The following is a 288,358-nucleotide window of genomic DNA, read 5'->3' on the forward strand; positions in this document are numbered from 1 at the left end:
CATGTCTGACATCCCCCAGTTCTGTTCAGACCCAATGAACTGGGTCACATTCTAAATGGTGACTTGTATTGATAGTCCATACTGGACCTAACTGTGGTTAACCAGACTGGAGGGGTTCTGATCACATATTCCCTCATCTCCACAACTTTACCTGATGTTCTCTCTGCCTCTCTCTCTACCTCTCTGTCTTCAGCGGCGGTCTGCTGTCCAGAGCCTCCAGCGGCGGTCTGCAGTCCAGAGCCTCCAGCGGCGGTCTGCAGTCCAGAGCCTCCAGCGGTGGTCTGCAGTCCAGAGCCTCCAGCGGCGGTCTGCAGTCCAGAGCCTCCAGAGGCGGTCTGCAGTCCAGAGCCTCCAGCGGCGGTCTGCAGTCCAGAGCCTCCAGCCGCGGTCTGCAGTCCAGAGCCTCCGGCGTTGATCCACGGTCCGGTTCCTCCTCCGTCGATCTATGGTACGATTCCGACGACGACAATCTATGGTTCAATTAGACAAAAGCGGAGGGATCAGCGGGTGGAGCGGGGGCTATGCCCCGAACCGGAGCCGCCACCATGGGTAGATGCCCACCCGGACCCTCCCCTATAGGTTCAGGAGTCCTCACCTTTGGGGGGTACTGTCACGCCCTGACCTGAGACAGACGTTTTATTTCCTCTCTTTTGGTTTTGGTTAGGTCAGGGTGTGGGGTGGGCATTCAATGTCATGTATTTCTTTATGTTTGGCTGAGTATGGTTCCTAATCAGAGGCAGCTGTCTATTGTTGTCTCTGATTGGGAATCATACATAGGCAGCCTTTTCCCCACCTGTATTGGTGGGTAATTATTATTTCTGTGTGTGTTTTGTGTGCGCCTCAGTTGCGTCACTTTAATTTCTGTTTATCTGTTTATTATTTTGTTTGGGTTCCCTACAATAAAGGATGTGGAATTACCGGCACGCTGCGCCTTGGTTGATTTACGACAGGGAGTTTGAGGACAGTGATCGTGACAAGATGTTATGCAGCAAATGATTTAAAATAAAGTGAACAATGTATCGTTCTACACAACCCCCAATACCGGGGTTAATGCAGAGCTCTACACAACCCCCAATACCGGGGTTAATGCAGAGTCTGTGCTAAAAATGGAGCAAATCATGAGTCATGTAAGACATACGGGCGAGAATCTGCAATGGACACAACTGGTATCCAGTCTTGTGGACGATTCTGAAGAACTAGAAACATCCTTGTCTAAGATTTTTGTTTATTTTTTTGAAACACCATTTAATTGTAACATGTATCATATTTGTTGTTTAAATACTTATATAATGGATGTGTGTGTCTTAAAAATTCAGCGATACAAGCCTGTAAATGTAAACCAAGTATACAAGGTGTTGCATGCATGGGTCATTGAGAAAACGGGTGCTAATATCCTGCTACGTATCCTGAAGTGGATGGATGCGTAATACTTAATGTTTGCAAAAATAAAAGGCAAAATGAAAATGAAATGTTCTCGTTATTTAAAAGGGGCTCATTAATGTTAATGTACATCAGAGAGGCAAGAAGGATGGCGGAGCAGATGTTGAAAAACATTTATTATACCCCCTCTAACCCTGGGTCTTATGGGGGGATGGAGAGGTTCCAGAGAGCTATAGCCGAAGAAACAGGTAGCAGGTTAGGCGCTGCTCAAGTGAATGAATGGCTAGCAGAGCAGGATGATTACACTGCATAAACCTGTGCGAAAACAATTTCCATGAAATAGAGTTTTTTCTACTCATCCCTTGTCCCAGTTTCAGGCAGATCTATGTGACATGCAGGCCCTTGCAGATAAAAATGATGGAAATCGCTACATGCTAACGGTTATAGATATTTTCTCTAAAATAGCATTTATAAGGGTCTTAAAAAATAAGAGTGGGGCTGAGGTGACCCGGGCCTTTGACTCTATCTTGAAGGAAGGAGGAGCAGCCAAGAAAGTGCAGACAAACGGCAGTAAATAATTTTTTAATAGTACTTTTCAGAAACTCATGAAGATGCACAATACCGTACATTTTGCTACAGGTTCAGATTTGAATGCTTCAGTTGGTAAACGCTTTACCAGAACTTTGAAGGAGAGGATGTGGAAATACTTTACGGCTCACAACAGCCATAGATTTACATTTACGTCATTTAGCAGAAGCTCTTATCCAGAGCGACTTACAAATTGGTGCATTCACCTTATGATATCCAGTGGAACAACCACTTTACAATAGTACATCTGTATCTTATTTTTTTTGGGGGGGGGATAGGGGGGTTAGAAGGATTACTGTATCCTATCCCAGGTATTCCTTAAAGAGGTGGGGTTTCAGGTGTCTCCGGAAGGTGGTGCTTGACTCCGCTGTCCTGGCGTCGTCAGGGAGCTTGTTCCACCATTGGGGTGCCAGAGCAGCGAACAGCTTTGACTGGGCTGAGCGGGAACTGTGCTTCCGCAGAGGTAGGGAGGCGAGCAGGCCAGAGGTGGATGAACGCAGTGCACTTCTTTGGGTGTAGGGACTGATCAGAGCCTGAAGGTACGGAGGTGCCGTTCCCCTCACAGCTCCGTAGGCAAGCACCATGGTCTTGTAGCAGATGTGAGCTTCAACTGGAAGCCAGTGGAGTATGCGGAGGAGCGGGGTGACGTGAAAGAATTTGGGAAGGTTGAACACCAGACGGGCTGCGGCATTCTGGATGAGTTGTAGGGGTTTAATGGCACAGGCAGGGAGCCCAGCCAACTGCGAGTTGCAGTAATCCAGACGGGAGATGACAAGTGCCTGGATTAGGACCTGCGCCGCTTCCTTGGTAAGGCAGGGTCGTACTCTGCGAATGTTGTAGAGCATGAACCTACAGGATCGGCTCACCACCTTGATGTTAGCGGAGATCGACAGGGTGTTGTCCAGGGTCACGCCAAGGCTCTTAGCACTCTGGGAGGAGGACACAATGGAGTTGTCAACCGTGATGGCGAGATCATGGAACGGGCAGTCCTTCCCTGGGAGAAAGAGCAGCTCCGTCTTGCCGAGGTTCAGCTTGAGGTTGTGATCCGTCATCCACACTGATATGTCTGCCAGACATGCAGATGCGATTCGCCACCTGGTTATCAGAAGGGGGAAAGGAGAAGATTAATTGTTTGTTGTCTGCGTAGCAATGATAGGAGAGACCATGTGAGGATATGACAGAGCCAAGTGACTTGGTGTATAGCGAGAATAGGAGAGGGCCTAGAACTGAGCCCTGGGGGACACCAGTGGTGACACCACGTGGTGCGGGGACGGATTCTCACCACGCCACCTGGTAGGAGCGACCTGTCATGTAGGACGCAATCCAAGAGTGAGCCGCGCCGGAGATACCCAACTCGGAGAGGGTGGAGAGGAGGATCTGATGGTTCACAGTATCAAAGGCAGCAGATAGGTCTAGAAGGATGAGAGCAGAGGAGAGAGAGTTACCTTTAGCAGTGCGGAGAGCCTCCGTGACACAGAGAAGAGAAGTCTCAGTTGAATGACCAGTCTTGAAACCTGACTGATTTGGATCAGGAAGGTCATTCTGAGAGAGATAGCAAGAGAGCTGGCCAAGGACGGCATGCTCAAGAGTTTTGGAGAGAGAAGAAAGAAGGGATACTGGTCTGTAGTTGGTGACATCGGAGGGATCGAGTGTAGGTTTTTTGAGAAGGGGTGATACTCTCGCTCTCTTGAAGACGGAAGGGACGTAGCCAGCGGTCAAGGATGAGTTGATGAGCGAGGTGAGAAGGTCTCCGGAAATGGTCTGGAGAAGAGAGGAGATAGGGTCAAGCGGGCAGGTTATTGGGCGGCCGGCCGTCACAACTCACAAGATTTAATCTGGAGAGAGAGGGGAGAAAAAGGTCAAAGCATAGGGTAGGGCAATGTGAGCAGAACCAGTGGTGTCGTTTGACTTAACAAACGAGGATCGGATGTCGTCAACCTTCTTTTCAAAATGGTTGACGAAGTCATCCGCAGAGAGGGAGGAGGGGGTGAGGGGGAGGAGGATTCAGGAGGGAGGAGAATGTGGTAAAGAGCTTCCTTGGGTTAGAGGCAGATGCTTGGAATTTAGAGTGGTAGAAAGTGGCTTTAGCAGCAGAAACAGAGGAAGAAAATGTAGAGAGGAGGGAGTGAATAGATGCCAGGTCCGCAGGGAGGCTAGTTTTCCTCCATTTCCGCTCGGCTGCCCAGAGCCCTGTTCTGTGAGCTCGCAATGAGTTGTCAAGCCACGGAGCAGGAGGGGAGGACCGAGCCGGCCGGGAGGATAGGGGACATAAAGAGTCAAAGGATGCAGAAAGGGAGGAGAGGAGGTTTGAGGAAGCAGAATCAGGAGATTGGTTGGAGAAGGATTGAGCAGAGGGAAGAGATGATAGGATGGAAGAGGAGAGAGTAGCAGGAGAGAGAGAGCGAAGGTTGCGACGGCGCAATACAATCTGAGTAGGGGCAGAGTGAGTAGTGTTGGAGGAGAGCGAGAGGGAAAAGGATACAAGGTAGTGGTCGGAGACTTGGAGGGGAGTTGCAGTGAGATTAGTAGAAGAACAGCATCTAGTAAAGATGAGGTCAAGCGTATTGCCTGTCTTGTGAGAAGGGGTGGACGGTGAGAGGGTGAGGTCAAAAGAGGAGAGGAGTGGAAATAAGGATGCAGAGAGAAATGAGTCAAAGGTAGACGCAGGGAGGTTAAAGTCACCCAGAACTGTGAGGGGTGAGCCATCCTCAGGAAAGGAACTTATCAAAGCATCAAGCTCATTGATGAACTCTCCAAGGGAACCTGGAGGGCGATAAATGATAAGGATGTTATTAAGCTTGAATGGGCTAGTGACTGTGACAGCATGGAATTCAAAGGAGGAGATAGACAGATGGGTCAGGGGAGAAAAAGAGAATGTCCACATGGGAGAGATGAGGATTCCAGTGCCACCACCCTGCTGACCAGAACTGTGGATACAGTTCAAGATTCAGTAAAGGGTTATAACTACAGCTACCATAAGAGTATACGGATGAAGCCCTCCGAGGTCTCTTCTGAAAACTATTTTCAAGTCTTTAAAAATCTGCATGGTTTGTTCCCCCTTCACCGTAAGAAAAAAATGTATTTGATATTCATAGTGGGGGACTTGGTATATCCAAGTTGAGGGGTGTTTGCCAAAAAATATGAGCAAGGTGTCATGACTGTCCTGATCAGGTCAGGGTACAGGAGACCACCACCCTACAGATTATCTCCCAAACCCCCAACAGAGGAGGAGAGATCTAGGGGTCTGAAGATGTGGGGGTTTTATGACACATCACGCCATAATAAACCTTAGGCCACAGAGAAATTCCTTTGTCCTAACAATGGAGAACTGGCCTCAGAACATTAAACATGCAATAAAGGGACTTTGGAACAATGGTTTCCGTCAGCCACAATGGTGGTCATGACGAGAGAAACAATATTAAAATGTATGTAACTGTTGTATTGTTTTTAAAGGTTAAGAGATGACGTTATTATGAAAACATTGTACCTTTAAGAGTTTTCCCAGTATATGCCTGATGTTTATACATTGTACGCTGTGTGGAAAATATCCAAATCAAACAGAATGTTTTGGTAAAGATGAAATGTGAAGTTAGTGTCTAAAATCGGATTTTTAGCCAAATCTAAGCCTTGCCCCCTTTACTTGGTCCGCCCAGAGAATTGCCCTAAAGGCGGTTACACCCACTTCTGACCCGAGGGTATAAGACAGGAGAGTGAAGAATTAACATTGGAGACTATTGACCCCAAGCTGCAGCTAAGGTCTAACAAAGTCGACGAACCCCAAAACGAAACACAAGGTTGAAGACAAAGAAATATTTTTCTACACGAGCTACGGACGAGTAGCTGTGTCTAAGCGGGTGAATTCAATCCGAACCACCTAGCCTCCACTCTCCATTGAATCGGGGTATCGACCCCGTTCGGGCCGAAGCTGTGAGCTCTGAGCTACAGAGCTGTCTGTCCTCAGAAGACCCCTTTCAGATCAAGGGCGAGGGATCAGACCATTTAGCCAAGAAGGACACTGACATCGTGAGGACAACCAGAGAGTTGCGCCGGAGAAGTGCGTCATTTAGAAGCCTAAACGACCCACGCGGAGCTTCCCACCTGAGACCTCCAAAACGTAATTACATCATTATATTCTGACCCATAAGAGCGGCAGTTCGGGGCAAGGCTAGTTAAATAAGCATGGCTGACAAATGAACCCAAATGTATATTTCTCTCGTGTACTTCCTTTATTTCTCTCTCTTTAAAATCCCCATTTTGGGTAACAAGCGCCATAGTGTGTTGGCCCGTTAAACTAAGTCCTAATCAATAGCTAGACTGTGTTTTGTGTATGTGTATTTTTATCATCATTTTAGCTTGCTAGTAAATAAATAATCAACGAAGATTGGTGTGGTAAATTCAGTGGTAAAGCCCGGGTCCGTGCAGATTCCCGGATTATACGACGTTCAGATTATGAGACTGTAGAGGAAATTGATTAATTTAGCGACTGTTGTAATCGATATTCTGATATCCTTTGAGTTAATTTGGGAAATAGAAACTCAATCAAAACAATGTTCCCATGGTGCCCCAGGTTAATGAGTTAATAATTGCTTGATTCATTGCTTAATTCATTTAATCACGTAATTATAAACCGTTAATCATTCGATGAGCAACAGTCGTCACATTAACTAATACAGCGTCACGACAAAGGTTACAGCGATGAGTTGTTCACAGTTACCGAATGTCTACAACGTATACCTCCTGTCTACAAGTTAAAAGATTATGATGGGGAGCTTATAGAGGGTTCCTTTTATGAGAAGGAACTCCAGAAGGTATAGCTAGGTAAAGACAAAGTCTTTCACGTCGAGGAGATTCTGGATCAAAAGAGAGAAAACGGTAAAAAATGGGTGTTGGTCCGTTGGAAAAACTGGCCCCAAAAGTTCAACAGTTGGGTATTAGAGCACGATGTGGTGGATGCGGCGGGGTTAACTTAAAACCTGTTAGGGCTAGGGGGCAGTATTGACACGGCCGGATAAAAAACGTACCAGATTTAATCTGGTTACTACTCATGCCCAGTAACTAGAATATGCATATAATTATTGGCTTTGGATAGAAAACAACCCTAAAGTTTCTAAAATTGTTTGAATGGTGTCTGTGAGTATAACAGAACTCATATGGCAGGCAAAAACCTGAGAAGATTTTGTACAGGAAGTGGCCTGTCTGACAAGTTGTTGTTCATCTTGGCTCTTTTTATTGAAGACTGAGGATCTTTGCTGTAACGTGACACTTCCTACGGCTCCCATAGGCTCTCAGAGCCCGGGAAAAAGCTGAATGATATCGAGGCAGCCTCTGGCTGAAACACATTATCGCGTTTGGCAAGTGGCCGATCAGAGGACGCGTGCACGAGTCGACCCCGTGCTTTATTTTCTTTCCTCTTTTTACCTAAACGCAGATTCACGGTCGGAATATTATCGCTTTTTTACGAGAAAAATGGCATAAAAATGTATTTTAAACAGCGGTTGACATGCTTCGAAGTACGGTAATGGAATATTTAGAATTTTTTTGTCACGAAATGCGCCATGCTCGTCACCCTTATCCTCTTATGGCTAGGGGGCAGTATTTTCACGGCTGGATAAAAAACGTACCCGATTTAATCTGATTATTAGTCCTGCCCAGAAACTAGAATATGCATATAATTATTAGCTTTGGAGAGAAAACACTCCAAAGTTTCTGAAACTGTTTGAATGGTGTCTGTGAGTATAACAGAACTCCTATGGCAGGCAAAAACCTGAGATGCTTCTGTTCAGGAAGTACCCTGTCTGAACATTTCTTGCCCTTCTTTATTATCTCTATCTTTTACAAAGGATTTCTGCTCTTACGTGACACTTCGCACGTCAACAATGGAGTCTCAGAGCCTGGGAAAAACAGGAATGACGTAATTCAAAGCCCTGGCTGAAGCACACGAGAGCAAAAGCTGAGTGGTCACTCAATGGACTAAGCCTTATGCTCGCGACCCGCCCCGCCCCCGGCTTTCGGTTTTTCCCTCAGTATACAGACAGGCAGATTCCCGGTCGGAATATTATCGCTTCTCTACGAGATAAATTGCATAAAAATTGGTTTTAAACAGCGGTTGACATGCTTCGAAGTACGGTAATGGAATATTTAGAAATTTTTTGTCATATTTTGCGTCATGCTCGTGGCCGAGATTTAGCGTTGGGATAGTGTCTAGAACGCACGAACAAAACGTCTTGATGGAACATAACGATGGATTATTTGGGACCAAACCTACATTTGTTATTGAAGTAGAAGTCCTGGCAGTGTATTCTGACGAAGAACAAGCAAGGTAAGAACATTTTTCTTATAGGAAATGTGATTTTGGTGAAGGCTAAACTTGCAGGGTGTCTAAATAGCTAGCCCTGTAATGCCGGGCTATGTACTTAGATTATTGCAAAATGTGCTTCATCCGAAAAGCTATTTTAAAATCGGACATATCGAGTGCATAGAGGAGTTCTGTATCTATAATTCTTAAAATAATTGTTATGCTTTTTGTGAACGTTTATCGTGAGTAATTTAGTAAAATCACCGGAAGTGTTCGGTGGGAATGCTAGTTCTGAACGTCACATGCTAATGTAAAAAGCTGGTTTTTGATATAAATATGAACTTGATTGAACAGACATGCATGTATTGTATAACATAATGTCCTAGGTGTGTCATCTGATGAAGATCATAAAAGGTTAGTGCTGCATTTAGCTATGGTTTGGGTTTATGTGACATGATATGCTAGCTTGAAAAATGGGTGTCTGATTATTTCTGGCTGGGTACTCTGCTGACATAATCTAATGTTTTGCTTTCGCTGTAAAGCCTTTTTGAAATCGGACAGTGTGGTTAGATAAAGGAGAGTCTTGTCTTTAAATAGCTGTAAAATAGTCATATGTTTGAAAAGTGTAAGTTTTCGGATTTAGAGGAGTTTGAATTTCGCGCCCCGCCCATCATTGGATATTGGAGCAGACGTTCCGCTAGCGGAACGTGTAGATGTAAGAGGTTTTAATTAATTACCCTTTCGGATAGTGTCTTGAACGCACGAACAAAACGCCGCTATTTGGATATAACAATGGATTATTTGGGACCAAACCAACATTTGTTATTGAAGTAGTAGTCCTGGGAGTGCATTCTGACGAAGAACAGCAAAGGTAATAACATTTTTCTTATAGTAAATCTGACTTTGGTGAGTGCTAAACTTGCTGGGTGTCTAAATAGCTAGCCCTGTAATGCCGGGCTATCTACTGAGAATATTGCAAAATGTGCTTTGACCGAAAAGCTATTTTTAAATCGGACATATCGAGTGCATAGAGGAGTTCTGTATCTATAATTCATAAAATAATTGTTATGTTTTTTGTGAACGTTTATCGTGAGTAATTTAGTAAATTCACCGGCAGTGTTCGGTGGGAATGCTAGTCACATGCTAGTCACATGCTAATGTAAAAAGCTGGTTTTTGATATGAATATGAACTTGATTGAAAAAAACATGCATGTATTGTATAACATAATGTCCTAGGGTTGTCATCTGATGAAGATCATCAAAGGTTAGTGCTGCATTTAGCTGTGGTTTGGGTTTATGTGACATTATATGCTAGCTTGAAAAATGGGTGTCTGATTATTTCTGGCTGGGTACTCTGCTGACATAATCTAATGTTTTGCTTTTGTTGTAAGGCCTTTTTGCAATCGGACAGTGTGGTTAGATTAACGAGAGTCTTGTCTTTAAAATGGTGTAAAATAGTCATATAATTGAAAAATTGAAGTTTTTGCATTTTTGAGGTATTTGAATATCGCGCCACGGGATTACACTGGCTGTTGAGTAGGTGGGACGCAAGCGTCCCACCTAGCCCATAGAGGTTAATTTTAGCTGTATTTCTGTTTTTTTGTGACGCTTCTTCTTGCTTAGAAAATGGCTGTGTGGCTTTTGTTGTTTAGGTGGTGTCCTAACATAACTTAATGTTTTGCTTTCGCCGTAAAGCCTTTTTGAAATCGGACAATGTGGTTGGATTAACCTGTTATGGCTAGGGGGCAGTATTTTCACGGCCGGATAAAAAACGTACCCGATTTAATCTGATTATTACTCCTGCCCAGAAACTAGAATATGCATATAATTATTTGATTTGGATAGAAAACACTCCAAGGTTTCTAAAACTGTTTGAATGGTGTCTGTGAGTATAACAGAACTCATATGGCAGGCAAAAACCTGAGAAGATTCCTTACAGGAAGTGCCCTCTCTGTCAAGATCTTGTTCTTCTTGTCTCTGTTTATTGAAGACTAAGGATCTTTGCTGTAACGTGTAATCTTTGTTCGTGCGTTCTAGACACTATCAGAATGCTAAATCACGGTTGCGCGCATGGCGCATTTCGTGACAAAAAAATTCTAAATATTCCATTACCGTACTTCGAAGCATGTCAACCGCTGTTTAAAATCAATTTTTATGCTATTTATCTCGTAGAAAAGCGATAATATTCCGACCGGGAATCTCCGTGTCTGTAAAACAAGGGAAAACCAGATGGACGGGGGCGGAAAGTGCACGAGCGTGACTCTTTTGTCTGCTGACTGACCACAATTAGGTCCAGTATGGACTATCAATACAAGTCACCATTTAGAATGTGATTCAGTTCAATGGGTCTGAACAGAACTGGGGGATGTCAGACATGAAGATGCCTAAACACAACTGGAATATTCACCCACACCACTAGCTCACCTCCACACAATCCATTTACAAGTTAAAGACACACCTTGGAATAAATAACAAAGGACAACTATTACTAGATGAAGTTTAGTGTTGTATTTTTTATTTCCCATCACCACAAATCATATTTAATCACTGAACAGTAGCAGACCTAACTTCATCTGTTCCTGACTCTGGATAGTGGATTAAAAAGACCATCAATCTCCACTGATATTAAAGTACTATTCTGAACATTACTGATATACTGAGTGGCAAGTCAAGATATCTGCTGGTTTTATTGTTTGGTCAATAGCACCACCTGCTGGACAGGTTTAATGTTGCTGGACTGAGCAGTATGGGAGGATGAAAGATGACACATTTTGGGCCGGTTTCCTGGACATCTACATTGAACATGTATTTTAGTCCAGGACTAGGATTAATCTGTGTCAGGGAAACCAGACCATATACTTTAGTAGAAAGTAAGTGATTCCAGCATGTAGTGGGCTGACTAGTCCTGAATTGTCCTTTTGTTCCTGGACCATTTTCCATGCAGCTCCAGGTGACAGAGAACACATCAATTAGGGCCGAGCCTACAAGCTGATCAATGATACTGAGGAGAATTACATAGAGACAGAGAACCAACTGAGAAAACATATCAATGGTTCTGAATGACAACCAATATACATCAACACCATACATCATGATTCATGGAAATGTATAAGATTTAAACATTGCAATTCCAAAAATATGAATACATTTAATGTTTATTTTAATTCAGAACATCTGAAGATCAAATCATTTAAGTCATTGTACATAAAACAGAGTAGAATGAATCATCACATCTGGGGACCATCACCACCAGCATGAAAAGTATCTATGTGGACCCTACTACAGTTTAACCAGCTCAGCTATAGACTACACCAGCGTGACTAGTATCTATGTGGACCCTACTACAGTTTAACCAGCTCAGCTATAGACTACACCAGCGTGACTAGTATCTATGTGGACCCTACTACAGTTTAACCAGCTCAGCTATAGACTACACCAGCATGACTAGTATCTATGTGGACCTTACTACAGTTTAACCAGCTCAGCTATAGACTACACCAGCATGACTAGTATCTATGTGGACCCTACTACAGTTTAACCAGCTCAGCTATAGACTACACCAGCATGACTAGTATCTATGTGGACCCTACTACAGTTTAACCAGCTCAGCTATAGACTACACCAGCATGACTAGTATCTATGTGGACCCTACTACAGTTTAACCAGCTCAGCTATAGACTACACCAGCATGACTAGTATCTATGTGGACCCTACTACAGTTTAACCAGCTCAGCTATAGACTACACCAGCATGACTAGTATCTATGTGGACCCTACTACAGTCTAACCAGCTCAGCTATAGACTACACCAGCATGACTAGTATCTATGTGGACCCTACTACAGTTTAACCAGCTCAGCAGTACCAGTGAGTTCAAACCCAGGATAGAGGGGCTGAGTGAATGTGGTCTGGACTCTGTGGAGGAGGGTCATTGTGTCAGAGACACTGTAGAAGGACAGAGTACCTGCCTTGTGATCCAGGTACACTCCTACTCTGGAGGACTGAGGGTCTGATTCTTCAGTCACAACATTATTGTGTCTGAAACAATAACCATCTCTATAGTACAGTAAACTCCAGGACTTGTTATTGAATCCAAATCCACCATCTGTTCCTTTCTCTGTTCTGCTGATGTCTTTATATGAGAATGCTGTATAAACCAACTCCCCAGTCCACTCCACCTCCCAGTAACAGCGTCCAGACAGACCCTCTCTACACAGAACCTGGTAGATGTTGGTGAATCTATCTGGATGGTCAGGATATGGTTGGACTTGGTCTGTACAGGTCACCTTTCTGTTCCCTTTAGACAGAGAGAGGTGTGTGTGTGCTGTGTTTGGGTCCAGTGTGAGCTGACAGGAATCTGGGAGAAGAGCAGAGCAGAGACCAATGAGGGGAGTCAGAACAATAAGTTAAGTCAGATACTGTATCTACCATGTCTTTGATTAGAGCACAGCAGAGATCAAATCAGGGAAATATGAGGAGTCAGATAGATACCCAGTCTTTGATTAGATCTACTATTGCTATATGTTTCTAGAGGGATTGTTAGGAGTGTCAGTAAAAAGAGACTGTTAGTTACTTCACAATAAAGAGACTCACATTGTAACAACTGTTCTCTGGTCTTGGGCTCTGGAGGCAGTACAACATCCACTATATTCACTACAGACACACAAACACATTGACAGAGAGAGGGAATGTTATCATCATACCATATTCCACATGTATATGACTAGTAGGGAACTTTCAATGGTCTAAAGTTGATGTTCTTATTGTTTTCAACACACCTGTAGTGGATATCTTGGCCCATTCTCCTTTCAGGAAGTCTTCTAGTTTCTCTCTCAGTTCAGACACAGTCTTACTCACATCTCCAAAGTACTGAAGAGGACGGACAACGATGCTGGGTAAGTCTGAAGATACACTGATACTGGAGACACTGATACTGGAGAGAGACTGATAACTCTGGAAAGGGAGAGTGAGAGAGAGAGAGAGAGAGAGAGAGATAGAGAGAGAGAGAGAGAGGGAGGGACACAGAGCCAGAGGGAGGGACACAGAGCCAGAGACACAGAGCCAGAGACACAGAGCCAGAGACACAGAGCGAGAGACACAGATCGAGAGACACAGAGCGAGAGACACAGAGCGAGACACACAGAGCGAGAGGGAGGGACACAGAGCGAGAGGGAGGGACACAGAGCGAGAGGGAGGGACACAGAGCGAGAGAGAGAGGGAGAGACAGAGCGAGAGAGAGAGGGAGGGACACAGAGCGAGAGAGAGGGAGGGACACAGAGCGAGAGAGAGAGGGAGGGACACAGAGCGAGAGAGAGAGGGAGGGACACAGAGCGAGAGAGAGAGGGAGGGACACAGAGCGAGAGAGAGGGGGACACAGAGAGAGCGGGGGACAGAGAGAGAGCGGGGGACAGAGAGAGAGCGGGGGACAGAGAGAGGGACACAGAGAGAGAGAGGGACACAGAGAGAGAGAGGGACACAGAGAGAGAGAGGGACACAGAGAGAGAGAGAGGGACAGAGAGAGAGAGAGAGAGAAAGATGGACAGAGAGAGAAAAAGAGAGAGAGAGAGGGACACAGAGAAAGAGAGAGAGAGGAACACACAGAGAGAGAGGGGGACACAGAGAGAGCGGGGGACAGAGAGAGAGAGAGGGACAAACACAGAGAGAGGGACACAGAGAGAGAGAGAGAGAGAGATACACAGAGAGAGAGAGAGAGGGACAGAGAGAGGGACAGAGAGAGAGAGAGGGACACAGAGAGAGAGAGAGGGACACAGATGGAGAGGGACGGAAAGAGAGAGGGAGAGGGATTGACAGAGAGAGGGAGAGGGATGGACAGAGAGAGGGAGATGGGCAGACAGAGAGAGGGAGAGGGATGGACAGAGAGAGGTAGAGACAGAGATAGAGGGACAGAGAGAAAGACAGGACAACATAATGATTGAGATGAATAGTTTCACATGAAGTTAATTTCATATCACATGTAACAAGACAGTTTAGTTACCTGGAGGAAATTGATGTGATCCTCTGTGTGTGAGAGCTGCTCCAGCTCAGTGCTTCTCTTCCTCAGCTCAGCTATCTCCTGCTTCAGTTGCTCCAGGAGTCCTTCAGCTTGACTCAGTTGAGCCTTCTCTTGGGCTCTGATCAGCTCCTTCACCTCAGAGCTCCTTCTCTCAATGGAGCGGATCAGCTCAGTAAAGATCTGATCACTGTCCTCCACTGCTGCCTGTGCAGAGCGCTGTTGATAGAGACAGAGAGAGACAAAGACAAAGAGAGACAGAGACAGAGACAGAGAGAGAGTATGTACAGTAGACTCTGCACCTCATTGAGTCAGAACGCTGCCACCCTGCTCTCCAGGTCCACCAGGCCTTGTCCCCCCTCCTGGACAGGCAGGTACAGATCACCGCTTGGCCCTGCTCTACTCTCCTCCCTCATGGTACCCCCTCCAGTAGCCTGCCCCGTAGCAGAGCTAGACCCAGCCTCTGGCCCCTGAGTCCTAGTAGGCTGGACAATAGAACGAGTCAAAACAGCCAAAGAACGTTGTCTGAGCTGGAACACTAGCGAGGCCATAGCAAATGAATTGAAACGAACCTTCACAGAGCTTCATTCTGACTGGAATGATCCTTAGAATTCCATTTCCCCTAAATGGCACCAAAAAATGTCTACCTTTTTATTTTACCACTAAAACCTGTTCTTAGGACCAAACTGAAAAATAACAACTGGTGTAGAAAGTAAACATCCGCACCTCGATGGTGCTAAGTTTGTTTATGTCAGCATTACCAGGAAGTAGGAAAAAACGGGCAACTTCTGAATATTTCTGGTCTAGTGATCAATGACAGCAGAGGACACTGCCCAACCTTATGTCATTAGAAAGAGGAGATTCTCCTGATTAAAATGGTGTCACATGCATACATCTAAATTTACACATTGTGAGATATTTATTGAAAGAAAAATACATACCATAACTAAGCTGCTCAAACTTACATAATTGGAAATAATAGGTTATCCTGATTAAAATGGTGTAGAACTTCAAACCATTAAATAAATACATCTATTAGAGATAATTGGAGAAATAGACATGTCCCTCTTTCCTCAAAACAATGGCAGTCTGAAAGTTATAACAGCAGTCTTTTATTTAACCAGCTTACCATTTATCTACTACCATTTGACTTTGTGTTTAACATTTAGTGGTTTGTAATCTAGCGGTTAAGAACGTTGGGAAGTAACTGAAAGGTGGCTGGTTCGAATCCCCGAGCAGACTAGGTGAAAAATCTGTAAATCGCCTTTTTTAGGCAGATTTGGGCTCTTAACCCTAGTGGCTCTGGATAAGAGTGTCTACTAAATGACTCACATGTAAACGTAAACTAGACCTCTGTGAAAGGGCAGCAGGTAGTGTAGTGGTTATAGCGTTTGGCCGGGCAGCAGGAAGCCTAGTGGTTAGAGCATTTGGCCGGGCAGCAGGTAGTCTAGTGGATAGAGCGTTTGACCGGACAACAGGTAGTCTAGTGGTTAGAGCGTTTGACCGGGTAGCAGGTAGTCTAGTGGTTAGATCAATTTGCCAGTAACCGAAAGGTTGCTCGAATGAATCCCCGAGTTGACAAGGTACAAATCTGTCGTTCTGCCCCTGAACAAGGCAGTTAACCCACTGTTCCCTGGTAGGCTGTCATTGAAAATAACAATTTGTTCTTAACTGACTTGCCTGGTTAAATAAAGGTTACATTTAAAATATAAAAAGCGTGGCAGTAACTTATTAACTTTCATTTTTCACAGACAGACTCCTCTGAAGGCAGGCAGGCAGCACACTCCTGAAAACTGCTCAGCAAAGCAAAGGCTCTTTTGAGAGCTACCAGATTTATATTAAAAAAGCTCATTTTCAGTGTCTGTGTCCAGTGTCTGTGTTTATATATTAAGGGGTTTTTACTTTGGCAGATAATGTCACCCATCTAAATATATATATTTATATATAATTAACTAAATGTATGATGTTTTTGGTTTCATGTCAGTTACATTATGCTATAAATGGTTATTTTTTGGCTGTTAGTGATAAAATTAACTATAACACTTTACATTTTGCAATTCTGAGTAATTACTACTTTAGTAAGAATATCCACTGTATTCAGTACTGCTTATAATGCTAAATAATTCCAATAGATGGCAGCATAAGACAGTTCAGATTAGTTTAGGTCAAGTACAAGTATCCGACTCAACAAGCCCCTCCAAAAGCTTGTTCCGTCTGCGAGCAGCGAGCACTCTGCCTTCTCCCACAAGAGAGGGGCATGTTGAGGTACATTTACTAACCGTGAGGGCTGCATGATGTCATTTATTGTCGGGCTGGAAGATGCATCGTCTTTTCTATTCCGAGGCTGTTTCCTCCCAATTTGACATATTAACATGTCATAATGCATGTTTACTAGGGTTGAGGTCAGCACATCTGACTAGTGGTTATTTGACCAGGGTTCAATACCTGCTATAGTTAATATTGTTTTGATCACCCAAAAGCAACACAGGACTAACAAGAGATATATAGCTAACTGTAAAGTAATGAGTGACCATTTTAGAAAATCATGGGACATATAGTCTTTGGTTGCATGCTATTTTATGTCAATCATATTGCTGCTTGTAGCCTATAACTGATGCTTCATGGTCTTATGCTGCCATCTATTGGAAATATTTACCAATTAAAAGTTATTAATTCACGTAAAGATATTGGTGAGGCAGCTGAGAAATAAAGTGAATTTAATTCCAGAGATCAGTCTCAAACCTGCCCCACCTGTCCCACGCTAATTGCTGGACTTTCACATAGAGGTTACTATGTCACCCAGTTCAAACCACATTTAACATATAAAACAAATTTGTCTTATAATAAAATAACTAATAAAAAGCAAATGGTTAAATAGGTTTAATTTAAAAAATAACAAATGTTATTTAGTAGTAAAATGGTATTTACTAACATAATATTATTACTAAAATAGTTGTAGGCTACCCTACCCTAGAATTAGGGTCCAGGCTAAAATAGGTTATTCGTAGGGTTAGAGTTTCTGTTCAGCACTTTGTGACATCTGCTGATGTAAAAAGGGCTTCATAAATACATTTGATTGATTGTTAGGTTCAGGGTATTTAAAGGGAAAAACTGTATGGGTTTATAGCTTGAGTCCATCTCTTCTACTCATTAACAATGTAGGTCACTATAACGTGTAACAAGGTGAACAGTAAGCTTCATCACCAAGTAGCTGTAATATAGTTAATAATAAGTTATCTAAGATAAACCTACAAAGTTAACACGGGCTGGTCTCATTGATAACAATAGTGAAGCTGACATTGTGAAGCAGAACAATGGACTGGGAATAGAACATTCAGAAGGTGTGTTGGTGCCACAGTATTCAATATAACTAATAGGAGCTGGCAGGGTGAAACATGACCTAAAATAAGACCTGTTTTTTCAATACAACTAATAGGAGCTGGCAGGGTGAAACATGACCTAAAATAAGACCTGTTTTTTCAATACAACTAATAGGAGCTGGCAGGGTGAAACATGACCTAAAATAAGCCCCCCTTTTTCACGTTCACTTCAAAACTACAGCAAACAGCTGGGATATATGGTAATATTATATAACTGGGCTACTTGGCGGATGCAATGAACTAGTTTCATCATTAAATGTGGTTAAAAATGTAGTGTCCCTACACAACATTCTCCAGAACGCACCTGAAGAGACAGCATTTCTTCTCCACTCGGTTGAGGACATCACACCTCCCTAACAAACTACCCTACTCCCCCCTCAACTCTAAAGAAAAAAAGAATAGTAGCCCTCCTCAGGAACCACAAAACCCTCACACAACACCTTCTTCTTCTATGATATAATGGCGGTCCGCAAACCAACGTTAACCTGTTTGGGCTAGGGGGCAGTATTGAGAATTTTGGAAAAAATATGTGCCCATTTTTAACTGCCTCCTACACCAACTCAGAAGCTAGAATATGCATATTATTGTTCAGGTTTGGATAGAAAACACCCTAAAGTTTCTAAAACTGTTTGAATGGTGTCTGTGAGTATAACAGAACTCCTATGGCAGGCAAAAATCTGAGAAGGTTTCATGCAGGAAGTGGCCTTTAGGACAAGGAGTCGTTCTTCTTGCCTCTGTTTATTGAAGAGTAAGGATCTTAGCTGTAACGTGACAATTCCTAGGGCTCCAATAGGCTCACAGAGCCCGGGAAAAACAGGAACGATGACGAGGGACCCTCAGGCTGAAACAGATTATCGCCTTTTCCAAGTGTCCCATTAGGTGACAATGCAATGAGGCGCTTGCGCGATTCGCCCCCATGGAGAAATTTCATTCGGCTGTTTAGCTTATTGCAGATTCCCGGTCGGAATATTATCGCTTTTCTACGAGATAAATGGCATAAAAATTGATTTTAAACAGCGGTTGACATGCTTCGAAGTACGGTAATGGAGTATTTAGAAATTTTTTGTCACGCCATGCGCCATGCTCGTGACCGTGATTTAGTATTCTGATAGTGTCTAGAACGCATGAACAAAACGTCGCTGATGGAACATAACGATGGATTATTTGGGACCAAACCTACATTTGTTATTGAAGTAGAAGTCCTGGGAGTGCATTCTGACGAAGAACAGGAAAGGTAATAACATTTTTCTTATAGGAAATGTGATTTTGGTGAAGGCTAATCTTGCCGGGTGTCTAAATAGCTAGCCCGTGATGGCTGGGCTATGTACTTAGAATATTGCAAAATGTGCTTCATACGAAAAGCTATTTTAAAATCGGACATATCGAGTGCATAGAGGAGTAATGTATCTATAATTCTTAAAATAATTGTTATGCTTTTTGTGAACGTTTATCGTGAGTAATTTAGCAAACTGTTAGTAAATTCCCCGGAAGTTTGCGGGGGGTATGCTTTTTCTGAACGTCACATGCTAATGTAAAAAAAGCTGGTTTTTGATATAAATATGAACGTGATTGAACAGACATGCATGTATTGTATAACATAATGTCCTAGGTGTGTCATCTGATGAAGATCATAAAAGGTTATTGCTGCATTTAGCTGTGATTTGGTTTTTGTGACATCATATGCTAGCTTGAAAAATGGGTGTCTGATTATTTCTGGCTGGGCACTCTCCTGACATAATCTAATGTTTTGCTTTCGTTGTAAAGCCTTTTTGAAATCGGACAGTGTGGTTAGATTAACGAGAGTCTTGTCTTTAAATAGCTGTAAAATAGTCATATGTTTGAGAAATTGAAGTAATAGTATTTCAAACGTTTCAAAAATCGCGCCACTGGATTTAAGTGGCTGTTACGCAGGTGGGACGAATTCGTCCCACCTGCGCCAGAGAGGTTAAAGGTGTATGGCGCCACCTACTGTGCTGGAGAGTGTTCAATCACGGTTTACAACATTTCTAAATCCTCCTACCTAACTCAGTACTTCTGAGAAAATAAAAAAGAGCCCTACTAACTTCTATTAGACCCTCCCCCTTCCCCCAAATCCCTTCCACCCCCCCAACCCCATCCAACCTCAATGACCCTACACTTCAATCTTTCCCTCTCTTCAACATCCTTACAACAATATAACAACACATGCTCCACCGTTTCATTGACAATACCCTCCAGACACAAACCATTCACATGCTGCCAACCAGATGTAAGGACCAGTTCAATGTACAATGTCCTAAACACAATCGAGTAAACACCACCTCTTCCTTCCTAATCTGACCTTTGAATCTTGGTCCACCGACCTTTAGAGGACATATAAATGCCGTCCCTTGTGCTCAGAGTCCCATCTCTTCTGCCACACATCTATCAAAATGTCTCTGATCTTACATTTGTCCTCACCTCTACCCAGTGGAACATTAATATATATTATATCTTGTAGTACAGCTCTTTTTACTAACTGGTCTACATTTTCATTCCCTTCCACACCTGAATGTGCTGGGACCCAGCAGAATCTCACTACTACACCCATTCTCTCATTTCTCCATAATAACATTGATACCTACAACTGTCCAACCAAAACCACTGCCTTGTCTACTAGTATATTCCCAACAGTCATCTAGAACAGTAGCAGTGGGATGCTCAACCTCACAGCCTTGCAACCCAATAAGATAATGACAATGTATTACGCCGTACACCCAAAGGCATCTCACCTGCCTCCACTAGTAAGACACATACAGATGTTGATTTAAATGCACCAATACATATCCTTAAAGCTATATACTGGATTCTGTCCAGCTTAAGTCTTTGCTGCTGTTCCATAAACTATACACCCGTAATCAATTGTCGTCCTGATCAGAGCTCTATAAATATCCAACAACGATTGTCTGTCAGCACCCCTTTCACAACCAGAGACCCACACAACCAACTACCACAAAGGTGATGGAATGAGAGAGAGAGACATCGTTAAAACACTGTACATAGACATAATATAACCTTTCTACTTCTTTGGAGTTTAACGGTGGTTGGCATCCAATATGTTGCATTACCGCCCCCAACTGGACTATAATATAAATCTATTTTACTTTGTGATACAAAATGGGAAAAGGGGAAATTATGATAATACTAAATAGCACCATTCCAACTAACCCTACACTCATTAACAACCCACTACCCCAATCCACTACTTTGACCCTATCTGCTCCTGCACCATGCCAACTAACCCTACACTCATTAAAAACCCACTACCCCATTCCACTACTTTGACCCTATCTGCTCTTGCACCATGCCAACTAACCCTACACTCATTAAAAACCCACTACCCCATTCCACTACTTTGACCCTATCTGCTCCTGCACCAAGCCAACTAACCCTACACTCATTAAAAACCCACTACCCCATTCCACTACTTAGACCCTATCTGCTCCTGCACCAAGCCAACTAACCCTACACTCATTAAAAAAAAACTACCCCATTCCACTACTTTCACCCTATCTGCTCCTGCACCATGCCAACTAACCCTACACTCATTAACCTCTCTGGGCTAGGTGGGACGCCCACCTACTCAACAGCCAGTTGAATCCCATGGCACGTTATTCAAATACCTTAGAAATGCTATTACCTCAATTTCTCAAACATATGACTATTTTACAGCATTTTAAAGACAAGACTCTCGTTAATCTAACCACACTGTCCGATTTCAAAAAGGCTTTACAACGAAAGCAAAACATTAGATTATGTCAGCAGAGTTCCCAGCCAGAAATAATCAGACACCCATTTTTCAAGCTAGCATATAATGTCACATAAACCCAAACCACAGCTAAATGCAGCACTAACCTTTGATGATCTTCATCAGATGACAATCTTAGGACATTATGTTATACAATACATGCATGTCTGTTCAATCAAGTTCATATTTATATCAAAAACCAGCTTTTTACATTAGCAGGTGACTAGCATTCCCACCGAACACTTCCGGTGAATTTACTAAATTACTCACGATAAACGTTCACAAAAAACACAACAATTATTTTAAGAATTATAGATACAGAACTCCTCTATGCACTCGATATGTCCGATTTTAAAATAGCTTTTCGGTGAAAGCACATTTTGCAATATTCTAAGTAGATAGCCCGGCATCACAGGGCTAGCTATTTAGACACCCAGCAAGTTTAGCACTCACCAAAGTCAGATTTCCTATAAGAAAAATGTTATTACCTTTGCTGTCTTCGTCAGAATGCACTCTCAGGACTTCTACTTCAATAACAAATGTTGGTTTGGTCCCAAATAATCCATTGTTATATCCAAATAGCGGCGTTTTGTTCGTGCGTTCAAGACACTATCCGAAAGGGTTAATAAGGGTTACGAGCACGACGCATTTCGTGACAAAAAAATTATAAATATTCCATTACCGTACTTTGAAGCATGTCAACCGCTGTTTAAAATCAATTTTTATGCCTTTTTTCTCGTAAAAAAGCGATAATATTCCGACCGGGAAATCGTTTTTTATTAAAAAGAGAGTGAAAGTAAAAGCATGCTATCCCCTCATGCACGAGCCTCAGTCTTATGGTCCTCTGATAGAGCACTTGCCAAACACGCTAGTGTGTTTCAGCCTGGGCCTTGAATTACGTCATTCAGCTTTTTCCCGGTTTCTGAGAGCCTATGGGAGCCGTAGGAAGTGTCACGTCATGCCAGAGATCCCCTGTTTTTGTTAGAGATGATCAAGGAGGGCAAGAAATGGTCAGACAGGCCACTTCCTGTAAGGAATCTTCTCAGGTTTTGGCTTGCCAAATGAGTTCTGTTATACTCACAGACACCATTCAAACAGTTTTAGAAACTTTAGGGTGGTTTCTATCCAAAGCCAATAATAATATGCATATCTTACCTTCTGAGTGAGTAGGATATATGCATATTCTAGTTACTGGGCAGGAGTAGTAACCAGATTAAATCGGGTACGTTTTTTATCCGGCCGTGCAAATACTGCCCCCTAGCCCCAACAGGTTAAAAACCCACTACCCAATTCCACTACTTTGACCGTGTCTGCTCCTGCACCATGCCAACTAACCCTACACTCATTAAAAACCCACTACCCCATTCCACTACTTTGACCCTATCTGCTCCTGCACCATGCCAACGACCTGGGAGGACGGGACACCACCACTCAACACAACCTGGAACTCTTCTGAAGTCAAATCTCATATGACCAAATACTTCTCTGGTTCTGAGCTCTTCTCCACTCCTTCTACCTCACTTAACTCTCCCTCATTCATTTCCATTTCACCTCCAGAACTCAGTCTGGCGCACGGCTCTCTCTGTATGCTCTTGAATTATAACATATGAAATGTCTCTATTCTTTTGAAAATAAATGTTGTGTAATGTTTACTGTTCATTCATGATTGTTTATTATCTACTTCACTTGCTTTGGCATAGTATAGATATGTTTCCCATGCCAATAAAGATCTTTGAATTGAATTGAGAGAGAGAGAGCTCCATGTTAATGTATAGGGGACATGAGTCAGTCATGGTTACTCATGGTTATGTGATGAGGTAGCCCCGCCTGCGACTTCTAAATCAGTGTCGGCCCAATAGGGAATGTTCTCTTGATGTAATGGTCAAGATGTTGGTTTATCCCACGGTAGACCTGGGTTCATATCCTGTCAGTTACATTAAGCAGTCTATTCTCTGAAAGGGGTCCAGACAGCCTTTTCTCAACAGTGGGGTCAGTGGGATTGGATAGGGACCCCTCTCTCTGATTGGAGGAGACAGGTAAAATGGTGTGTCTCCTCTGGTCAACAATACTCACCTTGAAAGACTTCACAGCTTTTTGGAGATTCTTCAGCTCCTTCTCTCTCTCCTGGAATCTCTGATGGACCTTCTGCTGACTCATCCCCAGCTGCCTCTGTGGAGAATCACTCTTCAATGAGCTATCAAGCTTTATTTGTCCATTAGATCAATAGTATAGTAATGTGATATAGGGCCCATAGGGCCCATTGCAAAGTCCCTTTGCAATATTATATTATGTTGCTATGTGAATGATTATAGTTTTTATGGTAGGACTACATGTATCAAGGGGTTGAGACTGAACTTTGGACTCATAAAAGGGAATTCAGAATGATAATCGTGTTTGACTTTAGAAAATGCTGATACATTTGGAGAATCTGGGTTAACATATCTACATACTCAAGGTTTGTGTTCATATTTGTTCTGCTGAGGATCCATTTCATTTGAATGATCTTATATTCAAACAGCCTTAGTTCCTACTGTATCTTTAATTCTTTGTTTATCAGACAGTTACCAACAAGTTGTTCTGGTCTTACCTGTTTCTCAGTCCTCTCTGCTGCAGCTGACACTGTATCATGGCCTTTATGTTCATCCATTGTACACAGATAACAGATACACTGCTGATCCGTACGACAGTAAACCTCCAGCAGTTTGTCATGATGAGAGCAGATCTTCTCCTGTAGTTGTGCGGTGGCTTTGATCAGCTTGTGCTTTTTGAAAGCAGGAGAGTCATTGTGAGGTTGGAGGTGAGTCTCACAGTAAGAGGCCAGACACACCAGACAGGACATGAGGGCTTTCTGCTTTCTGGTCCCAGGAATCACATGCCACATCTCCAGGTCCAGCATAGCACAGAGCAGGAGGGGGAGCAGCCTGGAGTCCTGTCTTCTTCAGTTTCTCCACCACCTCAGCCAGTACAGTGCTCCTGTTCAGAACAGGTCTTGGGATAAAGGTCTGTCTGCACTGAGGACAGCTGTAGACACCTTTCAGATCATCCTGATCCCAGCTTTCTTTAATACAACCCATACAGTAACTGTGTCCACAGACAGTAGTCACCGGATCGTTCAAGTGGATCCAGACAGATGGAGCAACAGAACAGTTCCTGATTCTCTGCCATTTTGGTGCTCTCTCCTGTAGGTTAAGCAATGGCAGTGTGAAAGATGACTTTCTGTTTCATGTAACTCTACACCAGAGGACAGGGAGTGGCTTCCTACTGGACTGTGTTTTCTGTTTGTAGAGGGGGTGTGATTTCTTTGATAAGGAGGTATGACTTTCTTTGATAAGGAAGTATGTTGATAAATACTTAGTTGAGGGAAAATGTACTTGATACGATTGTAATATATTGTTTTGTCATCTAGCTTACTTATGATGACTGCACTAATTGAAAGTCTCTCTGGATAAGAGTGTTTGCTAAATGATTAAAATGTAAATGTAAAATTAATAATATGCAAAGCATGTTGAGTATTATTCTAATGAGCTCTGTCCCGAAACAAGGCCAATAATAATACCCAGTGTGCTTTGCAGTTCATTTGGTATGTTAATTTTCACATATACATTTACATTTTAGTCATTTAGCTTATCCAGAGTGACTTGCTCAACTAGAATGTTGTTGCTGTTCAGGCTGGCTACTTCCAAATGTATTTTGTATATAATATTAAATACATTACATGTAATTATATACATTACAAAAAGCAAATATTTAGTAGTTTATTTTGATACATTGATCTTTATGGTATTTTGTATCTGTATTTTGTATTTGTATGTAATAATTTCTGTCCATCCCTGGTAGTAGAATAATCTGTCTGTAGGGTGTTTTCAGGACCAGGACACTGGAGGTAAAGGACACACAGTGTTAAACAGGAAAATGTCATGGAGTTTTATTAAAAATAAATGTTTCAAAAAAATCACTTTCAAAAGGATTTCAAAATAGTAAATAAAATACCTAGCTCCCATCAGAGCATAATCGCTGGGCGATCTCTTAAAAACTGCACGCAGAGACATAAAAATGTGTTGTAGAAATTCTAACCAGAAAGGGGAGAGACTGAAGAATCTTTCAACAACAGCTGCATTAAGATGTGGAGACATGAGGTCAACCATCACTCAGGGTGCATGGTAGAGAGACCAATGATTCAGGAACAACAGCTGTATTAATATGTGGAGACATGAGGTCAACCATCACTCAAGGTGCATGGTAGGGACCAATGATTCAGGAACTGTTAAAGGAATTTTATATCCTAATGATAATAATTAGCAATCAATAAGCCTTGACTAATCCCCAGGGTTTGTAAGACACTGGGTTAATAATAATTAGGCAAGGACTGAGCTTTCTGCAAAAGGTTCATACGGTTTTATTCAGAGAACGTTCTGAGGTCCCAATAACAAAGACATTTATTTTATAGTTCACTCCTTAATTACGCACATACATCCACACACAAGGAGTAGATATATGAATCCCTCCCCGGATTTCAAACAGTTGTTAATCACTATCCAGCGCTCCTTTTCCCCGAGATTAGAGAAACCTTGAGGGTCCCTCCCGGTTTTCTCCAAAGTCTCTCCAAGTTGCTAGGTCAGGTAAAACAGATGTCTACTGTTCTCTTATCTCCCTGCTAATACACACACACACATTTTGTCCCGGTCTCTTCACACACGTCTACAGTTCCCTTAGGCCCACTAATCACACACACACTTCTCTCCCTTCCGGGTCTCTACCAGACCTTATGGGACTAACGTTCAGTACTTTAATTATTCATTACCCATGCTACATAATTATTTAATTAATTCATTACCCATGCTTTAATTATTCATTACCCATGCTACAAACTTTTTGGAACACAACGACCTCTCTCGTGAACGCGCACCAATGAAGTCATGTCCTTTCCTGAGTCAGCAACTTCCAACTTCCGCTGTTGGCTCTCTGTTCATCACAGAAGTCTCAAACAAATTTCTATATACTGTTGACATCTAGTGGAAGCCGTAGGAAGTGCTAAATAAATCCTAACTCACAGTGTGTTTGATAGGCAAAGCCTGTAAGAGATTCCACAGATTCAGAATTCCACTTCCTGATAGGATTTACCTAAGGTTTTCAGTTCTGTTATACTCACAGACATCATTCAAACAGTTTTAGAAACTTCAGAGTGTTTTCTATCCAAATCTACTAATAATATGCATATCTTACCTTCTGAGTGAGTAGGAGGCCGTTTAATTTGGGTACATTTTTCATCCGGCAGTGAAAATACTGCCCCCTACCCTAGAGAGGTTAAGTTCAAACTTCAATAATATTCCAACCGGACCATTGCAATGTCTTGAAAAATGTTTTGGAACACAGGTCCCTTCTAATGTGAATGCGCCCAACTCTCGTTAATCTAACCACACTGTCCGATTTCAAAAAGGCTTTACAACGAAAGCAAAACATTAGATTATGTCAGCAGAGTACACAGCCAGAAATAATCAGACACCCATTTTTCAAGCTAGCATATAATGTCACAAAAACCCAGAAGACAGCTAAATGCAGCACTAACCTTTGATGATCTTCATCAGATGACACGCCTAGGACATTATGTTATACAATACATGCATGTCTGTTCAATCAAGTTCATATTTATATCAAAAACCAGCTTTTTACATTAGCATGTGACGTTCAGAAAAAGCATACCCCCCGCAAACTTCCGGGGAATTTACTAACAATTTACTAAATTACTCACGATAAACGTTCACAAAAAGCATAACAATTATTTTAAGAATTATAGATACATTACTCCTCTAAGCACTCGATGTGTCCGATTTTAAAATAGCTTTTCGGATGAAGCACATTTTGCAATATTCTGAGTAGATAGCCCGGCATCACAGGGCTAGCTATTTAGACACCCACCAAGTTTAGCACTCACCAAAATCACATTTACTATAACAAAAATGGTCTTACCTTTCCTGTTCTTCGTCAGATTGCACTCCCAGGACTTCTACTTCAATAACAAATGTAGGTTTGGTCCCAAATAATCCATAGTTATGTTCCAACAGCGACGTTTTGTTCGTGCGTTCTAGACACTATCCCAATGGTAAATAACGGTCGCCCGCATGGCGCATAACGTGACAAAAGATTTCTAAATATTTCATTAACGTACTTCGAGGCATGTCACCCGCTGTTTAAAATCAATTTTTATGCCATTATTCTCGTAAAAAAGAGATAATATTCCGACCGGGAATCTGCAATTAGGTAAACAGCCGAAGGAAAATACTGCACGGGGTCGAATCGGGCACGCGCCTAATTCCATTGTCCTCTGATGGGCCACTTGGAAAAGGCGATAATGTGTTTCAGCCTGAGGCTGCCTCGTCATCGTTCAGGTTTTTCCCGGGCTCTGTGAGCCTATTGTAGCCGTAGGAAATGTCACGTTACAGCTAAGATCCTGACTCTTCAATAAACAGAAGCAAGAACAACAACACCTTGTCAGACAGGCCACTTCCTGCATGAAATCTTCTCAGATTTTTGCCTGCCATAGGAGTTGTTATACTCACAGACACCATTCAAACAGTTTTAGAAACTTTAGGGTGTTTTTTATCCAAAGCCAATAATTATATGCATATTCTAGTTACTGGGCAGGAGTAGTACCCAGATTAAATCGGGTACGTTTTTTATCCGGATGTGAAAATACTGCCCCCTAGCCCAAAGAAGTTAACGAGAGTCTTGTCTTTAAAATGGTGTAAAATAGTCATATGTTTGAGAAATTGAAGTAATAGCATTTCTAAGGTATTTGAATATCGCGCCTCGGGATTCCACTGGCTGTTGAGTAGGTGGGCAAGCGTCCCACCTAGCCCAGAGAGGTTAACCAGACCAACTTGAAGGAGCAATTATGGTTAAGTGTCTTGCTCAAGGGTACATTGACAGATGTTTCACCTAGTCAGATCAGGGATTCAAACCAGCATCCTTTCAGTTACTGTCCCTATGCTCTAAACCACTAGGATACCTGTCACCTTGACAGTGTGTCTCTATACCTCTCAGTCTCTAAACCACTAGGATACCTGTCACCTTGACAGTGTTTCTCTATACCTCTCAGTCTCTAAACCACTAGGATACCTGTCACCTTGACAGTGTGTCTCTATACCTCTCAGTCTCTAAACCACTAGGGTACCTGCCACCTTGACAGGGTTTCTCTATACCACTCAGTCTCTGAAGACACCCAGCCATGGTTAGGATTATTAGAGAAGTTTTTCCTGCTGAAAGACAGTTTCATTTAATCTGGTTTCAGAAATAATGTATAGGATATGTTCATAACCCCGTCCACCTATAAGATGTGGGGGGGGATCTGTATGACTAAGAAGAGATACAAAGAACTCTGATTGTAAAACGTCTTCTCTTTTTAGTCCTAGATATGTCTAGGGTTACTGCTGAATGTAGTACCTCTAACCCTGACCCTAGACCTAACAGTAATAAACACACTGTAATGTAAAGTGTTCCATCATTCTCAATGATCAGTCAATACATCCAGTATTCATTTCACCTACAGTACATTGTATCCATTTCAAGTCCCCCCTCCCCCCATTGTAGCTAATTATCTATAACACATTGTACAGTTTTACAACCATGTATAATAATATCTAGAAGACAGAGACATATCATTACATACAGTATATCATAGATGACATGTATAAATCCTTACTTTATATTTCCTGTACCACTTTCCATTCCAGTAGCCTTATTACTGGTGAGGGTTACTGCTGCTAGTACAGTGGAAGAATGAGGCATCACAGTACTTGTTACACCACTGTACTAACAGGAACAATTACCCACAAATAAACACACTGTAATGTAAAGTGTTCCATCATTCTCAATGATCAGTCAATACATCCAGTATTCATTTCAACTATAGTACATTCTATCAATATCAAGTTCCCTCCTCATTACAACCACGTATTAATTATTATAGACACTTATAATCAGTGTTACAACACATAACTGTTTTATAACGCATTATAAAGGTCATTAATATAATTATAATTTGTACTTCATAGAAACTGTTACCCTTCATATATTCTAACAAATCTATTTAATGTATTCCATATTAAGGGTCCTATCCTGGGAACTAAACTCTTTGTCTCCCTCTAGACATTGCATGCAGTTCTCTCTCTCCCTCCCTTGCTCTAACTTCTACCTCACTGGCTCCCTCCCTGCACCCCTCCTTCCCTCGTTCCCTCCCTCTCTCTAACCCCTCCTTCCCTCGTTCCCTATAACCCCTCCCTCCCTCTAACCCCTCCCTCCCTCTAACCCCACCCCTCTGGCAGAACCAGGAAGTCCCTCCCCCTCCCACAAAAATTTTCTGTGGAAATGAAACTGATCTGAGTCTCTGTCTCGTCTGTCTGTGTGAGAGTGAACAACCGTCCAAATGGCTGAGCAGGGAGTACTGCTGGACCAGGACCAGTTCTGTTGTTCTGTCTGTCTGGATCTACTGAAGGAGCCGGTCACTACTGCTTGTGGACATAATTACTGTAGAAGCTGTATTGAGGGCTGCTGGGATCAGGATGTTCTGAAAGGGGTCTATAGCTGTCCTCAGTGCAGAGAGACCTTCACTCCAAAGCCTAATCTGAGGAAAAATAACATGTTGGCTGAGGTGGTGGAGAAACTGAAGAAGACAGGACCCCAGGCTGCTCCCCCTCCTGCTCTGTGCTATGCTGGACCTGGAGATGTGGTGTGTGATGTCTGCACTGGGACCAGAAAGCAGAAAGCCCTCATGTCCTGTCTGGTGTGTCTGGCCTCTTACTGTGAGACTCACCTCCAATCGCACTATGAATCTCCTGCTTTGAAGAAGCACAAGCTGGTCAAAGCCATCGCACAACTACAGGAGAAGATCTGCTCTCATCATGACAAACTGCTGGAGGTTTACTGTCGTACCGATCAGCAGTGTATCTGTCTGCTGTGTGTGAAAGATGAACATAAAGGCCATGATACAGTGTCAGCTGCAGCAGAGAGGACTGAGAAACAGGTAAGACCAGAACAACTTGTTGGTGACTGTCTGATAAACAAAGAATTAAAGATACAGTAGGAACTAAGGCTGTTTGAATATGAGATCATTCAAATGAAATGGATCCACAGCAGAATAAACATGAACACAAACCTTTAGTATATAGATATGTTAACCCAGATTCTCCAAATGTATCACCATTTTCTAAAGTCAAACACTATTATAATTCTGAATGGCCTTTTATGAGTCCAAAGTTCAGTCTCAACCCCTTGATACATGTAGGCCTACCATAAAAACTATAATCATTCACATTGCAACATAATATCATATTGTAAAGGGACTTCCTCAGGATTGCAGACCTTCCTCACTATGGGTCCTATGTCACATTACTATACCATTGATCTACTGGACAAATATAGCTTGATAGCTCATTGAAGAGTGATTCTCCACAGAGGCAGCTGGGGATGAGTGAGCAGAAGGTCCAGCAGAGATTCCAGGAGAGAGAGAAGGAGCTGAAGGAGCTCCAACAGGCTGTGGAGTCTTTCAAGGTGAGTATTGTTGACCAGAGGAGACACACCATTTCACTTCTCTCCTCCGGTCAGAGAGAGAGAGAGATAGAGGGGCCCCTATCCAATCCCACTGACCCCACTGTTGGGAACAGGCTGTCTTGACCCCTTTCAGAGAATTGACTGCTTAATGTAACCGGCGGGATTTGAACCCAGGTCTACCGTGGGATAAACCAACATATTGACCATTAAATCAAGAGAACATTCCCTATTGGGCCGACACTGATTTAGAAGTCAAAGGCGTGTTTACCTCATCACATAACCATGAGTAACCATGACTGACTCATGTCCCCTATACATTAACATGGAGCTCTCTCTCTCTCTCTCTCAATTCGATTCAAAGGTCTTTATTGGCATGGGAAACATATCTTTACTATGCCAAAGCAAGTGAAGTAGATAATAAACAATCATGAATGAACAGTAAACATTACACAACATTTATTTTCAAAAGAATAGAGACATTTCAAATGTTATAATTCAAGTGCAAACAGAGAGAGCCGTGCGCCAGACTTAGTTCTGGAGGTGAAATGGAAATGAATGAGGGAGAGTTAAAACCTGTTAGGGCTAGGGGGCACTATTTTCACAACCGGGTGAAAATAACATACCCGATTTAATCTGGTTACTACTCTTGCCCAGAAACTAGAATATGCATATAATTAGTATCTTAGTAATATTTGTATATTTGGATAGAAAACCCTCTACATTTTCTAAAACTGTTTGAATGGTGTCTGTGAGTATAACAGAACTCATATGGCAGGCCAAAACCTGAGAAGATTCCATACAGGAAGTGTCCTGTCTGACAATTTCTGGTGCTTCTTTTGCCTCTCTATCAAAAATAAAGTATCTCTGCTGTAACGTGACAATTTCTAAGGCTTCCATAGGTTCTCTGAAGGCGCCAGAAAGTGAAATAGGATCTCTGCTGTCTCTAGGCCAGCAGCTCTGTTTGGTCAGCCTTGTGGCTCAGAGCCTGGAGATGCGTGGCCACGAGAGTGTTTTTCTTCACCTGTTTGAATGAATACAATATCGTCCGGTTGGAATATTATTGCTATTTTACGAGGAAAATTGCATAAAAATAGATTTTAAACAGAATTTGACATGCTTCTAAGTACGGTAAAGGAACATTTTGACATTTTTTGTCACGAAATGCGTCACCCTTCGGATATTTACCGGAACGCACGAACAAAAGGGAGCTATTTCAATATAACTATGGATTATTTGGGACAAAAACAACATTTGTTGTTGAAGTAGAAGTCCTGGGAGTGCATTCTGACGAAGAACAGCAAAGGTAATCCAATTTTTCTAATAGTAATTCTGAGTTTAGTGAGCCTCGACTTGGCGAGTGTCTGAATAGCTAGTCGTGATGGCCGAGCTATATACTCAGAATATTGCAAAATGTGCTTTTGCCGAAAAGCTATTTTAAAATCTGACACTGCGATTGCATAAAGGAGTTCTGTATCTATAATTCTTAAAATAATTTATGTATTTTGTAAACGTTTATCAAGTGTAATTTAGTAAATTCACCGGAAGTTTTCGGTGTGTATGCTAGTTCTGAACATCACATGCTAATGTAAAAAGCTGTTTTTTGATATAAATATGAACTTGATTGAACAAAACATGCATGTATTGTATAACATAATGTCCTAGGAGTGTCATCTGATGAAGATCATCAAAGTTTAGTGCTGCATTTAGCTGTGTTTTGTTTTTTTGTGACATATATGCTAGCTTGAAAAATGGCTGTGTGATTATTTTTGGCTGGGTACTCTCCTAATATAATCTCATGTTTTGCTTTCGCTGTAAAGCCTTTTTGAAATCGGACAATGTGGTTGGATTAACGAGAGTCTTATCTTTCAAATGGTGTAAAATAGTCATATGTTTGAGAAAATTGAATTGTGGTATTTTAGTGGTATTTTAGTTGGTTTTGTATTTCGTGCGGTGCGATGCCATTGGCAGTTGGCTAGGGGTTCCGCTAGCGGAACGTCTGTCCATAAGAGGTTATCAGGAGGATAGTTTATTGGACTCTACCTGTAGGGAGGGTCCCGGGTGGAGAGCCATACCCTCTGCCCGAGTTGATAGCGTGGAGCAGGGGTCCGGTGGTGATCCGCTTGTCTCCTATACCTGGGAGTGGTCTTCAAAAGAGAGGCCCGGGCTCTCTTCCAGGTACGGCGACAGCGGCAGAAGAACATCTGGGCAGAGGGAGTGCTGACTTCCTCCTCTTGCTCGGGGAAGAGCGGCGGCTGACATCCCAAGGAACACTTGAAGGGCGAGAAACCCGTGGCAGATAATGAACAATCATGAATGAACAGTAAACATTACACAACATTTATTTTCAAAAGAATAGAGACATTTCAAATGTTATAATTCAAGAGCAAACAGAGAGAGCCGTGCGCCAGACTGAGTTCTGGAGGTGAAATGTTAATGAATGAGGGAGAGTTAAGTGAGGTAGAAGGTGTGGAGAAGAGCTCAGAACCAGAGAAGTATTTGGTCATATGAGATTTGACTTCAGAAGAGTTCCAGGGTGTGTTGAGTGGTGGTGTCCCGTCCTCCCAGGTCGTTGGCATAGTGCAGGAGCAGATAGGGTCAAAGTAGTGGAATGGGGTAGTGGGTTTTTAATGAGTGTAGGGTTAGTTGGCATGGTGCAGGAGCAGATAGGGTCAAAGTAGTGGAGTGTAGGGTTAGTTGGAAGGATGTTGTTTTATTTGAAAAAATATGAGATGTTCCTTTTCCCATTTTGTATCACAAAGTAAAATAGATTTATATTATTGTCCAGTTGGGGGCGGTAATACAACATATTGAGGGGGGTGGTACACAGGGTTTGTTTAGGGCAGACAAGCGCGACCAGCCGGCAGCGGGGGTTAGGACTAGGCTGGACACTACATTTTTAACCACATTTACTGATATAACTAGTTCATTGCATATGAAAAAGGAGCCCAGTTATATAACATTACCATATGTCCCAGCTGTTTGCCGTAGTTAAACGCAAAAAGCGGTCATGTTTTAGGTCATGTTTCACCCTGCCAGCTCCTATTAGTTGTATTGAACAAACAGGTCTTATTTTAGGTCATGTTTCACCCTGCCAGCTCCTATTAGTTGTATTGAATAAACAGCTCTTATTTTACTTATCTGACTCAGTTGCTACCTCAGATTATGAGCCTATCAATTGTGGTGAATGAGGTATGTAGTACCCACAGAAGACCACAGGGAAGAGCAAGAGAGATATAAACCCATACCGTTTTTCTCTTTAAATTCCCTGAACCTAACAATCAATCAAATGTATTTATGAAGCCCTTTTTACATCAGCAGATGTCACAAAGTGCTGTACAGAAACTCTAACCCTACGAATAACCTATTTTAGCCTGAACCCTAATTCTAGGGTAGGGTAGCCTACAACTATTTTAGTAATAATATTATGTTAGTAAATACCATTTTACTACTAAATAGCATTTGTTATTTTTTAAATAAAACCTATTTAAGCATTTGCTTTTTATTAGTTATTTTATTATATTTATTATTGCAAGGCAGAACACTTGATAAACAGGACTCTTTTGTTTTATATGTTAAATGTGGTTTGAACTGGGTGACATAGTAACCTCAATGTGAAAGTCCAGCAATTGGCGTTGGATAGGTGGGGCAGGTTTGAGACTGATCTCTCTAATTAATAAGAAAAATACACTTTATTTCTCAGCTGCCTCACCAATGTCTTTACTTGAATTAATAACTTTTAATTGGTAAATATTTCCAATAGATGGCAGCATAAGACCACGAAGTATCAGTTATAGGCTACAAGCAGCCATATGATTGACATAAAATAGCATGCAACCAAAGACTATATGTCCCATAATTTTCTAAAATGGCCACTACCTACTGTCTCTCTGTCTCTGTCTCTCTCTCTCTGTCTCTCTCTCTGTCTCTCTCTCTGTCTCTGTCTCTGTCTCTCTCTCTGTCTCTGTCTCTGTCTCTGTCTCTCTCTCTATCTCTCTCTCTCTTAACAGCGCTCTGCACAGGCAGCAGTGGAGGACAGTGATCAGATATTTACTGAGCTGATCCGCTCCATTGAGAGAAGGAGCTCTGAGGTGAAGGAGCTGATCAGAGCCCAAGAGAAGGCTCAAGTGAGTCAAGCTGAAGGACTCCTGGAGCAACTGAAGCAGGAGATAGCTGAGCTGAGGAAGAGAAGCACTGAGCTGGAGCAGCTCTCACACACAGAGGATCACATCCATTTCCTCCAGGTAACTAAACTGCCTTGTTACATGTGATATGACAATGAACTGAATGTGAAACTCTCAATTATTCTGTTCTACTGTCTGTCTATCAGTATATCTGTATCTATATGTCTTTCTGTCTCTCTTCTCTTCTCTCTCCAGAGTTATCAATCTTATTTAAGTTATAAGTCTCTCTCCAGTATCAGTGTATCTTCAGACTTACCCAGCATCGTTGTCCGTCCTCTTCAGTACTTTGAAGATGTGAGTAAGACTGTGTCTGAACTGAGAGAGAAACTAGAAGACTTCCTTAAAGGAGAATGGACCAAGATCTCCACTACAGGTGTGTTGAAAACAATAAGAACATCAACTTTAGACCATTGAAAGTTCCCTACTAGTCATATACATGTGGAAAATGGTATGATGATAACATTCCCTCTCTCTGTCAATGTGTTTGTGTGTCTGTAGTAAATATAGTGGATGTTGTACTGCCTCCAGAGCCCAAGACCAGAGAACAGTTGTTACAATGTGAGTCTCTTTATTGTGAAGTAACTAACAGTCTCTTTTTACTGACACTCCTAACAATCCCTCTAGAAATATATAGCAATAGTAGATCTAATCAAAGACTGGGTATCTATCTGATTCCTCATATTTCTCTGATTTGATCTCTGCTGTGCTCTAATCAAAGACAGGGTAGATACAGTATCTGACTTAACTTATTCTTCTGACTCCCATCATTGGTCTCTGCTCTGCTCTTCTCCCAGATTCCTGTCAGCTCACACTGGACCCAAACACAGCACACACATACCTCTCTCTGACTGAAGGGAACAGAAAGGCGACCAATTCACGCCAAGTCCAACCATATCCTCACCATCCAGACAGATTCACCAACTACAGTCAGGTTCTGTGTAGAGAGGGTCTGTCTGGACGCTGTTACTGGGAGGTAGTGTGGAGTGGAGACAGGGTTTATACAGCAGTCTCATATAAAGACATCAGCACAACAGGTCATTTATTTGGACTCAATAACAATTCCTGGAGTTTACAATGCTGTAGAGGTGGTTATTGTTTCATACACAATAATGTTGAGACTAAAGTATCAGGCCCTCAGTCCTCCAGAGTAGGAGTGTACCTGGATCACAAGGCAGGTACTCTGTCCTTCTACAGTGTCTCTGACACAATGACCCTCCTCCACAGAGTCCAGAACACATTCACTCAGCCCCTCTATCCTGGGTTTTATGTCGATGGTGCTGCTGAGCTGGTTAAACTGTAGTAGGGTCCACATAGATACTAGTCATGCTGTTGTAGTCTATAGCTGAGCTGGTTAAATTGTAGAAGTGTCCACATAGATACTAGTCATGCTGGTGTAGTCTATAGCTGAGCTGGTTAAACTGTAGTAGGGTCCACATAGATACTAGTCATGCTGGTGTAGTCTATAGCTGAGCTGGTTAAACTGTAGTAGGGTCCACATAGATACTAGTCATGCTGGTGTAGTCTATAGCTGAGCTGGTTAAACTGTAGTAGGGTCCTCATAGATACTAGTCATGCTGGTGTAGTCTATAGCTGAGCTGGTTAAACTGTAGTAGGGTCCACATAGATACTAGTCATGCTGGTGGTGATGGTCCCCAGATGTGATGATTCATTCTGCTCTCTTTTATCTACAATGATTTAACTGATTTGATCTTCAGAAGATGTAATGAATTAAAATTCTATGTTTTCATATTTTTGTAATTGCAATGTTTTAATATTGTACATTTCCATGAATCATGATGTATGGTGTTGATGTATATTGGTTGTCATTCAGAACCATTGATATGTTTTCTCAATTGGTCAAATTTTCCTTAGTGGCATTGAACAGATAGTAACTAAACTATATGGACTGGTTTCCTGGACATGGAACAGATAGTAACTAAACTATATGGACTGGTTTCCTGGACATGGAACAGATAGTAACTAAACTATATGGACTGGTTTCCTGGACATGGAACAGATAGTAACTAAACTATATGGACTGGTTCCCTGGACATGGAACAGATTAATTGTGAAAAAGAATGTTCAATGTAGATGTCCAGGAAACCGTCCCTAAATGTGTCATCTTTAATCCTCCCATACTGCCCAGTGCAGCAACATTAAACCTGTCCAGCAGGTGGTGCTATTGACCAAACAATAAAACCAGCAGGTATCTTGACTTGCCACTCAGTATATCATTAATGTTCAGAATAGTACTTTAATATCATTGGAGATTGATGGTCTTTTTTATCCACTATCCAGAGTCAGGAACAGATGAAGTTAGGTCTGCTACTGTTCAGTGATTAAATATGATTTATGGTGATGGGAAATAAAAAATCCAACACTAAACTTCATCTAGTAATAGTTTTCCTTTGTTATTTATTCCAAGGTGTGTCTTTAACTTGTAAATGGATTGTGTGGAGGTGAGCTAGTGGTGTGGCTGATAGAATAGAATGAAAAGGGAGGAGGGGAGGGGAAATGGACAGATGAGGAAGAGAAAGATTTTCATCCAGGAGTTAGTGTCTCTGTTCCAAATAGCTCCCTATTCCCTGCGTAGTGCACTAGGCTTCTTTTGACCAGATCTAAAGTAGTGTTGTAGAGGTTACATTGTTTCTCCCTGTCATTACAACATGACAATATGGTAATGCCTTTAGTGGTTTCCTCCCCCTTTTGTTTTTATTGTTATTTTGTAATGTGTGTTGTCAGGTTGTTCCTCTGTGTTCCTAATTACTGTCATCACCACAGCAGCTAGATAACTGTGTTCTACATCCTGGGGTTTACCCAGGACCTCATCCAGTATTACTGTCATCACCACAGCAGCTAGATAACTGTGTTCTACATCCTGGGGTTTACCCAGGACCTCATCCAGTATTACTGTCATCACCACAGCAGCTAGATAACTGTGTTCTACATCCTGGGGTTTACGCAGGACCTCCTCCAGTATTACTGTCTTCACCACAGCAGCTAGATAACTGTGTTCTACATCCTGGGGTTTACGCAGGACCTCCTCCAGTATTACTGTCTTCACCACAGCAGCTAGATAACTGTGGTCTACATCCTGGGGTTTACCCAGGACCTCCTCCAGTATTACTGTCATCACCACAGCAGCTAGATAACTGTGTTCTACATCCTGGGGTTTACCCAGGACCTCCTCCAGCATTACTACCATCTCCACAGCAGCCATCTCCTTTACAGCATCAGTAACTCCTTTACAGCATCAGTATCTCCTTTACAGCACCAGTATCTATTTTACAGCATCAGTATCTCTTTTACAGCATCAGTATCTCCTTTACAACATCAGTAACTCCTTTACAACATCAGTAACTCCTTTAAAACATCAGTAACTCCTTTACAGCATCAGTAACTCCTTCACAGCATCAGTATCTCCTTTACAGCATCAGTATCTCCTTTACAGCATCAGTATCTCCTTTACAGCATCAGTAACTCCTTTACAGCATCAGTAACTCCTTTGCAGCATCAGTATCTCCTTTTACAGCATCAGTAACTCCTTTACAGCGTCAGTAACTCATTTCAGGAATGCAAACATCCTGTCAGTGAGGCACATTTTCAAGTCCTTGGACACCCAGGGCTTGTTGTTGGGAAATACTCAGACAGTTGTTTTAATGACAGTATCCTCACAGAACTGAATGTATGATGTGATGCTGTCTGTCAACTCGTGGGGATCCCTGTACCAGTCAAATCACACCACCCAGTCTGTGACGTCAAAGCAATCCTTGAGCTCCTCCCTACTCTCCTCTGTCCAGACCTGAATGGATTTCTCTACAGTTTTTTTGTGTTTCACCTGCATCTCGGTAGGAGATTGATAAGGTTATGGTCTGATTTCCCGATTGTTTGCCTTGTATGCGTCCTCTACGTTTCCATTACACAGATCCAGGAGGAGAGTTGAGTGAGTTGGACAGGTGACACTGTTGCAGAGTGGGGAGGGAGGGAGGGAGAGCCTATTAAAATCCACAAGCACAAAATCTAATCAAATCGAAGTTTATTTGTATTATTATTATATTATAATATAATATAATATTATTATAAAAATGTATTTATTTTGTTTTATTTGTCAAGTGCACCGAATACAATAGGTGTAGACCTTACAGTGAAATGCTTACTTACAGGCTCTAATCAATAGTGGGAAAAAAAGGTATGTGTGTGTGTGTGTGTGTGTGTGTGTGTGTGTGTAGGTAAGTAAAGATATAAAACAACAGTAAAAAGACATTTGAAAATAGAGTAGCAAGGCTATATACAGACACCGGTTAGTCAGGCTTATTGAGGTAGTATGTACATGTGGTTAACTTCTTGCCTCTAGGGGTTCTAGCGGAACCCCGTTCCGCCAGCGGAACCCCTAGCCAAAAGCCAATGGGATCGCACGGCGCGAAATACAAAAACTACTAAAATACCACAATTCAATTTTCTCAAACAAGCAACTATTTTACACCATTTTAAAGATAAGACTCTCGTTAATCTAACCACATTGTCTGATTTCAAAAAGACTTTACAGCGAAAGCAAAACATTAGATTATGTTAGGAGAGTACATAGACACAAATAATCACACAGCCATTTTCAAAGCAGGGAAATATGTCACAGAAACCGAATAAAAGCTAAATTATGCACTGTCATGACGTTGGCCTGTGGGTAAGGTTTATGACCCCCCCATAAATACCTTCTCCCTTCCCCTCTCTGACCCTACTGAAGGACTTGAATAGCCTGTGTTAAATATAGAGAGTCTGGGAACATCAAACAAATGGGGAAAAGGAACCATATTTTGGTAATAAAACCAGTTGGAAATATGCTTTGGAACGTAATGAGGATGGATTTCATTTCAGTTGTCATCTGAGACATTATGACTGATGACAGGACGACATAAACTGTACCTGGGAAAGTATCCACCCTCTACTTATCAGAGTCACATGGAATTGTTATGCAATTGAAATGTTTGATATTGAAATTGTTTGTTAGGAGATTAAATGTAATTTTAGCTTCCAAATGAGAGAATTGGGTTTTCATAAGGAAAGTGCCCTGCTTGATCAGTGGCCCAACCCTGTGAAGAAACAGGGGTTATAAATGATGAAACACCTCCTTCCCCCTCTCCACTATATAAGCCTTTGATGAAAAGATAACCGTGTGGTTCCAGTACGGGAGGTCTGCAGCCTCTACGTTAGAAGGACACACATGTCAAGGACAGAACTAAGCCAACCTCGGCGTGAGCTATGGTATGAACTGGTATGAACTTTGAGCTTATTCACTACAGAAGTGATACTTCCTAGCCGTTGAGTTAGCAGCTGCCGCTGTAGACGGGGGCTAGGAAAGGACGGACGACGGATCCAGTCTAACAGACAGACGAAGATACCACCACGTATCCAATTTACCACCAGAGACATTCTTCCGAGTTTACAGGAAGATCTGTTGGCCAACCCGGCCAGCATCTACGACCAATCTACCGAAGCGCAGCTCAGAGTAAATATTTATTGCATTTTCCTTTTCCAAATGGGCGGTAATTTAGAATGCATAAGATAATGTATTTACGATAGCATAGCTGCTGTTTCTTTGTTCCTAAATCTTCCCGCTCTTTCATTCAAGCCCAACCCCCTTTCCTTTGTGTAACCAGCCATCATGTATGACATCATTTGTATTCGGTGTATTTGTAATTCTGTGTGATTAGTTTAGGTATTTAGTAAATAAATAATTAAACCCAATTTTGTATTGCTGATTCAACTTTTTAGCCAGGGTTCGTGAAGATAACCAAGAATTTACAACTTTCATTATGAGACTGAAAATAAGACAAGGGTTAATATTGACTACTATCGATGTAAAATATTACTAAGTATTTTAAGAGTTTATTCGGAAGATAACGGCTCTATAAACGTTCTTCCGTGGTGCCCCGACTTTCTAGTTAATTACATTTACATGATTAGCTTAATCAGGTAATATTAATTACAGAGAAATCATTTTATAAGTTAGCATGTCATATCACTTAATCCGGCATAGCCAAAGACACGACATATGGCGCCCCCTGTGAGGACTCTAAAACTAAGACGCACGTTGGGTCAATTTGATAAACATATTGGAGCCCCCGTGCGAGGAATCTAAAATAGGATGAAGCTTTCATTTTGATTCAGCCTATATAAAATTGAAAAGCAGATTACATAATATACCGAGTTGATTATATACATTATGGGAATTGTAGACCGGAATTATTGGTGCGTGTGTGCTCTGGAGTATCGCCTCCGTGTTGTGCTCTGAGGTAGTCAGTGGCGAGCATAAGCTATCTCTGTATGAGGACTGATAAAGCTATCTGAGAAATAGCGCGTTTGGCCAAACGCTGGGCTATTTCTGCCTCTCGCGTTTCAGACGCGTGTTGGCTAGGTCATTATTAATTTCTCGAGCGAGGACAAAGAGCCAGCCGATTGAAATTTAGGAGATATTAGCTTGACCAGCGATAAGTATCTCTCTGTCTGTAGACCACGGTGCATTTCGTTGTTTGCCGCGAGTTCCGGTTAAAACATTGTCAAATATCGCCGAAAAGGGTTTGAACATAATACGTTATAAGTAAAACCTTTCCCTTGCCAAGGGAATCCTATGTTGAGCATTTTTCAGGCATCAAGTAGCATTAGCTTGCTCCAGATGCTAAGCTAACAATAGGGAAAACAGCCATTTTGTTTTGTGCCACATTGTAATTCATCCGACTTGCGGAACGAAAGTCCCGCCCTGGGTACTTCCATTCGATTTCAGTGTGTGCCAGCAGGGACCTCTGAAGAGTCACCAGTACTTTACTTCAAGTAGAATTAGTCAGGTGACACTCAAGTCGTTACTCGTGATATCCAGACGGATATCGATGTCTTATTCAATTGAACTAATAAGTGAAATTGCCAGATTTACATTCTCAAGTTTAAATAATATCCAAATTGATGAGTTTTCTAAATGAGACATTGTAATCTTTTTTCCACATTAACCTAGATGAATAAACCTCTCAGGTTAATTAAAGTTTAAATCCCAAATAGCCTATACAGGTTTGATTTATCATTAAAATTGATCAATCAGTAAAATTTGGTTTTTGCAAAACCCATTCAGTAATCCAGTACTGACAGAAGTCCCGCCCCAGCGGGAATCCCATGTGGCTTCGGCCCAAGGAAGAAGTGTACCATAGTGGGGAGTGTTCCCAACATTTAATCTACTGTTTACACTTATGATATCCAATCAATGGAGATTGTATGGATTATCGTCTCATTCAATTTAATAAGTGAAATTGTTGAACATACCTTAATGTTCTTCCAATCAAATGAGACACTTTTAAAACTTCTCATATTAACCTGGATGAAGCACCCTCAGGTTAATTCAAGTTTAATACCCAGATAGCCTACCCACGTAGGATTAATCATTGGCATTGATTAATTCATTCAATTTGCTTTTGCAAATTCATTCACATCCAACTTCCACATTACTGGTACAGTACTGATGGTTTGTCAACATCTATAAATAGATTAAACTTGTCTTTGCAGCTTCCAATGAATTCCAAACCCAAACATAAAACAAAAAAAAAAATAGGAACATTTTTCCTCTAAATTTTTCTAATAATGTGCAAGCTACCAAAGGAGGTGGCCACCACTCCTCCGCTAATTAGTGAACCTCAACCCATAAAAGGATCGATCTCTGACCTCAGCAGGGATACCAACCCTAATTATGACATTAGCGAAAACACAGCCGAAATTGCGAACGCTCTCCACAATCAACCATCAAACACAGGCTTTGTGACGGTTCTCTCCACTTTAGCACTTATGTATCGCCATCAAAGGTTGGCATCGATCCAATACCACAGTGCACAGCTGAAGCACGTGCAAGACATGGCTAACATGAGGGCAAAGGTGGAGAGAACTGAGCAACTATTGACAAAAGCAGGAAATGAAAACATTCTGCTAGTCGAGGAACTGCGTTTGAAATCGGAAGAATTAAAAGTAATTGCAAATACTTATGACGATGAACGAGCACAAACTCTCCAACAAAATCGTAATCTGCAGGAACAACTCGATTTAGCCAAAACTAAATGCGATGTAGTCCACGCCAAACTAGATAAATCTGTCGAGTTATCTACAAACAGGAACGCGCAATTTGATAACATGCAGGCAGTTTTGTTGAACGTTACTCAAGGTAACAATGTTCTACTCCAAATTCTGCAGACCAAAGACGATCAGTTGATGAACACAATGACAAAGTTGGATGACAAATCAGCAGAACTTATTGAAGTCGCTGACCAAATGAATGATGAGAGAACTCAGGTGATGAGGATGGAAATATTGATTTCTAAGCAAGCAGAGGAAATCTCATCACTGAATCTCTCGCTCTGTACTCGAGACCTCTATCTGCAAACCATGACAGATAAGTTTGAGACGGAAAGGAGCAGAGGTGACACTCACGTGTCAAAATCGGTACTCTAAGCGCTCAAGTGGACTCTGCAATGCAGCAGAAGACCACACTTAGGTACCATCTGGAGGAAGTCCAGAATGGTCACGCTCTACAGCATGACTACCCATCCAAGCAACCGGAGTCCGGTACTCAAAGGAGTGAAGACGATAGGTTTCAGACATTGCCTCCATCATGTGTCCCTCAGTCTTCTCCTCTTGGCCATTCGGCACTGAGTAATATGGAGTCTCTTGGCCAACAAAGCCAAAGCTTGGCTTCTCCTCTTGGCCTGTCAGCCCCAATTTCTCCACAGGATGAAGCCAACCCTCTCCGCCCGCTTGGCGCGGAATACCTTGACAAACTCGTCAAGAATTTCCCCACCTTTGACCCCGTTCCAGGTCAGCCAAACGATACTGAGACGTTCCTAGCTGACATAGAGGACGCGTTGGGTGGCTACCCGAACGCTACGTGTTCTGACAGGGTTTACCTGTTGAAGCGAACGTCGAATAGACACGTGACGAGGTTCATTCGCCTACAACAGCAACACGTGCTAAATGACTACGCTAAACTTGCCACAGCTTTGAAATTAGAATTCAGTGGTTCTGCGACTCGCAAACACGATAGCTCACTGGCTAACACGGTCAAACAAGCTCGAAACGAACACCCACAAGCTTTCTATCATAGGCTTCGTTCAGCTTACTTTGGCCTACTCACGGAAACAGGAATGGAAGAGCTGTTACCATTCAAACAAATGTTTCTGTCGAACATGTATCCCACTTTCATTACCTGCTTGGGCCCTGCAGCCCACGTTGGCTTGCCTATCTTACAACTCAGAGAGCTTGCAAGCACAGCTTTTGAGGCATCAAAAGTTCACAACGCTAAGAGCCCTGACCACTCGGTTTTGAAGTTTAACCAGGAGCACTCACTCCAGTTAGAGGGTGCATTATCAGGTATTGGAGCGTCGAGAGATGACGCACAACAACAGTTTCTACCACGAAACCATGATTCCAATAACCTTCGTGGTCGAAATAACTGTAAAGTACGTAGCCATCAACATGACTACCGCTACAATCGACCCGTTCGCTACGTTCCTGCACCCAACCCACAAAAAGTGTCAGAGCACAAGGGTAACAAAGGGTTGAAGGACGATCAAAACGTAGACCAATGTTCTCCCGAAGTCCCTTGGGAAAAAGACGTTTAGAAACCTCTTGGTGCAGAATCCGATCCAAGGAGATATTACGATGTCTCGACACATTCCATCAGCCAATCTGATTGACCATTCTTTTCATGATTTCGAGCCAGCTGTCTCTGTGAATGAGCAACTTCCCTCCTCCTTGCAGTCGTGCAATACGGTAGTTGAGATGAACTTCTCTTGCCCTTCGGACACTTCCGCAAGCACTGCGGCCGTCTCAGCAAGAAAAAAATTGATGCGCAGAGTACACTCTGCTTCCGATGATACACCTTCTGCTTTGTTGGGGACTGTCACCCCTTACAATGACACTAATGGCGTCAGTCCAGCAACTGACCCGATGACTCCCACTGGTGAAACACTTTGCGATATCACAGACCGATATCCTCGTCTCAGTTTGCAGGTACTGAAGAGGTTGCCACATGCGGACGCGGTGGTGACTGACAGACCTCGACAGCCACTGAGGGTGTTGAAGCACAAACACCAGGAGATTTGGTTGAAAGGTTACAGCCATTCTCATAATAACGCGGCCACTGACAAATCGTACATAGGGTCCGACCTTTTCGTTTGCGCCTCGGACACCAACACCACCCGCTGGTGGGGGGGTCCCGAGACACAAAGGGGGGGAATAGTAGCCCAGACCCATGATTAGCCTCATCGAGGCCGGTGGGGGGGGTCGAGACTACGGACAACACCATACGAGGCTGCCAGAGCATAAATCAAATCTAGTTGTAAACTCCCCTATGAGAACAGTGAGGAGCAGACAGGCCCCTAGACAGGGATTATCTTAGAACACATCTAAGATAGTACTGAGGTGTTCCACACTGGTTGTAAAGGAAGTCCAATGGACTTGTCCACCTCCAAAACAAATGGCAACAATAATCATTCCTTGCCATGTGTAGGTTCAACTACAATACAACTAGTAATATGCTCCAATCATGTGTTCCGGTAGATAATATTTCAGAATAAATCGGTAGGACAACTGGACCCCTTGAATACCAGTACCAATAACACAGTCAGTCCAGCAACACTCAGTAAGAGGATTAGTAACCTCACAAGTTAAATTGCTATTGATAATAGCGACATAGGAGTCACTCAGAGTGCAACACGGGGAAGGGAATCTCCATTGCACTCTTCCAATGGTTAACACATGCCACTAATAAATAGGACCCTCCATTCAGGAGAAAAGTTATTAGAAGTCATGAACCATGATCACACCACGTATGACTGGTCCAATACTTAAAGAGTACTTCCGTCGTGAGGTTAGCTCCTCCGTGGATAACATAGCTATGAAATAGACTTCATACCTACCGCCACTACAATAGTGGAAGACACTGTGACTTGTAGAAAACTACTACAGACTCCCTTGACACCAATTCTGACTGACCTCCAGGCATTGACCTGAAAATTACCTGACTACGTCAGACTCATTCTGAACAAGTTGTAATCTGCCAGGATACTTGGTTTTCTTCCCTTGACATGCGCGATTGTGTAAGCATAAACGCACATGCACAACGGAACATCAAATTAGGATTTATGCTAGGACCACTTAAACATGTCAAACGTTGTTCAGCATTAATCTTTTGGTCCATTTTTAACGTGAAACATCAGTAAACATCAGTAATATTTTCACACAACCTATCAAGTGTCTAGAATAAACGATAATGACAAAGGCACTCTTCTCAGATTCATGCGCAGGCGCAAAAAATGAAGTGATGACGTGTCAACTTGTAAGCTTTCTAATTCGGTCTGTATTCATGACAGATGCTTCCAACAACTTTCTAAAGATCGTTGACATCTAGTGGAAGCAGTAGGAGTTGCGAACTGAATCCTTTCTCACTGTGGTATCTTTAAAACAATGACACTAAATAGTACAGTCACAAAATTCTCATTTTTTTAAATCTATTTTTCACAGGTTTTTGCCTGCAATATGAGTTTTGTTATACTTACAGACACCATTCAAACTGTTTTAGAAAATTCAGAGTGTTTTCTATCCGAATGTGTTAATAATATGCATATCCTAGCTTCTGAGTTGGTGTAGGAGGCAGTTAAAAATGGGCACATATTTTTTTCAAAATTCTCAATACTGCCCCCGTGGCCCGTAGAGGTTAAGGGTCCAAGCAAAATACCAGCCTTAGTAAAGTTGAACATTTACTTCTAGGCCTTTGACTCTACAGCAATCACCAGTTTTCTAACCAGAAGTCCATAGGTCATCCCTGTAGACTGCCCAAAACTGGTGCCTTACAGCTGTAGACTTATCATATAGTTGTCAACTTAGGATAGTACCCTAAGCGCCACCCCGCAAATTAGGAAAGCCCTAAATATGACATTAGACAATGCCATGATAGGGTCATTTTGCCAAGACAATGGACGTAGATAGAATACAGTCCAATTAGATGATTAAGGTGGCATAACTATATTTTGTTTTGTTTATGCTTTCATTCATGTTGTTTCATTTTCTTCGGCACATAGAAAGTGATAAAGCCATAAACAACTCCCCCATACAACCATCAGTTAGTGCCACAACGCCGCTCATTTGGGAGGAAATGTAATGATATATTTCATGAGTGTGTGTGCGTGCGTTGTTAACATCTGCCTAAGTTACTGCCCAGATATTCCAGTCTGGACGACCAGACGACGGGTCCAGAACGGCGATCCCAATCCGGACATCCGCTGCCGAGCCATGGAACGGACTTCTTCATTTGCAGAGACCCTACCTGGGTCGACCACCAGAGGGGGGACTGCAATAGCAACCACCAACTGGACATCTGCTGCCCAGCCTTGGAGCGGACTTCTTCATTTGCAGACACCCTACCCGGGTCGACCGCCAGATGGGGACCACAACGATGATCCACAACCAGGACAACCCACGTTCATTTTTATGTTGGTTTACAACATGCAGGTTAATCGCAAGATTGAACCCAACATGGGGGGACTGTCATGACGTTGACCTGTGGGTAAGGTTTATGACCCCCCCCATAAATACCTTTCTCCCTTCCCCTCTCTTTCTGTCCTGAAGGACTGCTGTCCTGTTAAATATAGAGAGTCTGGGAACATCAAACAAATGGGGAAAGGAACCATATTTTGGTAATAAAACCAGTTGGAAATATGCTTTGGAACGTAATGAGTATGGATATCAGTTCGGTTGTCATCTGAGACATTATGACTGATGACAGGACGACATAAACTGTACCTGGGAAAGTATACACCCTCTAGTTATCAGAGTCACATGGAATTGTTATGCAATTGAAATGTTTGATATTGAAATTATTTGTTAGGAGATTAAATGTAATTTTAGCTTCCAAATGAGAGAATTGGGTTTTCATAAGGAAAGTGCCCTGCTTGATCAGTGGCCCACCCCTGTGAAGAGACAGGGGTTATAAACGATGAAACACATCCTTCCCCCTCTCCACTATATAAGCCTTTGACGAAAAGATAACCACATTGTTCCAGTACGTGAGGTCTGCTGCCTCTACGTTAGAAGGACACACATGTCAAGTACAGAACTAAGCCAACCTCGGTGTGAGCTTTGGTGGCGAATGGTGTGAACTTTGAGCTTATTCACTACAGAAGTGAAACTTCCTAGCCGTTGAGTTAGCAGCGGCCGCTGTAGACGGGGGCTAGGAAAGGACAGACGACGGATCCAGTCTAACAGACGGACGAAGATACCACCACGTATCCAATTTACCACCAGAGACATTCTTCCGAGGACAGGAAGATCTGTTGGCCAACCCGGCCAGCATCTACGACCAATCTACCGAAGCAAATATTTACCGGAGTAAATATTTATTGCATTTTCCTTTTCCAAATGGGCGGTAATTTAGAATGCATAAGATAATGTATTTACGATAGCATAGCTGCTGTTTCTTTGTTCCTAAATCTTCCCGCTCTTTCATTCAAGCCCAACCCCCTTCCCTTTGTGTAACCAGCCATCATGTATGACATCAATTGTATTCGGTGTATTTGTAATTCTGTGTGATTAGTTTAGGTATTTAGTAAATAAATAATTAAACCCAATTTTGTATTGCTGATTCAACTTGTTAGCCAGGGTTCGTGAAGATAGCCAAGAATTTACAACTTTCATTATGAGACTGAAAATAAGATAAGGGTTAATATTGACTGCTATCGATGTAAAATATGACTAAGTATTTTAAGAGGTTATTCGGAAGATAACGGCTCTATAAACGTTCTTCCGTGGTGCCCCAACTTTCTAGTTAATTACATTTACATGATTAGCTTAATCAGGTAATATTAATTACAGAGAAAGAATTTTATAGGTTAGCATGTCATATCACTTAATCCGGCATAGCTAAAGACACGACACAGGTCTAACACTTACTTATACTCAGGCAGACCTACCCTGGCAATTACTTTTCATTCTATAAAGGGTCACAAGCTCACTACACAGCAGCTCCATAAATTAAATAAAAAAATCTCCCAACTGTTTCAAATTTTCAAACACATTTTCTTTAAGTTCAACAAGGTCACGACACCACACATCAATCACCAGGCCATTACTCTATAATACACACATCAATCACCAGGCCATTACTCTATAATACACACATCAATCACCAGGCCATTACTCTATAATACACACATCAACCACCAGGCCATTACTCTATAATACACACATCAACCACCAGGCCATTACTCTATAATACACACATCAACCACCAGGCCATTACTCTATAACACACATCAATCACCAGGCCATTACTCTATACTACACACATCAACCACCAGGCCATTACTCTATAATACACACATCAATCACCAGGCCATTACTCTATATTACACACATCAATCACCAGGCCATTACTCTATAATACACACATCAATCACCAGGCCATTACTCTATAATACACACATCAATCACCAGGCCATTACTCTATATTACACACATCAACCACCAGGCCATTACTCTATAATACACACATCAATCACCAGGCCATTACTCTATAATACACACATCAATCACCAGGCCATTACTTTTTATTTCAAACATGTGCTTTACTTCAAAGAAACAGCTGCACTATAAAGTTACATTACACTAAATAGACACTACATAGACACTACATACACACTACAATACACACTACAATACACACTACAATACACACTACAATACACACTACAATACACACTACATACACACTACACTACACACTACAATACAATACACACTACAATACACACTACAATACAATACACACTACACTACACACTACAATACACATTACATACACACTACAATACACCCTACACTACACACTACAATACACATTACACTACACACTACAATACACACTAAATACACACTACACTACACACTACAATAAACACTACTCTACACACTACAATACACACTACACTACACACTACAATACACACTAAATACACACTACCCACTACAATACCCACTATAATACACACACTAAAGTCCCACAGGGCGGCGCACAATTTGCCCAGCGTCCGGGTTTGGCTGGGTAGGTCGTCATTGTAAATACGATTTTGTACTTAACTGACTTGCCGAGTTAAACAAAAGGTAAAACAATAGTGTGAGAACATCCAGACAGGATGTCCTTAAAAGGTCATAAACACAGAGCACAGGAAAAACTCATCAATCATTTTTTGACAGAAACCGTCTACTATATTCTCTCTGACAGCTAGGTGAGACAACAACATATTACAATTGTATCAAGTACATGTTCCCTCAACAAAGTATTTATCAACATTTTTACATATACATTTATATTTAGTAAATTTATCAAACCATAGTGCCTTCATACTGCTGATACCAATGTTGTCATTTAGCAGAGTCTTATCAAACCATAGTACTATCATACTGCTGATACCAATGTTATCATTTACCAGACAGTCTTATCAAACCATAGTACTATCAGACTGCTGATACCAATGCAGGATGAAACGGGGACACAACCTTACCAACCCCTATATAAAATGGAATAGAAAAATATGTATTATTTTACAACAACAATGTTTTCACAAATTACAGGTCTCAAAAGAATCTTGTTACAAAATACATAGGATTGCAGTTCAGGCCAGTGAAATACAAATGACTAAATACTCAAAAGTCATTGAAATATGTATTTCAAATACATATAACAGAAATACTACCCATCTCTATCTCCACATTATCTTCTGTAACGTGTTGAAGGGAATGCCTGCTGTTGGAAGTGTACTCCACCCTAAAGCCACTCTCCAACTAGGACCACATCCTAGTTAAGCAGTACACCTTGCTGCAGTCAGCTCTCTATGCACGTTTGGTGAGCCACCATGCAGCTGTGGGGTCTCCAACCCAGCCACTATCTCAAGACTATGGACCTCTTGAGGAACTCTTTTGATGTAGTTTAAATTGGTATGGTGGCCAAAGACATGTCATTTATAGTTTTAATTGGTATGGTGGCCAAAGATATTTCAGTTATAGTTTTAATTGGTATGGTGGCCAAAGACAATTCAGTTATAGTTTTAATTGGTATGGTGGCCAAAGACATTTCAGTTATAGTTTTGATTGATATGGTGGCCAAAGACATTTCAGTTATAGTTTTAATTGGTATGGTGGCCAAAGACATTTCAGTTATAGTTTTGATTGGTATGGTGGCCAAAGACAATTCAGTTATAGTTTTAATTGGTATGGTGTCCAAAGATATTTCAGTTATAGTTTTAATTGGTATGGTGGCCAAAGACATTTCAGTTATAGTTTTAATTGGTATGGTGGCCAAAGACATTTCAGTTATAGTTTTGATTGATATGGTGGCCAAAGACATTTCAGTTATAGTTTTAATTGGTATGGTGGCCAAAGACATTTCAGTTATAGTTTTAATTGGTATGGTGGCCAAAGATATTTCAGTTATAGTTTTAATTGGTATGGTGGCCAAAGACATTTCAGTTATAGTTTTGATTAATATGGTGGCCAAAGACATTTCAGTTATAGTTTTAATTGGTATGGTGGCCAAAGACAATTCAGTTATAGTTTTAATTGGTATGGTGGCCAAAGACATGTCATTTATAGTTTTAATTGGTATGGTGGCCAAAGATATTTCAGTTATAGTTTTAATTGGTATGGTGGCCAAAGACAATTCAGTTATAGTTTTGATTGATATGGTGGCCAAAGACATTTCAGTTATAGTTTTGATTGGTATGGTGGCCAAAGACATTTCAGTTATAGTTTTGATTGGTATGGTGGCCAAAGACATTTCAGTTATAGTTTTGATTGGTATGGTGGCCAAAGACATTTCAGTTATAGTTTTAATTGGTATGGTGGCCAAAGACATTTCAGTTATAGTTTTAATTGGTATGGTGGCCAAAGACATTTCAGTTATAGTTTTAATTGGTATGGTGGCCAAATACATTTCAGTTATAGTTTTAATTGGTATGGTGGCCAAAGACATTTCAGCTTTAATTTTGACTTAAAGAGAAACTTCAGAATTTTGGCAATGAAGCCCTTTATCTACTGACACAGAGTCAGACGAAGCCCTTTATCTACTGACCCAGAGTCAGATGAAGCCCTTTATCTACTGACTTAGTCAGATGAACTTGTGGAAAACATTTGTGGTGACAGAAATTAACTGAGGTACAAGGTAATTAAGTAATATTACATATAGTTAGTCTTCAAGGTACTAAACTGAGTGATTGTGTGAAGAAGATACAATGAAGAAAACATTGTGCCAGTAAATCTGAATTAGAACAGCGTGTCATACAAGTTCCTCTTCCTGGTCCTCTGTCTAAACCAAATGTTGTAGGCAGAGTGCAAAAAGAGCTTCTGGGTAGGGGCAGCGTCCTGTTGTTGAGATAGAAGTCACGATAACAGCTCAGCATTAGGGTTGACCACTGAGATGTGTCAGTTCTCAGAAACATGTTCCTAGAACTCAAACCACGCCCTGACCACACCGAGAGTTTCAACTAATAGCTGAGCAGCATGATTCAGCTTAACCCCTGAAATGAGCCTTTTGCAAACTGCTTGTGTAAGATGGTGACACTTGAATCTCATGTAAAAGAGTGTCTATATAAGAGAGCTGTTGTTCCTGAATCATTGGTCTCTCTACCATGCACCCTGAGTGATGGTTGACCTCATGTCTCCACATATTAATACAGCTGTTGTTGAAAGATTCTTCAGTCTCTCCCCTTTCTGGTTAGAATTTCTACAACACATTTTTATGCCTCTGCGTGCAGTTTTTAAGAGACCGCCTGTGATTATGCTCTGAGGAGAGCTAGGTATTTTATTTAGTATTTTGAAATCCTTTTGAAAGTGATTTGTAAACATTTCTTTAAAATAAAACTCCATGACATTTTCCTGTTTAAACCAGTCCTTTACCTCCATTGTCCTGGTCCTGAAAACACCCTAAAGACAAGAGTATTCTACTACCAGGGATGGACAGAAATTACTACATACAAATACAATATTCAGATACAAAATACCATAAACATCAATGTATCAAATTAAACTACTAAATACTTGCATTTTGTAATGTATATAATTACATGTAATATATTTAATTTTATATACAAAATATATTTGGAAGTGTCCGGCCCGTACAGCAACAAGATTCTCAGTAACGGTTAAAAAAACGTTTTTCTTTCTTGTTGACAGTGATACTGTATGTTGTTATCTACCTTAGTTGAGCAAGTCACTCTGGCGAAGCTAAATTACTAAAATATGAATGTATATGTGATAATTAACATACCAAATAAACTGCAAAGCACACTGGATATTATTATTGGTCTTGTTTCGGGACAGAGCTCATTAGAATAATACTCAACATGCTTTGCATATTATTAATTTTACATTTACATTTTAATCATTTAGAAGACACTCTTATCCAGAGAGACTTTCAATTAGTGCCGTCATCATAAGACAGCTAGGTGACAAAACAATATATTACTAACGTATCAAGTACATTTTCCCTCAACAAAGTATTTATCAACATACTTCCTTATCAAAGAAAGTCATACCTCCTTATCAAAGAAACCACACCCCCTCTACATACAGATTACACAGTCCAGTAGGAAACCACTCCCTGTCCTCTGGTGTAGAGTTACATGAAACACAAAGTCATCTTTCACACTGAACAGAAAGTCATCTTTCACACTGCCATTGCTTAACCTACGGGGAGAGCACCAAAATGGCAGAGAATCAGGAACTGTTCTGTTGCTCCATCTGTCTGGATCTACTGAAGGATCCGGTGACTACTGCCTGTGGACACAGTTACTGTATGGGTTGTATTAAAGAAAGCTGGGATCAGGATGTTCTGAAAGGTGTCTACAGCTGTCCTCAGTGCAGAGAGACCTTTACCCCAAGGCCTGTTCTGAAGAGAAACACCGTTCTGGCTGAAGTGGTGAAGAAACTGAAGAAGACAGGACTCCAGGCTGCTCCCCCTCCTGCTCAGTGCTTTGCTGGACCTGGAGATGTGGCGTGTGATTTCTGCACTGGGACCAGAAAGCAGAAAGCCCTCATGTCCTGTCTGGCATGTCTGGCCTCTTACTGTGAGACTCACCTCCAATCTCACTATGAATCTCCTGCTTTGAAGAAGCACAAGCTGGTCAAAGCCACCGCACAACTACAGGAGAAGATCTGCTCTCATCATGACAAACTGCTGGAGGTTTACTGTCGTACCGATCAGCAGTGTATCTGTTATCTGTGTACAATGGATGAACATAAAGGCCATCATACAGTGTCAGCTGCAGCAGAGAGGACTGAGAAACAGGTAAGACCAGAACAACTTGTTGGTAACTGTCTGATAAACAAAGAATTAAAGATACAGTAGGAACCAAGGCTGTTTGAATATGAGATCATTCAAATGAAATAGATCCACAAATATGAACACAAACCTTGAGTGTATAGATATGTTAACCCAGATTCTCCAAATGTATCACAATTTTTAAAGTCAAACACTATTATCATTCTGAATGGCCTTTTATGAGTCCAAATTCAGTCTCAACCCCTTGATACATGTAGGCCTACCATAAAAACTATAGTCATTCACATAGCAACATAATATAATATTGTAAAGGGACTTCCTCAGGATTGTAGACCTTCCTCTCTACGGGTCCTACGTCACATTACTATACTATTAATCTACTGGACAAATAAAGCTTGATAGCTCATTGAAGAGTGATTCTCCACAGAGGCAGCTGGGGATGAGTCAGCAGAAGGTCCAGCAGAGATTCCAGGAGAGAGAGAAGGAGCTGAAGGAGCTCCGACAGGCTGTGAAGTCTTTCAAGGTGAGTATTGTTGACCAGAGGAGACACACCATTTTACCTGTCTCCTCCAATGAGAGAGAGAGAGAGAGAGAGAGAGAGAGAGAGAGAGAGAGAGAGAGAACCTTCTCCAATCCCACTATGTCTGGACCCCTTTCAGAGAATTGACTGCTTAATGTAACTGATGTGATATGAACCCAGGTCTACCGTGGGACAAACCAACATATTGACCATTACACCAAGAGGATATTCCCTATTGGGCCGACACTGATTTAGGCGGGGCTACCTCATCACGTAAACATGACTGACTCATGTCCCCTATACATTAACATGGAGCTCTCTCTTTCTCTCTCTCTCCATTCAATTCAAAGGTCTTTATTGGCATGGGAAACATATGTTTACATTGCCAAAGCAAGTGAAATAGATAATAAACAACCAGAAATGAACAGTAAACATTACACTCACAAAAGTTTCAAAGGAAAAGAGACATTTAAAATGTTATAATTCAAGTGCATACAGAGAGAGCCGTGCGCCAGACTGAGTTCTGGAGGTGAAATGGAAATGAATGATGGAGAGTTAAGTGAGGTAGAAGGTGTGGAGAAGAGCTCAGAACCAGAGCCTGACATCAATAGACATGATAAAAAAGAATCTGGTGGATCCATACCTTTTGGCAGAACCATTTGTGGTTTCAGGGTGGGTGGGAAAGGAGTTGGGAGCAGTTGAATCAGTGAAGGTAAGTTGGCTTGTGATATTTGTTTGTGTTTCTTCTGACCAGAGAGAGTGGTCGCTCGGTGTCACGCAACTTGGGTCAAGATCTGTTCCTTGTTTTGCTCTCAGGAACAGGGCAGCATTGAAAGGAGTGGCAGGTACTAAGTTTATGGTCATGTTGCAGCAGTTTGTAGGAGGGAGATTCCAAGATGTGGGAAGTGTGCAGGAGGTCATGGGATAGAGGATTGTGCAGTTTCGGTGGATAAGGTTGGGTGTGTCAACTGTAGGGATGCCCATGTTGCTGGGGATCAGAGGGGTCTGGTGAGAGAGAGGCAGGTTGAGGTGGCTAGAGTCAGAGTAGTGGAGAAGTTGTTGTATGTAGAGGCAGTGAAGAAAGTAGAGGAGGATGGGTCAAGGGTGATGTATCCTGAGAGGATCCCTGTGCCAGTACAGAGGGATAGGCCAACGAGTGATATATGCTTCTGTAAGGTTGGCTTCTTAGAGTTCATAGCAATGGTTATCAACTGTACCTCAGAAATGGATGTAAATCACAGACAATAGATGTTGTGGTGGCAGCTGCAGAGAAGTATTTGGTCATATGAGATTTGACTTCAGAAGAGTTCCAGGGTGTGTTGAGTGGTGGTGTCCCGTCCTCCCAGGTCGTTGGCATGGTGCAGGAGCAGATAGGATCAAAGTAGTGGAATGGGGTAGTGGGTTTTAATGAGTGTAGGGTTAGTTGGCATGGTGCAGGAGCAGATAGGGTCAAAGTAGTGGAATGGGGTAGTGGGTTTTTAATGAGTGTAGGGTTAGTTGGCATGGTGCAGGAGCAGATAGGGTCAAAGTAGCGGAATGGGGTAGTGGGTTTTTAATGAGGGTTAGTTGGAATGGTGTTTTTTTATTAGAAAAATATGAGATGTTCCTTTTCCCATTTTGTATGACAAAGTAAAATAGATTTATATTATTGTCCAGTTGGGGGCGATAATTCAACATAATGGATGCCAACCGCCGTTAAACTCCAAAGAAGAAGAAACGTTATATTATGTCTATGTACAGTGTTGTAACGATGTCTCTCTCTCTCTCATTCCATCACTTTCGTGGTAGTTGGTTGTGTGGGTCTCTGGTTATGAATGGGGTGCTGACAGACAATCGTTGATGGATATTTATAGAGCTCTGATCAGGACGACAATTGATTACAGGTGTATAGTTTATGGAACAGCGGCAAAGACTTAAGCTGGACAGAATCCAGTATATAGCTTTAAGGATATGTATTGGTGCATTTAAATCAACATCTGTATGTGTCTTACTAGTGGAGGCAGGTGAGATGCCTTTGGGTTTACGGCGTAATAAATTGTCATTAGCTTATTGGGTTGAAAGGCTGTGAGGTTGAACATCCCACTGCTACTGATCTAGATGACTGTTGGGAATATACTAGTAGACAAGGCAGTGGTTTTGTTTGGAAAGTTGTAGGTATCAATGTTATTATGGAGAAATGAGAGAATGGGTGTAGTAGTGAGATTCTGCTGGGTCCCAGCACATTCAGGTGTGGAAGGGAATGAAATTGTAGACCAGTTATCTAAAACAGCTTTAAAACAAGATATAATATATATTAATGTTCCACTGGGTAGAGGTGAGGACAAATGTAAGATCAGAGCCATTTTGATAGATGTGTGGCAGAAGAGATGGGACTCTGATCACAAGGGACGGCATTTATATGTCCTCTAAAGATCGGTGGACCAAGATTCAAAGGTCAGATTAGGAAGGAAGAGGTGGTGTTTACTCGATTGTGTTTAGGACATTGTACATTGAACTGGTCCTTTCATCTGGTTGGCAGCATGTGAATGGTTTGTGTCTGGAGGGTATTGTCAATGAAACGGTGGAGCATGTGTTGTTATATTGTTGTAAGGATGTTGAAGAGAGGGAAAGATTGAAGTGTAGGGTCATTGAGGTTGGATGGGGTTGGGGGGGTTGGAAGGGATTTGGGGGATGGGGGAGGGTCTATTAGAAGTTAGTAGGGCTCTTTTTTATTTTCTCAGAAGTACTGAGTTAGGTAGGAGGATTTAGAAATGTGCTGCCATCTATTGGAATTATCAGTACTGAATAAAGTGTATATCCTTACTAAAGTAGTAATTACTCAGAATTGCAAAATATAAAGTTTTATAGTTCATCTTATAACTAACAGCTGGGTCTAGCTCTGCTCTGGGGCAGGCTACTGGAGGGGGGACCAGGAGGGAGGAGAGTAGAGCAGGACCAAGCGGTGTTCTGTACCTGACTGTCCAGGAGGGGGGACAAGGCCTGGTGGACATGGAGAGCAGGGTGGCAGTGTTCTGACTCAATGAGGTGCAGAGGCTACTGTACCTACTGTCTCTCTCTCTCTCTCTCTGTTTGTCTCTGTCTCTCTCCTGCTCTCTCTCTGTCTCTCGCTCTCTCTTAACAGCGCTCTGCACAGGCAGCAGTGGAGGACAGTGATCAGATCTTTAGTGAGCTGATCCGTTCCATTGAGAGAAGGAGCTCTGAGGTGAAGGAGCTGATCAGAGCCCAAGAGAAGGCTCAAGTGAGTCAAGCTGAAGGACTCCTGGAGCAACTGAAGCAGGAGATAGCTGAGCTGAGGAAGAGAAGCACTGAGCTGGAGCAGCTCTCACACACAGAGGATCACATCCATTTCCTCCATGTAACTAAACTGCCTTGTTACATGTGATATGAAATTAACTTACTGTGAAACTATTCATCTCAATCATTATGTTGTCCTCTCTCTCTCTCTCTCTCTCTCTCCTGTCTGTCTCTCTGTCCTTGTCTTTCCCTCTCTCTGTCCGTCCCTCTCTCTCTCTCTCTCTCTCTATGTCCGTCCCCCTCTCTCTCCCTCTGTCTCTCCCTCTCTCTCTCTCTCCAGAGTTATCAGTCTCTCTCCAGTATCAGTGTATCTTCAGACTTACCCAGCATCGTTGTCCGTCCTCTTCAGCACTTTGGAGATGTGAGTAAGACTGTGTCTGAACTGAGAGAGAAACTAGAAGACTTTCTTAAAGGAGAATGGACCAAGATCTCCACTACAGGTGTGTTGAAAACAATAAGAACATCAACTTTAGACCATTGAAAGTTCCCTCCTAGTCATATACATGTGGAATATGGTATGATGATAACATTCCCTCTCTCTGTCAATGTGTTTGTGTGTCTGTAGTGAATATAGTGGATGTTGTACTGTCTCCAAAGCCCAAGACCAGAGAACAGTTGTTACAATGTGAGTCTCTTTATTGTGAAGTAACTAACAGTCTCTTTTTACTGCCACTCCTAACAATCCCTCTAGAAATATATAGCAATAGTAGATCTAATCAAAGACTGGGTATCTATCTGACTCCTCATATTTCTCTGATTTGATCTCTGCTGTGCTCTAATCAAAGACAGGGTAGATACAGTATCTGACTTAACTTATTGTTCTGACTCCCCTCATTGGTCTCTGCTCTGCTCTTCTCCCAGACTCCTGTCAACTCACACTGGACCCAAACACAGCATGCACATACCTCTCTCTGTCTGAAGGGAACAGAAAGGTGACCTATACAGACCAAGTCCAACCATATCCTGACCATCCAGACAGATTCACCAACTACTGGCAGGTTCTGTGTAGAGAGGGTCTGTCTGGACGCTGTTACTGGGAGGTGGAGTGGAGTGGGGAGTGGGTTTATACAGCAGTCTCATATAAAGACATCAGCAGAACAGAGAGAGGTGGTGGATTTGGATACAATAACAAGTCTTGGAGTTTACTGTACTATAGAGGTGGTTATTGTTTCAGACACAATAACGTTGAGACTGAAGTATCAGGCTCTCAGTCCTCCAGAGTAGGAGTGTACCTGGATCACAAGGCAGGTACTCTGTCCTTCTACAGTGTCTCTGACACAATGACCCTCCTCCACAGAGTCCAGACCACATTCACTCAGCCCCTCTATCCTGGGTTTTGGCTTACTGGTACTGTTGAGCTTGTTAAACTGTAGAAGGGTCCACATAGATACTAGTCATGCTGGTGGTGATGGTCCCCAGATGTGATGATTCATTCTACTCTGTTTTATCTACAATGATTTAACTGATTTGATCTTCAGATGTTATGAATTAAAATTCAATGTATTCATATTTTTTTAAGTGCAATGTTTGATCTTGTACATTTCCATGAATCATGATGTATGGTGTTGATGTATATTGGTTGTCATTCAGAACCATTGATATGTTTTCTCAGTTGGTTCTCTGTCTCTATGTAATTCTCCTCAGTATCATTGATCAGCTTGTAGGCTCGGCCCTAATTGATGTGTTCTCTGTCACCTGGAGCTGCATGGAAAATGGTCCAGGAACAAAAGGACAATTCAGGACTAGTCAGCCCACTACAAGCTGGAATCACTTACTTTCTACTAAGGTATATGGTCTGGTTTCCCAGACACAGATTAATCCTAGTCCTGGACTAAAAAGTTTGTTCAATGTAGATGTCCAGGAAACCGGCCTTAAATGTGTCATCTTTCATCCTCCCATACTGCTCAGTCCAGCAACATTAAACCTGTCCAGCAGTTGGTGCTATTGACCAAACAATAAAACCAGCAGATATCTAGACTTGCCACTCAGTATATCAGTAATGTTCAGAATAGTACTTTAATATCATTGGAGATTGATGGTCTTTTTAATCCACTATCCAGAGTCAGGAACAGATGAAGTTAGGTCTGCTACTGTTCAGTGATTAAATATGATTTATGGTGATGGGAAATAAAAAATACAACACTAAACTTCATCTAGAAATAGTTTCTTTGTTATTTATTCCAAGGTGTGTCTTTAACTTGTAAATGGATTGTGTGGAGGTGAGCTAGTGGTGTGGCTGATAGAATAGAATGAAAAGGGAGGAGGGGAGGAAGAGGGGAGGAGTGAAGGGCTGTTCAAGAAACCAGATGAGGAAGAGAAAGATGTTCAGGGGAATTACTGTCTCTGTTCCAAATGGTTCCCTACTCCCTACGTAGTGCACTACGGTGCTTCTGACCAGGTCTAAAGTAGTGTTCTACATAGGGAATAGGGTGTAGATTTATTACAATATCATGCTTTAGTGTTTGGCACAAAATAATATTAGATCTCCACCCTCCCACTTCATGTCTGTCATCCCCCAGTTCTGTTAAGACTTCCTCTCATTGAACTGGGCCTCAATCTAAATTGTCACTTTGTATTGATAGTCCATACAGGGCTTTACTATGGTTCTACATACAGTATCTGTATTGATAGTCCATACTGGGCTTTACTATGGTTCTACATACAGTATCTGTATTGATAGTCCATACTGGGCTTTACTATGGTTCTACATACAGTATCTGTATTGATAGTCCATACTGGGCTTTACTATGGTTCTACATACAGTATCTGTATTGATAGTCCATACTGGACTTTACTATGGTTCTACATACAGTATCTGTATTGATTGTCCATACTGGACTTTACTATGGTTCTATATACAGTATCTGTATTGATAGTCCATACTGGACTTTACTATGGTTCTACATACAGTATCTGTATTGACAGTCCATACTGGGCTTTACTATGGTTCTACATACAGTATCTGTATTGATAGTCCATACTGGACTTTACTATGGTTTTACATACAGTATCTGTATTGATTGGTAAGTATGTTAATATCTCCAAAGTGGTCTGAAATCAAGATGACTGCAGGTCTCAATCCCAAACTAATGGGGTGAAATGGCTCCATCTAATAAGATGGTATTTAGAGGTATGGAGAAAACTAGTTGGACAAACTTTACTATTGGGGAGAACAAATTCTATTAACATACATACAGGGCATTCAGAAAGTATTCAGACCCCTTCCCTTTTTCCACATTTTGTTACGTTACAACCTTATTCTAAAATGGATTTAATAAATCATTTTCCTCATCAATCTACACACAGGGTTTTTGCTGTTGGGGCTAGGGGGCAGTATTGATAATTAAAAAAAAAAATGTACCCATTTGTAACTGCCTCCTACACCATCTCAGAAGCTAGGATATGCATATTATTAACAGATTTGGATAGAAAACACTCTGAATTTTCTAAAACTGTTTGAATGGTGTCTGTAAGTATAACAAAACTCATTTGGCAGGCAAAAACCTGAGAAAAATACAACCAGGAAATTAGAATTTTGTGGCTGTACTATTTTCGAGTCATTGCTAATAGATCACACAGTGACAAAGGATTCATTTCGCACTTCCTACGGCTTCCACTAGATGTCAACGATCTTTATAAAGTTGTTTGAAGCGTCTATGATGAACAGAGACCGGATGACAAGGAAGAGAAGTTGACGTCCCTGGGATGTCGTCACTTCATTATTGTGAAGGCTAAACTTGCCGGGTGTCTAAATAGCTAGCCCGTGATGGCTGGGCTATGATCTTAGAATATTGCAAAATGTGCTTCATCCGAAAAACTATTTTAAAATCGGACATATCGAGTGCATAGAGGAGTAATGTATCTATAAATTTTTAAATAATTGTTATGCTTTTTGTGAACGTTTATCGTGAGTAATTTAGCAAATTGTTAGTAAATTCCCCGGAAGTTTGCGGGGGTATGCTTTTTCTGAACGTCACATGCTAATGTAAAAAGCTGGTTTTTGATATAAATATGAACTTGATTGAACAGACATGCATGTATTGTATAACATAATTCCTAGCTGTGTCATCTGATGAAGATCATAAAAGGTTAGTGCTGCATTTAGCTGTGGTTTAGGTTTTTGTGACATTATATGCTAGCTTGAAAAATGGGTGTCTGATTATTTCTGGCTGGGCACTCTGCTGACATAATCTAATGTTTTGCTTTCGTTGTAAAGCCTTTTTGAAATTGGACAGTGTGGTTAGATTAACGAGAGTCTTGTCTTTAAATAGCTGTAAAATAGTCATATGTTTGAGAAATTGAAGTAATATCATTTCAAACGTTTTAAAAATCGCGCCACAGGATGACACTAGCTGTTACGTAGGTGGGACGAATTCGTCCCGCCTGTCCCATAGAGGATATCCTAGCCTATTGTTCTTAGCACAGCACCCCGTTTATTGCAAAGTGTGATTTCCCAGTAAAGTTATTTTGAAATCTGGCAATGCAGTAGCATTTACGAAATGTTAAACTATAATTCTTTGAATGACAATATTATAATTTACCAATGTTTTCGAATAGTAATTTTGTAAATTGTAACGTTGATTCACCGGAAGCATTTGAGGGGAAAAAAATTCAGAATTTCACCGCTACTGTAAAATGCTGTTTTTGGATATAAATGTGAACTTGATGGAACAAAAAAATGCATGTATTGTATAACATAATGTCCTAGGAGTGTCATCTGAGGAAGATTGTCAAAGGTTAGTGCATAATTGTAGCTGGTTATCTGCTTTTGGTGACGCCTGTCTTTGAATTGACAAAACATTACACACAGCTATTTTCAATGTACTCTCCTAACATAACCTAACTTTATGCTTTCGCCGTAAAGCCTCTTTGAAATCGGACAATGTGGTTGGATTTAGGAGATGTTTATCTTTCAAATGGTGAAAAATAGTTGATTGTTTGAGAAATTGAAATTATTAGATTCTTGCAGTTTTGAATTTCCCGCCATGGTCTCTTGACAATAAATCCCAATACCGGGATCAGATCCCCAACAGGTTTTAAAGTAACCACTGTGAAATACACAGAACATAATAAAAAGTATGAAACACATATAGTATATACGGTGAGTGAAGTGAGAAGATAAAACATAGGGATAAAACACAAGCTGTGTAGAGAAAAACAGCCTCAGGCTACCCAGCCGTGAAATAGGAACTAGTGCTGAGGATAGAGTACAATAGGACCAAAACAATCATTAACCATAAGATAGGATATGGTGAGTAAATAAATAAACATAAGAAGGATAGACATCACAAAGAATGAAATCAAAAGGAAAAGAAGATAGCAAGGAGGATTTAATAAATTATAGCTAAGCTGTAGACAATCGATAAAATGAATACAACACCAGTAGAGATATTAGGGACTAGACACCCCCTAAGTAAAGAGGAGATAATAAAATCTCTATGAAATGGGAAAAACACACAAGAAAATTAAACACCAAATGGTCTGCAGTGGGAACATTGGATGTCTCTGTGTGTGAGGAAATGGAAACTCTGATAAAGAACTGGAAACCCAAGGACAAGAAACAAAAAAGGAAAAATAAATGAGAAAGAGAAAATGAAATAGTGAAAATGTTTAACCCTCCCGTTGTCCTCCCATTCTGCCTACTCCCCGTGTCCCCGGCGGGTCACCCTGTCCCGTCTCGGCTAAAGGCCCAGAGGGCACAAGTGTGACAGTACGCATGCGAACAGCCTTTGCAGATGTATTTCTTACACCTGCAGCACGCCGTGTGTGTCTTGGCTTTCTTCTTGGGTGGGCAGAGCTGACACCTCTTCCTCTTACTCGCCACTAGCGGGGCGGCGGCCGGGCCAGTGGCATCCGGGCCAGCGGCGTGCTCCCGGGCTCGCGGAGGAGCCGCGCCGTCGTCCGCACTCTGCAGGACTTTGACAAGCGCGGACGCGGCTTCGGTGCGGGGGAGACGCTGCCTTCTTTCTATCAAGGGCTTGACAAGCGCCTTTCCCAGCTGCTCCAGGAACACCCTCCTCTTGTTCCGCTTCCGAGGCATCCAGTCGGGCTTGATCTCTCGCCATATGACAAAGGCGTTGTAGGAGGACACGTCGAGGATGTTGTGGAAGATGACAAAGGGCCAGCGGGCAGTCATCCGTCTGCAGCTGTAGGTGCCGACCACCTTGTCTAGGTTGTCCACGCCGCCCTTGTTGTAGTCTAGGATGAGAGCCGGCTTCCGGTCGTGGTGATCGCTAACGTCGGCCTCCGTGTGCAGCGTGCTCAGGAGTAGCACGTTCTTATTTCTCTTTGCCAGGTAGGACACCAGAGTGGCGGTGGGCGTGAAGGCGAACCTGGAGGACGAGACCTGTCTGCCCTTTGACTGGAACAGCGCGGGAGGGAGCTCGGGCTTGTTCTTTCGCACCGTGCCGACCATGGTGAGGTTCCTCTCGAGGAGCCGCTGTCCGAGTTCGAGCCAGCGATGAAGAAATTTTCGGAGGTGAAGTTGTGACCACCCGGCAGCCCCTGCGTGAGATCGAGGAATACGCGTGCGCCCTGGTTCTTCTCGGGGGCTCCGCCGGCCGCCTTACCGGTGTAGACTTGCATCTTCCAAGCGTAGCTGGACTTGACGTCGCAGGCCACCCACGACTTGATGCCGTATTTGGCCGGCTTGCTGGGGATGTACTGTTGGAAAGGACAGCGCCCTTTTGGGAGAGGGAGAGGAAGGAGATTAGCGGCGGCGTCATCGACGACGCTGCTACTGATGCTGATGCTGCTGACGCTACCCCTCTATACTACCGCTGGCTCATCATTGGGGCGCACAGCGTTTGTTACACGCTGCCGCTGCTGCTGCTACTGCTGCTGCTGATGCTGCTGCTGACGCCACCTCTCTAAACTACCGCTGGCTCATCATTGGGGGCGCACGGCGTTTATGTTACACGCTGATGCTGCTGATACTGCTGTTGCTGATACTGATGATGCTGATGATGCTGCTGCTGCTGACGCTACCTCTCTAACCTACCACTGGCTCATCATTGGGTGCGCACGGCGTTTATGTTACACGCTGACGCTACCTCTCTATAGTACACGTACGTACGTACAGATACACACAGACACACACAGACAGTAACTCTGAACGGGACCAGTTGATCGTCCACCGTCAAGTCGGACCCCGGGTTGTAGAGGGCCGGCAGCCGCTCCTCCCACAGGTCCCAGACCTCTCTTATGGCCGCCAGTCTGTCGGTGGCGAGTCTCGCGGGTCTCGACCGGCGGTCGTCGAATCGCAGCAGCCTCGAGTACTTGTGAAAGACCTTGAGCGGCATGGTGGCTCGGAACACGGTCCTGCCGCTCTCCGCGTCCCACAGGCTGGCCGCGGCCTCGCCCCGGGACCTGTAGACGCCCGCTAGGATTAGAAGCCCTAGGTAGGCGCGCAGGTCGGTGGAGTCCATGGGTCGCCAGCCGTCGCCGTATTTTCTCACCCCCTGCAGATTTGTCATGTCCACAATGATCCTTTCTATCGCCGGCGTGACAAACAGCCGGAAGGTGGACTCGATGTCGAGCGCGCGCGACGCGGCGTAGGCCATGGGGCCAGGCGTCACCGCGGGCCGGGGTGGCGGACGGCGCGGGGCAGGTCCGGGCCACAATAGGCCACGGAAGACCATTTGATTTTGCCGTTTTTTGACAGCAACGTCTCCCTTCGGGCTTGGCCGGCCGCCGCCGCCGTGTACTCTCGCTCTGGCTCTGGCTCTCTGTCTCACTCTCAGGCAGCGGCCGTGTCTCCCTCTCACTCTCCCTCTCGCTCTTCCTCCTCCTCCGAAGAGGAGCACGACCGCAAGGCCGAGTCGTCCGCGTCATGTTCGGGGTCGTATTCCTCGCCGTCGTTGTCTTCCGAAACGTCCTCCTCTTCGGAATCGCAGAAGTCTTCTTCGTCTTCTCCGTCGACACTGGAGGTTATCTGTTCCAGGACCTGAGCCGCACTGAAACCGGGACTGCGAGGCGGCGGCGGCCTCATGCTCGGCGGGGTCGTATTCCTCGCCGTCGCCCTCATCGTCGTCCTCATCGTCGTCCTCCTCATCCTCTTTTTCTTCTTCTTTTTCTTCTTCTTCTTCTTCTTCTTCCTGACAATATTAGTAGCCTCTCTACGGCCGGCCGACAGCGGCCACTGCCCTCTTGAACGGCCGCTGCCCTCTTGCACACTGACGCACCGCAGCTCCCAGGGGGTCGCTCTGACCCGGCCAACGGAAGGGGGGTTATAACATACACATTTCTAACGCTGCGCCCGGCCCAGGGGTTCGCTCTGACCCGGCCTGGACAATGGCAGGGGGGTTATAACATACACATTGCTAACGCTTCCCCCGGGGTCGCTCTGACCCGGCCTGGACAACTGCAGAGGGGGTTATAACATACACATTGCTAACACATTGCCGGGCCCGGGGTCTCTCTGACCCGGCTTAGACAACTGCAGAGAGGGGTTATAACATACACATTGCTGACACATGGCCGGCCCAGGGGGTCGCTCTGACCCGGCCGAGACAACGGGAGGGTTATTACATGTATTTGTTATACCACACTACCACCAGGTGTATACCACTGGAACGTCCTGCCCCAGAACTCACACGCGCCACATTCCGACCAAGGGCCCTGTTCGCGAACAGCCAGGTGGCCCCGTAATCAACTATCTATTTCTAAAAGTATTCTAAAACTATATAAATAACATATCTGTTGGTTAGGAACACTGTGTCTGGTGAGTGTGATAGTAGTATTCCTGACCGTCCTGTCACCCGGTGTGTTTGGAAATGTACCTTCCCCTCGCTCCCCCCTACTGTTGGTTTAATGTCCTGCTTTATCCAATGTAGGTAATAGTTGCTGCACCTCACCCCAATGTCTATTGGGTTGTGTCTCGTACACACTGTCCTCCTATTCCCTGCCTAACTATCTGTGTCTATAATATATGCACCTGACTTAGGCTACAATATGCTATTCTGTCTCAGTGTCACAGAGTGCATTTGGGAGTTTTGCTTGCTAGGACTGACTAATTCACCATGTCTGTCAGGGGTATGTGCTACATTTCTCCCTCCCAATGTAAACACTAAGTTATACCTGCAATAGGGTTGGGAAAGTGATGCATAGTGCTACCACTCGTCTCTGTAAGTGCTGGGAGGGCATATTCCTATGTGGGATATGAAACACTGTGAGGTATGCCTTGCAAAGTAATGAGTGAAAGATGTAGGGGAAGAGATGAATAGTCAATGTAACAACGTGTGTGCATATACACACTTCAGTGGACTGTGTAAATGGTGACCTTCTTGTGCAACAGGGCAGGGTTCTCTATCTATACGTGCCTTTGATTACATCTCAGTCGCTACTATGGCAGATGGGGACCCTGGAAACCATTATTTCTACACATCATATTCAACGGTCGACTCAGCCGAAAGCGCTGATACCATTTCAACTCAGGAGTCGTATCTACAGGACGGCTGTGTGTGTGTGTGTGTGTGTGTGTGTGTGTGTGTGTGTGTGTGTGTGTGTGTGTGTGTGTGTGTGTGTGTGTGTGTGTGTGTGTGTGTGTGTGTGTGTGTGTGTGTGTGTGTGCGTGCGTGCGTGCGTTTGTGCGTGCGTGCGTGCGCGTGTGTGTGCTTTATCAAATGGTTTAAGCTTATTCATTGCTTTCAATGTGTCTGTTACTGTTACCTGCTGGGGGTCTGGTGCTTTGCTGCACTATTTATTCCCTTCCAGAGACACTGATGCCTCACACACACACACACACACACACACCGCTTATCTCCTGTACAGAGATTAGATATTGTAAAGGCAGGGCCAGGCCAGGTGCCATGAGGCTGAGAGAGGGAGGCATTTAATCACACACTAATGCCTTGGCTCCAGAGACACTGATGCCTCACACACACACACACACACATATAGCAAACTAGGTTACTGATTAGAAGATGGCCTATGTGGGGAGAAGACAATTCGACTCACTCCGTGTCTCTAAGTAAAGGAAATATGGCAACTGGCCTCAGAAGTGGTGGGGTTCCGTCTCTAAAGAGCAGCTAATATCATCCCTAAATAGACCCGAAGTCACTGTAGGAGCTGTTGCCATCACGGCCTACTCTGGTGAGATGCAGGGAGGTGGGGGGCTTTCAACGGGCAGTTCCCCAAGGTCATCAAAGCACATTGAAGTTATACAGGACCTAGAAAAGATGGAAGACGAATACCCCATAGCCAGCTGCAGCGATCTGTTATATGGATGAAGAGGAATGTGGATACCTCTTCGAAATTGTAACAGCAAAAGGACAACCATACAAGGTCACGTTTGATAATTCGGGGTTTGTGCTTGATACAGATATACACTTTAACTCAATGACAAGTTTGCTGGACCATATGACAACGGTTGTAAAAGTGTCCTTTGTACCAAGACCCTTTCCTATAGCACAGGACCTGTGCATGAGCACGATGAATGTAACAAGAGGGCGAAGGAGGAGACCAGTGGAGACAAGTGGCGATCAACCCAGTCTCAAACGGTCCATACAGACTAGCCCCTATGACCAATCCTCCAGTTAGTCACTTCTATTATAGGTTGCTCAATCTATGTCAATACAATACAAACCTGTTATGTTTAATAACATGAATGTATTCATAAGCTATGCACCACACCTAGTTTAATTAAATATATCCCAACAATCCCCCTTTTCGCTGGGCGTGGAACTTCAAACCCACACATGAGGAAAGCCAAATACTTCACACGAGATAAAAAGATAGAAAAAACAAAGCAAGCGTTTTTCTTCTCCCCCTGTTCCTTTTCCGAGGTCGTGTCATCAACTCTGCCCTGCTCATTCAGAAAGTGTTTATGGCTGGGCCTGCTCATTCAGCCGTGTCTGTATTATCTAACACGAGTCCCTTCATGGCACAATATCTTGGTTATTCATCTGTGGCCTGTTACTCAACCGCTCGTGTGTATTCAACCTAGGGGTGCTAGCAACCCATTTACCACTTAGCATAATGTGGCTCTCTCGGGAGATGTTCACCCGAACCCAGTCAATGACAGACTGAGAGCATTTTGGTTCTGGGACTATGAACTGGACGGAGCTACCCTCATGTATACAATGGGAGCTCTGTTGTCTAACTGTGCCTGGCTCAAATTTACTCCCACCCACCCTCTCTCTCTCTCTTCCAGATCTGGAGTATTCTTCCAAGCAAGCCTGTCTACCCAACCAACTATCACAGGAAAGCAGTTAAATAGCAAGGTCTGTTCCTAGGATATGAACACACTTAGCCTGTCTCAGCACTGGGAGGAACAGCAAGTGTCTATTGGAAATGGCTGGAATGGAAGTGGCATATGGAAACTGGCCTCTATTGGATAGATCATGGCTTTCATTTGTAGAGTCACTGGGTGACAACTGGTGGGGTTCTGTGTCTGAGCAACAAATGACATCTTTCCTGAATAGACCCGATGTGAATGCTGGAGCTTTTGCCATATCGGAAAACTGTGGAGCGGTGCCCGGAGGAGTGTGTTCATGTATGATGAAGACAGATGATTATGTTATTATCTCATTCGCCATATATGTCATATATATATATTTTTTTTTTATTTCACCTTTATTTAACCAGGTAGGCAAGTTGAGAACAAGTTCTCATTTACAATTGCGACCTGGCCAAGATAAGCAAAGCAGTTCGACAACATACAAAAACACAGAGTTACACATGGAGTAAAACAACATACCATCAAAGATGCAGTAGAAAAAAATAAGACTATATACAATGTGAGCAAATGATGTGAGATAAGGGAGGTAAAGGCAAAAAAGGCCATGGTGGCAAAGTAAATAAAGTATAGCAAGTAAAACACTGGAATGGTAGTTTGTAGTTTGAAGAAAGTTCAAAGTTAAAATATAAATAATATGGTGCAAAGGAGCAAAATAAATAAAATAAATAAATACAGTAGGGGAAGAGGTAGTTGTTTGGGCTAAATTATAGATGGGCTATGTACAGGTATATGTCATAGGAGGCTGTTACAAAAGTACCGACTTCCTAAAATGGGAATACAGTCAACCTGCAAACATTATAGAGGACATGATTGCAAAATACCCAGGAGGGTACCTGATAGCTAGACCGAGATCCATACCTGGTGGTCAAAGTGAGTTCCCTTGCATACGTGTAGTGGAAGAGATGCATACCATGATACAGTCACTAAAAAGTGCATGGTGGGGACTGTATTTTGGGCAGTCAACAAATGGAAGGTCCTCAGGGTCATGTGAGCACACTGCCTTGTTAAACAACCTAAAAAGTATGCAAATAGAAAAAAGCAATCCTGCTGCAGCAATATGTTACATGGATGAACACTGCTCTGGATACCTCTTTGACATTGTAACAGGTAAAGGAAAGGGATACAAAGTGATTTTCGACAGGTCTAGGTTTCGATGTGGGGCCAATCTACACTTCTCCAATATACGAGAGTTGATGGACTACATGACAAGGGCTAAGAATGTACTTTTTGTGCCACGACCTTCCCCTTAAAGTGAGTGGAGACAATGACAAGGATGGACTATGATCGAAGGACACAAGAGGGTCCGATGTGCTCAGCACAAGGCTATAGATATGAATAGTGAACTCTTTTCATAACATACTCTATTGTAAGCTATTGTATAATTATTGTATAATGCCATTCCAGCTAGCATTTAGTTTGTCTTCACATGAATAAACCAAATGAATGATCAGTCAGGGAGATGTGTCTTGTGCCTTTATTCAATATATTTGTGAAACATTACTGTATAACATAGACCACCTGTACATATCACACAATTGCTGAAAACCTGTTATGGATAGGGGGCAGTATTTTCACGGCCGGATAAAAACGTACCCGATTTAATCTGATTATTACTCCTGCCCAGAAACTAGAATATGCATATAATTATTAGCTTTGGATAGAAAACACTCCAAAGTTTCTAAAACTGTTTGAATGGTGTCTGTGAGTATAACAGAACTCATTTGGCAGGCCAAAACCTGAGAAGATTCCAAACAGGAAGCGCCCTCTCTGACCTTTTGTTGGCCTTCTTGATCATCTCTATCCAAAACAGGGGATCTCTGCTGTAACGTGACACTTCCTACGGCTCCCAAGGGCTCTCAGAAGGCGGCAAAAAGCTGAATGGTGGCTTTGCAGGCCATGGCTGAAAAACATTAACGCATTTAGATAGTGGTCGATCAGAGAACAGAGACTGGAGGCGCGTGCACGAGGAGACCCCATGTTTTTATTCTTTTGTCTTTGAACAAAAGCAATGACTCCCGGTCGGAATATTATCGCTTTTTTACGAGAAAAATAGCAAAAAAATAGATTTTAAACAGCGGTTGACATGCTTCGAAGTACGGTAATGGAATATTTAGAATTTTTTTGTCACGAATCGCGTCGGCCGCGTAACCCTTCGTCACCCTTGGATAGTGTCTTGAACGCACGAACAAAACACCGCTATTTGGATATAACTATGGATTATTTTGAACCAAACCAACATTTGTTATTGAAGTAGAAGTCCTGGGAGTGCATTCTGATGAAGAACAGGAAAGGTAATCAAACTTTTCTAATAGTAAATCGGAGTTTGGTGAGGGTCAAACTTGGTGGGTGTCAAAATAGCTAGCCGTGATGGCTGGGCTATCTACTCAGAATATTGCAAAATGTGCTTTCACCGAAAAGCTATTTTAAAATCGGACACCTCGATTGCATAAAGGAGGTCTCTATCTATAATTCTTAAAATAATTGTTATGTTTTTTGTGAACGTTTATCGTGAGTAATTTAGTAAATTCACCGGAAGTGTTCGTTGGGAATGCTAGTTCTGAACGTCACATGCTAATGTAAAAAGCTGGTTTTTGATATAAATATGAACTTGATTGAACAAAACATGCATGTATTTGTTAAAGGAATTTATATCTTTGATGATAATAATCAATAATCAATTCGCCTTGACTAATGCCCAAGGTTTGTAAGACAATGGGTTAAAATAATTAGGCACCGACTTTCTGCAAAAGGTTTCTGTAGCTTTATTCATGAGAACGTTCTGCCGTCAGGATAACAAAACAGTCATTATATAGTTCTTGCTTACTTACGCACATGCATTTACACACAATCCGTTGGTGACCTGCAACCCCCATAAACTTCTCACACTGTTAATCACTATCCAGAGCTAAGCCTGTTCTTTTCCCTCAAGGTTAGGAACTCTTTGAAGCTTTTACTCTCTCTCTATACTAATTGCATACACACATTTCTTTTCCTCTCCAGTGGTTCAGGACTTTCCGGAACTAATCAGACTAATCGATCCCTACATTGATCATTACATTGATTATTCTTTAACCATGCTGTATGACTAATAATTCATCATGGTTTATTGATTCATTTACCTTTATTAGATAATTCTCTTATCAATTCCACCCTTAAATGATTCAATAATTCACCATGATATGATCAGATGCTATATGAGAACCCTACTAATCACATGCTATATATAAATACAACAATCATACGCTATATGGAAATACATAATTGTGAAATCACACGCTATATGGAATTTAATTATGATACAAGGATTAAACCAGACTAATACATAATTATTCCTCCTATTCCCATCAATGACAGTCCTAGGCCTCTTTCCAATTATGACAATTCGATTCAGGATTTTCTTCATAATTTTCATTAAAGGAACAGTCTATCAAAACATTGAAAATTCAATCAAAACGTTGAAAATTGTTTCATCAAACATTGGCTCCTCGTTATTGAAAGAGAAGGAGCCATCTTCCTGGCCTGGAGGCCCGCATTCGCCATCCCACTCATCGGAGCTCGGAATCGGTCCATATCTCAGCAACTGCTGCGTCATCGATCTCTCGAGAGTCCTGGTGATTAAACCTCTCACACATGGGACGAGACAACATCCACACAACACAAACACACTCATACAGGTGAAAACAGCCCATAACACAGTTCTTGCAACACATTTCCATTTCCCAAACATGGGATGTGTTCTCAGGAATGTACGTGTATCGCTGAACCTAATCATTCTACCTACACTGCCCTCTTCTGCCAATAACATATCGAGAGTCAGTCTATTTTACCAGGTCATGAGGGGGGTGGTGGATAATTGGTCAGAGAACCTCTTTACTGCATCCCTGTTTTCATTCATGAATCTCTGTTGATTATAAAAGATGTCATTAATCCAATCCACATTTCTATTTATTGTCAACCACCGAAAGAATGTAGTGTTAAAAACCCACTACCCATTCCACTACTTTGACCCTATCTGCTCCTGCACCATGCCAATGACCTGGGAGGACGGGACACCACGACTCAACACACCCTGGAACTCTTCTGAAGTCAAATCTCGTATGACCAAATACTTCTGAAAATCGCGCCACAGGATTCAACTGGCTGTTACGTAGGTGGGACGATTTGGTGCCACCTGCCCTAGAGAGGTTAACGAGAGTCTTGTCTTTAAAATGCTGTAAAATAGTCATATGTTTGAGAAATTAGCATTTCTAAGGTATTTGAATAACACGCCACAGGATTACACTGTTACGTAGGTGGGACAATTTGGTGCCACCTACCCTAGAGAGGTTAACACCTACTGACGACGCATTCAGTGGTTAACACCTACTGACGACACATTCAGTGGTTAACACCTACTGATGACACATTCAGTGGTTAACACCTACTGATGACACATTCAGTGGTTAACACCTACTGATGATGACACATTCAGTGGTTAACACCTACTGACGACACATTCAGTGGTTAACACCTACTGACGACGCATTCAGTGGTTAAAACCTCTTACATCTAGATGTTCCGCTAGCGGAACGTCTGCTCCAATATCCAATGATGGGCGGGGCGCGAAATACAAACTCCTCTAAAATCCGAAAACTTCCACTTTTCAAACATATGACTATTTTACAGCTATTTAACCTCTCTGGGGTATGTGGGACGATTTCGTCCCACCTACGTAACAGCTACTGAAATTCCAGTGGCGCGATTTTTGAATCGTTAGAAATACTATAACTTAAATTTCTCAAACATATGACTATTTTACAGCTATTTAAAGACAAGAATCTCGTTAATCTAACCCCACTGTCCGATTTCAAAAAGGCTTTACAACGAAAGCAAAACATTAGATTATGTCAGCAGAGTGCCCAGCCAGAAAAAATCTGACACCCATTTTTCAAGCTAGCATATCATGTCACATAAACCCAAACAACAGCTAAATGCAGCACTAACCTTTTATGATCTTCATCAGATGACACACCTAGGACATTGTGTTATACAATACATGCATGTCTGTTCAATCAAGTTCATATTTATATCAAAAACCAGCTTTTTACATTAGCATGTGACGTTCAGAAAAAGCATAACCACCGCAAACTTCCGGGGAATTTACTAACAGTTTGCTAAATTACTCACGATAAACGTTCACAAAAAGCATAACAATTATTTTAAGAATTATAGATACATTACCCCTCTATGCACTCGATATGTCCGATTTTAAAATAGCTTTTCGGATGAAGCACATTTTGCAATAATCTAAGTACATAGCCCGGCATTACAGGGCTAGCTATTTAGATACCCACCCAGGTCAGCCTCCACCAAAATCACATTTCCTATAAGAAAAATGTTCTTACCTTGCTTGTTCTTCATCAGAATACACTGCCAGGACTTCTACTTCAATAACAAATGTTGGTTTGGTCCCAAATAATCCATCGTTATATTCCAACAGCGACGTTTTGTTCGTGAGTTCTAGACACTATCAGAATGCTTCTTCACGGTCCCGCGCATGGCGCATTGGCGTGTCAAAAATGTCTAAATATTCCATTACCGTACTTCGAAGCATGTCAACCGCTGTTTAAAACCAATTTTTATGCCATTTATGTCGTAGACAAGTGATAATATTCCGACCGGGAGTATGCATGAGCCTAAACAGCCGAATAAAATTTCTCCTCGGGAGCGACTCGTGCACGCGCCTCATTCAAAGGTCCTCTGAGCATCCACTTACAAAAGGCGATAATCTGTTTCAGCCTGAGGCTCCCTCGTAAACCTTCAGGTTTTTCGCGGGCTCTGAGAGCCTATTGGAGCCCTGGGAATTGTCACGTTACAGCTAAGATCCTTACTTTTCAATAAAAAGATGCAAGACGCACGACTCCTTGTCAGACAGGGTACTTCCTGCTTGAAACCTTGTCAGGTTTTTGCCTGCCATAGGAGTTCTGTTATACTCACAGACACCATTCAAACAGTTTTAGGAAATTCAGAGTGTTTTCTATCCAAACCTGAACAATAATATGCATATTCTAGCTTCTGAGTTGGTGTAGGAGGCAGTTAAAAATGGGAACATATTTTTTCCAAAATTCTCAATACTGCCCCCTAGCCGACAGGTTAAAGACAAGACTCTCCTTTATCTAACCACACTGTCCGATTTCAAAAAGGCTTTACAGCGAAAGCAAAACATTAGATTATGTCAGCAGAGTACCCAGCCAGAAATAATTTACATTTACATTTTAGTCATTTAGCAGACGCTCTTATCCAGAGCGACTTACAGTGGTGAATGCATACATTTCATACAATTTTATACATTTTTTTTTTTTTTCTGTGCTGGCCCCCCGTGGGAATCGAACCCACAACCCTGGCGTTGCAAACACCATGCTCTACCAACTGAGCTACACACCCATTTTTCAAGCTAGCATATAATATCACAAAAAACAAAATCACAGCTAAATGCAGCACTAACCTTTGATGATCTTCATCAGATGACACTCCTAGGACATTATGTTTTACAATACATGCATGTTTTGTTCAATCAAGTTCATATTTATATCAAAAACCAGCTTTTTACCATAGCACATGACGTTCAGAACTAGCATACCCCCCGCAAACTTCCGGGGAATTTACTAACAATTTACTAAATTACTCACGATAAACGTTCACAAAAACATAACAATTATTTTAAGAATTATAGATACAGAATTCCTTTATGCAATCGCGGTGTCAGATTTTAAAATAGCTTTTCGGCAAAAGCACATTTTGCAATATTCTGAGTAGATAGCTCGCCATCACGGGCTAGCTAATTTGACACCCACCAAGTTTGGCGTTCACTAAACTCAGAATTACTATAAGAAAAATTGGATTACCTTTGCTGTTCTTTGTCAGTATGCACTCCCAGGACTTTTACTTCATCCACAAATGTTGTTTTGGTTCAAAATAATCCATAGTTATGTTCAAATATCCTCTGTTTTGTCCATGCGTTCAGGTCCCTATCCGAACGGTGACGCGCGGACGCATGTCGTGACAAAAAAAATCAAAATATTCCATTACCGTACTTCGAAGGATGTCAAACGCTGTTTAAAATCAATTTTTATGCAATTTTTCTCGTAAAATAGCGATAATATTCCGACCGGGAGACGTTGTTTTCGTTCAAAGACTGAAAGAAGAAAATGGACTCTTCACGTGCAAGCGCACACCCGTGTCGTTGTTCTCAGATTGACCACTATCCAAATGCGCTACTGTTTTTCAGCTAGGGACTGCAGAGTCATCATTCAACGTTCTGGCGCCTTCTGAGAGCCTATGGGAGCCTTAGAAAATGTCACGTTGCAGCAGAGATCCTCTGTTTTCGATAAAGGGGCTATAGAAGGCCAAGAAATGGTCAGAGAGGGCACTTCCTGAACAGAACCTTCTCAGGTTTTGGCCTGCCATATGAGTTCTGTTATACTCACAGACACCATTCAAACAGTTTTAGAAACTTTAGGGTGTTTTCTATCCAAATCAAACAATTATATGCATATTCTAGTTTCTGGGCAGGAGTAATAACCAGATTAAATCGGCTACGTTTTTTATCCAGACGTGAAAATACTGCCCCCTACCCAAGAGAGAGATTTAAGGTGTTCATATATGATAAAATACAATGTTTTAATCTTGTACATTTCATGATGTATGGTGTTGATGTATATTGGTTGTCATTCAGAACCATTGATATCTTTCTCAGTTGGTTCTCTGTCACTATGTAATTATCCTCAGTATCATTGATCAGCTTGTAGGCTCGGCCCAAATTGATGTGTTCTCTGTCACCTGGAGCTGCATGGAAATTGGTCTAGGAACAAAAGGACAATTGAGGACTAGTCAGCCCACGACAAGCTGGAATCACTTACTTTCTACTAAAGTATATGGTCTGGTTTCCCAGACACAGATTAATCCTAGTCCTGGACTAAAAAGCATGTTCAATGTAGATGTCCAGGAAACCGGCCCTAAATGTGTCATCATTCATCATCCCATACTGCTCAGTCCAGCAACATTAAACCTGTCCAGCAGGTGGTGCTACTTAACCAAACAATAAAACCAGCAGATATCTTGACTTGCCACTCAGTATATCAGTAATGTTCAGAATAGTACTTTAATAATTGAAGATTGATGGTCTTCTTAATCCACTATCCAGAGTCAGGAACAGATGAAGTTAGGTCTGCTACTGTTCAGTGATTAAATATGATTTATGGTGATGGGAAATAAAAAATACATCACTATACTTCATCTAGTAATAGTTTTCCTTTGTTATTTATTCCAAGGTGTGTCTTTAACTTGTAAATGGATTGTGTGGAGGTGAGCTAGTGGTGTGGCTGATAGAATAGAATGAAAAGGGAAGAGGGGAGGAAGAGGGGAGGAGTGAAGGGCTGTTCAAGAAACCAGATGAGGAAGAGAAAGATGTTCAGGGGAATTACTGTCTCTGTTCCAAATGGTTCCCATTTCCCTACGTTGTGAAACATTTGACCCAAAGATGAAGGCTGAGACTATTTAACTGTATAATAGAACAATCCTTAATACAAGCAGCTGCAGGGAGATCTACCTCTGATTTCACAGGGAAGAACTAGAAGAGTAAATGGTTCCATGTCTCTGATATAGTGGGAGGTGATGATACAATCATATTGTTACACAACAGTTGTTTATACAGCAACAGTTCCAGAACTCTATGGCCTTGTATCAGGGTGCAGACATAACAGGAGTCTATGAGAGGCAGAACATCACAGTCCAACACAGTACATGTCCCTTGAAGTTACAACAGCCCAACCCAAATTACAGTGGGGGAAAAAAGTATTTGATCCCCTGCTGATTTTGTACGTTTGCCCACTGATAAAGAAAGGATCAGTCTATAATGTTAATGGTAGGTTTATTTGAACAGTGAGAGACAGGATAACAACAAAAATATCCAGAAAAACATATGTCAAAAATGTTATAAATTGATTTGCATTTTAATGAGGGAAATAAGTATTTGACCCCCTCTCAATCAGACAGATTTCTGGCTCCCAGGTGTCTTTTATACAGGTAATGAGCTGAGATTAGGAGCACACTCTTAAAATGGTGTAAAATAGTAAAATAGTCAAATGTTTGAGAAATTGAAGTTATAGCATTTTTTAGGTATTTGTATTTGGCGCCACGCTTTACCATTGGATATTGGTGAGGCGTTCCGGCTGCGGAACGTCTGTCCTTTAACCACTGAATGTGTCATCATCAGTAGGTGTTAACCACTGAATGCGTCGTCAGTAGGTGTTAACCACTGAATGCGTCGTCAGTAGGTGTTAAAACCTGTTAGGGCTAGGGGGCAGTATTTACACGGCCGGATAAAAAACGTACCCGATTTAATCTGGTTACTACTCCTACCCAGTAACTAGAATATGTTAATGAGAGTCTTGTGTTTAAAATGGTGTAAAATAGTCATATGTTTGAGAAATTGAAGTAATAGCATTTTTAAGGTTTTTGAATATCTCGCCACTCGATTCCACTGATTTCGTCCCACATACCCGAGAGAGGTTAAAATTCAAATCAGTCAGAAAAAAATCGAAGTGAAGATATATATGTACAAATCAAAATGAAAGTATTGAATTTTAATTCAGAACATCTGAAGATCAAATCAGTTAAATCATTGTACATAAAACAAAGCAGAATGAATCATCACTTCTGGGGACCATCACCACCAGCATGACTAGTATCTATGTGGACCCTACTACAGTTTAACCAGCTCAGCTATAGACTACACCAGCATGACTAGTATCTATGTGGACCCTACTACAGTTTAACCAGCTCAGCAGTACCATCGACATAAAACCCAGGATAGAGGGGCTGAGTGAATGTGGTCTGGACTCTGTGGAGGAGGGTCATTGAGTCAGAGACACTGTAGAAGGACAGAGTACCTGCCTTGTGATCCAGGTACACTCCTACTCTGGAGGACTGAGGGTCTGATACTTTAGTCTCAACATTATTGTGTCTGAACCAATAACCACCACTATAGTACTGTAAACTCCAGGACTTGTTATTGTATCCAAATTCAGTATCTGACTCTGTTCTGCTAATGTCTTTATATGAGACTGCTGTTTCAACCCACTCCCCACTCCACTCCACCTCCCAGTAACAGCGTCCAGACAGACCCTCTCTACACAGAACCTGCCACTGGTTGGTGAATCTGTCTGGATGGTCAGGATATGGTTGGTCTTGGTCTGTACAGGTCACCTTTCTGTTCCCTTCAGACAGAGAGAGGCGTGTGTATGCTGTGTTTGGGTCCAGTGTGAGCTGACAGGAATCTGGGAGAAGAGCAGAGCAGAGACCAATGAGGGGAGTCAGAACAACAAGTTAAGTCAGATACTGTATCTACCCTGTCTTTAATTAGAGCACAGCAGAGATCAAATCAGAGAAATATGAGGAGTCAGATAGATACCCAGTCTTTGATTAGATCTACTATTGCTATATATTTCTAGAGGGATTGTTAGGAGTGTCAGTAAAAAGAGACTGTTAGTTACTTCACAAAAAAGAGACTCACATTGTAACAACTGTTCTCTGGTCTTGGGCTCTGGAGGCAGTACAACCTCCACTATATTCACTACAGACACACAAATACATTGACAGAGAGAGGGAATGTTATCATCATACCATATTCCACATGTATATGACTAGTAGGGAACTTTCAATGGTCTAAAGTTGATGTTCTTATTGTTTTCAACACACCTGTAGTGGATATCTTGGTCCATTCTCCTTTAAGGAAGTCTTCTAGTTTCTCTCTCAGTTCAGACACAGTCTTACTCACATCTCCAAAGTACTGAAGAGGACAGACAACGATGCTGGGTAAGTCTGAAGACACAATGATACTGGAGAGAGACGGAAAACTCTGGAGACAGAGAGAGAGACCGAGGGAGGGAGTGAGACACACAGAGAGGGAGAGAGAGAGGGACAGAGAGAGAGAGAGAGGGACGGATAGAGAGAGAGAGGGACAACGAGAGAGAGAGAGACGGACAGAGAGAGAGGGACGGACAAAGAGAGAGAGGGCGGACAGAGAGAGAGAGGGAGGACAGAGAGAGAGAGGGCGGACAGAGAGAGGGACGGACAGACAGAGGGAGAGGGACGGACAGACAGAGGGAGAGACAGGGACAGAGAGACAGACAGGACAGCATAATGATTGAAATGAATAGTTTCACATTAAGTTAATTTCATATCACATGTAACAATGCAGTTTAGTTACCTGGAGGAAATGGATGTGATCCTCTGTGTGTGAGAGCTGCTCCAGCTCAGTGCTTCTCTTCCTCAGCTCAGCTATCTCCTGCTTCAGTTGCTCCAGGAGTCCTTCAGCTTGACTCACTTGAGCCTTCTCTTGGGCTCTGATCAGCTCCTTCACCTGAGAGCTCCTTCTCTCAATGGAGCGAATCAGCTCAGTAAAGATCTGATCACTGTCCTCCACTGCTGCCTGTGCAGAGCGCTGTTGAGAGAGAGACAGAGAGAGAGAGACAGAGAGAGAGAGACAGAGGGAGAGAGACAGAGAGACAGAGAGAGACAGAGAGAGAGAGACAGTGAGAGACAGAGAGAGACAGACAGAGAGAGACAGAGAGAGACAGAGAGAGACAGAGAGAGAGAGACAGAGAGAGACAGAGAGAGACAGAGACAGAGAGAGACAGAGAGAGAGAGACAGTATGTACAGTAGCCTTTGCACCTCATTGAGTCAGAACGATGCCACCCTGCTTTCCATATCCACCAGGCCTTGTCCCCCTCCTGGACAGGCAGGTACAGAACACCGCTTGGCCCTGCTCTACTCTCCTCCCTCCTGGTCCCCCCTCCAGTAGCCTGCCCCGTAGCAGAGCTAGACCCAGCCTCTGTCCCCTGAGTCCTAGTAGGCTGGACAATAGAACGAGTCAAAACGGCCAAAGAACGTTGTCTGAGCTGGAACACTAGCGAGGCCATAGCAAATGAATTGAAACGAACCTTCACAGAGCCTCTTCTGACTGGAATGATCCTTAGAATTCCATTTCCCCTAAATGGCATCAAAAAATTACACCTTTTTATTTGACCACTAAAACCTGTTCTTAGGACCAAACTGAAAAATAACAACTGGTGTAGAAAGTAAACATCCGCACCTCGATGGTGCCAAGTGTGTTTATGTCTGCATTACCTGGAAGTAGGAAAAAACGGGCAACTTCTGACTATTTCTGGTCTAGTGTTCGATGACAGCAGAGGACGCTGCCCAACCTTATGTCATTAGAAAAAGGAGATTCTCCTGATTAAAATGGTGTCCGACATGAAAACATCTAAATTTACACATTGTGAGATATTTAGTGAAATAAACAGACATACCATAACTAAGCTGCTTAAACTAACATCATTAGAAATAATAGGTTATCCTGATTAAAATGGTGTAGAACTTCAAACCATTAAAATAAATACATCTATTAGAGATAATTGGAGAAATAGACATGTCCCTATTTCCCCAAAACAATGGCAGTCTGAAAGTTATAACAGCAGGCTTTTATTTAACCAGCTTACCATTTATCTACTACCATTTCACTTTGTGTTTAACATTTAGTGGTTTGTAATCTAGTGGTTAAGAACGTTGGGCAGTAATTGAAAGGTGGCTGGTTCGAATCCCCGAGCAGACTAGGTCAAAAATCTGTAAATCGCCTTTTTTAGGCAGATTTGGGCTCTTAACCCTAGTGGCTCTGGATAAGAGTGTCTGCTACATGACTCACATATAAATGTAAACTAGGCCTCTGTGAAAGGTCAGCAGGTAGTCTAGTGGTTAGAGCGTTTGGCCGGGCAGCAGGTAGCCTAGTGGTTAGAGCGTTTGGCCGGGCAGCAGGTAGCATAGTGGTTATAGCGTTTGGCCAGGCAGCAGGTAGCCTAGTGGTTAGAGCTTTGTGCCAGTAACTGAAAGGTTGCTGGATTGAATCCCTGAGCTGACAAGGTATAAATCTGTCGTTCTGCCCCTGAACAAGGCAGTTAACCTATTGTTCCCTGGTAGGCCATCATTGAAAATAAGAATTTGTTCTTAACTAGTTAAATAAAGATTACATTTAAAATGTAACTTATTAACTTTTCATTATTCACAGACAGACTCCTCTGAAGGCAGGCAGGCAGCACACTCCTGAAAACTGCTCAGCAAAGCAAAGTCTCTTTTGAGAGCTACCAGATTAATATTAAAAAAGCTCATTTTCAGTGTCTGTGTCCAGTGTCTGTGTTTATATGTTAAAACCTCTTAACGTACGTTAAGGATAGGGGGCGCTACAGCGAATTTTGAAAAAAATACGTGCCCATTTTAAACAGCCTCCTACTCAAACTCAGAAGCTACGATATGCATATAATTAGTAGCTGTGGATAGAAAACACCCCAAAGTTTCTAAAACTGTTTGAATGGTGTCTGTGAGTATAACAGAACTCATATGGCAGTCAAAACCCCGAGACAGATCCTAACAGAAAGTGGAAGTCTGATTTGTGGACTCACCTTCAGTACTTTGCCTATAAAACACACAGTGAGTTAGGATTAACTTCCTAAGGATTCCACTAGATGTCACCAGTCTTTACAAAGTGGTTTGAGTCTTCTATGGTACAAACTGACCCAAAGAGAGGCTTTGGAACTTGGTCACAGGGGGAGGGCCATTACAATTATGATGCGGGCGCCCCTGGCTACCCTCCCCTTTCGAAACATTTAGTAAGACAATGCAATCGTGTCCCTTGAATATTATTGAAGCTCTGGTTGAAAAAGGCCCTAAAGATTTATGTTATACAACGTTTGAACAAACTTAAATATATATTTTTTGCACATTCGTGACGACAAGTCCCGCGCACTACGGTACATTTTGAGTAGCCTTCGGAACGCGCTAAAAAGAAGAAGCTATTGGGATATAAATTATTAACTTTTTTGAACAAAACTACATTTGTTGTGGACCTGGGATTCACGAGATGTTAATCTATAATTCTTTGAATGACAATATTACATTTTAAAATGTTTTCGAATAGTAATTTAGTAAATTGTAGCGCTAATTCACCGGATGCATTTGAGGGAAAATATTTTCTCAACGTCACGCGCCGATGTAAAATGCTGTTTTTATATATAAATATGAACTTTATTGAACAAAAGAATGCATGTATTGTGTAACATGATGTCCTAGGAGTGTCATCTGATGAAGATTGCCAAAGGTTAGTGCTGCATTTAGCTGTGTTTTGGTTATTTGTGACGCATGTGTTTGGTCGGAAAATGGCGATGTGGCTACTTTGACGATGTACACCTCTAACATAATGTAATGTTTTGCTTTTGCTGTAAAGCCTTTTTGAAATCGGACAACGTGGTTCGATTCAGGAGAGGTGTATATATAAAACGGTATAAAATAGTCCTATGTTTGAGAAGAAAAAAAATATAAAATTTTGTTATGGTTCGGTTATGAATATGGCGATATGATTTTTCACTGGATGTTGATCCCGCATGCGGGACGAGCGCTTAATTAAGGGAGTTTTACTTTGGCAGATAATGTCACCCATTTAAATATATACATTTTAATATAATTAACTAAATGTATGATGTTTTTGGTTTATGTCAGTTTCATTATGCTATAAATGGTTATTTTATGGCTGTTAGTGATAAAATGGACTCTAACACTTTATGTTTTGCAATTCTGAGTAATTACTACTTTAGTAAGGATATACACTTTATTCAGTACTGCTGGTAATGCTAAATAATTCCAATAGATGGTAGCATAAAACAGTTCAGATTAGTTTAGGTCAAGTACAAGTATTCAACTCAACAAGCCCCTCCAAAAGCTTGTTCCGTCTGCGAGCAGCGAGCACTCTGCCTTCTCCCACAAGAGAGGGGCATGTTGAGGTACATTTACTAACCGTGAGGGCTGCATGATGTCATTTATTGTCGGGCTGGAAGATGCATCGTCTTTTCTATTCCGAAGCTGTTTACTCCCAATATGACATGTTAATTTTCCCTGTAGCTCAGTTGGTAGAGCATGGTGTTTGCGACGCATGGTGTTTGCCAGGTTTGTGGGTTCGATTCCCACAGGGCCACTATGATTATTATTATTTTTTTTAATGTAGGAAATGAAAATTAAATGTATGCATTCACTACTGTAAGTAGCTCTGGATAAGAGCATCTGCTAAGTGACTAAAATGTAAAAATGTTATAATGCATGTTTACTAGGGTTGAGGTCAGCACATCTGACTAGTGGTTATTTGACCAGGGTTCAATACCTGCTATAGTTAATATTGTTTTGATCACCCAAAAGCAACACAGGACTAACAAGAGATATATAGCTAACTGTAAAGTAATGAGTGACCATTTTAGAAAATCATGGGACATATAGTCTTTGGTTGCATGCTATTTTATGTCAATCATATTGCTGCTTGTAGCCTATAACTGATGCTTCTTGGTCTTATGCTGCCATCTATTGGAAATATTTTTCCAATTAAAAGTTATTAATTCACGTAAAGACATTGATGAGGCAGCTGAGAAATAAAGTGTATTTAATTCGAGAGATCAGTCTCAAACCTGCCCCACCTATCCCACGCCAATTGCTGGTGTAACCGATGTGAAATGGCTAGTTAGTTAGCGGTGGTGCGCGCTAATAGCGTTTCAATCGGTGACGTCACTCGCTCTGAGACCTTGATGTGGTGGCTCTGCAAGGTCCTCGGCTTTTGTGGCGCGATGGGTAACGATGCGTGGGGTGTCAGTTGTTGATGTGTGCAGAGGGTCCCTGGTTCAAGGTTGGGGCGAGGAGAGGGACGGAAGCTGTATATTGATGATGTTGACACGGATCATTGGGTTCTAAAAAATAAACCCTAAAGAACTAGAAAAAACATTTGGAAAAAATGCAAAAAAAGAATAGTACCCCTCCTCAAGAACCACAAAACCCTCACACAACACCTTCTTCTTCTATGATATAATGGTGGTCTGCAAACCAACGTTAAAGGTGCATGGCGCCACCTACTGTGCTGGAGTGTGTTCAATCACGGTTTACACCATTTCTAAATCCTCCTACCTAACTCAGTACTTCTGAGAAAATAAAAAAGAGTCCTACTAACTTCTAATAGACCCTCCCCCATCCCCCAAATCCCTTCCAAACCCCCCAACCCCATCCAACCTCAATGACCCTACACTTCAATCTTTCCCTCTCTTCAACATCCTTACAACAATATAACAACACATGCTCCACCGTTTCATTGACAATACCCTCCAGACACAAACCATTCACATGCTGCCAACCAGATGTAAGGACCAGTTCAATGTACAATGTCCTACACACAATCGAGTAAACACCACCTCTTCCTTCCTAATCTGACCTTTGAACCTTGGTCCACCTACCTTTAGAGGACATATAAATGCCGTCCCTTGTGCTCAGAGTCCCATCTATTCTGCCACACATCTATCAAAATGTCTCTGATCTTACATTTGTCCTCACCTCTACCCAGTGGAACATTAATATATATTATATCTTGTTTTAAAGCTGTTTTAGATAACTGGTCTACAATTTCATTCCCTTCCACACCTGAATGTGCTGGGACCCAGCAGAATCTCACTACTACACCCATTCTCTCATTTCTCCATAATAACATTGATATCTACAACTGTCCAACCGAAACCACTGCCTTGTCTACTAGTATATTCCCAACAGTCATCTAGAACAGTAGCAGAGGGATGCTCAACCTCACAGCCTTGCAACCCAATAAGATAATGACAATTTATTACGCCGTATACCCAAAGGCATCTCACCTGCCTCCACTAGTAAGACACATACAGATGTTGATTTAAATGCACCAATACATATCCTTAAAGCTATATACTGGATTCTGTCCAGCTTAAGTCTTTGCCGCTGTTCCATAAACTATACACCCGTAATCAATTGTTGTCCTGATCAGAGCTCTGTAAATATCCATCAACGATTGTCTGTCAGCACCCCATTCATAACGAGACCCACACAACCAACTACCACGAGAGTGATGGAATGAGAGATTGAGACATCGTTACAACACTGTACATAGACATAGTATAACGTTTCTTCTTCTTTGGAGTTTAACAGTGGTTGGCATCCAATATGTTGTATTACTGCCCCCAACTGGACTATAATATAAATCTACTTTACTTTGTCATACAAAATGGGAAAAGGAACATTTCATATTTTTTCAAATAAAAAAACACCCTTCAAACTAACCCTACACTCATTAAAAACCCACTACCCCATTCCACTACTTTGACCCTATCTGCTACTGCACCATGCCAACGACCTGGGAGGACGGGACACCACCACTCAACACACCCTGGAACTCTTCTGAAGTCAAATCTCATATGACCAAATACTTCTCTGCAGCTGCCACCACAACATCTATTGTCTGTGATTTACGTTCCATTTCTGCGGTACAGTTGATAACCATTGCTATGAACGCTAAGAAGCCAACCTTACTGAAGCTTATATCACTCATTGGCAAATTCCTCCGTGCTGGAACAGATCTACTACTCACAGGGATCCTCTCAGGATCCATCACCCTTGACCCATCCTCCTCTACTTTCTTTACTGCCTCAGCATACGACACCTTCTGCATTACTCTGACTCTAGCCACCTCAACCTACCTCTCTCTCACCGGACACTTCCAATCCCCAGCAACATGGACACCACTAAAGTTGACACACCCAACCTTATCCACCGAAACTACACAATCCTCTATCCCATGACCTCCTGCACACTTCCCACATCTTGGAATCTCCCTCCTACAAACTGCTGCAACATGACCATAAACTTAGTACCTGCCACTCCTTTCTATGGTGTCCTGTTCCTGAGAGCAAAGCAAGAAACAGAACTTGACCCAAGTTGCGTGACACGGAGCGACCACTCCCTCTGGTTAGAAGAAACACAAACAAATATCACAAGTCCACTACAGGTTAGCTTCACTGATTCAACGGCACCCAACTCCTTTCCCACCCACCCTGAAACCACAAATGGATCTGCCAAAAGGTATGGATCCACTTTCTCCAAAAATGTAACTCCTACTGCACCAGATTCTTCTTTATCATGTCCATTGATGCCAGGCTCTGGTTCTGAGCTCTTCACCACACCTTCTACCTCACTTAACTCTCCATCATTCATTTCCATTTCACCTCCAGAACTCAGTCTGGCGCACGGCTCTCTCTGTTTGCTCTTGAATTATAACATTTGAAATGTCTCTATTCCATTGAAACTTTTGTGAGTGTAATGTATACTGTTCATTTCTGGTTGTTAATTTCACTTTTGTTAATTATCTATTTCACTTGCTTTGCCAGTGTAAACATATGTTTCCCATGTCAATAAAGACCTTTGAATTGAATTGAGAAAGAGAGAGAGAGAGAGAGAGAGCTCCATGTTAATGTATAGGGGACATGAGTCAGTCATGGTTACTCATGGTTATGTGATGAGGTAGCCCCGCCTGCGACTTCTAAATCAGTGTCGGCCCAATAGGGAATGTTCTCTTGGTGTAATGGTCAAGATGTTGGTTTATCCTACGGTAGACCTGGGTTCATATCATATCCCATCAGTTACATTAAGCAGTCTCATAGGGGTCCAGACATAATGGGATTGGAGAAGGTCCCCTCTCTCTCTCTCTCTCTCTCTCTCTCTCTCTCTCTCTCTGAATGGAGGACAGAAGTGAAATGGTGTGTCTCCTCTGGTCAACAATACTCACCTTGAGCGACTCCACAGCCTGTTGGAGCTCCTTCAGCCTCTTCTCTCTCTCCTGGAATCTCTGCTGGACCTTCTGCTGACTCATCCCCAGCTGCCTCTGTGGAGAATCACTCTTCAATGAGCTATCAAGCTTTATTAGTCCAGTAGATCAATAGTATAGTAATGTGACATAGGGTCCATAGAGAGGAAGGATTCAAATGTATCTCTGTGAAATTATATTATTACGTTGCTATGTGAATGATTATAGTTTTAACAGTGGACGAAAATCTATCAAGAGGTTGAGACTGAACTTTGGACTCATTAAAGGCCATTCAGAATGATAATAGTGTTTGACTTTAGAAAATGGTGATACATTTGGAGAATCTGGGTTAACATATCTATATACTCAAGGTTTGTGTTCATATTTGTTTGAGTTTTGAGCTGAGTCTCACAGTAAGAGGCCAGACATGCCAGACAGGACATGAGGGCTTTCTGCTTTCTGGTTTCTGATGCGTTTCCCAGCAGCTTCTTGGTCAAAGCACTATTATAACACAGTGTTATTACAAATCCATATTGACATGGAAAGGAACCATGATTAATGTCTATGTAACAGTCTGACACTGTGATAGATCACTCTGTTACATTGACATGGAAAGGAACCATGATTAATGTCTATTTAACAATTCATATCATTGAAGGGAATTAATCTGCTGGGAAACGCGTCAACAATTCATATCATTGAAGGGAATTCATCTGTTGTCCTGAACCTTATTTTACAATTTCACTATTTGAAGTCATTAATCCTGTACTCACAACTCTGTCTGAAAACACCCTAAGAGATCCAGATCAGTGATTCTGCACCTTGCCTTGCTCAATCTGACCCCTTAAACAAACTGATGTCTGTTTCTCACTATAGAGCAGAGTCAAGCCAAGCAGGGCCAAACTGGCCTGGTTACACATCCACCATAGTTGCTGGAACTGAAATATAAAATATCACAGCCAGTACAGTTGGGGCCCTATTGTGTGAATCAGGCTTGATTGTTGTTGTCCCCTGCAGGTGATGAGAACAGCAGTACCCTAAGGTCTCTGTATTACCCCCCGGTGAGGAGTGACTGGGTGAAGGAGGGCCAGCTGTGCTGTAGAGAACACTGACTACGGCAGCATCACCCTGGTCTTCTAGAACCAAGAGGGTGTCCTGCAGGTAAACAAGACACCACTGAATCCTCTGGTCTTCTAGAACCAAGAGGGTGGCCTGCAGGTAAACAAGACACCACTGAATCCTCTGGTCTTCTAGAACCAAGAGGGTGTCCTGCAGGTAAACAAGACACCACTGAATCCTCTGGTTTTCCAGAACCAAGAGGGTGGCCTGCAGGTAAACAAGACACACACTGAATCCTCTGGTCTTCTAGAACCAAGAGGGTGTCCTGCAGGTAAACAAGACACCACTGAATCCTCTGGTCTTCTAGAACCAAGAGGGTGGCCTGCAGATAAACAAGACACCTCTGAATCCTCTGGTCTTCTAGAACCAAGAGGGTGACCTGCAGATAAACAAGACACCACTGAATCCTCTGGTCTTCTAGAACCAAGAGGGTGGCCTGCAGGTAAACAAGACACCACTGAATCCTCTGGTCTTCTAGAACCAAGAGGGTGTCCTGCAGGTAAACAAGACACCACTGAATCCTCTGGTTTTCCAGAACCAAGAGGGTGGCCTGCAGGTAAACAAGACACACACTGAATCCTCTGGTCTTCTAGAACCAAGAGGGTGTCCTGCAGGTAAACAAGACACCACTGAATCCTCTGGTCTTCTAGAACCAAGAGGGTGGCCTGCAGATAAACAAGACACCTCTGAATCCTCTGGTCTTCTAGAACCAAGAGGGTGACCTGCAGATAAACAAGACACCTCTGAATCCTCTGGTCTTCTAGAACCAAGAGGGTGACCTGCAGGTAAACAAGACACAACTGAATCCTCTGGTCTTCTAGAACCAAGAGGGTGGCCTGCAGGTAAACAAGACACCACTGAATCCTCTGGTCTTCTATTAGGGGCAGGATTTTTCCTGGCTACGTCTCCTTGCAGTAAAAAGATTTCAAATGATATTTGAATACAGGGTCGTATTCATTAGAGAACACTGTAGCAAAACACTTAGCAACACTTAGTTTTTAGTTCAGTTAGTCCCTCCCTGTTTCAGTTGATTTTCTTCAGTTTGGTGCCTAGTGAATATGACTCAGGTCTCCATGGAAACATCAATGTAAATTCACCTTTGATTTTTACTCCTCACTTTCCCTTTCAGGTCCATAGGGTTTTACTGCCCCCTGCTGGAGACTGGAGCACACTGCAGTCCCTGGCTTTCTTTGTGCAGCTGGAGGATCAGCCAATCATCAATACAGGTATGGATACTGTATGTAGAACCATAGTAAAGCCCAGTATGGACTATCAATACAGATACTGTATGTAGAACCATAGTAAAGCCCAGTATGGACTATCAATACAGATACTGTATGTAGAACCATAGTAAAGCCCAGTATGGACTATCAATACAGATACTGTATGTAGAACCATAGTAAAGCCCAGTATGGACTATCAATACAGATACTGTATGTAGAACCATAGTAAAGCCCAGTATGGACTATCAATACAGATACTGTATGTAGAACCATAGTAAAGTCCAGTATGGACTATCAATACAGATACTGTATGTGGAACCATAGTAAAGCCCAGTATGGACAATCAATACAGAGACTGTATGTAGAACCATAGTAAAGCCCAGTATGGACTATCAATACAGATACTGTATGTAGAACCACAGTAAAGTCCAGTATGGACTATCAATACAGATACTGTATGTAGAACCATAGTAAAGCCCAGTATGGACTATCAATACAGATACTGTATGTAGAACCACAGTAAAGTCCAGTATGGACTATCAATACAGATACTGTATGTAGAACCATAGTAAAGCCCAGTATGGACTATCAATACAGATACTGTATGTAGAACCATAGTAAAGTCCAGTATGGACTATCAATACAGGTACTTTATGTAGAACCGTAGTAAAGTCCAGTATGGATTATCAATACAAAGTGACCATTTAGGACGAGGCCCAGTTCAATGAGAGGAAGTCTTAACAGAACTGGGGGATGACAGACATGAAGTGGGAGGGTGGAGATCTAATATGTTTTTGTGCCAAACACTAAAGCATGATATGGTAATAAATCTACACCCTATTCCCTATGTAGAACACTACTTTAGACCTGGTCAGAAGCACCGTAGTGCACTACATAGGGAATAGGGAACCATTTGGAACAGAGACAGTAATTCCCTTGAACATCTTTCTCTTCCTCATCTGGTTTCTTGAACAGCCCTTCACTCCTCCCCTCTTCCTCCCCTCCTCCCTTTTCATTCTATTCTATCAGCCACACCACTAGCTCACCTCCACACAATCCATTTACAAGTTAAAGACACACCTTGGAATAAATAACAAAGGACAACTATTACTAGATGAAGTTTAGTGTTGTATTTTTTATTTCCCATCACCATAAATCATATTTAATCACTGAACAGTAGCAGACCTAATTTCATCTGTTCCTGACTCTGGATAGTGGATTAAAAAGACAATCAATCTACAATGATATTAAAGTACTATTCTGAACATTACTGATATACTGAGTGGCAAGTCAAGATATCTGCTGGTTTTATTGTTTGGTCAATACCACCACCACCTGCTGGACAGGTTTAATGTTGCTGGACTGAACAGTATGGGAGGATGAAAGATGACACATTTAGGGCCGGTTTCCTGGACATCTACATTTAACACACTTTTTAGTCCAGGACTAGGATTAATCTGTGTCTGGGAAACCAGACCATATACTTTAGAAGAAAGTAAGTGATTCCAGCTTGTAGTGGGCTGACTAGTCCTGAATTGTCCTTTTGTTCCTGGACCATTTTCCATGCAGCTCCAGGTGACAGAGAACACATCAATTAGGGCCGAGCCTACAAGCTGATCAATGATACTGAGGAGAATTACATAGAGACAGAGAACCAACTGAGAAAACATATCAATGGTTCTGAATGACAACCAATATACATCAACACCATACATCATGATTCATGGAAATGGACAAGATTAAAACATTGTATTTTATCATATATTAACACCTTAAATCTCTTAAAATTCAAATCTGCCAGAAAAAATCTAAGTGAAAGTATATATGTACAAATAATTTTAATTCAGAACATCTGATGATCAAATCAGTTAAATCATTGTACATAAAACAGAGTAGAATGAATCATCACATCTGGGGACCATCACCACCAGCATGACTAGTATCTATGTGGACCCTACTACAGTTTAACCAGCTCAGCTATAGACTACACCAGCTTGACTAGTATCTATGTGGACCCTACTACAGTTTAACCAGCTCAGCTATAGACTACACCAGCATGACTAGTATCTATGTGGACCCTACTACAGTTTAACCAGCTCAGCTATAGACTACACCAGCATGACTAGTATCTATGTGGACCCTACTACAGTTTAACCAGGTCAGCTATAGACTACACCAGCATGACTAGTATCTATGTGGACCCTACTACAGTTTAACCAGCTCAGCTATAGACTACACCAGCATGACTAGTATCTATGTGGACCCTACTACAGTTTAACCAGCTCAGCTATAGACTACACCAGCATGACTAGTATCTATGTGGACCCTACTACAGTTTAACCAGCTCAGCTATAGACTACACCAGCATGACTAGTATCTATGTGGACCCTACTACAGTTTAACCAGCTCAGCTATAGACTACACCAGCATGACTAGTGTCTATGTGGACCCTACTACAGTTTAACCAGCTCAGCTATAGACTACACCAGCATGACTAGTATCTATGTGGACCCTACTACAGTTTCACCAGCTCAGCTATAGACTACACCAGCATGACTAGTATCTATGTGGACCCTACTACAGTTTCACCAGCTCAGCTATAGACTACACCAGCATGACTAGTATCTATGTGGACCCTACTACAGTTTAACCAGCTCAGCTATAGACTACACCAGCATGACTAGTATCTATGTGGACCCTACTACAGTTTAACCAGCTCAGCAGTACCAGAGAGCCAAAACCCAGGATAGAGGGGCTGAGTGAATGTGGTCTGGACTCTGTGGAGGAGGGTCATTGTGTCAGAGACCCTGTAGAAGGACAGAGTACCTGCCTTGTGATCCAGGTACACTCCTACTCTGGAGGACTGAGGGTCTGATACTTTAGTCTTAACATTATTGTGTCTGAAACAATAATCACCACCATAGCACTCTAAACTCCAAGACTCGTTATTGTCTCCAAATCTATTACCTGTCCCTGTTCTTCTGATGTTTCTATATGAGACTGCTGTATAAACATTACCACTCCACTCCACCTCCCAGTAACAGCGTCCAGACAGACCCTCTCTACACAGAACCTGACAGCATTTGGTGAATCTGTCTGGATTGCCAGGATGTGATTGGTACTCATTTCTATATGACACCTTTCTTTCGCCTTCAGACAGAGAGAGGAATGGGCCTGTAGTGTTTGGGTCCAGTGTGAGCTGACAGGAATCTGGGAGAAGAGCAGAGCAGAGACCAATGAGGGGAGTCAGAACAATAAGTTAAGTCAGATACTGTATCTACCCTGTCTTTGATTAGAGCACAGCAGAGATCAAATCAGAGAAATATGAGGAGTCAGATAGATACCCAGTCTTTGATTAGATCTACTATTGCTATATATTTCTAGAGGGATTGTTAGGAGTGTCAGTAAAAAGAGACTGTTAGTTACTTCACAATAAAGAGACTCACATTGTAACAACTGTTCTCTGGTCTTGGGCTCTGGAGGCTGTAAAACATCCACTATATTCACTACAGACACACAAACACATTGACAGAGAGAGGGAATGTTATCATCATACCATATTCCACATGTATATGACTAGTAGGGAACTTTCAATGGTCTAAAGTTAATGTTCTTATTGTTTTCAACACACCTGTATTGGAGATCTTGGTACATTCTCCTTTAAGTAAGTCTTCTAGTTTCTCTCTCAGTTCAGACACAGTCTTACTCACATCTCCAAAGTACTGAAGAGGACGGACAGAGAGAGAGAGACGGACAGAGAGAGAGAGGGACAGAAAGAAAGAGAGAGAGGGACGGACAGAGAGAGAGAGGGACGGACAGAGAGAGAGGGACGGACAGAGAGAGAGGGACGGACAGAGAGGGACAAAGAGAGAGAGGGACAGAGAGACAGACAGGACAACATATTGATTGAGATGAATAGTTTCACATTAAGTTAATTTCATATCACATGTAACAAGACAGTTTAGTTACCTGGAGGAAATGGATGTGATCCTCTGTGTGTGAGAGCTGCTCCAGCTCAGTGCTTCTCTTCCTCAGCTCAGCTATCTCCTGCTTCAGTTGCTCCAGGAGTCCTTCAGCTTGACTCACTTGAGCCTTCTCTTGGGCTCTGATCAGCTCCTTCACCTCAGAGCTCCTTCTCTCAATGGAGCGGATCATCTCAGTAAAGATCTGATCACTGTCCTCCACTGCTGACTGTGCAGAGCGCTGTTAAGAGAGAGAGAGACAGAGAGAGAGAGAGAGACACTGACTTGTCATCCTCACACCCCCCCTAAAAATAAAAAAAACAGCCCCTCCTCTCCAGCCGTACAGACAGCCCCTCCTCTCCAGCCGTACAGACAGCCCCTCCTCTCCAGCCATATAGACAGCCCCTCCTCTCCAGCCGTACAGACAGCCCCTCCTCTCCAGCCGTACAGACAGCCCCTCCTCTCCAGCCGTACAGACAGCCCCTCCTCTCCAGCCGTACAGACAGCCCCTCCTCTCCAGCCGTACAGACAGCCCCTCTTCTCCAGCCGTACAGACAGCCCCTCCTCTCCAGCCGTACAGACAACCCCTCCTCTCCAGCCGTACAGACAGCCCCCCTGAGCCCCCATACCTCCTGAAACATCTCTACAATGTTGATCATTTTGTAAAACTCAAACTCAACCCTACGGCGTCAACAGTAACGGCATTACCCTGGCAACACAGAAAAAAACTGATGAACAGTCTGTCATTGTAGAAAACGGACACCCCTCCCCAACTCCCAGGTCAACCCGAGCCAACCAGCTATTGGTGTCCAGGGCTCCATGAAATACCCTCCACTGATGACCCCTGACCTTTCCAGCACTGGGAGCTTATAGAGCACCCTCCACCTATACCCTGCCATGCTCTCAGCCCCCACAACCCCCTGCCACTGATGCCCCTTGACTCCCGCTAAGCCCACCTCTGTACGGTACAGTAGCCTCTGTGCTGCTTTGAGTCAGAATGCTGCCACCCTGCTCTCCAGGTCCACCAAACCCAGTGATCAGTGGCTCCTCCCATACCCACGGCCCAGGCATCACACCCTCTTGTTTGGGTCTCAGCAGCTGCCAGGCCCTCAGTACTGCAGCATAGAAATCAGAGACCCCTGTTGTATTGAGTCTCTCCGGCCGCATGATGGAGTTCTGCTTATCCAACCACAAACCCAATTCCATTATCCTAAATGGCACCAAAAAATGTCAACCTTTTTATTTTACCACTAAAACCTGTTCTTAGGACCAAACTGAAAAATAACAACTGGTGTAGAAAGTAAACATCCACACCTCGATGGTGCCAAATGTGTTTATGTCTGCATTACCAGGAAGTAGGAAAAAACGGGCAACTTCTGACTATTTCTGGTCTAGTGATCGATGACAGCAGAGGACGCTGCCCAACCTTATGTCATTAGAAAGAGGAGATTCTCCTGATTAAAATGGTGTCTGACATGAATACATCAACATTTACACATTGTGAGATATTTAGTGAAATAAACAGACATACCATAACTAAGCTGCTCAAACTTACATCATTAGAAATAATAGGTAATCCTGATTTAAAATGGTGTAGAACTTCAAACCATTAAAATAAATACATCTATTACAGATAATTGGAGAAATAGACATGTCCCTATTTCCCCAAAACAATGGCAGTCTGAAAGTTATAACAGCAGTCTTTTATTTAACCAGCTTACCATTTATCTACGACCATTTGACTTTGTGTTTAACATTTAGTGGTTTGTAATCTAGTGGTTAAGAACGTTGGGCAGTAACTGAAAGGTGGCTGGTTCGAATCCCCGAGCAGACTAGGTGAAAAATCTGTAAATAGCCTTTTTTAGGCAGATTTGGGCTCTTAACCCTAGTGGCTCTGGATAAGATTGTCTGCTAAATGACTCACATGTAAACGTAAACTAGACCTCTGTGAAAAGGCAGCAGGTAGTCTAGTGGTTAGAGCGTTTGGCCGGGCAGCAGGTAGCCTAGTGGTTAGAGCGTTTGGCCGGGCAGCAGGTAGCCTAGTGGTTAGAGCGCTGGGCCGGGCAGCAGGTAGTCTAGTGGTTAGAGCGCTGGGCCGGGCAGCAGGTAGTCTAGTGGTTAGAGCGTTTGGCCGGGCAGCAGGTAGTCTAGTGGTTAGAGCGCTGGGCCGGGCAGCAGGTAGTCTAGTGGTTAGAGCGCTGGGCCGGGCAGCAGGTAGTCTAGTGGTTAGAGCGTTTGGCCGGGCAGCAGGTAGTCTAGTGGTTAGAGCGCTGGGCCGGGCAGCAGGTAGTCTAGTGGTTAGAGCGTTTGGCCGGGCAGCAGGTAGGCTAGTGGTTAGAGCGCTGGGCCGGGCAGCAGGTAGCATAGTGGTTAGAGCATTGGGCCAGTAACCGAAAGGTTAATGGATTGAATCCCCGAGCTGACAAGGTACAAATCTGCCGTTCTGCCCCTGAACAAGGCAGTTAACCCACTGTTCTCTGGTAGGCCATCATTGTAAATAAGAATTTGTTCTTACTGACTTGCCTAGTTAAATAAAGGTTACGTTTAAAATATAAAAGTTAATATAACTTATTAACTTTTCATTATTCCCAGACAGACTCCTCTGAAGGCAGGCAGGCAGCACACTCCTGAAAACTGCTCAGCAAAGCAAAGGCTCTTTTGAGAGCTACCAGATTTATATTAAAAAAGCTCATTTTCAGTGTCTGTGTCCAGTGTCTGTGTTTATTTGTTAAGTGGTTTTACTTTGGCAGATAATGTCACCCATTTAAATATATACATTTTATATAATTAACTAAATGTATGATGTTTTTGGTTTATGTCAGTTACATTATGCTATAAATGGTTATTTTATGGCTGTTAGCGATAAAATTAACTATAACACTTTATATTTTGTAATTCTGAGTAATTACTACTTTAGTAAGGATATACACTGTATTCAGTACTGCTGATAATGCTAAATAATTCCAATAGATGGCAGCATAAAACAGTTCAGATTAGTTTAGCTCAAGTACGAGTGTCCAACTCAACAAGCCCCTCCAAAAGCTTGTTCCGTCTGCGAGCAGCGAGCACTCTGCCTTCTCCCACAAGAGAGGGGCATGTTGAGGTACATTTACTAACCGTGAGGGCTGCATGATGTCATTTATTGTCGGGCTGGAAGATGCATCGTCTTTTCTATTCCGAGGCTGTTTCCTCCCAATATGACATATTAACATGATGTTATAATGCATGTTTACTAGGGTTGAGGTCAGCACATCTGACTAGTGGTTATTTGACCAGGGTTCAATACCTGCTATAGTTAATATTGTTTTGATCTCCCAAAAGCAACACAGGACTAACAAGAGATATATAGCTAACTGTAAAGTAATGAGTGACCATTTTAGAAAATCATGGGACATATAGTCTTTGGTTGCATGCTATTTTATGTAAATCATATTGCTGCTTGTAGTCTATAACTGATGCTTTGTGGTCTTATGCTGCCATCTATTGGAAATATTTACCATTTAAAAGTTATTAATTCAGGTAAAGACATTGGTGAGGCAGCTGAGAAATAAAATGTATAGTTCTATGCTACCCTACCCTAGAATTAGGATCCAGGCTAAAATAGGTTATACGAAGGGTTAGAGTTTCTGTACAGCACTTTGTGACATCTGCTGATGTAAAAAGGGCTTCATAAATACATTTGATTGATTGTTAGGTTCAGGGTATTTAAAGAGAAAAACTGTATGGGTTTATATCTCTCTTGTTCCTCCCTGTGGTCTTCTGTGGGTACTACATACCTCATTCACCACACTTGATAGACTCATAATCTGAGGTAGCAACTGAGTCAGAGCTACAAATCAATGAGCTCCACCTGTCCATTTGGTTTACAACTCAGTGAACCTGCGCAGCATTCTCTCTATTTGATGCCTACGAACCAACAGATTTCAACGATTATCATATTACCCAGCAGCCATTTAGAAACAACATATCTGTTTAAATCGGCCACATCTTGAAAAAGACGACAGGGACATACGTTTTGTTTAGGTTTTAAACCTTTTTCTGAAATAAAATATGGTTAAACATGTTTAACGTTTGATGTCTTTGCACCAACCATCTGTTCTACTCACTAACACTGTAGGTCACTACAACGTGTAACCAGGTGAACAGTGAGCTTCCTCACCAAGTAGCTGTAACCTAGTTAATAATAAGTTACCTGAGGTAAACCTACAAGGTTAACGTGGGCTGGAAGAGAATTATTTCTAAACCATAGCAAACAGCATAGCACCAACACACCCCTCACATAAATCATACTGGTAACTAGCCGGGCAACAAGACTCACCTTTTACATTACCACAACCACCGCCTTGTTCATTCTGGATACAGAGTGTATATGTTCCTCTCCCACCTGTTCACCGACCATGATCAATAATTCCTCCACACCATTCTCCAGAACGCACCTGAAGAGACAGCGTTTCTTCTCCACTCGGTTGAGGACATCACACCTCCCTAACAAACTACCCTACTCCCCCTCAACTCTAACCGATAAACAGTGGAAACCAATAAATAAACCCTTAACAACTAGAAAATACGCTAAAAGAATTGTAGCCCTCCTCAGGAACCACAAAACCCTCACACAACACCTTCTTCTTCTATGATATAATGGCGGTCCTCAAACCAACGTTAAAGGTGCATGGCGCCACCTACTGTGCTGGAGTGTGTTCAATGACGGTTTACACCATTTCTAAATCCTCCTACCTAACTCAGTACTTCTGAGAAAATAAAAGAGTCCTAACTTCTAATAGACCCTCCCAAATCCCTTCCAACCCCCCCCCCAACCCCATCCAACCTCAATGACCCTACACTTCAATATTTCCCTCTCTTCAACATCCTTACAACAATGTAACAACACATGCTCCACCGTTTCAATGACAATACCCTCCAGACACAAACCATTCACATGCTGCCAACCAGATGTAAGGACCAGTTCAATATACAATGTCCTAAACACAATCGAGTAAACACCATCTCTTCCTTCCTAATCTGACCTTTGAACCTTGGTCCACCGACCTTTAGAGGACATTTAAATGCCGTCCCTTGTGATCAGAATCCCATCTCTTCTGCCACACATCTATCAAAATGTCTCTGATCTTACATTTGTCCTCACATCTACCCAGTGGAACATTAACATATATAATATCTTGTTTTAAAGCTCTTTTAGATAACTGGTCTACAATTTCATTCCCTTCCACACCTGAATGTGCTGGGACCCAGCAGAATCTCACAACTACACCCATTCTCTCATTTCTCCATAATAACATTGATACCTACAACTGTCCAACCAAAACCACTGTCTTGTCTACTAGTATATTCCCAACAGTCATCTAGAACAGTAGCAGTGGGATGCTCAACCTTACAGCCTTGCAACCCAATAAGATAATGACAATTTATTATGCTGTATATCCAAAGGCATCTCACCTGCCTCCACTAGTAAGACAAATACAGATGTTGATTTAAATGCACCAATACATATCCTTAAAGCTATATACTGGATTCGGTCCAGCTTAAGTCTTTGCTGCTGTTCCATAAACTATAAACCCGTAATCAATTGTTGTCCTGATCAGAGCTATATAAATATCCATCAACGATTGTCTGTCAGCAACCCATTCACAACCAGAGACCCACACAACCAACTACCACGAAAGTGATGGAATGAGAGAGAGAGACATCGTTACAACACTGTACATAGACATAATATAACGTTTCTTCTTCTTTGGAGTTTAACGGCGGTTGGCATCCAATATGTTGAATTATCGCCCCCAAATGGACAATAATACAAATCTACTTTACTTTGTCATACAAAATGGGAAAAGGAACATTGCATATTTTTTCAAATAAAAAAACATCCTTCCAACTAACCCAACACTTGTTTAAAAACCACTACCCCATTCCACTACTTTGACCCTATCTGCTCCTGCACCATGCCAACGACCTGGGAGGACGGGAAACCACCACTCAACACACCCTGTAACTCTTCTGAAGTCAAATCTCATTTGACCAAATACTTCTCTGGTTCTGAGCTCTTCTCCACACCTTCTACCTCACTTAACTCTCCCTCATTCATTTCCATTTCACCTCCAGAACTCAGTCTGGCGCACAGCTCTCTCTGTTTGCTCTTGAATTATAACATTTGAAATGTCTCTTTTCCTTTGAAACTGTTTACGATTAATTTCTGATTGTGTTTAGGATTAATGTTTACGATTCATTTCTGATAGTTTATTTCCCTTTTGTTTATTATCTATTTCCCCTGCTTTGGTAATTTAAACATATGTTTCCCATGACAGCACGTTAAGACCCGGGTTCATTTCCCGTCAGTTACATTAAGCAATCTATTCTCTGAAAGGGGTTCAGACAGCCTGTTCCCAACAGTGGGGTCAGTGGGATTGGAGAGGGGCCCCTCTCCCTCTCTCTCTCTCTGACTAGAGGAGAGAAGTGAAATTGTGTGTCTCCTCTGGTCAACAATACTCACCTTGAGAGAATCCACATCCTGTTCGAGCTCCTTCCGCTCCTTCTCTCTCTCCTGGAATCTCTGCTGGACCTTCTGCTGACTCATCCCCAGCTGCCTCTGTGGAGAATCACTCTTCAATGAGCTTTCAAGTTTTATTTGTCCAGTAGATCAATAGTAGAGTAATGTGATATAGGGCCCATAGAGAGGAAGGTCTACAATCCTGAGGAAGTCCTTTTCCAATATTATATTATGTTGCTATGTGAATGATTATAGTTTTTATGGGAGGTGTACATTTTATTTATTTATTTTATTTCACCTTTATTTAACCAGGTAGGCAAGTTGAGAACAAGTTCTCATTTACAATTGCGACCTGGCCAAGATAAAGCAAAGCAGTTTGACAACATACAACAACACAGAGTTACACATGGAGTAAAACAAACATACAGTAAATAATATAGTAGAAAATAAGTCTATATACAAAGTGAGCAAATGAGGTGAGATAAGGGAGGTAAAGGCAATAAATAGGCCATGGTGGCGAAGTAAATAAAATATAGCAAGTAAAACACTGGAATGGTAGATTTGCAGTGGAAGAAAGTACGAAGTAGAAATAGAAATAATGGGGTGCAAAGGAGCAAAATAAATAAAATAAATAAATACAGTAGGGGATGAGGTAGTAGTTTGGGCTAAATTATAGATGGGCTATGTACAGGTGCAGTAATCTGTGAGCTGCTCTGACAGCTGGTGCTTAAAGCTAGTGAGGGAGATAAGTGTTTCCAGTTTTAGAGATTTTTGTAGTTCGATCCAGTCATTGGCAGCAGAGAACTGAAAGGAGAGGCGACCAAAGCAGGAATTGGCTTTGGGGGTGACCAGTGAGATATACCTGCTGGAGCGCGTGCTACAGGTGGGTGCTGCTATGGTGACCAGAGAGATATACCTGCTGGAGCGCGTGCTACAGGTGGGTGCTGCTATGGTGACCAGTGAGCTGAGATAAGGCGGGGCTTTACCTAGCAGAGACTTGTAGACCTGAAGCCAGTGGGTTTGGCGACGAGTATGAAGTGAGGGCCAACCAACGAGAGCGTACAGGTTGCAATGGTGGGTAGTATATGGGGCTTTGGTGACAAAACAGATGGCACTGTGATAGACTGCATCCAATTTGTAATGTAGAGTGTTGGAGGCTATTTTATAAATGACATCGCCGAAGTCGAGGATCGGTAGGATGGTCAGTTTTACGAGGGTATGTTTGGCAGCATGAGTGATGCTTTGTTGTAAAATAGGAAGCCGATTCTAGATTTAATTTTGGATTGGAGATGATTGATGTGAGTCTGGAAAGAGAGTTTACTGTCTAACCAGACACCTAGGTATTTGTAGTTGTCCACATATTCTAAGTCAGAACCATCCAGGGTAGTGATGTTGGACGGGTGGGCAGGTGCGGGCAGTGATCGGTTGAAGAGCATGCATTTAGTTTTACTTGCATTTAAGAGCAGTTGGAGGCCACGGAAGGAGAGTTGTATGGCATTGAAGCTCGTCTGGAGGTTAGTTAACAAAGTGTACAAAGAAGGGCCAGAAGTATACAGAATTGTGTCGTCTGCATGGAGGTGGATCAGAGAATCACCAGCTGCAAGAGAGACATCATTGATGTATACAGAGAAGAGAGTCGGCCCGAGAATTGAACCCTGTGGCACCCCCATAGTGGCTGCCAGAGGTCCAGACAACAGGCCCTCCGATTTTACATACTGAACTCTATCAGAGAAGTAGTTGGTGAACCAGGCGAAGCAGTCATTTGAGAAACCAAGAGTTTAGAAAGGCAGGGTAGGATAGATATAGGTCTGTAGCAGTTTGGGTAAAGAGTGTCCCCTCCTTTAAAGAGGGGGATGACAGCAGCTGCTTTGCAATCTTTGGGAATCTCAGACGGCACGAAAGAGAGGTTGAACAGGCTAGTAATAGGGGTTGCAATAATTTCGGCAGATCATTTTAGAAAGAGAGGGTCCAGATTGTCTAGCCCGGCTGATTTGTAGGGGTCCAGATTTTGCAGCTCTTTCAGAACATCAGCTATCTGGATTTGGGGAAGGAGAAATGGGGGAGGCTTGGGCGAGTTGCTGTGGGGAGTGCAGGGCTGTTGACCGGGGTAGGGGTAGCCAGGTGGAAAGCATGGCCAGCCGTAGAAAAATGCTTATTGAAATTGTCATTTATAATGGATTTATCGGTGGTGACAGTGTTTCCTAGCCTCAGTGCAGTGGGCAGATGGGAGGAGGTGCTATTATTCTCCATGGACTTTAGTGTCCCAGAACTTTTTGGAGTTTCTGCTTGAAAAAGCTAGCTTTAGCTTTCCTAACTGCCTGTGTATATTGGTTCCTAACTTCCCTGAAAAGTAGCATATCGCGGGGGCTGTTCGATGCTAATGCAGAACGCCACAGGATGTTTTTGTGTTGGTTAAGGGCAGTCAGGTCTGGAGAGAACCACGGGCTGTATCTGTTCCTGGTTATACATTTTTTGAACGGGGCATGCTTATTTAAGATGGTGAGGAAAGCACTTTTAAAGAATAAACAGGCATCCTCTACTGACGGAATGAGGTCAATATCCTTCCAGGATACCCGGGCCAGGTCGATTAGAAAGGCCTGCTCGCTGAAGTGTTTTAGGGAGCGTTTGACAGTGATGAGGGGTGGTCGTTTGTCCGCAGACCCATTACGGATGTAGGCAATGAGGCAGTGATCGCTGAGATCTTGGTTGAAAATAGCAGAGGTGTATTTAGAGGGCAAGTTGGTTAGGATGATATCTATGAGGGTGCCCGTGTTTACATATTTGGGGTTATATCTGGTGGGTTCATGAAGGACAACTTGTTCAATAAATTAATGAAAGAAAATGAATGTTCACATTTCACTGAGAAGTTATTACAAAAAGATTGTGCAGAATATGTTTTTGAAAAAAAAAAGGAAAAGCCGTTCCATAAATTTCGGACAGTACTCCTGTTTATTTTTCCAGGTTCCCCAAGAGGTGGCAGGTGCTGGTGGAAGTCATCCCAAAAATTTAAGGAATCCATTGTCATTGCTGTACCGCAACTAAAGCAGTGATGTCAAAATTATTATTTATACAAAGAAGTTTTTCTTGATTTCCAAAGATTATATCAGTGAGAGAAAGACAGAAATCTAGGTTCTTCGATACCTTATTATCTAATGTACTATATGGAACATGATTTAAATGTTTTCCTTTAATTACAATATCAGATACGTTAAGTTTGCCTTCCTGAATAGCAAGCTCAATATCTTTATCATTAATTCTGAGCTCAGTTTTAATATAGAAATCATTCCTATCTATTAAAGAAATATAACACCCTGATATTATATAAATCGGGTCCGTTATATTTTTTATTTTTTCCTTATTTTTCCAGAAATACACAATTACGTTGACATAATCATACAAACTGTTGATGTAAATCACATAGTTACTTTCTTGAAATTTGTTATTTTGTTTTAGGAAAATAATTTTTTTAAATACAGTATTTTCATTAAACTGACCGATAAAGTCTCAAATGTGTATACATTTTTCTTTCGAGAAATCCTGGTAAAAAATTGTTTTAGCTATATTAATTGTTATTTGTTTATTTTGTATACCGTACTTCATTATCATAATTATACATTTTTCATGGCCGTTATCCTCAACTTTTACTTTAATGCCAAAATGTTTCTTTTCATCGTCATTATCCTGAAAAAAAATGAATAAAAAAACCAGAACAGAATTTGTTTAACCTTGTTTTTACATTAAACACAAAGAGGAAGTGAGTGACATGATTTTCAATCATACGACGACAAACAAAAGCAGTATCTTTAACAGCATCGTTTCTAGACAGAAAACAGATGTTCATGATGTTTTGATTATCAGACTATTAGAATTAGAATATAGGTTAACAAACTTACCTCTTCAGTTAACTTTCATTAAAAAAAAATCCAAATTAGTTTTTAAATAATCTTACCTCCATTTTATGTTCCACCTCCGCAAATGTAAGTATTAATGTTGTAGATGTGACTACTGAAAATGAAAATCTTTGAACACCAGTTTATGTCAAAAATTGCCATAAACTGATGTTCACTTGGGAGTACTGTTGAGTATTTATCAGCTTAATCAGGTGATCAAACAGGATGTGGGTGTGTCGTGTGTGGATGCGTGTTCCATCTTGCCAATTTCCTGATAGAGCAAAATGTATTTGTAAAGTCACTACACATTAACGTAAAAGATTAGGCATTAAAATAATTGAAGAGCACTATTTCAATCTTCAGGATCACTTTCCTCTCTTCAAACAGGAATAACAACATACTGTTTGATAACCCACGACAGACAGACAGACAGACAGACAGACAGACAGACAGACAGACAGACAGACAGACAGACAGACAGACAGACAGACAGACAGACAGACAGACAGACAGACAGACAGACAGACAGACAGACAGACAGACAGACAGACAGACAGACAGACTTACCAATTTTAAGTAACAGTGACAGGAAATGAGAATTACATCTGCCTGCTATTTCTGAGATTACAGGTGTTTGCACAATGGCCTACCCATTTCATATAAAATGCCTTCAGAAAGTATTCACACACCTTGAATTTTTCCACATTTTGTTGTCTTACAAACTGAATTTGAAACTTTTTTAATAAATTAAATTAATCAATCAAATGTTCACATTTCAAAGAGAATTGATTTCAGAACAATGTTGCGGGAAATGTTATTGAAAAAAAGCATGAGTTGTTTTGTACATTTGGGAAAGTACTCGGGTTTATTTCCCAGGTTCCCCAGATAGAGGTGGCAGGTGCTGGTTGAAGTCTCTCCAACTATGTCAGGAATCCATTGTCATTGTGGTACCAGCTGCTTGACGACCGCGCAACAGGCAGTTCTGGGAAACAGATGAACATTTCTGAGAAGTCAAACCCTTAACTTGACATACTGTCTTTATGATTGATTGGTTATGTACAAGCTATGCTATGCAGATGCAGCATTCAGTGGGCTGAATAAACTTGGTTTGAGCTTTTCTCTGCATCCGTTTGAGTTCATACTCTGTTCACAACCTAACACCTTGCTTCTATGTATTTACTCTAATGCCTAAATGTTCTTATTCATCTTCAGAATTAGAATCACATTAACCTTGTTTTCACATTAAACTAACATAAAGAAAAGGGTGGTGACATGTTCTAATCTTCCCATGCAGTCACATGATGACAAACACAAGCAGTATCTGTAACAGCACCGTTTCTAGACAGACAACAGAGGATGTTCATGATGTTTTGATAAACAGACTATTAGAATTTGAATATAGGTTAACATAAACATTACCTCTTCAGTTAACTTTCATAATAAATGCTCAAAATGAGTTTTGAAAGAATCTTCACCTCCACAAATAAAGTATTGAAAACACTTGAGAAGAGGTCATTGTGAACAGATTACATTTGTGAAATGACCTCATTTGGGATCTGGTGTTACACTAAAAGGGCATTATCCTCTACGAGATCGGTATCCCCCCGCGAGACGGTTGAGCTAACGTAGGCTAATGTGATTATTAATACGTTTTCAAGTTTAACTGTGCACTCTCCTCAAACAATAGCATGGTATTCTTTCACTATAATAGCTACTGTAAATCAGACAGTGCAGTTAGGTTAAAAATAATTTAAGCTTTCTGCCCGTATCATATATGTCTATGTCCTGGGAATATGTTCTTGTTACTTACAACCTCATGCTAATCACATTAGCCTACGTTAGCTCAACCGTCTCGTGGGGGGGATACTGATCCCGTAGAGATAATGCTCTTTTAGTGTAACACCAGATCGCAAATGAGTGCATTTCACAAATTTAATCTGATCACAATGACAGCTTCTCAAGTGTTTTTAATACTTCATTTGTGGAGGTGAAGATTCTTTCAAAACCCATTTTGAGCATTTATTATGAAAGTTAACTGAAGAGGTAAAGTTTATGTTAACCTATATTCTAATAGTCTGTTTATCAAAACATCATGAACATCCTCTGTTGTCTGTCTAGAAACGGTGCTGTTACAGATACTCCTTGTGTTTGTCATCATGTGACTGCATGGGAAGATTAGAACATGTCACCACCCTTTCCTTTATGTTAGTTTAATGTGAAAACAAGGTTAATGTAATTCTAATTCTGTAGGTGAATAATAACATTTAGGCATTAGAGTAAATACATTGAAGGAAGGTGTTAGGTTGTGAACAGATTATGAACTCAAACGGATGCAGAGAAAAGCTCAAACCAAGTTTATTCAGCCCACTGAATGCTGCATCTGCATAGCATAGCTTGTACATAACCAATCAATCATAAAGACAGTATGTCAAGTAAATGGTGTGACTTCTCAGAAATGTTCATCTGTTTCCTAGAACTGCCTGTTGGGCAGTTGTTGAGCGGCTGGTATCACCATCCCCCCATTATCCCCCACGTTGTTCCACCTCCGCCTCTGGGAGGAACCAGGCGGGGCCACAGAGCAGGTAAGTACAGATTCTTCTCCAGTGACGACAACGCCAACGTGATACTACCTCTGTTACACTGAACACATATCCTAGATCTAGAGGAATTTGATTTGCAAATGTGATTGGGGTGATGTGTGTTCCAACTTCCACTGCCAACAAGGAACACAACTGCTTAACAAATTGCATTGGTGTCAACCATACTTTTCTTCAGTCTAATCCAGCTGAACCCAGTTTTACCTGTTGTAAAAAAAAATGTATCATTACAAACTGTGTCTAAAATTTCCTGACATATATTTGAGGCTTTAACAGTTGGTATTAAATCAATATTTCTGATGTTTTCTTGTTTTGTTTGTTCATCATGTTTTGACCTCCAGACTCCCCCGTCTCATCCCACCAACTCTGTCAGTCCACCAGGCCCCACAATGCAGCCTCCACACCACTGCAGTAACAGCCACATCTTCCCATCACAAAGCTTCAGTACTATCTCATTGTGTTGTAAGTCCTGTACAGCACTTGGTATTCATCACTGTTGAGACAATGTTACAGCTGATAACATGTAATGACATTTCCAACCTAATCAACCCCCTCTGATTCTTCTCATTCAGGAAGTACCATCCAGGATCCTGTGGCAACGTCAATGTGAAACCGCATTGACCCGTGATCACCACCAACCAGGGCTCCACAGCGGTATCCTTGGACACCCAGTGAAACAGCATTGACCAGTGATCACCACCAACCAGGGCTCCACAGCGGTATCCTTGGACACCCAGTGAAACAGCATTGACCAGTGATCACCACCAACCAGGGCTCCACAGCGGTATCCTTGGACACCCAGTGAAACAGCATTGACCCGTGTTCACCACCAACCAGGGCTCCACAGCGGTATCCTTCGATGCCCAGGCTTCGCTCAATATCAACTAAAGGAGATTTGGAAGGATCCCAGTGAGCAAAATTGACATTTTTTGTTGTCGTTCAAATGTATTTTCAACGTCTTTTGATCATAGGGATGACCTCCCGAGAGAGCACACCAGGCAGCAAACAGCACTTTGATGTGATTGGCTGGTCAGCAGGAAGTATTATCTGGCTAAACAGAAGGGATGATGGATCTGACAGAGAACGTTTTTTATGGAATGATGTCAGGTTAATACAGTAAATAAAACAGGTGAAATGTACAGAATGACTTGATTGATCAATTAATAACACACCAAACTGTTGTTTTAATACATGGAAGAATTTGATTAGTCAAGGTACAATACACAAAAACATTTATGGAATGACTAGACTAGTCAAAGTATATGGAATAACTTGAGCAGTAAATGCATGATACTGACTTGGACTTTCAACATGAAACAGTCATTAGTTTTTTATCAGTCCTTCCTCTGGTGACACATTGGCCCCTTGTCAGTGGCACTAGGAGTGAAGGGCCCGACAGGCATACTGCAAATTATAATGTAATAACCAAAAATTACTGTAATAACTCATTATGTAATATCCTGAATGAGTGCATTTCACAAATTTAATCTGTTCACTTTGATATGTTATCAAGTCTGTTCAATACTTCAAATTGTGAAGGTTGAGCACAAAATGGGGGTAAGATTCTTTTAAAACTCACTTTGAGCGTTTATAATGAAAGTGAACTAAAGAGGTGAAGTTTATTTTAACCTATATTCTATTTACAAAAGTCTGTTTATCAAACGATCATGAACATCCTCTGTTGTCTGCCTTGAAACGGTGCTGTTAAAGATACTGCTTGTGTTTATCATATAAATGCACGAGAAGATTAAAAACATGTCACCGAGGCAGGGTGACAATGGTAGATAGCTAGCCGTAAACTGGTAGACAGTGTCCTTCGTCCCGCCGGTCAGACACAGTTTTTCTGTAGGTCTATTACAGAATGTGAGTGCAGATGTTTGGCAGGCAGAAGCGAAGGACACTCTCTGCTAGCTAGCTAACTAGCATAATAGCTAGCTAGTGGGAGGCGGGTGTGACAGGTAGACAGTGTCCTTCGCCCCCTCCTGTTGGGCACGGTTTTCTCTGATACACAGCAGTAGGGAGGCAGGGGTGACACCATGTGCTTGCTAACTAGCAAGCTAGCACAAAGTTTAGCTAACTAGCAAGCTAGCTGGTTAGCTAGAACATGATGTTGCCCCAGCCTCCCACCTGCTGTGCCATCGGGAAGCGGGAGTGACCAGTAGACAGTGTCCTCTGCCCCGCCTGTCAGGCACTGTTTTCCCACAGTCCTGTTAATGACAGTGATGGCAGGTATTCGGCAGGCGGTCGCGAAGGACACTGTATAAAAATAACTCAGATAATACTTTTATTACCCTTTTGACCCACATTCAAATGTCTCACAAGCAAAAGTCGTACTTTTCTCTGAGTTGTAAAAGCAAGCAGAGCAGAAACCAGCTACTCTTTAGTTGACTGATGTAGCTGGCAAGGTAACTGATGTTTGACTCAACAGAAAAAAAACTAGACTAGTGTTTATTCCCACTGTTGAAACTGACATTTAACCTTAGCTAATGTTTCATCTCGTCTCGATTGTTACAAACAACACAATTAAGCAAACAAAAAAACAAAATAGGTTGGAGGCATTGAAAACGTCCACCATCTCAAACTGACATGTAATGTTAGTGTTGTAATGTTTTATCCAGTGTCGACTGAGGTGAATGAACTAGCTAGCTAGTAGCTAAAATAGCCAGTTCAGCTCAAGCATCCAGCCTTAGCCTCTAGCTATCTGTCAGATAGTGTAGCAGGTAGCCTAGAGCGTTGGGTCAGTAAACGAAAGGTCTCCGGATCTAATCCCCAAACAAATTATGTGAAAAGTCTGTCAATGTGCCCTTGAACAAGACACTTAACCCTAGCTCTGGATAAGACTGTCTGCTAAATGATGTAAATAGTGCTGTAACAATAGCAACATCATATTGCTATCTAACAGCTGTTGTGTGTATGGAAATATTTTGTAGCCTTTGTTTTCAACAGAAGTAATTTAACTTGGCTGGCTTTCCGCAGTTGGTGTACTGTCAGAGCCAGAGCTAGCCGAAAAAGTTGGCTGAAGCTGTTATTTTTGCCTCAATCACACTATATCTGAATCGGGCCCGTCGCCATGAGGGGCTAAAGGGGGATTAGCCGACGCATTTCAAACTTAATTTTTTGTTTTATGACCCTGTATAAAAATATCAAAAAACAATAATAAAAAAAACTCCGATAATACTTGTATTTTTTATTTCACCTTTATTTAACCAGGTAGGCAAGTTGAGAACAAGTTCTCATTTGCAACTGCAACCTGGCTAAGATAAAGCAAAGCAGTTCGACACATATAACATCACAGAGTTACACATGGAATAAACAAACAAACAGTCAATAATACAGTAGAAAAAAAAGAAAAAAAAGTCTATATACAGTGTGTGCAAATGAGGTAGGATAACGGAGGTAAGGCAATAAATAGGCCATGGTGGCAAAGTAATTACAATATAGCAATTAAACACTGGAATGGTAGATGTGCAGAAGATGAATGTGCAAGTAGAGATACTGGGATGCGGGGCTTGATACAGGGCTTTACCTAGCAGAGACTTGTTGATGACCTGGAGCCATTGGGTTTCGCGTCGAGTATGAAGCGAGGGCCAGCCAATGAATGTGTACAGGTTGCAATGGTGGGTAGTATATGAGGCTTTTGTGACAAAACGGATGGCACTGTGATAAACTGCATCCAATTTGTTGAATAGAATGTTGGAGGCTATTTTATAAATGACATCGCCGAAGTCGAGGATCGGTAGGATGGTCAGTTTTACGAGGGTATGTTTGGCAGCATGAGTGAAGGATGCTTTGTTGCGAAATAGGACGCCGATTCTAGATTTAATTTGGGATTGGAGATGCTTATTGTGAGTCTGGAAGAAGAGTTTACAGTCTAACCAGACACCTAGGTATTTGTAGTTGTCCACATATTCTAAGTCAGAACCATCCAGGGTAGTGATGTTGGACGGGCAGGCAGGTGCGGGCAGTGATCAGTTGAAGAGCATGCATTTAGTTTTACTTGCATTTAAGAGCAGTTGGAGGCCACGGAAGGAGAGTTGTATGGCACTGAAGCTCGTCTGGAGGTTAGTTAATAACACAGTGTCCAAAGAAGGGCCAGAAGTACACAGAATGGTGTCGTCTGCGCAGAGGTGGATCAGAGAATCACCAGCAGCAAGAGCGACATCATTGATGTATACTGAGAAGACAGTCAGCCCGAGAATTGAACCCTGTGGCACCCCCATAGAGACTGCCAGAGATCCGGACAACAGGCCCTCTGATTTGACACACTGAACTCTGTCAGAGAAGTAGTTGTTGAACCAGGCAAGGGAATCATTTGAGAAACCAAGGCTGTTGAGTCTGTCAACAAGAATGTGGTGATTGACAGAGTCGAAAGCCTTGGCCAGGTCGATGAATATGGCTGCACAGTAATGTCTCTTATCGATGGCAGTTTTGATATCGTTTAGGACCTTGAGCGTGGCTGAGGTGCACCCATGACCAGCTCTGAAACCGGATTGCATAGCGGAGATAGTATGGTGGGATTCGAAATGGTCGGTAATCTGTTTGTTGACTTGGCTTTCGAAGACAGAAAGGCAGGGTAGGATAGTCTGTAGCAGTTTGGGTCTAGAGTGTTTCCCCCTTTGAAGAGGGGAATGATCGTGGCAGCTTTCCAATCTTTAGGGATCTCAGACGATATTAAAGAGAGGTTGAACAGGCTAGTAATAGGGGTTGCAACAATTTCAGCAGATCATTTTAGAAAAAGAGGATACAGATTGTCTAGCCCGGCTGATTTGTAGGGATCCAGATATTGCAGCTCTTTCAGAACATCAGCTATCTGGATTTGGGTGAAGGAGAAATGGGGGAGGCTTGGGCGAGTTGCTGTGGGGAGTGCAGGGTTGTTGACTGGGGTAGGGGTAGCCAGGTGGAAAGCATGGCCAGCCGTAGAGAAATGCTTATTGAAATTCTCAATTATAGTGGATTTATTGTTGGTGACAGTGTTTCCTAGCCTCAGTGCAGTGAGCAGCTGGGAGGAAGTGCTCTTATTTTCCATGGACTTTAGTGTCCCAGAACTTTTAGTTTGTGCTACAGGATGCACATTTCTGCTTGAAAAAGCTAGCCTTTGCTTTCCTAACTGCCTGTGTATATTGGTTCCTAACTTCCCTGAAAAGTTGCATATCACAGGGGCTATTTGATGCTAATGCAGAACGCCACAGGATGTTTTTGTGCTGGTTAAGGGCAGTCAGATCTGGAGAGAACCAAGGGCTGTATCTGTTCCTGGTTCTACATTTTTTGAAAGGGGCATGCTTATTTAAGATGGTGAGGAAGGCACATTTAAAGAATGACCAGGCATCCTCTACTGATGGAATGAGGTCAATATCCTTCCAGGATACCCGGGCCAGGTCAATTAGAAAGGCCTGCTCGCTGAAGTGTTTTAGGGAGCGTTTGACAGTGATGAAGGGTGGTCGTTTGACCGCTGACCCATTACGGATGCAGGCAATGAGGCAGTGATCGCTGAGATCTTGGTTGAAAACAGAGGTGCATTTGGAGGGCAAGTTGGTTAGGATGATATCTATGAAGGTGCCCATGTTTATGGCTTTGGGGTGGTACCTGGTAGGTTCATTCATCATTTGTGTGAGGTTGAGGGCATCAAGCTTTGATGGATGGCTGGGGTGTTAAACATGTTCCAGTTTAGGTCACCTAGCAGCACGAGCTCTGAAGATAGATGGTGGGTAATCAGTTCACATATGGTGTCCAGAGCACAGCTGGGGGCAGAGGGTGGTCTATAGCAAGCGGCAACAGTGAGAGACTTGTTTCTGGAAAGGTGGATTTTTAAAAGTAGAAGCTAGAATTGTTTGGTCACAGATCTGGACAGAAAATCTGCAGGCTATCTCTGCAGTAGATTGCAACACAGCCCCCTTTGCAGTTCTATCTTGTCGGAAAATGTTATAGTTTTGGATGGAAATTTCAGGATTTTTGGCGGTCTTCCTAAGCCAGGATTCAGACACGGCTAGGACATCCGGGTTGGCAGAGTGTGCTAAAGCAGTGAATAAAACAAACTTAGGGAGGCTTCTAATGTTAACATGCATGAAACCAAGGCTATTATGGTTACAGAAGTCAAATGATAGCGCCTGGGGAATGGGAGTGGAGCTAGGCACTGCAGGGCCTGGATTCACCTCCACAGAGGAACAGAGGAGTAGGATGAGGGTACGACTAAAGGCTAAAAGAACTGGTTGCCTAGTACGTTCAGAACAGAGAGTAAAAGGAGCAGATTTCTGGGCACGGTAGAAAAGATTCAAGGCATAATGTACAGACAAAGGTATGGTAGGATGTGAGTACAGTGAGGGTAAACCTGTGCATAGAGTGACGATGAAAGAGTTATTGTCTCTAGAAATATAATTTAAGCCAGGTGATGTCAACGCATGTGTGATAGGTGGAATTATAGTGTTAAATAAGGCGTATTGAGCAAGAGGCTCTACAGTGAAATAAGGCAACAATTACTAACCAAAACAGAAATGTGTTTTTAGTTAAATCATAGTTTCTTCAGTTATATAGTTTCAAAAATATAATTTTATTGGTCAGAGCCATCATCCCTTCTGTGTAGCCAGATGAATCTTCCTGCTGAACAGCCAATCACATCAAAGTGCTCAATGCTGCCTGGTGTGCTCTCTCTGGATTCACTGGGTGTCCAAGGATACCGCTGTGGAGCCCTGGTTGGTGGTGATCACTGGTCAATGCTGTTTCACTGGGTGTCCAAGGATACCGCTGTGGAGCCCTGGTTGGTGGTGATCACTGGTCAATGCTGTTTCACTGGGTGTCCAAGGATACCGCTGTGGAGCCCTGGTTGGTGGTGATCACTGGTCAATGCTGATTCACTGGGTGTCCAAGGATACCGCTGTGGAGCCCTGGTTGGTGGTGAACACGGGTCAATGCGGTTTCACATTGACGTTGCCACAGGATCCTGGATGGTACTTCCTGAATGAGAAGAATCAGAGGGGGTTGGTTAGGATGGAAATGTCATTACATGTTATCAGCTGTAACATTGTCTGAACAGTGATGAATACCAAGTGCTGTACAGGACTTACAACACAATGAGATAGTACTGAAGCTTTGTGATGGGAAGATGTGGCTGTTACTGCAGTGGCCTGGTGGACTGACAGAGTTGGTGGGATGAGATGGGGGAGTCTGGAGGTCAAAATATGATGACCAAACAAAAAATATATATATTAGAAAAACTGATTTAACAACTGTTAAAGTGTAAAATATATGTCAGGAAACTTTAGACACAGTTTGTTGTGATAAAAAAAGATTTACAACAGGTAAAACTGGGTTCAGTTGGATTAGACTGAAGGAAAGTATGGTTGACTCCAATGTAATGTGTAAAGTGGTTCGTGTTCCTTGTTGGCAGTGGAAGTTGGAACACACATCATACCACCTACAGAACATTCTGCTATTTATAAATGCAAATCAAGTTCCTCTAGATCTGCAGATACGTGTTCAGTGTAACAGAGGTATTGTACCACGTTGGCATTGACGTCAGTGGAGAAGAATCTGTACTTACCCGCTTTGAGCCCCGCCTGGCTCCTCCCAGAGGCAGAGGTGGAGCATCATGGGGGATAATGAAGATGAATTCAAATCAAATTTTATTGGTCACATGGTTGGCAGATGTTAATGCGAGTGTAGCGAAATGCTTGTAGATTTTTGGGGGGGATTTAAAAATAATAATCAAAACCTTTAGAAGTTACTTTAGAAAATGTTTCAGATTTTGTTTTAAAAAAAAACATTTTTATTTTATCTTTCAATTTTTGACAGTTCTCTTGTTTCTTTTTCCAGGTTCCCCCACATAGTGGCAGATATTTGCGGAAGTCACTCCAAGTATTTAAGGAATCCATGGTCAAAGAAATAAGGATTATAAGTATCATCACTTGACTTCTGATCACCTCTGAAAATGAGACCGCAAGTAAAGCAATCATGTCATAAGGGTTACGTATAACAAGAAGCTTTTGTTGATTTCCAAAGATTATGTCAATGAGAGCATAACGGAATTGTCGGCTCTTAGATACCTTTTTATCTAATGTTGCATAATCAACAATAGTTTTAAAAATGACAATATCGGATACGTTAAGGATGCCTTCATTAATAGCAGACTCAATATTGTCATCATTAATTTCGAACTCAGTCTTTATATAGATGTTATTCATATTAAATGAAGAAATTATTCTCCCAACTATTATATAATATTCTTCTTCCAATTGTCCATTTTTTTTCCAGAAAAAATTAATTACAGCAACATAATCCTTAAAACATTGGATGTATATAACAGATATTTTTTTTTGAAATAAGCTATTTTGTTTTTGTAAAATAATTTCTTTGAATGCAGTAGGTTTATCAGAAGAACTTACATAGTTGAAAAGTATATTAAAATTGAAGTAGTAAAAATGTTCTTTATCAAAGTTAATTAGTATTTGTTTACATAAATTCATATTTAGATAGATAGAGTTTTCATTATCCTTTTTCTCAAACTTTACTTGAATGTCAAAATTTTGGTTTTCTTCATTATCCTGGAAAAAACAAACAAACAGAATTAGCTTAACCTTGTTATCACATTAAACTAACAATGAAGAGGAAGTGTGTCACGTCCTGGCCAGTATATAAGGTTAATTGTTTTGTAGTTTGGTCAGGGCGTGACAGAGGGTATTTGTTTTATGTGGTTCAGGGTGGTGTGTTTGGTTTAAGGGTGTTTGTTTTAGTAATTCCGGGTGTTGGTTTTGTTTAGGTATTTCTATGTGGAGTCTAGTATGTCTGTTTCTATGTCTGGTGAATTGGTGTTGGGACTCTCAGTTGAAGGCAGGTGTTTTCTATCTGCCTTTGATTGAGAGTCTCATAAATGAGGGTGTGTTTGTGTTTGTGTTTTGTGGGTGATTGTTCTGTGTTCAGCCCTAGGCTTTGCCAGACTGTTTTGTTGTTCGTTTGTTAGTTCTAGTGGTTTTGTTATTTTGTATTCAGTTGTTTTTTGTAAGTTAATAAATCTAAATATGAGCATACACGTACCTGCTGCATTTTGGTCCTCATTCACCAACGACAACCGTGACAGAATCACCCACCACCAAAGGACCAAGCAGCAGGAGAACAGCATGGATGGATGGACGTGGGCGGATTTAAGGATGTTCGTGTCCAGGGCTATGGAACAGTTAAGGGAACCCGAGAGGCAGCCCCAAGAAATTTTTTGGGGGGGGCACAAGGGCTGTGAAGAGGGGCAAGGATGGAGCCCCAGGCCAGCTCCCCGCACTAGCCCTGAGGTACGTGTCTCCAATCTGGTACGCCCAGTACCAGCACCCCGCACCAAGCCCAAGGTGCGTGTCCCCAGCCCCGCCAGTCAACAGTCGTCGGAGCTGCCCGCCAGTCAACAGTCGTCGGAGCTGCCCGCCAGTCAACAGTCGTCGGAGCTGCCCGCCAGTCAACAGTCGTCGGAGCTGCCCGCCAGTCAACAGTCGTCGGAGCTGCCCGCCAGTCAACAGTCGTCGGAGCTGCCCGCCAGTCAACAGTCGTCGGAGCTGCCCGCCAGTCAACAGTCGTCGGAGCTGCCCGCCAGTCAACAGTCGCCGGAGCTGCCCGCCAGTCAACAGTCGCCGGAGTGGCCAGACTGCGCCGAACTGCCGGAGTGGCCAGACTGCGCCGAACTGCCGGAGTGGCCAGACTGCGCCGAACTGCCGGAGTGGCCAGACTGCGCCGAACTGCCGGAGTGGCCAGACTGCGCCGAACTGCCGGAGTGGCCAGACTGCGCCGACCTGCCGGAGTGGCCAGACTGCGCCGACCTGCCGGAGTGGCCAGACTGCCCCGACCTGCCGGAGTGGCCAGACTGCCCCGACCTGCCGGAGTGGCCAGACTGCCCCGACCTGCCGGAGTGGCCAGACTGCCCCGACCTGCCGGAGTGGCCAGACTGCCCCGACCTGCCGGAGTGGCCAGACTGCCCCGACCTGCCGGAGTGGCCAGACTGCCCCGACCTGCCGGAGTGGCCAGACTGCCCCGACCTGCCGGAGTGGCCAGACTGCCCCGACCTGCCGGAGTGGCCAGACTGCCCCGACCTGCCGGAGTGGCCAGACTGCCCCGACCTGCCGGAGTGGCCAGACTGCCCCGACCTGCCGGAGTGGCCAGACTGCCCCGACCTGCCGGAGTGGCCAGACTGCCCCGACCTGCCGGAGTGGCCAGACTGCCCCGACCTGCCGGAGTGGCCAGACTGCCCCGACCTGCCGGAGTGGCCAGACTGCCCCGACCTGCCGGAGTGGCCAGACTGCCCCGACCTGCCGGAGTGGCCAGACTGCCCCGACCTGCCGGAGTGGCCAGACTGCCCCGACCTGCCGGAGTGGCCAGACTGCCCCGACCTGCCGGAGTGGCCAGACTGCCCCGACCTGCCGGAGTGGCCAGACTGCCCCGACCTGCCGGAGTGGCCAGACTGCCCCGACCTGACAGACTGCCCCGACCTGACAGACTGCCCCGACCTGACAGACTGCCCCGACCTGACAGACTGCCCCGAGCTGACAGACTGCCCCGAGCTGACAGACTGCCCCGAGCTGACAGACTGCCCCGAGCCGCCGGACTGCCCAGACTGCCTGGAACGGCCAGAACCTGAGCCGCCTCCAATATAGGTGGGTTGGGGAGGGGGGGTGTAGCACAGTGCCGTCATTGACGGCAGCCACCCTCCCTTCCCTCCCTTTAGTAAGGGGGAATTTTCTTTTGGGTATTGTTTGGGGGTATTTATATTTTTTTGTGTTAAGGTGCTTCTGGGGTAGCACCTTTAAGGGGGGGGTACTGTCACGTCCTGGCCAGTATATAAGGTTAATTGTTTTGTAGTTTGGTCAGGGCGTGACAGAGGGTATTTGTTTTATGTGGTTCAGGGTGGTGTGTTTGGTTTAAGGGTGTTTGTTTTAGTAATTCCGGGTGTTGGTTTTGTTTAGGTATTTCTATGTGGAGTCTAGTATGTCTGTTTCTATGTCTGGTGAATTGGTGTTGGGACTCTCAGTTGAAGGCAGGTGTTTTCTATCTGCCTTTGATTGAGAGTCTCATAAATGAGGGTGTGTTTGTGTTTGTGTTTTGTGGGTGATTGTTCTGTGTTCAGCCCTAGGCTTTGCCAGACTGTTTTGTTGTTCGTTTGTTAGTTCTAGTGGTTTTGTTATTTTGTATTCAGTTGTTTTTTGTAAGTTAATAAATCTAAATATGAGCATACACGTACCTGCTGCATTTTGGTCCTCATTCACCAACGACAACCGTGACAAAGTGAGTGACATGATTTTTCAATCTTCCCATGCAGTCATACGACGACAAACACAAGCAGTGTCTGTAACAGCACCGTTTCTAGACAGACAACAGAGGATGTTCATGATGTTTTGATTAACAAACTATTATAATTAGAGTATAGGTCAACATAAACTGTACCTCTTCAGTTAACGTTCATAAGAAATGCTCCAAATTAGTTTTAAAATAATCTTACCCCCATTTTATGCTCCACCTCCGCAAATGTAAGTATTAAAACGACCGGATAAGTTGTAGATTTGACAAGACTGAAAATGATAATTTTTGAACACCAGTTTATGTCAATAATTGCCATAAACTGTTGTTCACTTGGGAGTACTGTTGAGTATTTATCAGCTTAATCAGGTGATCAAACAGGATGTGGGTGTGTCGTGTGTGGATGTGTGTTCCATCTTGCCTGCTTGCCTGTCTGTTCAGTTTCCTGATAGAGCAAAATGTATTTGTAAAGTCACTACACACTTCACGTAAAAGATTAGGCATTAAAATAATTGAAGAACACTATTTTAATCTTCAGGATCACTTTCCTGTCTTCAAACACAAATAACAACATACTGTTTGATAACCCACAACAGACAGACATAATCATAGAAACTGTTGATGTAAATCACATAGTTACTTTCTTCAAATTTGTTATTTTGTTTTAGGAAAATATTTTTTTTAAATACAGTATTTTCATTAAAATGACCAATAAAGTCTAATATGTGTATACAAATGTCTTTCGAGAAATCCCGGTTAAAAATTTGTTTTAGCAATATTAATTGTTATTAGTTTATTTTGTATACCGTACTTCATTATCATATTGATACATTTTTCATTGCCATTTTCCTCAACATTTACTTTAAAGCCAAAATGTTCCTTCATTATCCTGAAAAAAATGAATAAAAAAAACAGAACAGAATTAGTTTAACCTTGTTTTTACATTAAACACGGAGGAAGTGAGTGACATGATTTTTCAATCTTCCCATGCAGTCATACGACGACAAACACAGTATCTGTAACAGCACCATTTCTAGAAAAGACAGCAGAAAAGAATGTTCATGATCTTTTGATAACCTATATACTATTATAGTTAGAATATAATTGTTACCTCAGTTAAATTTCATTAAAAAAATGCTCAAAATGACTTAATCTTACCCCTATGTTTTACTCCAACTCCGCAAATGTTAAAATACTCGATGGTTCAGTTTAGTTGTTTTACAGCCTGAATTTTTTATTGATTAAAGTGAGATATTTTTTTAGGCCTGGCTCACAGTCGGCGTTCAAAAGGTGTTCGATGTGGTTGAGGTTAGGGCTCTGTGTAGGACAGTTAAGTTCTTCCACACCGATCTTAACAAACCATTTCTGAATGGACCTCACTTTGTGAACAGGGGAATTGTCATGCTGAAACAGGAAAAGGGCCTTCTCAAACTGTTGCCACAAAGTTGGAAGCACAGACTCATCTAGAATGTCATTGAAATCAAGACAAAGGAGATGATTGTGGACTACAGAAAAAAGAGGGCCGAGCACATCCCTATTCTCATCGACGGGGCTGCAGTGGAGCAGGTTGAGAGCTTCAAGTTCCTTGGCGTCCACATCACTGTCACCTCCTGACCAGTAAAGGGGTTATTTGTTATTGTAGTTTGGTCAGGATGTGGCAGGGGTGTGTTTGTTTAGAGTGTTTCGGGGTTTGTTGGGCTATGTTCTGTTTTGAGAAGGGTGTTTGTTTTATGTGGTTCGGGGTTTGTTGGGCTATGTTCCTATGTAAGAGGGGTGTTTGTTTAGAGTGTTTCGGGGTTTGTTGGGCTATGTTCTTGTTAGTTTATTTCTGTTAGTTCTAGTTTTTCTATTTCTATGTTTAGTTGATGGGGTTGGCCTTCAATTGGAAGCAGCTGCTCCTCATTGCTTCTAATTGAAGGTCTTATTTAAGAGGGGTGTTTTTTCTAGGATTTTCTGGGATTTGTGGGTAGTTGTCTCCTGTTTTGTGTCTGTGCACCTGACAGGTCTGTTTAGTGTCGTTCGTTGTTTTTTGCATACGTGATTTGTTTGTTTTTCCTTCTTTTAATTAATAAAGAAGATGAGTACACACGTTCCCGTTGCACCTTGGTCCTTACGACGCCCGTGACAATCACCAACAAACTAACATGAACTTGAAAATGTAATAATAAACCAATTAGGCACATTTGGGCAGTCTTGATACAACATTTTGAACAGAAATGCAATGGTTCATTGGATCAGTCTAAAACTTTGCACGTATATTGCTGCCATCAAGTGGCCAACATCTAAATTGCGCCTATACTGGAATAGTACATTATGGCCTTTCTCCTCCATGTCAAATACGCATGTTTTTTTCTTTGTATTTTCTTTTACCAGATCTAATGTGTTTTATTTTCCTACATTAATTTCACATTTCCACAAATTTCAAATGGTTTCCTTTCAAATGTTATCAATAATATGCGTATCCTTGCTTCAGGTCCTGAGCTACAGGCAGTTAGATTTGGATTTAGATTTGGGATTGTTATTTTAGGTGAAAATTGAATAAAAGTGTCCGATCACTAAAGGCTTACTGCTGCATTAGCCAATAGGCTCTCATTTCTTTATTCTCCAATGGACTACAGTGTATCAATGTGTCCATAATATGGCAGAGACTAGCGCTCTCAGCATAGTTGAAATTTAACTTTGAGATTTTTATGATTAACTACATTATTTTGAGAAACAAAAAATGTTATTTAAATCAAATCAAATCAAATGTATTTATATAGCCCTTCGTACATCAGCTGATATCTCAAAGTGCTGTACAGAAACCCGGCCTAAAACCCCAAACAGCAAGCAATGCAGGTGTAGAAGCACGGTGGCTAGGAAAAACTCCTACTCTCTATACTCTCTACACTCGCCAGTTTTAGCTTTAGCCAGCACCGTCTTTAGATTAGCCTTAACGTCGGTAGCCCTGCCCCCTGGTAAACAGTGTATGATCGCTGGATGATTCGTTTTAAGTCTAATACTGCGGGTAATGGAGTCGCTAATGACTAGGGTTTTCAATTTGTCAGAGCTAACAGTGGGAAGCTTCGGCGTCTCAGACCCCGGAACGGGAGGAGTAGAGACCAGAGAAGTCTCGGCCTCTGACTCCGACTGGCTGCTTAATGGGGAGAACCGGTTGAAAGTTTCTGTCGGCTGAATGAGCGACACCGGTTGAGCATTCCTACAGCATTTCCTTCCAGAAGCCATGAGAAAGTTGTCCGGCTGCGGGGACCGTGCGAGGAGATTTATACTAACGTTACTATCTGTACTTACTGGTGGCACAGACGCTGTTTCATCCTTTCCTACACTGAAATTACCCTTGCCTAACGATTGCGTCTGAAGCTGGGCTTGCGGCACAGCTATCCTCGCCGTAAGGCGATCGTTCTCCTGTATGTTATGAGTACAACTACTGCAATTAGAAGGCATCATGTTAATGTTACTACTTAGCTTCGGCTGTTGGAGGTCCTGACGAACCATGTCCAGATAAAACGTCTGGAGTGAAAAAGTTGAATGAAAAAGAGTTGCGTGAGGGAAAAACTAAAAATATAAACGGTAATTAAAAAGTAAAAACCGTAAAGTTGTCAGGTAGCAAAGTAAGGTTGGCAACAAAATCGCACAGCAGCACGTAAACAAGTCTACATAAAACTGTTCCATGAAAATGCGCCTATAAAAATAACTTGCACGCAGATATGTAGAAACTCACCAGCTGCCTCAAAATGTCAAAATGATGTACTATTTACTCCATACATTTTCCCTGACACCCAAAAGTACTCGTTACATTTTGAATGATTAGCAGGACAGGAAAATGGTCTAAATCATACTCTTATCAAGAGAACATCCCTAGTCGTCCCTACTGCCTCTGATCTGGAGGACTCACTGTACACATGCTTCATTTGTAAATGATGACTGAGTGATGGAGTGTTCTCCTGGCTATCTGTAAATGATGTCTGAGTGTTGGAGTGTGGCCCTGGGTATCTGTAAATGATGTCTGAGTGTTGTAGTGTGCCCCAGGCTATCTGTAAATGATGTCTGAGTGTTGGAGTGTGCCCCTGGCTATCTGTAAATTATGCCTGAGTGTTGGAGTGTTCCTCTGGCAATCTGTAAATGATGTCTGAGTGTTGGAGTGTGCCCCTGGCTGTCTGTAAATTATGTATGAGTGTTGGAGTGTGCCCCTGGCTATCTGTAAATGATTTATGAGTGTTGGAGTGTGTCCCTGGCTATCAGTAAATGATGTCTGAGTGTTGGAGTGTGCCCCTGGCTATCTGTAAATTATGTCTGAGTGTTGGAGTGTGCACCTGGATATCTGTAAAAGATGTCTGTGTTGGAGTGTGCCCCTGGCTATCTGTAAATTATGTCTGAATGTTGAAGTGTGCCCCTGGCTATCTGTAAATGATGTCTAAGTGTGGGAGTGTTCTCCTGGTTATCTGTAAATAAAAAATAAAAATGGTGCCATCTGTTTTGCTTAATATAAGAAATTTGAAATTATTAATATTTTAGCAATTACATTTACTTATGATCCCTAAGTATATTTAAAACCAAATACTTTTAGACTTTTACTCAAGTAGAATTTTACTGGGTGACTCACTTTTACTTGAGTAATTTTCTTATAAGGTATCTTTACTTTTACTCTTTACTATTAAAAACATTGCGAACACTGTCACGATTGTCGTCTGGAATGGAGGACCAAAACGCAGGAATGTGGATGCTCATCTTGATATTTATTTTAAACCAAGAAAACACCAAAAAACAACAAAACGAAATGCACAAACAACAAAACAGCCTTGTCAGGCTCACACACGCAAAACAAGAAACAATCTCCCACAAACACTAACCCAAACAATTACCCATATATAGGACTCTCAATCAGAGGCAACGAGAAAGCACCTGCCTCCAATTGAGAGTCCAACCCCCCATTAACCTAAACATATTAATACAACAAACCCGAAAGAACATAGAAATACCAAAACATAGAACATAGACCAAAACCCCGGAAATAATAAATCAAACACCCTACTACATAATACACCACCCCGAACCACATAAAACAAATACCCTCTGCCACGTCCTGACCAAACTACAATAACAAATGACCTTTATACTGGTCAGGACGTGACAAACACTCAAAGGAGTGCACACATAGGAGGTGCCCCTTTTGAAATAAAATCATGGCAGACATCAACACCATCATCCTGGAAACCCTAGACCCACTCCAATTCGCATACCGCCCCAACAGATCCACAGATGACGCAATCCCAATCGCACTCCACACTGCCCTTTCCCACCTGGACAAAAGGAACAGCTACGTGAGAATGCTGTTCATTGACTACAGCTCAGCGTTCCACACCATAGTGATCACAAAGCTCATCACTAAGCTAAGGACCCTGGGACTAAACACCTCCCTCTGCAACTGGATTATGGACTTCCTGACGGGCCGCTATGGTGGAAAAAAATAATATTTAGATTAGACATGCTATGTTATATTAACCTTAGAGAATTGTCTCTTGATATGTCTAGTATTTCTTTGCTAATTCAGGCTTGTCTTTGTGTGACTTAGTCACATGGGAGTATAGCTAAGAGCCGTTTGGGTTACGACCGCAGGGTGTGACACATCCCGTTTCAGTACTATCTGAAGGAAGTCATCTCTATAGAAACGGGAAGTGAGCCCTCGTCAACGTCAGCAATCTTAACAGACAAGCTTTTCTATATTCTGTTCCACCCCTGTTTCTACACATCTGCTAACTGTCATATAGAGAAGAGGAAGTACTTTTTATAAAAGGAGTGGGATCGGTTAACTGCTCCATTGTTGTAAATCATATAATTAAATAGTTGTTTGAAGGAATCGGCAGTCTCTTTTCCTTTCTGGTTAGAATTTATACGACACCGCCCCCAGGTGATAAGAGTAGGCAACAACACATCTGCCACGCTGATCCTCAACACGGGGACCCCTCAGGGGTGCATGCTCAGTCCCCTCCTGTACTCCCTGTTCACCCACGACTGCGTGGCCAGGCACGACTCCAACACCATCATTAAGTTTGCTGACGACAGAACGGTGGTAGGTCTGATCACTGACAATGATGAGACAGCCTATAGGAAGGTCAGAGACCTGACAGTGTGGTGCCAGGACAACAACCTCTCCCTCAATTTTAGCAAGACAAAGGAGCTGATAGTGGACTACAGGAAAAGGAGGGCCGAACAGGACCTCATTAACATCGACAGGGCTGAAGTGGAGCGGGTCAAGACTTTCAAGTTCCTTGGTGTTCACATCACCAACAAACTAACATGGTCCAAACACACCAAGAAAGTAGTGAAGAGGGTACCACAACGCCTTTTCCCCCTCAGGAGACTGATCAGATCCTCTTAAAGTTCTACAGCTGCACCATCGAGAGCATCCTGACCGGTTGCATCACCGCCTGTCATGACAACTGCTCTGCATCTGACCGTAAGGCACTACAGAGGGTAGTGCCTATGGCCCAGTACAAGCGGTACCGGAGCACCAAGTCTAGGTCCAAGAAGCTTCTAAACAGCTTCTACCCCCATAGCTATAAGACTGCTGAACAATTAATCAAATGGCCACCTGGACTATTTACAATGACCCCCCTTTGTTTTGTACACTGCTGCTAATCACTGTTTATTATCTATGCATAGTCACTTCGCCCCTACCTACATGTACAAATGACCTTGACTAACCTGTATCCCCACACATATGACCTTGACTAACTAACCTACACCCCTGCACATTGACTCCTACCTTTTTCTTATTTTTTTTTTTTACATTATTTTATTTAGTAAATATTTTCTTAACTCTATTTTCTTAAAACTGCATTGTTGGTTAAGGCCTTGTAAGTTAATATTTCATTAGTTTACATTTACATTTACATTTTAGTCATTTAGCAGACGCTCTTATCCAGAGCGACTTACAGTAGTGAATACATACATATCATACATTTCATTTTCATTTCATGCATTTTTTTTTTTTGTTTGTTTTTGTACTGGCCCCCCGTGGGAAACGAACCCACAACCCTGGCGTTGCACACTCCATGCTCTACCAACTGAGCCACAGGGAAGGCCCTGTGGAAGTTTTGAGGAGGCATTGAATGGTTGCTACATATATTTCATATATATATCTTTTTTTCATGTTTTTTTTATTTTAGGCTTTTTTATTTCATATTTTTATATTTTTTATTTTATAATAATAAAAAATGTAAAACTTTTTTGGTTACTACATGATTTCAAATTTGTTATTTCATAGTTTTGATGTCTTCACTATTATTCTACATTGTAGAAAATAGTCCAAATAAAGTAAACCCCTGGAATGACTAGGGTGTGTCCAATCTGTTGACTGGTACTGTATGAACACTAGTATTCAGACATTACTCAGTCAGCAATGTCTGGTTGATCCATATTATATAGTGGGGCAAAAAAGTATTTAGTCAGCCACCAATTGTGCAAGTTCTCCCACTTAAAAAGATGAGAGGCCTGTAATTTTCATCATACTTCATAAATACTTATTTTCCACCATAATTTGCAAATAAATTAATTAAAAATCCTACAATGTGATTTTCTGGATTTTTTTTTTTGTTGTCATTTTTTGTCATCTGTCATTTTGTCTGTCATAGTTGACGTGTACCTATGATGAAAATTACAGGCCTCTCTCATCTTTTTAAGTGGGAGAACTTGCACAATTGGTGGCTGACTAAATACTTTTTTGCCCCACTGTATAATCAATGGTTTTCTAAATAGCTTTTGTGTGATTGTAAAGTACCACATACATTGGGCCATAGTATATGGCAGTTCTAGTTGAATACATCAATGTGTTGGACCATAACTAGACAGATAATGTGATGACACAAATGCCCTGTTTATACCTGCCACTCACACGCCATGTCCTTCCTCCTGATCTTGTCCGTTTACAATTATAAAAAAATCGGATCACAACACGTCTTTTCATTGTCTGCACCTGTCTGACACAAACAGAATGTGGACATGACCCGGAAACAGGACGCATGTTAGAACCAGGTTTAAACGGGGTTAGGGAGTACTGGAACCACAGTGTGTCATAACTCAGAGGTTAAGACCACTTTCCCTGTTATCAGATGGCAGCCAATGATACTGCTATCTCTGATCGGGCTGTGCTGCACTGCAGACCAACGAGATACAATTTGAGGACAAAACATTAGGAACATTCCATAACAGACTGACCAGGTGAATCCAGGTGAAAGGTGAAAGATATGATCCCTTATTGATGTCACCTGTTCAATCCACTTCAATCAGTGTAGATGAAGGGGAGGAGACGGGTTAAGTAAGTATTTATATGCCTTGAGACAATTGAGACATGGATTGTGTATGTGTGCCATTCAGAGGGTGAATGTGCAAGACAAAATATTTAAGTGCTTTTGAACGGGGTATGGTAGTAGGTGCCAGGCGCACCGGTTTGAGTGTGTCAAGAACAGCAACGCTACTGAATTTTTCACACTTAACCATTTCCCCATGTGTATCAAGAATGGTCCACCACCCAAAGGACATCCAGCCAACTTGACACAACTGTGGGAAGCATTGGAGTCAACATGGGCCAGCATCCCTGTGGAATGCTTTCAACACCTTGTAGAGTCCATGCCCCGATGAATTGAGGCTGTTCAGAGGGCAAAAGAGGGTACAACTCAATATTAGGAAGGTGTTCCTAATGTTTTGTGCACTCAGAGTGGCACGCTAGACAACACATGTCATCTAAAAACACTGACCCCTAGTGGTCTGAATATTGACTTTGACCTCATGCTCTTTTTATCAACTTCTAAATTAACATATTATTTCCACAGTTTATCAACGTGCGCCCAAGATGTTCCCTTTGTTGATGATACTTGTTATGCTTTATGTTTGAACCAAAAGATTACGTATTACAAAGATTAAGTGAAATGGAAACAATGAAATACTGTCTATTAAATGAAATAGTATTAACCTCAACATACAATATTATGTACAATATGTAGCAATATGATATTGAAAACAACAGCCTAATAAATTCAACATGCTGTAAACTATTGTCTTTTTAACAGTTTCACTTTGTCATCCTCATCACCCTAATTACTATGACACACCCCTCTCTATTGTCATTGGTTGCACTAATTGCACTGTTCATCTACATAGCCTGGTTCACACATTCATGACATCACCCTGAAGAAGACACAGTGATGCTGAAACGGTGGTTTATCCAATAAATTACTGGAAGCCTTTATATAGTGTGTGACGCTTTTTTACATTTTTATTGCAGACACAGATTGCCCCTTTAAGGGATAACACGTTGACACAGATTGCCCCTTTAAGGGATAACACGTTGACACAGATTGCCCCTTTAAGGGATAACACGTTGACACAGATTGCCCCTTTAAGGGATAACACGTTGACACGGATTGCCCCTTTAAGGGATAACACGTTGACACGGATTGCCCCTTTAAGGGATAACACGTTGACACGGATTGCCCCTTTAAGGGATAACACGTTGACACGGATTGCCCCTTTAAGGGATAACACGTTGACACAGATTGCCCCTTTAAGGGATAACACGTTGACACAGATTGCCCCTTTAAGGGATAACACGTTGACACAGATTGCCCCTTTAAGGGATAACACGTTGACACAGATTGCCCCTTTAAGGGATAACACGTTGACACGGATTGCCCCTTTAAGGGATAACACGTTGACACGGATTGTGATGCTTAGTCCTGTGTAGCTCAGTTGGTAGAGCATGGTGCTTAAAGTGGCAGGGTTGTGGGTTCAATTCCCACGGGGGACCAGTACAAAAAAAAACATCAGTGAAATATATATACTCAGTACTGTAAGTTGCTCTGGATAAGAACATCTGCTAAAATGTAATCAAAGCCTTAAATGTTCCGTTTGCAGTATGAACAGCTGAGAAAATGGGTCCCCTCAGGAAGCAGGTTAAAGCACTCCGAACACACCTGGTGACCACAAGGTCTGAACAATACGAAGACTTTCCCTTAAGTTTTCAGACAGATGTCACAGGTAGGATCCTGCTCAACCATCCCCTCATCCTCCAGTCCTGCTGACGCCTCCACTCCTCCTGCTGATGCCTCCACTCCTCCTGCTGACACCTCCAGTTCTACTGCCCAACCATCCACTCCTGCTGCTGATGCCTCCACTCCACCTGCTGAAGCCTCCTCCTGCTGACGCCTCCACTCATCCTGCTGACACCTCCAGTCCTGCTGCTGACGCCTCCACTCCTCCTGCTGACACCTCCACTCCTGCTGCTGACGCCTCCACTCCAGCTGCTGACGCCTCCACTCCTGCTGCTGACGCCTCCAGTCCTCCTGCTGACGCCTGCACTCCTGCTGCTGATGCCTCCACTCCTCCTGCTGATGCCTCCACTCCTCCTGCTGACGCCTCCAGTCCTACTTCCCAACCATCCACTCCTGCTGCTGATGCCTCCAGTCCTCCTGCTGACGCCTCCAGTCCTCCTGCTGACGCCTCCAGTCCTCCTGCTGCTGACGCCTCCACTCCTGCTGCTGACGCCTCCAGTCCTCCTGCTGACGCCTCCTGCTGCTGACGCCTCCACTCCTGTATAACACAGTATAATACATATTATTAACTGGGTGGTTTGAGCCCTGAATGCTAATTGGAAGACAGCAGTGGTATGTCAGACCTTATACTACGGGTATGACAAAATGTTTATTTGTACTGCTCTAATTACATAGTATAACACTTAGCATAAAACAGTAACACGGTAACACAGGGTAACACAGTGTAACACATAGTAACACATAGTAACACAGCAACACAGTAACACACAGTAACACGGTAATACACATTTCCTTTCTTTTTCGGCATCAGACCTGCCTAATTCTCTCTTGAAACAATTTTTGTGTATCTAATTCTCACTTTTTGTGTTTAATTTAATAAATGATACATTGAGTTACCATCTGACTCCAGAGGAATCTCCCCTCAGCAGCCTCCACTGATAGACACACACACACCAGTCTAAATTGCTCTGTAAACATCCCGTCTCACCTTTTTCTCCAGAGCAGCCTCCTCTATGGGGCAGCACTCATGTCCTTTTTGTTGGTTTGAAGTCTGACAGACAACACAAATGGGCTCCTCATCGTTGCTATCTTTAGGGCCAGGTTGATAGGAGGCCTCTCTGAGCGCAATGTGGTCTGACACACCTGCCATTTTCTGCCTCCATTCCCACAGCTTCTGTAAACACTCTTTACATGAGTAGTGGTCACATTTCAGCAGGACGGGAAGGCTGAACACCTCACAACACACCGGACAAAGCAGGTCCTCCTTGGAGAGTGAAGCTTGGCTTGTTGGTTTTGCAGTCATTTGATTCTAGATTCTGTTCCTGCAACCTTACTACCCTAGAATAAATACTATATATTCTAGATTCTGTTCCTGCAACCTTACTATCCTAGAATAAAGACTATATATTCTAGATTCTGTTCCTGCAACCTTACTATCCTAGAATAAAGACTATATATTATAGATTCTGTTCCTGCAACCTTACTATCCTAGAATAAAGACTATATATTATAGATTCTGTTCCTGCAACCTTACTATCCTAGAATAAAGACTATATATTCTAGATTCTGTTCCTGCAACCTTACTACCCTAGAATAAAGACTATATATTATAGATTCTGTTCCTGCAACCTTACTATCCTAGAATAAAGAGATTATATTCTTGATTCTGTTCCTGCAACCTCACCTCTCTAACTACAAAATGTTTTGTGATCTCAACACCTGTTGTATTCGGTGCACATGACAAATAAACTTTGATTTGATTTGTATGTCCACATTCCTGAATACCTGTCTGCAGATGGACCTGTTTTAGACAGCTTGTTCTCACATGCTTAAAGGGGTCAGTAATGTAGAGAAATCACAGCTTGAGGACATTGTTTTTATTTGATGATAGAAAGTATGTAGTACATGCAGTATGTAGATGTAGTATGCAGTATGTAGATGTAGTATGTAGATGTAGTATGCAGTATGTAGATGTAGTATGCAGTATGTAGATGTAGTATGTAGATGTAGTATGCAGTATGTAGATGTAGTATGCAGTACATGTAGTATGTCTAGTAGATGGAATGATGTCTGTCCACTTGGTACTTGAGTTTCACCAAAAATATCAATATGTTAGAGACTCACCAGAAAGATTATTAACAGTGAGGAGTATCATGTTATGATATTTGGTTGAAATTCCCTAAACACAATGTATTGCTAAAAGGATATAATACGTGGACCTTGTTTTATAACGGCATAAATCTGTTTGAGAGGGGCAAGGCTTGGAGAAAGACAATCCGAGGTAGTTCAATTTAAACCATTGTAACGGGCGTCGTAAGGATTCGACCAAGGCGCAGCGGGTTGAGTGCTCATTTTAACTTTTTATTGAACACTTAACAACAAAAACAAGAAAACGAACGAACGAACGCACAGTATTGCAGGCTAAACACAGCTTATGCAAAAACAACAGTTCTGTCAGGTCACAAAATGTACAAAACAGAAAGTAACTACCCACAAACCCCAAAGGAAAACAGGCTGCCTAAGTCTGACTCCCAATCAGCGACAACAATGTACAGCTGTCCCTGATTGAGAGCCATACCAGGCCAAAACAAAGAAATACAAAGCATAGAAAAAAGGACATAGAATGCCCACCCAAATCACACCCTGACCAAACCTAAATAGAGACATAAGAAAGGCTCTCTCAGGTCAGTGCGTGACAACCATTGACAGGACAGTGCTCTGTATCGTTACCAGCAATAACAAACAAGACATTAGACTAGCAAGACAATCATATTCCTAGAGATATGAGAGAATAATACATTATTATCTGAAATGTAACACCAACTAGATTGACCTTCTCTCAGGCACCACTCCGCCCCGGGGACGACTGTACTCTCTGTTGGGTCCGGAGACCAAGGCTATGGAGACCTACATTGAGGACTCCCTAGCTGCAGGGCTCATCCGTCCTTCTGCCTCCCCCGCACAGGCGCAGGGTTTTGTCCTTGGTCATGGTCATGCCCTTTGGCCTTACCAACACCCCTGCTGTGTTCCAGGCTCTGGTTAATGATTTTCTCCGCAACATGTTGAACTGGTTTGTCTTCGTCTACCTCGACGACATCCTCGTCTTCTCCCGTTCCACCCAAGAACACGTGTGCCAAGTCCGACAGGTTCTCCAACGCCTCCTAGAGAACCAGCTTTTTGTGAAAGCAGAGCAGTGCGAATTCCATCGCTCCACCATCCCCTTCCTGGGTTACATCATCACTGCAGGGAGTGTACAGATGGATCCCGGGAAGGTGAGAGCGGTGGTGGATTGGCCCCAGCCTACGTCCAGAGTGCAGCTGCAACGTTTCCTGGGATTTGCCAACTTTTATCGCCGCTTTATCCTGGGTTACAGCACCCTGGCTTCCGCCATTTCTGCACTCACCTCTCCCAAGGTTCCGTTCATGTGGTCCCCTGCTGCTGACCGGGCGTTCCGGGATCTGAAACACCCTTTCACCACAGCTCCCATCTTGGTTCATCCTGACCCGTTCCGCCAGTTCGTGGTGGAGGCCAATGTTTCGGATGTCGGAGTGAGGGCTGTCCTGTCCCAGCGTTCTGCCCTGAACCGATATGAATCGGTGCTGATTTTATAACTGTGGTTTTTTAATGAAAATGTTCAACCTAAAAAGTTAATGTTTCAGAAATGTGTAAAACTGTTTAAAATGAAAAGCATGGGTAGTCAGGTGGCGGAAGATTTTTACATTTGTATTATTTTTTCGTGAGGCGCAGCGTTCTGCCCGTCACCTTCTCCCATCGCCTCCACGCCAAGGAGAGTAACTACGATGTGGGGAATCGTGAGCTTCTCGCAGTGAAGAATGCGTTGGAGGAGTGGAGGCACTGGTTGTAGGGGGCAGAACATCCGTTCATTGTGTGGACAGACCACAAGAACCTGGAATATCTCCGCACAGCCAAACGTCTCAATTCCAGGTAAGCTAGATGGGCCCTGCTTTTTACCCGGTTCAACTTCTCCCTCATACCGACCAGGATCCACGAATGTCAACCCGGATGTGCTGTCACACCCCTATAGCCCCACAGCTACAACCGCGTAACCCGAGACCACCCTTCCCACCTCGTGCCCGGTGACGGCACTCAGCTGTAAATAGGGAAGCAGGTTCGTGAGGCGTAGCATTCCCAGCCGAACCCCAGACGAGGGCCCAGACAACCGGATGTTTGTTCCTGATGCGGTCCGCTCCTCGGTCCTGGAGTGGGCCTACTCCTTCAGGCTTGCCTGCCACCCGGGCTCCCGTTGGACCCTGGCCTTTGTGCGACAACGCTTTTGGTGGCCTATCATGGTTCCTGACGTCTCCGTGTTCGTTGCTGCATTCATGGTCTGTGCGCAGAACAAGACTCCTCGGCAAGCTCCGGCTGGTCTCCTTCAACCTCTGCCTGTCCCTCACTGTCCCTGGTCCCACATATCCCTGGACTTTGTCACGGGTCTCCCTTGTCTGATGGCAACACCGCCATCCTGACAGTAGTGGACCGGTTTTCCAAAGTCGCCCACTTCATTCCTCTCCCCAAGCTACCCTCTGCCAAAGAGATGGCCCAGCTCATGGTGCAGCACGTCTTCCGGATCCATGGACTCCCAGTGGACATGGTCTCCGACTGGGATCCTCAGTTCTTGTTCTGGTTCTGGAAGGCATTCTGCACACTCATTGGATGGTCGGCCAGCCTGTCCTCCGGGTTCCAACCCCAGTCCAACGGCTAGTCGTAGCGAGCCAACCAAGATCTGGAGACAACTCTTCACTTCCTGGTCTTGCCAACCCCACCATCTGAAGCTAGCAACTAGTGTGGGTCGAATACGCCCGCAACACCCTTCCTTGCTCTGCCACGGGTCTCTCGCACTTTGAGTGTTCCCTAGATTATCAGTCCCCGCTCTTCTCTGAGCAAGAGGAAGAGGTCGGCATACCTTCGGACCAGATGTTTTTCTGCCGCTGCCGTCGTACCTGGAAGAGAGACCGGTCTGCCCTTCTCAAGACCACCCCCAGGTATCAACGACAAGCGGACGGCCACCGGACCCCGGCTCCCCGGTATCATCTCGGGCAGAATGTATAGCTGTCCACCCGGGATCTGCCCCTCTGGGTGGAGTCCAGCAAACTTTCCCCCCGGTTTATCGGCTCTTTCCCTATCTCCAAGGTCATTAACCCCTCTGCTGTTCGTCTTCTGTTGCCCCATACCCTCCGTATACATCCTACTTTTCATGTGTCTAGAGTCAAACCCATGTCTCACAGCCCTTTGTCTCCTGTTTCCAGGCCCACCCTTCTCCCCTGTCTCATCGATGGCCAACCGGCGTACACGGTGAGGCATCTCCTGAAGGTTCGACCTCAGGGCAGGGGGTTCCAGTACCTGGTTGACTAGGAGGGTTATGGCCCAGAGGAGAGGTGCTGGGTCCCTGCCAGGGACATCCTGGACCCAGGTCTCATCTCGGAGTTCCAACGCCGGCACCCCGGTCAACCTGGTACGCGCCCAGGTAGGACGCCAGGTGGCGCTCCTAGAGGGGGGGTACTGTCACACCCTGATCTGTTTCACCTGTCTTTGTGATTGTCTCCACCTCCCTCCAGGTGTTGCCCATCTTCCCCATTGTCCCCTGTGTACTGTGTATGTATACCTGTGTTCTCTGTATGTTGCCAGTTCGTTTTGTTTCGTCAAGCCTACTATATTTTTTTTTGCTCTGCTCCTGTCTCTCGATTGTTCCTGTTTTCTCGTTTTCCCGGTATTGACCATTCTGCCTGCCATGATCCTGAGCCTGCCTGCCGTCCTATACCTTTGCTCCACCTATCTGGATTACGGACCTCTGTCTACCCTGACAATGAGCCTGCCTGCCGTCCTGTACCTTTGCCCCATCTATCTGGATTACTGACCCCTACCTTAAAACCAGATCATTTCAATCTTCAGGATCACTCCCCTCTCGTCAAACAGGAAAAACAACATAGTGTTTGTTAACTCACAACAGACACATAGACACACCCACCAATTTTAAGGAACGGTGACAGGAAATGAGCATTGCATCTTTATGCTATTTCCGAGGCTACATGTGTTTGCACAATAGCCTATCGATTTCATATACACTGCCTTCAGAAAGTATTCACACCCCTTGACCCATAGTGTCAAAGCAAAATAATGTTTTAGACATTTTTACAAATTAATAAAAAATGAAATGCTGAAATGTCTTCAGTCAATAAGCATTCAACATGGACCGACATGGACTCAGTCTGTGTGCAATAATAGTGTTTAACATGATTTTTGAATGACTATCTGATCTCGTTACCCCACACATACAATTATCTGTAAGGTCCCTCAGTGGAGCAGTGAATTTCCAACACAAATTCAACCACAAAGACAAGGGAGGATTTCCAGTGCCTTGCAAAGAAGGGCACCTGTTTTTTATTTTATTTTATTTCACCTTTAGTTAACCAGGTAGGCAAGTTGAGAACAAGTTCTCATTTACAATTGCGACCTGGCCAAGATAAAGCAAAGCAGTTCGACACATACAACAACATAGAGTTACACATGGAGTAAAACAAACATACAGTCAATAATACAGTAGAAAAATAAGTCTATATACAATGTGAGCAAATGAGGTGAGATAAGGGAGGTAAAGGCAAAAAAGGCCATGGTGGCAAAGTAAATACAATATAGCAAGTAAAACACTGGAATGGTAGATTTGTAGTAGAAGAAAGTGCAAAGTATAATTTGAAATAATGGGGTGCAAAGGAGCAAAATAAATAAATAAATAAATACAGTAGGGGAAGAGGTAGTTGTTTGGGCTAAATTATAGATGGGCTATGTACAGGTGCAGTGATCTGTGAGCTGCTCTGACAGCTGGTGCTTAAAGCTAGTGAGGGAGATAAGTGTTTCCAGTTTCAGAGATTTTTGTAGTTCGTTCCAGTCATTGGCAGCAGAGAACTGGAAAGAGAGACGGCCAAAGAAGGAATTGGCTTTGGGGGTGACCAGAGAGATATATCTGCTGGAGCGCGTGCTACAGGTGGGTGCTGCTATGGTGACCAGTGAGCCGAGATAAGGGGGGACTTTACCTAGCAGGGTCTTGTAGATGAGCGTACAGGTCGCAGTGGTGGGTAGTATATGGGGCTTTGGTGACAAAGCGGATGGCACTGTGATAGACTGCATCCAGTTTATTGAGTAGGGTATTGGAGGCTATTTTGTAAATGATGTCGCCGAAGTCGAGGATCGGTAGGATGGTCAGTTTTACGAGGGTATGTTTGGCAGCATGAGTGAAGGATGCTTTGTTGCGAAATAGGAAGCCAATTCTAGATTTAACTTTAGATTGGAGATGTTTGATGTGAGTCTGGAAGGAGAGCTTACAGTCTAACCAGACACCTAGGTATTTGTAGTTGTCCACATATTCTAAGTAACGGGCAGGTGCGGGCAGCGATCGGTTGAAGAGCATGCATTTAGTTTTACTTGTATTTAAGAGCAGTTGGAGGCTATGGAGGGAGAGTTGTATGGCATTGAAGCTCGTCTGGAGGGTTGTTAACACAGTGTCCAAAGAAGGGCCAGAAGTATACAGAATGGTGTCGTCTGCGTAGTGGATCAGAGACTCACCAGCAGCAAGAGCGACATCATTGATGTATACAGAGAAAAGAGTTGGCCCAAGAATTGAACCCTGTGGCACCCCCATAGAGACTACCAGAGGCCCGGACAACAGGCCCTCCGATTTGACACGTTGAACTCTATCAGAGAAGTAGTTGGTGAACCAGGCGAGGCAATCATTTGAGAAACCAAGGCGATTGAGTCTGCCGATGAGGATGTGGTGATTGACAGAGTCGAAAGCCTTGGCCAGGTCAATGAATACGGCAGCACAGTATTGTTTCTTATCGATGGCGGTTACGATATCGTTTAGGACCTTAAGCGTGGCTGAGGTGCACCCATGACCAGCTCTGAAACCAGATTGCATAGCAGAAGAAGAAGGTGCGCTGGGATTCAAAATGGTCGGTAATTTGTTTGTTGACTTGGCTTTCGAAGACCTTAGAAAGGCAGGGTAGGATAGATATAGGTCTATAGCAGTTTGGGTCAAGAGTGTCCCCTCCTTTGAAGAGGGGGATGACAGCAGCTGCTTTCCAATCTTTTGGAATCTCCGACGACACGAAAGAGAGGTTGAACAGGCTAGTAATAGCGGTTGCAACAGTTTCGGCAGAACATTTTAGAAAGAAAGGGTCCAGATTGTCTAGCTCGGCTGATTTGTTGGGGTCCAGATTTCGCAGCTCTTTCAGAACATATGCTAACTGGATTTGGGAGAAGGAGAAATGGGGAAGGCTTGGGCGAGTAGGCTCTCCGAGTAGGCTCTGTCACGGAGGCTCTCCGCACTGCTAAAGCTAACTCTCTCTCCTCTGCTCTCATCCTTCTAGACCTATCTGTTGCCTTTGATACTGTGAACCATCAGATCCTCCTCTCCACCCTCTCCGAGTTGGGCATCTCCGGCGCGGCTCACTCTTGGATTGCGTCCTAGCTGATAGGTCGCTCCTACCAGGTTGCGTGGTGAGAATCCGTTTCCGCACCACGTGCTCTCACCACTGGTGTCCCCCAGGGCTCAGTTGTAGAAACTCTCCTATTCTCGCTATACACCAAGTCACTTGGCTCTGTCATATCCTCACATGGTCTCTCCTATCATTGATACGCAGACGACACACAATTAATCTTCTCCTTTCCCCCTTCTGATAACCAGGTGGCGAATCGCATCTCTGCATGTCTGGCAGACATATCAGTGTGGATGACGGATCACCACCTCAAGCTGAACCTCGGCAAGACGGAGCTGCTCTTCCTCCCGGGGAAGGACTGCCCGTTCTATGATCTCGCCATCACGGTTGACAACTCCATTGTATCCTCCTCCCAGAGTGCTAAGAGCCTTGGCGTGACCCTGGACAACACCCTGTCGTTCTCCGCTAACATCAAGGCGGTGACCCGATCCTGTAGGTTCATGCTCTACAACATTCGCAGAGTACAACCCTGCCTTACACAGGAAGCGGCGCAGGTCCTAATCCAGGCACTTGTCATCTCCCGTCTGGATTACTGCAATTTGCTGTTGGCGGGGCTCCCTGCCTGTGCCATTAAACCCCTACAACTCATCCAGAATGCCGCAGCCCGTCTGGTGTTCAACCTTCCCAAGTTCTCTCACGTCACCCCGCTCCTCCGCACACTCCACTGGCTTCCAGTTGAAACTCGCATCTGCTACAAGACCATGGTGCTTGCCTACGGAGCTGTGAGGGGAACGGCACCTCCGTACCTTCAGGCTCTGATCAGTCCCTACACCCAAAGAAGGGCACTGCGTTCATCCACCTCTGGCCTGCTCACCTCCCTACTTCTGCGGAAGCACAGTTCCCGCTCAGCCCAGTCAAAACTGTTCGCTGCTCTGGCACCCCAATGGTGGACCAAGCTCCCTCACGACGCCAGGACAGCGGAGTCAATCACCACCTTCCGGAGACACCTGAAACCCCACCTCTTTAAGGAATACCTGGGATAGGATTAAGTAATCCTTCTAACCCCCCCCTTCCCTCCCCCCCAAAAAAGATATAGATGTACTATTGTAAAGTGATTGTTCCACTGGATATCATAACGTAAATGCACCAATTTGTAAGTCGCTCTGGATAAGAGCGTCTGCTAAATGACGTAAATGTAAATGTAAATTTTATCAACGTTTATGAGTATTTTTGTAAATTGATGTGCACATTCACCGGCCGTTTTGGTGGGAATACATTTTCTGAACGTCACGCGCCAATATAATATGTTTTTTTTTGATATAAATATGAACTTTATCGAGCAACACATACATGTATTGTGTAACATGAAGTCCTATGCGTGCCACCTGATGAAGATCATCAAAGGTTAGTGAATATTTTAGCTGAATTTTTGGTTTTTGTGATTCATGTCCTTGCTTGGAAAATGGCTGTGTGGTTTTTCTTGTGAAGTTTATCCTGTTGTGGACAGACGTTCCGCTAGCGGAACCCCGTTCCACCAGCGGGACCCCTAGCCAACAGCCAATGGGATCGCATGGCGCGAAATACAAAAACAGCTAAAATACCACAATTCAGTTCTGTCAAACAATCAACTATTTTACACCATTTTAAAGATAAGACTCTCGTTAATCTAACCACGTTGTCCGATTTCAGAAAGGCTTTACAGCGAAAGCAAAATATTAGATTATGTTAGGAGCCAGCCATTTTCCAAGCAAGGGTATATGTCACAGAAACCAAAAACACAGCTAAATTATGCACTAACTTTTGACGATCTTCATCAGATGACACTCCTAGGACATTATGTTATACAATACATGTATGTTTTGTTCAATCAAGTTCATATTTATATCCAAAAACAGCTTTTTACATTGGCGCGTGATGTTCAGAAAATGTATTCCCACCACAAACTTCCGGTGAATTTACAAAAATACTCTTCATAAAGGTTGACAAAAAACATAACAATTATTTTAAGAATTATAGATACACAACTCCTTTATGCAATCGCTGTGTCAGATTGTAAAATAGCTTTTCGGCAAAAGCACATTTTTCAATATTCTGAGTACATAGCTCAGCCATCACGGCTAGCTATTCAGACACCCGCCAAGTTTGGGGCAACATAAACTCAGAATTAGTATTAGAATTATTGTATTACCTTTGCTGATCTTCGTCAGAATGCACTCCCAGGACTGCTACTTCCACAAGAAATTTTGTTTTTGTTCAAAATAATCCATAGTTATGTCCAAATACTTCCGTTTTGTTCGTGCGTTCAGGTCACTATCCAAAGGGTAACGCACAATTCGAGACACAAAAAGTCAAAATGTTCCATTACCGTACTTAGAAGCATGTCAAACGCTGTTTAAAATCAATTTTTATGGTATTTTTTATGTAAAATAGCGATAATATTCCAACCGGACAATAGTGTATTAATTCAAGGAGGAAAATAAAAAAACTGCGTGCTCACGGGAACATGCATATCCCATCTCTTTGTCCTCAGGAAGACCACTGAGAAACTGAGCTACTATACTCTGGCCAGAGACAGGAGAAGGCTCAATCCGCTTTCTGAAGGCTTTAGACAGCCAATGGAAGCCTTAGAAAGTGCAACTTAACCCCACAGATACTGTAGTTTCCATAAAGAATCAAAAGAACTACAATTCTGACATTCCACTTTCTGCTTGGAATCTTCTCAGGTTTCTGCCTGCCATATGAGTTCTGTTATACTCACAGACACCATCCAAACAGTTTTAGAAACTTCAGAGTGTTTTCTATCCAAATCTACTAATAATATGCATTTTGTCGTTTCTGGGCAAGAGTAGTAACCAGTTTAAATCGGGTACGTTTTTCATCCGTCTGTGAAAATACTGCCCCCTATCCTATACAGGTTATGTCCTAACATAATCTAATTTTATGCTTTCGCAGTATAGCCTTTTTGAAATTGGACAATGTGGTCAGATTAACGAGAAGTTTATCTTCAAAATGTTGTAAAATAGTCGATTGTTTTAGAAAATGAAATTATGAGATTTTTGCTCAGTATATAGCATTTCTGCTATTTCACTGGCTGTTGAATAGTGTGTCCCGCAGGTGGGACGGTCACCTAGCCCAGAGAAGTTATTAACCTCTCTTGGGTAGGGGGCAGTATTTTCACGTCCGGATAAAAAACGTACCCGATTTAATCGACCGGGAGATGTTGTTTTCGTTCAAACACTGAAAATAGAAAATGGTGTCTTCACGTGCATGCGCGCGCCCGTGTCATTGTTCTCAGATCGACCACTATCGAAAACCCCTACTGTTTTTCAGCCAGGGACTGCAGAGTCATCATTCCCCATTCTGGCACCTTCTGAGAGCCTATGGGAGCCTTAGAAAATGTCACGTTACAGCAGAGATCCTCTATTTCGATAAAGAGGCTATAGAAGGCCAAGAAATGGTCAGACATGGCACTTCCTGTTTGGAATCTTCTCAGGTTTTGGCCTGCCATATGAGTTCTGTTATACTCACAGACACCATTCAAACAGTTTTTGAAACTTTAGGGTGTTTTCTATCCAAATCAAACAATTATATGCATATTCTAGTTTCTGGGCAGGAGTAATAAACAGATTAAATCGGTTACGTTTTTTATCCAAAATTGAAAATTCTGCCCCCTAGATGTAAGAAGTTAATCAGCGTTTGACATGCTTCGAAGTACGGTAATGGAATATTTTGACATTTTTTGTCACGACATGCGCGTCACCGTTCGGATAGGGACCTGAACGCACGGACAAAACAGAGGATATTTGAAGATAACTATGGATTATTTTGAACCAAAACAACATTTGTGGTTGAAGTAGAAGTCCTGGGAGTGCATTCTGTCGAAGAACAGCAAAGGTAATCCAATTTTTCTTATATTAATTCTGAGTTTAGTGAACGCCAAACTTGGTGGGTGTCAAATTAGCTAGCCCGTGATGGCGAGCTATCTACTCAGAATATTGCAAAATGTGCTTTTGCCGAAAAGCTATTTTAAAATCTGACACCGCGATTGCATAAAGGAGTTCTGTATCTATAATTCTTAAAATAATTGTTATGTTTTTTGTGAACGTTTATTTTGAGTAATTTAGTAAATTCACCGGAAGTTTTCGGTATGTTTGCTAGTTCTGAACGTCTCATGCTAATGTAAAAAGCTGGGTTTTGATATAAATATGAACTTGATTGAACAAAACAGGCATATATTGTATAACATAATGTCCTAGGAGTGTCATCTGATGAAGATCATCAAAGGTTAGTGCTGCATTTAGCTGTGGTTTTGGTTTTTGTGACATTATATGCTAGCTTGAAAAATGGGTGTGTGATTATTTCTGGCTGGGTACTCTCCTGACATAATCTAATGTTTTGCTTTCGTTGTAAAGCCTTTTTGAAATCGGACAATGTGGTTAGATTAACGAGAGTCTTGTCTTTAAAATGGTGTAAAATAGTCATATGTTTGAGAAATTGAAGTTATAGCATTTTTAAGGTTTTTGAATTTCGCGCCACTCGATTCCACTGGCTGTTGACTAGGTGGGACGATTTCGTCCCACATACCCGAGAGAGGTTAAAGAACAAAATAAGCAAACACGTTTGGTGTTCACCAAACATCATGTGGGAGACTCCCCAAACCTATGGAAGAAAAAAAAAATCCCAGTGGCTAGACGTGCAAAGCTTATAGAGACATACACCAACAGACCAACAGTAATTGCTGCCAAAGGTGGCTGTACAAAGTTTTGACTTTGGGGGGGTGAATAGTTATGCACACACAAGTTTTCTGTTTCTTTGTCTTATTTGTTGATTGCTTCACAATAAAAAATATTTTGCATCTTCAAAGTGGTAGGCATGTTGTGTAAATCAAATGATAGAAACCCCCCCAAAAATCAATTTCAATTCCAGGTTGTAAGGCAACAAAATAGGAAAAACGACAAGAGGTTGAATACTTTCGCAAGCCACTATACATAGCATAGCTTGTACATAACCAAACAATGATTTATATGTCAAGACAAAGGTAGGGGTGTGACTTCTCAGAAATGTTCATCTGTTTCCCAGAACTGCCTGTTGGGCTGTTGTTGAGCGGCTGGTATCACCATCCCCCCATTATCCCCCACGTTGTTCCAACTCCGCTTCTGGGAGGAACCAGGCGGGGCCACAGAGCAGGTAAGTACAGATTCTTCTCCTGTGACGACAATGCAAACGTGATACTACCTCTGTTACACTGAACACATATCCTAGATCTAGAGGAACTTTATTTACAAATAGCAGAATGTTCTGTAGGTGTTATGATTGGGGTGATGTGTGTTCCAACTTCCACTGCCAACAAGGAACACAACTGCTTAACAAATTGCATTGGAGTCAACCATACTTTTCTTCAGTCTAATCCAGCTGAACCCAGTTTTACCTGTTGTAAAAAAAAAATTATCACAACAAACTGTGTCTAAAGTTTCCTGAAATATATTTGAGACTTTAACAGTTGGTATTAAATCAGTATTTCTGATGTTTTCTTGTTTTGTTTGTTCATCATGTTTTGACCTCCAGACTCCCCCATCTCATCCCACCAACTCTGTCAGTCCACCAGGCCCCACAATGCAGCCTCCACACCACTGCAGTAACAGCCACATCTTCCCATCACAAAGCTTCAGTACTGTCTCAATGTGTTGTAAGTCCTGTACAGCACTTGGTATTCATCACTGTTGAGACAATGTTACAGCTGATAACATGTAATGACATTTTCAACCTAATCAACCCCCTCTGATTCTTCTCATTCAGGAAGTACCATCCAGGATCCTGTGGCAACGTCGATGTGAAACAGCATTGACCCATGATCACCACCAACCAGGGCTCCACAGCGGTATCCTTGGACACCCAGTGAAACAGCATTGACCCATGATCACCACCAACCAGGGCTCCACAGCGGTATCCTTGGACACCCAGTGAAACAGCATTGACCAGTGATCACCACCAACCAGGGCTCCACAGCGGTATCCTTGGACACCCAGTGAAACAGCATTGACCAGTGATCACCACCAACCAGGGCTCCACAGCGGTATCCTTGGACACCCAGTGAAACAGCATTGACCAGTGATCACCACCAACCAGGGCTCCACAGCGGTATCCTTCAATGCCCAGGCTTCGCTCAAGATCAACTAAAGGAGATTTGGAAGGATCCCAGAGAGCAAAATTGACATTTTTTGTTGTTGTTCAAATGTATTTTCAACGTCTTTCGATCATAGGGATGGCCTCCCGAGAGAGCACACCAGGCAGCAAACAGCACTTTGATGTGATTGGCTGGTCAGCAGGAAGTATTATCTGGCTAAACAGAAGGGATGATGGATCTGACAGAGAACGTTTTTTATGGAATGATGTCAGGTTAATATTGTAAATAAAAAAGGTGAAATGTACAGAATGACTTGATTGATCAATTAATAACACACCAAACTGTTGTTTTAATACATGGAAGAATTTGATTAGTTAAGGTACAATACACAAAAACATTTATGGAATGACTAGACTAGTCAAAGTATATGGAATAACTTGAGCAGTAAATGCATGATACTGACTTGGACTTTCAACATGAAACAGTCATTAGTTTTTTATCAGTCCTTCCTCTAGTGACACATTGGCCCCTTGTCAGTGGCACTAGGAGTGAAGGGCCCGACAGGCATACTGCAAATTATAATGTAATAACCAAAAATGAGTGTAATAACTCATTATAATGTAATAACTTAAGGTATAATATAATTTCCCCCCATTTTAATTAAGTATTCATTATTTTCTAATTTATTAAGCATTTTCCCCAATTTCAAGTGCAGAATGTTTTAAGGCCCAGGTAAATGTGATATTCCTGTGTTTTTATATACATATTCACATTATGATGTTGGAATAATACTGTGAAATTGCGAAAAGGTTAATGCCCTTTTAGTGTAACAGCTGTTTGAAAAGACCACTTGACATTTCAGCCTGTTTTGGTGGGATGGAGTTTTGGCCTGCCTGGTGACATCACCGTTAATATAGCAGTAGGAAAGAGAGTCCCAGCTGAACACCAGATTCCGAATGAGTGCATTTCACACATTTAATCTGTTCACTTTGATATGTTATCAAGTCTGTTAAATACTTCAAATTGTGAAGGTGGAGCACAAAATGGGGGTAAGATTCTTTTAAAACTCACTTTGAGGGTTTTTAATGAAAGTGAACTAAAGAGGTGAAGTTTATTTTAACCTACAGTATATTCTATTTCCAAAAGTCTGTTTATCAAACGATCATGAAGATCATCTGTTGTCTGCATTGAAACGGTGCTGTTAAAGATACTGCTTGTGTTTATCATATAAATGCACGAGAAGATTAAAAACATGTCACCGAGGCAGGGTGACAACGGTAGATAGCTAGCCGTAAACCGGTAGACAGTGTCCTTCGTCCAGCCTGTTGGTTTTCTCCGGTACACAGCAGTAGGGAGGCAGGGGTGACACCATGTGCTTGCTAACTAGCAAGCTAGCACAAAGTTTAGCTAACTAGCAAGCTAGCTGGTTAGCTAGAACATGATGTTGCCCCAGCCTCCCATCTGCTGTGCCATCGGGAAGCGGGAGCGACCAGTAGACAGTGTCCTCTGCCCCCGCCTGTCAGGCACTGTTTTCCCACAGTCCTGTTAATGACAGCGAGGACAGGTATTCGGCAGATGGTCGCAAAGGACACTGTATAAAATAACTCCGATAATACTTTTATTACCCTTTTGACCCACATTCAAAACTCTCACAAGCAAAAGTTGTACTTTTCTCTGAGTTGTAAAAGCAAGCAGAGCAGAAACCAGCTACTCTTTAGTTGACTGATGTAGCTGACAAGATAACTGATTGACTCAACAGAAAAAAACTAGACCAGTGTTTATTCCCACTGCTGAGCTAGTAGTGAAACTGACATTTAAAGTTAGCTAATGTTTCATCCCGTCTCGACTGTTACAAACAACGCAAACAAGCGAACAAAAAAATACAATAGGTTGGAGGCATGTAAAACGTCCACCATCTCAAACTGTACAAAAATAAAAATAACTCCGATAATACTTTTATTACCCTTTTCACCCACATTATTATGTGAAAAGTCTGTCAATGTGCCCTTGAACAAGACACTTAACCCGAGCTCTGGATAAGAGTGTCTGCTAAATGATGTAAATAGTGCTGTAACAATAGCAACATCATATTGCTATCTAACAGCTGTTGTGTGTATGGAAATGTTTTGTAGCCTTTGTTTTCAACAGAAGTAATTGAACTTGGCTGGCTTTCCGCAGTTGGTGTACTGTCAGAGCCAGAGCTAGCCAAAAAAGTTGGCTGAAGCTGTTATTTTTGCCTCAATCACACTAGATCTGAATCGGGCCCGTCGCCATGAGGGGGCTAAAGGGGGATTAGCCCGCTCATTTCAAACTTCATTTTTTGTTTTATGTCCCTGTATTAAAAATATCAAAAAAGTTCCAATGATTGAGTGACAGGTTGGCAAAAAAAATGATCTTATTCCCTCCTGATTCTGTGAATCTTCCAACCGGGTTTTCAAAGAATGTTGGGAAAGTTACCAGATTTTTGCATCTACCCGGGAGAGAACTCACCCACTGTCTGTATAATAGACCGAGCTCCCTAAGTAACAATGAGATGACAACTGGGACCGACCGGCTCTATTCGGTCATAAGTAGCAACATTTTAAATTGTGTTTTTTACATTGAATAAAATGTGGAGACTCAGAGATAGAAAATAGTATATCATACACTACAGTTGAAGAAGAATGGGAAAGTAATTCTGCTTTGAAAGTTGATAAACTTGTAACTCCACTTTTGAGGTAATGGGCCTTGAATGTTTTGGTACACCTACTGGAGAGCTCTTCTTTGTCTACCCTCATTCAGTATCGACCCCACCCATCTCTTTAAGGATTCACATGTGAGGACAGGTGCTAAACAGAGTGAGTACGGTAGTGTACTAAACAACCAAAGATTTCAAGACTAAAGACTGGTTTATACTACATCTATTGACATGTCTGTAGACAGTTGTCGCATTGACATCATGAACAATATATTGTAGTCTGACATCAAATTTGTCGTTGTCATTATGAAAAAGTATAAATACAAAAATGACAGACAGCATTAAATCAGCAGCCTGGTGATCCAAATGAGCATAACTGGTGTATATATATTTCAACACTATGAGGTTGGAATAATACTGGAATAATAATACTGGAATAATAATACTGGAATAATAATACTGGAATAATAATACTGGAATAATAATATTGAGAAATTGTGTAAATGATGATAATGCCCTTTGAGGGTAACACCAGAACCCAAATGAGTGCATTTCACACATCTGTTCACATTGACATCTTATATAGTGTTTTTAATTGTGGTGGAGCATAAAATGGGGGTAAGATTATTTTCTAACTCATTTTGACAATTTTTTAAGAAAGGTAAATGAAAAGGTAAAGTTTCTGTTATAATATATCATTTAATTCTAATAGTCTGTTTATCAAAACATCATGAACATCCTCTGTTGTCTGTCTAGAAACGGTGCTGTTAAAGATACTGCTTGTGTTTGTCATCATATGTGACTCATCACCTGGATTCGGTCTTATGTAGCAAAATTTGAAATTGTGTTTTTTATATTGCATAAAGGCAGAGACTCAGAGCTACAAAATGGTATATCATGCACTGCATTTGAGCAACAATGGGAAAGTAATTCTGCTTTGAAAGTAGATCAATTTGTAAACTCACTTTTGAGAAAATGGCCTTTGAATGTTTTGGTACACCTGCTGGAGAGCTCTTCTTTGTCTACACCCATTCAGCATCGTTCACACCCTCTTACGCTTTAGCCTTACCCATCTCGTTTCATTCTCGGAGCGCACAATTGACGCTCTGCCCGATTTATTTACCTATGGATAACATCAGCTGGCAACAATTACGTTACGCTTTTTTGCAGACGTTTACTGGCCCCGACCATATTTAACGGTTGTGGTACACATGTCACGTAACGTTAGCTAATGAGCCATCCAGCTAACGTTAGCTAGTTAAACAACAATGAACAGTGCCAACAATGCCACAGTGCTGGGAGCTAACCAACCAGGTTAAATGTTAGGCTCTAACTAGAAAAGCAAATGACTCTGGAATACAAATAATGACATCAGCTAGGGATCCAGCCAGCTAACATTAGCTAGCTAGCTAACAGTAGACTTTAGCTTGAGACATATAGCTTGCTAGCTAGGTAAACAATGAACCTAGCTCGGTAAACAAAGTGTAAGTTCACACACGTCACGTCATTTTGGCTTACTAGCCAGCAAAGGTAACGTTAGCTAGTTAAACAACAATGAACAGTGCCAACAATGCCACAGAGCCGGGAGCTAACCAACCAGGTTCAATGTTAGCTTGCTAACATTAGGCTCTAACTAGAAAAGAAAATGGCTCTGGAATATGAATAATGATGTCAGCTAGGGAGCCAGCCAGCTAACATTAGCTAGCTAGCTAACAGTAGACTTTAGCTTAAGACATATAGCTAGCTAGGTAAACAATGAACCTAGCTAGGTAAACAAAGAGTAAGTTCACACACGTCATGTAACGTCAGCTAATGAGCCAGCCAGCTAAAACAATTATTTTTATCAATCGGCTCTCCTGTGAAGTCGTGACTTGCAACATATGCCTAGTTTCCTGAATCGTGTCACATATGACTAAATGGGAAGTTTAAAAACGTGTCGCTGATAAACCCCACAGAAGAAGAGACGGGGCAACAACGGTAGCTTGCTAGTTGTACACCGGTAGACAGTGTCCTTCTCCCCGCCTATCGGGCACTGTTTTCCCTCAGTTCTGTTAACGACGGGGAGTGCAGGTATTTGGCAGGCTGGAGAGAAGGACACTTTATGCTAGCTAGCACACGGTGTCCCTAACTAGCAAGCTAGCTAGCTAGTTAGCTAATACACAGTGTCGTTCCAGCCTCCCACTCTGCTGTGCTAGCGGGAGGTGGGGGCGATTGGTAGACAGTGTCCTTTGCCCCCGCCTGTTGGGCACGTTCTTCCCACGGGAAACAGCATTAGGGAGGCAGGGCGACACTATGTGCTTGCTCACTAGAAAGCACAAGGTTTAACTAACTAGCAAGCTAGATAGTTAGATAGCACATGGTGTGAATCCCGGAACATATTCCAGTCAGTGCTAGCAAAACTGTCCTGTAGCTTAGAATCTGCTTCATCTGAACACATTTTTCAATAAAAATCAATAAAAATTGATCTAGTCACTGATGTTTCCTGCTTTAATTTTTGCTTGTAAGCAGGAATCAGGAGGATAGAATAATGGTCAGATTTGCCAAATGGAGGGTGAGGGATAGTTTGTACATGTACATGCTACTAGGAGCGCCGCCTCTGGGTGAGCGTTTTCTTGTTTGCTTATGGAGGAATACAGCTCATTCAATGCTGTATTAGTGCCAGCCTCTGACTGTGGTGGTATGTAAACAACTTCAAAGAATACAGATGAAAACTCTCTAGGTAGATAGTTTGGTCTACAGCTTATCATGAGAAACTCTACCTCAGGCGAGCAATAGCTTGAGACTTCCTTAGATATCAGGCACCAGCTGTTGTTTACAAAAAAGCATAGACCGCCGCCCCTTGTCTTACCAGACACTGCTATTGTATCCTGCCGGTACAGCGTGTAACCAGCCAGTTGTATGTTGATGTTGTCGTTGTTCAGCCACGATTCCGTGAAGCATAAGATATTGCAGTCGTGAAAGTCGTGAAAGGAAAAAGAGGATTCTGCTAGTCCGTGGTTAGAAATCGCAGTCCTGATGTCTAGAAGTTATTTTTGGTCATGAGAGACGGTAGCGGCAACATCATGTACAAAATAAGTAAAATAATAAGTTAAACAACGCAAGTAAGCGAACAAAAAAACACAATTAGCCCGCTCATTTCAAACTTCAGTTTTATTTCCCTGTATAAAAATAGCAGAAAAGTTTCAATGATTGAGTGACAGGTTGGCGCCAAAAAATGTGTCTCTTCTGCACTGTGTCATTGTGTATAGACAGCCTGGTCTCATAGACTAGATGTACTGTGTCATGTAGACAGCCTGGTCTCATGGACTAGGGGACACACTGAAGTTTTTTAGTACTATATCTCTTGACACAATGATGAAAATAATCATGGCCTCTAAACCTTCAAGCTGCATACTAGACCCTATTCCAACTAAACTACTGAAAGAGCTGCTTCCTGTGCTAGGCCCTCCTACGTTGAACATAATCAAATGAAATGTATTTATAATGCCCTTCTTACATCTGCTGATATCTCAAAGTGCTGTACAGAAACCCAGCCTAAAACCCCAAACAGCAAGCAATGCAGGTGTAGAAGCAGGGCACGGCTCTCTATCCACCAGATGTACCAGATTCACTAAAAGTGGCCGTAATAAAGCCTCTCTTGAAAAAGCCAACCCTTGACCCAGAAAATATAGAAAACTATCGGCCTATATCGAATCTCAAATTCCTCTCAAAAATGTTAGAAAAAGCTGTTGCGCAGCAACTCACTGCCTTCCTGAAGACAAACAATGTATACGAAACGCTTCAGTCTGGTTTAGACCCCATCATAGCACTGAGACTGCACTTGTGAAGGTGGTAAATGACCTTTTAATGGCGTCAGACCGAGGCTCTGCATCTGTCCTCGTGCTCCTAGACCTTAGTGCTGCTTTTGCTACCATCGATCACCACATTCTTTTGGAGAGATTGGAAACCCAAATTGGTCTACACGGACAAGTTCTGGCCTGGTTTTGATCTTATCTGTCGGAAAGATATCAGTTTGTCTCTGTGGATGGTTTGTCCTCTGACAAATCAACTGTACATTTCGGTGTTCCTCAAGGCTCCGTTTTAGGACCACTATTGTTTTCACTATATATTTTACCTCTTGGTGATGTCATTCAGAAACATAATGTTAACTTCACTGCTATGCGATGACACCCAGCTGTACATTTCTTTATTTAAAAATTATAATAATTTACCCCCTTTTTCGTGGTATCCAATTGTTAGTAGTTACTGTCTTGTCTCATCGCTGCAACTCCCGTACGGACTCTGGAGAGGTGAAGGTCAAGAGCCATGCGTCCTCCGAAACACAACCCAAACAAGCCGCACTGCTTCTGACAGAACGCAAATCCAACCTGGAAGCCAGCCGCACCAATGTGTCAAAGGAAACACCGTACACCAAGCGACCTGGTCAGTGTGCACTGCGCCCAGCCCGCCACAGGAGTCGCTAGTGCGCGATGAGACAAGGATATCCCTGCCGGCCAAACCCTCCCTAACCCGGACGACGCTGGGCCAACTGTGAGCCGCCCCATGGGCATCCCGGTCACGGCCGGCTCAAACCCAGAGTCTCTGGTGGCACAGCTAGCACTGCGATGTAGTGCCTTAGACCACTGCGCCACCCGGGAGGCACTCAGCTGTAAATTTCGATGAAACATGGTGAAGCCCCAAAATTGCCCTCCCTCGAAGCCTGTGTTTCCGACATAAGGAAGTGGATGGCGGCAAATGTTCTACTTTTAAACACGGACAAACAGATGCTTGTTCTAGGTCCCAAGAAACAAAGAGATCTTTTGATGAATATGACAATTAATCTGGATGGTTGTACAGTCGTCTCAAATAAAAAACTGTGAAGGACCTCGGCGTTACTCTGGACTTTGATCTCTCTTGATGAACATATCAAGACTGTTTCAAGGACAGCTTTTTTTTGCATCTACGTAACATTGCAAAAATCAGAAACTTTCTGTCCAAAAATGATGCAGAAAGATTTATCCATGCTATTGTCACTTCTAGGTTAGACTATTGCAATGCTCTACTTTCCGGCTACCCGGATAAAGCACTAAATAAACTTCAGTTAGTGCTAAACACGGCTGCTAGAATCTTGACCAGAACCAAAAAATGTGATCATATTACTCCAGTGCTAGCGCCTCTACTATGGCTTCCTGTTAAGGCAAGGGCTGATTTCAAGGTTTTACTGCTAACCTACAAAGCATTACATGGGCTTGCTCCTACCTATCTTTCCGATTAGGTCCTGCCGTACTGTTACGCACGCTTCTTGGAAGAGGGAACGCAACACCCTGCTACAACTCAACTCCTCGTGGAGGGAAAGAGGTATGGGATTGTAGGTGCAGGTAAGGATGACAGAGGCAGAGATTAGTGCCGTTTACAGGGGATTTATTTCCTTCACACGGTAATTTGGGGAAAAGGGGCTGGACGGAACCAAAGCAAAGAAAGTAAAAAATAAAGAGCCCCTTCTCCTTCCTTACCTACCTACCCACTACTTACCTAACTAGCACCACCTTGAGCACTAACCAAAATACAGGGGATGGTCTGCCCAGGTCTTACCTAGTATGCATAGACATAGTAAATACTACGGGTATATGTATGCCCGCAGGCCTCTTGCCTAAGCAATCCCAAGGTGCCTTTCCCTTCCCCCCTGGGAACAAATGAAACAGAATAATACAAACATAAAGTGAACAATTTCACTGTTTTTGATTACAGTAACAAACGTCAGCAGGACCGGCTACAAAATACTTTACAAAAATTCATACAGACCAACAACGAAACACAGGACATACCAAGAAGCTCTCTCCTAACAAAGGAACACTTGGTTTTAAAGCTGCCTAAGGAGTCGGTAATTGCAGACAGCTGTATCTCCTGACGAGAGGGCGGGGTCAGAGCTCCAATCTGCAATGGGGCTGACCAATCAGCTGCTTAGAATTTCAGGAAGCCATCCTGAAACACACACATACAAACAAACCCACAAAGAACATGGGGAACGTAACAGGTACATACCTACACGTACGCTACGGTCACAAGACGCAGGCCTCCTTACTGTCCCTAGAATTTCTAAGCAAACAGCTGGAGGCAGGGCTTTCTCCTATAGAGCTCAATTTTTATGGAATGGTCTGCCTATCCATGTGAGAGATGCAGACTCGGTCTCGACCTTTAAGTCTTTATTGAAGACTCATTTCTTCAGTAGGTCCTATGATTGATTGTAGTCTGGCCCAGGAGTGTGAAGATGAACGGAAAGGCACTGGAGCAACAAACCGCCCTTGCTGTGTCTGCCTGGCCGGCTCCCCTCTCTCCACTGGGATTCTCTGCCTCTAACCCTATTACAGGGGCTGAGTCACTGGCTTACTGGTGCTCTTCCATGCCGTCCCTAGGAGGGGTGCGTCACTTGAGTGGGTTGAGTCACTGACGTGATCTTCCTGTCCGGGTTGGCGCCCCCCCTTGGGTTGTGCCGTGGCGGAGATCTTTGTGGGCTATACTTGGCCTTGTCTCAGGATGGTAAGTTGGTGGTTGAAGGTATCTTTCTAGTGGTGTGGGGGCTGTGCTTTCACAAAGTGGGTGGGATTATATCCTGCCTGTTTGGCCCTGTCCCTGGGCCCTGTCCGGGGCCACAGTGTCTCCCGACCCCTCCTGTCTCAGCCTCCAGTATTTATGCAGTAGTTTATGTGTCGGGGGGCTTGGGTCAGACTGTTATATCTGGAGCATTTCTCCTGTCTTATTCGGTGCCCTGTGTGAATTTATGTATGCTCACTCTAATTCTCTAATTCTCTCTTTCTCTCTTTCTTTCTCTCTTTCTTTCTCTCTCTCAGAGGACCTGAGCCCTAGGACCATGCCTCAGGACTACCTGGCCTGATGACTCCTTGCTGTCCCCAGTCCACCTGGCCGTGCTGCTGCTGCAGTTTCAACTGTTCTTCCTGCGGCTATGGAACCCTGACCTGTTCACCGGATGTGCTACCTGTCCCAGACCTGCTGTTTTCAACTCTCTAGAGACAGCAGGAGCGGTAGAGATACTCTGAATGATCGCCTATGAAAAGCCAACTGACATTTACCCCTGAGGTACTGACCTGTTGCACCCACGACATCCACTGTGATTATTTTTATTTGACCCTGCTGGTCATCTATGAACATTTGAACATCTTGGCCATGTTCTGTTATAATCTCCAACCGGCACAGCCAGAAGAGGACTGGCCACCCCTCATAGCCTGGTTCCTCACTAGGTTTTTTCCTAGGTTCTGGCCTTTCTAGGGAGTTTTTCCTAGCCACCGTGCTTCTGCACCTGCATTGCTTGCTGTTTGGGGTTTTAGTCTGGGTTTCTGTACTGCACTTTGGGACATCAGCTGATGTAAGAAGGGCTTTATAAATACATTTGATTTGATTTGATTTAGATGTACTGTGTATAGACAGCCTGGTCTCATAGTAAATGTAAATCCAGGACACTCAGATTAGTATGATATGTTATGTTTGTATGGTTACATAAGACAGAAGGTTACTTAAAGGTGCAATATGCAGAAATTGCTCCGCCATTTGCTGGTTGCTAAAATTCTAATGGTAGGCCTAATTTCAGTTTGTGACAAAACAAGCAGTAATTGTGTAGAGAATCATTATACCATATGAACCGCTGTGAAATATATTTTCCATAACCAAAAATATTGGATTTTCATCTGTTCGAAGCTGGTGCACAAAACCGACAGTAAAAGATGCAGAAACAAAACTTAAGAACGGGAAACATAGAAATAGTCCATATAGAACACATACACAGCTGATTAGACTTGCTTTAAATTAAAAATTAAAGAGCTATAACTCAATGTTTCTATGTGAATTTGTTCTGGTCGCCCAAAAAGTTACATATTGCTGGTTGGTAAGGCAAAAACATATTGTATGTTTCTAGGCTAAAAGATATGAGGTGCTCCGTGTTCCTGCTGGTAGCAGGCCTTAACCTGGATGTGGGGAAATGTCCTGTCCTGCCTATGGTTGTATCTATCTTGGAAGTGAGATGACAAACCTGCATTGATTAGCAAGAGAAAACATGGTACCTGTATTTAGACAATTGTAGTCAAGACAGCTTCAGTTTACACCGGAGTATACAGGTTCCAGTACTCTACTAACACTTCACACAACTAATTGGTGCTAGGCAGTAATATAAACATGCACACAGTCCAGTAAGTTGAAGCACTCAGAAGCACGGTGGCTAGGAAAAACTCCCTAGAAAGGCCAGAACCTAGGAAGAAATCTAGTGAGGAACCAGGCTATGAGGGGTGGCCAGTCCTCTTCTGGCTGTGCCGGTTGGAGATTATAACACAACAGTAAGTTTCCCAAAATCCCCAGTTTTCAAAAATCCTGGATGGAGGATTCCAGATTTCCTGCTTATTCCTTCCTGATACCGTGAATCTCCATACTGGGTTTACAAAGAATGTTTGGGAAAGTTACCAGATATTTGCATCTACCTGGGACAAAACTCACCCACTGTCTGTATAATAGACCGAGCTCCCTAAGTAACAATGAGATGACAACTGTGACCGACCGGCTCGATTCGACGTAGCAAAATTAGAAATGGTGTTTTTTACATTGAATAAAAGTAGAGACTCAGAGATAGAAAATGGTGTATCATACACTAAAGTTGAGGAACAATGGGAAAGTAATTCTGCTCTGAAAGTTGATCAACTTGTAAACCCACTTTTATATAAATGGTCCTTGAATGTTTTGGTACACCTACACCTCTTCTTTGTCTACCCTCATACACACTCTTAAGCCTTAGACCCACCCATCTCTTTAAGGATTCACATGTGAGGCCATGAGCTAAACAGAGTGAGTACAGTAGTGTAGTAAACAGAGTGAGTACGGTAGTGTAGTAAACAGAGTGAGTACGGTAGTGTAGTAAACAGAGTGAGTACGGTAGTGTAGCAAACAGAGTGAGTACGGTAGTGTAGTAAACAGAGTGAGTACGGTAGTGTAGCAAACAGAGTGAGTACGGTAGTGTAGTAAACAGAGTGAGTACGGTAGTGTAGTAAACAGAGTGAGTACGGTAGTGTAGTAAACAGAGTGAGTACGGTAGTGTAGCAAACAGAGTGAGGACGGTAGTGTAGCAAACAGAGTGAGTACGGTAGTGTAGTAAACAGAGTGAGTACGGTAGTGTAGTAAACAGAGTGAGTACGGTAGTGTAGTAAACAGAGTGAGTACGGTTGTGTAGTAAACAACCAAAGATTACAAGACTACGTTTATCGACATGTCTGTAGACAGTGACATCATGAACATTCTATTGTAGTCTGACATCATGAACATTCTATTGTAGTCTGACATTATGAACATTCTATTGTAGTCTGACATCATGAACATTCTATTGTAGTCTGACATCATGAACATTCTATTGTAGTCTGACATTATGAACATTCTATTGTAGTCTGACATCAAATTTGTAGTTGTCGTTATGAAAAAGTATAAAAACATAACCGACATACTGCATGACATCAGCAGCCTGGTGGTCCAAATTAGCATAACTGGTGTATATTTATATTTCCACACTAAAAAGTTGGAATAATACTGAGAAAATGTGAAAATGTTGATACCCTCTTAAGGATCGGACCCTTTTATTCAATTTTCGCCTAAAATGACATACCCAAATTTAACTGCCTGTAGCTCAGGACCTGAAGTAGAGATATGCATTTTCTTGATACCATTTGAAAGGACGCTTTGAAGTTTGTGGAAATGTGAAATGAATGTAGGAGAATATAACACATTAGATATGGTAAGATGGCAGCAGTGTATGTGCAAAGTTTTAGACTGATTCAATGAACCATTCTGTTCAAATTGTTGTATCAGGACTACCCAAATGTGCCTAATTGGTTTATTAATACATTTTCAAGTTCATAATTGTGCACTCTCCTCAAACAATAGCATGGTATTATTTCACTGTAACAGCTACTGTAAATCAGACAGTGCAGTTAGGTTAACAAGAATTTAAGCTTTCTGCTAATATCAGATATTTCTATGTCCTGGGAAATGTTCTTGTTACTTACAACCTCATGCTAATCACATTAGCCTACCTTAGCTCAATCATAGTTAGTGTAACTCAATCATAGTTAGTGTAGCTCAATCATCTTAGTGTAACACCAGATCGCAAATGAGTGCATTTCACAAATTTAATCTGTTCACAATGACAGCTTCTCAAGTGTTTTTAATACTTCATTTGTGGAGGTGAAGATTCTTTCAAAACTCATTTTGAGCATTTATTATGAAAGTTAACTGAAGAGGTAAAGTTTATGTTAACCTGTATTCTAATAGTCTGTTTATCAAAACATCATGAACATCCTCTGTTGTCTGTCTAGAAACGGTGCTGTTACAGACACTGCTTGTGTTTGTCGTCGTATGACTGCATGGGAAGATTGAAAAATCATGTCACTCACTTCCTCTTCATTGTTAGTTTAATGTGATAACAAGGTTAAGCTAATTATGTTTGTTTGTTTGTTTTTCCAGGATAATGAAGAAACCAAAATTTTGACATTCAAGTAAAGTTTGAGAAAAAGGATAATGAAAGCTCTATCTATCTGAAAATGAATTTATACTAATTAACTAATTAATTAACTTTGATAAAGAACATTTTTACTACTTCAATTTTAATACACTTTTCAACTATGTAAGTTCTTCTGATAAACCTACTGCATTCAAAGAAATTATTTTACAAAAACAAAATAGCTTATTTCAAAAAAAAATATCTGTGATATACAGTGGGGAAAAAAAGTATTTAGTCAGCCACCAATTGTGCAAGTTCTCCCACTTAAAAAGATGAGAGAGGCCTGTAATTTTCATCATAGGTTCACGTCAACTATGACAGACAAAATGTGGAAAAGAAATCCAGAAAATCACATTGTAGGATTTTTTATGAATTTATTTGCAAATTATGGTGGAAAATAAGTATTTGGTCATCCACAAACAAGCAAGATTTCTGGCTCTCACAGACCTGTAACTTCTTCTTTAAGAGGCTCCTCTGTCCTCCACTCGTTACCTGTATTAATGGCACCTGTTTGAACTTGTTATCAGTATAAAAGATACCTGTCCACAACCTCAAACAGTCACACTCCAAACTCCACTATGGCCAAGACCAAAGAGCTGTGAAAGGACACCAGAAACAAAATTGTAGACCTGCAGCAGGCTGGGAAGACTGAATCTGCAATAGGTAAGCAGCTTGGTTTGAAGAAATCAACTGTGGGAGCAATTATTAGGAAATGGAAGACATACAAGACCACTGATAATCTCCCTCGATCTGGGGCTCCACGCAAGATCTCACCCTGTGGGGTCAAAATGATCACAAGAACGGTGAGCAAAAATCCCAGAACCACAAGGGGGGACCTAGTGAATGACCTGCAGAGAGCTGGGACCAAAGTAACAAAGCCTACCATCAGTAACACACTACGCCGCCAGGGACTCAAATCCTGCAGTGCCAGACGTGTCCCCCTGCTTAAGTCAGTACATGTCCAGGCCCGTCTGAAGTTTGCTAGAGAGCATTTGGATGATCCAGAAGAGGATTGGGAGAATGTCATATGGTCATATGAAAGCAAAATATAACTTTTTGGTAAAAACTCAACTCGTCGTGTTTGGAGGACAAAGAATGCTGAGTTGCATCCAAAGAACACCATACCTACTGTGAAGCATGGGGGTGGAAACATCATGCTTTGGGGCTGTTTTTCTGCAAAGGGACCAGGACGACTGATCCGTGTAAAGGAAAGAATGAATGGGGTCATGTATCGTGAGATTTTGAGTGAAAACCTCCTTCCATCAGCAAGGGCATTGAAGATGAAACGTGGCTGGGTCTTTCAGCATGACAATGATCCCAAACACACTGCCCGGGCAACGAAGGAGTGGCTTCGTAAGAAGCATTTAACTTCTTAGGGCTAGGTGGCAGTATTTTCAATTTTTGATAAAGGACGTACCCGATTTCATCTGTTTATTACTCCTGCCCAGTAACTAGAATATGCATATAATTGTTTGCTTTGGATAGAAAACACCCTAAAGTTTCTAAAACTGTTTGAATGGTGTCTGTGAGTATAACAGAACTCATTTGGCAGGCCAGAACCTGAGAAGATTCCAAACAGGAAGTGGCCTGTCTGACCATTTCTTGGACTTCTTAGGCATCTCTGTCCAAAACAAAGGATCTGTGCTGTAACGTGACATTTTCTAAGGCTTCTATAGGCTCTCAGAAGGCGCCAAAACGTTGAATCGTGACTCTGCAGTTCCTGGTTGAAAAATACGAGGGCTTTTGGTAAGTGGTCGATCTGAGGACAATGGCCTGGCGCGCGTGCGTGCATGTTAGGATTGCATTTTCTCCTTTCAGTGTTTGAACGGATACAACGACTCCCGGCTTGAATATTATCGCTATTTTACGAGTAAAATTGCATAAAAATTCATTTTAAACAGCGTTTGACATGATTAGAAGTACGGTAATGGAATACTTCGGAATTTTTTGTCACGATATGCGCCAGGCGCGGCACCCTTCGGATAGTGTTTTGAAGGCACGAACAAAACGCAGCTATTTGGATATAACGATGGATTATTTGTAAACAAAACAACATTGGGTGATGAAGTAGACGTCCTGGGAGTGCATTCTGACGAAGACAGCAAAGGTAAGGAAACTTTTCTTATAGTAAATCGTAGTTTGGTGAGTGGTAAACTAGGTGGGTGTCAAAATCGCTAGCCTGTGATGGCCGGGCTATGTACTCAGAATATTGCAAAATGTGCTTTCACCGAAAAGCTATTTTAGAATCGGACACCGCGAATGCATAGAGGAGTTCTGTATCTATAATTCTTAAAATAATTGTTATGTTTTTTGTGAACGTTTATCATGAGTAATTTAGTAAATTCACCGGAAGTTTGCGGTGGGTATGCTAGTTCTGAACGTCACATGCTAATGTAAAAAGCTGGATTTTTGATATAAATATGAACTTGATTGAACAAAACATGCATGTATTGTATAACATAATGTCCTAGGATTGTCATCTGATGAAGATCATCAAAGGTTAGTGCTGCATTTAGCTGTGGTTTTGGTTTTTGTGACATTATATGGTAGCTTGAAAAATGGGTGTCTGATTATTTCTGGCTGGGTACTCTGCTGACAAAATCTAATGTTTTGCTTTCGTTGTAAAGCCTTTTTGAAATCGGACAGTGTGGTTAGATAAAGGAGAGTCTTGTCTTTAAAACGGTGTAAAATAGTCATATGTTTGAAAAATGGAGGTTTTCGGATTTCAGAGGTTTTGAATATCGCGCCACAGGATTCAACTGGCTGTTGACTCGGCGGGACGCTTGCGTCTCACGTAGCCCTAAGAAGTTAAAGGTCCTGGAGTGGCCTAGCCAGTCTCCAGATCTCAACCCCATAGAAAATCTTTGGAGGGAGTTGAAAGTCCGTGTTGCCCAGCGACAGCCCCAAAACATCACTGCTCTAGAGGAGATCTGCATGGAGGAATGGGCCAAAATACCAGCAACAGTGTGTGAAAACCTTGTGAAGACTTACAGAAAACGTTTGACCTGTGTCATTGCCAACAAAGGGTATATAACAAAGTATTCAGATAAACTTTTGTTATTGACCAAATACTTATTTTCCACCATAATTTGAAAATAAATTCATAAAAAATCCTACAATGTGATTTTCTGGATTTTTTTTTCTCATTTTGTCTGTCATAGTTGAAGTGTACCTACGATGAAAATTACAGGCCTCTCTCATCTTTTTAAGTGGGAGAACTTGCACAATTGGTGGCTGACTAAATACTTTTTTCCCCACTGTACATCCAATGTTTTAAGGATTATGTTGATGTAATTAATTTTTTCTGGAAAAAAAATGGACAATTGGAAGAAGAATATTATATAATAGTTGGGAGGATAATTTCTTCATTTAATATGAATAACATTATATATAGATTGAGTTCGAAATTAATGATGACAATATTGAGTCTGCTATTAATGAAGGCATCCTTAACGTATCAGATATTGACATTTGTAAAACTATTGTTGATTATGCAACATTAGATAAAAAGGTATCTAAGAGCCGACAATTCCGTTATGCTCTCATTGACATAATTTTGGAAATCAACAAAAACTTCTTGTTATACGTAACCATTATGACATGATTGCTTTACTTGCGGTCTCATTTTCAGAGGTGATCAGAAGTCAAGTGATGATACTTATAATCCTTATTTCTTTGACCATGGATTCCTTAAATACTTGGAGTGACTTCCGCAAATATCTGCCACTATGTGGGGGAACCTGGAAAAAGAAACAAGAGAACTGTCAAAAATTGAAAGATAAAATAAAAATATATTTTTTTAAAACAAAATCTGAAACATTTTCTAAAGTAACTTCTATAGGTTTTGATTATTATTTTTAAATCCCCCCCAAAAATCTACAAGCATTTCGCTACACTCGCATTAACATCTGCTAACCATGTGACCAATAAAATTTGATTTGAATTCATCTTCATTATCCCCCACGATGCTCCACCTCTGCCTCTGGGAGGAGCCAGGCGGGGCTCAAAGCGGGTAAGTACAGATTCTTCTCCACTGACGTCAATGCCAACGTGGTACAATACCTCTGTTACACTGAACACGTATCTGCAGATCTAGAGGAACTTGATTTGCATTTATAAATAGCAGAATGTTCTGTAGGTGTTATGATGTGTGTTCCAACTTCCACTGCCAACAAGGAACACGAACCACTTTACACATTACATTGGAGTCAACCATACTTTCCTTCAGTCTAATCCAACTGAACCCAGTTTTACCTGTTGGAAATCTTTTTTTATCACAACAAACTGTGTCTAAAGTTTCCTGACATATATTTTACACTTTAACAGTTGTTAAATCAGTTTTTCTAATATATATATTTTTTGTTTGGTCATCATATTTTGACCTCCAGACTCCCCCATCTCATCCCACCAACTCTGTCAGTCCACCAGGCCACTGCAGTAACAGCCACATCTTCCCATCACAAAGCTTCAGTACTATCTCATTGTGTTGTAAGTCCTGTACAGCACTTGGTATTCATCACTGTTCAGACAATGTTACAGCTGATAACATGTAATGACATTTCCATCCTAACCAACCCCCTCTGATTCTTCTCATTCAGGAAGTACCATCCAGGATCCTGTGGCAACGTCAATGTGAAACCGCATTGACCCGTGTTCACCACCAACCAGGGCTCCACAGCGGTATCCTTGGACACCCAGTGAATCAGCATTGACCAGTGATCACCACCAACCAGGGCTCCACAGCGGTATCCTTGGACACCCAGTGAAACAGCATTGACCAGTGATCACCACCAACCAGGGCTCCACAGCGGTATCCTTGGACACCCAGTGAAACAGCATTGACCAGTGATCACCACCAACCAGGGCTCCACAGCGGTATCCTTGGACACCCAGTGAATCCAGAGAGAGCACACCAGGCAGCATTGAGCACTTTGATGTGATTGGCTGTTCAGCAGGAAGATTCATCTGGCTACACAGAAGGGATGATGGCTCTGACCAATAAAATTATATTTTTGAAACTATATAACTGAAGAAACTATGATTTAACTAAAAACACATTTCTGTTTTGGTTAGTAATTGTTGCCTTATTTCACTGTAGAGCCTCTTGCTCAATACGCCTTATTTAACACTATAATTCCACCTATCACACATGCGTTGACATCACCTGGCTTAAATTATATTTCTAGAGACAATAACTCTTTCATCGTCACTCTATGCACAGGTTTACCCTCACTGTACTCACATCCTACCATACCTTTGTCTGTACATTATGCCTTGAATCTTTTCTACCGTGCCCAGAAATCTGCTCCTTTTACTCTCTGTTCTGAACGTACTAGGCAACCAGTTCTTTTAGCCTTTAGTCGTACCCTCATCCTACTCCTCTGTTCCTCTGTGGAGGTGAATCCAGGCCCTGCAGTGCCTAGCTCCACTCCCATTCCCCAGGCGCTATCATTTGACTTCTGTAACCATAATAGCCTTGGTTTCATGCATGTTAACATTAGAAGCCTCCCTAAGTTTGTTTTATTCACTGCTTTAGCACACTCTGCCAACCCGGATGTCCTAGCCGTGTCTGAATCCTGGCTTAGGAAGACCGCCAAAAATCCTGAAATTTCCATCCCTAACTATAACATTTTCCGACAAGATAGAACTGCAAAGGGGGCTGTGTTGCAATCTACTGCAGAGATAGCCTGCAGATTTTCTGTCCAGATCTGTGACCAAACAATTCTAGCTTCTACTTTTAAAAATCCACCTTTCCAGAAACAAGTCTCTCACTGTTGCCGCTTGCTATAGACCACCCTCTGCCCCCAGCTGTGCTCTGGACACCATATGTGAACTGATTACCCACCATCTATCTTCAGAGCTCGTGCTGCTAGGTGACCTAACCTGGAACATGTTTAACACCCCAGCCATCCATCAAAGCTTGATGCCCTCAACCTCACACAAATGATGAATGAACCTACCAGGTACCACCCCAAAGCCATAAACATGGGCACCTTCATAGATATCATCCTAACCAACTTGCCCTCCAAATGCACCTCTGTTTTCAACCAAGATCTCAGCGATCACTGCCTCATTGCCTGCATCCGTAATGGGTCAGCGGTCAAACGACCACCCTTCATCACTGTCAAACGCTCCCTAAAACACTTCAGCGAGCAGGCCTTTCTAATTGACCTGGCCCGGGTATCCTGGAAGGATATTGACCTCATTCCATCAGTAGAGGATGCCTGGTCATTCTTTAAATGTGCCTTCCTCACCATCTTAAATAAGCATGCCCCTTTCAAAAAATGTAGAACCAGGAACAGATACAGCCCTTGGTTCTCTCCAGATCTGACTGCCCTTAACCAGCACAAAAACATCCTGTGGCGTTCTGCATTAGCATCAAATAGCCCCTGTGATATGCAACTTTTCAGGGAAGTTAGGAACCAATATACACAGGCAGTTAGGAAAGCTAAGGCTAGCTTTTTCAAGCAGAAATGTGCATCCTGTAGCACAAACTAAAAGTTCTGGGACACTAAAGTCCATGGAAAATAAGAGCACTTCCTCCCAGCTGCTCACTGCACTGAGGCTAGGAAACACTGTCACCAACAATAAATCCACTATAATTGAGAATTTCAATAAGCATTTCTCTACGGCTGGCCATGCTTTCCACCTGGCTACCCCTACCCCAGTCAACAACCCTGCACTCCCCACAGCAACTCGCCCAAGCCTCCCCCATTTCTCCTTCACCCAAATCCAGATAGCTGATGTTCTGAAAGAGCTGCAATATCTGGATCCCTACAAATCAGCCGGGCTAGACAATCTGTATCCTCTTTTTCTAAAATGATCTGCTGAAATTGTTGCAACCCCTATTACTAGCCTGTTCAACCTCTCTTTTATATCGTCTGAGATCCCTAAAGATTGGAAAGCTGCCACGATCATTCCCCTCTTCAAAGGGGGAAACACTCTAGACCCAAACTGCTACAGACTATCCTACCCTGCCTTTCTGTCTTCGAAAGCCAAGTCAACAAACAGATTACCGACCATTTCGAATCCCACCATACTATCTCCGCTATGCAATCCGGTTTCAGAGCTGGTCATGGGTGCACCTCAGCCACGCTCAAGGTCCTAAACGATATCAAAACTGCCATCGATAAGAGACATTACTGTGCAGCCATATTCATCGACCTGGCCAAGGCTTTCGACTCTGTCAATCACCACATTCTTGTTGACAGACTCAACAGCCTTGGTTTCTCAAATGATTCCCTTGCCTGGTTCAACAACTACTTCTCTGACAGAGTTCAGTGTGTCAAATCAGAGGGCCTGTTGTCCGGATCTCTGGCAGTCTCTATGGGGGTGCCACAGGGTTCAATTCTCGGGCTGACTGTCTTCTCAGTATACATCAATGATGTCGCTCTTGCTGCTGGTGATTCTCTGATCCACCTCTGCGCAGACGACACCATTCTGTGTACTTCTGGCCCTTCTTTGGACACTGTGTTATTAACTAACCTCCAGACGAGCTTCAGTGCCATACAACTCTCCTTCCGTGGCCTCCAACTGCTCTTAAATGCAAGTAAAACTAAATGCATGCTCTTCAACTGATCACTGCCCGTACCTGCCTGCCCGTCCAACATCACTACCCTGGATGGTTCTGACTTAGAATATGTGGACAACTACAAATACCTAGGTGTCTGGTTAGACTGTAAACTCTTCTTCCAGACTCACAATAAGCATCTCCAATCCCAAATTAAATCTAGAATCGGCGTCCTATTTCGCAACAAAGCATCCTTCACTCATGCTGCCAAACATACCCTCGTAAAACTGACCATCCTACCGATCCTCGACTTCGGCGATGTCATTTATAAAATAGCCTCCAACATTCTATTCAACAAATTGGATGCAGTTTATCACAGTGCCATCCGTTTTGTCACAAAAGCCTCATATACTACCCACCATTGCAACCTGTACACATTCATTGGCTGGCCCTCGCTTCATACTCGACGCGAAACCCAATGGCTCCAGGTCATCAACAAGTCTCTGCTAGGTAAAGCCCTGTATCAAGCCCCGCATCCCAGTATCTCTACTTGCACATTCATCTTCTGCACATCTACCATTCCATTGTTTAATTGCTATATTGTAATTACTTTGCCACCATGGCCTATTTATTGCCTTACCTCCGTTATCCTACCTCATTTGCACACACTGTATATAGACTTTTTTTCTTTTTTTTCTACTGTATTATTGACTGTTTGTTTGTTTATTCCATGTGTAACTCTGTGATGTTATATGTGTCGAACTGCTTTGCTTTATCTTAGCCAGGTTGCAGTTGCAAATGAGAACTTGTTCTCAACTTGCCTACCTGGTTAAATAAAGGTGAAATAAAAAATACAAGTATTATCAGAGTTTTTTTGATTATTGTTTTTTGATATTTTTATACAGGGTCATAAAACAAAAAATTAAGTTTGAAATGCGTCGGCTAATCCCCCTTTAGCCCCTCATGGCGACGGGCCCGATTCAGATATAGTGTGATTGAGGCAAAAATAACAGCTTCAGACAACTTTTTCGGCTAGCTCTGGCTCTGACAGTACACCAACTGCGGAAAGCCAGCCAAGTTAAATTACTTCTGTTGAAAACAAAGGCTACAAAATATTTCCATACACACAACAGCTGTTAGATAGCAATATGATGTTGCTATTGTTACAGCACTATTTACATCATTTAGCAGACAGTCTTATCCAGAGCTAGGGTTAAGTGTCTTGTTCAAGGGCACATTGACAGACTTTTCACATAATTTGTTTGGGGATTAGATCCGGAGACCTTTCGTTTACTGACCCAACGCTCTAGGCTACCTGCTGCCCTATCTGACAGATAGCTAGAGGCTAAGGCTGGATGCTTGAGCTGAACTGGCTATTTTAGCTACTAGCTAGCTAGTTCATTCACATCAGTCGACACTGGATAAAACATTACAACACTAACATTACATGTCAGTTTGAGATGGTGGACGTTTTCAATGCCTCCAACCTATTTTGTTTTTTTGTTTGCTTAATTGTGTTGTTTGTAACAATCGAGACGAGATGAAACATTAGCTAAGGTTAAATGTCAGTTTCAACAGTGGGAATAAACACTAGTCTAGTTTTTTTTCTGTTGAGTCAAACATCAGTTACCTTGCCAGCTACATCAGTCAACTAAAGAGTAGCTGGTTTCTGCTCTGCTTGCTTTTACAACTCAGAGAAAAGTACGACTTTTGCTTGTGAGACATTTGAATGTGGGTCAAAAGGGTAATAAAAGTATTATCTGAGTTATTTTTATACAGTGTCCTTCGCGACCGCCTGCCGAATACCTGCCGTCACTGTCATTAACAGGACTGTGGGAAAACAGTGCCTGACAGGCGGGGCAGAGGACACTGTCTACTGGTCACTCCCGCTTCCCGATGGCACAGCAGGTGGGAGGCTGGGGCAACATCATGTTCTAGCTAACCAGCTAGCTTGCTAGTTAGCTAAACTTTGTGCTAGCTTGCTAGTTAGCAAGCACATGGTGTCACCCCTGCCTCCCTACTGCTGTGTATCAGAGAAAACCGTGCCCAACAGGAGGGGGCGAAGGACACTGTCTACCTGTCACACCCGCCTCCCACTAGCTAGCTATTATGCTAGTTAGCTAGCTAGCAGAGAGTGTCCTTCGCTTCTGCCTGCCAAACATCTGCACTCACATTCTGTAATAGACCTACAGAAAAACTGTGTCTGACCGGCGGGACGAAGGACACTGTCTACCAGTTTACGGCTAGCTATCTACCATTGTCACCCTGCCTCGGTGACATGTTTTTAATCTTCTCGTGCATTTATATGATAAACACAAGCAGTATCTTTAACAGCACCGTTTCAAGGCAGACAACAGAGGATGTTCATGATCGTTTGATAAACAGACTTTTGTAAATAGAATATAGGTTAAAATAAACTTCACCTCTTTAGTTCACTTTCATTATAAACGCTCAAAGTGAGTTTTAAAAGAATCTTACCCCCATTTTGTGCTCAACCTTCACAATTTGAAGTATTGAACAGACTTGATAACATATCAAAGTGAACAGATTAAATTTGTGAAATGCACTCATTCAGGATATTACATAATGAGTTATTACAGTAATTTTTGGTTATTACATTATAATTTGCAGTATGCCTGTCGGGCCCTTCACTCCTAGTGCCACTGACAAGGGGCCAATGTGTCACCAGAGGAAGGACTGATAAAAAACTAATGACTGTTTCATGTTGAAAGTCCAAGTCAGTATCATGCATTTACTGCTCAAGTTATTCCATATACTTTGACTAGTCTAGTCATTCCATAAATGTTTTTGTGTATTGTACCTTGACTAATCAAATTCTTCCATGTATTAAAACAACAGTTTGGTGTGTTATTAATTGATCAATCAAGTCATTCTGTACATTTCACCTGTTTTATTTACTGTATTAACCTGACATCATTCCATAAAAAACGTTCTCTGTCAGATCCATCATCCCTTCTGTTTAGCCAGATAATACTTCCTGCTGACCAGCCAATCACATCAAAGTGCTGTTTGCTGCCTGGTGTGCTCTCTCGGGAGGTCATCCCTATGATCAAAAGACGTTGAAAATACATTTGAACGACAACAAAAAATGTCAATTTTGCTCACTGGGATCCTTCCAAATCTCCTTTAGTTGATATTGAGCGAAGCCTGGGCATCGAAGGATACCGCTGTGGAGCCCTGGTTGGTGGTGAACACGGGTCAATGCTGTTTCACTGGGTGTCCAAGGATACCGCTGTGGAGCCCTGGTTGGTGGTGATCACTGGTCAATGCTGTTTCACTGGGTGTCCAAGGATACCGCTGTGGAGCCCTGGTTGGTGGTGATCACTGGTCAATGCTGTTTCACTGGGTGTCCAAGGATACCGCTGTGGAGCCCTGGTTGGTGGTGATCACGGGTCAATGCGGTTTCACATTGACGTTGCCACAGGATCCTGGATGGTACTTCCTGAATGAGAAGAATCAGAGGGGGTTGATTAGGTTGGAAATGTCATTACATGTTATCAGCTGTAACATTGTCTCAACAGTGATGAATACCAAGTGCTGTACAGGACTTACAACACAATGAGATAGTACTGAAGCTTTGTGATGGGAAGATGTGGCTGTTACTGCAGTGGTGTGGAGGCTGCATTTTGGGGCCTGGTGGACTGACAGAGTTGGTGGGATGAGACGGGGGAGTCTGGAGGTCAAAACATGATGAACAAACAAAACAAGAAAACATCAGAAATATTGATTTAATACCAACTGTTAAAGCCTCAAATATATGTCAGGAAATTTTAGACACAGTTTGTAATGATACATTTTTTTTACAACAGGTAAAACTGGGTTCAGCTGGATTAGACTGAAGAAAAGTATGGTTGACACCAATGCAATTTGTTAAGCAGTTGTGTTCCTTGTTGGAAGTGGAAGTTGGAACACACATCACCCCAATCACATTTGCAAATCAAATTCCTCTAGATCTAGGATATGTGTTCAGTGTAACAGAGGTAGTATCACGTTGGCGTTGTCGTCACTGGAGAAGAATCTGTACTTACCTGCTCTGTGGCCCCGCCTGGTTCCTCCCAGAGGCGGAGGTGGAACAACGTGGGGGATAATGGGGGGATGGTGATACCAGCCGCTCAACAACTGCCCAACAGGCAGTTCTAGGAAACAGATGAACATTTCTGAGAAGTCACACCATTTACTTGACATACTGTCTTTATGATTGATTGGTTATGTACAAGCTATGCTATGCAGATGCAGCATTCAGTGGGCTGAATAAACTTGGTTTGAGCTTTTCTCTGCATCCGTTTGAGTTCATAATCTGTTCACAACCTAACACCTTCCTTCAATGTATTTACTCTAATGCCTAAATGTTATTATTCACCTACAGAATTAGAATTACATTAACCTTGTTTTCACATTAAACTAACATAAAGGAAAGGGTGGTGACATGTTCTAATCTTCCCATGCAGTCACATGATGACAAACACAAGGAGTATCTGTAACAGCACCGTTTCTAGACAGACAACAGAGGATGTTCATGATGTTTTGATAAACAGACTATTAGAATATAGGTTAACATAAACTTTACCTCTTCAGTTAACTTTCATAATAAATGCTCAAAATGGGTTTTGAAAGAATCTTCACCTCCACAAATGAAGTATTAAAAACACTTGAGAAGCTGTCATTGTGATCAGATTAAATTTGTGAAATGCACTCATTTGCGATCTGGTGTTACACTAAAAGAGCATTATCTCTACGGGATCAGTATCCCCCCCACGAGACGGTTGAGCTAACGTAGGCTAATGTGATTAGCATGAGGTTGTAAGTAACAAGAACATATTCCCAGGACATAGACATATATGATACGGGCAGAAAGCTTAAATTATTTTTAACCTAACTGCACTGTCTGATTTACAGTAGCTATTATAGTGAAAGAATACCATGCTATTGTTTGAGGAGAGTGCACAGTTAAACTTGAAAACGTATTAATAATCACATTAGCCTACGTTAGCTCAACCGTCTCGCGGGGGGATACCGATCCCGTAGAGGATAATGCCCTTTTAGTGTAACACCAGATCCCAAATGAGGTCATTTCACAAATGTAATCTGTTCACAATGACCGCTTCTCAAGTGTTTTCAATACTTTATTTGTGGAGGTGAAGATTCTTTCAAAACTCATTTTGAGCATTTATTATGAAAGTTAACTGAAGAGGTAATGTTTATGTTAACCTATATTCAAATTCTAATAGTCTGTTTATCAAAACATCATGAACATCCTCTGTTGTCTGTCTAGAAACGGTGCTGTTACAGATACTGCTTGTGTTTGTCATCATGTGACTGCATGGGAAGATTAGAACATGTCACCACCCTTTTCTTTATGTTAGTTTAATGTGAAAACAAGGTTAATGTGATTCTAATTCTGAAGATGAATAAGAACATTTAGGCATTAGAGTAAATACATAGAAGCAAGGTGTTAGGTTGTGAACAGAGTATGAACTCAAACGGATGCAGAGAAAAGCTCAAACCAAGTTTATTCAGCCCACTGAATGCTGCATCTGCATAGCATAGCTTGTACATAACCAATCAATCATAAAGACAGTATGTCAAGTTAAGGGTTTGACTTCTCAGAAATGTTCATCTGTTTCCCAGAACTGCCTGTTGCGCGGTCGTCAAGCAGCTGGTACCACAATGACAATGGATTCCTGACATAGTTGGAGAGACTTCAACCAGCACCTGCCACCTCTATCTGGGGAACCTGGGAAATAAACCCGAGTACTTTCCCAAATGTACAAAACAACTCATGCTTTTTTTCAATAACATTTCCCGCAACATTGTTCTGAAATCAATTCTCTTTGAAATGTGAACATTTGATTGATTAATTTAATTTATTAAAAAAGTTTCAAATTCAGTTTGTAAGACAACAAAATGTGGAAAAATTCAAGGTGTGTGAATACTTTCTGAAGGCATTTTATATGAAATGGGTAGGCCATTGTGCAAACACCTGTAATCTCAGAAATAGCAGGCAGATGTAATTCTCATTTCCTGTCACTGTTACTTAAAATTGGTAAGTCTGTCTGTCTGTCTGTCTGTCTGTCTGTCTGTCTGTCTGTCTGTCTGTCTGTCTGTCTGTCTGTCTGTCTGTCTGTCTGTCTGTCTGTCTGTCTGTCTGTCTGTCTGTCTGTCTGTCTGTCTGTCTGTCGTGGGTTATCAAACAGTATGTTGTTATTCCTGTTTGAAGAGAGGAAAGTGATCCTGAAGATTGAAATAGTGCTCTTCAATTATTTTAATGCCTAATCTTTTACGTTAATGTGTAGTGACTTTACAAATACATTTTGCTCTATCAGGAAATTGGCAAGATGGAACACGCATCCACACACGACACACCCACATCCTGTTTGATCACCTGATTAAGCTGATAAATACTCAACAGTACTCCCAAGTGAACATCAGTTTATGGCAATTTTTGACATAAACTGGTGTTCAAAGATTTTCATTTTCAGTAGTCACATCTACAACATTAATACTTACATTTGCGGAGGTGGAACATAAAATGGAGGTAAGATTATTTAAAAACTAATTTGGATTTTTTTTTAATGAAAGTTAACTGAAGAGGTAAGTTTGTTAACCTATATTCTAATTCTAATAGTCTGATAATCAAAACATCATGAACATCTGTTTTCTGTCTAGAAACGATGCTGTTAAAGATACTGCTTTTGTTTGTCGTCGTATGATTGAAAATCATGTCACTCACTTCCTCTTTGTGTTTAATGTAAAAACAAGGTTAAACAAATTCTGTTCTGGTTTTTTTATTCATTTTTTTTCAGGATAATGACGATGAAAAGAAACATTTTGGCATTAAAGTAAAAGTTGAGGATAACGGCCATGAAAAATGTATAATTATGATAATGAAGTACGGTATACAAAATAAACAAATAACAATTAATATAGCTAAAACAATTTTTTACCAGGATTTCTCGAAAGAAAATTGTATACACATTTGAGACTTTATCGGTCAGTTTAATGAAAATACTGTATTTAAAAAAATTATTTTCCTAAAACAAAATAACAAATTTCAAGAAAGTAACTATGTGATTTACATCAACAGTTTGTATGATTATGTCAACGTAATTGTGTATTTCTGGAAAAATAAGGAAAAAATAAAAAATATAACGGACCCGATTTATATAATATCAGGGTGTTATATTTCTTTAATAGATAGGAATGATTTCTATATTAAAACTGAGCTCAGAATTAATGATAAAGATATTGAGCTTGCTATTCAGGAAGGCAAACTTAACGTATCTGATATTGTAATTAAAGGAAAACATTTAAATCATGTTCCATATAGTACATTAGATAATAAGGTATCGAAGAACCTAGATTTCTGTCTTTCTCTCACTGATATAATCTTTGGAAATCAAGAAAAACTTCTTTGTATAAATAATAATTTTGACATCACTGCTTTAGTTGCGGTACAGCAATGACAATGGATTCCTTAAATTTTTGGGATGACTTCCACCAGCACCTGCCACCTCTTGGGGAACCTGGAAAAATAAACAGGAGTACTGTCCGAAATTTATGGAACGGCTTTTCCTTTTTTTTTTTCAAAAACATATTCTGCACAATCTTTTTGTAATAACTTCTCAGTGAAATGTGAACATTCATTTTCTTTCATTAATTTATTGAACAAGTTGTCCTTCATGAACCCACCAGATATAACCCCAAATCTGTAAACACGGGCACCCTCATAGATATCATCCTAACCAACTTGCCCTCTAAATACACCTCTGCTATTTTCAACCAAGATCTCAGCGATCACTGCCTCATTGCCTACATCCGTAATGGGTCTGCGGACAAACGACCACCCCTCATCACTGTCAAACGCTCCCTAAAACACTTCAGCGAGCAGGCCTTTCTAATCGACCTGGCCCGGGTATCCTGGAAGGATATTGACCTCATTCCGTCAGTAGAGGATGCCTGTTTATTCTTTAAAAGTGCTTTCCTCACCATCTTAAATAAGCATGCCCCGTTCAAAAAATGTATAACCAGGAACAGATACAGCCCGTGGTTCTCTCCAGACCTGACTGCCCTTAACCAACACAAAAACATCCTGTGGCGTTCTGCATTAGCATCGAACAGCCCCCGCGATATGCTACTTTTCAGGGAAGTTAGGAACCAATATACACAGGCAGTTAGGAAAGCTAAAGCTAGCTTTTTCAAGCAGAAACTCCAAAAAGTTCTGGGACACTAAAGTCCATGGAGAATAATAGCACCTCCTCCCATCTGCCCACTGCACTGAGGCTAGGAAACACTGTCACCACCGATAAATCCATTATAAATGACAATTTCAATAAGCATTTTTCTACGGCTGGCCATGCTTTCCACCTGGCTACCCCTACCCCGGTCAACAGCCCTGCACTCCCCACAGCAACTCGCCCAAGCCTCCCCCATTTCTCCTTCCCCAAATCCAGATAGCTGATGTTCTGAAAGAGCTGCAAAATCTGGACCCCTACAAATCAGCCGGGCTAGACAATCTGGACCCTCTCTTTCTAAAATGATCTGCCGAAATTATTGCAACCCCTATTACTAGCCTGTTCAACCTCTCTTTCGTGCCGTCTGAGATTCCCAAAGATTGCAAAGCAGCTGCTGTCATCCCCCTCTTTAAAGGAGGGGACACTCTTTACCCAAACTGCTACAGACCTATATCTATCCTACCCTGCCTTTCTAAACTCTTGGTTTCTCAAATGACTGCTTCGCCTGGTTCACCAACTACTTCTCTGATAGAGTTCAGTATGTAAAATCGGAGGGCCTGTTGTCTGGACCTCTGGCAGCCACTATGGGGGTGCCACAGGGTTCAATTCTCGGGCCGACTCTCTTCTCTGTATACATCAATGATGTCTCTCTTGCAGCTGGTGATTCTCTGATCCACCTCCATGCAGACGACACAATTCTGTATACTTCTGGCCCTTCTTTGTACACTTTGTTAACTAACCTCCAGACGAGCTTCAATGCCATACAACTCTCCTTCCGTGGCCTCCAACTGCTCTTAAATGCAAGTAAAACTAAATGCATGCTCTTCAGCCGATCACTGCCCGCACCTGCCCACCCGTCCAACATCACTACCCTGGATGGTTCTGACTTAGAATATGTGGACAACTACAAATACCTAGGTGTCTGGTTAGACAGTAAACTCTCTTTCCAGACTCACATCAATCATCTCCAATCCAAAATTAAATCTAGAATCGGCTTCCTATTTTACAACAAAGCATCACTCATGCTGCCAAACATACCCTCGTAAAACTGACCATCCTACCGATCCTCGACTTCGGCGATGTCATTTATAAAATAGCCTCCAACACTCTACATTACAAATTGGATGCAGTCTATCACAGTGCCATCTGTTTTGTCACCAAAGCCCCATATACTACCCACCATTGCAACCTGTACGCTCTCGTTGGTTGGCCCTCACTTCATACTCGTCGCCAAACCCACTGGCTTCAGGTCTACAAGTCTCTGCTAGGTAAAGCCCCGCCTTATCTCAGCTCACTGGTCACCATAGCAGCACCCACCTGTAGCACGCGCTCCAGCAGGTATATCTCTCTGGTCACCATAGCAGCACCCACCTGTAGCACGCGCTCCAGCAGGTATATCTCACTGGTCACCCCCAAAGCCAATTCCTGCTTTGGTCGCCTCTCCTTTCAGTTCTCTGCTGCCAATGACTGGATCGAACTACAAAAATCTCTAAAACTGGAAACACTTATCTCCCTCACTAGCTTTAAGCACCAGCTGTCAGAGCAGCTCACAGATTACTGCACCTGTACTTAGCCCATCTATAATTTAGCCCAAACTACTACCTCTTCCACTACTGTATTTATTTATTTTATTTATTTTGCTCCTTTGCACCCCATTATTTCTATTTCTACTTCGTACTTTCTTCCACTGCAAATCTACCATTCCAGTGTTTTACTTGCTATATTTTATTTACTTCGCCACCATGGCCTATTTATTGCCTTTACCTCCCTTATCTCACCTCATTTGCTCACTTTGTATATAGACTTATTTTCTACTATATTATTTACTGTATGTTTGTTTTACTCCATGTGTAACTCTGTGTTGTTGTATGTTGTCAAACTGCTTTGCTTTATCTTGGCCAGGTCGCAATTGTAAATGAGAACTTGTTCTCAACTTGCCTACCTGGTTAAATAAAGGTGAAATAAAATAAATAAATAAAATGTACACCTCCCATAAAAACTATAATCATTCACATAGCAACATAATATAATATTGGAAAAGGACTTCCTCAGGATTGTAGACCTTCCTCTCTATGGGCCCTATATCACATTACTATACTATTGATCTACTGGACAAATAAAACTTGAAAGCTCATTGAAGAGTGATTCTCCACAGAGGCAGCTGGGGATGAGTCAGCAGGAGGCCCAGCAGAGATTCCAGGAGAGAGAGAAGGAGCGGAAGGAGCTCGAACAGGATGTGGATTCTCTCAAGGTGAGTATTGTTGACCAGAGGAGACACACAATTTCACTTCTCTCCTCTAGTCAGAGAGAGAGAGAGGGAGAGGGGCCCCTCTCCAATCCCACTGACCCCACTGTTGGGAACAGGCTGTCTGAACCCCTTTCAGAGAATAGATTGCTTAATGTAACTGACGGGAAATGAACCCGGGTCTTAACGTGCTGTCATGGGAAACATATGTTTAAATTACCAAAGCAGGGGAAATAGATAATAAACAAAAGGGAAATAAACTATCAGAAATGAATCGTAAACATTAATCCTAAACACAATCAGAAATTAATCGTAAACAGTTTCAAAGGAAAAGAGACATTTCAAATGTTATAATTCAAGAGCAAACAGAGAGAGCTGTGCGCCAGACTGAGTTCTGGAGGTGAAATGGAAATGAATGAGGGAGAGTTAAGTGAGGTAGAAGGTGTGGAGAAGAGCTCAGAACCAGAGAAGTATTTGGTCAAATGAGATTTGACTTCAGAAGAGTTACAGGGTGTGTTGAGTGGTGGTTTCCCGTCCTCCCAGGTCGTTGGCATGGTGCAGGAGCAGATAGGGTCAAAGTAGTGGAATGGGGTAGTGGTTTTTAAACAAGTGTTGGGTTAGTTGGAAGGATGTTTTTTTATTTGAAAAAATATGCAATGTTCCTTTTCCCATTTTGTATGACAAAGTAAAGTAGATTTGTATTATTGTCCATTTGGGGGCGATAATTCAACATATTGGATGCCAACCGCCGTTAAACTCCAAAGAAGAAGAAACGTTATATTATGTCTATGTACAGTGTTGTAACGATGTCTCTCTCTCTCATTCCATCACTTTCGTGGTAGTTGGTTGTGTGGGTCTCTGGTTGTGAATGGGTTGCTGACAGACAATCGTTGATGGATATTTATATAGCTCTGATCAGGACAACAATTGATTACGGGTTTATAGTTTATGGAACAGCAGCAAAGACTTAAGCTGGACCGAATCCAGTATATAGCTTTAAGGATATGTATTGGTGCATTTAAATCAACATCTGTATTTGTCTTACTAGTGGAGGCAGGTGAGATGCCTTTGGATATACAGCATAATAAATTGTCATTATCTTATTGGGTTGCAAGGCTGTAAGGTTGAGCATCCCACTGCTACTGTTCTAGATGACTGTTGGGAATATACTAGTAGACAAGACAGTGGTTTTGGTTGGACAGTTGTAGGTATCAATGTTATTATGGAGAAATGAGAGAATGGGTGTAGTTGTGAGATTCTGCTGGGTCCCAGCACATTCAGGTGTGGAAGGGAATGAAATTGTAGACCAGTTATCTAAAAGAGCTTTAAAACAAGATATTATATATGTTAATGTTCCACTGGGTAGATGTGAGGACAAATGTAAGATCAGAGACATTTTGATAGATGTGTGGCAGAAGAGATGGGATTCTGATCACAAGGGACGGCATTTAAATGTCCTCTAAAGGTCGGTGGACCAAGGTTCAAAGGTCAGATTAGGAAGGAAGAGGTGGTGTTTACTCGATTGTGTTTTGGACATTGTACATTGAACTGGTCCTTTCATCTGGTTGGCAGCATGTGAATGGTTTGTGTCTGGAGGGTATTGTCATTGAAACGGTGGAGCATGTGTTGTTACATTGTTGTAAGGATGTTGAAGACAGGGAAAGATTGAAGTGTAGGGTCATTGAGGTTGGATGGGGTTGGGGGGGGGGGTTGGAAGGGATTTGGGGGAAGGGGGAGGGTCTATTAGAAGTTAGGACTCTTTTATTTTCTCAGAAGTACTGAGTTAGGTAGGAGGATTTAGAAATGGTGTAAACCGTCATTGAACACACTCCAGCACAGTAGGTGGCGCCATGCACCTTTAACGTTGGTTTGAGGACCGCCATTATATCATAGAAGAAGAAGGTGTTGTGTGAGGGTTTTGTGGTTCCTGAGGAGGTCTACTATTCTTTTAGCGTATTTTCTAGTTGTTAAGGGTTTATTTATTGGTTTCCACTGTTTATCGGTTAGAGTTGAGGGGGGAGTAGGGTAGTTTGTTTGGGAGGTGTGATGTCCTCAACCGAGTGGAGAAGAAACACTGTCTCTTCAGGTGCGTTCTGGAGAATGGTGTGGAGGAATTATTGATCATGGTCGGTGAACAGGTGGGAGAGGAACATATACACTGTATCCAGAATGAACAAGGCGGTGGTTGTGGTAATGAAAAAGGTGAGTCTTGTTGCCCGGCTAGTTACCAGTATGATTTATGAGAGGGGTGTTGGTGCTGATTTCGACAAGAGTAGTGGTGTCTAATCTGCCTCTGTTTATTACGGACAAACAGATCCGTAAAGAATTGGTTGGTTTTGGTCAATTTCCAAGTGGTTTTCTTCACTAAATTCAAGGTTAAACAGGGGAGGCGTGGTACACAGGGTTTGTTAGCACAGATAGTGTGGACATTTTTTACAAATATTTTCTGATGAAACTATCCGCCAAGGAGCCCAGTGATCTAATATTGATATATATAATATATAATATTAGCATATGTCCCAGCTGTTTGCTATGGTTTAGAAATAATTCTCTTCCAGCCCACGTTAACCTTGTAGGTTTACCTCAGGTAACTTATTATTAACTAGGTTACAGCTACTTGGTGAGGAAGCTCACTGTTCACCTGGTTACACGTTGTAGTGACCTACAGTGTTAGTGAGTAGAACAGATGGTTGGTGCAAAGACATCAAACGTTAAACATGTTTAACCATATTTTATTTCAGAAAAAGGTTTAAAACCTAAACAAAACGTATGTCCCTGTCCTCTTTTTCAAGATGTGGCCGATTTAAACAGATATGTTGTTTCTAAATGGCTGCTGGGTAATATGATAATCATTGAAATCTGTTGGTTCGTAGACATCAAATAGAGAGAATGCTGCGCAGGTTCACTGAGTTGTAAACCAAATGGATAGGTGGAGATCATTGATTTGTAGCTCTGACTCAGTTGCTACCTCAGATTATGAGTCTATCAAGTGTGGTGAATGAGGTATGTAGTATCCACAGAAGACCACAGGGAGGAACAAGAGAGATATAAACCCATACAGTTTTTCTCTTTAAATACCCTGAACCTAACAATCAATCAAATGTATTTATGAAGCCCTTTTTACATCAGCAGATGTCACAAAGTGCTGTACAGAAACACTAACCCTACGTATAACCTATTTTAGCCTGGATCCTAATTCTAGGGTAGGGTAGCATAGAACTATACATTTTATTTCTCAGCTGCCTCACCAATGTCTTTACCTGAATTAATAACTTTTAATTGGTAAATATTTCCAATAGATGGCAGCATAAGACCACAAAGCATCAGTTATAGACTACAAGCAGCAATATGATTGACATAAAATAGCATGCAACCAAAGACTATATGTCCCATGATTTTCTAAAATGGTCACTCATTACTTTACAGTTAGCTATATATCTCTTGTTAGTCCTGTGTTGATTTTGGGAGATCAAAACAATATTAACTATAGCAGGTATTGAACCCTGGTCAAATAACCACTAGTCAGATGTGCTGACCTCAACCCTAGTAAACATGCATTATAACATCATGTTAATATGTCATATTGGGAGTAAACAGCCTCGGAATAGAAAAGACGATGCATCTTCCAGCCCGACAATAAATTACATCATGCAGCCCTCACGGTTAGTAAATGTACCTCAACATGCCCCTCTCTTGTAGGAGAAGGCAGAGTGCTCGCTGCTCGCAGACGGAACAAGCTTTTGGAGGGGCTTGTTGAGTTGGACACTCGTACTTGACCTAAACTAATCTGAACTGTTTTATGCTGCCATCTATTGGAATTATTTAGCAACTGCAGCAGTACTGAATACAGTGGATATCCTTACTAAAGTAGTAATTACTCAGAATTACAAAATATAAAGTGTTATAGTTAATTTTATCGCTAACAGCCATAAAATAACCATTTATAGCATAATGTAACTGACATAAACCAAAAACATCATACATTTAGTTAATTATATAAAATGTATATATTTAAATGGGTGACATTATCTGCCAAAGTAAAACCACTTAACAAATAAACACAGACACTGGACACAGACACTGAAAATGAGCTTTTTTAATATAAATCTGGTAACTCTCAAAAGAGCCTTTGCTTTGCTGAGCAGTTTTCAGGAGTGTGCTGCCTGCCTGCCTTCAGAGGAGTCTGTCTGGGAATAATGAAAAGTTAATAAGTTATATTAACTTTATATTTTAAACGTAACCTTTATTTAACTAGGCAAGTCAGTTAAGAACAAATTCTTATTTACAATGATGGCCTACCAGTGAACAGTGGGTTGCCTTGTTCAGGGGCAGAACGACAGATTTGTACCTTGTCAGCTCGGGGATTCAATCCTGCAACCTTTCGGTTACTGGCCAAATACTCTAACCACTAGACTACCTGCTGCCCGGTCTAAAGCTCTAACCACTAGGCTTCCTGCTGCCTGGCCAAACGCTCTCTCTGTCCCTCTCTCTGTCCCTCTCTCTCTCTGTCCCTCTCTCTCTCTGTCCCTCTCTCTCTCTGTCCCTCTCTCTCTCTGTCCCTCTCTCTCTCTCTCCAGAGTTATCAGTCTCTCTCCAGTATCAGTGTATCTTCAGACTTACCCAGCATCGTTGTCAGTCCTCTTCAGTACTTTGGAGATGTGAGTAAGACTGTGTCTGAACTGAGAGAGAAACTAGAAGACCTCCTTAAAGTAGAATGGACCAAGATCTCCACTGCAGGTGTGTTGAAAACAATAAGAACATCAACTTTAGACCATTGAAAGTTCCCTACTAGTCATATACATGTGGAATATGGTATGATGATAACATTCCCTCTCTCTGTCAATGTGTTTGTGTGTCTGTAGTGAATATAGTGGATGTTTTACTGCCTCCAGAGCCCAAGACCAGAGACCAGTTACAATGTGAGTCTCTTTATTGTGAAGTAACTAACAGTCTCTTTTTACTGACACTCCTAACAATCCCTCTAGAAATATATAGCAATAGTAGATCTAATCAAAGACTGGGTATCTATCTGACTCCTCATATTTCTCTGATTTGATATCTGCTGTGCTCTAATCAAAGACAGGGTAGATACAGTATCTGACTTAACTTATTGTTCTGACTCCCCTCATTGGTCTCTGCTCTGCTCTGCTCTTCTCCCAGATTCCTGTCAGCTCACACTGGACCCAAACACAGCATACACACACCTCTCTCTGTCTAAAGGGAACAGAAAGGTGACACGTACAGGCCAAGTCCAACCATATCCTGACCATCCAGACAGATTCACCAACTACTGTCAGGTTCTGTGTAGAGAGGGTCTGTCTGGACGCTGTTACTGGGAGGTGGAGTGGAGTGGTGATGTTTATACAGCAGTCTCATATAAAGATATCAGCAGAACAGAGTCAGATAGTTTATTTGGAGACAATAACAAGTCCTGGAGTTTACAGTGCTGTAGTGATGGTTATTGTTTCAGACACAATAATGTTGAGACTAAAGTATCAGGCCCTCAGTCCTCCAGAGTAGGAGTGTACCTGGATCAAAAGGCAGGTACTCTGTCCTTCTACAGTGTCTCTGACACAATGACCCTCCTCCACATTGTCCAGACCACATTCACTCAGCCCCTCTATCCTGGGTTTAGTCTCAATGGTACTGCTGAGCTGGTTAAACTGTAGTAGGGTCCACATAGATACTAGTCATGCTGGTGTAGTCTATAGCTGAGCTGGTTAAACTGTAATAGGGTCCACATAGATACTAGTCATGCTGGTGTAGTCTATAGCTGAGCTAGTTAAACTGTAGTAGGGTCCACATAGATACTAGTCATGCTGGTGCAGTCTATAGCTGAACTGGTTAAACTTTAGTAGGGTCCACATAGATACTAGTCATGCTGGTGTAGTCTATAGCTGAGCTGGTTAAACTGTAGTAGGGTCCACATAGATACTAGTCATGCTGGTGTAGTCTACAGCTGAGCTGGTTAAACTGTGGTAGGGTCCACATAGATACTAGTCATGCTGGTGTAGTCTATAGCTGAGCTGGTTAAACTGTAGTAGGGTCCACATAGATACTAGTCATGCTGGTGTAGTCTATAGCTGAGCTGGTTAAACTGTAGTAGGGTCCACATAGATACTAGTCATGCTGGTGTAGTCTATAACTGAGCTGGTTAAACTGTAGTAGGGTCCACATAGATACTAGTCATGCTGGTGGTGATGGTCCCCAGATGTGATGATTCATTCTACTCTGATTTATCTACAATGATTTAACTGATTTGATCTTCAGATGTTCTGAATTAAAATTCAATACTTTCACTTTGATATTAAGAGATTTACGATATTCATATATGATATAATACAATGTTTTAATCTTGTACATTTCCATGAATCACGATGTATGGTGTTGATGTATATTGGTTGTCATTCAGAACCATTGATATGTTTTCTCAGTTGGTTCTCTGTCTCTATGTAATTCTCCTCAGTATCATTGATCAGCTTGTAGGCTCGGCCCTAATTGATGTGTTCTCTGTCACCTGGAGCTGCATGGAAAATAGTCCAGGAACAAAATGACAATTCAGGACTAGTCAGCCCACTACAAGCTGTAATCACTTACTTTCTACTGAAGTATATGGTCTGGTTTCCCAGACACAGATTAATCCTAGTCCTGGACTAAAAAGCATGTTCAATGTAGATGTCCAGGAAACCGGCCCTAAATGTGTCCTCTTTCATCCTCCCATGCTGCTCAGTCCAGCAACATTAAACCTGTCCAGCAGGTGGTGTTATTGACCAAACAATAAAACCAGCAGATATCTTGACTTGCCACTCAGTATATCAGTAATGTTCAGAATAGTACTTTAATCTCATTGGAGATTGATGGTATTTTTAATCCACTATCCAGAGTCAGGAACAGATGAAGTTAGGTCTGCTACTGTTCAGTGATTAAATATGATTTATGGTGATGGGAAATAAAAAATACAACACTAAACTTCATGTAGTAATAGTTTTCCTTTGTTATTTATTCCAAGGTGTGTCTTTAACTTGTAAATGGATTGTGTGGAGGTGAGCTAGTGGTGTGGGTGAATATTCCAGTTGTGTTTAGGCATCTTCATGTCTGACATCCCCCAGTTCTGTTCAGACCCATTGAACTGGGTCACATTCTAAATGGTGACTTGTATTGATAGTCCATACTGGACTTTACTATGGTTCTACATACAGTATCTGTATTGATAGTCCATACTGGGTTTTACTATGGTTCTACATACAGTATCTGTATTGATAGTCCATACTGGGCTTTACTATGGTTCTACATACAGTACCTGTATTGACAGTCCAAACTGGACTTTACTATTGTTCTCCATACAGTATCTGTATTGATAGTCCATACTGGACTTTACTATGGTTCTACATACAGTATCTGTATTGATAGTCCATACTGGGCTTTACTATGGTTCTACATACAGTATCTGTATTGATAGTCCATACTGGGCTTTACTATGGTTCTACATACAGTATCTGTATTGATAGTCAATACTGGGCTTTACTATGGTTCTACATACAGTACCTGTATTGATAGTCCATACTGGGCTTTACTATGGTTCTACATACAGTATCCATACCTGTATTGATGATGGCCTCATCCTTCAGCTGCACAAAGAAAGCCAGGGACTGCAGTGTGCTCCAGTCTCCAGCAGGGGGCAGTAAAACCCTATGGACCTGAAAGGGAAAGTGAGGAGTAAAAATCAAAGGTGAATTGACATTGATGTTTCCACGGAGACCTGAGTCATATTCACTAGACACCAAACTGAAGAAAATGAAACTGACCTTAAGAAAATAAAAGTGTTTTGCTACAGTGTGCCCTAACGAATATAACCCTGGATTCAAATATCAATAAGCCTGTAACGTCTTGTACGATCTCAGGTAAAGGTGTGTCAAATGGAAGGGCAAGTCTCACCACTGAGAGGAAAACATCCCTGGTCCACCTCTGCATCAGGTCAGCTATGTTGATCAGTACTGTCCCAGGGATGCTGGGAGCAGAGATGAACTCCCCTGACCTGGTACCACCTATGGAGTTGCCATTTTAATATCAGTTTAACCCCATTACTGCTATAACACACATCAACCATGTTAATAGAATGAAATGGATCCAGGTTCCATTTATTCTACAATAGATTTCATCACAGGTCACTTGGTAAGTTTGTTAATATCTCCAAAGTGGTCTGAAATCAAGATGACTGCAGGTCTGAATGCCAAACTAATGGGGGGAAGTGGCTCCATCTAATAAGATGGTATTTAGAGGTATGAACCTTTGCTATTGGGGTGAATAATCTTTAACATAAAGTACTAGTCAAAAGTTTGGAAAACCCTTGAATGAGTAGGTGTTTTCGGAGAAACCACACGCTTGCTCTGTGAATGAGGAAATATATTACTATTTCTCCATCGAGTTTTGGGAGAAACCACACGCTTGCTCTGTGAATGAGGAAATATATTACTATTTCTCCATCGAGTTTTGGGAGAAACCACACGCTTGCTCTGTGAATGAGGAAATATATTACTATTTCTCCATCGAGTTTTGGGAGAAACCACACGCTTGCTCTGTGAATGAGGAAATATATGACTGTTTCTCCTTCGAGTTTTGGGAGAAACCACACGCTTGCTCTGTAAATGCACGTGAGATCTATGCACATTTCTCCCAAATAATATGAGAGAAATGGGGCTCTTGCTCTTACATGTCAGGACTGTTTTCTTTGTACATAACCATGTCTCTGGACTTTACACATCTCCTGAAATATGTGGCGTTAAAGACTCTGGTGACTATGGATTGTCCTTCAAGTGTTGTCTGTAAATCCACATGTTGTAACACCCGATCTAGACTGGCCATTATCTTGCTGCTTCTACTGTCTGCAATCTGACCCAGGTGCTGATGTTCTTCCCCCTGCCCAATTATATGGGTTGGCGCCCCCCCCCCCTTGGGTTGTGCCGTGGCGGAGATCTTTGTGGGCTATACTCGGCCTTGTCTTCGGACGGTAAGTTGGTGGTTGTAGATATCCCTCTAGTGGTGTGGGGTCTGTGCTTTGGCAAAGTGGGTGGGGTTATATCCTGCCTGTTTGGCCCTGTCCGGGGGTATCATCGGATGGGGCCACAGTGTCTTCTGATCCCTCCTGTCTCAGCCTCCAGTATTTATGCTGCAGTAGTTTATGTGTCGGGGGGCTAGGGTCAGTCTGTTACATCTGGAGTATTCTCTTGTCTTATCCGGTGTCCTGTGTGAATGTAAATATGCTCTCTCTAATTCTCTCTTTCTCTCTTTCTTTCTTTCTCTCGGAGGACCTGAGCCCTAGGACCATGCCTCAGGACTACCTGGCATGATGACTCCTTGCTGTCCCCAGTCCACCTGGCCATGCTGCTGCTCCAGTTTCAACTGTTCTGCCTGCAGCTACGGAACCCTGACCTGTTCACCGGACGTGCTTGTTGCACCCTCGACAATTACTATGATTATTATTATTTGACCATGGTGGTCATTTACGAACATTTTAACATCTTGACCATGTTCTGTTATAATATCCACCCGGCACAGCCAGAAGAGGACTGGCCACCCCTCATAGCCTGGTTCCTCTCTAGGTTTCTTCCTAGGTTTTTGGCCTTTCTCAGGAGTTTTTCCTAGGGAGTTTTTCCCAGCCACCGTGCTTCTTTCACATGCATTGCTTGCTGTTTGGGGTTTTAGGCTGGGTTTCTGTACAGCACTTTGAGATTTCAGCTGATGTACGAAGGGCTATATAAATAAATTTGATTTGATTTGATTTGATTAAATAGGCAGAGGGACCTGAAGTTTCTGCAAATGGATGTAAGAAATGTTCTGCCCGAAGCCTGATTTTGTGGATATATGGATAAAAACTGCAGACCCTAATGTATTTATGCTTTCTGAAACCTGGCTCAAAAAACCTATTACACTCAAAAAAATTGGCATAAATGGTTAGAATGGTTTTAGTGCAGATGGTAAATCTAAGGGTGGTGGTGTTGCTGTATACGTAAAACACAGCGGTCGTTCTGACATCTACTAAACCTCAGCATTTTGAATATCTGTCTTTGAACCTAAACCTTTGCTCCTGTTTAAATAGTGTTGTATCTTGTTGTTATAGACCACCTGCTACTGTTGGCTCTCTGGATTGTATTTTCAAATTGTTATCACAGCATGTCAACTCTGAGTTTGTCCTGATGGGTGATCTGAATCAGGATTGGTTATTAACATCTAACTCTGATCAACTCTAAATTCTATGCAATACCTATAATCTCACTCAGATTGTCAACAGTGTAACTAGGTTGAATATAAAGTATCCTCTGAAATCCTCTTTGATTGATTTGATCTTAACCAATACTCCTCATCGTTTTAATGCTTCTGGTATTTTTGCAAATGATATAAGTGATCACTGTGCCATTGCCTGTGTGAGAGATGGTTAAATTCCTAAGCATTCTCCATGTGTCATTACGAAAAGAAACCGGAAGCTGTTTGATATTCCAGGTTTTTTACATGATGTATCTAGCATTGAATGGAATAGAATGGAATTAATCCCTGATGTTGAACTAGCCTTTTCTTACTTCCACAATGCATTCCAGGATGTACGCAATAGGCCCCTTTAAATAAATTCAGGATTAAGGGCAGAGAGAACCCTTGGTTTACTGAGGAACGTACTAAAATCATACGGGAACTAAATGCTATGTGGGCTGAAGCAAGAGGGTTCTGGTTCGGCGGATGATTGGATGGCTTTTAAACGTCTTCGAAATATGTGTGTGGCTATGATCCGAAAAGTGAAAGCAGACCAATACCTGAAATCTACTTCAGATCATTTAAATAATCCCTCCACATTTTGACAAGTAGTGAAAGGTTTGGAGTGAAAAGAAGATTCACAGCTTCCCAAACTATTGTTGGTCGACACACAGGTAGTAACTGAGAGAACCTCCATTCTGAAAGCCTTGAACCAGCATTTTATAGACGCAGGCAGTTTATTTGAAAAGGTCAAAAGGTCTAAATGAGCCCCCTATGAATTTACCTGACACCCCTGTGTACTCCTTCACCAGGTTCTCCTTCTCATCCCTGACACCCCTGTGTACTCCTTCACCAGGTTCTCCTTCTCATCCCTGACACCCCTGTGCACTCCTTCACCAGGTTCTCCTTCTCATCCCTGACACCCCTGTGTACTCCTTCACCAGGTTCTCCTTCTCATCCCTGACACCCCTGTGTACTCCTTCACCAGGTTCTCCTTCTCATCCCTGACACCCCTGTGCACTCCTTCACCAGGTTCTCCTTCTCATCCCTGACACCCCTGTGTACTCCTTCACCAGGTTCTCCTTCTCATCCCTGACACCCCTGTGCACTCCTTCACCAGGTTCTCCTTCTCACCCCTGACACCCCTGTGTACTCCTTCACCAGGTTCTCCTTCTCATCCCTGACACCCCTGTACACTCCTTCACCAGGTTCTCCTTCTCATCCCTGACACCCCTGTGTACTCCTTCACCAGGTTCTCCTTCTCACCCCTGACACCCCTGTGCACTCCTTCACCAGGTTCTCCTTCTCACCCCTGACACCCCTGTGTACTCCTTCACCAGGTTCTCCTTCTCATCCCTGACACCCCTGTGTACTCCTTCACCAGGTTCTCCTTCTCATCCCTGACACCCCTGTTTACCTCTTCACCAGGTTCTCCTTCTCATCCCTGACACCCCTGTGCACCTCTTCACCAGGTTCTCCTTCTCTTCCTTCTCTGTTTCAGAAGTGAGAAAAGCCCTGAAAGAAATTGATAGAAAAAAATCCCCTGGCCCTGATGAACTAGACCCCTGCTTCCTACACCTAGCTGCTGACATCATTGCTCCCCCCCTATATTTGTAACCTCACGCTTGACGTTAAGGAAATCCCCAAGTTAAAACCTGTTTTGGAAAGGCGTTCCGCTAGAGGCACACCTGGCCAACATCCGGTGAAATTGCAGAGCGCCAAATTCAAAAACAGAAATACTCATAATAAAAATTCATAAAACATACAAGTGTTATACAGTGAGCAAAAAAAGTATTTGATCCCCTGCTGATTTTGTACGTTTGCACACTGACAAAGAATTTATCAGTCTATAATTTTAATGGTAGGTTTATTTGAACAGTGAGAGACAGAATAACAACAACAAAATCCTGAAAAACGCATGTAAAAAATCTGATGAATTGATTTGCATTTTAATGAGGGAAATAAGTATTTGACCCCTCTGCAAAACATGACTTAATACTTGGTGGCAAAACCCTTGTTGGCAATCACAGAGGTCAGACGTTTCTTGTAGTTGGCCACCAGGTTTGCACACATCTCAGGAGGGATTTGTCCCACTCCTCTATGCAGATCTTCTCCAAGTCATTAACCTCTCTCGGGTATGTGGGATTGTCCCACCTAGTCAACAGCCAGTGGAATCGAGTGGTGTGAAATACAAAACCTTAAAAATGCTATAACTTCAATTTCGCAATGATCGAGTAAGTTCGGTTTGTCACTGGGGTTGACTCTTGGTCTTCTAGAACCAAGAGGGTGGCCTGCAGGAAAACAAGACACCACTGAATCCTCTGGTCTTCTAGAACCAAGAGGGTGACCTGCAGGTAAACAAGACACCACTGAATCCTCTGGTCTTCTAGAACCAAGAGGGTGGCCTGCAGGTAAACAAGACACCACTGAATACTCTGGTCTTCTAGAACCAAGAGGGAGGCTGCAGGTAAACAAGACACCACTGAATCCTCTGGTCTTCTAGAACCAAGAGGGTGGCCTGCAGGTAAACAAGACACCACTGAATCCTCTGGTCTTCTAGAACCAAGAGGGTGGCCTGCAGGTAAACAAGACACCACTGAATCCTCTGGTCTTCTAGAACCAAGAGGGTGGCCTGCAGGAAAACAAGACACCACTGAATCCGCTGGTCTTCTAGAACCAAGAGGGTGTCCTGCAGGTAAACAAGACACCACTGAATCCTCTGGTCTTCTAGAACCAAGAGGGTGGCCTGCAGGTAAACAAGACACCACTGAATCCTCTGGTCTTCTAGAACCAAGAGGGTGACCTGCAGGAAAACAAGACACCACTGAATCCTTCGGTCCTGCAGAACCAATTGGGTGTCCTGCAGGTAAACAATTCAATTTGTTTTTGAGACCTGCAGTCATCTTGATTTCAGACCACTTTGGAGATATTAACAAACTTACCAAATGACCTGTGATGAAATCTATTGTAGAATAAATGGAACCTGGATACATTTCATTCTATTAACATGGTTGATGTGTGTTATAGCAGTAATGGGGTTAAACTGATATTAAAATGACAACTCCATAGGTGGTACCAGGTCAGGGGAGTTCATCTCTGCACCCAGCATCCCTGGGACAGTACTGATCAACGTAGCTGACCTGATGCAGAGGTGGACCACTGATGTTTTCGTCTCAGTGGTGAGACTTGCCCTTCCATTTGAAACACCTTTACCTGAGATCGTACAAGACGTTACAGGCTTATTGCATGTGGAAACAGACCTGCGTTCAATTACTATTTAAAATAATGTTGAATACTTAATAAGCAGTGGTTGATTGAGATTGTTGAAATGGAATCAATAGAAAAGTCCTAAAAGTACAAACATCAAAATAATTTCTTGCTCAGTTAGTACCTCCCTGTTTCAGTTGATTTTCTTCACTTTGGTGCCTAGTGAATATGACTCAGGTCTCCGTGGAAACATCAATGTAAATTCACCTTTGATTTTTACTCCTCACTTTCCCTTTCAGGTCCATAGGGTTTTACTGCCCCCTGCTGGAGACTGGAGCACACTGCAGTCCCTGGCTTTCTTTGTGCAGATGGACGTTGAGGCCCTCATCACCTGTTGTGATGGGTCTAACAAATATCCCCAGGTGAAGGCAGGGTCCTATCTCATCCAACACGTCAATGACTTTTATAGGAGTGAGGGAGATTTACTTTAATACAATAATAATTCCTTGAATGTAACTATCATCTCTCCATGGGGGAGTACAACCATTACCTCTCTCCTCTTTCACATCCCTCTATCATCTCTCCATTGGAGAGTACAACCATTACCTCTCTCCTCTTTCACATCCCTCTATCATCTCTCCATGGGGGAGTACAAACATTACCTCTCTCCTCTTTCACATCCCTCTATCATCTCTCCATGGGGGAGTACAACCATTACCTCTCTCCTCTTTCACATCCCTCTATCATCTCTCCATGGGGGAGTACAACCATTACCTCTCTCCTCTTTCACATCCCTCTATCATCTCTCCATGGGGGCGTCCCAATAATCTCTCCTTCCTCCTGAAGTGTAGCTTTCCTTCTATACTCCTCACAAATGTAAAAGCATTGGATTGGTGTTGACATGGAGTAGAGGGAGTTTACATATACCAGTCATTTCCTTTTAAACACATGAAGGGAAGTGGGAGAGAGAGAGAATCAGATAAAGTTGTGGAGATAAAGGAATATGTGAGCAGAAACCCTCCAGGTACAGATACTGTATGTAGAACCATAGTGAAGCCCAGTATGGACTATCAATACAGATACTGTATGTAGAACCATAGTAAAGCCCAGTATGGACTATCAATACAGATACTGTATGTAGAACCATAGTAAAGCCCAGTATGGACTATCAATACAGATACTGTATGTAGAACCATAGTAAAGCCCAGTATGGACTATCAATACAGATACTGTATGTAGAACCATAGTAAAGCCCAGTATGGACTATCAATACAGGTACTGTATGTAGAACCATAGTAAAGTCCAGTATGGACTATCAATACAGGTACTGTATGTAGAACCATGGTAAAGTCCAGTATGGACTCTCAATACAGATACTGTATGTAGAACCATAGTAAAGCCCAGTATGGACTATCAATACAGGTACTGTATGTAGAACCATAGTAAAGTCCAGTATGGACTATCAATACAGATACTGTATGTAGAACCATAGTAAAGCCCAGTATGGACTATCAATACAGATACTGTATGTAGAACCATAGTAAAGCCCAGTATGGACTATCAATACAGATACTGTATGTAGAACCATAATAAAGCCCAGTATGGACTATCAATACAGATACTGTATGTAGAACCATAGTAAAGTCCAGTATGGACTATCAATACAGGTACTGTATGTAGAACCATAGTAAAGTCCAGTATGGACTCTCAATACAGATACTGTATGTAGAACCATAGTAAAGCCCAGTATGGACTATCAATACAGGTACTGTATGTAGAACCATAGTAAAGCCCAGTATGGACTATCAATACAGATACTGTATGCAGAACCATAGTCAAGCCCTGTATGGACTATGAATACAAAGTGACCATTTAGAATGATGCCCAGTTCAATGAGAGGAAGTCTTAACAGAACTGGGGGATGACAGACACGAAGTGGGAGGGTGGAGATCTAATATTTTGTCACGTCCTGACCAGTAAAGGGGTTATTTGTTATTGTAGGACGTGGCAGGGGGTGTTTGTTTTATGTGGTTCGGGGTTTGTTGGGATGTGTATTTATGTAGAGGGGTGTTTGTTTAGAGTATTCCGGGGTTTTTGGTTATGTTCTATGTATTTTAGTTCTATGATCTGTCTATGTTTTCTATGTTGTGTATTTCTTTGTGTTGGCTGGTATGGCTCTCAATCAGGAACAGCTGTACATCGTTGTTGCTGATTGGGAGTCATACTTAGGTAGCCCTGTTTTCACATGTCCCTTGTGGGAAGTTGTTTTTGCATAGCTGTGTGTAGCCTGCATTACTGTTCATTTGTTTTCTTGTTTTGTTTTTTCAGTGTTCAAATAAAAGTTTAAATGAGCTGCGCCTTGGTCCACCTCATACGACGACCGTTACATATTTTTTTGTGCCAAACACTAAAGCATGATATTGTAATATATCTACACCCTATTCCCTATGTAGAACACTACTTTAGACCTGGTCAGAAGCACCGTAGTGCACTACGTAGGGAATAGGGGACCATTTGGAACAGAGCCAGTAATTCCCCTGAACATCTTTCTCTTCCTCATCTGGTTTCTTGAACAGCCCTTCACTCCTCCCCTCTTCCTCCCCTCCTCCCTTTTCATTCTATTCTATCAGCCACACCACTAGCTCACCTCCACACAATCCATTTACAAGTTAAAGACACACCTTGGAATAACCTGGACCCATAATAAGACAAAGTGCTCTATGGTCAAATGCATCTAATGGTTTTAATGAAGTGGCAGCTGCATTCATATAGATGATTTCACCAGTCCAGAACCAGTAAGAACATCGATTGAACTATCTGCTTTGTACTATTAAGCCAGAGGCCTGAATATTTATATAGAAGAAGCCCCTTTTTATATTCAGCATCTTAATTAACTAACTCATCAATATGTTTTTTTAAAAAGACAACTTAATTAACTCATCAATATATAAATATATATTTAAAGGCAGCTTAACGTCTATACAGATACACCATACTAGGTATGTACACTTCAATCAGTAGAATCATTTTTGTGTACTCTAGAAAACAACAAATACTTTTTTATTCAATAATAATTTAACCACTGAATGCGTCGTCAGTAGGTGTTAACCTCTTATGGCTAGGGGGCAGTATTTTCACGGCTGGATAAAAAACGTACCCGATTTAATCTGATTATTAGTCCTGCCCAGAAACTAGAATATGCATATAATTATTAGCTTTGGAGAGGAAACACTCCAAAGTTTCTAAAACTGTTTGAATGGTGTCTGTGAGTATAACAGAACTCCTATGGCAGGCAAAAACCTGAGAAGGTTCTGTTCAGGAAGTACCCTGTCTGACCATTTATTTGCTTTCTTTGACATCTCTTCCAAAAACTAAGGATCTCTGCTGTTACGTGACACTTTCCACGTCTCCAATGGGCTCTCAGAGCCCGGGAAAAACAGGAATGACGTAATTCAAAGCCCTGGCTGAAACAAAGGAGAGCAAAAGCTAAGTGGTCTCTCAGTGGGGAAATGCTTACGCTCGCGACCCGCCCCGCCCCCGGGTTTCGGTTTTTCCCTCAGTTTACAGGCAGGCAGATTCCCGGTCGGAATATTATCGCTTTTCTACGAGATAAATTGCATAAAAATTGGTTTTAAACAGCGGTTGACATGCTTCGAAGTACGGTAATGGAATATTTTGTCACTTTCTGCGCCATGCTCGTGACCGTGATATACCATTGGGATAGTGTCTAGAACGCAAGAACAAAACGTCGCTGATGGAACATAACGATGGATTATTTGGGACCAAACCTACATTTGTTATTGAAGTAGAAGTCCTGGGAGTGCATTCTGACGAAGAACAAGAAAGGTAAGACCATTTTTCTTATAGGAAATGTGATTTTGGTGAAGGCTAAACTGGTTGGGTGTCTAAATAGCTAGCCCTGTGATGCCGGGCTATGTACTTACAATATTGCAAAATGTGCTTCATCCGAAAAGCTATTTTAAAATCGGACATATCGAGTGCATAGAGGAGTTCTGTATCTATAATTCTTAAAATAATTGTTATGCTTTTTGTGAACGTTTATCGTGAGTAATTTAGTAAATTCACCGGAAGTGTTCGGTGGGAATGCTAGTTCTGAACGTCACATGCTCATGTAAAAAGCTGGTTTTTGATATAAATATGAACTTGATTGAACAGACATGCATGTATTGTATAACATAATGTCCTAGGTGTGTCATCTGATGAAGATCATAAAAGGTTAGTGCTGCATTTAGCTGTGGTTTTGTTTTTTGTGACATTATATGCTAGCTTGAAAAATGGGTGTCTGATTATTTCTGGCTGGGTACTCTGCTGACGTAATCTAATGTTTTGCTTTCGCTGTAAAGCCTTTTTGAAATCGGACAGTGTGGTTAGATAAAGGAGAGTCTTGTCTTTAAATAGCTGTAAAATAGTCATATGTTTGAAAAGTGGAAGTTTTCGGATTTTAGAGGAGTTTGTATTTCGCGCCCCGCCCATCATTGGATATTGGAGCAGACGTTCCGCTAGCGGAACATCTAGATGTAAGAGGTTTTAACCACTGAATGCGTCGTCAGTAGGTGTTAACCACTGAATGTGTCGTCAGTAGGTGTTAACCACTGAATGTGTCATCATCAGTAGGTGTTAACCACTGAATGTGTCATCAGTAGGTGTTAACCACTGAAGGTGTCGTCAGTAGGTGTTAACCACTGAATGCGTCGTCAGTAGGTGTTAACCTCTCTAGGGTAGGTGGCACCAAATCGTCCCACCTACGTAACAGTGTAATCCTGTGGCGTGTTATTCAAATACCTTAGAAATGCTAATTTCTCAAACATATGACTATTTTACAGCATTTTAAAGACAAGACTCTCGTTAACCTCTCTAGGGCAGGTGGCACCAAATCGTCCCACCTACGTAACAGCCAGTTGAATCCTGTGGCGCGATTTTCAGAAGTATTTGGTCATACGAGATTTGACTTCAGAAGAGTTCCAGGGTGTGTTGAGTCGTGGTGTCCCGTCCTCCCAGGTCATTGGCATGGTGCAGGAGCAGATAGGGTCAAAGTAGTGGAATGGGTAGTGGGTTTTTAACACTACATTCTTTCGGTGGTTGACAATAAATAGAAATGTGGATTGGATTAATGACATCTTTTATAATCAACAGAGATTCATGAATGAAAACAGGGATGCAGTAAAGAGGTTCTCTGACCAATTATCCACCACCCCCCTCATGACCTGGTAAAATAGACTGACTCTCGATATGTTATTGGCAGAAGAGGGCAGTGTAGGTAGAATAATTAGGTTCAGCGATACACGTACATTCCTGAGAACACATCCCATGTTTGGGAAATGGAAATGTGTTGCAAGAACTGTGTTATGGGCTGTTTTCACCTGTATGAGTGTGTTTGTGTTGTGTGGATGTTGTCTCGTCCCATGTGTGAGAGGTTTAATCACCAGGACTCTCGAGAGATCGATGACGCAGCAGTTGCTGAGATATGGACCGATTCCGAGCTCCGATGAGTGGGATGGCGAATGCGGGCCTCCAGGCCAGGAAGATGGCTCCTTCTCTTTCAATAACGAGGAGCCAATGTTTGATGAAACAATTTTCAACGTTTTGATTGAATTTTCAATGTTTTGATAGACTGTTCCTTTAATGAAAATTATGATGAAAATCCTGAATCGAATTGTCATAATTGGAAAGAGGCCTAGGACTGTCATTGATGGGAATAGGAGGAATAATTATGTATTAGTCTGGTTTAATCCTTGTATCATAATTAAATTCCATATAGCGTGTGATTTCACAATTATGTATTTCCATATAGCGTATGATTGTTGTATTTACATATAGCATGTGATTAGTAGGGTTCTCATATAGCATCTGATCATATCATGGTGAATTATTGAATCATTTAAGGGTGGAATTGATAAGAGAATTATCTAATAAAGGTAAATGAATCAATAAACCATGATGAATTATTAGTCATACAGCATGGTTAAAGAATAATCAATGTAATGATCAATGTAGGGATCGATTAGTCTGATTAGTTCCGGAAAGTCCAGGAACCACTGGAGAGGAAAAGAAATGTGTGTATGCAATTAGTATAGAGAGAGAGTAAAAGCTTCAAAGAGTTCCTAACCTTGAGGGAAAAGAACAGGCTTAGCTCTGGATAGTGATTAACAGTGTGAGAAGTTTATGGGGGTTGCAGGTCACCAACGGATTGTGTGTAAATGCATGTGCGTAAGTAAGCAAGAACTATATAATGACTGTTTTGTTATCCTGACGGCAGAACGTTCTCATGAATAAAGCTACAGAAACCTTTTGCAGAAAGTCGGTGCCTAATTATTTTAACCCATTGTCTTACAAACCTTGGGCATTAGTCAAGGCGAATTGATTATTGATTATTATCATCAAAGATATAAATTCCTTTAACAAATACATGCATGTTTTGTTCAATCAAGTTCATATTTATATCAAAAACCAGCTTTTTACATTAGCATGTGATGTTCAGAACTAGCATTCCCAACGAACACTTCCGGTGAATTTACTAAATTACTCACGATAAACGTTCACAAAAAACATAACAATTATTTTAAGAATTATAGATAGAGACCTCCTTTATGCAATCGAGGTGTCCGATTTTAAAATAGCTTTTCGGTGAAAGCACATTTTGCAATATTCTGAGTAGATAGCCCAGCCATCACGGCTAGGTATTTTGACACCCACCAAGTTTGACACTCACCAAACTCCGATTTACTATTAGAAAAGTTTGATTACCTTTCCTGTTCTTCATCAGAATGCACTCCCAGGACTTCTACTTCAATAACAAATGTTGGTTTGGTTCAAAATAATCCATAGTTATATCCAAATAGCGGTGTTTTGTTCGTGCGTTCAAGACACTATCCAAGGGTGACGAAGGGTTACGCGGACAAAAAAATTCTAAATATTCCATTACCGTACTTCGAAGCATGTCAACCGCTGTTTAAAATCTATTTTTTTGCTATTTTTCTCGTAAAAAAGCGATAATATTCCGACCGGGAGTCGTTGCTTTTGTTCAAAGACAAAATAATAAAAACATGGGGTCTCCTCGTGCACGCGCCTCCAGTCTCTGTTCTCTGATCGACCACTATCTAAATGCGTTAATGTTTTTCAGCCATGGCCTGCAAAGCCACCATTCAGCTTTTTGCCGCCTTCTGAGAGCTCTTGGGAGCCGTAGGAAGTGTCACGTTACAGCAGAGATCCCCTGTTTTGGATAGAGATGATCAAGAAGGCCAACAAAAGGTCAGAGAGGGCGCTTCCTGTTTGGAATCTTCTCAGGTTTTGGCCTGCCAAATGAGTTCTGTTATACTCACAGACACCATTCAAACAGTTTTAGAAACTTTGGAGTGTTTTCTATCCAAAGCTAATAATTATATGCATATTCTAGTTTCTGGGCAGGAGTAATAATCAGATTAAATCGGGTACGTTTTTATCCGGCCGTGAAAATACTGCCCCCTATCCATAACAGGTTTTCAGCAATTGTGTGATATGTACAGGTGGACTATGTTATACAGTAATGTTTCACAAATATATTGAATAAAGGCACAAGACACATCTCCCTGACTGATCATTCATTTGGTTTATTCATGTGAAGACAAACTAAATGCTAGCTGGAATGGCATTATACAATAATTATACAATAGCTTACACAGAGTATGTTATGAAAAGAGTTCACTATTCATATCTATAGCCTTGTGCTGAGCACATCGGACCCTCTTGTGTCCTTCGATCATAGTCCATCCTTGTCATTGTCTCCACTCACTTTAAGGGGAAGGTCGTGGCAAAAAAAGTACATTCTTAGCCCTTGTCATGTAGTCCATCAACTCTCGTATATTGGAGAAGTGTAGATTGGCCCCACATCGAAACCTAGACCTGTCGAAAATCACTTTGTATCCCTTTCCTTTACCTGTTACAATGTCAAAGAGGTATCCAGAGCAGTGTTCATCCATGTAACATATTGCTGCAGCAGGATTGCTTTTTTCTATTTGCATACTTTTTAGGTTGTTTAACAAGGCAGTGTGCTCACATGACCCTGAGGACCTTCCATTTGTTGACTGCCCAAAATACAGTCCCCACCATGCACTTTTTAGTGACTGTATCATGGTATGCATCTCTTCCACTACACGTATGCAAGGGAACTCACTTTGACCACCAGGTATGGATCTCGGTCTAGCCATCAGGTACCCTCCTGGGTATTTTGCAATCATGTCCTCTATAATGTTTGCAGGTTGACTGTATTCCCATTTTAGGAAGTCGGTACTTTTGTAACAGCCTCCTATGACATATACCTGTACATAGCCCATCTATAATTTAGCCCAAACAACTACCTCTTCCCCTACTGTATTTATTTATTTTATTTATTTTGCTCCTTTGCACCATATTATTTATATTTTAACTTTGAACTTTCTTCAAACTACAAACTACCATTCCAGTGTTTTACTTGCTATACTTTATTTACTTTGCCACCATGGCCTTTTTTGCCTTTACCTCCCTTATCTCACATCATTTGCTCACATTGTATATAGTCTTATTTTTTTCTACTGCATCTTTGATTGTATGTTGTTTTACTCCATGTGTAACTCTGTGTTGTTGTATGTTGTCGAACTGCTTTGCTTATCTTGGCCAGGTCGCAATTGTAAATGAGAACTTGTTCTCAACTTGCCTACCTGGTTAAATAAAGGTGAAATAAAAAATATATATATATATGACATATATGGCGAATGAGATAATAACATAATCATCTGTCTTCATCATACATGAACACACTCCTCCGGGCACCGCTCCACAGTTTTCCGATATGGCAAAAGCTCCAGCATTCACATCGGGTCTATTCAGGAAAGATGTCATTTGTTGCTCAGACACAGAACCCCACCAGTTGTCACCCAGTGACTCTACAAATGAAAGCCATGATCTAGCCAACAGAGGCCAGTTTCCATATGTCACTTCCATTCCAGCCATTTCCAATAGACACTTGCTGTTCCTCCCAGTGCTGAGACAGGCTAAGTGTGTTCATATCCTAGGAACAGACCTTGCTATTTAACTGCTTTCCTGTGATAGTTGGTTGGGTAGACAGGCTTGCTTGGAAGAATACTCCAGATCTGGAAGAGAGAGAGAGAGGGTGGGTGGGAGTAAATTTGAGCCAGGCACAGTTAGACAACAGAGCTCCCATTGTATACATGAGGGTAGCTCCGTCCAGTTCATAGTCCCAGAACCAAAATGCTCTCAGTCTGTCATTGACTGGGTTCGGGTGAACATCTCCCGAGAGAGCCACATTATGCTAAGTGGTAAATGGGTTGCTAAGCACCCCTAGGTTGAATACACACGAGCGGTTGAGTAACAGGCCACAGATGAATAACCAAGATATTGTGCCATGAAGGGACTCGTGTTAGATAATACAGACACGGCTGAATGAGCAGGCCCAGCCATAATCACTTTCTGAATGAGCAGGGCAGAGTTGATAACACGACCTCGGAAAAGGAACAGGGGGAGAAGAAAAACGCTTGCTTTGTTTTTTCTATCTTTTTATCTCGTGTGAAGTATTTGGCTTTCCTTATGTGTGGGTTTGAAGTTCCACACCCAGCGAAAAGGGGGAGTGTTGGGATATATTTAATTAAACTAGGTTTGGTGCAAAGCTTATGAATACATTCATGTTATTAAACATAACAGGTTTGTATTGTATTGACATAGATTGAGCAACCTATAATAGAAGTGACTAACTGGAGGGTTGGTCATAGGGGCTAGTCTGGATGGACCGTTTGAGACTGGGTTGATCGCCACTTGTCTCCACTGGTCTCCTCCTTCGCCCTCTTGTTACATCCATCGTGCTCATGCACAGGTCCTGTGCTATAGGAAAGGGTCTTGGTACAAAGGACACTTTTACAACCGTTGTCATATGGTCCAGCAAACTTGTCATTGAGTTAAAGTGTATATCTGTATCAAGCACAAACCCCGAATTATCAAACGTGACCTTGTATGGTTGTCCTTTTGCTGTTACAATTTCGAAGAGGTATCCACATTCCTCTTCATCCATATCACAGATCGCTGTAGCTGGCTATGGGGTATTCGTCTTCCATATTTTCTAGGTCCTGTATAACTTCAATGTGCTTTGATGACCTTGGGGAACTGCCCGTTGAAAGCCCCCCACCTCCCTGCATCTCACCAGAGTAGGCCGTGATGGCAACAGCTCCTACAGTGACTTCGGGTCTATTTAGGGATGATATTAGCTGCTCTTTAGAGACGGAACCCCACCACTTCTGAGGCCAGTTGCCATATTTCCTTTACTTAGAGACACGGAGTGAGTCGAATTGTCTTCTCCCCACATAGGCCATCTTCTAATCAGTAACCTAGTTTGCTATATGTGTGTGTGTGTGTGTGAGGCATCAGTGTCTCTGGAGCCAAGGCATTAGTGTGTGATTAAATGCCTCCCTCTCTCAGCCTCATGGCACCTGGCCCTGCCTTTACAATATCTAATCTCTGTACAGGAGATAAGCGGTGTGTGTGTGTGTGTGTGTGTGTGTGTGTGTGTGTGTGTGTGTGTGTGTGTGTGAGGCATCAGTGTCTCTGGAAGGGAATAAATAGTGCAGCAAAGCACCAGACCCCCAGCAGGTAACAGTAACAGACACATTGAAAGCAATGAATAAGCTTAAACCATTTGATAAAGCACACACACACACACACACACACACACACACACACACACACACACACACACACACACACACACACACACACACACACACACACACACACACACACACACACACACACACACAGCCGTCCTGTAGATACGACTCCTGAGTTGAAATGGTATCAGCGCTTTCGGCTGAGTCGACCGTTGAATATGATGTGTAGAAAGAATGGTTTCCAGGGTCCCCATCTGCCATAGTATGTTTATTTATTTACTCACTATATCCTATCTTATGGTTAATGATTGTTTTGGTCCTATTGTACTCTATCCTCAGCACTAGTTCCTATTTCACGGCTGGGTAGCCTGAGGCTGTTTTTCTCTACACAGTTTGTGTTTTATCCGTATGTTTTATCTTCTCACTTCACTCACCGTATATACTATATGTGTTTTGTTTATTAATACTTTTTATTATGTTCTGTGTATTTCACAGTGGTTACTTTAACACACTATTATGTCAATGTTTTATCTTTCCACAGCTTCTTTTGTCTGTTATCTATTGATTTTGTTCCCTCTTCCCAGTGAGAGCTAGATGCACTCTCTTTAACTTAATTCAATATAACTGCCACAGAGGGGCTGCACAGTCCCTCCTCTGGCCCAAATGACACACACACACACTATTCTTCCTTCTTACTCCGCAACCCTGGCCTGCTCTGATATACTTTCTGAACACAGAGAAACTTCCATTCATTCAAACATTTATTCGCACTCACACAGGTTTTTATTCACATTTGCTCACTCATACTACGTCTTGCCTAAAACGACCTATAGTTTTTAGCCTGACCTGGGAGACAACATTCTACAGGATTTCACGGTATGATGGTTTTCCTTCATATCCTATTCATGTTTACATCCACGTTTTATCTAAAACGACCTATAGTTTTTTAGCCTCACCTGCTTCACTTCCTCAACACGGGAGACAACATTCTACAGGATTTCACGGTATGATGGAAATTCTGGCTAAACGGGTCAGTTTTCCCTCATATCCCATTCACCCCCTCCCTGCTATACTCTGTTCCTCAGAGCAGCAACGCGGTGTGACCTAATGATCCGCCGACCCCGTTAGCTAGACGGAGCGGTTCATCCGTAGGATTTGTTTTGCAGTTGAACCTCGCCTAATCGGGTCGACATTTTCCTGCATCCTATCTATTCACCCAAGCAGATCTCTTTCTAATGTTTAAGAGCGGTATCGTGGACTTGTTTTATTTGTGTTGACATTATGTCCAGGCAGCTGCAGCCCCACACCAGGCCAGGCAGTCCAGCCAGGGAGAGCAAACAAACGCACCAATTGGGCCACACAAGATCCCCAGATGAATGGCCCAGCATTATCTTCCAACCCGAGTTTCTTGCTTGCCTTCGCCTGATAACGCACACATCTGTTCCGGTTTTGGATCATAATGGTGGCAGAACCCCCTAGCTTATACAACAAATAATACATTCATTGCATAATTATGCTTCACATGGCTGTCAATTTGCTACCATCCTTCTCCTGTTTTCTCCTGACATTAGTATGTTAGAAGGCGGAAATGTAATTATGTTTTCAGCTAATGCAATCTTTAGCATGACATCCTACTCAGAGATGGTAATTGTATTACATGCCCCCACCTCTTGTCTACATTAGTGGCTCAGCATATCCGCTGCCCCTAGTTACATTACATTAACTTCCACAAGACTGCCAGTGGTCCGGACAAGTCCTTGTCAGTATAACCTCTCTGTCAACAATAACATAACTCTGACCTTACTGTTTACAAATGGAACCAGTCTCCAGTTGGGGGAAAGTCCTTGTCAGTATAACCTCTCTGTCTACAATAACATAACTCTGGCCTTACTGTTTACAAATGGAACCGGTCTCCAGTTGGGGGAAAGTCCTTGTCAGTATAACCTCTCTGTCAACAATAACATAACCCTGGCCTTACTGTTTACAAATGGAACCGGTCTCCAGTTGGGGGAAAGTCCTTGTCAGTATAACCTCTCTGTCAACAATAAAATAACTCTGACCTTACTGTTTACAAATGGAACCGGTCTCCAGTTGGGGGAAAGTTTGTGTCAGTATAACCTCTCTGTCTACAATAACATAACTCTGACCTTACTGTTTACAAATGGAACATTCCACCCTAACATGTAGCTGGGAATACGTTATAAACTACAGAATGTCAGTGTGTATGCTGAACATACTTCCTCAGTAAATGGAACTATGTATGTATGGAGGGGGAAGCCTGCTATTATCTGTCTATACTATGTATGTATGGAGGGGGAAGCCTGCTATTATCTGTCTATACTATGTATGTATGGAGGGGGAAGCCTGCTATTATCTGTCTATACTATGTATGTATGTATAGAGGGGGAAGCCTGCTATTATCTGTCTACACTATGTATGTATGGAGGGGGAAGCCTGCTATTATCTGTCTATACTATGTATGTATGGAGGGGGAAGCCGGCTATTATCTGTCTATACTATGTATGTATGGAGGGGGAAGCCTGCTATTATCTGTCTACACTATGTATGTATGGAGGGGGAAGCCTGCTATTATCTGTCTATACTATGTATGTATGGAGGGGGAAGCCTGCTATTATCTGTCTATACTATGTATGTATGGAGGGGGAAGCCTGCTATTATCTGTCTATACTATGTATGTATGGAGGGGGAAGCCTGCTATTATCTGTCTATACTATGTATGTATGGAGGGGGAAGTCTGCTATTATCTGTCTATACTATGTATGTATGGAGGGGGAAGCCTGCTATTATCTGTCTATACTATGTATGTATGGAGGGGGAAGCCTGCTATTATCTGTCTATACTATGTATGTATGGAGGGGGAAGCCTGCTGTTATCTGTCTATACTATGTATGTATGGAGGGGGAAGCCGGCTATTATCTGTCTATACTATGTATGTATGGAGGGGGAAGCCTGCTATTATCTGTCTACACTATGTATGTATGGAGGGGGAAGCCTGCTATTATCTGTCTACACTATGTATGTATGGAGGAGGAAGCCTGCTATTATCTGTCTATACTATGTATGTATGTAGGGGGAAGCCTGCTATTATCTGTCTACACTATGTATGTGATGTACAACAAGCAGTGCAGCAGTAATGAATGAGGAGGAAAGTGTTTCTATAGGCTTGTGTTGTTATTATTATTAGCGGCTTGGGTCTTTTTTAATATCAAGGAATATTTCACTTCCTCTGTTCATAGGAGTAACAACATGAATTTGTCCATGAGTCAGAAGTAATGTGGTGCGACTCGAGTTTCGCCATCAGCTGGAAGACTGTGTCCCTTTTTGGTCAGTGTCAGTGGAGGAAAGAGGTAGTGGAGGGATGTTGAGAGACGGACCCTCAGTCTGCTGCTCTCTCCCTCTGCTGAGACTGACCCTCAGTCTGCTGCTCTCTCCCTCTGCTGAGACTGACCCTCAGTCTGCTGCTCTCTCCCTCTGCTGAGACTGACCCTCAGTCTGCTGCTCTCTCCCTCTGCTGAGACTGACCCTCAGTCTGCTGCTCTATCCCTCTGCTGAGACTGACCCTCAGGCTGCTGCTCTCTCCCTCTGCTGAGACAGACCCTCAGTCTGCTGCTCTAGAGACTGAGAGGTATAGAGACATACTGTCAAGGTGACAGGTATCCTAGTGGTTTAGAGACTGAGAGGTATAGAGACACACTGTCAAGGTGACAGGTATCCTAGTGGTTTAGAGACTGAGAGGTATAGAGACACACTGTCAAGGTGACAGGTATCCTAGTGGTTTAGAGACTGAGAGGTATAGAGACACACTGTCAAGGTGACAGGTATCCTAGTGGTTTAGAGACTGAGAGGTATAGAGACATACTGTCAAGGTGACAGGTATCCTAGTGGTCTAGAGACTGAGAGGTATAGAGACACACTGTCAAGGTGACAGGTATCCTAGTGGTTTAGAGACTGAGAGCTATAGAGACACACTGTCAAGGTGACAGGTATCCTAGTGGTTTAGAGACTGAGAGGTATAGAGACACACTGTCAAGGTGGCAGGTATCCTAGTGGTTTAGAGACTGAGAGGTATAGAGACACACTGTCAAGGTGACAGGTATCCTAGTGGTTTAGAGACTGAGAGGTATAGAGACACCCTGTCAAGGTGACAGGTATCCTAGTGGTTTAGAGACTGAGAGGTATAGAGACACACTGTCAAGGTGACAGGTATCCTAGTGGTTTAGAGACTGAGAGGTATAGAGACACACTGTCAAGGTGACAGGTATCCTAGTGGTTTAGAGACTGAGAGGTATAGAGACACACTGTCAAGGTGACAGGTATCCTAGTGGTTTAGAGACTGAGAGGTATAGAGACACACTGTCAAGGTGACAGGTATCCTAGTGGTTTAGAGACTGAGAGGTATAGAGACACACTGTCAAGGTGACAGGTATCCTAGTGGTTTAGAGACTGAGAGGTATAGAGACTTGTCTCTATAAGACAGTTTCATTACATCTGGTTTCAGAAATAATGTATAGGATATGTTCATAACCCCGTCCACCTATAAGATGTGGGGGGGATCTGTATGACTAAGAAGAGATACAAAGAACTCTGATTGTAAAACATCTTCTCTTTTTAGTCCTAGATATGTCTATGGTTACTGCTGAATGTAGTACATCTAACCCTGATCCTAGGCCTAACAGTAATAACCACACTGTAATGTTAAAATATTTATAATATGTACTTCATAGAAACTGTTAACCTTTCTATATGCTAACAACTCACATTTTGTTAGATGTATTCCATATTAAGGGTCCTAAACTAGGAACTAAAATATTTGTCTCCCTCTAGACGTTGTATGCAGATCTCTCTCTCTCCCTCCCTGCACCCCTCCTTCCCTTGTTCCCTCCATCTAACCCCTCCTTCCCTCTAACCCCTCCCTCCCTCTAACCCCAGCCATCTGTCAGAACAAGGAAATCCCTCCCCCTCCCACAAACTCTCTTCTGTGGAAACTAAACTGATCTGAGTCTCTGTGTCGTCTGTCTGTGTGAGAGTGAACAACCATCCAAATGGCTCAGCAGGGAGTTCTGCTGGACCAGGACCAGTTCTGTTGTTCTGTCTGTCTGGATCTACTGAAGGAACCGGTCACCATCCCCTGTGGACACAGTTACTGTAGAAGCTGTATTGAGGACTGCTGGGATCAGGATGTTCTGAAAGGGGTCTATAGCTGTCCTCAGTGCAGAGAGACCTTCACTCCAAGGCCTAATCTGAGGAAAAATAACATGTTGGCTGAGATGGTGGAGAAACTGAAGAAGACAGGACTCCAGGCTGCTCCCCTTCCTGCTCTGTGCTGTGCTGGACCTGGAGATGTGGTGTGTGATGTCTGCACTGGGACCAGAAAGCGGAAAGCCCTCATGTCCTGTCTGCCGTGTCTGGCCTCTTACTGTGAGACTCACCTCCAATATCACTACAAATCTCCTGCTTTGAAGAAGCACAAGCTGGTCAAAGCCATCGCACAACTACAGGAGAAGATCTGCTCTCATCATGACAAACTGCTGGAGGTTTACTGTCGTACCGATCAGCAGTGTATCTGTTATCTGTGTTTGATGGATGAACATAAAGGCCATGATACAGTGTCAGCTGCAGCAGAGAGGACTGAGAAACAGGTAAGACCAGAACAACTTGTTGGTGACTGTCTGATAAACAAAGAATTAAAGATACAGTAGGAACTAAGGCTGTTTGAATATGAGATCATTCAAATGAAATTGATCTACAAATATGAACACAAACCTTGATTATATAGATATGTTAACCCAGATTCTCCAAATGTATCACCATTTTCTAAAGTCTCTTAGGTTCTGAACAGACAGAGTGAAAACTCAAACCAAGTTTATTCACCCACTGGGTCATACAGCTGCAAAGACAATGTATGATTACACACTAACATATATTTATAACCTCATACTAGGCAGGGTCCATAGTTACACATCTAGACAGCCAATACATCTCTGTTGCTAGGCAGGAACTGAATTGGTTCCTCTCACTGGTGAAGTCATGGCCCTGCCTGATGCTAAAACCTTTGTGGGTTTGGAAGTGTATGTGTGTGAGACAAGACTGTAGTAGGAGGGTCGTTGGGGTGGGCCCCTCTGGCCCCCCTCCCAGAGGCTTCTTCTCACGTCGTCTGTTGACTTGAACTCGAGCCGAATTCCTAGCTCCTCCCTAGTTCTGCAGCTGGCCTGCCTTATCAGAGACTAACTAGACTGTTGAATTCCTGGCTCCTCACTAGTTCTGCAGCTGTCCTGCCTTATCAGAGACTAACTAGACTGTTGAATTCCTGGCTCCTCACTAGTTCTGCAGCTGTCCTGCCTTATCAGAGACTAACTAGTCTGTTGAATTCCTGTCTCCTCCTTAGTTCTGCAGCTGTCCTGCCTTATCAGAGACTAACTAGACTGTTGAATTCCTGGCTCCTCTCCAGTTCTGCAGCTGGCCTGCCTTATCAGAGACTGAAACTAGTTGCCCTTTGTCTCCCTCTTTAGGAACATTGATATTCAACAACAACATGTTTGAACAGAATATTTCAGCACTTCCCCTTGTCTCTCTCAGTAACTTTCCAACACCAAGTTCCTATCCACCCTTCATTGACCCCAACATATACATTCCTTATACATGTAAAGTCATAAATACGTTATAGTATGGTAACATGAATAAGTATATTTCTAGCTAGAATCCAACAAGTCAAACATCATTATCATTAGTTATCAAACATCATTATCATTCGTTTTCAAACACCATTATCATTCGTTATCAAACACCCAATCAACTCCATGTTAAAACTATAATCATTCACATGACTACATAATGATATAATTTCAGACAGACACTTCCTCAATATTTTGATCCTTATCTTCTATGGGTCCTATGTCACATTACTATACTATTGATCTACTGGACAAATAAAGCTTGATAGCTCATTGAAGAGTGATTCTCCACAGAGGCAGCTGGGGATGAGTCAGCAGAAGGTCCAGCAGAGATTCCAGGAGAGAGAGAAGGAGCTGAAGGAGCTCCAACAGGCTGTGGAGTCTTTCAAGGTGAGTATTGTTGACCAGAGGAGACACACCATTTCACTTCTCTCCTCCAGTCAGAGAGAGAGAGAGGGGCCCCTCTCCAATCCCACTGACCCCACTGTTGGGAACAGGCTGTCTGGACTCCTTTCAGAGAATTGACTGCTTAACCTGTTGAGGACACCCCCCCTTCTTCTCAATTTCCGCCTGAAGAGATACCCTAATCTAACTGCCTGCAGCTCAGGCCCAGAAGCAAGGATATGCATATTCTTGGTATCATTTGAAAGGAAACATTCTGAAGTTTGTGGCAATGTAAATTTGAATGTAGGAGAATGTAACACAATAGATCTGGTAGAAGAAAAGAGAAAGAAAGAGCATACGTTTTCTGTTTGTTATTGTTGTAGCATCATCTTTCAATGTTCAACAAATGCCAAACAGTCAGATAGGATGCTGGGGACAATTTAGTTGGAGAACACATGAGGGCAACTGTAGTTGTGCAAAGTTTCAGATTGATAACTTCAAAAATGAGTGAGCTACATGACATTTAGCATGAAGTCACCCAGGTGTCCCACACAAGTTTCCCTAATGTGTCCAAGTGGCCGAATTGGTGAAGTGATATATTTTTATGCCACTAACTATATACAACATAACAATATGCAATTGTATTATAAAAAAAACACTTTTTATAAAAATGTGGCACTTTTTAATATTTTTAATACATTTTTATGCAAATAACTATATAAAATATTTCTTTGTAAAAATGTGCAAAAGTTATTGGTCAGAAAAGAGTTGTCAAATGAAGGTACTTTTTTGTGCAAATAACTATATACAAAGTAGGAAAATGCAAATCCAACAATTTTTTTTAATGAAAGTGTGCAAAAAATATTGGTCAGAAAAGTTGTCAAACGGTACATTTTTAGTGCAAATAACTATATACAAAGTAGGAAAATGCAAATACAACAAACAATTTTTTGGAATAAAATGTGCAAAAAATATTGGTCAGAAAAGTTGTCAAACGATACATTTTTAGTGCAAATAACTATATACAAAGTAGGAAAATGCAAATACAACAAACAATTTTTTGGAATAAAATGTGCAAAAAATATTGGTCAGAAAAGTTGTCAAACGGTACATTTTTAGTGCAAATAACTATATACAAAGTAGGAAAATGCAAATCCAACAAACAATTTTTTTGAATAAAATGTGCAAAAAATATTGGTCAGAAAAGTTGTCAAACGGTACATTTTTAGTGCAAATAACTATATACAAAGTAGGAAAATGCAAATCCAACAAACAATTTTTTTGAATAAAATGTGCAAAAAATATTGGTCAGAAAAGTTGTCAAACGGTACATTTTTTGTGCAAATAACTATACAAAGTAAGAAAAAGCAAATACAACAAACAATTTTTTGGAATAAAATGTGCAAAAAATATTGGTCAGAAAAGTTGTGTACGGTACATTTTTTGTGCAAATAACTATACAAAGTAAGAAAACGCAAATCCAACAATTTTTTAAAAATGAAAATGTGCAAAAAATATATACAAAAAAAGGTACATTTTTATGCAAAAACCTACACAAAATGCCCCCCAAAAATTTAAAAAATATTTACAAAAAAATAACAGGGGTAGGTAGACCCTTGGAAGACCCTCAGTCCTCTACACAATATTCTGCTGCTCGTGCCATGTCCCATAGCAGTCCCTCTCTGCTGTAAAGCACAGGCAAACCGAGCATGTGTTGCAGGTGATGGGGGACTTCATGCGGCAGAGAACGCAACGACGCCTCCATGCTGTGGCCTTTAGGCCCCGAGGCACATTCATACCTGCAGTAATGAACTTTGGCATGTGAATAAGCCTGGCGGCAGGAGTAGAGGGGGCAGGGGTAGAGGGGGCAGGAGGTGATGCAGTGGACTTTGTGCTGTAGTCCGCAAGCTCCTGGATGAGCTGCTCCCTGAAGGCTAGCTGGGAGATGGGGGGCTGTCCACGGCTCTTAGCCATTTCCTTCTGGAGTATGAAGGAATTGACCACAGCAATATCGATGAAATGATAAAACAATGTCTTGTACCATTTCATGGTCTTGTGGAGAACATTGTAATATCCGATCAGTGCGTCTGAAAGGTCCACACCTCCCATGCCCTTGTTGTAATCTTTGATAGCGGCAGGAATGGGGACCTGTTTTGTGGTCCATGCCCCAGTAGCGTCCTTCACACGCCTGATGACGTGATCACCACTGAAGGACTTGTGGATGGTACTGCACATCACCACCTCTCTGGTATCCATCCACTTGACGAAGAGCAGGCCATCTTGGCGAATCCATCGCATCTCGCCCCGCTCAGCGTGCTTAGGCATGTCGTTCTCCTTAGTCTTGGGAAAACTGAATGGTGCCACAAGCCCACACATTCCGCTTCCTGAGATCTGTGAAAAGGGTAGGGCTTGTGTAGAAATTGTCAACATAGAGTTTGTAGCCACTCCCCAGAAGTTTAAGAGACCAAATCTGCCAAAAAAAAGCGATTTACAGATTTTTCACCTAGTCTGCTCGGGGATTGGAACCAGCCACCTTTCAGTTACTGCCCAACGTTCTTAACCACTAGATTACAAACCACTAAATGTTAAACACAAAGTCAAATGGTCGTAGATAAATGGTAAGCTGGTTAATTAAAAGACTGCTGTTATAACTTTCAGACAGCCATTGTTTTGGGGAAATAGGGAAATGTTTATTTCTCCAATTATCTGTAATAGATGTATTTATTTTAATGGTTTGAAGTTCTACACCATTTTAATCAGGATAACTTATTATTTCTAATGATGTAAGTTTGAGTAGCTTAGTTATGGTTTTTCTGTTTATTTCACTAAATATCTCACAATGTGTAAATTTAGATGTTTTCATGTCAGACACCATTTTAATCAGGAGAATCTCCTCTTTCTAATGACATAAGGTTGGGCAGTGTCCTCTGCTGTCATCGATCGCTAGACCAGAAATAGTCAGATGTTGCCCGTTTTTTCCTACTTCCTGGTAACGCAGACATAAACACACTTGGCACAATCGAGGTGCGGGTGATTACTTTCTACACCAGTTGATATTTTTCAGTTTGGTCCTAAGAACAGGTTTTAGTGGTCAAATAAGAAGGTAGACATTTTTTGGTGCCATTTAAGGGAAATGGAATTCTAAGGATCATTCCAGTCAGAAGAGGCTCTGTGAAGGTTCGTTTCAATTCATTTGCTATGGCCTCGCTAGTGTTCCAGCTCAGACAACGTTCTTTGGCCGTTTTGACTCGTTCTATTGTCCAGCCTACTAGGACTCAGGGGGCAGAGGCTGGGTCTAGCTCTGCTACGGGGCAGGCTACTGGAGGGGGTACCAGGAGGGAGGAGAGTAGAGCAGGGCCAATCGGTGTTCTGTACCTGCCTGTCCAGGAGGGGGGACAAGGCCTGGTGGACATGGAGAGCAGGGTGGCAGCATTCTGACTCAATGAGGTGCAGAGGCTACTGTACCTACTGTCTCTCTCTCTCTCTCTCTCTCTCTCTGTCTCTCTGTCTCTCTCTCTCTTAACAGCGCTCTGCACAGGCAGCAGTGGAGGACAGTGATCAGATCTTTACTGAGCTGATCCGCTCTATTGAGAGAAGGAGCTCCGAGGTGAAGGAGCTGATCAGAGCCCAAGAGAAGGCTCAAGTGAGTCAAGCTGAAGGACTCCTGGAGCAACTGAAAAAGGAGATAGCTGAGCTGAGGAAGAGAAGCACTGAGCTGGAGCAGGTCTCACACCCAGAGGATCACATCCATTTCCTCCAGGTAACTAAACTGCCTTGTTAAATGTGATATGAAATTAACTTAATGTGAAACTATTCATCTCAATCATTATGTTGTCATGTCTGTCTCCCTCTCTCTGTCCGTCCCTCTCTCTCTCTGTCCGTCCCTCTCTCTCTCTCTCTCTCTCTCTGTCTCTCTCTCTGTCTCTCTCTCTCTTTGTCTCTCTCTCTCTTTGTCCCTCTCTGTCTCTCTCTCTGTGTCTCTCTCTCTCTGTCCCTCTATCTCTCTCTCTCTCTGTCCCTCTCTCTCTCTGTCTCTCTCTCTCTCCCTCTCTCTCTGTCCCTCTCTCTCTCTCTGTCCCTCTCTCTCTCTATCTCTCTGTGTCCCTCTCTCTCGCTCTGTCCCTCTCTCTCTGTCTCTCTCTCCCTCTCTCCCTCTTAATCTCTCTCTGTCCTTCTCCCTCTCTCTCTCTCTCTCTCTCTCTCTGTCCCTCTCTCTCTCTCTCTGCCCCTTTCTCTCTCTCTGTGTCTCTCTCTCTCTATCACTCTCCCTCTCTGTTTCTCTTTCTATGCCCTCTCTCTCTCTCTCTCTCTGCCCCTCTCGCTCTCTTTTTCCCCCTGTCTCTCTCTTTCTCTTTCTCTCTCTCTCTTTCTCTCTCCAGAGTTATCAGTCTCTCTCCAGTATCAGTGTATCTTCAGACTTACCCAGAATTGTTGTCCGTCCTCTTCAGTACTTTGGAGATGTGAGTAAGACTGTGTCTGAACTGAGAGAGAAACTAGAAGACTTACTTAAAGGAGAATGGACCAAGATCTCCACTACAGGTGTGTTGAAAACAATAAGAACATCAACTTTAGACCATTGAAAGTTCCCTACTAGTCATATACATGTGGAATATGGTATGATGATAACATTCCCTCTCTCTGTCAATGTGTTTGTGTGTCTGTAGTGAATTTAGTGGATGTTGTACTGCCTCCAGAGCCCAAGACCAGAGAACAGTTGTTACAATGTGAGTCTCTTTATTGTGAAGTAACTAACAGTCTCTTTTTACTGACACTCCTAACAATCCCTCTAGAAATATATAGCAATAGTAGATCTAATCAAAGACTGGGTATCTATCTGACTCCTCATATTTCTCTGATTTGATCTCTGCTGTGCTCTAATCAAAGACAGGGTAGACACAGTATCTGACTTAACTTATTGTTCTGACTCCCCTCATTGGTCTCTGCTCTTCTCCCAGATTCCTGTCAGCTCAGACTGGACCCAAACACAGCATACACACTCCTCTCTTTGTCTAAAGGGAACAGAAAGGTGACCTATACAAGCCAAGTCCAACCATATCCTGACCATCCAGACAGATTCACTAACCATTACCAGGTTCTGTGTAGAAAGGGTCTGTCTGGACGCTGTTACTGGGAGGTGGAGTGGAGTGGGGAGTTGGTTGTTACAGCAGTCTCATATAAAGACATCAGCAGAACAGAGAGAGGTAATATATTTGGACACAATAACGAGTCTTGGAGTTTACAGTGCTGTAGTGATGGTTATTGTTTCATACACAATAATGTTGTGACTAAAGTATCAGGCCCTCAGTCCTCCAGAGTAGGAGTGTACCTGGATCACAAGGCAGGTACTCTGTCCTTCTACAGTGTCTCTGACTCAATGACCCTCCTCCACAGAGTCCAGACCACATTCACTCAGCCCCTCTATCCTGGGTTTAGTCTCTTTTATAGTACTGCTAAGCTGGTTAAACTGTAGTTGGGTACACATAGATACTAGTCATGCTGGTGTAGACTATAGCTGAGCTGGTTTAACTGTAGTAGGGTCCACATAGATACTAGTCATGCTGGTGTAGTCTATAGCTGAGCTGGTTAAACTGTAGTAGGGTCCACATAGATACTAGTCATGCTGGTGTAGTCTATAGCTGAGCTGGTTAAACTGTAGTAGGGTCCACATAGATACTAGTCATGCTGGTGTAGTCTATAGCTGAGCTGGTTAAACTGTAGTAGGCTCCACATAGATACTAGTCATGCTGGTGTAGTCTATAGCTGATCTGGTTAAACTGTAGTAGAGTCCACATAGATACTAGTCATGCTGGTGTAGTCTATAGCTGAGCTGGTTAAACTGTAGTAGGGTCCACATAGATACTAGTCATGCTGGTGTAGTCTATAGCTGATCTGGTTAAACTGTAGTAGAGTCCACATAGATACTAGTCATGCTGGTGTAGTCTATAGCTGAGCTGGTTAAACTGTAGTAGGGTCCACATAGATACTAGTCATGCTGGTGTAGTCTATAGCTGATCTGGTTAAACTGTAGTAGAGTCCACATAGATACTAGTCATGCTGGTGTAGTCTATAGCTGAGCTGGTTAAACTGTAGTAGGGTCCACATAGATACTAGTCATGCTGGTGTAGTCTATAGCTGAGCTGGTTAAACTGTAGTAGGGTCCACATAGATACTAGTCATGCTGGTGGTGATGGTCCCCAGATGTGATGATTCATTCTACTCTGTTTTATGTACAATGATTTAACTGATTTCATCTTCTGATGTTCTGAATTAAAATAAACATTCAATGTATTCATATTTATTATAGTGCAATGTTTTAATCTTGTACATTTCCATGAATCATGATGTATGGTGTTGATGTATATTGGATGTCATTCAGAACCATTGATATGTTTTCTCAGTTGGTTCTCTGTCTCTATGTAATTCTCCTCAGTATCATTGATCAGCTTGTAGGCTCGGCCCTAATTGATGTGTTCTCTGTCACCTGGAGCTGCATGGAAAATGGTCCAGGAACAAAAGGACATTCAGGACTAGTCAGCCCACTACAAGCTGGAATCACTTACTTTCTACTAAAGTATATGGTCTGGTTTCCCAGACACAGATTAATCCTAGTCCTTGACTAAAAAGCATGTTCAATGTAGATGTCCAGGAAACCGGCCCTAAATGTGTCATCTTTCATCCTCCCATACTGCTCAGTCCAGCAACATTAAACCTGTCCAGCAGGTGGTGCTATTGACCAAACAATAAAACCAGCAGATATCTTGACTTGCCACTCAGTATATCAGTAATGTTCAGAATAGTACTTTAATATCATTGGAGATTGATGGTCTTTTTAATCCACTATCCAGAGTCAGGAACAGATGAAGTTAGGTCTGCTACTGTTCAGTGATTAAATATGATTTATGGTGATGGGAAATAAAAAAATACAACACTAAACTTCATCTAGTAATAGTGTTCCTTTGTTATTTATTCCAAGGTGTGTCTTTAACTTGTAAATGGATTGTGTGGAGGTGAGCTAGTGGTGTGGGTGAATATTCCAGTTGTGTTTAGGCATCTTCATGTCTGACATCCCCCAGTTCTGTTCAGACCCATTGAACTGGGTCACATTCTAAACGGTGACTTGTATTGATAGTCCATACTGGACCTAACTGTGGTTAACCAGACTGGAGGGGTTCTGATCACATATTCCCTCATCTCCACAACTTTACCTGATGTTCTGTCTCTCTCTCTCTCTCTCTCTCTCTCTCTCTCTCTCTCTCTCTCTCTCTCTCTCTCTCTCTCTCTCTCTCTCAGATGGCAGACAACCTCAATATGGTTTAATTCCTGTAGTTATCAGAACACATGGGTTGTGAAACAATTATATCTCCTTTCTAAGTGTGAACTTGTCCACTTCCCTTCATGGATTTAAAGGAAATGACTGGTATATGTAAACTCCCTCTACTCCATGTCAACACCAATCCAATGATTTTACATTTGTGAGGAGTAGAGAAGGAAAGCTACACTTCAGGAGGAAGGAGAGATTATTGGGACGCCCCCATGGAGAGATGATAGAGGGATGTGAAAGAGGAGAGAGGTAATGGTTGTACTCCCCCATGGAGAGATGATAGAGTATGTGAAAGAGGAGAGAGGTAATGGTTGTACTCCCCCATGGAGAGATGATAGAGGGATGTGAAAGAGGAGAGAGGTAATGGTTGTACTCCCCCATGGAGAGATGATAGAGGGATGTGAAAGAGGAGAGAGGTAATGGTTGTACTCCCCCATGGAGAGATGATAGAGGGATGTGAAAGAGGAGAGTGGTAATGGTTGTACTCCCCCATGGAGAGATGATAGAGGGATGTGAAAGAGGAGAGAGGTAATGGTTGTACTCCCCCATGGAGAGATGATAGAGGGATGTGAAAGAGGAGAGAGGTAATGGTTGTACTCCCCCTTGGAGAGATGATAGAGGGATGTGAAAGAGGAGAGAGGTAATGGTTGTACTCCCCCATGGAGAGATGATAGAGGGATGTGAAAGAGGAGAGAGGTAATGGTTGTACTCCCCCATGGAGAGATGATAGAGGGATGTGAAAGAGGAGAGAGGTAATGGTTGTACTCCCCCATGGAGAGATGATAGAGGGATGTGAAAGAGGAGAGAGGTAATGGTTGTACTCCCCCATGGAGAGATGATAGAGGGATGTGAAAGAGGAGAGAGGTAATGGTTGTACTCCCCCATGGAGAGATGATAGAGGGATGTGAAAGAGGAGAGAGGTAATGGTTGGACTGGACTTATTTATTCTCTCATTACTGACTTATTCTGTTTCAATAACATAATTACAATACACAAATTAATTACATTCAAGGAATTATTGTATTAAAGTAAATCTGTATTAAAATTCACAATAAAATGTATAGTTCCATAGCTTAACATTGGAAATGCTCCCTCCCTCCTGTAAAAGTCATTGACGTGTTGGATGAGATAGGACCCTGCCTTCACCTGGGGATATTTGTTGGACCCATCACAACAGGTGATGAGGGCCTCATCCTTCAGCTGCACAATGAAAGCCAGTGACTGCAGTGTGCTCCAGTCTCCAGCAGGGGGCAGTAAAACCCTATGGACCAGAAAGGGAAAGTGAGGAGTACAAATCAAAGGTGAATTTACATTGATGTTTCCATGGAGACCTGAGTCATATTCACTAGGCACCAAACTGAAGAAATTCAACTGAAACAGGGAGGGACCAACTGTAGCACTTCCGGTCCGGAGCGAGCAGTCGCACTTCGCTTCGCTCCACAGGTAAAATTACACTTCTTTACATTACAACGGTTTGGTTTGTTTGGTATGAGCAATTCTTTTTACATTGAATTTACATTGATGTTTCCACAGAGACCTGAGTCATATTCACTAGGCACCAAACTGAAGAAAATCAACTGAAACCGTGAGGTACTAACTGAACTTACGAAAATAAATGTTTTCGTTTTCTGTTGCTAAATGTTTTTCTCTAACATCCCATGAATATGACCCATTTTCAAATAATATTTGAAATCTTACAAATACATTCAGCATTTCCTTTAGTCCTCCAGGTGGGAGGGGTTTGTTTGTACTTTTAAGATGTTTCTATTGTTTCCATTACAACAAACTCAATCAACCACTGCTCATTAAGTATTCAACATTATTTTAAATAGTAATTGAAAGCAGGTCTGTTTCCACATGCAATAAGCCTGTAACGTCTTGTACGATCTCAGGTAAAGGTGTTTCAAATGGAAGGGCAAGTCTCACCACTGAGAGGAAAACATCACTGGTCCACCTCTGCATCAGGTCAGCTATGTTGATCAGTACTGTCCCAGGGATGCTGGGAGCAGAGATGAACTCCCCTGACCTGGTACCACCTATGGAGTTGTCATTTTAATATCAGTTTAACCCCATTACTGCTATAACACACATCAACCATGTTAATAGAATGAAATGGATCCAGGTTCCATTTATTCTACAATAGATTTCATCACAGGTCACTTGGTAAGTTTGTTAATATCATCATCATCATCATCATCATCATCATCATCAAATGTATTTATAAAGCCCTTTTTACATCAGCCGATGTCACAAAGTGCTGTACAGAAACAGTCTATGTTATGGAAAGAGCAGGTGTCCTTAATGTTTTGTACACTCAGTATATGTTGTGTCTACAAGCTCATTCCCACAGAAAACTGCAGAGGGAAGCAGTACCACCCAGTCAACCATCAGACTCCATTGTGAGACGCCTCACAGAGGATATTCAACCATCATTGCAAATCCAAGATGTCAATATCAACAAGGTGCTGATCAGTAAAGAGAAGAGAGACTAACATTCTAGAATGCTCCCTTTTTTCTGCACGGTTCTCACAGTGAAAAACAACAGGATTACAAGAGTGTTCTACGCATTCTTCATTTGATCCAATTCAAAGTTGACAATTATTTTATGGGATGAGAATTAAGTGGAGTGACTAATCTTAGCTGGTCTGAGAAAACTGATGAGACTTCTCTCCTTTATGTGTACATTGGGCCATTTAAAAAGACACCAATCTGTAGAATCTCTTCTCACAGTCAGTGCAGTGATGAGGCTTCTCTCCAGTGTGTATCCGTTGGTGTGTTTTTACATTGCCCAATCGGGAGAAACTCTTGCCACATTAAGAGAAGAAGTAAGGCTTCTCTCCTCTGTGTGTTCTCTGATGAGCCTTTTAGCTCAGCTGTTGATAAAAAACAAAATCTACAGTCAGATCAGTGATAAGGCTTTTCTCCTTTCTGATTACCTTGGTGTCTTTTTAACTGGGCCAGTCGAGAGAAACTCTTTCCACAGTCAGAGCAGGAGTAAGGCTTCTCTCACGTGTGTGTTCTTTGATGAACTTTTAGGTCAGTTGATGTTGTGAAGCATTTTACACAATCAGAGCCGGAGTAAGGCTTCGCTCCTGTATGTATACGTTCATGTCTTTTTAAGTTTTCCAGTCGAGGGAAACTCTTTCCACAGTCAGAGCAGGAGTATGGCTTCTTTCCTGTGTGTGTTCTCTGATGAACTTTTAGGTCAGCTGATGTTGTGAAGCATTTTACACAATCAGAGCAGGAGTAAGGCTTCTCTCCTGTATGTATACGTCTCCAAAGTGGTCTGAAATCAAGATGACTGCAGGTCTCAATCCCAAACTAATGGGGGGAAATGTCTCCATCTAATAAGATGGTATTGAGAGGTATGGAGAAAAACTAGTTGGACAAACTTTACTATTGGGGTGAACAAATTCTATTAACATACATACAGTGCATTCAGAAAGTATTCAGACCCCTTCCCTTTTTCCACATTTTGTTACGTTACAGCCTTATTCTAAAATGGATTAAATAAATCATTTTCCTCATCAATCTACACACAATACCCCATAATGACGTCACACTACCCCATAATGACGCCACATTACCCCATAATGACAAAGCGAAAACAGAATTTTATAAAATTTTGCAAATGTATGAAAAAAAAAAAAAAAATATATATATATATATATATATATATATATAAGTTTTCAGACCCTTCGCTATGAGACTCGAAATTGAGCTTAGATGCATCCTGTTTCCATTGATCATCCTTGAGATGTTTCTACAACTTGAATCGAGTCCATCTTTGGTAAATTCAATTGATTGGACATGATTTGGAAAGGAACACGCCTGTCTATATAAGGTCCCACAGTTGACAGTGCATGTCAGAGCTTGGGAGGATCTGCAGAGATGTGATGAACAAGTCACATAAGTTACATGGACTCACTTTGTGGGCGGCAGGTAGTCTAGTGGTTCGAGCGTTGGGCTAGTAACTGGAAGGTTGCAAGTTTGAATCACTGAGCTGAGAAGGTAAAAATCTGTCGTTCTGCTCCTGAACAAGGCAGTTCACCCACTGTTCCTAGGCTGTCATTGAAAATAAGGATTTGTTCTTAACTGACTTGCCTAATTAAATAAAGGTTAAATATTAATATAACTTTTTCCTGCCAGGAGACGTAGCCAGGAAAACTCCTGTCCCCTAATAGAAGCTGCAGAGGATTCAGTGGTGTCTTGTTTACATGCAGGACACCCTCTTGGTTCTAGAAGACCAGAGGATTCAGTGGTGTCTTGTTTACCTGCAGGCCACCCTCTTGGTTCTAGAAGACCAGAGGATTCAGTGGTGTCTTGTTTACCTGCAGGCCACCCTCTTGGTTCTGGAAGACCAAAGGATTCAGTGGTGTCTTGTTTACCTGCAGGCCACCCTCTTGGTTCTAGAAGACCAGAGGATTCAGTGGTGTCTTAATCTTTGCATCTGCACTGTTCTTCAAGTAAATGTTAAAAAATTTTTTATTGTTTGAAGTAGTGGTTGTGCATAGAGTTGTCAGGCTTTTAGTACTGATAGCAACAACAACCAGACAGACAGACAGGTTGTTTACTATGACTGGATGAAGGGATGCAGTAGGGTTGAAGCCTTCCTTTAAGTCTCCTGGTCTCTTGGGATTTAAACTGTGACTAAAGAGAGATAGTCCGAAACCATTCAATCAATGTACACAACAAACAGTCATCATTAACACTATACTGAGTGGAGACTATGGTTATAATATATTATAATTTAATACAATATCATTTAATGACTAGAATAAGGGTTTTGACATGAATGCACAGCCAGATGTTTTGACTTGACAGTGTGTCTCTATACCTCTCAGTCTCTAAACCACTAGGATACCTGACACCTTGACAGTGTGTCTCTATACCTCTCAGTCTCTAAACCACTAGGATACCTGTCACCTTGACAATATGTCTCTATACCTCTCAGTCTCTAAACCACTAGGATACCTGTCACCTTGACAGTGTGTCTCTATACCTCTCAGTCTCTAAACCACTAGGATACCTGTCACCTTGACAGTGTGTCTCTATACCTCTCAGTCTCTAAACCACTAGGATACCTGTCACCTTGACAGTGTGTCTCTATACCTCTCTGTCTCTAAACCACTAGGATACCTGTCACCTTGACAGTGTGTCTCTATACCTCTCAGTCTCTGAAGACACCCAGCCATGGTTAGGATTATTAGAGAAGCTTTTCCTGCTGAAAGACAGTTTAATTTCATCTGGTTTAAGAAATAATGTATAGGATATGTTCATAACCCCGTCCACCTATAAGATGTGGGGGGATCTGTGTGACTAAGAAGAGATACAAAGAACTCTGATTGTAAAACGTCTTCTCTTTTTAGTCCTAGATATGTCTAGGGTTAGGGTTACTGCTGAATGTAGTAACTCTAACCCTGACCCTACACTGTAAAAAATGTACTGTAGAAATTACAGTAAATTAACGGCAAAAAAGTTGCCAATAAAAGTACTGTAAATCAGTGATTTACTGTAAATTAGAATTACAACATGTTGCTGTAGATGTACTACAATAACTTACTGTTTATAAATAACAGCAATTTGCTGTATTTTTAGAGTACCTGTACATCTTTCTGATTACAGTATATTATTGTGCTTCTATTTCACGGTAATTACTTGTATCTACGAAATTTACAGGATTTACTTGGCAACTTGTATTGCCGTTAACTTACTGTAATTTATTTTACAGTATTTTTGCTTTAAAACTACAGTTTTCTGTTGTATGTTATTTTACAGTAACATATTACATTTACAGATAAAATATTCCAATAGTACTGTAAACTTCTAAAACATTAGTAAATGTTAGTCCTAGATAAACAAGAAATTAAACATGGATTTTGTGATCAGTGACACACACGTGATGACCGTAACAACTGAAGCAAGACCTCTGTTAAAACATAGAGAAAGGGAAGAGCATAAAGAAACAATATACGATGCGCCAAAAAAAAGTTTTCTAAATATGTATAGAACGCAAATACCACCCGCAACTGCGCTGAAAGATCAAGTGTTGATGTCTAATGGACAACTATGGGGTTATCTGTTTGATTAACCGGCATGTAGAGTAGAATATACCAACCAGACTTTAGGAGTGGACTACAGGCTTGAAGACTGCCAGGTGTTTCACAAGCTGGTGTGTCCCGAACTGAGAGTTATCACAAAGGGTTATAGCTTGTTCACGGGCTACGAAACCCGTTGGGAAGGTGCCCCAGACTCCTCAGGAAGAATATTTCCTAGGGTGAAAGTACAAAGAAAGAATGGACTTCCATGTGGGTGGTTCAACAATAAAAGGAGTGAATGTAAAGCCTATAAAATAAAAGGAGTGACCATCGATGATCGTGGAGTCTATGGGTCTTGTGCCATTTATTCCCAGAGTTTACGTTGTAACCGAGGCTTTCCTACATGAACTGAAGGAGGTGATCTACATCCACGAGAAACTCAAATAAATCCGGCACACACTGGTGGACAACAACAAATACAAGGAAGCTTTGGTGGCTGATGTGGTGATTTTCTGGCTCAATAAACCACAAGAGAACGAGTAACAATATATATTTTTTATTTAGATGTAAAGCAATGGGTAACTATATGCATACGATGTTAGAGAGAATAAATAAATTTTTCTTTTGAGAGAATTTACAAATGTTATGCAGCAAATTATTGAAAATAAAGTGAACAAAGTATCGCTCTACACAACCCCCAATACTGGGGTTAATGCAGAGCGTGTGCTAAAAATGGAGCAAATCATGAGTCATGTAAGACATAAGGGCGAGAATCTGCAATGGACACAACTGGTATCCTGTCTTGTCGATGATTTTGAAGAACTAGAAACATCCTGTCTAAGATTTTAGTTTATTTGTTTGAAACACTGTTTAATTGTAACATGTATCATATTTGTTGTTTATATACTTATATAACGGATGTGTGTGTCTTAAAAATTCAGCGATACAAGCCTGTAAATGTAAACCAAGTATACAAGGTGTTGCATGCATGGGTCATTGAGAAAACGGGTACTAATATCTTGCTACGTATCCTGAAGTGTATGGATGCGTAATACTTAATGTTTGCAAAAATAAAAGGCAAAATGAAAATGAAATGTTCTCGTTATTTGAAAGGGCCTCATTAATGTTAATGTATTTCAGAGAGGCAAGAAGGATGGCGGAGCAGATGTTTGAAAAACATTTATTATACCCCCTCTAACCCAGAGTCTTATGGGGGGAAGGAGAGGTTCCAGAGAGCTATAGCTGAAGAAACAGGTAGCAGGTTAGACGCTGCTCAAGTGAATGAATGGCTAGCAGAGCAGGATGCTTACACTCTGCATAAACCTGTGCGAAAACAATTTCCATGAAATAGAGTTTTTTCTACTCATCCCTTGTCCCAGTTTCAGGCGGATCTATGTGACATAGAATCAACATGATCCCGTATTAGTTTGTCTTCACTATTCTACAATGTATAACCCTAACCCTAAGCCCTTGAATGAGTGTCCAAACTTTTGACTAGTTTTGTGTATCTAATATATCTCATTGCTTAAATGTATGCATAAATAATACCTTATCGATGCCCAGTCTTGGTCATGATATGGTTTCAGTTTTTTTCAGTTTCAGTTTTTTTTGTTTCAGATAAAAATGATGGAAATCGCTACATGCTAACAGTTTTAGATATTTTCTCTAAAATAGCATTTATAAGGGTCTTAAAAAATAAGAGTGGGGCAGAGGTGACCCGGGCCTTTGACTCTATCTTGAAGGAAGGAGGAGCACCCAAGAAAGTGCAGACTGACAGCGATAAAAAAATAATTAAATAGTACTTTTCAGAAACTCATGAAGAAGCACAATATTGTACATTTTGCTACAGGTTCAGATTTCAAAGCTTCAGTTGTTGAACGCTTTAACAGAACTTTGAAGGAGAGGATGTGGAAATACAGTTCTAGATTCAGTAAAGGGTTACAACTGCAGCTACCATAAGAGGATACGGATGAAGCCCTCTGAGGTCTCGTCTGAAAACTCTTTTCAAGTCTTTATAAATCTGTCTGGTTTGTTCCCGCTTCACCGTAAGAAATAAATATATTTTAAATTCATAGTGGGGGACTTGGTATATCCAAGTTGAGGGGTGTTTTCGACAAAAAATATGAGCAAGGTTACAGCGATGAGTTGTTCACAGTTACCGAATGTCTACCACGTACACCCCCTGTCTACAAGTTAAAAGATTATGATGGGGAGCTTATAGAGGGTTACTTTTATGAGAAGGAACTCCAGAAGGTACAGCTGGGTAAAGACAAGGTCTTTCACGTGGAGGAGATTCTGCATCAAAGGAGAGAAAAGGGTAAAAAATGGGTGTTGGTCCTTTGGAAAAACTGTCCCAAAAGTTCAACAGTTTGGTATTAGAGCACGATGTGGTGGAGGCGGCGGGGGTTAACCTAAACCCTCATGCATGATAAAAACACCATCATTCGAGTGTACACAGGAGTGCATCATGGAGCACAATGGATTCTACCTGGCTCTCCCCAGTAATGCGTCTGCACATATATATGAATAACCATAGTTTGAATTATACAACCATTTTTTCCAAAGCCTATAGAGTTATCAGAGGCCTGGGAAGTAGGTCTCAGCGAGATTACATACCCCCATAGTTGGTATAATATCAAGGATAAGGACCGTGATTTTTATTGCAAAAGGATATCGGAACCCCCAAAGGTTAGAAAGCTTAAAAAGGGTTCTATAGAACTGTAGACAGGATCATCTCAGAGTTGAACGGCCTGCTAACCCTGAACAATATGGAAATACTACTGATCTAAAACCCTATTCATAAACGTGTACAAATCTCAGGGAACCTGCAAAATGTATAAAGATTAAAAAAGGTTTCTATAGAACCGTCGACAGGATCGTCTATAATATATCGTTAGTATTATACATATATGTTTTTTCTTTTTCTTTTTTATGAACATAATACAAATAAATAAAAAAAATGGTTATGGAACAAAACCACCATCTCGACCTTAACCGATATGTCTCATACTATGTTGATCAAGTGAGTAATGGATTACCGGTTATCATAGATCCCAGACCATGTATGGTTCGGGGATAGGAGGTATATTTTGTAACCTCTTTAGGATGGTTTTACCGTTTATGAAGAGAGACCTCAGCATAGCCAAACCACATTTAAAATCAGCAGCTAAAAATATAGTAAGTGAGGTTGTAGCCAATGCTATGACCCGAAGGGTGTCACCAGATGCTGAGCATCAAGAAGGCTTAGGATGTTGTCTCGAAGACCAAAAAAGAGACCTCCGGGTGTAAGACACAGGCCAGCCCCTAAAAAGCGGAGGTTAACCATTAAAAGAAACTCAGTAAGTCAAAGACATGATAAAGTGAGGAGGTCTGGACTTCAAATGACAAAAAGAATACTCTGAAGTATTTTCTAAAAGAACCAAGAAACATGGCTCTTTTACACTGCATGTCCTCTGAAGCTATAAAGACAGAGCTCGATCTTTTCACAGCCCCCTTAACCCAACATTCAATAGATAGGTCCTGTTATGTGGAGATAGCCCCACTCTCTGCCATTACAGACAATGGTCCTATAGAATTTTTCATACCAGGCCAGGGTGAAAACTATCTGGACCTCAACAACACCTTGGTGCATTTACGTCTCAAAGTGACCAAAAGAGATGGTAGTGATATTGCAAACAATGCCAAAGTGAGTCTCATTAATTACCCCTTGGTGACCATCTTTTCCCAAGTGAATGTGACTTTGGGTGAACGCCTTATCAGTCACAGCAGTGCCCCCTATCCTTATAGGGCTATCCTGGAATGTTTACTAAACTACTCTGAAGACACTCTGAAGACACAATTCAGCGCCGGGCTGTTTCGCAAGGATACTGCAGGAGCATCTATGGAAGACATAGATCCCACCACCGGTGATGACAAAGGACTGGAGGCACGTGCTCGCTACTGTGCTGAATCTCAAGAGTTTCATCTGCTAGGGCCTATACACTCTGACATTTTCTTTCAAGAACATTCACTCTTAAATTCGGTTGATTTAAGGCTGAAATTAACCAGGGCCAAGGATGAGTTTTGTCTGATGTCTGCCCAAGACGGTGACTTTAGTTTGAAAGTGTTGGGGGCTATGCTTTTTATTAAAAAAAGTGTCTGTATCTCCGGCCGTTCGTCTGGGTCATTCACAGGCTTTGATGAAAGGAAATGCCCTTTACCCTCTCCAAAAAATTACCATGAAAACATTCAGCATACCGGTGTGAGGTAGAATCTGTAGTCAAGAAAACCTGTTTCTAGGCCCTTTACGCCGCTACATCGTTATAGTCTTGGTTGATCACGCCTCTAATATGGGCAGCTTTCATTAAAAAAACTTTAATTTTCAACATTTCAATGCAGAGTATGTAGCTCTCTGTCAGGACGGACGTCAGGTCCCAGCTAAGGCCTTCCAACCACAATTTAATAACAACATATCTGTGCGAGAATTTTACAATCTAATACTGGCTACCGGGAGGCATCTAAAAGATCTCTCTTTGACAGAAATGATTTTGCACAGGGTTGTTGTAGGCTTTCAATTTATCACCTGATAATGCATCTCAGGAAATCTGTCTGTGTTGTCCCAAGGTAACCTCAGGCTGGAAATGCGTTTCGTACACCTTTAGCCTGTACAGTTAGCATGATTGTTAATGCATGCTCTGATTCAATCTTGGAAGTGAATGCCCAAAGACAAGCCTTAGTGGATTATTATTAATTAAAGATCGTTGAGCAAAGACATGAATACCCAAGAGCTAGAAGGTCTCATGAGCCGCTTGATTGGAAAACATCTTTAGAGGTGCTGTAGCTCGTTGAAGGTTTTTGTTTTAATGTTTGAATCTGCTGACGAACCTTATAGTTTGGTACACCCGAGAGGGGAATGTTGAGGATTGCCAGGGCTTTAAGAAACTGACACCATCCAGGAGGTCTTCTATCATCAGCAACCTTGTGGGATGCTGTGGTACTTTTAAACAAGTCCATCATATGAGAACCCCTGACAACGTCCCCCTGAAAGATAAACTCTCCTTTGTCATTCCAAGTAACGGCCCCCTTTGAGTCTTTTATCTTGTTCATAATGTATCTAACATTTTTCCTGTTACGTGCCGGAACATGTGTCAACATGTCATGCATAACATTATCTTCAACATGTATTTGATCTTCAACCAGTAAGACCGGTCCAGGCATTACAGGGGCTTGGCTCTCTCTAGGCGCATCATCTTTTAAAATGGTGTAGAACTTCAAACCATTAAATAAATACATCTATTAGAGATAATTGGAGAAATAGACATGTCCCTCTTTCCCCAAAACAATGGAAGTCTGAAAGTTATAACAGCAGTCTTTTATTTAACCAGCTTACCATTTATCTACTACCATTTGACTTTGTGTTTAACATTTAGTGGTTTGTAATCTAGCGGTTAAGAACGTTGGGCAGTAACTGAAAGGTGGCTGGTTCGAATCCCCGAGCAGACTAGGTGAAAAATCTGTAAATAGGCTTTTTTAGGCAGATTTGGGCTCTTAACCCTAGTGGCTCTGGAAAAGAGTGTCTGCTAAATGACTCACATGTAAACGTAAACTAGACCTCTGTGAAAGGGCAGCAGGTAGTGTAGTGGTTATAGCGTTTGGCCGGGCAGCAGGAAGCCTAGTGGTTAGAGCATTTGGCCGGGCAGCAGGTAGTCTAGTGGATAGAGCGTTTGACAGGGCAACAGGTAGTCTAGTGGTTAGAGCGTTTGACCGGGTAGCAGGTAGTCTAGTGGTTAGATCAATTTGCCAGTAACCGAAAGGTTGCTCGAATGAATCCCCGAGTTGACAAGGTACAAATCTGTCGTTCTGCCCCTGAACAAGGCAGTTAACCCACTGTTCCCTGGTAGGCTGTCATTGAAAATAACAATTTGTTCTTAACTGACTTGCCTGGTTAAATAAAGGTTACATTTAAAATATAAAAAGCGTGGCAGTAACTTATTAACTTTCATTTTTCACAGACAGACTCCTCTGAAGGCAGGCAGGCAGCACACTCCTGAAAACTGCTCAGCAAAGCAAAGGCTCTTTTGAGAGCTACCAGATTTATATCAAAAAAGCTCATTTTCAGTGTCTGTGTCCTGTGTCTGTGTTTATATGTTAAGGGGTTTTTACTTTGGCAGATAATGTCACCCATCTAAATATATATATTTATATATAATTAACTAAATGTATGATGTTTTTGGTTTATGTCAGTTACATTATGCTATAAATGGTTATTTTTGGGCTGTTAGTGATAAAATTAATTATAACACTTTATATTTTGTAATTCTGAGTAATTACTACTTTAGTAAGGATATACACTGTATTCAGTACTGCTGATAATGCTAAATAATTCCAATAGATGGCAGCATAAGACAGTTCAGATTAGTTTAGGTCAAGTACAAGATTCCGACTCAACAAGCCCCTACAAAAGCTTGTTCCGTCTGCGAGCAGCGAGCACTCTACCTTCTCCCACAAGAGAGGGGCATGTTGAGGTACATTTACTAACCGTGAGGGCTGCATGATGTCATTTATTGTCGGGCTGGAAGATGCATCGTCTTTTCTATTCCGAGGCTGTTTCCTCCCAATATGACATATTAACATGATGTCATAATGCATGTTTACTAGGGTTGAGGTCAGCACATCTGACTAGTGGTTATTTGACCAGGGTTCAATAACAGCTATAGTTAATATTGTTTTGATCACCCAAAAGCAACACAGGACTAACAAGAGATATATAGCTAACTGTAAAGTAATGAGTGACCATTTTAGAAAATCATGGGACATATAGTCTTTGGTTGCATGCTATTTTATGTCAATCATATTGCTGCTTGTAGCCTATAACTGATGCTTCATGGTCTTATGCTGCCATCTATTGGAAATATTTACCAATTAAAAGTTATTAATTCACGTAAAGATATTGGTGAGGCAGCTGAGAAATAAAGTGTATTTAATTCCAGAGATCAGTCTCAAACCTGCCCCACCTGTCCCACGCCAATTGCTGGACTTTCACATAGAGGTTACTATGTCACCCAGTTCAAACCACATTTAACATATAAAACAAATGAGTCTTGTTTATCAAGTGTTCTGCCTCGCAATAATAAATATAATAAAATAACTAATAAAAAGCAAATGCTTACATAGGTTTTATTTAAAAAATAACAAATGTTATTTAGTAGTAAAATGGTATTTACTAACATAATATTATTACTAAAATAGTTGTAGGCTACCCTACCCTAGAATTAGGGTCCAGGCTAATATAGGTTATTCGTAGGGTTAGAGTTTCTGTTCAGCACTTTGTGACATCTGCTGATGTAAAAAGGGCTTCATAAATACATTTGATTGATTGTTAGGTTCAGGGTATTTAAAGGGAAAAACTGTATGGGTTTATAGCTTGAGTCCATCTCTTCTACTCACTAACACTGTAGGTCACTACAACGTGTAACCAGGTGAACAGTGAGCTTCCTCACCAAGTAGCTGTAACCTAGTTAATAATAAGTTACCTGAGGTAAACCTACAAGGTTAACGCGGGCTGGTCTCATTGATAACAATAGTGAAGCTGACATTGTGACGCAGAACAATGGACTGGGAATAGAACTTTCAGAAGGTGAGTTGGTGCCACAGTGTTCAATACAACTAATAGGAGCTGGCAGGGTGAAACATGACCTAAAATAAGACCTGTTTGTTCAATACAACTAATAGGAGCTGGCAGGGTGAAACATCACCTAAAATAAGATCTGTTTTTTCAATACAACTAATAGGAGCTGGCAGGGTGAAACATCACCTAAAATAAGATCTGTTTTTTCAATACAACTAATAGGAGCTGGCAGGGAGAAACATGACCTAAAATAAGACCTGTTTGTTCAATACAACTAATAGGAGCTGGAAGGGTGAGACATGACCTAAAATAAGACCCGCTTTTTTGCGTTCACTTCAAAACTACAGCAAACAGCTGGGATATATGGTAACATTATATAACTGGGCTCCTTGGCGGATGCAATGAACTAGTTTCACCATTAAATGTGGTTAAAAATGTAGTGTCCCTCCACAACATTCTCCAGAACGCACCTGAAGAGACAGCGTTTCTTCTCCACTCGGTTGAGGACATCACACCTCCCAAACAAACTACCCTACTCCCCCCTCAACTCTAACCGATAAACAGTGGAAACAAATAAATAAACCCTTAATAACTAGAAAATACGCAAAAAGAATAGTAGCCCTCCTCAGGAACCACAAAACCCTCACAAAACACCTTCTTCTTCTATGATATAATGGCGGTCCGCAAACCAACGTTAAAGGTGTATGGCGCCACCTACTGTGCTGGAGAGTGTTCAATCACGGTTTACAGCATTTCTAAATCCTCCTACCTAACTCAGTACTTCTGAGAAAATAAAAAAGAGCCCTACTAACTTCTATTAGACCCTCCCCCTTCCCCCAAATCCCTTCCAACCCCCCCCAACCCCATCCAACCTCAATGACCCTACACTTCAATCTTTCCCTCTCTTCAACATCCTACAACAATATAACAACACATGCTCCACCGTTTCATTGACAATAACCTCCAGACACAAACCATTCACATGCTGCCAAACAGATGTAAGGACCAGTTCAATGTACAATGTCCTAAGCACAATCGAGTAAACACCACCTCTTCCTTCCTAATCTGACCTTTGAATCTTGGTCCACCGACCTTTAGAGGACAAATAAATGCCGTCCCTTGTGCTCAGAGTCCCATCTCTTCTGCCACACATCTATCAAAATGTCTCTGATCTTACATTTGTCCTCACCTCTACCCAGTGGAATATTAATATATATGATATCTTGTTTTAAAGCTCTTTTAGATAACTGGTCTACAATTTCATTCCCTTCCACACCTGAATGTGCTGGGACCCAGCAGAATCTCACTACTACACCCATTCTCTCATTTCTCCATAATAACATTGATACCTACAACTGTCCAACCAAAACCACTGCCTTGTCTACTAGTATATTCCCAACAGTCATCTAGAACAGTAGCAGTGGGATGTTCAACCTCACAGCCTTGTGTAGCGTGGTTCGTTCTGCGTTGTGTACTTTTAATTAGGACACTGCCACAACTGGAATTATGATGGTTGAATCATGTTTATTGGTCCTGCACACGAAGAGACAACACACAATAGGTTAGCCCTCGGTGCAGTCACAGCTCTCGGGCACCTTGCTAGCTGAAGGTCCGGCAAAAGAGCGGGAACTGCATACATACATTCAGTGCCCATCAGCACACTATACAATACAGTTAAAATTATATACAACATATTCGGAACAAAATAAAAGACATACCTGCACACGAAGAGACAACACACAATAGGTTAGCCCTCGGTGCAGTCACAGCTCTCGGGCACCTGCGTGACCACATAGCAACTCACTCAAACACGGTCCCAAATACTCCCGAGTTACAATAGGTACCCTAATTAGCGAGCTGGTGAAAGTTAACATAAATCTTTATAATTGTTCACATTGTAACAAACCCTATAATTGCGTAACAGCACTTTATGTAACTTTACCGCAGTTTTATATTGCCAAATTACGGCGCCAAGGACAACATACCTTGCTAGCTGAAGGTCCGGCAAAAGAGAACGATAACAGGGTCCGTAAGTATGGATAACCCGCGATGGACCAAACCAAAATATACAAACTTTTACAATTAGGTGTATTTACAATATAGATATCAAAAAATGTTTGTACACTGAAAAATAACATTAACTATGCTGCTGTAATTAAATAAAGAAAACACATTGAATTATTATTATTGTTATTAACTTATTAACATCCCCTCTTGCCCTGGCCTACTTGAACTGTCCTTGCGTGCAACTTGGTGCATAATCTAGGGGAACAACATCACTCTACTACATTCACCCCCACTGTTTTACACTAGATTATAGGCACAAAACAAAACACATTACCTCGAAGGTAACAAAGCAAAGAAAGAAAAATTAAAAAATTAAAAAAAATTCACACGCACAGAGCGACGGAGTAACCCAGTGTAGTCCCTTAAGTCTAGACCCACAAATGGTCGATCAGCTGGAAAGCTATCCCGCGAAGGATTAGGAAAAATAAGAGGTAGCTAATCCCTTATTCAACCGTATACAAAAAAATGCCAAATACATTTTATGCTGATGAACTACACACAAAGTTACATGAATTGTCAAAAATATTAGACCAACCCACCAATCACTCTAAGACCCAGTTAGGTTACCATATACACACAAAAAAATGAAAAGGTAGACAATATCCTACCGTCACTGAGAAACCAAGAACGGTTTCATTTCCTGTGTAAACATAGTTTGGATTAACCTATTCACTGGCTTAATAAATCTACCTAGTCTAGTCCGAACACCCTCACCCAAAAACCTAGCAGGAATGTCACGGACAGCACTAACCGTGCTCAGAGGTCTAACCTCAGGTTGGGGAATACTACAACTCGGCCTATCCGGAGCCAGCACACTTTCAGTTACAGACTCAACACTAGTAGTGTCAGACGACTGATCAGAATCCTGGTAGATTGCCACAGACCACACTGACAAAGCATCTTCAACCAAGTTAACATCTGTCACAGCACCATCCCCACTGAATGGAGTTTCGCCATCAGAACTCTTGTAGGCTTTGGGAATCTCTCTCTGGTCCACTTCTACTGAGCACACCTCACTCAAGGGGACGTCATATGGCCGTTCCACTTCACTTCCATCAACTGGGACTACACCATCTTCTTGGAATATCCTCCCAGAAGACTCAGGAAGGCTTGCTACCCAGTGGACAGTCCTTGCGTCACTCCCATCCATTTTGCTGGACGCTGCAGACATCTCAGAGAACACGTCACCACTCGATAGATATCCGTGACTCTCAGGTTCCTCCCATGAAGGCAAAGGCAGAAAGTTGACTGGCATAATCAGGTTCCTATGCACCGTCTTGATGCGCCCAGTGGTAGGGTGCTGTATACGATATGTGTTCAGTGAGCTGTTCTTCGCAACAACTATGTACACCGCACTGTCCCAGCGATCAGCCAGTTTCTTCTTGCCCCTCTCTCCCTTGTTAGCAAGTAGAACTCTGTCTCCCTTCTCTACCGAATGACCCTTCGACCGTCTGTTGTAGACCTCGGCTTGTCTCTTTTGTTGCTTACTTGCATGCTGCTGAGCCAATGTCATGGCTTCTCTCAGATCCTCACCCAAAGACTGGACATACTTATCCACATCGACCGTGTCCCCATCCAACAGCACACTTTCAAACATAACATCTACTGGCAACCTAGGGGTGCGTCCAAACATCAAGAAGAAGGGCGGGAACCCAGTAGTCTCGTGAACAGTGCAGTTATAGGAGAATGTCAATGTGTTCAACATCTGAGGCCATTTAGCCTTGGACCTAGCTGGCAGAGCTCTAATCATCCCCCCCAGCGTGCGATTTAGACGTTCTGCTTGACCGTTCCCCATGGGATGATACGGTGTGGTGTGGGACTTTCCAACACCAGATAACTGAAGTAATTCTGCAATAAGTGAACTTTCAAAGTTAGCACCCCTGTCAGAATGGATACAATCAGCGAACCCATAAACGCAGAAGAAATTATTCCAGAGAACACGAGCCACAGTCTTAGCAGACTGGTTTGGACACGGATACGCACATGCCAGCTTAGTAAAGTGATCAGTCACTACTAACACATCAATAGACTTGTTGTTTGAATCTTCTGCAGTCCAGAAATCAATACACACAAGTTCCAAAGGTGCCGTTGTCACAATGGAGACAAGTGGAGCTCTTGCTTCAGGCTCAGGTGCTTTACTCAACACGCATCTCTTACAGTGGGCCACGTATTCCTTGACATCCTTTTCCATAGAGTTCCAGTAAAACCGCTGTCTCGTAAGCCACAATGTGCGCTGCTGACCCTGATGACCAGCATCATCATGAACTCCCTTCAACACAAGGCCCCTCAAAGACACAGGTACAACATACTGGAATATTTTCTTCTTACTCACTGGGTGTTTCGAGACACGATACAGAATCCCTAACCGCGTGGTGAGTTTTCCCCACTGTCTTAGAGTATAAACTGTTTCATTAGCTTCAAGGACTCGCTCTCTCCTAGATGGGCGCCGGCCTCTATCTACAAAGAACATGACTCTGCTGATGACAGGATCCAGTGACTGGTTATCATACAGCTCCTTGTGTGTAAAGACAGGTAAAGGGCTCTGACCCATGGACATCAACTTCTCAAGGTGCTGCGCATGTGAAATGGCCCTCACCGTGGCACCATCATCCCATCGGCGGTGAGCATGGAGGACAGCAGACACCTCTTCACAGGAAACCAACCCACTGACATCGTCTCCAGCTCTACTTAACTCACTCCCAGGAGCCATAGACGTTCCACAGCCAGCCTCGGGCTGTTCACAGGAGAGGCGGAACATGTCTTGAACATCATCCACTCGAAGACCTCTGGCTTCCTCCAGCAGGACATCATATGGAATTCTTGTCAGTCGGTGCAGAACTGTGGAGCGGACAAATGGCTCTCTGCTCAAAGCATCAGCAACGACATTCTTGGGACCTGGTATGTACTGGATATCAAAGTCAAAGGGTGCCAGCTTTGCAACCGGGGACAGGCAGGAGAAAGACTTGAAACCCCAGACTGCAGTAAACTTGCTCTGATAGATTCACCTATCTCTGAACCAATCTGCTTAATAATGTCACTAAGCTGACTCGGAGGCGTCCCATTATCACTGAGGATTGTGGATGATGGTACATCAAAAGACAGAGGTGGGATACCCTGGTCAGGTGGAACAAACAGCCTACCCCTCCCAGCGCTTGAAAACTCAGGACTAGCAAACGCTCTACTCCCAGGAGCTGACTGTACACTTGGCGTAAATGCAAGGACACCCCTCCCTCTACCCACACTAAAATCCCCAGCATAACTCAATCTATGGACTTGAGAATCTACCATGGCTCAACAGAGCACTAAAATACAATGTAATTTACTGCATTCAGATACAAAAAAAAATTGCAATAAACAAATTCATCAAAAACATACAAATAATCACAAATACCTGTATCTAAGGAATATGCTACACTCACATTCACTGTTTACAGTAAATATTAGCTTACAGCAAACCATCAACAAATGCGCATGCGCAGCTCGTGCGCCTCAGCCACATGCACAGCTCCCGGGGGTCGGCTCGAGCTGACCAGTCGGCAGGTCACGGCACCAGTTTGTAGCGTGGTTCGTTCTGCGTTGTGTACTTTTAATTAGGACACTGCCACAACTGGAATTATGATGGTTGAATCATGTTTATTGGTCCTGCACACGAAGAGACAACACACAATAGGTTAGCCCTCGGTGCAGTCACAGCTCTCGGGCACCTTGCTAGCTGAAGGTCCGGCAAAAGAGCGGGAACTGCATACATACATTCAGTGCCCATCAGCACACTATACAATACAGTTAAAATTATATACAACATATTCGGAACAAAATAAAAGACATACCTGCACACGAAGAGACAACACACAATAGGTTAGCCCTCGGTGCAGTCACAGCTCTCGGGCACCTGCGTGACCACATAGCAACTCACTCAAACACGGTCCCAAATACTCCCGAGTTACAATAGGTACCCTAATTAGCGAGCTGGTGAAAGTTAACATAAATCTTTATAATTGTTCACATTGTAACAAACCCTATAATTGCGTAACAGCACTTTATGTAACTTTACCGCAGTTTTATATTGCCAAATTACGGCGCCAAGGACAACATACCTTGCTAGCTGAAGGTCCGGCAAAAGAGAACGATAACAGGGTCCGTAAGTACGGATAACCCGCGATGGACCAAACCAAAATATACAAACTTTTACAATTAGGTGTATTTACAATATAGATATCAAAAAATGTTTGTACACTGAAAAATAACATTAACTATGCTGCTGTAATTAAATAAAGAAAACACATTGAATTATTATTATTGTTATTAACTTATTAACATCCCCTCTTGCCCTGGCCTACTTGAACTGTCCTTGCGTGCAACTTGGTGCATAATCTAGGGGAACAACATCACTCTACTACACTTGCAACCCAATAAGATAATGACAATTTATTACGCCGTATACCCAAAGGCATCTCACCTGCGTCCACTAGTAAGACACATACAGATGTTGATTTAAATGCACCAATACATATCCTTAAAGCTATATACTGGATTCTGTCCAGCTTAAGTCTTTTCCGCTGTTCCATAAACTATTCACCAGTAACAAATTGTAGTCCTGATCAGAGCTCTATAAATATCCATCAACGATTGTCTGTCAGCTCCCCATTCATAACCAGAGACCCACACAACCAACTACCATGAAAGTGATGGAATGAGAGGGAGAGACATCGTTACAACACTGTACATAGACACAATATAACGTTTCTTCTTCTTTGGAGTTTAATGGCGGTTGGCATCCAATATGTTGTATTACTGCCCCCAACTGGACAATAATATAAATCTATTTTACTTTGTGATACAAAATGGGAAAAGGAACATTTCATATTTTTTTAAATACAACAACACCCTTCCAACTGACCCTACACTCGTTAAAAACCCACTACCCCATTCCACTACTTTGACCCTATCTGCTCCTGCACCATTACAACTAACCCTACACTCATTAAAAACCCACTACCCCATTCCACTAATTTCACCCTATCTGCTCCTGCACCATGCCAACGACCTGGGAGGACGGGACACCACTTCTCAACACACCCTGTAACTCTTCTGAAGTCAAATCTCATATGACCAAATACTTCTCTGCAGCTGTCACCACAACATCTATTGTCTGTTATTTACGTTCCATTTCTGAGGTACAGTTGATAACCATTGCTTTGAACTCTAAGAAGGCAACCTTACTGAAGCATATATCACTCGTTGGCCTATCCCTCTGTGCTGTCACAGATCTACTACTCACAGGGATCCTCTCAGGATCCCTCAGCCTTGACCCATCCTCCTCTACTTTCTTCACTGCTTCAGCATACGACACCTTCTGCACTACTCTGACTCTAGCCACCTCAACTTGCCTCTCTCTCACCGGACACATCTGATCCCCAGCAACATGGACACCCCTACAGTTGACACACACAACTTTATCCACCGAAATCACACAGTCCTCTATCTCATGACCTCCTGCACACTTCCCACATATTGTAATCTCCCTCCTACAAACTGCTGCAACATGACCATAAACGTTGCACCTGAAACAGCTCAGTGGATTCAACACAAAGACTCTAACAGGATAACTGATATATCTCAACATGACTTTGTCGGGTAAAAACTCAAACGCTGACAGTGACTCCTCTGTTTCACCACGCTCACCACCTGGTCTGCTTCACACCAAGCGGCGGGCATCACAAACACCAAGAGCCTTCAACTTCAATTGCTCCACCTCCACACTAACGCTACCCCAGAAATCACTCCTTTCAATGGTGCCCTGTTCCTAAGAGAAAAACAAGAAACAGATCTTGACCCAAGTTGCGTGACACGGAGCGACCACTCTCTCTGGTCAGAAGAACCACAAACAAATATCGAAAGTCCCACCCACCGTGAAACCACAAAAAAACTCTGTTTTCCAATTGAATTATAACATTTGATATGTCTCTATTTCTTTGAAACTTTTGTGAGTGTAATGTTCACTGTTCATTTCTGTTCATATGTAAACATATGTTTCCCATGCCAATAAAGCCCTTTGAATTGTATTGAGAGAGAGAGAGAGAGAGCTCCATGTTAATGTATAGGGGACATGAGTCAGTCATTGTTACTTATGGTTATGTGATGAGGTAGCCCCGCCTGCGACTTCTAAATCAGTGTCGGCTCAATAGGGAATGTCCTCTTGGTGTAATGGTCAAGATGTTGGTTTATCCCACGGTAGACCTGGGTTCATATCCCGTCAGTTACATAAAGCAGTCAATTCTCTGAAAGGGGTCCAGACAGCCTGTTCCCAACAGTGGGGTCGTGGGATTGGATAGGAGCCTGTCTCTCCCTCTCTCTGACTGGAGGAGAGAAGTGAAATGGTGTGTCTCCTCTGGTCAACAATACTCACCTTGAGAGACTCCACAGCCTGTCGGAGCTCCTTCAGCTCCTTCTCTCTCTCCTGGAATCTCTGCTGGACCTTCTGCTGACTCATCCCCAGCTGCCTCTGTGGAGAATCACTCTTCAATGAGCTATCAAGCTTTATTTGTCCAATAGATCAATAGTATAGTAATGTTACATAGGACCCATAGAGAGGAAGGTCTACAATCCTGAGGAAGTCCCTTTACAATATTATATTATGTTGCTATGTGAATGATTATAGTTTTTATGGACTACATGTATCAAGGGGTTGAGACTGAACTTTGGACTCATAAAAGGCCATTCAGAATGATAATAGTGTTTGACTATAGAAAATGGTGAAACATTTGGAGAATCTGGGTTAACATATCAATATAATCAACGTTTGCGTTCATATTTGTTCTGCTGAGGATCCATTTCATTTGAATGATCTCATATTCAAACAGTTTCTACTGTATCTTTAATTCTTTGTTTATCAGACAGTCACCAACAAGTTGTTCTGGTCTTACCTGTTTCTCAGTCCTCTCTGCTGCAGCTGACACTGTATCATGGCCTTTATGTTCATCTATCACACACAGCAGACAGATACACTGCTGATCGGAACGACAGTAAACCTCCAGCAGTTTGTCATGATGAGAGCAGATCTTCTCCTGTAGTTGTGCGGTGGCTTTGACCAGCTTGTGCTTCTTCAAAGCAGGAAATTCAGAGTGAGGTTGGAGGTGAGTCTCACAGTAAGAGGTCAGACATGCCAGACAGGACATGAGGGCTTTCTGCTTTCTGGTCCCAGTGCAGACATCACACGCCACATCTCCAGGTTCTGCACAGCACATAGCAGGAGGGGGAGCAGCCTGGAGTCCTGTCTTCCTCAGTTTCTCCACCATCTCAGCCAACATGTTATTTTTCCTCAGATTAGGCCTTGGAGTGAAGGTCTCTCTGCACTGAGGACAGCTATAGACCCCTTTCAGAACATCCTGATCCCAGCAGCCCTCAATACAGATTCTACAGTAACTGTGTCCACAGGCAGTAGTGACCGGCTCCTTCAGTAGATCCAAACAGACAGAACAACAGAACTGGTCCTGGTCCAGCAGAACTCCCTGCTGAGCCATTTGGATGGTTGTTCACTCTCACACAGACAGACGACACAGAGACTCAGATCAGTTTAGTTTCCTCAGAAGAGAGTTTGTGAAGGGGAGGGACTTCCTTGTTCTGCCAGACGGGAGGGGTTAGAGGGAGGGTGGGGTTAGAGGGAAGGAGAGGTTACAGGGAAGGAGGGGTTAGAGGAAGGGAGGGAGAGAGAGAGAGAACTGCATGCAACGTCTGGAGGGAGACAAATATTTTTGTTCCTAGGTTAGGACCCTTAATATGGAATAAATCTACCAAATGTGAGTTGTTAGAATGTTTAAAGGTTAACAGTTTCTATGAAGTACATATTATAATTATTTTAATGACCTTTATAATGCCTTATAATACACACATGTGTTCTAACATTACTGTGTGGTTATTATTGTTCAGTCTAGGGTCAGGGTTAGAGGTACTACATTCAGCAGTAACCCTAGACATGTCTAGGACTAAAAAGAGAAGACGTTTTACAATCAGAGTTCTTTGTATCTCTTCTTAGTCATACAGATCCCCCCACATCTTATAGGTGGACGGGGTTATGAACATATCCTATACATTATTTCTGAAACCAGATGAAATTAAACTGTATTTCAGCAGGAAAAGCTTCTCTAATAATCCTAACCATGGCTGGGTGTCTTCAGAGACTGAGAGGTGACAGGTATCCTAGTGGTTTAGAGACTGAGAGGTATAGAGACACACTGTCAAGGTGACAGGTATCCTAGTGGTTTAGAGACTGAGAGGTATAGAGACACACTGTCAAGGTGACAGGTATCCTGGTGGTTTAGAGACTGAGAGGTATAGAGACACACTGTCAAGGTGACAGGTATCCTAGTGGTTTAGAGACTGAGAGGTATAGAGACACACTGTCAAGGTGACAGGTATCCTAGTGGTTTAGAAACTGAGAGGTATAGAGACACACTGTCAAGGTGACAGGTATCCTAGTGGTTTAGAGACTGAGAGGTATAGAGACACACTGTCAAGGTGACAGGTATCCTAGTGGTTTAGAGACTGAGAGGTATAGAGACACACTGTCAAGGTGACAGGTATCCTAGTGGTTTAGAGACTGAGAGGTATAGAGACACTGTCAAGGTGACAGGTATCCTAGTGGTTTAGAGACTGAGAGGTATAGAGACACACTGTCAAGGTGACAGGTATCCTAGTGGTTTAGAGACTGAGAGGTATAGAGACACACTGTCAAGGTGACAGGTATCCTAGTGGTTTAGAGACTGAGAGGTATAGAGACACACTGTCAAGGTGACAGGTATCCTAGTGGTTTAGAGACTGAGAGGTATAGAGACACACTGTCAAGGTGACAGGTATCCTAGTGGTTTAGAGACTGAGAGGTATAGAGACACCCTGTCAAGGTGACAGGTATCCTGGTGGTTTAGAGACTGAGAGGTATAGAGACACACTGTCAAGGTGACAGGTATCCTAGTGGTTTAGAGACTGAGAGGTATAGAGACACACTGTCAAGGTGACAGGTATCCTAGTGGTTTAGAGACTGAGAGGTATAGAGACACCCTGTCAAGGTGACAGGTATCCTAGTGGTTTAGAGACTGAGAGGTATAGAGACACACTGTCAAGGTGACAGGTATCCTAGTGGTTTAGAGACTGAGAGGTATAGAGACACACTGTCAAGGTGACAGGTATCCTAGTGGTTTAGAGACTGAGAGGTATAGAGACACACTGTCAAGGTGACAGGTATCCTGGTGGTTTAGAGACTGAGAGGTATAGAGACACACTGTCAAGGTGACAGGTATCCTAGTGGTTTAGAGACTGAGAGGTATAGAGACACACTGTCAAGGTGACAGGTATCCTAGTGGTTTAGAGACTGAGAGGTATAGAGACACTGTCAAGGTGACAGGTATCCTAGTGGTTTAGAGACTGAGAGGTATAGAGACACACTGTCAAGGTGACAGGTATCCTAGTGGTTTAGAGACTGAGAGGTATAGAGACACACTGTCAAGGTGACAGGTATCCTAGTGGTTTAGAGACTGAGAGGTATAGAGACACTGTCAAGTCAAAACATCTGGCTGTAATTTCATGTCAAAACCCTTATTCTATTCTAGTCATTATATTATATTGTATTAAATTATAATATATTATATCCATAGTCTCCACTCAGTATAGTGTTAATGATGACTGTTTGTTGTGTACATTGGTTGAATGGTTAGGACTATCTCTCTGTATTCACAGTTTAAATCCCAAGAGACCAGGAGACCTAAATTAAGTCTTCAATACTGCATCCCTTCATCCAGTCATAGTAAACAACCTGCCTGTCTGTCTGTCTGTCTGTCTGTCTGTCTGTCTGTCTGTCTGTCTGTCTGTCTGTCTGTCTGTCTGTCTGTCTGTCTGTCTGCCTGCCTGCCTGCCTGCCTGCCTGCCTGCCTGTCTGTCTGTCTGTCTGCCTGCCTGTCTGTCTGTCTGTCTGTCTGTCTGTCTGTCTGTCTGTCTGTCTGTCTGTCTGTCTGTCTGTCTGTCTGTCTGTCTGTCTGTCTGTCTGTCTGTCTGTCTGTCTGTAGATGCAGCCAACTTCTCTGCGGTGGTTGTCGTTGCTTTCAGTGTTAAAAAAATGTACAACTCTATGGACAACGACTACTTTTAATAAAAAACTAAATAATTAAACAATTAAACACATTTACTTGAAGAACAGTGCAGATGCAAAGTTTGGTAACAGAATGACATCACAAAGAGCACAAACCCTCATTCTGTTTGACATTTTAAAGTGTAAATCTGAGTCTCAGTGTCACTACGTTACTGTGGAATTGTCCAGTTAATAAAGAAAGTTCAGGATAACAGCTTATTCCCTTCAACAATATTACATGTTAAAGAGTTTTGGAGCTTCTTCATCAAAGCACTATTGAAACACAGTGTCAGAATGTTACAAATACACAATCACTGCAGGTTCTAGAAGACCAGAGGATTCAGTGGTGTCATGTTTACCTGCAGGCCACCCTCTTGGTTCTAGAAGACCAGAGGATTCAGTGGTGTCTTGTTTACATGCAGGACACCCTCTTGGTTCTAGAAGACCAGAGGATTCAGAGGTGTCTTGTTTACCTGCAGGCCACCCTCTTGGTTCTAGAAGACCAGAGTGACACCACTGAATCCTCTGGTCTTCTATTAGGGGCCAGGAGTTTTCCTGGCTACGTCTCCTGGCAGGAAAGACTTTGTCTCTAGTTATATTATTGCTCACAGAGTGAGTTCATGTAACTTATTATGTGACTTGTTATGTACATGTTTACTGGACTACAGACCATTCTAAAAATATTCAGCTCCTTTGACTTTTTCCACGTTACGTTACAGCCTTATTCTAAAATGGATTAAATTGTTTTTTTACCTCATCAATCTGCACACATTACCCCCCAAAAAGACAAAGAAAAAACAGGTTTTTAGAAATGTTTGCAAAAATAAAAAATACTGAAATATCACATTTACATAAGTATTCAGACTCTTTACTCAGTACTTTGTTGAATCACCTTTTGCAGGGATTACAGCCTCGAGGCTTCCTGGGTATGAAGCTACAAGTTTGGCACACCTGTATTTAGGAGTTTCTCCCATTCCTCTCTGCAGATCCTCTCAAGCTCTGACATGCACTGTCAACTGTGGGACCTTATGTGTGTGCCTTTCCAAATCATGTCCAATCAATTGAATTTACCAAAGGTGGACTCGATTTAAGTTGTAGAAACATCTCAAGGATGGTCAATGGGAACAGGATGCATCTGAGCTCAAATTCAAGTCTCATAGCAAAGGGTCTGAAAATAAGGTATTTCTGTTTTTTAGTTTCATACATTTGCAAAATATTCTAAAAACCTGTTTTTACTTTGTCATTATGGGGTATTGTGACATCATTATGGGGTAGTGTGATGTCATTATGGGGTATTGTGAAGTCATTATGGGGTATTGTGTGTAGATTGATGAGGAAAATTATTTATTTAATCCATTTTAGAATAAGGCTGTAACGTAACAAAATGTGGAAAAAGGGAAGGGGTCTGAATACTTTCTGAATGCACTGTATGTATGTTAATAGAATTTGTTCTCCCCAATAGTAAAGTTTGTCCAACTAGTTTTTCTCCATACCTCTCAATACCATCTTATTAGATGGAGCCATTTCCCCCCATTAGTTTGGGATTGAGACCTGCAGTCATCTTGATTTCAGACCACTTTGGAGACGTATACATACAGGAGAGAAACCTTACTCCTGCTCTGACTGTGGAAAGAGTTTCTCTCGACTGGCCCAGTTAAAAAGACACCAAGGTAATCAGAAAGGAGAGGAGCCTTATCACTGATCTGACTGTAGATTTTGTTTTTTATCAACAGCTGAGCTAAAAGGGTCATCAGAGAACACACAGAGGAGAGAAGCCTTACTTCATCTCTTAATGTGGCAAGAGTTTCTCCCGATTGGGCAATGTAAAAACACACAACGGATACACACTTGAGAGAAGCCTCATCACTGCACTGACTGTGAGAAGAGATTCTACAGATTTCTTTTTAAATGGCCCAATGTATACATAAAGGAGAGAAGTCTCATCAGTTTCCTCAGACCAGCTAAGATTAGTCACTCCACTTAATTCTCATCCCATAAAATAATTGGCAACTTTGAATTGGATCAAATGAAGAATGCGTAGAACACTCTTGTAATCCTGTTGTTTTTCACTGTGAGAACCGTGCAGAAAAAAGGGATCATTCTAGAATGTTAGTCTCTCTTCTCTTTACTGATCAGCACCTTGTTGATATTGACGTCTTTGATTTGCAATTATGGTTGAATATCCTCTGTGAGGCGTCTCACAATGAAGTCTGATGGTTGACTGGGTGGTACTGCTTCCCTCTGCAGTTTTCAGTGGGAATGAGCTTGTAGACACAACATATACTGAGTGTACAAAACATTAAGGACACCTGCTCTTTCCATAACATAGACTGTTTCTGTACAGCACTTTGTGACATCGGCTGATGTAAAACGGGCTTTATAAATACATTTGATGATGATGGTGATGATGATATTAACAAACTTACCAAGTGACCTGTGATGAAATCTATTGTAGAATAAATGGAACCTGGATCCATTTCATTCTATTAACATGGTTGATGTGTGTTATAGCAGTAATGGGGTTAAACTGATATTAAAATGACAACTCCATAGGTGGTACCAGGTCAGGGGAGTTCATCTCTGCTCCCAGCATCCCTGGGACAGTACTGATCAACATAGCTGACCTGATGCAGAGGTGGACCAGTGATGTTTTCCTCTCAGTGGTGAGACTTGCCCTTCCATTTGAAACACCTTTACCTGAGATCGTACAAGACGTTACAGGCTTATTGCATGTGGAAACAGACCTGCGTTCAATTACTATTTAAATAATGTTGAATACTTAATAAGCAGTGGTTGATTGAGATTGTTGAAATGGAATCAATAGAAAAGTCCTAAAAGTACTAACATCGAAAACATTTCTTGCTCAGTTAGTCCCTCCCTGTTTCAGTTGATTTTCTTCAGTTTGGTGCCTAGCGAATATGACTCAGGTCTCTGTGGAAACATCAATGTAAATTCACCTTTGATTTTTACTCCTCACTTTCCCTTTCAGGTCCATAGGGTTTTACTGCCCCCTGCTGGAGACTGGACCACACTGCAGTCCCTGGCTTTCTTTGTGCAGCTGGAGGAGGAGGCCTTCATCACCTGTTGTGATGGGTCCAACAAATATCCCCAGGTGAATGCAGGGTCCTATCTCATCCAACACCTCAATGACTTTTATAGGAGGGAGGGAGATTTACTTTAATACAATAATTCCTTGAATGTAATTAGTTTGTGTATTGTAATTATGTTATTGAAATAGAATAAGTCAGTAATGCGAGAATAAATAAGTCCAGTCCAACCATTACCTCTCTCCTCTTTCACATCCCTCTATCATCTCTCCATGGGGGAGTACAACCATTACCTCTCTCCTCTTTCACATCCCTCTATCATCTCTCCATGGGGGAGTACAACCATTACCTCTCTCCTCTTTCACATCCCTCTATCATCTCTCCATGGGGGAGTACAACCATTACCTCTCTCCTCTTTCACATCCCTCTATCATCTCTCCATGGGGGAGTACAACCATTACCTCTCTCCTCTTTCACATCCCTCTATCATCTCTCCATGGGGGAGTACAACCATTACCTCTCTCCTCTTTCACATCCCTCTATCATCTCTCCATGGGGGAGTACAACCATTACCTCTCTCCTCTTTCACATCCCTCTATCATCTCTCCATGGGGGAGTACAACCGTTACCTCTCTCCTCTTTCACATCCCTCTATCATCTCTCCATGGGGGAGTACAACCATTACCTCTCTCCTCTTTCACATCCCTCTATCATCTCTCCATGGGGGCGTCCCAATAATCTCTCCTTCCTCCTGAAGTGTAGCTTTCCTTCTCTACTTCTCACAAGTGTAAAAGCATTGGATTGGTGTTGACATGGAGTAGAATGAGTTTACATATACCAGTCATTTCCTTTAAATACATGAAGGGAAGTGGACAAGTTCACACTTAGAGAGAAAGGAGATAATTGGGACACACCCCATGTGTACTGATAACTACAGGAATTAAACCATATTGACCATATCTATCAGAGGTAGAAAGAGGCAGACAGAGATGCAGCAGAGAGGCAGAGAGAGAACATCAGGTAAAGTTGTGGAGTTGAGGGAATATGTGATCAGAACCCCTCCAGTCTGGTTAACCACAGTTAGGTCCAGTATGGACTATCAATACAAGTCACCATTTAGAATGTGATTCAGTTCAATGGGTCTGAACAGAACTGGGGGATGTCAGACATGAAGATGCCTAAACACAACTGGAATATTCAGCCACACCACTAGCTCACCTCCACACAATCCATTTACAAGTTAAAGACACACCTTGGAATAAATAACAAAGGAAAACTATTACTAGATGAAGTTTAGTGTTGTATTTTTTATTTCCCATCACCATAAATCATATTTAATCACTGAACAGTAGCAGACCTAACTTCATCTGTTCCTGACTCTGGATAGTGGATTAAAAAGACCATCAATCTCCACTGATATTAAAGTACTATTCTAAACATTACTGATAAACTGAGTGGCAAGTCAAGATATGTGCAGGTTTTATTGTTTGGTCAATAGCACCACCTGCTGGACAGGTTTAATGTTGCTGGACTGAGCAGTATGGGAGGATGAAAGATGACACATTTAGGGCCTGTTTCCTGGACATCTACATTGAACATGCTTTTTAGTCCAGGACTAGGATTAATCTGTGTCTGGGAAACCAGACCATATAGTTTAGTAGAAAGTAAGTGATTCCAGCTTGTAGTGGGCTGACTAGTCCTGAATTGTCCTTTTGTTCCTGGACCATTTTCCATGCAGCTCCAGGTGACAGAGAACACATCAATTAGGACCGAGCCTACAAGCTGATCAATGATACTGAGGAGAATTACATAGAGACAGAGAACCAACTGAGAAAACATATCAATGGTTCTGAATGACAACCAATATACATCAACACCACACATCATGATTAATGGAAATGTACAAGATTAAAACATTATATTTTATCATATATAAACACCTTAAATCTCTTAAAATTCAAATCAGTCAGAAAAATCAAAGTGAAAGTATATGTATACAATTCAAAATGAAAGTCTTGAATTTTAATTCAGAACATCTGAAGATCAAATCAGTTAAATCAATGTACATAAAACAGAGTAGAATGAATCATCACATCTGGGGACCATCACCACCAGCATGACTAGTATCTATGTGGACCCTACTACAGTTTAACCAGCTCAGCTATAGACTACACCAGCATGACTAGTATCTATGTGGACCCTACTACAGTTTAACCAGCTCAGCTATAGACTACACCAGCATGACTAGTATCTATGTGGACCCTACTACAGATTAACCAGCTCAGCTATAGACTACACCAGCATGACTAGTATCTATGTGGACCCTACTACAGTTAAACCGGCTCAGCTATAGACTACACCAGCATGACTAGTATCTATGTGGACCCTACTACAGTTTAACCAGCTCAGCTGTAGACTACACCAGCATGACTAGTATCTATGTGGACCCTACTACAGTTTAACCAGCTCAGCTATAGACTACACCAGCATGACTAGTATCTATGTGGACCCTACTAAAGTTTAACCAGTTCAGCTATAGACTACACCAGCATGACTAGTATCTATATGGACCCTACTACAGTTTAACTAGCTCAGCTATAGACTACACCAGCATGACTAGTATCTATGTGGACCCTATTACAGTTTAACCAGGTCAGCTATAGACTACACCAGCATGACTAGTATCTATGTGGACCCTACTACAGTTTAACCAGCTCAGCAGTACCATTGAGACTAAACCCAGGATAGAGGGGCTGAGTGAATGTGGTCTGGACAATGTGGAGGAGGGTCATTGTGTCAGAGACACTGTAGAAGGACAGAGTACCTGCCTTGTGATCCAGGTACACTCCTACTCTGGAGGACTGAGGGCCTGATACTTTAGTCACAACATTATTGTGTCTGAAACAATAACCATCACTATAGTAATGTAAACTCCAGGACTTGTTATTGTCTCCAAATAAACTATCTGACTCTGTTCTGCTGATATCTTTATATGAGACTGCTGTATAAACATCACCACTCCACTCCACCTCCCAGTAACAGCGTCCAGACAGACCCTCTCTACACAGAACCTGACAGTAGTTGGTGAATCTGTCTGGATGGTCAGGATATGGTTGGACTTGGCCTGTATTGGTCACCTTTCTGTTCCCTTTAGACAGAGAGAGGTGTGTGTATGCTGTGTTTGGGTCCAGTGTGAGCTGACAGGAATCTGGGAGAAGAGCAGAGCAGAGACCAATGAGGGGAGTCAGAACAATAAGTTAAGTCAGATACTGTATCTACCCTGTCTTTGATTAGAGCACAGCAGAGATCAAATCAGAGAAATATGAGGAGTCAGATAGATACCCAGTCTTTGATTAGATCTACTATTGCTATATATTTCTAGAGGGATTGTTAGGAGTGTCAGTAAAAAGAGACTGTTAGTTACTTCACAATAAAGAGACTCACATTGTAAAAACTGTTTTCTGGTCTTGGGCTCTGGAGGCTGTAAAACATCCACTATATTCACTACAGACACACAAACACATTGACAGAGAGAGGGAATGTTATCATCATACCATATTCCACATGTATATGACTAGTAGGGAACTTTCAATGGTCTAAAGTTAATGTTCTTATTGTTTTCAACACACCTGTAGTGGAGATCTTGGTACATTCTCCTTTAAGTAAGTCTTCTAGTTTCTCTCTCAGTTCAGACACAGTCTTACTCACATCTCCAAAGTACTGAAGAGGACGGACAGAGAGAGAGAGACGGACAGAGAGAGAGAGAGAGACAGAGAGAGAGAGAGAGACAGAGAGAGAGAGGGACAGAAAGAAGAGAGAGAGGGACGGACAGAGAGAGGGACGGACAGAGAGAGAGAGGGACGGACAGAGAGAGAGAGGGACGGACAGAGAGAGAGGGACGGACAGAGAGAGAGGGACGGACAGAGAGAGACAAAGAGAGAGAGGGACAGAGAGACAGACAGGACAACATATTGATTGAGATGAATAGTTTCACATTAAGTTAATTTCATATCACATGTAACAAGACAGTTTAGTTACCTGGAGGAAATGGATGTGATCCTCTGGGTGTGAGAGCTGCTCCAGCTCAGTGCTTCTCTTCCTCAGCTCAGCTATCTCCTGCTTCAGTTGCTCCAGGAGTCCTTCAGCTTTACTCACTTGAGCCTTCTCTTGGGCTCTGATCAGCTCCTTCACCTCAGAGCTCCTTCTCTCAATGGAGCGGATCAGCTCAGTAAACATCTGATCGCTGTCCTCCACTGCTGACTGTGCAGAGCGCTGTTAAGCGAGAGAGAGACAGAGACAGAGACAGAGACAGAGACAGAGAGAGAGACAGAGAGAGAGAGAGAGACACTGACTTGTCATCCTCACACCCCCCCTAAAAATAAAAAAAACAGCCCCTCCTCTCCAGCCGTACAGACAGCCCCTCCTCTCCAGCCGTACAGACAGCCCCTCCTCTCCAGCCATATAGACAGCCCCTCCTCTCCAGCCGTACAGACAGCCCCTCCTCTCCAGCCGTACAGACAGCCCCTCCTCTCCAGCCGTACAGACAGCCCCTCTTCTCCAGCCGTACAGACAGCCCCTCCTCTCCAGCCGTACAGACAGCCCCTCCTCTCCAGCCGTACAGACAGCCCCCCTGAGCCCCCATACCTCCTGAAACATCTCTACAATGTTGATCATTTTGTAAAACTCAAACTCAACCCTACGGCGTCAACAGTAACGGCATTACCCTGGCAACACAGAAAAAAACTGATGAACAGTCTGTCATTGTTGAAAACGGACAACTCTCCCCAACTCCCAGGTCAACCCGAGCCAACCAGCTATTGGTGTCCAGGGCTCCATGAAATACCCTCCACTGATGACCCCTGACCTTTCCAGCACTGGGAGCTTATAGAGCACCCTCCACCTATACCCTGCCATGCTCTCAGCCCCCACAACCCCCTGCCACTGATGCCCCTTGACTCCCGCTAAGCCCACCTCTGTACGGTACAGTAGCCTCTGTGCTGCTTTGAGTCAGAATGCTGCCACCCTGCTCTCCAGGTCCACCAAACCCAGTGATCAGTGGCTCCTCCCATACCCACGGCCCAGGCATCACACCCTCTTGTTTGGGTCTCAGCAGCTGCCAGGCCCTCAGTACTGCAGCATAGAAATCAGAGACCCCTGTTGTATTGAGTCTCTCCGGCCGCATGATGGAGTTCTGCTTATCCAACCACAAACCCAATTCCATTTCCCCTAAATGGCACCAAAAAATGTCAACCTTTTTATTTTACCACTAAAACCTGTTCTTAGGACCAAACTGAAAAATAACAACTGGTGTAGAAAGTAAACATCCGCACCTCGATGGTGCCAAATGTGTTTATGTCTGCATTACCAGGAAGTAGGAAAAAACGGGCAACTTCTGACTATTTCTGGTCTAGTGATCGATGACAGCAGAGGACGCTGCCCAACCTTATGTCATTAGAAAGAGGAGATTCTCCTGATTAAAATGGTGTCTGACATGAATACATCAACATTTACACATTGTGAGATATTTAGTGAAATAAACAGACATACCATAACTAAGCTGCTCAAACTTACATCATTAGAAATAATAGGTAATCCTGATTTAAAATGGTGTAGAACTTCAAACCATTAAAATAAATACATCTATTACAGATAATTGGAGAAATAGACATGTCCCTATTTCCCCAAAACAATGTCAGTCTGAAAGTTATAACAGCAGTCTTTTATTTAACCAGCTTACCATTTATCTACGACCATTTGACTTTGTGTTTAACATTTAGTGGTTTGTAATCTAGTGGTTAAGAACGTTGGGCAGTAACTGAAAGGTGGCTGGTTCGAATCCCCGAGCAGACTAGGTGAAAAATCTGTAAATAGCCTTTTTTAGGCAGATTTGGGCTCTTAACCCTAGTGGCTCTGAATAAGATTGTCTGCTAAATGACTCACATGTAAACGTAAACTAGACCTCTGTGAAAAGGCAGCAGGTAGTCTAGTGGTTAGAGCGTTTGGCCGGGCAGCAGGTAGCCTAGTGGTTAGAGCGTTTGGCCGGGCAGCAGTTAGCCTAGTGGTTAGAGCGCTGGGCCGGGCAGCAGGTAGTCTAGTGGTTAGAGCGCTGGGCCGGGCAGCAGGTAGTCTAGTGGTTAGAGCGCTGGGCCGGGCAGCAGGTAGCCTAGTGGTTAGAGCGTTTGGCCGGGCAGCAGGTAGTTTAGTGGTTAGAGCGTTTGGCTGGGCAGCAGGTAGTCTAGTGGTTAGAGCGCTGGGCCGGGCAGCAGGTAGTCTAGTGGTTAGAGCGCTGGGCCGGGCAGCAGGTAGTCTAGTGGTTAGAGCGTTTGGCCGGGCAGAAGGTAGCCTAGTGGTTAGAGCATTGGGCCAGTAACCGAAAGGTTGCAGGATTGAATCCCCGAGCTGACAAGGTACAAATCTGTCGTTCTGCCCCTGAACAAGGCAACCCACTGTTCACTGGTAGGCTGTCATTGTAAATAAGAATTTGTTCTTACTGACTTGCCTAGTTAAATAAAGGTTACGTTTAAAATATAAAAGTTAATATAACTTATTAACTTTTCATTATTCCCAGACAGACTCCTCTGAAGGCAGGCAGGCAGCACACTCCTGAAAACTGCTCAGCAAAGCAAAGGCTCTTTTGAGAGTTACCAGATTTATATTAAAAAAGCTCATTTTCAGTGTCTGTGTCCAGTGTCTGTGTTTATTTGTTAAGTGGTTTTACTTTGGCAGATAATGTCACCCATTTAAATATATACATTTTATATAATTAACTAAATGTATGATGTTTTTGGTTTATGTCAGTTACATTATGCTATAAATGGTTATTTTATGGCTGTTAGCGATAAAATTAACTATAACACTTTATATTTTGTAATTCTGAGTAATTACTACTTTAGTAAGGATATCCACTGTATTCAGTACTGCTGCAGTTGCTAAATAATTCCAATAGATGGCAGCATAAAACAGTTCAGATTAGTTTAGGTCAAGTACGAGTGTCCAACTCAACAAGCCCCTCCAAAAGCTTGTTCCGTCTGCGAGCAGCGAGCACTCTGCCTTCTCCTACAAGAGAGGGGCATGTTGAGGTACATTTACTAACCGTGAGGGCTGCATGATGTCATTTATTGTCGGGCTGGAAGATGCATCGTCTTTTCTATTCCGAGGCTGTTTACTCCCAATATGATATATTAACATAATGTTATAATGCATGTTTACTAGGGTTGAGGTCAGCACATCTGACTAGTGGTTATTTGACCAGGGTTCAATACCTGCTATAGTTAATATTGTTTTGATCTCCCAAAAGCAACACAGGACTAACAAGAGATATATAGCTAACTGTAAAGTAATGAGTGACCATTTTAGAAAATCATGGGACATATAGTCTTTGGTTGCATGCTATTTTATGTCAATCATATTGCTGCTTGTAGTCTATAACTGATGCTTTGTGGTCTTATGCTGCCATCTATTGGAAATATTTACCATTTAAAAGTTATTAATTCAGGTAAAGACATTGGTGAGGCAGCTGAGAAATAAAATGTATAGTTCTATGCTACCCTACCCTAGAATTAGGGTTCAGGCTAAAATAGGTTATACGTAGGGTTAGAGTTTCTGTACAGCACTTTGTGACATCTGCTGATGTAAAAAGGGCTTCATAAATACATTTGATTGATTGTTAGGTTCAGGGTATTTAAAGAGAAAAACTGTATGGGTTTATGTCTCTCTTGTTCCTCCCTGTGGTCTTCTGTGGATACTACATACCTCATTCACCACACTTGATAGGCTCATAATCTGAGGTAGCAACTGAGTCAGAGCTACAAATCAATGATCTCCACCTATCCATTTGGTTTACAACTCAGTGAACCTGCGCAGCATTCTCTCTATTTGATGTCTACGAACCAACAGATTTCAACGATTATCATATTACCCAGCAGCCATTTAGAAACAACATATCTGTTTAAATCAGCCACATCTTGAAAAAGAGGACAGGGACATAAGTTTTGTTTAGGTTTTAAACCTTTTTCTGAAATAAAATATGGTTAAACATGTTTAACGTTTGATGTCTTTGCACCAACCATCTGTTCTACTCACTAACACTGTAGGTCACTACAACGTGTAACCAGGTGAACAGTGAGCTTCCTCACCAAGTAGCTGTAACCTAGTTAATAATAAGTTACCTGAGGTAAACCTACAAGGTTAACGTGGTCTGGAAGAGAATAACTTCATAACCACAGCAAACAGCTGGGACATATGCTAATATTATATATTATATATATCAATATTAGATCACTGGGCTCCTTGGCGGATAGTTTCATCAGAAAATATTTGTTAAAAATGTCCACACTATCTGTGCTAACAAACCCTGTGTACCACGCCTCCCCTGTTTAATCTTGAATTTAGTTCAGAAAACCACTTGGAAATTGACCAAAACCAACCAACTCTTTACGGATCTGTTCGTCCGTAATAAACAGAGGCAGATTAGACACCACTACTCTTGTCGAAATCAGCACCAACACCCCTCACATAAATCATACTGGTAACTAGCCGGGCAACAAGACTCACCTTTTACATTACCACAACCACCGCCTTGTTCATTCTGGATACAGAGTGTATATGTTCCTCTCCCACCTGTTCACCGACCATGATCAATAATTCCTCCACACCATTCTCCAGAACGCACCTGAAGAGACAGTGTTTCTTCTCCACTCGGTTGAGGACATCACACCTCCCTAACAAACTACCCTACTCCCCCTCTCAACTCTAACCGATAAACAGTGGAAACTAACAAATAAACCCTTAACAACTACAAAATACATTTGGAAAATACGCTAAAAGAATAGTAGCCCTCCTCAGGAACCACAAAACCCTCACACAACACCTTCTTCTATGATATAATGGTGGTCCTCAAACCAACGTTAAAGGTGCATGTCGCCACCTACTGTGCTGGAGTGTGTTCAATCACTGTTTACACCATTTCTAAATCCTCCTACCTAACTCAGTACTTCTGAGAAAATAAAAAAGAGTCCCAGTAACTTCTAATAGACCCTCCTCCATCCCCCAAATCCCTTCCAACCCCCCCAACCCCATCCAACCTCAATGACCCTACACTTCAATCTTTCCCTCTCTTCAACATCCTTACAACAATATAACAACACATGCTCAACCGTTTCAATGACAATACCCTCCAGACACAAACCATTCACATGCTGCCAACCAGATGAAAGGACCAGTTCAATGTACAATGTCCTAAACACAATCGAGTAAACACCACCTCTTCCTTCCTAATCTGACCTTTGAACCTTGGTCCACCGACCTTTAGAGGACATATAAATGCCGTCCCTTGTGATCAGAATCCCATCTCTTCTGCCACACATCTATCAAAATGTATCTGATCTTACATTTGTCCTCACATCTACCCAGTGGAACATTAACATATATAATATCTTGTTTTAAAGCTCTTTTAGATAACTGGTCTACAATTTCATTCCCTTCCACACCTGAATATGCTGGGACCCAGCAGAATCTCACTACTACACCCATTCTCTCATTTCTCCATAATAACATTTATACCTACAACTGTCCAACCAAAACCACTGCCTTGTCTACTAGTATATTCCCAACAGTCATCTAGAACAGTAGCAGTGGGATGCTCAACCTCACAGCCTTGCAACCCAATAAGATAATGACAATTTATTACGCCGTATATCCAAAGGCATCTCACCTGCCTCCACTAGTAAGACACATACAGATGTTGATTTAAATGCACCAATACATATCCTTAAAGCTATATACTGGATTCTGTCTAGCTTAAGTCTTTGCTGCTGTTCCATAAACTATAAACCCGTAATCAATTGTTGTCCTGATCAGAGATCTATAAATATCCATCAACGATTGTCTGTCAGCAACCCATTCACAACCAGAGACCCACACAACCAACTACCACGAAAGTGATGGAATGAGAGAGAGAGACATCGTTACAACACTGTACATAGACATAATATAACGTTTCTTCTTCTTTGGAGTTTAACGGCGGTTGGCATCCAATATGTTGAATTATCGCCCCCAAATGGACAATAATATAAATCTATTTTACTTTGTGATACAAAATGGGAAAAGGAACATTTCATATTTTTCAAATAAAAAAACATCCTTCCAAATAACCCTACACTCGTTAAAAACCCACTACCCCATTCCACTACTTTGACCCTATCTGCTCCTGCACCATGCCAACGACCTGGGAGGATGGGACACCACCACTCAACACACCCTGTAACTCTTCTGAAGTCAAATCTCATATGACCAAATACTTCTCTGGTTCTGAGCTCTTCACCACACCTTCTACCTCACTTAACTCTCCCTCATTCATTTCCATTTCACCTCCAGAACTCAGTCTGGCGCACGGCTCTCTCTGTTTGCTCTTGAATTATAACATTTGAAATGTCTCTATTCCTTTGAAGACTTATCTCTTCAGTAGGTCCTATGATTAAGTATAGTCTGGCCCAGGAGTGTGAAGGTGAACGGAAAGGCTGGAGCAACGAACCGCCCTTGCTGTCTCTGCCTTGTCGGTTCCCCTCTTCCCACTGGGATTCTCTGCCTCTAACCCTTTTACAGGGGCTGAGTCACTGACTTACTGGTGTTCTTCCATGCCGTCCATGGGAGGGGTGCGTCACTTGAGTAGGTTGAGCCACTGACGTGGTCTTCCTGTCTGGGTTGGCGCCCCCCCCTTGGGTTGTGCCGTGGCGGACATCTTTGTGGGCTATACTCGGCCTTGTCTTCGGACGGTAAGTTGGTGGTTGTAGATATCCCTCTAGTGGTGTGGGGGGCTGTGCTTTGGCAAAGTGGGTGGGGTTATATCCTGCCTGTTTGGCCCTGTCCGGGGGTATCATCGGATGGGGCCACAGTGTCTTCTGATCCCTCCTGTCTCAGCCTCCAGTATTTATGCTGCAGTAGTTTATGTGTCGGGGGGCTAGGGTCAGTCTGTTACATCTGGAGTATTCTCTTGTCTTATCCGGTGTCCTGTGTGAATGTAAATATGCTCTCTCTAATTCTCTCTTTCTTTCTTTCTTTCTTTCTCTCGGAGGACCTGAGCCCTAGGACTACCTGGCATGATGACTCCTTGCTGTCCCCAGTCCACCTGGCCATGCTGCTGCTCCAGTTTCAACTGTTCTGCCTGCGGCTACGGAACCCTGACCTGTTTCACCGGACGTGCTTGTTGCACCCTCGACAATTACTATGATTATTATTATTTGACCATGCTGGTCATTTACGAACATTTTAACATCTTGACTATGTTCTGTTATAATATCCACCCGGCACAGCCAGAAGAGGACTGGCCACCCCTCATAGCCTGGTTCCTCTCTAGGTTTCTTCCTAGGTTTTTGGCCTTTCTCAGGAGTTTTTCCTAGGGAGTTTTTCCCAGCCACCGTGCTTCTTTCACATGCATTGCTTGCTGTTTGGGGTTTTAGGCTGGGTTTCTGTACAGCACTTTGAGATTTCAGCTGATGTACGAAGGGCTATATAAATAAATTTGATTTGATTTGATTTGAAACTGTTTACGATTAATTTCTGATTGTGTTTAGGATTAATGTTTACGATTCATTTCTGATAGTTTATATCCCTTTTGTTTATTATCTATTTCACCTGCTTTGGCAATTTAAACATATGTTTCCCATGACAGCACGTTAAGACCCGGGTTCATTTCCCGTCAGTTACATTAAGCAATCTATTCTCTGAAAGGGGTTCAGATAGCCTGTTCCCAACAGTGGGGTCAGTGGGATTGGAGAGGGGCCCCTCTCCCTCTCTCTCTCTCTGACTAGAGGAGAGAAGTGAAATTGTGTGTCTCCTCTGGTCAACAATACTCACCTTGAGAGACTCCACATCCTGTTCGAGCTCCTTCAGCTCCTTCTCTCTCTCCTGGAATCTCTGCTGGGCCTCCTGCTGACTCATCCCCAGTTGCCTCTATGGAGAATCACTCTTCAATGAGCTTTCAAGTTTTATTTGTCCAGTAGATCAATAGTATAGTAATGTGATATAGGGCCCATAGAGAGGAAGGTCTACAATCCTGAGGAAGTCCTTTTCCAATATTATATTATGTTGCTATGTGAATGATTATAGTTTTTATGGTAGGTGTAAATTTTATTTATTCATTTTATTTCACCTTTATTTAACCAGGTAGGCAAGTTGAGAACAAGTTCTCATTTACAATTGCGACCTGGCCAAGATAAAGCAAGCAGTTTGACACATACAACACAGTTACACATGGAGTAAAACAAACATACAGTCAATAATATAGTAGAAAATAAGTCTATATACAAAGTGAGCAAATGAGGTGAGATAAGGGAGGTAAAGGTAAAAAGGTCCATGGTGTTGAAGTAAATAAAATATAGCAAGTAAAACACTGGAATGGTAGATTTGCAGTGGAAGAAAGTACGAAGTAGAAATAGAAATAATGGGGTGCAAAGGAGCAGAATAAATAAATAAATACAGTAGGGGAAGAGGTAGTTGTTTGGGCTAAATTATAGATGGGCTAAGTACAGGTGCAGTAATCTGTGAGCTGCTCTGACAGCTGGTGCTTAAAGCTAGTGAGGGAGATAAGTGTTTCCAGTTTTAGAGATTTTTGTAGTTCGATCCAGTCATTGGCAGCAGAGAACTGAAAGGAGAGGCGACCAAAGCAGGAATTGGCTTTGGGGGTGACCAGTGAGATGTACCTGCTGGAGTGCGTGCTACAGGTGGGTGCTGCTATGGTGACCAGTGAGCTGAGATAAGGCGAGGCTTTACCTAGCAGAGACTTGTAGACCTGAAGCCAGTGGGTTTGGCGACGAGTATGAAGTGAGGGCCAACCAACGAGAGCGTACAGGTTGCAATGGTGGGTAGTATATGGGGCTTTGGTGACAAAACAGATGGCACTGTGATAGACTGCATCCAATTTGTAATGTAGAGTGTTGGAGGCTATTTTATAAATGACATCGCCGAAGTCGAGGATCGGTAGGATGGTCAGTTTTACGAGGGTATGTTTGGCAGCATGAGTGATGCTTTGTTGCAAAATAGGAAGCCGATTCTAGATTTAATTTTGGATTGGAGATGCTTAATGTGAGTGGAAGGAGAGTTTACAGTCTAACCAGACACCTAGGTATTTGTAGTTGTCCACATATTCTAAGTCAGAACCATCCAGGGTAGTGATGTTGGACGGGTGGGCAGGTGCGGGCAGTGATCGGTTGAAGAGCATGCATTTAGTTTTACTTGCATTTAAGAGCAGTTGGAGGCCACGGAAGGAGAGTTGTATGGCATTGAAGCTCGTCTGGAGGTTAGTTAACAAAGTGTACAAAGAAGGGCCAGAAGTATACAGAATTGTGTCGTCTGCATGGAGGTGGATCAGAGAATAACCAGCAGCAAGAGAGACATCATTGATGTATACAGAGAAGAGAGTCGGCCCGAGAATTGAACCCTGTGGCACCCCCATAGTGGCTGCCAGAGGTCCAGACAACAGGCCCTCCGATTTTACATACTGAACTCTATCAGAGAAGTAGTTGGTGAACCAGGCGAAGCAGTCATTTGAGAAACCAAGACTTTAGAAAGGCAGGGTAGGATAGATATAGGTCTGTAGCAGTTTGGGTCAAGAGTGTCCCCTCCTTTAAAGAGGGGGATGACAGCAGCTGCTTTGCAATCTTTGGGAATCTCAGACGACACGAAAGAGAGGTTGAACAGGCTAGTAATAGGGGTTGCAATAATTTCGGCAGATCATTTTAGAAAGAGAGGGTCCAGATTGTCTAGCCCGGCTGATTTGTAGGGGTCCAGATTTTGCAGCTCTTTCAGAACATCAGCTATCTGGATTTGGGGAAGGAGAAATGGGGGAGGCTTGGGCGAGTTGCTGTGGGGAGTGCAGGGCTGTTGACCGGGGTAGGGGTAGCCAGGTGGAAAGCATGGCCAGCCGTAGAAAAATGCTTATTGAAATTGTCATTTATAATGGATTTATCGGTGGTGACAGTGTTTCCTAGCCTCAGTGCAGTGGGCAGATGGGAGGAGGTGCTATTATTCTCCATGGACTTTAGTGTCCCAGAACTTTTTGGAGTTTGTGCTACAGGATGCAAATTTCTGCTTGAAAAAGCTAGCTTTAGCTTTCCTAACTGCCTGTGTATATTGGTTCCTAACTTCCCTGAAAAGTAGCATATCGCGGGGGCTGTTCGATGCTAATGCAGAACGCCACAGGATGTTTTTGTGTTGGTTAAGGGCAGTCAGGTCTGGAGAGAACCACGGGCTGTATCTGTTCCTGGTTATAAATTTTTTGAACGGGGCATGCTTATTTAAGATGGTGAGGAAAGCACTTTTAAAGAATAACCAGGCATCCTCTACTGACGGAATGAGGTCAATATCCTTCCAGGATACCCGGGCCAGGTCGATTAGAAAGGCCTGCTCGCTGAAGTGTTTTAGGGAGCGTTTGACAGTGATGAGGGGTGGTCGTTTGACCGCAGACCCATTACGGATGTAGGCAATGAGGCAGTGATCGCTGAGATCTTGGTTGAAAATAGCAGAGGTGTATTTAGAGGGCAAGTTGGTTAGGATGATATCTATGAGGGTGCCCGTGTTTACAGATTTGGGGTTATATCTGGTGGGTTCATGAAGGACAACTTGTTCAATAAATTAATGAAAGAAAATGAATGTTCACATTTCACTGAGAAGTTATTACAAAAAGATTGTGCAGAATATGTTTTTGGAAAAAAAAAGGAAATGCCGTTCCATAAATTTGGGACAGTACTCCTGTTTATTTTTCCAGGTTCCCCAAGAGGTGGCAGGTGCTGGTGGAAGTCATCCCACAAATGTAAGGAATCCATTGTCATTGCTGTACCGCAACTAAAGCAGTGATGTCAAAATTATTATTTATACAAAGAAGTTTTTCTTGATTTCCAAAGATTATATCAGTGAGAGAAAGACAGAAATCTAGGTTCTTCGATACCTTATTATCTAATGTACTATATGGAACATGATTTAAATGTTTTCCTTTAATTACAATATCAGATACGTTAAGTTTGCCTTCCTGAATAGCAAGCTCAATATCTTTATCATTAATTCTGAGCTCAGTTTTAATATAGAAATCATTCCTATCTATTAAAGAAATATAACACCCTGATATTATATAAATCGGGTCCGTTATATATATTTTTTTCCTTTTTTTTCCAGAAATACACAATTACGTTGACATAATCATACAAACTGTTGATGTAAATCACATAGTTACTTTTTTCAAATTTGTTATTTTGTTTTAGGAAAAAAAATATATGTAAATACAGTATTTTCATTAAACTGACCGATAAAGTCTAAAATGTGTATACAATTTTCTTTCGAGAAATCCTGGTAAAAAATTGTTTTAGCTATATTAATTGTTATTTGTTTATTTTGTATACCGTACTTCATTATCATAATTATACATTTTTCATTGCCGTTATCCTCAACTTTTACTTTAATGCCAAAATGTTTCTTTTCATCTTCATTATCCTGAAAAAAATGACTAAAAAAAACAGAACAGAATTTGTTTAACCTTGTTTTTACATTAAACACAAAGAGGAAGTGAGTGACATGATTTTCAATCATACGACGACAAACACAAGCAGTATCTTTAACAGCACCGTTTCTAGACAGAAAACAGATGTTCATGATGTTTTGATTATCAGACTATTAGAATTAGAATATAGGTTAACAAACTTTACCTCTTCAGTTAACTTTCATAAAAAAAAAATCCAAATTAGTTTTTAAATAATCTTACCTCTATTTTATGTTCCACCTACGCAAATGTAAGTATTAATGTTGTAGATGTGACTCTACTGAAAATGATAATCTTTGAACACCAGTTTACGTCAAAAATTGCCCTAAACTGATGTTCATTTGGAACTACTGTTGAGTATTTATCAGCTTAATCAGGTGATCAAACAGGATGTGGGTGTGTCGTGTGTGGATGTGTGTTCCATCTTGCCTGTCTGTTCAGTTACCTGACAGAGATAAATGTATTTGTAAAATCACTACACATTAACGTAAAAGATTAGGCATTAAAATAATTGAAGAACACTATTTCAATCTTCAGGATCACTTTCCTCTCTTCAAACAGGAATAACAACATACTGTTTGATAACCCACGACAGACAGACAGACAGACAGACAGACAGACAGACAGACAGACAGACAGACAGACAGACAGACTTACCAATTTTAAGTAACAGTGACAGGAAATGAGCATTACATCTGCCTGCTATTTCTGAGATTACAGGTGTTTGCACAATGGCCTACCCATTTCATATACAATGCCTTCAGAAAGTCTTCACACCCCCTGAATTTTTCCACATTTTGTTGTCTTACAAACTGAATTTGAAACTTTTTTAATAAATTAAATTAATCAATCAAATGTTCACATTTCAAAGAGAATTTATTTCAGAACAATGTTGCGGGAAATGTTATTGAAAAAAAAGCATGAGTTGTTTTGTACATTTGGGAAAGTACTCGGGTTTATTTCCCAGGTTCCCCAGATAGAGGTGGCAGGTGCTGGTTGAAGTCTCTCCAACTATGTCAGGAATCCATTGTCATTGTGGTACCAGCTGCTTGACGACCGTGCTGTTCTGGGAAACAGATGAACATTTCTGAGAAGTCAAACCCTTAACTTGACATACTGTAATAAATGATTGATTGGTTATGTACAAGCTATGCTATGCAGATGCAGCATTCAGTGGGCTGAATAAACTTGGTTTTATCTTTTCTCTGCATCCCTTTGAGTTCATACTCTGTTCACAACCTAACACCTTGCTTCTATGTATTTACTCTAATGCCTAAATGTTCTTATTCATCTTCAGAATTAGAATCACATGAACCTTGTTTTCACATTAAACATAAAGAAAAGGGTGGTGACATGTTCTAATCTTCCCATGCAGTCACATGATGACAAACAGAAGCAGTATCTGTAACAGCACCGTTTCTAGACAGACAACAGAGGATGTTCATGATGTTTTGATAAACAGACTATTAGAATTTGAATATAGGTTAACATAAACTTTACCTCTTCAGTTAACTTTCATAATAAATGCTCAAAATGAGTTTTGAAAGAATCTTCACCTCCACAAATAAAGTATTAAAAACACTTGAGAAGCTGTCATTGTGAACAGATTACATTTGTGAAATGCACTCATTTGGGATCTGGTGTTACACTAAAAGGGCATTATCCTCTACGGGATCGGTATCCCCCCGCGAGATGATTGAGCTAACGTAGGCTAATGTGATTAGCATGAGGTTGTAAGTAACAAGAACATTTCCCAGGACATAGACATATCTGATATGGGCAGAAAGCTTAAATTCTTGTTAACCTAACTGCACTGTCTGATTTACAGTAGCTGTTACAGTGAAATAATACCATGCTATTGTTTGAGGAGAGTGCACAATTATGAACTTGAAAATGTATTAATAAACCAATTAGGCACATTTGGGTAGTCCTGATACAACATTTTGAACAGAATGGTTCATTGAATCAGTCTAAAACTTTGAATATACACTGCTGCCATCTTACCAGATCTAATGTGTTATGTTCTCCAACATTCATTTCACATTTCCACAAACTTCAAAGCTTCCTTTCAAATGGTATCAACAAAATGCATATCTCTACTTCAGGTCCTGAGCTACAGGCAGATAAATTTGGGTCATTTTAGGAGAACATTTAATAAAAGGGTCCGATCCTTAAGAGGGAATCAACATTTTCACATTTTCTCAGTATTATTCCAACCTCATAGTGTGGAAATATACACGAGTTATGCTATTTTGGACCACCATGCTGGTAATATAATGCAGTATGTCATTTTTGTGTTTATACTTTTCATAACGACAACTACAAATTTGATGTCAGACCACAATAGAATGTTCATGATGTCAGACAACAATAGAATGTTCATGATGTCAGACTACAATAGAATGTTCATGATGTCAGACAACAATAGAATGTTCATGATGTCAGACTACAATAGAATGTTCATGATGTCAGACAACAATAGAATGTTCATGATGTCAGACTACAATAGAATGTTCATGATTTCACTGTCTACAGACATGTCGATAAACGTAGTCTTGTAATCTTTGGTTGTTTACTCACTCTGTTTACTACACTACCGTACTCATTCTGTTTGCTAAACTACCATACTCACTCTGTTTACTACACTACCGTACTCACTCTGTTTACTACACTACCGTACTCACTCTGTTTACTACACTACTGTACTCACTCTGTTTACTACACTACTGTACTCACTCTGTTTACTACACTACTGTACTCACTCTGTTTACTACACTACTGTACTCACTCTGTTTACTACACTACCGTACTCACTCTGTTTACTACACTACCGTACTCACTCTGTTTACTACACTACCGTACTCACTCTGTTTACTACACTACCGTACTCACTCTGTTTACTACACTACCGTACTCACTCTGTTTACTACACTACCGTACTCACTCTGTTTACTACACTACCGTACTCACTCTGTTTACTACACTACTGTACTCACTCTGTTTACTACACTACCATACTCACTCTGTTTACTACACTACCGTACTCACTCTGTTTACTACACTACCGTACTCACTCTGTTTAGCACATGGCCTCACATGTGAATCCTTAAAGAGATGTGTGTGTCTAAGGCTTAAGAGTGTGAATGAGGGTAGACAAAGAAGAGGTGTAGGTGTACCAAAACATTCAAGGACCATTTATATAAAAGTGGGTTTACAAGTTTATCAACTTTCAAAACGGAATTACTTTCCCATTGTTCCTCAACTGTAGTGTATGATACACCATTTTCTATCTCTGAGTCTCTACTTTTATTCAATGTAAAATACACCATTTCTAATTTTGCTACGTCGAATAGAGCCGGTCGGTCCCAGTTGTCATCTCATTGTTACTTAAGGAGCTCGGTCTATTATACAGACAGTAGGTGAGTTCTGTCCCAGGTAGATGCAAAAATCTGGTAACTTTCCACAACATTCTTTGAAAACCCAGTTAAGAGATTCACAGTATCAGGAAGGAATAAGCAGGACATTTTTGAAAACTGGGGATTTTGGGAAACTTACTGGACTGTTTATATTACAGCCTAGCACCAAAATCTATTTCAACTGATCGTGGTCTTTAATTTAGACAACAATTAGTTGTGTGAAGTGTTAGTAGAGTACTGGAACCTGTATACTCCGGTGTAAACTGAAGCTGTCTTGAATACAATTGTCTAAATACAGGTACCATGTTTTCTCTTGCTAATCCATGCAGGTTTGTCATCTGACTTCCAAGATAGCTACAACCATTCTCCAAGGCAGGACATTTCCCCGCATCCAGGTTAAGGCCTGCTACCAGCAGGAACACGGAGCACCTCATATCTTTTAGCCTAGAAACATACAATATGTTTTTGCCTTACCAACCAGCAATATGTAACTTTTTGGGCGACCAGAACAAATCCACATAGAAACATTGAGTTATAGATCTTTAATTTCTAATTTAAAGCAAGTCTAATCAGCTGTAGATGTGTTCTATATGCACTATTTCTATGTTTCCCGTTCTTAAGTTTTGTTTCTGCATCTTTTACTGTCGGTTTTGTACACCAGCTTTAAACAGATGAAAATACAATATTTTTGGTTATGGAAAATATATTTCACAGCGGGTTCATGTGGTATAATGATTCTCTAAACAATTACTGCTTGTTTTGTCACAAACTGAAATTAGGCCTACCATTAGAAATTTAGCAACCAGCAAATGGTGGAGCAATTTCTGCATATTGCACCTTTAAGTAACCTTCTGTCATATGTAACTATACAAACATAACATATCATACTAATCTGAGTGTCCTGGATTTACATTTGCTATGAGACCATGCTGTCTACACACAGTGACACAGTGCATCTAGTCTGTGAGACCAGGCTGTCTACACACAGTGACACAGTGCATCTAGTCTATGAGACCAGGCTGTCAACACACAGTGACACAGTGCATCTGGTCGATGAGACCAGGCTGTCTACACACAGTGACACAGTGCATCTAGTCTATGAGACCAGGCTGTCTATACACAGTGACACAGTGCATCAAGTCTATGAGACCAGGCTGTCTACACACAGTGACACAGTGCATCTAGTCTATGAGACCAGGCTGTCTATACACAGTGACACAGTGCATCAAGTCTATGAGACCAGGCTGTCTACACACAGTGACACAGTGCATCTAGTCGATGAGACCAGGCTGTCTACACACAGTGACACAGTGCATCTAGTCTATGACACCAGGCTGTCTACACTGAGTGACACAGTACATCTAAATCAAATCAAATGTATTTATAAAGCCCTTCTTACATCAGCTGATGTCACAAAGTGCTGTACATAAACCCAGCCTAAAACCCCAAACAGCAGGCAATGCAGGTGTAGAAGCACGGTGGCTAGGAAAAACTCCCTAGAAAGGCCAGAACCTAGGAAGAAACCTAGAGAGGAACCAGGCTATGAGGGGTGGCCAGTCCTCTTCTGGCTGTGCCTGTTGGAGATAATAACAGAACATGACCAAGATGTTCAAATGTTCATAGATGACCAGCAGCGTCAAATAATAACAATCACAGTGGATGTCGAGGGTGCAACAGGTCAGTACCTCAGGTGTAAATGTCAGTTGGATTTTCATAGGCGATCATTCAGAGTATCTCTACTGCTCCTGCTGTCTCAAGAGAGTTGAAAACAGCAGGTCTGGGACTGGTAGCACGTCCGGTGAACAGGTCAGGGTTCCATAGCCGCAGGCAGAACAGTTGAAACTGAAGCAGTAGCACAGCCAGGTGGACTGGGGACAGCAAGGAGTCATCAGGCCAGGCAGTCCTGAGGCATGGTCCTAGGGCTCAGGTCCTCTGAGAGAGAGAAAGAAAGGTAGAGAGAAAGAGAGAAAGAGAGAGAGAATTAGAGAGAGCATACATAAATTCACACAGGGCACCAGATAAGACAGGAGAAATACTCCAGATATAACAGACTGACCCAAGCCCCCCGACACATAAACTACTGCATAAATACTGGAGGTTGAGACAGCAGGGTTCGGGAGACACTGTGGCCCCGTCTGACGATACCCCCGGACAGGACCAAACAGGCATGCTATAACCCCACCCACTTTGTGAAAGCACAGGCCCCACACCGCTAGAGGGATAGCTTCAACCACCAACTTACCATCCTGAGACAAGGCCGAGTATAGCCCACAAAGATCTCCGTCACGGCACAACCCAAAGGGGGGCGCCAACCCAGACAGGAAGACCACGTCAGTGACTCAACCCACTCAAGTGACGCACCCCTCCTAGGGACGGCATGGAAGAGCACCAGTAAGCCAGTGACTCAGCCCCTGTAATAGGGTTAGAGGCAGAGAATCCCAGTGGAGAGAGGGGAGCCGGCCAGGCAGAGACAGCAAGGCCGGTTCGTTGCTCCAGTGCCTTTCCGTTCACCTTCACACTCCTGTGCAAGACTAAAATCAATCTTAGTACCTACTGAAGAGATGAGTCTTCAATAAAGACTTAAAGGTCGAGACCGAGTCTGCGTCACTCACATGGATAGGCAGACCATTCCATAAAAATGGAGCTCTACAGGAGAAAGCACTGCCTCCAGCTGTTTGCTTAGAAATTCTAGGGACAGTAAGGAGGCCTGCGTCTTGTGACCGTAGCGTAAGTGTAGGTATGTACGTGTTACATTCCCCAGGTTCTTTGTTTGTGGGTTTGTTTGTATGTGTGTGTTTCAGGATGGTTTCCTGAAATTCTAAGCAGCTGATTGGTCGGCCCCATTGCAGATTAGAGCTCTGACCCCGCCCTCTCGTCAGGAGATACAGCTGTGTGTAATTACCGACTCCTTAGGCAGCTTTAAATGCAAGTGTTCATTTATAGGAGAGAGCTTCTTGGTATGTCCTGTGTTTCGTTGTTGGTCTGTATGAATTTTGGTAAAGTATTTTGTAGCTGGTCCTGCTGACGTTTGTTACTGTAATCTAAAACAGTGAATTGTTCACTTCATGTTTTTATTATTCTGTTTCATTTGTTCCCAGGGGGGAAGGGAAAGGCACCTTGGGATTGCTTAGGCAAGAGGCCTGCGGGCATACATATACCCGTAGTATTTAATATGTCTATGCACACTAGGTAAGACCTGGGCGGACCATCCCCTGTATTTTGGTTAGTGCGCCAGGTGGTGCTAGTTACGTAAGTAGTGGGTAGGTAGTTAAGGTAGTAGAAGGGGCTCTTTAACTTTTACTTTCTTTGCTTTGGTTCCGTCCAGCCCCTTTTCCCCAAATTACCGTGTGAAGGAAATAAATTCCCTGTAAATGGCACTAATCTCTGCCTCTCATCCTTACCTGCACCTACAAGCCCATACCTCTTTCCCTACACAGGGAGTTGAGTTGTAGCAGGGTGTTGCGTTCCCTCTTCCAAGAAGAGTGCGTAACAGTGCGGCAGGACCAAATCGGAAAGATAGGTAGGAGCAAGTCCATCTAATGCTTTGTAGGTTAGCAGTAAAACCTTGAAATCAGCCCTGGCCTTAACAGGAAGCCAGTGTAGAGGCGCTAGCACTGGAGTAATATGATCACATTTTTTGGTTCTAGTCAAGATTCTAGCAGCCGTGTTTAGAACTAACTGAAGTTTATTTAGTGCTTTATCCGGGTAGCCAGAAAGTAGAGCATTGCAATAGTCTAACCTAGAAGTGACAATAGCATGGATAAATCTTTCTGCTTCATTTTTGGACAGAAAGTTTCTGATTTTTGCAATGTTACGTAGATGGGAAAAAAGCTGTCCTTGAAACAGTCTTGATATGTTCGTCAACAGAGATCAAGTCCAGAGTAACGCCGAGTAACGCCGAGGTCCTTCACAGTTTTTTATTTGAGACGACTGTACAACCATCAAGAATAATTGTCAGATTCAACAGAAGATCTCTTTGTTTCTTGGGACCTAGAACAAGCATCTGTTTTGTCCAAGTTTAAAAGTAGAACATTTGCCGCCATCCACTTCCTTATGTCGGAAACACAGGCTTCGAGGGAGGGCAATTTTGGGGCTTCACCATGTTTCATCGAAATGTACAGCTGAGTGGTCTAAGGCACTACATCGCAGTGCTAGCTGTGCCACCAGAGACTCTGGGTTCGAGCCGGCTGTGACCGGGATGCCCATGGGGCGGCGCACAATTGGCCCAGCATCGTCCGGGTTAGGGAGGGTTTGGCTGGCAGGGATATCCTTGTCTCATCGCGCACTAGTGACTCCTGTGGTGGGCCGGGCGCAGTGCACGCTGACCAGGTCGCTAGGTGTACGGTGTTTCCTCTGACACGTTGGTATGGCTGGCTTCCGGGTTATGCGCGCTGTGTCAAGAAGCAGTGCGGCTTGGTTGGGTTGTGTTTTGGAGGACGCATGGCTCTCGACCTTCGCCTGTCCCGAGTCCGTACGGGAGTTGCAGCGATGAGACAAGACAGTTATTACTAACAATTGGATACCACGAAATTGGGGAGAAAAAGGGGGTAAAATTATAATTATTTTTTTAATGTAGAAATGTACAGCTGGGTGTCATCGCATAGCAGTGAAAGTTTACATTATGTTTCTGAATGACATCACCAAGAGGTAAAATATATAGTGAAAAAAATAGTGGTCCTAAAACGGAGCCTTGAGGAACACCGATATTTACAGTTGATTTGTCAGAGGACAAACCATCCACAGAGACAAACATATCTCTCCGACAGATAAGATCGAAACCAGGCCAGAACTTGTCCGTGTAGACCAATTTGAGTTTCCAATCTCTCCAAAAGAATGTGGTGATCGATGGTAGCAAAAGCAGCACTAAGGTCTAGGAGCATGAGCACAGATGCAGAGCCTCGGTCTGATGCCATTAAAAGGTCATTTACCACCTTCACAAGTGCAGTCTCAGTGCTATGATGGGGTCTAAACCAGACTGAAGCGTTTCGTATACATTATTTGTCTTCAGGGAGGCAGTGAGTTGCTGCGCAACAGCTTTTTCGAACATTTTTGAGAGGAATTTGAGATTCGATATAGGCCGATAGTTTTCTATATTTTCTGGGTCAAGGGTTGGCTTTTTCAAGAGAGGTTTTATTACGGCCACTTTTAGTGAGTCTGGTACACATCTGGTGGATAGAGAGCTGTGCCATGCTTCTACACCTGCATTGCTTGCTGGTTGGGGTTTTAGGCTGGGTTTCTGTACAGCACTTTGAGATATCAGCAGATGTAAGAAGGGCATTATAAATACATTTCATTTGATTATGTTCAACGTAGGAGGGCCTAGCACAGGAAGCAGCTCTTTCAGTAGTTTAGTTGGAATAGGGTCCAGTATGCAGCTTGAAGGTTTAGAGGCCATAATTATTTTCATCATTTTGTCAAGAGATATAGTACAAAAAAACTTCAGTGTCTCCCCTAGTCCATGAGACCAGGCTGTCTATACACAATGACACAGTGCAGAAGAGACATATTTTTTGGCACCAACCTGTCACTCAATCATTTAAACTTTTCTGCTATTTTTATACAGGGAAATTAAACTGAAGTTTGAAATGAGCAGGCTAATTGTGTTTTTTTGTTCGCTTACTTGCGTTGTTTGTAACATATTATTTTACTTATTTTGTACATGATGTTGCCGCTACCGTCTCTCATGACCAAAAATAACTTCTAGACATCAGGACTGTGATTTCTAACCACGGACTAGTAGAATCCTCTTTTTCCTTTCACACTTTCACGACTGCAATATCTTATGCTTCACGGAATTGTGGCTGAACAACGACAACATCAACATACAACTGGCTGGTTACACGCTGTACCGGCAGGATACAATAGCGGTGTCTGGTAAGACAAGGGATGGCGGTCTATGCTTTTTTTGTAAACAACAGCTGGTGCCTGATATCTAAGGAAGCCTCGAGCTATTGCTCGCCTGGGGTAGAGTTTCTCATGATAAGCTGTAGATCAAACTATCTACCTAGGGAGTTTTCATCTGTATTCTTTGAAGTTGTTTACATACCACCACAGTCAGTGGCTGGCACTAACACAACATTGAATGAGCTGTATTAATCCATAAGCAAACAAGAAAACGCTCACCCATAGGTGGCGCTCCTAGTAGCCGGGGACATGTACAAACTCTCCCTCACCCTCCATTTGGCACATCTGACCATTATTCTATCCTCCCGATTCCTGCTTACAAGCAACAAATAAAGCAGGAAACACCAGTGACTAGATCAAAAAAAATGTGTTCAGATGAAGCAGATTCTAAGCTACAGGACAGTTTTGCTAGCACTGACTGGAATATGTTCCGGGATTCACACCATGTGCTATCTAACTATCTAGCTTGCTAGTTAGTTAAACCTTGTGCTTTTTAGTTAGCAAGCACATGGTGTCGCCCTGCCTCCCTAATGCTGTTTCCCGTGGAAAAAACGTGCCCAACAGGCGGGGGCAAAGGACACTCTCTCCCAATTGCCACCGCCTCCCGCTAGCACAGCAGAGTGGGAGGCTGGAACGACACTGTGTGTTAGCTAACTAGCTAGCTTGCTAGTTAGGGACACCGTGTGCAAGCTAGCATGCTAGTTAGCTGGCTAGCATAGAGTGTCCTTCTCTCCAGCCTTCCTGGGAAAACAGTGCCCGATAGGCAGGACGAAGGACACTGTCTACCGGTGTACAACTAGCTAGCTACCGTTGTTGCCCCGTCTCTTCTTCTGTGGGATTTATCAGCGACATGTTTTTAAACTTACCATGCAGTCATATGTGACCCGATTCAGGAAACTATTCATATGTTGCAAGTCACGACTTCACAGGAGAGCCGATTGATAAAAATAATTGTTTTAGCTGGCTGGCTCATTAGCTAACGTTACATGACGTGTGTGGACTTACTCTTTGTTTACCTAGCTAGGTTCATTGTTTACCTAGCTAGCTATATGTCTTAAGCTAAAGTCTACTGTTAGCTAGCTAGCTAATGTTACCTGGCTGGATCCCTAGCTGACATTGAACCTGGTTGGTTAGCTCCCAGCACTGTGGCATTGTTGGCACTGTTCATTGTTGTTAAACTAGCTAAAGTTAGCTGGCTGGCTCATTAGTTAACGTTACGTGACATGTGTACCACAACCGTTAAATATGGTCGGGGCCAATTAATGTCTGCAAAAAAGCATAACGAAATTGTTGCCAGCAGATGTTATCCATAGGTAAATAAATCATCGGCCAGAGCGTCAATTGTGAGCTCCGAGAACGAAATGAGATGGGTAGGGCTAAAGCGTAAGACGGTGTGAACGATTCTGAATGGGTGTAGACAAAGAAGAGCTCTTCACTAGATACCAAAACATTCAAAAGCCATTTTCTCAAAAGCGAGTTTTCAAGTTGATCTACTTTCATAGCAGAATTAATTTCCCATTGTTGCTCAAATGCTGTGCATGATATGCCATTTTGTAGCTCTGAGTCTCTGCTTTTATGCAATATAAAAAATACAATTTCAAATTTTGCTACATAAGACCGAATCCAGGTGGTGAGTCACATATGATGACAAACACAAGCAGTATCTTTAACAACACCGTTTCTAGACAGACAACAGAGGATGTTCATGATGTTTTGATAAACAGACTATTAGAATTAGATTATATATTATAACATAAACTTTACCTTTTCAGTTAACTTGCATAGAAAATTGTCAAAATGAGTTAGAAAATAAACTTACCCCCATTTTATGCTCCACCACAAATAAAAACACTTGATAAAATGTGAATGTGAACAGATAGAATTTGTGAAATGCACTCATTTGGGATCTGGTGTTCACTTGGGAACCTCTTTCTTATTGGTCTATTAACTCATTTTGGAGGCCAAAACTCAACCCCAAAACTCCATCCCAAAACTCCATCCTAAAACAGGCAGAAATTTCCAGAGGTCTTTTTAAAAATTTTCTCCCCAATTACGATCTTGTCTCATCACTCCAACTCCCCAACGGGCTCGGGAGGCAAAGGTCGAGTCATGGGTCCTCTGAAACATGACCCGCCAAACCGCGTTTCTTAACACAGACTTCACCTCTTCAGTTAACTTTCATAAAAAATGCTCAAAATTAGTTAAAAGTGTCTTACCCCTATTTTGTGCTCCACCTCCACAATTATAAGTATTAAAAACACTAGATAAGATGTCAATGTGAACAAATTTGTGAAATGCACTCATTTGGGATCTAGTGTTACACTCAAAGGGCATTATCTTCATTTCCACAATTTCTCAGTATTATTATTCCAGTATTATCCCAACCTCATAGCGTGGAAATATATATATATATACCAGTTATGCTCATTTGGATCACCAGGCTGCTGATTTAATGCTGTCTGTCATTTTTGTGTTTATACATTTTCATAACGACAACTACAAGTTTGATGTCAGACTACAATATAATGTTCATGATGCCAATGCGACAACTGTCTACAGACATGTCAATAGATGTAGTATAAACCAGTCTTTAGTCTTGAAATCTTTGGTTGTTTAGTACACTACTGTAGTCACTCTGTTTATCACATGGCCTCACATGTGAATCCTTAAAGAGATGGGTGGGGTCGATACTGAATGAGGGTAGACAAAGAAGAGCTCTCCAGTAGGTGTACCAAAATATTCAAGGCCCATTACCTCAAAAGTGGGGTTACAAGTTTATCAACTTTCAAAGCAGAATCACTTTCCCATTCTTCTTGAAATGTAGTGTACGATATACTATTTTCTATCTCTGAGTCTCTACTTATATCCATTGTAAAAAACTCAATTTCTAATATTGATACATAAGACCGAATAGAGCCAGTCGGTCCCAGTTGTCATCTCATTGTTACTTAGGGAGCTCGTTCTATTATATAGACAGTGGGTGAGTTCTGTCCCGGGTAGATGCAAAAATCTGGTAACTTTCCCAACATTCTTTGAAAACCCGGTTGGAAGATTCACGGAATCAGGAAGGAATAAGACATTTTTGCACCAACCTGTCACTCAATCATTGAAACTTTTTTGATATTTTTATACAGGGTCATAAAACAAGAAAATGAAGTCTGAAATGCGTGGGCTAATCCCCCTTTAGCCCCCTCATGGCGACGGGCCCGATTCAGATCTAGTGTGATTGAGGCAAAAATAATAGCTTTAACTTTTTTGGCTAGCTCTGGCTCTAACGGTACACCAAATGCGGAAAGCTAGCCAAGTTAATTTACTTCTATTGAAAACAAAGGCTACAAAACATTTCCATACACACAACAGCTGTTAGATAGCAATATGATGTTGCTATTGTTACAGCACTATTTACATCATTTAGCAGACACTGTTATCCAGAGCTAGGGTTAAGTGTCGTTATCAAAGGCACATTGACAGACTTTTCACATTTGTTTGGGGACTAGATCCAGAGACCTTTCGTTTACTGACCCAATGCTCTAGGCTACCTGCTATCCTATCTGACAGATAGCTAGAGGCTAAGGCTGGATGCTAGAGCTGAACTGGCTATGTTAGCTACTAGCTAGCTAGTTCATTCACCTCAGTCGAGACAGGATGGAACATTACAACACTAACGTTACATGTCAGTTTGAGATGGCGGACGTTTTACATGCCTCCAACCTATAGTGTTTTTCTGTTCGCTTGTTTGCGTTGTTTGTAACAGCCGAGATGTGATGAAACATTAGCTAACGTTAAATGTCAGTTTCACTACTAGCTCAGCAGTGGGAATAAACAATAGTCTAGTTTTTTTCTGTTGAGTCAATCAGTTACCTTGCCAGCTACATAAGTCAACTAAAGAGTAGCTGGTTTCTGCTCTGCTTGCTTTTACAACTCAGAGAAAAGTACAGCTTTTGCTTGTGAGACTTTTGAATGTGGGTCAAAAGGGTAATAAAAGTATTATCTGAGTTATTTTTATACAGTGTCCTTCGTGACCATCTGCCGAATACCTGCCCTCACTGTCATTAACAGAATTGTGGGAAAACAGTGCCTGACAGGCCGGGGCAGAGGACACTGTCTACTGGTCGCACCGCTTCCCGATGGCACAGCAGGTGGGAGGCTGGGGCAACATCATGTTCTAGCTAACCAGCTAGGTTGCTAGTTAGTTAAACTTTGTACTAGCTTGCTAGTTAGCAAGCACATGGTGTCACCCCTGCTTCCCTACTGCTGTGTACCGGAGAAATCCGTGACCAACATGCGGGGACGAAGGACACTGTCTACCGGTCACCCTCGCCTCCCGCTAGCAGAGCAGGTGGGAGGCTGGAGGTACACTGTGTGTTAGCTAACTTGCTGGCTTGCTAGTTAGGGACACCATGTGCTAGCTAGATAGCATGCTAGTTAGCTAGCCAGCAGAGAGTGTCCTTCGCTCCTGCCTGCCAAACATCTGCACTCACCTTCTGTAATAGACCTACAGAAAAACAGTGGCCGACCGGCGGGACGAAGGACACTGTCTATCGGTTTACGGCTAGCTATCTACCGTTGTCACCCTGCCTCGGAGACATGTTTTTAATCTTCTCGTGCATTTATATGATAAACACAAGCAGTATCTTTAACAGCACCGTTTCAAGGCAGACAACAGATGATGTTCATGATCGTTTGATAAACAGACTTTTGTAAATAGAATATAGGTTAACATTAACTTCACCTCTTTAGTTAACTTTCATCAAAAATGCTCACAGTGAGTTTTAAAAGAATCTTACCCCCATTTTGTGCTCCACCTTCACAATTTGAAGTATTTAACAGACTTGATAACATATCAAAGTGAACAGATTAAATTTGTTAAATGCACTCATTCAGAATCTGGTGTTCAGCTGAGATACTGGTATATTAACACATTTTGCAGGCCAAAACTCCATCCCACCAAAACAGGCTGAAAAGTCAAGTGGTGTTTTCAAACAGCTGTTACACTAAAAGGGCAGTATCATTTTTGCAATTTCACAGTATTATTACATCATAATGTGAAAATATATATAAAAACACAGGAATATCACATTTACTTGGGCCTTAAAACATTCTGCACTTGAAATTGGGGCAAATGCTTAATAAATTTGAAATAACTAATACTTAATTAAAATGGGGGGGAAATTACATTATACCTTAAGTTATTACATTATAATGAGTTATTACAGAAATGTTTGGTTATTACATTATAATTTGCAGTATGTCTGTCGGGCCCTTCACTCCTAGTGCCACTGACAAGGGGCCAATATGTCACTAGAGGAAAAACTGATAAAAAACTAATGACTGTCTCATGTTGAAAGTCCAAGTCAGTATCATGCATTTACTGCTCAAGTTATTCCATATACTTTGACTAGTCTAGTCATTCCATAAATGTTTTTGTGTATTGTACCTTGACTAATCAAATTCTTCCATGTATTAAAACAACAGTTTGGTGTGTTATTAATTGATCAATCAAGTCGTTCTGTACATTTCACCTGTTTTATTGACAATATTAACCTGACATCATTCCATAAAAAAACGTTCTCTGTCAGATCCATCATCCCTTCTGTTTAGCCAGATAATACTTCCTGCTGACCAGCCAATCACATCAAAGTGCTGTTTGCTGCCTGGTGTGCTCTCTGGGGAGGCCATCCTTATGATCAAAAGACGTTGAAAATACATATATACAACAACAAAAAATGTCAATTTTGCTCACTGGGATCCTTCCAAATTTCCTTTAGTTGATCTTGAGCGAAGCCTGGGCATCGAAGGGTACCACTGTGGAACCCTGGTTGGTGGTGATCACGGGTCAATGCTGTTTCACATTGACGTTACAACAGGATCCTGGATGGTACTTCCTGAATGAGAAGAATCAGACGGGGTTGATTAGTTTGAAAATGTCATTACATGTTATCAGCTGTAACATTGTCTGAACAGTGATGAATACCAAGTGCTGTACAGGACTTACAACACATTGAGACAGTACTGAAGCTTTGTGATGGGAAGATGTGGTTGTTACTGCAGTGGTGTGGAGGCTGCATTGGGGGGCCTGGTGGACTGACAGAGTTGGTGGGATGAGATGGAGGAGTCTGGAGGTCAAAACATGATGAACAAACAAAACAAGAAAACATCAGAAAAACTGATTTAATACCAACTGTTAAAGTCTCAAATATATTTCAGGAAACTTTAGACACAGTTTGTAATGATAAAAAAAGATTTCCAACAGGTAAAACTGGGTTCAGTTGGATTAGACTGAAGAACAGTATGGTTGACACCAATGCAATTTGTTAAGCAGTTGTGTTCCTTGTTGGCAGTGGAAGCTGGAACACACATCATAACACCTACAGAACATTCTGCTACTTGTAAATCAAGTTCCTCTAGATCTAGGATATGTGTTCAGTGTAGCAGAGGTAGTATCACGTTGGCATTGGCGTCACTGGAGAAGAATCTGTTCTTACCTGCTCTGTAGCCCCGCCTGGCTCCTTCTGGAAGCGGAGGTGGAACAACATGGGGGATAATGAAGATGAATTTATTGATATTTTGGGATTTTTTATTTTGTTTTATTTGGACCCTCCACCACCTGCCCCATGAAGGACACATTTTTCATATAACTTCAATTAATCAAAGAAAATAATTTCAGAAAATGTTTCAGAAAATGTTTTTGAAAAAAATAGGAAAAGTCGTTCCATAAATTTGGGACAGAACTCCTGTTTATTTTTCCAGGTTCCCCCAACTAAAGGTGGCATAATCTGGCGGAAGTCTTTCCAAGTATTTAAGGAATCCATTGTCATTGCAATTAGGTTTATAAATATCATCCCTGGATTTCTGATTACCTCTGAAAATAATACCGCAACTAAAGCAGTGATGTCAAAACTATTATTTATACAAATAAGTTTTTCTTGATTTCCAAAGATTATATCAGTGAGAGCAAGACGGAAATCTAGGTTCTTCGATACCTTATTATCTAATGTACTATATGGGACATGATTTAACGGTTTTCCTTTAGTTACAATATCAGATACGTTAAGTTTGCCTTCCTGAATTGCAAGCTCAATATCTTTATCATTAATTCTGAGCTCAGGTTTAATATAGAAATCATTCCTGAATAGCATACGGGATAGTATGTTCATTAATTCTGAGCTCAGGTTTAATATAGAAGTCCTTCCTGAATAGCATACGGGATAGTGTGTTCATTAATTCTGAGCTCAGGTTTAATATAGAAATCATTCCTATCCATTAAATAAATATAACACCCTGGTATTATATAAATCGGGTCCGTTATATTTTGTATTTTTTCCTTATTTTTCCAGAAATACACAATTACGTTGAAATAATCATAGAAACTAGTGATGTAAATCACATAGTAACTTTCTTGAAAGGTTGGTTTAGCAATATTCATAGTAATTTGTTTATTTTGTCTACCGTACTGCATTATCATATTGATGCATTTTTAATTGTTAATTAAACAAATGAAAGAAAATGAATGAGAAGTTATTTCAGAAAATTTAGCAGAATATGCTTCTAAAATAAACAGTTTAAGTCGTTCCATAAATTTGTGACAGAACTCCTGTTGTTTTCTCCAGCCTCCCCCAACTAAAGGTGGCATAATCTGGTGGAAGTCTTTCCAAGTATTTAAGGAATCCATTGTCATTGCAATTAGGTTTATAAATATCATCCCTGGATTTCTGATTACCTCTGAAAATAATACCGCAACTAAAGCAGTGATGTCAAAACTATTATTTATGCAAATAAGTTTTCCTTCATTTCCAAAGATTATATCAGTGAGAGCAAGACGGAAATCTAGGTTCTTCGATACCTTATCATCTAATGTACTATATGGAACATGATTTAATGGTTTTCCTTTAATTACAATATCAGATACATTAAGTTTGCCTTCCTGAATTGCAAGCTCAATATCGTTATCATTAATTCTGAGCTCAGTTTTAATATATAAATTATTCCTGTCCATTACAGAAATATGACACCCTGATATTATATAAATCGGCTCCGTTATATTTTTTATTTTTTCCTTATTTTTCCAGAAATACACAATTACGTTGACATAATCATAGAAACTAGTGATGTAAATCACATAGTTACTTTCTTGAGAGATGTTATTTTGTTTTAGGAAAATATTTTTTTGAAATACAGTATTTTCATTAAAAGGACCTATAAAGTGTAATTTGGCTATACAATACTCTTTTGAGAATTTCTGCTTAAAGTCAAGTGTAGAAACTTCATTGTACTTCATTGTTAGGATACATTTTTCCTTGCCATTTTCCTCAACTTTTACTTGAACGCCAAAATGTTGGTTTTCATCTTTATTATCCTGAAAAAAATGAATAAAAAAAACAGAACTGAATTAGTTTAACCTTGTTTTTACATTAAACACAAAGAGGAAGTGAGTGACATGATTTTCAATCATACGACGACAAACACAAGCAGTATCTTTAACAGCACCGTTTCTAGACAGACAACAGAGGATGTTCATGATGTTTTGATTATCAGACTATTAGAATTAGAATATAGGTTAACATAAACATTACCTCTTCAGTTAACTTTCATAAGAAATGCTCAAAGTTAGTTTTTAAATAATCTTACCCTCATAATGCGTTCCACCTCTGCAATTGTTTGTATTAATTTTTGAACATCAGTTCATGTTAAAAATCACTTGGGAGTTGAGTATTTATCAGCTTAATCAGGTGATCAAACAGGATGTGGGTGTGTCGTGTGTGGATGCGTGTTCCATCTTGCCTGCTTGCCTGTCTGTTCAGTTTCCTGACAGAGCAAAATGTATTTGTAAAGTCACTACACATTAACGTAAAAGATTAGGCATTAAAATAATTGAAGAGCACTATTTCAATCTTCAGGATCACTTTCCTCTCTTCAAACAGGAATAACAACATACTGTTTGATAACCCACGACAGACAGACAGACAGACAGACAGACAGACAGACAGACAGAGAGACAGACAGACAGACAGACAGACAGACAGACAGACAGACAGACAGACAGACAGACAGACAGACTTACCAATTTTTGGGAACAGTGACAGGAAAAGAGCATTACATCTGCCTGCTATTTCTGAGATTACAGGTGTTTGCACAATGGCCTACCCATTTCATATAAAATGCCTTCAGAAAGTATTCACACACCTTGAATTTTTCCACATTTTGTTGTCTTACAGACTGAATTTGAAACTTTTTCAATAAATTAAATGAATCAATGAAATGTTCATATTTCACTGAGAATTTATTTCAGAACAATGTTGCGGAAAATGTTATTGAAAAAATAATAAGTTGTTTTGTACATTTGGGAAAGTACTCGGGTTTATTTCCCAGGTTCCCCAGATAGAGGTGGCAGGTGTTGGTTGAAGTCTCTCCAACTATGTCAGGAATCCATTGTCATTGTGGTACCAGCTGCTTGACGACCGTGCAACAGGTAGTTCTGGGAAACAGATGAACATTTCTGAAAAGTCAAACCCTTAACTTGACATACTGTAATAAATGATTGATTGGTTATGTACAAGCTATGCTATGCAGATGCAGCATTCAGTGGGCTGAATAAACTTGGTTTGAGCTTTTCTCTGCATCCGTTTGAGTTCATACTCTGTTCACATCCTAACACCTTGCTTCAATGTATTTACTCTAATGCCTAAATGTTCTTATTCATCTTCAGAATTAGAATTAAATTAACCTTGTTTTCACATTAAACTAACATAAAGAAAAGGGTGGTGACATGTTCTAATCTTCCCATGCAGTCACATGATGACAAACACAAGCAGTATCTGTAACAGCACCGTTTCTAGACAGACAACAGAGGATGTTCATGATGTTTTGATAAACAGACTATTAGAATTAGAATATAGGTTAACATAAACTTTACCTCTTCAGTTAACTTTCATAAAAAATGCTCTAAATGAGTTTTGAAAGAATCTTCACCTCCACAAATGAAGTATTAAAAACACTTGAGAAGCGGTCATTGTGAACAGATTAAATTTGTGAAATGCACTCATTTGCGATCTGGTGTTACACTAAAAGAGCATTATCTCTACGGGATCGGTATCCCCCCACGAGACGGTTGAGCTAACGTAGGCTAATGTGATTAGCATGAGGTTGTAAGTAACAAGAACATTTCCCAGGACATAGACATATCTGATATGGGCAGAAAGCTTAAATTCTTGTTAACCTAACTGCACTGTCCAATTTACAGTAGCTGTTACAATGAAAGAATAACATGCTATTGTTTGAGGAGAGTGCACAATTATGAACTTGAAAATGTATTAATAAACCAATTAGGCACAATTGAGCTGTTTTGATACAACATTTTGAACAAGATGGTTCATTGAATCACTCTGTTTACTACACTACCGTACTCACTCTGTTTAGCACATGGCCTCACATGTGAATCCTTAAAGAGATGGGTGGGTCTAAGGCTTAAGAGTGTGTGAGCAATGTTGAATGGGCGAAGACAAAGAAGAACTCTCCAGCAGGAGTACCAAAACATTCCAAGGGCCATTTTCTCAAAAGTGGGGTTACAAGTTTATCAACTTTCAAAGCAGAATTATCTTCCCATTGTTTCTCAACTTTAGTGTATGATATACCACTTTCTAGCTTTGAGTCTCTACTTTTATTCAATGTAAAAAAACACATTTTCTAATTCTGCTACGTCGAATCGAGCCGGTCGGTCCCAGTTGTCATCTCATTGTTACTTAGGGAGCTCGGTCTATTATACAGACAGTGGGTGAGTTCTGTCCCAGGTAGATGCAAAAATCTGGTAACTTTCCCCAACATTCTTTGAAAACCCAGTTGAGAGATTCACGGTAACAGGAAGGAATAAGCAGGAAATCTGGAATCCTCCAACCAGGATTTTTGAAAACTGGGGATTTTGGGAAACTTACTGGACTGTGTGCATGTTTATATTACTGCCTAGCACCAAAATATTTTTCAAATTATCATGGTCTTTAATTTAGACAACAATTAGTTGTGTGAAGTGTTAGTAGAGTACTGGAACCTGTATACTCCGGTGTAAACTGTAGCTGTCTTGACTACAATTGTCTAAATACAGGTACCATGTTTTCTCTTGCTAATCCATGCAGGTCTGTCATCTGATTTCCAAGGGGTCTGGTGGAGATAGCTGCAACCATTCTCCAAGGCAGAACATTTCCCAGCATCCAGATTAAGGGCTGCTACCAGCAGGAACATGGAGCACCTCATATCTTTTAGCCTAGAAACATACAATATGTTTTTGCCTTACCCCTGCAATATGTAACTTTTTGGGCGACCAGAACAAATTCACATAGAAACATTGAGTTATAGCTTTTTGATATGTTATCAAGTCTGTTTGTCACGCCCTGACCTTAGATTGCCGTTTATTTTCTCTTTTTTGGGTTAGGTCAGGGTGTGATGTGGGGTGGGCATTCGATGCCATTCTATGTTTTCTATTTCTTTGTGTTTGGCCGAGTATTGTTTCCAATCAGAGGCAGCTGTCTATCGTTGTATCCTGGTAGCGCCTCCATGTCTGGACACTATGCTGACAGACACAGCAAACCTTCTTGCCACAGCTCGCATTGATGTGCCATCCTGGATGAGCTGCACTACCTGAGCCACTTGTGTGGGTTGTAGACTCCGTCTCATGCTACCACTAGAGTGAAAGCACCGCCAGCATTCAAAAGTGACCAAAACATCAGCCAGGAAGCATAGGAACTGAGAAGTGGTCTGTGGTCACCACCTGAAGAACCACTCCTTTATTGGGGGTGTCTTGCTAATTGCCTATAATTTCCACCTGTTGTCTATTCCATTTGCACAACAGCATGTGAAATTTATTGTCAATCAGTGTTGCTTCCTAAGTGGACAGTTTGATTTCACAGAAGTGTGATTGACTTGGAGTTACATTGTGCTGTTTAAGTGTTCCCTTTATTTTTTTGAGCAGAGTATATTTTCACATTATGATGTTGTAATAATACTGTGAAATTGCAAAAAGGATAATGCCCTTTCAGTGTATCAGCTGTTTGAAAACACCACTTGACATTTCAGCCTGTTTTGGTGGGATGGAACAGCACCTCATATCTTTTAGCCTAGAAACATACAATATGTTTTTGCCTTACCCCTGCAATATGTAACTTTTTGGGCGACCAGAACAAATTCACATAGAAACATTGAGTTATAGCTTTTTGATATGTTATCAAGTCTGTTTGTCACGCCCTGACCTTAGATTGCCGTTTATTTTCTCTTTTTTGGATTAGGTCAGGGTGTGATGTGGGGTGGGCATTCGATGCCATTCTATGTTTTCTATTTCTTTGTGTTTGGCCGAGTATTGTTTCCAATCAGAGGCAGCTGTCTATCGTTGTCTCTGATTGGGAATCATACTTAGGCATCCTTTTTTCCCTCCTTCAGTAGTGGGATCTTGTGTTTGTTCAGCTCAGGAAAGCCTGCCGAACGTGATGTTTGTTTTCCTTTGTTTTTTGTTTTGATTTAGTGTTCTGAGTTAAATAAAATATAAATATGAACACTTACCATGCTGCACCTTGGTCTACTCCTTACGTCGAACGTCACAGAAGGTCCCACCACCAACGGACCAAGCAGCGTGGTCAGCAGGTGCAATGGACCTGGGAAGACATCCTGGACGGCAAGGGATCCTGCACGTGGGAGGAGATCCAGGCTGGATGGGATTGCCTCCCATGGGAACAGGTGGAGGCAGTGAGAGCAGAACGGCGATGAAATGAGGAACTAGCACGGCAACGACTGAAGCTCGAGAGGCAGCCCCAAAAAATGTTGTGTGGGGGGCACACGGGGAGATTGGCAGAGTCAGGGTGGAGACCTGAGCCAACTCCCCGTGCTTACCGTGGGGAGCATATGAACAGTCAGGCACCGTGTTATGCGGTGATGCGCGCCGTATCTCCGGTGCGCACCGTATCTCCGTTGCGCATTCATAGCCCGGTGTGCTCTGTGCCTGCGCCTCGCATTTGCCGGGCTAAACGGAGCGTTCTGCCAGGAAGGATGGTGCCAGCTCAGCGCTCCTGGTCTCCAGTACGCCTCCTCGGTCCAGGATATCCTGTGCCTTCTCCTTGCACTCGCCCTGAGGTGCGTGTTACCAGTCTGGCGCCACCTGTGCCAGCCCAACGCATCAGGCCTCCAGTGCGCATGCCCAGTCTGGTGTGTCCTGTTCCTGCTCTCCGCACTCGCCCTGAGGTGCATGTTACCAGTCTGGCGCCACCTGTGCCAGCCCCACGCATCAGGCCTCCAGTGCGCCTTCCCAGTCCAGAGCTTCCGGCGACAGTTCCCAGTCCAGAGCTTCCGGCCACAGTTCCCAGTCCAGAGCTTCCGGCGATAGTTCCCAGTCCAGAGCTTCTGGCGATAGTTCCCAATCCAGAGCTTCTGGCGACAGTACCCAGTCCAGAGCTTCCGGCGACAGTTCCCAGTCCAGAGCTTCCGGCGACAGTTCCCAGTCCAGAGCTTCCGGCGACGTGTTATAGTCCGGAACCTCTTGAGATGGCCTACAGTCCAGAACCTCTTGAGACGGCCTGCAGTACAGTCTTTAGCGGCGGTCTGCAGTCCAGAGTCTTCAGCGGCGGTCTGCAGTCCAGAGTCTTCAGCGGCGGTCGGCAGTCCAGAAAATCCAGTGGGGGTTTCCAGTTCTGAGCCTCCGGCGATGGTCCACGGTCTGGTTCCTCCGGCGACACAAAAGTGGAGGAATCAGCGGGCGGAGTGGGGGCTACGCCCCGAACCAAGAGTAGATGCCCACCCGGACCCTCCCCTATAGGTCCATGTTTGCCGGGAGTCCGCACCTTTTGGGGGGGAGGGGGGGTTACTGTCACGCCCTGACCTACCTTAGATTGCCGTTTATTTTCTATTTTTTGGGTTAGGTCAGGGTGTGATGTGGGGTGGGCATTCGATGCCATTCTATGTTTTCTATTTCTTTGTGTTTGGCCGAGTATGGTTTCTCCGGTACACAGCAGTAGGGAGGCAGGGGTGACAACATGTGCTTGCTAACTAGCAAGCTAGCACAAAGTTTAGCTAACTAGTAAGCTAGCTGGTTAGCTAGAACATGATGTTGCCCATCCTCCCACCTGCTGTTCCATCGGGAAGCGGGAGCGACCAGTAGACAGTGTCCTCTGCCCCAGCCTGTCAGGCACTGTTTTCCCACAGTCCTGTTAATGACAGTGAGGACAGGTATTCGGCAGATGGTCGCGAAGGACACTGTACAAAAATAAAAATAACTTCGATAATACTTTTATTACCCTTTTGATCCACATTCAAAAGTCTCACAAGCAAAAGTCGTACTTTTCTCTGAGTTGTAAAAGCAAGCATTGAATGTGTCACTTTGTTGGTTTGTTTACATTAAAACATGCTTAAGAACATATTTGTATTGTGTTTACTTGTTTTGGTAATGCAAATGTTTTAGAAGGTTACAGTACTATTGGCATATTTTATCTGTAAATGTAATGTGTTACTGTAAAATCACATACAACAGAACTGTAGTTTTATAGCAAAAATACTGTAAAATAATTTACAGTAAGTTAACAGCAATTCAAGTTGCCATGTAAATCCTGTAAATTTCGTACATACAAGTAATTACTGTAAAATAGATGCACAATATATTGGAATCAGGAAGGTGTACAGGTATTCTAAAAATACAGCAAATTGCTGTTATTTGTAAACAGTAAGTTATTGTAGTACATCTACAGCAACATGTTGTCATTCTAATTTACAGTAAATCACTGTTTTACAGTACTTTTACAGGCAACGTTTTTGATGATAATTTACTGTAATTTCTACAGTACATTTTTTACAGTGTAGGGTCATGGTTAGAGTCACTACATTCAGCAGTAACCCTAACGCTAGACATATCTAGGACTAAAAAGAGAAGATGTTTTACAATCAGAGTTCTTTGTATCTCTTCTAGTCATACAGATCCCCCCACATCTTATAGGTGGATGGGGTTATGAACATATCCTATACATTATTTCTGAAACCAGATGAAATGAAACTGTTTTTCAGCAGGAAAAGCTTCTCTAATAATCCTAACCATGGCTGGGTGTCTTCAGAGACTGAGAGGTATAGAGACACACTGTCAAGGTGACAGGTATCCTAGTGGTTTAGAGACTGAGAGGTATAGAGACACACTGTCAAGGTGACAGGTATCCTAGTGGTTTAGAGACACACTGTCAAGGTGACAGATATCCTAGTGGTTTAGAGAATGAGAGGTATAGAGACACACTGTCAAGGTGACAGGTATCCTAGTGGTTTAGAGACACACTGTCAAGGTGACAGATATCCTAGTGGTTTAGAGACTGAGAGGTATAGAGACACACTGTCAAGGTGACAGGTATCCTAGTGGTTTAGAGACTGAGAGGTATAGAGACACACTGTCAAGGTGACAGGTATCCTAGTGGTTTAGAGACTGAGAGGTATAGAGACACACTGTCAAGGTGACAGATATCCTAGTGGTTTAGAGACTGAGAGGTATATAGACACACTGTCAAGGTGACAGGTATCCTAGTGGTTTAGAGACTGAGAGGTATAGAGACACACTGTCAAGGTGACAGGTATCCTAGTGGTTTAGAGACTGAGAGGTATAGAGACACACTGTCAAGGTGACAGGTATCCTAGTGGTTTAGAGACTGAGAGGTATAGAGACACCCTGTCAAGTCAAAACATCTGGCTGTGCTTTCATGTCAACACCCTCATTCTATTCTAGTCATTATATTATATTGTATTAAATTATAATATATTATATCCATAGTCTCCACTCAGTATAATGTTAATGATGACTGTTTGTTGTGTACATTGGTTGAATGGTTAGGACTATCTCTCTGTATTCACAGTTTAAATCCCAAGAGACCAGGAGACCTAAAGGACGCCTTCAACACTGCATCCCTTCATCCACTCATAGTAAACAACCTGTCTGTCTGTCTATTGCGACAGCTGTAGACACAGCCAACTTCTGGTTGTTGTTGCTATCAGTGTAAAGGTCAAGGTCCAATCCAGAGCTTCAACCTTAGAACACTATTTTTTTTATTTACATTTTATTGAACCTTTATTTAACTAGGCAAGTCAGTTAAGAAATTATTATTATTTACAATGACGGCCTTGTTCAGGGGCAGAACGACAGATTTTTACCTATAGTTGGGTCTCTGGTTAGGTTCCTCTATACCAGCCTCTCAGTACCTATAGTTGGGTCTATGGTTAGGTTCCTCTATACCAGCCTCTCAGTACCTATAGTTGGGTCTCTGGTTAGGTTCCTCTATACCAGCCTCTCAGTACCTATAGTTGGGTCTCTGGTTAGGTTCCTCTATACCAGCCTCTCAGTACCTATAGTTGGGTCTCTGGTTAGGTTCCTCTATACCAGCCTCTCAGTACCTATAGTTGGGTCTCTGGTCAGGTTCCTCTATACCAGCCTCTCAGTACCTATAGTTGGGTCCCTGGTTAGGTTCCTCTATACCAGCCTCTCAGTACCTATAGTTGGGTCCCTGGTTAGGTTCCTCTATACCAGCCTCTCAGTACCTATAGTTGGGTCTCTGGTTAGGTTCCTCTATACCAGCCTCTCAGTACCTATAGTTGGGACTCTGGTTAGGTTCCTCTATACCAGCCTCTCAGTACCTATAGTTGGGTCTCTGGTTAGGTTCCTCTATACCAGCCTCTCAGTACCTATAGTTGGGTCTCTGGTCAGGTTCCTCTATACCAGCCTCTCAGTACCTATAGTTGGGTCCCTGGTTAGGTTCCTCTATACCAGCCTCTCAGTACCTATAGTTGGGTCCCTGGTTAGGTTCCTCTATACCAGCCTCTCAGTACCTATAGTTGGGACTCTGGTTAGGTTCCTCTATACCAGCCTCTCAGTACCTATAGTTGGGTCTCTGGTTAGGTTCCTCTATACCAGCCTCTCAGTACCTATAGTTGGGTCTCTGGTTAGGTTCCTCTATACCAGCCTCTCAGTACCTATAGTTGGGTCTCTGGTTAGGTTCCTCTATACCAGCCTCTCAGTACCTATAGTTGGGTCTCTGGTTAGGTTCCTCTATACCAGCCTCTCTGGTCCCGATAAACTAATTGACCAGATGTTAAAAAATCCTCAATGAATCCAGTCTTTTTCAGAAAGAGTAAAACACCATGCATGTATGACTCTTTGATGACACAGTGTTTCATTTTACATTTACATTTTAGTCATTTAGCAGACACTCTTATCCAGAGTGACTTACAGTAGTGAATGCATACATTTCATTTCATTTCATGCATTTGTTTTTGTACTGGCCCCCCGTGGGAATCGAACCCACAACCCTGGCGTTGCACACACCATGCTCTACCAACTGAGTCACAGGGAAGACCAACTCAGAACAATAAAGCAGGTTTATTCAAAATTCCAGAAACAGGCATAAACAATCCCAAATCAATCAATCAATACCAAATCAATATCACCAATCAATGATAAGCGAACATCAACAGTAAATAAAATTGATCGACCCCGTCAGAGCCCTTAACTCAACCATTGTGGGGATGCCAATACAATATTTATTGTCTATTACAATTTTATGTGAAGCACAATTGTTAATAACAAGACAAACATTTTCTTACATTCTACAACTTTATAAATGTTTTTTATTTGGCTCTCAGGATGATCAGTCCCTCAGATGGCATCTAAAAACGTTACTTTAACACACTTCTATCAACGGGGTAAACTTAAGGAATCCTCCTAGAATTTTACTTTAAAATCAAAATATATTTTAAGCTAAAAAACTAGAGCAAAAATCTTCTTCCAGCAGTTGACAGGTTCTTCTAGGAAGCTCAAAGAGAGTCATACCCCAAAATTGCCCCCTTTATACCCTCCATTTTCCTTTCTGCTAACTCATTGTGACCTACACCTACTGATGACACATTCAGTGGTTAACACCTACTGATGACACATTCAGTGGTTAATACCTACTGACGACACATTCAGTGGTTAACACCTACTGATGACACATTCAGTGGTTAACACCTACTGACGACACATTCAGTGGTTAACACCTACTGATGACACATTCAGTGGTTAACACCTACTGATGACACATTCAGTGGTTAACACCTACTGACGACACATTCAGTGTTTAACACCTACTGATGACACATTCAGTGGTTAACACCTACTGATGACACATTCAGTGGTTAACACCTACTGATGACACATTCAGTGGTTAATACCTACTGACGACACATTCAGTGGTTAACACCTACTGATGACACATTCAGTGGTTAACACCTACTGACGACACATTCAGTGGTTAACACCTACTGATGACACATTCAGTGGTTAACACCTACTGATGACACATTCAGTGGTTAACACCTACTGACGACACATTCAGTGTTTAACACCTACTGATGACACATTCAGTGGTTAACACCTACTGATGACACATTCAGTGGTTAACACCTACTGATGACACATTCAGTGGTTAACACCTACTGATGACACATTCAGTGGTTAACACCTAGTGATGACACATTCAGTGGTTAACACCTACTGACACATTCAGTGGTTAACACCTACTGATGACACATTCAGTGGTTAACACCTACTGATGACACATTCAGTGGTTAACACCTACTGATGACACATTCAGTGGTTAACACCTAGTGATGACACATTCAGTGTTTAACACCTACTGACGACACATTCAGTGGTTAACACCTAGTGATGACACATTCAGTGGTTAACACCTACTGACACATTCAGTGGTTAACACCTACTGATGACACATTCAGTGGTTAACACCTAGTGATGACACATTCAGTGTTTAACACCTACTGACGACACATTCAGTGGTTAACACCTACTGACGACACATTCAGTGGTTAACACCTACTGACGACACATTCAGTGGTTAACACCTACTGATGACACATTCAGCGGTTAACACCTACTGACGACACATTCAGCGGTTAACACCTACTGACGACACATTCAGCGTTTAAAACCTACTGATGACACATTCAGCGTTTAACACCTACTGATGACACATTCAGCGGTTAACACCTACTGATGACACATTCAGCGTTTAACACCTACTGATGACACATTCAGCGGTTAATAACCTCTTGGGGCTAGGGGGCAGTATTGAGAATTTTGAAAAAAATATGTGCCCATTTTTAACTGCCTCCTACACCAACTCAGAAGCTAGAATATGCATATTATTGTTCAGGTTTGGATAGAAAATACTCTGAATTTTATTAAACTGTTTGAATGGTGTCTGTAAGTATAACAGAACTCATATGGCAGTCAAAACCCTGAGACAAATTCTGACAGGAAGTGGATACCTGATGTGTTGAATTACCTTTAACACCTACTGATGACACATTCAGTGGTTAACACCTACTGGCGACACATTCAGTGTTTAACACCTACTGATGACACATTCAGTGGTTAACACCTACTGATGACACATTCAGTGGTTAACACCTACTGATGATGACACATTCAGTGGTTAATACCTACTGATGACACATTCAGTGGTTAACACCTACTGACGACACATTCAGTGGTTAACACCTACTGACGACACATTCAGTGGTTAATACCTACTGCAGCCATCACTCACCTAAGCAGGATGTACGCTTCAACCTTCTAGCCACTCTGACCTGGGGATTTCCTGATCAAGTTAGCATCATTAATATACTTTATAACCTTCACATTTAAAACAAACATTTTTAAACATGAACCCTCCTTACTCCACTCAATTATAATCTTCCTCCAACCCAACGTATTACTCCCATTACATCTTAAACCTTCACCAACTTAAACCTTTCATCATTACAGCATTTCTGTAGTGTTTGTCAGTTAATAAGCAGCATGTTTGTAACGGCTGTCGTAATGAGGTGACCAAGATGCAGCGTGGCACGTGCTCATGATCTTTTATTTGAATCAAACAAACACTCAAACAAAAATAACAAAGGGAAAATGAAAGCGCACAGTTCTGTCAGGTACAGAAAACTAAACAGAAAACAACTACCCACAAACACAGGTGGGAAAGGCTGCCTAAGTATGGTTCCCAATCAGAGACAACGATTGACAGCTGCCTCTGATTGGAAACCATACCTGGCCAAAACATAGAAATAAAATACATAGAATGCCCACCCCATTTCACACCCTGACCTAACTAAACAGAGAAAAACGTCTCTCTCAGGTCAGGGCATGACAATGTTATTATACACACCTGGTTAAAATGGTACAGTATGCACGTGTTCAGTGAGAGATATTGTAAATATGTATCTGATTGGATGAGCATTGTTTTATTGGCAGGCCCTCATTGGCTGTTGGCCAAGGTATTCAAGTGTGCTTCCTTTGAGCGGGTGCAGAAGGACTGAGCTTGGAATTGGCTATGTTGTATCGGCTGTCATGTTGGAAATAAACCTCTTCGTGATGTTAATGCTTTATACTGTATAGTTTCACTTTACAATAACTACAAAGAACTACAAACTGGTCAGGATCCTGCTATTATCTGTCTCTATTATCTGTCTACAAACTGGTCAGGATTCTACTATTATCTGTCTACAAACTGGTCAGGATTCTACTATTATCTGTCTCTATTATCTGTCTACAAACTGGTCAGGATTCTACTATTATCTGTCTCTATTATCTGCCTTCAAACTGGTCAGGATTCTACTATTATCTGTCTACAAACTGGTCAGGATTCTACTATTATCTGTCTCTATTATCTGCCTTCAAACTGGTCAGGATTCTACTATTATCTGTCTACAAACTGGTCAGGATTCTACTTTTATCTGTCTCTATTATCTGCCTTCAAACTGGTCAGGATTCTACTATTATCTGCCTTCAAACTGGTCAGGATTCTACTATTATCTGCCTTCAAACTGGTCAGGATTCTACTATTATCTGCCTTCAAACTGGTCAGGATTCTACTATTATCTGTCTACAAACTGGTCAGAATTCTACTATTATCTGTCTACAAACTGGTCAGAATTCTACTATTATCTGTCTACAAACTGGTCAGGATCCTGCTATGCTGGCTATGTTGTTACTGCTGTGCGTTCTATCCCAGTACCCCTAAATCACTCTCTCTCCTATTTGCACAGGAGGACCATTGTAGCCCCGCAAAACGTTGTTTCTCTTCATTACTTCCCAATTATGGCATAACAACTGAGCTTGATTCCATTAGCGAACTAGCTAATGAAGAAGAAAGAATGGGGGATGCTACTGCCACTGCTTTGGAAGCACTGACTACTGAACTTGTAGCTACACGTACCAGGGTCTTACAAAATAGATTGGCTTTGGATATTCCCCTAGTGGATAAGGGGTGGGGTTTGTGCAGTGGTGGGGGCAGAATGTTGTACTTACATCCCAGATTCCTCCATTGGGTTTGCTAAGTCTCTGGCCACCATCAGGTGGTAGCGACTGTAAACAGGGGAGATAACGAGTGGGGTTGGGATCTGTTTAAATGGGTTAAAACTAGCCTGGGGACATTGGAACT

General features: G+C 42.1%; 6 protein-coding genes, 8 long non-coding RNA genes and 1 pseudogene across 15 annotated transcripts; 8 read left to right on the forward strand and 7 right to left on the reverse strand.

Moving 5' to 3' along the window:
• Positions 1 to 12,100: 12,100 nt before the first annotated feature.
• LOC115191424 (tripartite motif-containing protein 16-like) lies at positions 12,101 to 24,630 on the reverse strand (annotated as a pseudogene).
• A 5,105-nt stretch (positions 24,631 to 29,735) lies between these two features.
• Positions 29,736 to 37,304, forward strand: LOC115193078 (tripartite motif-containing protein 16-like). The gene is made up of 7 exons (XM_029752063.1): positions 29,736 to 30,436; positions 30,868 to 30,963; positions 34,971 to 35,204; positions 35,340 to 35,517; positions 35,643 to 35,702; positions 35,939 to 36,379; positions 37,291 to 37,304. Exons 1-7 carry the CDS (start codon positions 29,840 to 29,842, stop codon positions 37,302 to 37,304), a joined length of 1,620 nt encoding a protein of 539 aa, XP_029607923.1. The 5' UTR covers positions 29,736 to 29,839.
• A 16,372-nt stretch (positions 37,305 to 53,676) lies between these two features.
• Positions 53,677 to 59,689, forward strand: LOC115191466 (tripartite motif-containing protein 16-like). The gene is made up of 6 exons (XM_029749312.1): positions 53,677 to 54,504; positions 54,926 to 55,021; positions 58,140 to 58,373; positions 58,593 to 58,752; positions 58,878 to 58,937; positions 59,174 to 59,689. Exons 1-6 carry the CDS (start codon positions 53,923 to 53,925, stop codon positions 59,683 to 59,685), a joined length of 1,644 nt encoding a protein of 547 aa, XP_029605172.1. The 5' UTR covers positions 53,677 to 53,922; the 3' UTR covers positions 59,686 to 59,689.
• A 608-nt stretch (positions 59,690 to 60,297) lies between these two features.
• Positions 60,298 to 77,816, forward strand: LOC115191488 (uncharacterized). Its single transcript, XR_003877693.1, has 2 exons — positions 60,298 to 60,394; positions 77,756 to 77,816. It is a non-coding gene; the product is annotated as an uncharacterized LOC115191488 (long non-coding RNA).
• A 1,539-nt stretch (positions 77,817 to 79,355) lies between these two features.
• Positions 79,356 to 88,345, reverse strand: LOC115191460 (tripartite motif-containing protein 16-like; the record flags this gene model as incomplete). The annotated part of the gene is made up of 5 exons (XM_029749306.1): positions 79,356 to 79,867; positions 80,104 to 80,163; positions 80,289 to 80,448; positions 80,800 to 81,033; positions 88,253 to 88,345. Coding segments are annotated over 5 exons (1,059 nt in total), but the record flags the coding sequence as incomplete, so codon positions are not given.
• A 3,382-nt stretch (positions 88,346 to 91,727) lies between these two features.
• LOC115191445 (E3 ubiquitin/ISG15 ligase TRIM25-like) lies at positions 91,728 to 236,450 on the reverse strand. Of its 2 annotated transcripts, XM_029749297.1 has the most exons (5): positions 235,784 to 236,450; positions 235,267 to 235,362; positions 94,582 to 94,815; positions 93,752 to 93,822; positions 91,728 to 92,238 (listed from the first exon to the last, which is right to left on the reverse strand). In XM_029749297.1, the coding sequence occupies exons 1-5, from the start codon at positions 236,378 to 236,380 to the stop codon at positions 91,932 to 91,934; spliced, it is 1,305 nt and encodes a 434-aa protein (XP_029605157.1). In that variant the 5' UTR covers positions 236,381 to 236,450; the 3' UTR covers positions 91,728 to 91,931. The 2 variants fall into 2 exon arrangements, 1 of the variants encoding a protein (XP_029605157.1); XR_003877671.1 differs by lacking the exons at positions 91,728 to 92,238; positions 93,752 to 93,822; positions 235,267 to 235,362; positions 235,784 to 236,450 and adding exons at positions 101,080 to 101,175; positions 105,026 to 105,165 and having other exon boundaries at positions 94,777 to 94,815.
• On the forward strand, positions 107,502 to 108,702 carry LOC115191471 (uncharacterized). The gene is made up of 3 exons (XR_003877674.1): positions 107,502 to 107,548; positions 107,905 to 108,025; positions 108,136 to 108,702. It is a non-coding gene; the product is annotated as an uncharacterized LOC115191471 (long non-coding RNA).
• On the reverse strand, positions 114,055 to 119,168 carry LOC115191448 (uncharacterized). Its single transcript, XM_029749298.1, has 4 exons — positions 119,025 to 119,168; positions 115,098 to 116,097; positions 114,622 to 114,721; positions 114,055 to 114,511 (listed from the first exon to the last, which is right to left on the reverse strand). Exons 1-2 carry the CDS (start codon positions 119,139 to 119,141, stop codon positions 115,249 to 115,251), a joined length of 966 nt encoding a protein of 321 aa, XP_029605158.1. The 5' UTR covers positions 119,142 to 119,168; the 3' UTR covers positions 114,055 to 114,511; positions 114,622 to 114,721; positions 115,098 to 115,248.
• LOC115191487 (uncharacterized) lies at positions 142,405 to 143,749 on the forward strand. Its single transcript, XR_003877692.1, has 3 exons — positions 142,405 to 142,508; positions 142,887 to 143,007; positions 143,118 to 143,749. It is a non-coding gene; the product is annotated as an uncharacterized LOC115191487 (long non-coding RNA).
• On the forward strand, positions 160,459 to 161,702 carry LOC115191472 (uncharacterized). The gene is made up of 3 exons (XR_003877675.1): positions 160,459 to 160,659; positions 161,036 to 161,135; positions 161,246 to 161,702. It is a non-coding gene; the product is annotated as an uncharacterized LOC115191472 (long non-coding RNA).
• Positions 167,054 to 168,272, reverse strand: LOC115191473 (uncharacterized). Its single transcript, XR_003877676.1, has 3 exons — positions 168,207 to 168,272; positions 167,731 to 167,851; positions 167,054 to 167,620 (listed from the first exon to the last, which is right to left on the reverse strand). It is a non-coding gene; the product is annotated as an uncharacterized LOC115191473 (long non-coding RNA).
• LOC115191490 (uncharacterized) lies at positions 170,574 to 176,307 on the forward strand. Its single transcript, XR_003877695.1, has 2 exons — positions 170,574 to 170,713; positions 174,565 to 176,307. It is a non-coding gene; the product is annotated as an uncharacterized LOC115191490 (long non-coding RNA).
• LOC115191423 (tripartite motif-containing protein 16-like) lies at positions 203,671 to 211,356 on the forward strand. Its single transcript, XM_029749276.1, has 6 exons — positions 203,671 to 204,412; positions 205,739 to 205,834; positions 209,355 to 209,588; positions 210,208 to 210,367; positions 210,493 to 210,552; positions 210,784 to 211,356. The coding sequence occupies exons 1-6, from the start codon at positions 203,816 to 203,818 to the stop codon at positions 211,296 to 211,298; spliced, it is 1,662 nt and encodes a 553-aa protein (XP_029605136.1). The 5' UTR covers positions 203,671 to 203,815; the 3' UTR covers positions 211,299 to 211,356.
• Positions 236,451 to 245,486: 9,036 nt separating the features above from the next.
• LOC115191494 (uncharacterized) lies at positions 245,487 to 246,088 on the reverse strand. The gene is made up of 3 exons (XR_003877699.1): positions 246,063 to 246,088; positions 245,654 to 245,744; positions 245,487 to 245,505 (listed from the first exon to the last, which is right to left on the reverse strand). It is a non-coding gene; the product is annotated as an uncharacterized LOC115191494 (long non-coding RNA).
• Positions 246,089 to 272,380: 26,292 nt separating this feature from the next.
• Positions 272,381 to 274,779, reverse strand: LOC115191491 (uncharacterized). The gene is made up of 3 exons (XR_003877696.1): positions 273,356 to 274,779; positions 272,866 to 272,986; positions 272,381 to 272,755 (listed from the first exon to the last, which is right to left on the reverse strand). It is a non-coding gene; the product is annotated as an uncharacterized LOC115191491 (long non-coding RNA).
• Between the last annotated feature and the right edge of the window lie 13,579 nt (positions 274,780 to 288,358).

This window comes from Salmo trutta, chromosome 4 (assembly GCF_901001165.1).
Source record: "Salmo trutta chromosome 4, fSalTru1.1, whole genome shotgun sequence".
Taxonomy (NCBI): Eukaryota; Metazoa; Chordata; class Actinopteri; order Salmoniformes; family Salmonidae; genus Salmo; species Salmo trutta.

Bases quoted from the DNA above. Each gene is read 5' to 3' on its own strand.
- LOC115193078 (XM_029752063.1), top strand. From the start codon at position 29,840: ATGGCTGAGCAGGGAGTACTGCTGGACCAGGACCAGTTCTGTTGTTCT. The intron at 30,964-34,970 runs GTGAGTATTGTT...CTCTCTTAACAG, and splicing joins AGGCTGTGGAGTCTTTCAAG to CGCTCTGCACAGGCAGCAGT. The intron at 35,205-35,339 runs GTAACTAAACTG...TTCTCTCTCCAG, and splicing joins ATCACATCCATTTCCTCCAG to AGTTATCAATCTTATTTAAG.
- LOC115191466 (XM_029749312.1), top strand. From the start codon at position 53,923: ATGGCAGAGAATCAGGAACTGTTCTGTTGCTCCATCTGTCTGGATCTA. The intron at 55,022-58,139 runs GTGAGTATTGTT...CTCTCTTAACAG, and splicing joins AGGCTGTGAAGTCTTTCAAG to CGCTCTGCACAGGCAGCAGT. The intron at 58,753-58,877 runs GTGTGTTGAAAA...GTGTGTCTGTAG, and splicing joins GACCAAGATCTCCACTACAG to TGAATATAGTGGATGTTGTA.
- LOC115191448 (XM_029749298.1), bottom strand. From the start codon at position 119,141: ATGGCAATTATTGACATAAACTGGTGTTCAAAAATTATCATTTTCAGT. The intron at 116,098-119,024 runs GTAAGATTATTT...TGTTTTTTCCAG, and splicing joins AGGTGGAGCATAAAATGGGG to GATAATGAAGAAAACCAAAA.
- LOC115191423 (XM_029749276.1), top strand. From the start codon at position 203,816: ATGGCTCAGCAGGGAGTTCTGCTGGACCAGGACCAGTTCTGTTGTTCT. The intron at 210,368-210,492 runs GTGTGTTGAAAA...GTGTGTCTGTAG, and splicing joins GACCAAGATCTCCACTACAG to TGAATTTAGTGGATGTTGTA. The intron at 210,553-210,783 runs GTGAGTCTCTTT...CTCTTCTCCCAG, and splicing joins CAGAGAACAGTTGTTACAAT to ATTCCTGTCAGCTCAGACTG.
- LOC115191445 (XM_029749297.1), bottom strand. From the start codon at position 236,380: ATGGCTCAGCAGGGAGTTCTGCTGGACCAGGACCAGTTCTGTTGTTCT. The intron at 235,363-235,783 runs GTAAGACCAGAA...GATTCTCCACAG, and splicing joins CAGAGAGGACTGAGAAACAG to AGGCAGCTGGGGATGAGTCA. The intron at 92,239-93,751 runs GTGTCATATAGA...AATTCTCCTCAG, and splicing joins TGTCTGAAGGCGAAAGAAAG to TATCATTGATCAGCTTGTAG.